Source organism: Phoenix dactylifera, chromosome 8, assembly GCF_009389715.1.
Source record: "Phoenix dactylifera cultivar Barhee BC4 chromosome 8, palm_55x_up_171113_PBpolish2nd_filt_p, whole genome shotgun sequence".
NCBI lineage: Eukaryota > Viridiplantae > Streptophyta > Magnoliopsida > Arecales > Arecaceae > Phoenix > Phoenix dactylifera.
In genome coordinates, this window is record NC_052399.1 from 5,299,005 (window position 1) to 5,546,875 (window position 247,871).

General features: G+C 44.1%; 16 protein-coding genes and 1 long non-coding RNA gene across 22 annotated transcripts; 10 read left to right on the forward strand and 7 right to left on the reverse strand.

The window, feature by feature from the left end:
* Positions 1–7,083: 7,083 nt before the first annotated feature.
* Positions 7,084–8,615, forward strand: LOC103712923. Its single transcript, XM_017844239.3, has one exon. It carries the CDS (start codon positions 7,227–7,229, stop codon positions 8,064–8,066), a length of 840 nt encoding a protein of 279 aa, XP_017699728.1. The 5' UTR covers positions 7,084–7,226; the 3' UTR covers positions 8,067–8,615.
* Positions 8,616–20,337: 11,722 nt separating this feature from the next.
* LOC103712883 lies at positions 20,338–22,191 on the reverse strand. The gene is made up of 3 exons (XM_008799576.4): positions 20,899–22,191; positions 20,703–20,761; positions 20,338–20,569 (listed from the first exon to the last, which is right to left on the reverse strand). The coding sequence occupies exons 1-3, from the start codon at positions 21,607–21,609 to the stop codon at positions 20,554–20,556; spliced, it is 786 nt and encodes a 261-aa protein (XP_008797798.2). The 5' UTR covers positions 21,610–22,191; the 3' UTR covers positions 20,338–20,553.
* Positions 22,192–27,932: 5,741 nt separating this feature from the next.
* Positions 27,933–29,437, forward strand: LOC103712882. The gene is made up of 2 exons (XM_008799575.4): positions 27,933–28,845; positions 28,996–29,437. The coding sequence occupies exons 1-2, from the start codon at positions 28,138–28,140 to the stop codon at positions 29,056–29,058; spliced, it is 771 nt and encodes a 256-aa protein (XP_008797797.1). The 5' UTR covers positions 27,933–28,137; the 3' UTR covers positions 29,059–29,437.
* Positions 29,438–38,795: 9,358 nt separating this feature from the next.
* On the reverse strand, positions 38,796–51,533 carry LOC103712881 (mediator of RNA polymerase II transcription subunit 22a). Of its 6 annotated transcripts, none has more exons than XM_039128774.1 (5): positions 51,033–51,533; positions 48,216–48,482; positions 48,023–48,088; positions 47,709–47,949; positions 38,796–39,251 (listed from the first exon to the last, which is right to left on the reverse strand). In XM_039128774.1, exons 2-4 carry the CDS (start codon positions 48,366–48,368, stop codon positions 47,716–47,718), a joined length of 453 nt encoding a protein of 150 aa, XP_038984702.1. In that variant the 5' UTR covers positions 48,369–48,482; positions 51,033–51,533; the 3' UTR covers positions 38,796–39,251; positions 47,709–47,715. The 6 variants fall into 6 exon arrangements, with proteins under 6 accessions (XP_038984702.1, XP_038984701.1, XP_038984699.1 ...); XM_039128773.1 differs by having other exon boundaries at positions 38,796–39,261; XM_039128771.1 differs by lacking the exon at positions 38,796–39,251 and adding an exon at positions 42,502–43,148 and having other exon boundaries at positions 51,033–51,532.
* A 1,186-nt stretch (positions 51,534–52,719) lies between these two features.
* On the reverse strand, positions 52,720–53,247 carry LOC103712922. Its single transcript, XM_008799632.2, has one exon. The coding sequence runs from the start codon at positions 53,245–53,247 to the stop codon at positions 52,720–52,722; it is 528 nt and encodes a 175-aa protein (XP_008797854.1).
* Positions 53,248–59,575: 6,328 nt separating this feature from the next.
* LOC103712921 (WAS/WASL-interacting protein family member 3-like) lies at positions 59,576–60,760 on the reverse strand. Its single transcript, XM_008799631.3, has 2 exons — positions 60,042–60,760; positions 59,576–59,882 (listed from the first exon to the last, which is right to left on the reverse strand). The coding sequence occupies exons 1-2, from the start codon at positions 60,651–60,653 to the stop codon at positions 59,808–59,810; spliced, it is 687 nt and encodes a 228-aa protein (XP_008797853.1). The 5' UTR covers positions 60,654–60,760; the 3' UTR covers positions 59,576–59,807.
* Positions 60,761–72,196: 11,436 nt separating this feature from the next.
* On the forward strand, positions 72,197–111,785 carry LOC103712880. Its single transcript, XR_005512744.1, has 2 exons — positions 72,197–72,794; positions 111,241–111,785. It is a non-coding gene; the product is annotated as an uncharacterized LOC103712880 (long non-coding RNA).
* Positions 111,786–116,232: 4,447 nt separating this feature from the next.
* On the reverse strand, positions 116,233–117,538 carry LOC103712919 (zinc finger protein GIS3-like). Its single transcript, XM_008799630.4, has one exon. The coding sequence runs from the start codon at positions 117,165–117,167 to the stop codon at positions 116,430–116,432; it is 738 nt and encodes a 245-aa protein (XP_008797852.1). The 5' UTR covers positions 117,168–117,538; the 3' UTR covers positions 116,233–116,429.
* Positions 117,539–132,994: 15,456 nt separating this feature from the next.
* On the reverse strand, positions 132,995–139,668 carry LOC103723268 (chloroplastic group IIB intron splicing facilitator CRS2, chloroplastic-like). The gene is made up of 8 exons (XM_008814146.4): positions 139,252–139,668; positions 139,101–139,185; positions 138,918–138,985; positions 138,079–138,129; positions 137,924–137,997; positions 135,876–135,934; positions 135,703–135,779; positions 132,995–133,681 (listed from the first exon to the last, which is right to left on the reverse strand). The coding sequence occupies exons 1-8, from the start codon at positions 139,483–139,485 to the stop codon at positions 133,565–133,567; spliced, it is 765 nt and encodes a 254-aa protein (XP_008812368.2). The 5' UTR covers positions 139,486–139,668; the 3' UTR covers positions 132,995–133,564.
* Positions 139,669–150,661: 10,993 nt separating this feature from the next.
* On the forward strand, positions 150,662–151,579 carry LOC103723270. The gene has a single exon (XM_008814147.3). It carries the CDS (start codon positions 150,742–150,744, stop codon positions 151,237–151,239), a length of 498 nt encoding a protein of 165 aa, XP_008812369.1. The 5' UTR covers positions 150,662–150,741; the 3' UTR covers positions 151,240–151,579.
* A 2,120-nt stretch (positions 151,580–153,699) lies between these two features.
* Positions 153,700–161,091, reverse strand: LOC103723283. The gene is made up of 5 exons (XM_039128776.1): positions 160,495–161,091; positions 160,330–160,406; positions 158,413–160,221; positions 155,387–155,516; positions 153,700–154,645 (listed from the first exon to the last, which is right to left on the reverse strand). Exons 1-5 carry the CDS (start codon positions 160,631–160,633, stop codon positions 153,954–153,956), a joined length of 2,847 nt encoding a protein of 948 aa, XP_038984704.1. The 5' UTR covers positions 160,634–161,091; the 3' UTR covers positions 153,700–153,953.
* A 1,742-nt stretch (positions 161,092–162,833) lies between these two features.
* Positions 162,834–164,564, forward strand: LOC120111470 (collagen alpha-1(I) chain-like). Its single transcript, XM_039128524.1, has one exon. It carries the CDS (start codon positions 162,834–162,836, stop codon positions 164,562–164,564), a length of 1,731 nt encoding a protein of 576 aa, XP_038984452.1.
* Positions 164,565–175,668: 11,104 nt separating this feature from the next.
* Positions 175,669–189,846, forward strand: LOC103723271 (plastidic glucose transporter 4-like). Its single transcript, XM_008814148.3, has 14 exons — positions 175,669–176,091; positions 176,493–176,789; positions 178,269–178,380; positions 178,620–178,687; positions 179,007–179,139; positions 179,230–179,329; positions 179,423–179,535; positions 181,034–181,127; positions 181,235–181,388; positions 185,505–185,651; positions 185,764–185,837; positions 187,046–187,134; positions 187,255–187,369; positions 189,208–189,846. Exons 2-14 carry the CDS (start codon positions 176,510–176,512, stop codon positions 189,388–189,390), a joined length of 1,662 nt encoding a protein of 553 aa, XP_008812370.1. The 5' UTR covers positions 175,669–176,091; positions 176,493–176,509; the 3' UTR covers positions 189,391–189,846.
* A 3,261-nt stretch (positions 189,847–193,107) lies between these two features.
* Positions 193,108–198,717, forward strand: LOC103723272 (ribonucleoside-diphosphate reductase large subunit). Its single transcript, XM_008814149.3, has 17 exons — positions 193,108–193,335; positions 193,435–193,496; positions 193,620–193,707; positions 194,070–194,333; positions 194,423–194,663; positions 194,747–194,823; positions 195,466–195,636; positions 195,723–195,815; positions 195,895–196,044; positions 196,135–196,221; positions 196,317–196,481; positions 196,569–196,688; positions 197,340–197,542; positions 197,629–197,778; positions 197,858–198,005; positions 198,129–198,212; positions 198,328–198,717. The coding sequence occupies exons 1-17, from the start codon at positions 193,108–193,110 to the stop codon at positions 198,421–198,423; spliced, it is 2,427 nt and encodes an 808-aa protein (XP_008812371.1). The 3' UTR covers positions 198,424–198,717.
* A 16,005-nt stretch (positions 198,718–214,722) lies between these two features.
* LOC103723284 (glycosyltransferase BC10-like) lies at positions 214,723–219,212 on the forward strand. Its single transcript, XM_008814161.4, has 2 exons — positions 214,723–215,646; positions 218,278–219,212. Exons 1-2 carry the CDS (start codon positions 215,077–215,079, stop codon positions 218,917–218,919), a joined length of 1,212 nt encoding a protein of 403 aa, XP_008812383.2. The 5' UTR covers positions 214,723–215,076; the 3' UTR covers positions 218,920–219,212.
* A 6,515-nt stretch (positions 219,213–225,727) lies between these two features.
* On the forward strand, positions 225,728–230,879 carry LOC103723273 (glycosyltransferase BC10-like). Its single transcript, XM_008814151.4, has 2 exons — positions 225,728–226,395; positions 230,042–230,879. The coding sequence occupies exons 1-2, from the start codon at positions 225,820–225,822 to the stop codon at positions 230,684–230,686; spliced, it is 1,221 nt and encodes a 406-aa protein (XP_008812373.2). The 5' UTR covers positions 225,728–225,819; the 3' UTR covers positions 230,687–230,879.
* A 4,618-nt stretch (positions 230,880–235,497) lies between these two features.
* On the forward strand, positions 235,498–238,125 carry LOC103723274 (probable leucine-rich repeat receptor-like protein kinase At1g68400). Its single transcript, XM_008814152.4, has 2 exons — positions 235,498–237,171; positions 237,286–238,125. The coding sequence occupies exons 1-2, from the start codon at positions 235,779–235,781 to the stop codon at positions 237,942–237,944; spliced, it is 2,052 nt and encodes a 683-aa protein (XP_008812374.3). The 5' UTR covers positions 235,498–235,778; the 3' UTR covers positions 237,945–238,125.
* Positions 238,126–247,871: the final 9,746 nt, after the last annotated feature.

The following is a 247,871-nucleotide window of genomic DNA, read 5'->3' on the forward strand; positions in this document are numbered from 1 at the left end:
GTTCTCGGCAGACTCGGCAGACTCAGAAGCTCGGTTCTCAGTGCTCTGAAGTCCCTCTCCAGGCTCCACTGCAGCACGCTAGCACCACTCCATCTTTCCTCGCCGACGCCGTCCTCGGCTCCTCCGACAGTCCGACTCCGAGCCTCCGACCTCCGAGGCTCCATATCTCCACCGTCCTCGCCCCTCGGTGACTCGGTCCTCCTCCTCAGCTCCAAGAAGGCAGAACCCGGCGAGTGGCGAGCCGCCGGCCGGATCTCCTCTCCTGCTCTTGGACCGCTGGCCGGATCTCCTCTCCTGGCCGACGTCGCCATCCTCGGCTCCCCCGTCCTCCAACCTCCGAGCTCCGGATCTCCTCTCCTGGCCGACGTCACTGTCCTCGGCTCCCCCGGAGCCTCCGGCCGATGGAAGATCCGGCGAGTGGTGAGCTGCCGGCCGGATCTCCTCTGAGAGGAGTCCTCTCCAGCTCTCCTCGCCGTCCTCGGCTCCTCCGACTTCCGGGCTCCGCCGCTTCGGCCTCCTCGGCAGCTCGGCTCCGCCACTCCGGTCCACCGTCCTCGGTAGTCGGTCCTCCATGAGCATCCCACATTCCCACTGATCCCAGCCTCCCACTCTCCCAGGCAGTGGTGATCGGTGAGACATTTCTATTGTTTTTTATTTAGTCAAGACTGTCAAGTTAGATGATTGTCCTCTGTTAGCTTCTAAGCTAGTTTACTAATTTTAAAATATTTTTATACTTATTAAAAAAATTTATTATTTTAAATAATAATAAAAAAGGCCTCTTCTAATGAGTTCGCCTAAGGCCCCCAAATGTATTGGGCCGCCCCTGCCTTCTATAAGCACGCGTAAAGGAAAGTGCTCCAGAATGGTGATAAATGCGTCTAATACTAGCTTGGCAACGTAGCATTCAACCAACCCTTATACATCACTCACCGATCCCCTCATGCCATGTTTCAAGATAAACTTTTAATGAAGAACGCCTCTAGAATCAAGTTAGTATTAACTTGTTGTGACATGTTACAGTGATCTTCGCTTAGCATCTCTTCTATGTCTTTCCAATATTCTCCCATGCTTCTTTGTCGAGGAATTGAAGCATTTTAAAGTTAAAAATTAGTTTTTACAGGCATACACATAGTTACAGTTTCTGCCAAGAAAAGAGAGACAAAAAAGAAATTATCACATTTCACGAGCCTTCAGAAGTACGAGAATTTGACATGAAACAAGTTATAAACAAGACTAGGAGAGAGTTTACAACTTTAGATTAACTATTTTCTTCTCATGAGCTCCACTTAATTAAAACCTCGATAATATCTACATCCAAGTTTGTAAAATATTTGTTCTTTTTTGCATCCTGATAAGATAAAGTAAACTAAACACCACCTAATCATCTCGTAAAGAACACCCCTCCAAAGGAAGCTGTGACGTTACGTTCCACGACTATAATAAACAATACCAACTCCGTTTTCCAGAAAAATTCTTTCCAATCATGCCTATAAATCCACCCAACGCAGCAATAACATATTGAACTCCACAAATTCTAGAGGTCATTATCCATCTAGATGTTCACATTTTGAACTGCCGCGTGGGAGCACTCGACTAAATTATAAATGGTTATCTCACCATGATCTTATTCATACCTAATCTTCTAATTAGAAAAGTTAAAGAGGACGGGAACTGATATGTTGCGTTTCCTGGTTATAAAGGGATCCATGGATACACCCCACTTCAATATAACCATACCTCAATACATTTGGCTGCAACTGGACGGAGCCATCTTTCAGCATTGTCTTGCTAAATGACTTGTTCAAGACTCATTCAATCAGATAATTACATGCATTAAAACAACATTTTCTGACTTGATTTGTAGATAAGCCAAATCTAAACAGCCACTTGCCGGCAAATACAATTATATGGTAATAAATTGTGTAATAGTTAAGAAATCGCACAAACATCACATGTTTGACTTGCATAATTATCTCATCATTGTTTTTTAAAAATGAAAAAAAACTTAGAAGAGCGCATCATTGTTTTTTAATAAATAATTTGCGATGCCTTTAGTAATACTTAAAAATGAAAAAAAAACTTAAATAAACCAGGCCCATACATTAATAGCCATGCTACGCTCATCTCTGCACCAATTTAGAGTGCAACTATTTTTTTCCCATATTTCCTACAATTATCATAGTTATTAGCCCAGTTGTTGACTGTATAAATCTTCAAGAAATCTCCATGATAATGTAGCTAAATATTCAAAAGATTACTAAAGAATATTCAAGAAATTACCAAATCTATATATTATTGTAGATTTTTCATTAAGGGATTATTGCGGCATATCTTGGATTAATATTTGTAGAATCTTTAAGATCATATAAGATTTCCAGAGCATAATCTTGGGATTTATTGTTGTGCATTTCTATTCTAGCATCTACTACCATTGTAAGTAGTTGTACAGAAACATTATAAAAGAATACGTAGACTTTCTCATCAAAATAGGTTGAGAGAGAGAATTTCCTCGCAACTCCAATTTTCTTTTCTTCATGGTATCAGAGCTCCTTTGATTTCCGTCCATCAAAGCTATCTTCCACCTAGCTTCCATCCCTTTCCCTAGGCCTCTCTTCTACGGTTGTTCAGTGTTCTCTCTCCAGTCATCGTCTTTCCTTTGCTTCTGCTCTCCTTGTCAATCTCCATGGCAATCCTTTCACCCATTTTCTCTCAGCAGAATAGCTCTTCTTCCTCCAATCTTCCCTCTATTGGCGTTAGGTTGGAAGGGCCCAATTATTTTGTATGGAAAACACATTTTATTCTATATCCGGGAGCCCTGGATCTGTTTAGTTATGTCGATAGCTCCTATCAATGTCCACCAGTCACCACCGTCACTATTGAGAAGGATGGCACCTCCATGGCCAACCCCAACCCTAAATATCACACCTGGATCATCAGAGACGAGCGTGCCTTGGGCTGGATCATGAACTCAGTTGTCGATCATGTGGTTAGTCATCTAGTGGGTATTGATTCAACACGAGAAGCTTGGATAATCTTGAAGCAACTGTTTGCTGTCTATAATAATACTTGATCCCAGACTCTTCATCTGCAACTTCAAACCATATGCAAGGGGTGTCGTTCAATCTCCAAATATATTCAAGACGCCAAAGGTTTGATCAACTCGCTTGCTGCAATTGGACGACCTATTTTCCAGGGTGATCAGTACAAGTATGTGACCAATGGCCTTGGTCCTGAATATGACTCGTGCGTGGCAGCTCTCAATACTCAGAAAGGAAATTAACCAGCATTCACAGAACTTCATGGCATGCCATAGACACAAGAAGCATGCTTGGCAACCTAGAAACTGCAAATAATGCAACTCAATTTAATTTCTCTTATCATACTAATCGTAGGAACAATTAAAGGCGGATACGATATCAACTTTCCAATAAAAATGACCATACAGCAGGTGCATATCGTCAGCGATTTAATCACGCATTTCAGCATGATAAGACCTCATTCATTTGGTATTGGTGACTAAATGTATATTCCCGACACCAATTTCACACATTATATTACTGCTCTTCTCACTAATCTTTCTCTTCAATCTAATTATGGGGGTCAAGACCAAGTTTGCCAATTACCCACTCTAATTCTTCCTCACTTTTCCACTTTGCATCGACCTTTGTATTTACAAAATATCTTGCATGTACTGACTATTTCAAAAAACTTGTTATCTGTCTCCCGCTTCACTCGAGATAATAAACTTTTTTGAATTCCACTTATCTCATTAATTTCCTTGTCAAGGACCAGGAACTAGCAAAACCTTGCTCCATGAACCTTTTAAAGTTAGCCTCTACTAACTTTTTGAGTAAGGATGCCCCTAGCTTGTCTTCGGCAGCGTTCATGGCATCTACTCCATCAACCAACACTTCGTGGCATCGATGTCTTGAGCATGCAAATTTTTTTCTATAGTCAATACAATTTTATCTTTAGCATCTATTCTGTTTGTTCCTTCTCATCGTGCATTATGTAATTCATGTTTAGTGAATAAACATCATCAACTCCCTTATTATTCCTTTTCTAATATTGCTGCTAAACCACTTGAGTTTGCTCGTACAGATATTTGGGGTTCATTTTCAATTCTATTTCATTTTGGCTATGAATATTAGATTTATTTTCTTGATGATTTTTCTAAATTCTCATGGTACTTTCCTTTGGAAAATTGATCTTATGTGTCCCATGTTTCATTTATCTAATCCAACTCTACCAAATTGTCCATCTTTTCCACCATCTCAATCCCCATCCACTTTCATCTCGACACCTAATCGGTTGTCTCCATCCTCCTCAACCCAATTCCAAGATGCTAGAAATCATAATTCTAACGGCAATTTTTGCAGTTTCTCTTTCATTCAGGACAACCATACAGTTGGTCCATCTGGTTAATGGCCTAGCCCATCGATTATTGCTCTTGACTTGGATGTTGCTCAAACTTTGCCTGCACCTTCTAATCAAGCCAAGTAGCATACGACATCTGGAGACATTTATCTACATAATGCAGAGGATGGCCCATCCATCAGTTGGATATCAAAAATGCTTTCCTTCATGAATACCTTGATGAAAAAGTCTTCATAAAATAGCCTCCTAGATTTTTTGACCTAGATCATCCACATTATGCTTGTCATCTCCGACACTCTCTATATGGGCTCTTAAACAAGATTCACAAGCTTGGTTTCAATGCCCTAGTTCTTATCTTTATGATTTGGGCTTTTCTCGATCTCTATGTCTCTCTTTATCAAGCCATAGACTCCTATACTCTTCTTCTTCTTGCATATGTTGATGTTATTATTCTAACAAGTAGTCCAAATGCCAAGCTTGATGACTTGCTCTCTTCTCTCACTCATGAGTTTGCTATAAAGGATCTAGCCCACTGCATTATTTTCTAGGTATTGAGGCCCACTTTGTAAGATGGCTTTGTTCTTACATAGTCTACGTATATTTTTGATCTTCTCAAGAAGACTCATATGGACGCCTTACATAGTCTACGTATATTTTTGATCTTCTCAAGAAGACTCATATGGACGCCTTACATAGTCTACGTATATTTTTGATCTTCTCAAGAAGACTCATATGGATGCCTCCAAGCCTGTTAGTACTCTAGTGCTATATGGTTCCAAGCTCTCACTACATGCAAGTGATCTGTAACCAGACCCGACTCATTATCGTAGTATAATTAGGGCCCTTCAATACCTCTCACTCGGTCTGATATTGTCTATGTTGTAAATTATGTATGTCAATTCATGCAGAAGCCAACTAATGAACACTAAAAGACTATTAAATGAATTGCACAATACTTAAAGTACTCTATTCATTATGGCTGCAAACTACAAAAATTATCTAAGATTGCCTTACGTACCTATTTGGATGCGAATCAGCCCTGAGACCCTGATGATCGACGATCTATGAGCGGCTATACTATATTCCTCGACTCTAATCTTATTTCATGGAGCTTAAAGAAGTAGCAGATTATGGCCTGCTCTATCATAGAGTCTAAATATTAAGATTGGCTAATGCTACGGCCGAGCTTATACAAATTTAATAGTTATTGTATGAGTTAGGTGCATTTCTTTCCTCTCTTCCCATACTTTGGTGTGATAACCTAAGTGCAATTTATTTGACAACTAATCCTATTTTTTATGCTCGTACCAAATAAATTGAAATTAATTTTTATTTTGTTTGCGAACGGATAGCTCACAATCAACTACATATAAAAGTTATCTCATTCTAAGAGTAGATCGTTGATATACTAATCAAAGGTCTCTTCTATCAGCGATTTTCCACTCTTAGGTCCAAGCTTCATATGCATCCTATGCCCCATTCGCTTGAGAGGTATTAGCCCAATGGTTTATCATATAAATCTTCAAGAAATCTCCAAAATCATGCAACCAAATATTCAAAATATCACCAAAGAAAAATCAAGTAATTACCAAAGTATATTCCTGGAACGTAATTCTTGAAATCTTTTATTGTATTTTCCATTACATGATTACCGCAACATAGTCTTAGAATATTCGTAGAATCCTCAAGATCATGTAGGATTCCCATTTCCATCCTTGTATCTATTACCGACTCTAATCTTATTTCATGGAGCTCAAAGAAGCAGCAAACTATGGCCTGCTTTAACATAGAGTTTGAATATTAAGATTGGGTAATGTTGCTGCTGAGCTTATATATACATATTCCACAGTTATTATATGAGTTGGGTGCATTTTTTTTCTCTCGATCTTTCCATACTATGGTGTGATAACCTAAGTGCAATTTATTTGACAAGTAATCCTATTTTTCATGCCCGTACTAAATAAATTGAAAGTGATTTTTATTTTGTTTGGGAACGGATAGCTCACAATCAACTACATATAAAAGTTATCTCATCGATTCCACTCTCAAGTCCAAGCTTCATGTGCCGCCTATGCCCCATTCGCTTAAGGGGTATTAGCCCAATTGTTTATCACATAAATCTTCAAGAAATCTCCAAGATCATGCAGCCACATATTCAAAAGATCACTAAAGAAAATCCAAGGAATTTCCAAACCATTTCTTAAATGTAATTCTTGAATCTATTGTTGTATTTTCCATTAAGAGATTACAACAACATATATTCTTAGGATATTTGTAAAATCTTCAAGATCATGTAGGATTCCTAAAGCATATTATTGGAATGTATTATTGTATATTTTCATTCTTGTATCTATTACCATTATAAGCAATATATTATTGGAATCTATTATTATATTTCCATCATTGTATCTATTATCATTGTAAGCAGTTGTACATCCTCACCAAAATAGATTGAGATAAAATTTTCATACAACTCTTTTTTTTTTTCAACAGTAATAATATACATATATAATATATAATATACAATATACAATATACAATATATAATATATAGTATTATATATATAAGAAAATCATATTTATTTTAATATTAAATAATATTTTCTAAAGCCACGCCAATTAACCTCTCCATCGGTGAGTAGAGACGGCGACGGCCCCGCTTATTTATTCCCCCGCCTCACCCCGTATTTCTCGTGACCTCCTTCTAGCCGTTAACCTCCCCGATTCGTTCCCTACCCCATCTCCCACCCGGCCCCTCTTCTTCCAACCAACCTCCTCTTGATCCCTTCTTCCTCCCCCCACGACCTTCTTCTCACCTACAAGTCCTCTCTCTGTGTGTGTGAGAGACCATGGAAGTGTGCTCGGAGAACCGGGGATTGACAGCCTTGGCGAGCCCAAGAATCTCCTTCTCCCACGACCTCTCTCAGTCCGACCTCTCCCCCTCCTCCACCACCACCACCGAAACCAGCCGTCTCGACTCCTCCCTTCCCCTAGACCCCACCGCCGAGGACTTCGACTTCAGCCTCAGCGTCGGCATCTCCACCGACGACCCCTCCCTCGCCGACGAGCTCTTCTCCGACGGCAAGCTCCTCCCCCTCCCCATCAAGAACCCCTCCACCCGACTCCCGCCGTCGCCCGGTCCTCCCCCGCACCCACCGCCAACAATTCCCTTACCCAAGAAGCACGGCAGCCTCCGCGAGATCATGGCCAGCTCCGAAGACGACGACGACAACGTCAAAAGATCCCCCTCTTCCTCGCAGAAATCATTCTGGCGGTTCCGCAGGAGCAGCAGCCTGAACTGCGGCGGCGGCAGCCGACGAGGTCTCGTCTGTCCCTTCACGTTACTCCGCAGCAAGTCCACTGGCTCTTCGCCGACCATAAACCCGCCATCAGTCCGTAGCAGGCCCGACAAGCACCATAACAAGACCAACCAAAACAACAGCACTCGCGGCAGCTGCAAGGATGACAGCAGTATCAATTCATCGTCGTCGTTATTATTCCGTAAGGTCTCGACGGATTCGAGTGCAAGAACTTATTACTATTCGGGTACGCGACGATCATGCAGCAACGGAGTGAGAATTAGTCCGATTCTGAACGTACCGGCGGCTACCTGCGTGTTTGGTTATCTGTCATGCAGCTGTGGGGTTAAGAGCATGAGGAGGGGATCAACAGTTACCTGTTCTCCATGAAGAAAGTGGATTGGTTTGAAATAATGAGGAGGGAGAGGGGGCAAGGGGGGGTTTGTTTGTTTGTAATGATAGGATATACTTTTGGGGAGCCTTTTCTCTTTTTCCTTTTTCTTTAGCTTTTGATTTGCTATTCACTCTTGTTTGAAGTGTTGTGGGGGGAGGGGAGCGTTATGGGCTTGTGTGGAGGGAGGGTGATGGAAGGGATTGTGGATAGGGCGATCATGAAGAGTGCTGAGGTATTGGGGGACAGGGAGGGCAGGGTCCCCCTGCTTTCACGCTTGCTCGATCGGTTCCTTGGAAATGTCTGTGGACTGTTCTGGGCTTTCCCCTCTCGGCTCCTGGTTGCCTACTGTTGCTCTATTTTTTTTTCTCTCTGTTCTGTGGTTTTGGGGCCATGGGATTGCTTGGTTTGTTGTGTGGCCGAGGGTCCATGTCCCAAATTTATGGTAGCTTGTTTTATATGCTTTGGCCCCCTGAGAAAGCAAGAGGCTGTGTAACTCGTGAAGGCTTTTGACTTTTAGATACACGTAAGGTATATCTTTCTCTCCTGCTTTTGCTGCCCCAATAGCTTCAGTTGGTTTGGAAGGAAGGAGTTTTGCGGATTTTTATTTTCTTGCTACCACTGACCGCAACAGCCTACCTTCTGATGGGTTTTGAAATTTGACTCGCAATTAAGTATGCTCCCGAAGTATATTGACGGCATATTATTGATAGAGCTTATGCATCACTATTTGCTTGGTTTGGGGATGTCTTATCAAGTCACATCATCCTTGCGTGGTACATAATAATTGCCATATTATTATGTTACAATTTAGGTGGTAATATACTACTGCGGCTTCCGTCACCCGATCTCTTTTTTTCTGCTGCTTGACGTACACCCTTATTTTATTTGATCTCCCATGTCCATACCTCACCGGAAACCACTGAAAAAAAGAAATTATTATATTATGTCTGAAGAGTGCTTTCAATTGAAAAAGTACTGCATTAGAAAGTACTCAAGCAGCCGCTATCAAAATAAAAGTCGCATAATGTAACTGCCCCAAACCTCAGGCAGCCTCTATCAAAATAAAGTATAAGTACCCAAAATTTATTCAAACAGGAACTATCAAAATAAAAGTGGTATAATATAACAACCCCAAAATTCAAGGAGTCACTATCAAAATAAAGGAGCCCGTAGTGGGCCTCAATGAGCCAATGTTACAGTATCTCCTAGTCTACATGGGCTATAGGTCAGCTCCGCTCTAATACAATTCATAACAACTCAGGGCCTCATCCAAAATGGACAGTCGGAAAATATTTTTTTAGATTTCTTAATCCTATATAAATATTCAAGATCTTCTCTACAAATAACCAATATGAAACTAAGCACACGCTTGCGTGGGTCCTCGCACATAATATGCTTGGATCCAGATCTTAATCATTATATATATACACACACACTAGATCAATATGTAGTTCTATGAGCTGCATGCTAATATTATAAAATGAAAAATGATGGCATACAATCACAATTTTTCTCCCAAATTTAAGAACTTATAGCTTGCTTGATATTTCCCCCAGAAGTAATAATTCATCTCTGCAGCCCATGATTTCCCTGCAATTTTTTTTAAACGTGCTACCTAAAGCCTTGTAGAATAAATCCATCACAACAACTATCAGGCATCATGCTAAAATCTCTAAAATCTTCTTTTGCCCAAAATAGACCTGTTCAATTGAGCCCATTTACTTGGTCTGATAGAATAAGTCAAGGTTTGGTCTGCTGTACTCTTCTCGGAATAATTCTTGCAAGTTAAAAATCTTCATTTGGAGTCCAATCAGTCTCATCTACTTCAATAAAATCCATAGCCGGTGCCCTTTAGATTCAAGTCTCGGTTACTTAAAGATATCAGCTTTGACATCCATCATGAGTTGGCCAGGAACGGTTTGGCATCTAAGCTCTGCATCATTGTCGAGGAGGCCAAAATTCAACCTTTATGAGTGCAAGGCACCAAACACATAAGCTTCAAAAGTTGCTAATCTTCTCTACTTCATTTTAAGTTCAACATCAATGACACAATTCGAAGACTATCTAGCTTGCTGTCGAATAAATTGGTACATATATAGTCTAGCCTTTTAACTTTCACTAACATTGCTTATTCCACCACCACCATCAAAGCTTACTTAATTACAATGAGCAGGGTATACTCTAGAGTCTAGCCTCCTTCAGAGGTACTCATGGGTTTGAATCTCGTAGCATCGGGTTGGGATTTTAGAGTAGTCCTCTTTCCAGTTGGTGTCACATGGATGCTGTGGGTGAGAATTGAGTACAATGGGTCATTCGCGTGGGGGTTACTGCGATGTAAAAGTGCAGGCCAGAATGGCATGAATGTTTATGAGCTCGGTGCAGATCGCTTGAGCGCGTTGATGTCACGGAAGGTATAAACGAGAGATTGGTTGGCCAAACGCACCACCCCGCGCGGTCATCCCTACGTACATGACCACATAAGCGCGTGCATGCACGAGCGTATATGCCAAGAGTTTAAAAGATAGCGTCAAAATATTAATGTTTTCTCTGAAACACACAGCCTTGCATGTGTTTCTTTTTCTGTAAAGAGAGAAAATTTAGGAAAGGTGGCGGCTTTATTTACGTACAGTGACCACTGTGCCTCACAGAACAGAACCACACACATATACAACCACGCAGAACAGTATAGGCTAAGGGAATCAATTTTTGGGAGATATAACAGAGACTAAATAACGCATCGAGGACGGCTCCACCATACACCATGCAACGAGCACGGCTCCATCATGCAACATTGTCGGCAATGGCAAATGCAGGGAAGGCAATGGACCCAGGGGGGTGGGCAGAATTGCCCCCTACGTTTCGGATTTTATTTGTAACACTAAGTTAAGTTGAGGCAAGAAAGACATTAACAACATATACATTTTAGGTTTACTTTCTTTTTTTCTCTTGTGATCTAGATGAATTACTCCATCGTGCTGGTGTATGTGAGATACGTAGGTTTGTTCTATTCTACTTCAACTCTATTTTTGGCTCCAAAGTTGTTATATTTTGACTGAATTTCATAATCCTACAACCGAACGAAGCCTAAAGGTTGCGTGCAAATGTTCTTCTACATCCTCAAAATTTGGATGCTGGCCATTCGATCATTTCAAAATGTTTTCTGGAGACGCATATTTTGGGTAAAGAATCGTTTCAAAATGTTAAAAAGACTTTTCTGGATCGATGCATATTTTGGGTGAAGAATAGCTGGACCACGCATATGGCTATTTGCAAGGTGATTGGCATTTTTCAGATTCTTCGTCCATTCTGGTTTCTGAATGCAACTGGACCTGCCGCTTCATTCAAAAACCAACAATAATGCAATAACCAGACCTGGGATCCAAGTGGAAAATAAGAAAAATTGAAAAAATTGACAGAAATTGCAAATGAAATAGATGTAACTCGAGGCAGTGCAATTCCATATCCCTGTAACATTAATTACTCAATTACTAGTGACAAAGCAAACGCTTGGATCTTGTCACGCCCCGAACCCCTCACTTAAGGTCGGTCAAATGATATGACCGCATGAGCACGGGAGCGATGTCCAAGAAATCATGCAAGGCCTAAGATAAACAAATATCCAATGACTCCACAATTAACCAATTAAACCAACTAAACAAATTTATATGAATAGTCGAACAACCTAAATAAATATATATATTTATATAACCATGTCAAAAATAAATCAACAATCATATAGCAAACAGTGCAAATCCCAAATCATTGACACATGTTACAAGAACATATGATTAATATAGGAAATTGTGTACAGGACTTCTTGCCTCTATCGATGATAGACTCAAACACTGGGTACACTGATCCTCCTCTCGATCTACGAACTCGAAGGTAAAGTGGTCAGCTTAACACCTTCTTGCCCAGATGTTGTCCCACTACAAAATTAGGCCTAATCATTAGAGCGACCACAACAATCATGATCAATGGTATATAATTATGGAAGGAACGGTATTAAATTTTAACATTGCTTACCTGAGACCCCCTCCTAGGGTCCACTTGGTCAACCTTAGTTTACCTAGATATCTAGACCCTCTACTAGTCCTAAAATATCAAAAGAGAGAAAGAGTGATAAAAAGAAAGAAACATTGGAGAGAGAGCGAGAGAAATAAGAGGGAGACAGACAAAGAGTCATAGCCAACCAACCCCCTCTTCAAAAAAAAAAGGTAACTGGCAATAGCAGCAACAATGACCCCGACGATAGCAACGGTCACAACCCTCGGCAACGTAACTGGCCGGACAAAAAGAAAAAAAATAGGGGAACCTTGTTTTCAAGATCTGACCATCAACCGCTCATAATTGGCAGGCAATGGCAACCTTAAAACTATGGAGAAGAGAGAAGAAGGTTTAGAAGCCCATACCTTAATTTATAGGACGATGATTTGCTGAGAACGTTCAACGAAATCCAAGCGAGAACTTAAGGAATTTCGCCGAATATTTAGAGCAATGCTTAGAAAAAAGAGGAGAGGCCCTTTTATAGAAAGAGTCCTAGAGTTTTCACCGGAGTTCGGCAAGCCCTAAGATCCTCTTCCTTGACGAACTCGGGAAGGAAGACAACTTCCATCAAGAGTCCTCCTCTCCCTGTCGCACGTGCCGATGCACATTGAATGGTTCCCTAGGCCAGCCCCGGACAACCAAGCTGGACCAGGCCCATGGGCCATTACTGATCTACCTTCAATAGGTTGACGGGCCCTTTTTTTTCTTTAGAGAAAAAGTTTGGAAATTAATTTTAGTGGATTCCTGTGCTAAATATATAAAGGTAGAAGAGATCATAAAAAATATCATCCACATCTGACCCCACTTTCTTTGCCCAGAAAAACATCATAAATATATATATATATAGGGGTGCTTATGCTTGGCACCCAAGCATAAGCACGATGAACTTGGTTCTTCGCCTAGAAAAAGAGATGTAGAAATTAGATCTTTTCAAGGGTTAGACATGCAACTTGTGCCTAGCTTAAACCAAACCCTAAGACCAATATTTATCTTACTCGAATGAGGTTGGAGCGAAAGCTGCCAGGTTAGGCTCCAACGCACACTCTCGCAACCCAAAACCAACCTGAATGTCTATAATAGGACTCCTAAGTCCTAACCTGCAATACTATCTCATTTCTAGCGTTCAAGTCCCATGCACCATACGCAAATCTAACCTACATGTCTATAACAGGGATGCCAATCCAACACAATTAAAACCTTGCTTGGATCAATCCAACCTAATCCTCCCAAATACAACTAACCCAAAGTTTAGATCGCATCACGGGTGTATCTTTCATGCGTGCAAATCCGCCATTGGATCATCACTGTTCACTTCAAGATCTGTGCATGCAGATGAATGACATAGTTCAGAGCATTTTCAGATCTATGCAAGCCGTGATGCAGCAGTGGAATTGTGCGAAGGAAGGTAAATCCTTCTTTTGTGCGAAAGATACAACCCCATAGATTTGGGTGAGATATTTTGTCAGTCTGGTTGGCTCTAGTTTGGCCCTTAAAACAAGGGCTAGCTCACCAAGTTGCATACCTAACCATATTTTGGCAGCATATGTTTGTCGGGCTGTATCTTTAGGTTGAAGGCCACAAGATGCTGAGCTGTGGATGCCATCATTTGTAGATAGTGCCCGACAGCACTCCGGCAATGATCTCTTCGCTAAGAAAGCTCATTCCAAACTGTAGAGTTTGCTTTCAAGAGCAAAACCAGCCTGTTGGCTGGTAGGCAGACACAGAACCAATCAATTTTGAGGGAAAATTATCCCTCCTAGCCAACTTGTATGTGCTATAGATAACAATGCAGGTGGTCATCATTTGTCTGTGAAAACTCAAAGCATAACATGCTTATATAATACTAGGGCCCTTGTCAATATATTGGTGAGACAGGAGTTAGACTTCCCACTTGAAAGCTCTGGAGACCACCTGCATAGAGAACAAATGGTGCCTTTGGTTGGAGATTTCCCTGAGTACTTGCAGAGAACTTGTCTAGCAGCAACTTCACTGGTAGAGTGGTAGTGCCTCGGTACTAAATAGGGGACCTCTTCGACTGACTAGATTGAGTGAAAAGATCATCTGTCATTGGAGTTAAAGGCATTGGTGCTCTTTGGATCAGCAATGATGAATGAGACTGAAGCTTGTAAATCACAGGCATTTCGACCTAAAGCAAGGAGGAAAATTGCTCTCTGATAAGTCTGATCTCAAAATGGCCTGACGAGGATCGACTCGATCGAGGATACCATTGATATATGTCTTATCTAAAAGAAAGGGTTTTGGAAGTGTCTTCAGGTTCTGCCAGCATTTGATAAATGGGCGACGTCAGACTCGGAGAGTCACAAAAAGGGAAGTCTAAAAGTGGCTCAAGACAAATTTGGGCATCGCAAAGAATAAAACCTTTTGATTGCAGCACAAATTGCCAAGAGCCTTAGGTGAAGTGTTTTTAGTTCATTCAATCTTTGTGTCTGCATTGACAATGGTGAAAATAAGTGTTCAACGGTTCAAACAAAATCATATTATGGAGAGAGGATCACAAGGCTTATAACGAAGCTGGATAAAAGAAGACAAATCCGTATTATTCTTTCCTTCATTTCCGGTGTACTGCAGCGGGGTAAATTATTCTTTATAAAGCTCCAAGACAAGCATGAAAGCTCTAAGAAATAGTCTGAAGATACGATCCACGTCAAAGAATTAGCCTTAGAAAAAGAACATAAATCCATATGACATTCCTAAAATATGTAGGGGTATGCAGGAAAACATGCCAAACTGCAAAACCGACCCGAACAAGTTCTTTCGGTTCAGTTTGAGTCAAGCTTTTTCACACTTGGTTTAATTTCGCTTTAGAAAGTGCAGAAACTGAAAAAATCGATTCCTTCTACATTGGTGAGGGATTGCGGCTTCTTTCAGGCTGTGTACGTGTTCAGAAAGATAAAGATGGTGGACTGGATCGCCTTCTTTGCTGCCCAATACTCAAAAAAGATCTTGTAGACATATTATATAGCTACCGCTCCACTATTGCGCCACATCATCTCTCTAGACTCTTCTAGTGTTACTTACACTAGAGCTGAGCTGTGTGAATAGCCATTGTATTCAAAAAAAAAAAAAAAAAAAAACACATCGGTCGTATTTTGCTTTAATTTTTTTGAAAAAAAAAACTGAATTAAATTGAACCGTATAAGCACTTAACCGGTTCAGGCCAAGTTCAGTTGGGGTGTTGTATACCCAGTTCAAGCTCGTTGAATGCCCTAGCCGCCGCCGCCCCCAACCTCCTCAACGTCTTCTCTTCTCCCCCGTACGGATCGCCCTTCAACGTCTTCTCCTCGATAGCTTCGTGCTCTCCTCCCACTCGGATGCTCGGGACCGCCCTTCACCCACTCTTCTTGTTGAACCCAAGTCCCAAATCTTGATCCTCTAACGCTTGCTTGGGCAAAGTTTTCTTCTCGTTACCTCTTGACCATACCATCGAGCAAACCGGCATCCCTTTCAATCACCACATGGCTTCCTTTTCTCTTCTCTCCCTCCCTCACAGGCCCTACATCGAGCAGCTACCGCCACCTCCGATCTCCGCCGCCTCCCTCCTCTCAGAACCCTGATGCTCCGATCCGTCCATTTCCATGGATTGGCTCACTCCAATTGCAGTTACGAGAGGAGTCAATAAATATCAAGAAGAACGAATTATGTCTTTCCGGCTTGGGCTCCAATAGCCGCTACGCCTCCGTTCTTGTATTAATTAATTCTAACCAACGCAATTCCCACCATTCTCTCTTGTTCCATCCGTTCCCAAGCAGCTCCACCCAATACCCCGTGAACCCTAGAAAAAACCCACCCCTCGATTCTCCCTCGCCGCTGCCTCGCGGACCCACCGATCAAAGCCTTCATCGATTTCATGCTGTTTCCCAGCAGATGGCATCAATGCCCGCCCGTAGTCCGTGGTGGTTCTTGATGTAGAGCAGGGCAGCTGGGGATCGTCCCGGCAGGCCGAACTGCTGTCGACACTCATGACAGTGGGAGAACAGCAGGATTTGTTTCTTCTTTTCTTTCTCATACGATTTTATTCTCCATATAGAAGCCCATTTGGCCCAACCCATTTGATAGAAGCTCAATTATCCCGGCAACATGGTAAACCGTACCCAACCGGACTGAATTTATCAGATTAATCTAAACTGATTTCCACGGATAATCGATTCAGTTTTGATTCCAGTAAGCTGATTGAAGTTAGTTCCGTTTCAAAAATAATCCTAAATCAATCTAAGCTAAACCATACCTTATAAATATGCAGGAACTAAAACAATATGATCGTGTTATACAATAAAAACTGTAGGTTGTTTTCTTTGCTGCACATCACTCGGAGTCGAGAGATTTTATTGGGTAGAACACGTGTCTGCGTTGGAACCTTTTTATAGCTACTTATTCTCTGATTTTGTTGGCCGCATTCACATCTGACAGTTGTAAACTTGTTGTACCAAAAAAAAAAATAGATTTTTCTTTTGTATATATACTCTTATAAAAACTCTAAAGTTTTACTCTTTTTTTTTTTTTTTTGCACAGATGATCCTGCGGCTGCGATCCATCCTGCAGCATAAAAAATAAATTAAATAACATTTTATCTAAAATGACGAAAGTGCCCTTGTGGCCCCTCTACCTGCACAGATAATCCTGCTCCCACATAGAACCTAAGCCTATCTGCTCTCCTCTGGCCCACCGCCACCCCCATTCAAGACCCATTCCCTCCCCCGTACCCGCCGCCCTCCCCTTGAAGCCCTCCACGGGCGGCCCAGATAAACCGTATCGGCAGCCCAGGGAGATGGGCCCCGCCGTTTGAACATCCAAAGCATACGTTTCAAATTTGTACGAGTTATTGAAGCAAGTTTTCAAATTATGTCATCCTATGAGTACTTTCTATAGGCCTTTCTAGTGACATGGAGCTGATTTCCCAAGCGGTTCTTCAAAGCTAGCCCAAAACAGACTGCCATCAAGACATGCCTGAACCAAACCAAAAAATTTGGCCAAAACCATATAAAGTTGACCACAAAGCGGTTGTGGTGGTCGCGTTTGATGTTAACTGAAACTAAGAAGCTAAAACTTACTCTAGTTTTTCCTATTTCAGCATGTGTTAGATTGGACTGGTTTTTGATGACAAAAAATGATTATCCCTAACCAAATACACATACAGCAATTTTATTTTTATTCAATTGTAATAAGTATGTGACAGAAAGAACTATAAAATATCATCCAATGTCAACATTAGACAATATGGTGATCAAATAATTTTCATGGAAAGATTTTAAAACAAAATGGTTCTTTAGTCAAGTATTTGGGTTCGGGGTAAGATATCTCATATTAAGCATTGCCTTAATACATATTTATTTAGGACTCAGAAAGAATTTGTTTTCATCAAAATATTTTTTAAAAAAAAGTTGATTTCCAAAAATATGATACGTGAAAAAATAATTTTGGCATGTTTAATTGACCATGAAGAAATGGTCATTCTAAAGTAGTTATATTTGGTTGAGCATTTACTTTTCTGAAAAAGTTATGCAAAATATATATTATACTTTTAATAAAAAAAAACTTTATCCATTGATTTTGAAGGCTTAAGAATAATTTTGGAGAAAAAAAATTTAATTCCAACCGGTGGAAAAGTAGCTTTTCTATATTCTTCATGATTTTTTTTTATAAAATATGAAAATTTTAGTTCCACAAAAATACTATTTTTTCATCTTTCTTCTTCAACAACTCTAATTAAATAAGAACATTTTTTTTTGTTTTCTTTTTTACCCTACTTTTTTTTTTTTGGCGAACCAAATGAGTATTTAAAAATTCTATTAATTCTTAAGTTTGGTGGAAATTCGGAGGCTTGCACGCTGGTTTCATGACAGTGCAACCGATAGAATATATTTCCCTCTGCCAACCGTTCCTTCAGGTTTCATGCCACGACCATCCTTTCCCAAGCCATCTTGGCCAGGACTGTACTAATTTGCAGGGGGTTGACATCTAGTTAAGGGATGATGATGTAGAAACTCAAAAATCAGTAACTTGTACTTTAATCTATAAATTGACCCATATTAATAGAACACTTGTTACAGTAAAGATTGTAGAAAAAAGAGAATATATTAATAGGCATAGCAGGAGTTGCATAAGGAAAAACAGAAACAGTAAACAAGATTTGATTAGATTAACCAACAATAATAGGATTGTAACACCTTCAAAGGTTAAAGTTTCAATCCATCCGTTAAGCGATTTGCCTATATAACACAAAGTTATTGATATAAACATCATGGCCTGTTTTCTGTAGGTTTCTCAACAGCCATATTTTAGAAGCTAAAATTGAGAAAGTGTGATTCAGTAGCCCAAAATTCAAGTACATCTCAAGGCCGAAATAACACCACCAACCTATCAAATTTAATATATAAAAGAAAATGACAGCAAATTTATTCGAGCCATAGGGTCTACAAAGTTTAGGGGAAAGTTACTGAATTAGGGGAGCAACCGAAAAGGTAAATTATTACGGACAAAGAAATACAAAGCCAAACTTCTTAGTATGCCTTTATCTAGTAAGATAAGACATGTTAACAACAAACTCTCTTACCCATCCAAACCGAATTTATAAGCAACTTCTAAAGAAGAATGAGGAATGCTAAATGGGTCCAAACAAAGCATGTTTAAGAAGAAAGATCATATTCAAGTGTATGCATTCTTGTATGTCTGTGGTGGATGAGTCTATGAATGTGAACACCCACACACACAGAGAGATAGATAGATAGGTAGATAGATAGATAGATAGATAGATAGATAGAGAGAGAGAGAGAGAGAGATTTCCTTCTTAAAAAAAAGTGATTTGCAATTTTGTGTCAAAATTTACTCAGTACAATTTCATGCAAAACCAAGACCCATATTCCATTAGTTTCCCTTCCTTAAAGTTACAGGGTTTTGTTAAGTGGTTTTCATACAAGATATCTTATTCTTTACCTTCCTTTTCATCTATCTTAATTTTTCTATAAAAGTTTGTAACTCATCATGGTTTACGTTTTTCATGATCATAGCTTTCCGTTTGCATCCACAGGCTCAAACATTTTGCCCAAAAGAACTTTTGGAGCTTGAAGGGTAGGAAATTGAATCACTTGAATGCTTATTAATGGAGCAATTATAACTAGGCTTCAGTTGCAAGAGTAAAGATTGGCTAGGATTCTGAGAGAACAGTGCAAGACATGAAAAGACTCAAGGGAACCAAGTAAATCAATTTCTGGCCTTAACTATGTTAAATAAATCCTCAGAATTAGTAACTTAACAATATGAATTAGAATTACTATAAATCCTATAGGATGATTCAAGACACAGAGCTAGGTTTCATAGCAAGTCAAACAGCTGACATGATAATCTCAACCAAGTGATGGCCTGGATACCCCTATAACCAAGCTTAGAAAATACCATTTTATTTCATCTAGCTATTACCATGAGTTCCAAAATAAGTTATGGTGTTTAGCTTTCAAAAACCATTTCATTGTAAGTGTGATCTAGGATAAGCTTCTGATTTAGATACTACTTCCTGCTGCAGTAACTATTTATCAGAGATGGTAAGATGTCATCATTCTCTTCAATGCAGAGCCATAAGAACATATTTAAAATGAAGAAGACCCAGTTCTATGAAGGAGAAACTTCTTGAAGAAGTTTACAAACATTTAGAGGCTGCTAGGCCCATGCTGAAGCAACAAAAAGAGTATATATATCAAGCAAGTTTTTCAGCCAAGACTGAAAAACAATACAAACAATGAGAACAATACAAATACAAAGTGTGATTTGTTTTGAGATCCTGATTAATATAACCCAGTATTAGCATCTGATCATCGTACAGAAGAATGTATGACCCTCCTATGCAGGAAGTGCAAAGGGACTCACACAAAATTCTGTCATTCCACGGCATCATATACATGGCAGTATATCACAATATCTAGCTGAAAACACATGCATTCTCATGCTACAACATAATATGAGCACAGGCATGAGACTGTTTTTCATAAGGCAATGTTGACTTAAAGAATTAAAGAAAGAAAAGACAGAGAGGATAACACCAATATATATGGTACTTGCCATCCAATAGCAAAAATATTGAAGTCAAAAGTGATTATCCATTCAAAACAATCAACTAACTACACCATCTATGTCTCACATCAATATTTAATCAAACCAAGCCATGTTGGCATGCCCTCATTGAGCAAATTTTTTTCTGAAAATTTAAAATAAAATAAAATAAGAAATTTAAATTAGACAATAATGTAAAGAAACAAACATGCCTCGCAGATAAACATGCAAACTTTAAACATTTTATTTAAACTTTCAATTTACAGATCAATATGATGTGCTACAAAATCGCCCTAACCATGGTCACCGGACTAAAGTAATAGTCAGCAGTTAAAAACCCTGGAAGCTTTCTTCACGAAAAAACCCTTGCTTCGTTCACGGCCTCTTACTTCTGCAAACAAAAAACAATTCACCAAGGTCTCGGTTCAAATTTATACAGAAAATTCAAAAGATTCTGGAAAAAAAGAGAAGAATATAAATCACAACACATACACCAAAAAAAAAAAAAAAGACGACTGCCTTACGCATGAATTTTGTATGAATTCGGAGTGATCTCGGATAGCCACAAACCAGGCAAAAGCGACTGCAGACAAAATACCACAAACATAAAAATAAGTACAAAAATTAATATGATTGGGGAAAAAATTAAGGATTCTTTTAAATGGAGGAGAGGAGACGAAAACTTAAAAAAGATCAGATTTTTATCAAAAAATTTCTTACATCCAGCTGCTCCTGAACCATCTTAGGCCTCTTCTTAGGCTTCCGAGGGGGCTTCGTCCCCTTGAACAACATAAAGTCCTCTTCAATCTCCTTGCGAGACAGCGAGATCGAGAACGTGGGCCACTGCCCTGTCCCCGCGTCATCCGATCTCAGTCTGACCGACTTGGCCACCGGCTTGCTCTTCTCGGCAGACAACGGAGACGGCGACCCCGCAGCCGAATTAGGGTTCCGGGGACGCCCCTTCTCCGCCGGAGCATTGCAGGCAGCCCTCCTCGTCCTCAGATTCCACGGCCTCATGGCCGCCGCCGCCGCTGCAGCAGTCGCCGCCGCCGCCGCCGCCGCCGCTGCAGCAGAAGAGGAGGACTCCTCCCCCTTCCCTTCCTCCATTGCTCTTCCATCGGCCTCCTTGGAGCCGCTCCCTCCCGGCGAAGCCCTCGGGGGCTGAGATTTCCCCCGGGATGAGGCGGAGCCCGGGCGCTTCCGGCCCTCCCCGGGGTCGTGCTGTGCCACCTCGGCGGCCGCCGATCCAGCGGCCTCGCCGGAAACGCTTCCCTTGATGTTGATGCACCGGAGGAGCTTGTGGCGCCCCCAGCTGAGGGTCGAGAAGGAGAAGTTGTGAAGGCGGGATTGCGAGCGCCTCGGCCGCGGCGGGGAGAGGGTCCAGTCCTCCGCCAGTCTCCCGCGGAGATCACCTTCCTCCGTCGAGGTCATCGCCAACGGCGGGATCGGGGGCGGTTTCCGTATCCTCCTTGGTTCGGCCGTGGGAGGGAGAGAGGGGAGGAGAAGGAGAAAGACAAGGTGGGAGGGATGCTTGACGTTGGCGTCTATCGTTTCCCTCGAGGTTTATATAAGGAGGGGAATTAAGATTCGGCGTTAGGTGAAGGGATCGCTTTTTATCACGCCCGCATGATTCGTGGACCCTCGTTGCGGTGCATTGGTTGATCGTCGTTGGAGACGGGGGTTCATGGATCCGACGGCTGACGTTGAGGGACGGGGAGAAGTTTCGGTTGTGATGCAGGGCCTTGGCTTTTGCCCGGCTGTTAGGTACAGCGCAATGTGGTGTTACATGGAATTCTGATTAAGTGTGGGAATTAGATTTGGACGACCGCTTGCAAGGGAGCTCCTAGCCAGATCAGGATGGTGGATGCTTCGGTGCCGTGCACAACGCAAGTTTGTGTTGACGCGTGGCATCAAAGTTATTGGTACGTGAGGGTACAAAAATATATTAGAACAACTGTTCAGTGATAATGCCAGTTTAATTTACTAATCAAGTCGCAAAACTCAAAAAGAAAGATGCAATTTTGGCTTAGAATTGTGATTCAACAGCATGCTTGCATGATGCCTATCTAAATTCTACTTCTAATTATATTCAAGAGGAGAACCATCTGTAATTTTACTCTTGATATGTGAATAATCTTGCCACTAAACAAATTTGGTGAAAAGTGTTTGTAATAACGATCAGCTATTGCATGGCATTATTCTTATGATGCTAGACAAGGGAAAATATAATAGCTTTCGCTTTTGAATAGCAAAGCCAGCAAATGGATTTACTAGCTGCAGAAACGCATATCATTTTGAAAGTAATTGGGGATGGTATGGAACAATAAGATATGGCTACAAACACGAAGATTCACGATTCAAAGGAATATTGGAAATGCACCGAAAGTTGGCAAGTGATTTATAGCCTTTGCAAATACACACCATTTTGTGGATATAGTATTGAAGAAGGTTCACAATTCAAAACAAGGACTGAGAATGCAAAAAAAAATAAAGTTGCTAGGTAGATTTACGCCCTTTTTAAGCGCATGTCATTATGCATGTAATTGGAGATAGTATTTGATATGGTTGCTACAGATGTCAAGGGTTCAAATCCCGGACATTGCGCAACAAAGATATAGCTAGGGAAGATTCATGAAGTAAAAAGAACTATAGTTAAGCATGCATGAAACATATGATTGAAGGAAAGATAAATGGAGAGATGAAGGAGTTAAATGGCACTGGCTATGTGAAAGGTTTTTTAAAATTAAAACAAAAAGGTATTTTTTTTCTCTTTCAATGGCATCGGATTTCGAGGTCTATATATAAAGAGCAATTCAACTCTAAATATTCAATTATACAAGGATATCCAGTTACAAATAAAGGAGTCCGCTCATTCTGCTTCTCCAATTAAAGATAGTATAGATCCAGTTTTTTTTTTTTTTTGAAAAAAATGAATGTTCTAATACTAAAAGTTACAAAAGTTCTAAATGATTTTTGTGTTCATAATTAATGCAAATATGTTTTAAAAATAACATAATATTGTTACTGTGCTTAGTATGAGATACGAACTATTTATATCTAGTACCATATGAAATTCTATCCATGATATGGGCCTTTGTTATGCCACAAGTAATCACAAATTGATATTTATTTTTTGGCTTTATCTATATACTATACTATTGTTGGATTTATTGCATTTCTTTTTAGGAATTGTATCCTTGTACCAAATAAAATACACTTAAAGATAAGGCTATTAAATTATGCTATTTTAACAAAATGATACTAGAAATTTATGTGTTGATGGAAATATCAAAGCAAGAAAACTTATTTAGGAGTACTGTTAACATTCCTTGCCAGACTCTTCACTTGGTTCCTCAATCTTGCATGGTAGCCAGGGACTGGCTAAATGCACAAACATTAGGTGGTGTCATTTTGGATTTAGATGCGGTTCAACTAGATTGCGAGCATCGCGTTAGTGTGGATGGTGAAGGAAGTTTTGATTTTCTCTTTGTATATATGGATCAAGTCTCTTGGAGCAAAACATGGGACTTCACCAACAGTTACTATCCTCTCTAATATATGAGGGTTGTTGCTATACATAGAGATTATTTATTTCGAACAGCAGACATTGAAGAAACTTGCGCTATTGCCAAATATCACTTAGCATAATACCTCAAGAAATGACCTTATATAGTCAGGATGAAGCTAGCTTAATTTCTCGAGCCATTATTACCACAGTAAGTTTCTTATACTATCAACACTTGGAATTAAAGTGATTAAGGAATATAACATCTTGTGTTTTTAAGTCTCCAAACTAAACAACTTTATTACCTTATTGATGTTAGGGTGAGCATGCTGAATTTAAGAGTTCACTAGAAGAATATCACATATATTCTGATTGCCATCAATCACAATGCTGCCAGGCATTATTCATTTTGTCTCCAGAGCTTCTTTTATGGTGTGCTATACCAAAAGTATAGCGAATTTTAATGTTCTAAAGTAGGGCTTAACATGCAACTTAGATATTACAAATCTCCGAAAGCAGTGGTCCACAGCAACTAATTGAAAGCACAAGATTTCGGAATGGCAAGGGCAAATTTTATCAAACATTTTTCCTCCGAGCTTTGCTTAGATTCATCATGTTGTACAAGATAGACAGCATTAGATAAGCTCGATGAAATCGCAAATAGAGAAGTAGATCGATCCATGAAAAGCACACACGGAAGCGTACAACTAATCAGCATTGAAAGTAGATGAAAAATCGGAACCAGCCCGTAACGACCGGGCCTACGTCGACCCAAATTCTAATCACAACTCCGGTGATCCCACAATGCTTGGCTATTAGCCATCGGATCCATGAACCAGTGGACCCCAACCTCATTTAGAGTACAAACCGCGGGACGAATAGACCCCAGATCTCTCGCTCACCGCCTACTCGATGCTCTCGAAGGATGGTGGCGGCGTTCTCGGAACGCCGGTGAAAAGCAGCCGGCGGAGAACGCGACCCGCCCAGTCCCTCGCGGTGGCTCTCCTCATCCCGCCTCCACAACTCCACGTTCCCGACCCCAGGCTGGGGCACCCACAGGTTCTTCCGCTGCATACACGCGAAGGCCGCCGCCGTCGCCGGATCGACGGCTCCGGCGGCCCACCAAGATCCCCTGACGTCCCGGAACAGGCCGTCCTCCTCATGCTCTCCGGGGGCGAGGGATTTCAAGGAGGTGGAAGGGAGGGGAGGGGAGAAAGGGGAGAGGCAGGGGGAGGAAACCGTTTCTTCCGCCGGCCGCGGTGGCGGCTGCGAGGCCGTGGAATCTGAGGACGAGGAGTGCCGCTAGCAATGTTCCGGCGGAGAACCGGTGGCCTCGGAATCCTAGTTCATTTCTGTATCCCCTTCTCCTCTCAACCCTACTGATACTTAAATAAGCTTAATGGAAGTGCAAGTCCGCATTTTTATCGACTGCGCAAGCTTGTTTCTTTACATGCCTAATTTTATTCTCTTTTCACCTTTGCCTCTTGAGTTGTTCAAATTCTTTGAAGTGACAAACCAAAGGAGAGGTGACTGAGGATATGAAATTGCTAGCTAATTGCTGCAGCTGAAAATTTGACTTTGCATAGGATTGATTGTGGATTTTTCTGTTTCCTCTCAAAAATGTTTATGGCTTTGTCTGCTAGCTAGATCATTATCTTGATAAAGACCAGGCACCAAAGGTCGCTTGGCCAACAGAGCGGCGGATTAGATTGCATTTTGTATAGTTGCACATGAGATGTTGTGGCCCAACAGTATAGATGTGTCCTCCTCACTTTTTTTTGGAATATTTTATTTTCTGATTTTATTGAATGTATTCATATATGATTTGTATAGAACATATGACTTATATGAAAAAATTCAAATTCTGGGATCTAAGGCATAATTCATTGTCCGATGATTTGGTTGAATTTTATGTTCATGCAATGGTAGTTGCATGAAAGGATGCCTTCACCTTAAAAGAAACCAATGATAAGAAAACGAATGACTTTATTATAAGTCTAATCTCAGTGCCTTTTCTGAGTGCTATTCTGTTTAATAATTATTCTCTACTTAAAGTAGAGCTAGCAGTGAGTGTGATTTCTCTTGGTAATGCAATTGTTAAGTTGCTTATTAACAATTTTAACCTTTCAAGATAAGTTTGTGCACTTATTGCCGTACTTCTGAGAGTAATTCTAATGTTTTCTGCATTTGACATTTTAAACAGCTTTTACACTTTGAGTATTGATGGGCTGTTGTTACTATAGATTGTTTTTGTTTTTTTTTTTTTTCCTTTTTAAATTTCATCTAAGTTGTAATCCAACTTCAACTATATGCTCGTAAGCATGTATAAAGTATCACTAAAATGACCTTGGACGTTAAGAGCTATGACTTAGCCGTTAATTGTTTTCAACTTTAATTTAGTTCCTGCTGAGTGGCATCAATCTTCTATATTAATTAGTTCTATCCTCTCTCATAATGATTTGTCTTTGCCGACTCTTAACCTTATTATGTTCTATCTTTAACAGCCCATGAAAGGATGGTCCCAGACCTGTGTGACCTATTATTAGCTTTGCTAAAGCAGTACTCTCAGGGTAAGGACACTCTATGACAGTTAATGTTGGCTCCTTTCTGAAAACAATTTCACGCATGGGATTCTCTTCTGATTTAGTAGATGGAGATATTTATTCTTCTTTTAAATTTATGAGTTTTGAGCTAGATATCCTGTCAATCTATGATGCAGAGGGATAACATAGATCGTTGTGCAAGTGCATGTCATAATTCTTTTGTATTTCAAAATGATTCTAACGATAGGTGATGCTATTTAGAATTTGAAAAAGATATAGCACTTTGATGCTTGTGTTATTGTGATTAGCTTCTATGTAGAGACGACGCTAGGATTTAACTTTGGGTGGCCCAAGTTGCTGTAAAAAAAAACTATGATATTACTATACACACGACATATGCATATTATACGGTGAAATATATTATGTATGTATCTAATGATTATCGACTAAAACTTTTAACCTTTCAATTTATTATTTATTTTTTTGTTTTAAAATATTTTTTTGAAAATGCTCTTATGTTCTGCCTATCAAATTGAATCGGAAATTTTAAATACGAAAATAGAGTGCGAACATGAGCCTGCAGTGATGATGTGGATCAATTGTTGGCAAAAAGTGTTATTCTATATGTATGAAGACAAGCTATACTTGTGGTGTTTAAAAAAATATTGTTTAAGAAGCACTTGCCTTAAAAGAGTCTTTGGGAGACTTTGAGGCTTATTTTTGACGAGGGACACGTGAGACGTGAGACATAAAAAGTAATCCACCATGGATAACCCAAAACTACAACATAAATAGAGTATTCAGAGGGGAATCAAGGTGACGTGTGTGTGTGAATCTTCTATTGCATTATGCATATTGATACCTGAGTTCATCATTTGACTATTAAATGGTGGTGACTTGGACATTCACTATGTGACATTTTTCTCATTTATTTAACTAAAATAGTGTTTCATTGTTTTCATTGTCGATCAACAAAAATAATTATTCATTTTTTAGCTAATAATTATGCTGTTTAAATTTTTTATGTAATAACTAATAACAATTATTATGGTAGTCATCATATTATTTCCAAAGTATTCCATCCCGAATGAATAATGTAAGATACAACCACCATGATTTGGAGATACTACTCTACAATTTAGCTTCGTAGCAAAATATATATATATATTTTTTTTTTTTTGCTTGAACAATCATCCTCTGCCAGCATGGACATTCAAGTATCCATTACGCAATTTTTTCCCCAATGTTCTGCTCCTTCCTTGTCGGGGTAAGCCTTTGTGTATTAGCTTCTACCAGAAAATAAAAAATAGGAAGATCAGAGCAAGGAACAAAGCTTGTCGAAGACAGCTTTTTCCAGTTTTAAAATTCGAGCGGAACGCTTTAAAATCGCCAAAACCGTTGTGATGCTCCTTACGAATCTTAAAGTCCGCAAAACACCGGACCGAAGCCGCGCCAATCGTAGCCTTCCGTCGGTGGTCCACGCTGTCCGCCTTGCCGCCACTCGGTCGCGTGCGCACCCGCTGGTCCACCGCCCTCTCAAGGCCCAACTTGAAGTCACGTGACGACCACAGTACGTTCAAAAAGAGGCGAGGGAAAGCCAGCCAGCTGAGCCAGGGCGCAAAGCCGTGCGGACGGCTCGCGTGTGCGGACGCCTACCCACTCTTATAAAACTCCGACGCGCGTATTCTTTGGTATTTTCTCCCCCATCATTTTATTCTCCTTTATAACCCCTTAAGAGCTCCTCCCCCGCCCTCCCCCTACCCTTACCCAACCGAACGTTAGACGCCTTCCGGTAAAATACTTCTCCCCCAGCGCCGGTTTTCTTCATCCCCCAACCCTCGTATCTTTCTCCCTCCCACCAGGAAAAACCAGCGGCAGTTGGATCGGGGCACTGCTGGGGCGGTGGAATCGATGGTGATCTCCGCCGAGACGGCCTCGAGGCCGCCGGATCCCCCGTCGGCGGCTGCGGCCGTGCCCTCGAGAGCAGAGGCGCAGGGTAACCTCCTCCATAACTTCTCCTTTCCGGTCCTCAAGACGTGGGGGAACCAGCGGCTCCTCCGTTGCATGAACGTGAACCGCAAAGGGGAGATCATCGGCGGCGGCACAGGCCGGAGATCGGCGGTCGAGGGAGGCCGGCCGCGGATCCGAGCTCCGGCGGAGGGCGGCGAGGGCGACGCGGGGCTGGAGGAGGTCAGGGAGAAGCTCCTCGTCCACCTCCGCGAGGCGGCGGACCGGATGAAGCTGGTGGTCCCGCTTCCTACGGGCGGGTCGCCGGAGAAGCCGGAGCCGGAGCCGGAACCGGATCCGGAGCCCGAGGCGGAGGCGGAGCCGTCTTCGTCGGCGGCGGCGAGGCCATGGAATCTGAGGACGAGGAGAGCGGCGTCTAGAGCCTGGATGGGGATCGAGCGGCACCTGAGCGTCTCCCCGCCCCGGCCGCCGGTGGTGGCGGAGAGGAGGACGGTCCGGCTGAGGTCGGAGGACTTGGAGCGGAGGGACCGGCCCAAGTTCTCGATCACGCTCACGAGGGAGGAGATCGAGGAGGATATCTACGCGGTGACGGGATCCCGCGCCCGCCGCCGGCCCAAAAAGCGTCCTCGCGTCGTCCAGAAGCAGCTCGACGTAAGACCATATTTTCCTTCTTTTTCTAAATTTCTTCCACTATTTTTCGTCTTTCCAACCGAAATTTCTCCGTGCTAATTTATCATCCAAAACTATTTTCTAGAAAAAAAGTTCCTTATTTGTCATTATTTATTTATTTTGGTCAATTAGGCGTTGTTCCCTGGTTCGTGGTTGTCGGAGATAACGGCGGACACGTACCGGGTCCCGGAGTAGAGCCAACCATGGCCGACCGACGGAGCTGCAAGGAGGTAAGGTTACCTCCTCCGGTGATATGAATCCTTTCCCCGCCGAAGTTGGCTTGGTACTTCGGGGTTAACTGACCCTGTAAAAATGTTCGTACGCGAAACCTTTTAGGGGAGAGCGGTAACAAATTAAATCCTGCTCCGTCTACTATCGTGCCTATAGCTATTCTTTTCCATAGAAGCTTATTTAGTCCCTATATAAATATTTGGCCTCTCTGCGACTGCATGACTTTTCTTTCGGGCTTTAATTATGCGAAACAGTGTTCATGTTATTGTAGTCTTTTAGAACAAACTCTTTATGTACTTTAAATCATTTTGTGATATCTTACTGCTCTCTGATGATTATTATATGTTATGTGGACTTGGAGAACGTAGAAAAATTTAAGGGAGGCCAAGGGGATTGTAGAGGGAGGGTGGGGAAATTTTGGGGGAGGGTGGAGCTAATAGTAAAAAGGCTGTGGGTTGCTTGCTCCCTGGTCTCACGCTGTATGGAATTGGGGTTTGGAATGCGTCCTGCCGTGACCTCAGCTGGAGTCTGCGGTGCAAGCGTGCGTGTGATAAGCTTGTGCTGGCTAAGTCTCGGGATTATTAAGAGTGGTTTTGTGAGCAGGGATTAAGGTAGGGAAGCGAGAAGGGATGGGTCTGGTGGGCCTGGGAAAGTGGGATTTTATACTGGTTCCGGCTCTTGGTGGGCTGGGATCCCTGGTTTAAATAGGGGTTTGGTGTTCAGTGTGGGGCAGGGATATTCTTTGAGTGACCAACAATCAATTCGGCAAATTATTAGCAGTCCGTCCCTCGTGTTTATGTTACCTGTTCATCTAGGTTGATGCTAGCTGATATGTGCCAAAGGTATCTACTGTTGTATTATTTGATTTTTACTGTTTTATCAGGGTCTTTGGATTATTTACATTTCGGAAATTAAAATTGAGTGATGGATTTGACTGGGTGATAGGTCATATTATACAGTAAGTCACTGTAAAGATACTGCAAATCAAATCTAATATGATGTGGGATGGGGTTTTCAGTTTAGTCCCGCATCGGCTAATCAGCGGAAAGGTCTGTGCCTTATAATGAGGAGGTGCAAAACCTTTCCTCACGAGGCGCCCCCACGGGGGACAAAACCGTGCGGGTCGCCCAAGCCCCCTGTACGAGTTCCGCGCCTGCAGGTGGGTGCGCACTCCGTGCGAGCTCCGCGCCCACGGGGCCTGCCCAAAGCGGACAATATCATATCGCTCTTGAGCTGAGCTGCTCCAGCACTCTCTCAATGACGAGGCGCCCCCACAGGGGACAAAATCGTGCGGGTCGCCCAAGCCCCCTGTACGAGCTCTGCGCCTGCAGGTGGGTGCGCACCCCGTGCGAGCTCCGCGCCCACGGGGCCTGCCCAAAGCGGACAATACCATATCGCTCTTGAGCTGAGCTGCTCCAGCACTCTCTCAATGACGAGGCGCCTTTTATAGGACAAAACCGTGAGGGTCGCCCAAGCCTCCTGTACGAGCTCCGCGCCTGCAGGTGGGTGCGCACCCCGTGCGAGCTCCGCGCCCACGGAGCTTGCCCAGAGCGGACAATACCTCGGGAGGGACGCAGTCGCTTTCCCTGCTCGGCCGGTGTGTGGGCTGGTGCCGAGGTGAAAACCCCGCATCATAATAGGTCCTTGCATGTTCCTCATCTATCTAAAACCTTCCTACGGTTACCAAAGCAGAACCACAAAATTATAAACCCCATTCACATGAGCTTCTTAGGTTCCTGATAAACTGACTGAAAACATTGAATCTTTGCTACATTGAAGTATAAGAGGGCAAGAGCAGAGATATTAGACCTTGGGATGAGCAGATGGTACCTAAATGCAACTGTGTGTTTGGGTGATAGCTGTGGATATCAGTAATAGTTGTAGGATGACAATGACCGATACGTCACATTATCTATCACAGGGACATTGGTGGGGTCATAATTAACTTTGGTGGAAAGGTAGCACCATTAGATGGATTGGTGTTGCTTCGGCACAAATTTATTAATTTTAGGTTTAAATATTTGAGAGAATGAAACATAGGGAGCACCAAGGCGAAAGGTCAAGCTAAATTGGACCTAGAAATTAGATAAAATTGCTGGCTGGCCATCGAGCTTGAGGATGCGTGTAGACAAAATATGGTAGACCGGGCTTCTTAGAACTTGTTTTTTTCGGGGTTTGGGGGTTTCTAATTCAAATAAGTGGTCTGGGTCGGAATTCCGTGTCTTGGATGTGGATGCGTCCGTATTGAATGAAATAGGGTAGGAAAAACTTTTACATGCTCCACCACACAGTGGCAACAAGAATTTTTATAGGGTCAAACGCCCTTCAATATGGTCCTGCAGGCCCAGTTTGGAAGCGAGATACGTAAATTGTGGTTAAATCGTGGTTATGCTAGATACAAATATTTAATTCTAGCATAAGGTCGGATAAGGTGGGATGAGTTTTTTTTTTTTTTTTTGAATGAACAGTTTTTTCCCATCGCATGATTAAATTATATCCCAGCATAGCTAACAGCATTTTGTGTGAGAAGGCAAATTTGCCAAGTTCTTGTGATTACTTTTTAATAATTAAGGGATTTTTTGGTCATTTAATAAATTAAGAGGCGATTTAATCTGGGGGTAACCTCGATTCCAGCCTTCCAGGGGATCTAGGGAACCACCAATACACGCTTATGGCTTAACCCGGGTTTGACCAAATTGCTGGTGACTGGTAGTTCTAGGAGTCAAAAATGCTACGCTGGAATTTCTCCAGGTATAACAGTGGAACAAGTCAGTGATCCCAGCCCTTAACTTGCTTCTGGACTGGGTCTAAAATTCTTGATGATAAATGATACAAGAAAAGCTGTCATTTTCTCATACAGAGCCAATTATTAGTCATGCGAGAATCTCAGGGGGTTCATTGTGAATGACAACTAATTTCAATTCACAAATCTCCAGTAGTTTAATGCATCTCAAGCTGAAAAGGATGACGGGGGAAAATTCATCCTCAAAAGTTATCATGCCACTAGTTGAAAATTACCCTCCTGGTAAGGTCATTATGCTTTACTTAGCAAACTCAATGGACTAGTTGATGCGCCATTGCCCTTTTGATTAGTATGACATCCGCTCAAATCGTGATGATCATATCTAAACATCATGTGGTTAATATCAAGCTAATAAAGAACAACATGTCTGCATTATTTATGCCATTAGATTTGTTTTGTAAAATAGTTCACCATGTATTTTCATTATAGCTTTTTGTTCATAAATCGGATAAAATTAGACCATTCTGATATAAATACATTCATGAAAGCCAGATAATAAAATATTCAAAAATTGAGCTGAAAGATCACTTGTAGATTTTTGTAGCATATTCCTTATATAGTTAGTCACATAAGCTGCAATCCAATCAGCTACCCTATTAGTTTCTTTATCTTCGCTACCTCAAAGAGAGTAATGAGCAGCGGCCTTAGCAACAGAGACGCCATGCTTTGCTAGTTTCATAACAAACTCACGTTTTCGTGCCTTGGTGGCTGCTGTCATCTGGTGGCGCTTTGTGGACTTAGTAGATCGTGTAGGGTTATACATATGTTCGCATTAAGATCCAGCACCTACGTTGTGACATGTAGACAGCCTCCTCCTTTTTTTTGTTTGTTTTTTTTGGTCAAATAGACAGCCTCCTTTGAGGTGGATACATCCTTCTCTGCCTTTCTTTCTTGGAGACGGTATGGTTGTTGCATTATTACCGTACGGTATTTATATGGGTGCATCCTAGGCTTGGATGGGGACAGCACAACAAATACTCGCTCATACGTTGGCCTCGTGGACTAGACTGCCTTGATCGCCAGCTACCACAAAGGACACATGCTTTACTTTAAGAAACTACAGTTCAGTGAAAAGGAAACAGGTTATCCTACTGCCCACTGAGATCGCATGATTCAAGGGGCGGACGGATACCACCCCAAGGGCATGGTTTCGAATATTATGATCCTGGTGCGAGCCGTGCCGCAGCAGGCATCCTACATGCGATTTGCTGGGGACTGGTGAGATTGGCAGAGTCTGATGCAGAACGAAGTATACGGTTTGGAAGCCTAAAAAAACAAAAATAGAGTTTCTTTCGGTCCTTGATTTTAAAAGTCTAGCCTACCAGGGTTCTGTACACCGCTTCTCTTTCTTTAGTTCCATGAAAACGTAATTTTTTTTTTTTTTAAAAAAAAAAACTTTCGGTCGAATGAAAATTCTTAAACTTCACAAGAAGCAGCTCCATTGCTTAATTCCCCTTTCAATGGGCAAGTTGATACAGATCATGATAGTGTCGCATGGCGGTTTGATTTGGCTACATATCAAGTGCCACATCAGAGTAGAGAACAGAATGGGGACCGTACGGTTGATTTTATGGTTATGAGAGGCGACCATGTAATTAATTACCATGGTTGCAAGCTGGGTATTGAAAATTAACTGGGCACCCCGACCTCGGGCCTAACCGACCTCTCTGTCCTCGAACTTAAACTGAGGTGAACGACTTCGGCTTGGTGAATGACTTCGACTCAAACCAAGAAGTTGCCAACCACGGAGAACAATTGGCATACGTTTACAAGAGCTAGTAGCCCTAACAAGCGAGCGGCAACCCTGACAGTCCATAATTATAGTAGCCTCACGTCCCACATCAGACCTATACCGCACTCTGCCCACACGGACTAACCTCCATGCTACGGCCATACCACCAGCCGCTAGCCCGGTTTTATTGCAAGTCATATCGACCCAGATAACGACAAGGTTAGCTTCTCTATATAAGGGAAACAACCCGAGAGACCTAAGGTATGCAGGATGCTACCCTTCTCACAGAGCCCTCACTCTGCTGAAATCTCTTCCTTTCATATTGTTGCCTCGTTATTCTGACTCAGGTATCGGAGAATCCCCCGCCAAAAATCCTCCGACAAGTGAACTTCTCGTAGGCCACCTAGCGGAGGAGTCCGATGCCCAACGCCTCAACTAGTTTGCTCAGCATGTCTCCAGCCAGCCTCAAGGTCGTTTAAGCTGCGCTCTTACCTTGGTCCAAATACGGCATCAACAAATTGCCGCTATAGGAAGAGTCCAACCCTAGCTACATCAACCTCAATTGAAGGGACAGATTTCAACATAAAATTGCGAGGAACCTGTGGTGCGTAGTGTGCTTTCCAATGCTGTGCTCCAACTTTCCAAGGATTGCTACAAAGCCCCAAACTTGCTCCACCAGAATAGCCTGTTGCACCCGTAGACAAGGAGCAATTCGACCAGCTCACTCAACAAGTACGAGCGTTGACAGTGACGATCTAGGGCCGACCCTACCAGAATCCAGCCAGCCCAGCCCCCACTCTTAGTAACCGATGCGACACACGTGCCAAGTCAGCCTTCGCCCCCAAGACCAGGATCCTGAGCGATCGCGTTAGAGTCGACAATCTCAACGGAGCGCCCCCCCCCCCCCCCCCCCCCCCCCCCCCCCCCCGCCGGAATGGGAGACAATGTACTCGATGTCCTCATTCCGATGAGGATTCCATCTAGAGCCTCTCACCCATTCGCCCCGCAAAGCCCTCGCCCCGGCGGGGAGTCCACCTCAATAGGAGAATCGAGGAAACGGGCTAGCAAATTCAGCCCCTTAAAGGACAGGCTCTGAGGGAGAGCAACGACCTCAACTTTTTCTTGAAGCCCCCTTTTCTCGGCAGATCATGGAGAAGCCAATCCTCCCTCGGTTCAAAATGTCACTGGTGGAACCGTACAGCGGCACCTCAGATCCTCAGACCACCTCGAGAGCTTCAAGGCTCTCATGATGCTGCACGAAGCCACCGACGTCGTACTTTGCAAGGCGTTCCCTATGACCCTTCGTAAAGCAGCTCGATTCTGGTTCTCCGAGCTTCGACCCGAATCCATCCACTCCTTCAAATAGCTCGCCTGCTTCTTCGCAGCACACTTCAGTTTTAGCTAAAGATGACGCCATAGCTAGGACGTGGTGCTCGACATCAAACAAAGGAAGAGGAAATCCCTTAGAGAATACGACAACCGCTTCAACGCGGCAACATTGGAGTCCGCAATTTAGACCAGTCGGTCGCGATGTCTGTAATGAAGAGTGGCATGCGACCATCGAGCTTCCTTTTGTTTTTGAAAAAATGCTTCCCATATGACTTCATCAAGATGCTGGCACGAGCCGATAAATATGCCAACGACAAGGAGGCCATGGTATCCCTCTACGAGTTTGCCAGTAGGAGAACCCACCCCCTCAAGAGGTAAGGGGGGCGCGAGGAGCAAAGAGAGCCGAGAAGCATCTCACCTCAACGCGAGAAGGGCTCGCAATGGCTCAAGAGCCCTTCTCACCAGTTTAAGAGGTACACCTGTCTCATTGTTCCGAGCACCCAGATCCTCATAGAAATTGAAGGCCAAGGCTATCTGCCCCCTACTCATTGGATAAAGGTCGCGAAGTTCAACAGGGACAAGAGGAAGTATTGCTGCTTCTACCAGGACCACGACCATGACACCAAGGAGTGTCTGCAGCTCAAGGATGAAATTGAGGCGTTCATCCGACACAGACGGTTGGGTCGATACGTCTATGCTTGACATGACCGAGAAGCACCTGCTTCTTCCTGTGGCCTGCCACCCCCAGAGCCGATCGATAACCGACTAATTGTCGGGGTCATCAACACCATCTTCGGTCATCCCACCGAGATCCCAGGCACCTCAGGCAACCAAGCTCCATAAGAGGTCAGGGCTGCCCCGAAGAGAGCGCACAAGGGATGTCATTACCTTCTCTGACCACGACCTAAAGGGGATTCAAACTCCTCATAATGACGTTGTGGTTATCTCTCTTACTATCATGAAATATGATGTAAAGAGAATACTTTTCGATAATGGAAGCTCGGCCGATGTATTATTCTACGATACTTTCCAAAGAATGAGACTACCTATCGAGCAACTCCGAAAGATCAGCACACCTCTAGTCAGCTTCTCCGAGGACTCAGTCCCCATTGAAGGCAAGGTCAACCTTCCAGTCACCGCAGGACTAGATCCCCAAAGCAATACTTTAAGACTCGACTTCCTCGTGGTTTGAGTCTCCGCCTACAATGTGATCTTGGGCCGCCCCGGCCTAAATGCTTTCTGCGTTGTAGTGTCCACCTACCATTTGTTCATGCGATTCCCCACGAGTTGGGGGGTTGGAGAAATCCGAGGTGACCAGGCTGTGGCACGTCAATGCTATATGGCCACTCTCAAAGAAAAAAAGCCAGTAGACACTCTATCAGTTGAAAGACTCGACACAAGGGATGAGCTGAAGGAACAACGGGGGGAACCAGCCAAAGAGATGGTGCTGATTCCCTTCCAGAAGACAATCCCAACCAGACGGTCTAGATCGGCTCCAATTTGAGCAAAGAAAATCAAACTAAAGTGATCAGCTTTTTTTGCGCCAACTCAAATGTCTTTGTCTGGTCGGCCACTAACATGCCAGGAATAAGTCTCGAGGTTATGGTTCACCGGCTTAATATGGACCCAGCCCACTGAGCCGTGCTGCAGAAGAAAAGGAACTTTGCCATGAAAAGGCAGCAGATCATCAACCAGGAGGTCTATAAGCTACTGAAAGCTAACTTCGTGCGCGAGGTAAGCTACCTTGATTGGCTGGCTAACGTTATGCTAACAGGAAATGACGAGTCTGCATCGACTACATCGACCTGAATAAGGCTTGTCCAAAAGATAGCCTCCCCCTCCCGAGAATAAATTAACTAATAGACGCCACCCCGAGACATCAGTTGCTGACCTTCATGGATGCTTTCTCCATGTACAACCAAATCCCAATGGCTCCCGAGGATGAGAAGAAGATGACTTTTCTTACCGATAGGGTCCTCTATTACTACAAGATAATGCCTTTTGGCTTAAAGAATATAAGAGCCATCTATCAATGCCTCATCAATAAAATCTTCAAAGAACAGATCGACCAAAATATGGAGGTGTACATAAATGATATGCTCGTAAAAAGCCGAGCAATAGAGCAAAACATCCCGACCTGAAGGAGACCTTTGCAACTCTTAGAAAGTACCGGATGAAGCTCAATCCATCGAAGTGCGCCTTAAGGGTCACCTCAGAAAACTTTATGAGGTTCATGGTGACACAGCAAGGCATCAAGGCAAATGCAAAGAATATTCGAGTTGTATAAGAGATGCAGCTCCTTAAGACCATTAAAGAAGTCCGGTGCCTAATTGGATGGGTCGCCGCGCTTGCACGATTCATTCTTAGATCGGCAGAGTGCTGCCTCCCCTTCTTAAGGATCTAAAGCATCCGAAAGATTTTCAATAGACCGAGGAGTGTCAAGAGGCCTTCGATCTGCTCAAGGAATACCTAAGCTCGTCCCCCCTTCTCACTAAACCGCAGGATGGAGAAATGCTCTACCTAGCCACTTCTCGCCCCACAGTGAGTTCGATTCTAGTTCGGGAGGAGGGATGCTAGAAACCGACATACTACATATGTTAGATTCTGCGTGACACTGAGACTAAATACTCCAACCTGGAGAACATGTTCTACGCCCTCATCATTTCAGCTCGAAAGCTCCGAACATACTTCCAAGCCCACTTAATCAATATCTTGACTGACCAACTGATAAGACAGGTTCTCCAGAAGCCTGAAAATACAAGTCGGCTAGCAAAATAGACAGTGGAGCTCGAAGAATACGACCTAGAGTATCGACCTCGACAGATTATCAAGGCGCAAGTGCTAATAGACTTCCTAGTGGAGTACACTGTCCTCGATGAGGATCCTACCAAGCTTTCCAAAAAGATGAATTCCACGATGCGACCATTGATTCTGCACCTGGACAGGTCATCAAGCTCGGGAGGCAGTAGAGTCGGGCTCATACTTACCAATCTGGAGAGAGAAATCACCGAGTATGCCTTACGGTTCGAGTTCTCCGTCTCAAATAATGAGACCGAATATGAAGCACTCATCACCGAGCTCAAACTCTCCAAGGAACTCGGAACCCAACAACTGAAAGTGTTTAGCGATTCACAACTGGTGGTCGGCCAAGTCCGAGGAGAATTCAAGGCTTGGGGGTCCTCAGCGATCAAGTATCTACAAAAGGTAAAAGACATCACCTCAACCTTTTGTAATTTTGACATACAACATATCCCCCGAACGAAAAATGCGAGGGTCAACCTACTGTCGAAGTTGGCAACCTCGGAGATTGCTAAGTTAACCAAACCTACCTACCTCAAAGTTCTAGAGACACCAAGCATCAACGAGCCCGAGGTTGTGCTAAACACCACTACCGAGCCAAGCTGGATTAATCCACTTGCCGACTTCTTAAAAGACAAAAGAGTACCGGTGGACCTGGCTGAAGCCTGCCTGATAAAGCGACAGGCCACCTATTACATCCTCGGCGACAAATTATATCGGAGGTTGTTCTCACTGCCGCTCCTTAAAGGTGTCCGCCCGATCGAGGCAGACTATGCACTCCAAGAGGTGCACGAGAGAATCTGTAGCAATCATCTGGGGGTAGGTCTCTAGCCTACAAAATCCTACGGCAAGATTGCTACTGGCCAACCCTGCACAAGGACGCTGTCAACTTCGTCGAGAGGTGCGACCGGTGCCAATGCCATGCAAACATCTCCCTTGCCCATTCGCACAGTGGGGGATTGACATCCTCGGACCATTCCCAACAGCAATCAGACAGTACAAGTTTCTTTTTATAGTGGTGGATTACTTCACCAAATGGGTAAAAGCCGAGCTAGTAGCTCAGATTACCGAAGCAAAAGCTCGAAAATCCATCTACCAGAACATAATATGCAAGTTTGAGCTTTTCCAAGTAATCATCACCAAAATAGGCGTCAGTTCGACAATGCCCAATTCGAAAAATTCTACACCAAACTTGGAATCGACCACCAATTCACTTCAGTAACCCACCCATAGTCCAACGAAGAAGCCGAAACCAATCGAACATGAGGTACGCAAGACGTTACCCTTCTTATAGAGCCATCACTCTGTTGAAATCTCTTCCTTCCATATTGTTGTCTTGTTGTTCTGACTTGGGTATCAGAGGGTCCTCCGTCCGAAATCCTTTGGCAAGTGGACTTCTTATAGGCCACCCAGTGGAGGAGTCTAGTGCCCAACGCCTCACCCAACCTGCTCAGCCCGTCTCCAGCTGATCTCAGAATTGTCCAAACTGTACCCCTACCTCGATCCGTGTATGGCAGTAACAAAAACAAACATAAAATTCAGCATTTTTTTCAGAGTTAGAAAGGAATTCATATAGCAAACGTTAAAAAATAAATCACAAATATAGAATGTAAGTTTTCCAAAACATTCATTATATATTTACATAATGTGGGATCTCCACCAGCAATATCGTATGGTATCAATGATTTGTAGCATAGAGAGATATGTTCCTAACCAAAACCACAAAAAGATCTAAAAACCACCAGAAAAAAGTTTGGGTCCGTTTGTTTACAGGGATAATTAGAGGAACATTTGCCCAAATGAAGAACTTAATATAGTTTAAAAAATTCAATTATTCAAAGAATGTCACTCTGGCTTTAACTAATAGTTATGGTGAAAAAAGAATACGACTGCACCAGCAAGATAGTGACACATGTTCCCAATATCTCAGAAGTGCTAAGGCTATTTGGAATTGGGTTGCCCATCGAGTTGAATTAAATTTTACTAAAATATGAGGCTAGAGGAATTGCTCATGTGCCGGGTCCAATCAGGACTGTCTTATTAATTTAGTACCGCCAACTTAGACTTGCTAAGTGTTTTATAATTATGGCGTCTAGTCCATGCTATAGAGAGAGAGAGAGAACTGTCCTCGTTCAAAACCATCAATAATGCCGGGTATAGGATCAAGCACTAGTTCTTTAATATCATGAGATTTGTGTCTGTATAACTATTTCAGTGTCCAACCAAAACTTCATGGATGAATGGAGCGGGGCAAAAAAAAATAAAAGGAAATATCTCTTTGGTTCCTATCTAGGGAAGCCAGAGCTGCAAAACTAGAAGAATTACTCTTATATTCCTAACTCGTGTTTAGCGCTTTCTCTAACTCCCTCTTTCTCTCTCTTTAATAAATCGGAAAAGTCGTACAATCCTAGTAGAGCCTATTCAACAAAATCAAAAAATAAAATATCAAAAGAAAGAAAAATATTATATCATAGCTCATCTAAATGGCTCCACCTAAATACTCTGCCATATAAGAGACGATCTAGTTCGCAGCACTATTCGCCTTTAGATAGACATGAGTAGCTCAATCCCTACTCTACTCCAAATGTTCTACAATAATAGGAATACATTCGCCACTAATGCCTATCTTATAATCCACCCAATCACCATCACAGAGTTACCCTCTAGTAAGATGCAATCTGCCTTGAGGTGAGCCTCACATAACTTATATTCTCCAAGCCACTCTTAGTTAAGCTCCAAAAATCGAAATGTTGAAACTTTGATTGCCACCAGCAGTAATAAGTCTAGAATTCAAGCCTCTAATACGAAGCCTTCTCGCCTCCACCACCGCCATTTACCATACTGCTATCAAAGTTCAACTCAAGCAAGCAGTGGGGGATCCCAAGTCGTAGCTAATGCTGAGGTGTCCCAAGTATCCCTCATTATCAAAGGATTTCCGACATAAGCTAGGCGAGTGATCTCAACAGCATGAGAGAAGGCTCGCTCCAAGATGAATCCTAGGGACGAACTGTCATGCTCAAAGATCTGGAGGTTATAAGCTAGTGATATATGGTAAGCCACGCAAGCAGCTCAGATGCTCTAAGGGTGGGATGATACCCTAAGGGTGGGATGATGCTCTGAGGATGGGACGATGCTATGCTCATGCATCCCTTCAAGCAAGAAAGAAAAGTCTCAACTGGCGATTCAGACTGATAGGCCACCATAGGTGTATCCCAAAGCCTCCAAATCTAAAGCACCCTTACTGAAACAAAACATGTGCAACCAACTACTCCTGGATAAGGCAGTAATCACAGCTTGCAAGGACATTCAAACCCTATCTACTCAGCACCTCCCTAGTTGGAATCCACCCCCATGCAACCTTCCAAGGAAAAACCACTCAAGGATGCATTCTTAGGTTCCATATCTATGCACATCGATACTTGGAGTCTCTGAATTTGCATAAAGAGAATACAAATCCCTATCCCTTACTTTCAGATTGTAGGTAAATCTCCAAACTTTAGCCGGAAATCTTATTTCTAGGTATAGCCATAGATAGTATATCCGCCAGCCTCCCAAGTAGGTGGGAGACATCAATACCCCACCTCTTTTCGCCTGGGACAATCAAACTGACACCAGCATGCCCGGCTTGGCCTCTTGGTTAACCATGAAAGACCACTGAATCAAAAGAAGGCCTGCCACCCAAGCATCATACATCACATTCACGAGTCGGCCATCTCCAATGCACCATCTGATGTTAGCCATCACCATCTAAGCATGAGTACATGCCTCTCTCTAGATAAACGAGTTGTTCCGGTCAGGGTGATAGTTTGAAGTTGAGGTCCAGGAGCTATATTTAGCTCACATGACCGAGCTTCATAAACTCAGACTCGAGCAGAATCCTCGCAGGATGCCAGGCCATAAGTTTGGCTCCTTCCAGCTTTTAAGTTCTTGCAAGCACACAGGAGAAAGCGACCATGAGCAAGGTTAATGAATAGTAATCCATGTAAGACCTTGTCATATGCAAAATTATGACGTATGTCCATATCACAGACGTAATCGTACAGCCTAATGAAACAGACTATATTAGCTAATATAGTTGAAGAGACGTACAGGACATGCAAATAAATACACGTTGATAAGATAGATATGCAATATAAGATAAAATGGTTAGTAGGTACTAACGATAACTAGCTATCGGCCATGGAACTATTTGCTTCCTCAACTGAAAAAGCTTATGCTTCCAAAAAACACTGGGCAGGAGTCTACAGGTTTCACACAAGGGTAAACGGGACTCGATTTATGCCTCACAGACAGATCAATGAATATATTTCATTACAGAAAATTATAAGCGAAGGTAGTGAGCGACCATTTAAGGTGAAAATTCTAAGACTTCCGTGAAGAATTCAATCTTTCATTAAACTTTTCATTATTCGCCCAGGTTTACATCATATGCGGATCGAGGGGCCAATATGTGACAGAAACATAGCAAGGTTAGCGACTACATAGCACCTAACCAAAACATCACTAAGAGGAACGTATTGAAATAAATAAGTAATATTTTAAATATACATAGAGCGAGAAAATAAATCAGAAAGAATATTATAGTATCTTTTTTAGATTCAAAGAATAAAATAATATATAAATTGCAAATCTCTAGCATTATTTAAGAATCTACCATCAGTGCAGTATAACAGGTTTAACTACTTAACGAGAAATCTGTTTTCACAAATTATGCAATGACATCAATCAATCATCCAAAAACATATATTCAAATATTCAAGTTGCTAAAACCACGCAAATAAGTAATACATGAAATAGACAAAACAGCAAATCAAGCATTGAACTAATATTTTATAACCTAGGTGCATAAAGACCAAAGAAGTCCAATTCAGTTTTTCTGAGATATCTTGGGTCCAAGTGAGCCACTAGGAGCCCATTCTCTCTAAAACCACATACAGCGAACACCAAGGCGATTAGCAGCATGGATAAGACCAGCTTAAGCCTTGGTAATCTCTGTACCGTCATCTTTAAAACATTTAGCATACATGGAAATGGGCAAAAAACTTCCAAAGTAAAGCGTGCCCACCTCAGGTTTCTGGAAATTGGTACATCAGATGGCTCAAACACTGAAGATTAACACTTGACTCGCAACGAAAACCCATCTTTCAAGAGCAATCAGAATAATCAACAACTAAGATGTGTAACCACTTATGAAGTTTTGTAGTTTTTATAAATTAAAAAATAACCACTATCCAATAATCTTCCTGATAAATCGGATTCTGGAAGAGGCAAACTGAGAAGTCCTAAGCTTTGGCACCTTTTTTTTTTAACACAAAGTGACTGCTCTGGACCTGAACTCGTGCTATTGCATTTGTCAGCCCAACCTTCTACCATTGCTCCAAGCAATGGGCCCTGTGATTTTTATGAACAACAAAAAAGTACAATAATTAATGATGCAATTACCAGAAAAAACTGTTACTTCAATAATTGTGTCATTCGAAACAACAATGTCATGATTTGAAGATGACACTGCAACTAACTCTATACCTAGTGTCAATACAATTACAAGGTGTTGATTGCTACTCGAAGCAAAAATTGCAGGTAGAGGGCTTTAATTTCATATCAAAAGGTAGTGAAGAACAATATGGTATTTTGGCCAGTCATATTTATCTTTACCTAATAGTTCAACACATCACCAGTGATCTATAAACCTGACGTGACAAGTTTTTCGAATTTCTCTTCTAGTTAGATATATTGACACAAGAATTCTCAGATAATGTAAGGAATGTCAACACGCAACAATTGACTTTTGAAGTTGAAGATGAAGGGGCGAACATAAAGCAAACTAAAACATGTTCTGAGCAAATGGCAGACAAACTACAAATTCTGCTTTTTCAGAAAGCTGTGAGGTCATTTTCTGTCAATCAAGAAATTACCTACCATTTGACATTAGCACATATACTTTTCCAACTTTAACAAAAGAAAACAGAGTAGGACAAAGAAATGTGAATCATAGGAAATGACAACTAGAAACTTCAAACTCAGTTCTTCTTTAGAGATCACCAAGGTTGTTCAACAGCCATCTTTGAAATGATGCAGACCGAACTATGCTTCTCCAAAGAGGAAAATGTAGGTTCCTAAATTCCAAAACAACAATAAGACATCCAAATTGAAGATCTAAATCATTGATAATGACTTGTAAAAGTAAAAATGCCTATAAATCAAAAACCATGCGTTTTGGAGGTGGATGGGTTAACACATCCCAATTGGATTAAAGATGAAACCTATGTAAACCTCGACAGAATTTGAGAGGAAAGACTACTTTTTCCCTTTCTACATGATGATGAAGAATTCACAAATGGACTGGATAAGACTTAGGAGAAGGTATCTTTTGATTAAGCAGTGGCCTAGACTCACTAGTTAAGTGGAGAGCTTCTTTATGTTCAATCTACTCTCTTCTTATTCCCCTCCTTGTTCCATGAGATAAAAGTGGCTTATATCTACGTAGAACTATGGTAGTAGACAATGAGAGCATAGAAAAGCTGATGACAAAACTTGGTGTCATGTCAAAGTTGACGATCCAGTTTATCTAGATACAATGAAATCCTAAAGGCGCAACCACAATTTAAATGGGTATCCTTGGAGAATGATACAATGATCAAGTACATTAAGTCACATATGACTTGGACAAGCAGCATGGTGCTGAGCCTGATACATTCACCTAAGAAATGCAGAAATTCACCAATATGTTTTGCTAGTCACAGTAAAAGCATTATATAAATTGATGTTGGAGTTGCATCTCCAGTACCAAAATTGATGAAGGAAATGGACAATAAGATCCATGTGAAAAAGAATGAATATTGAGTTCGATCCAGGTAATAAGGATTAGGAGGATGGTCGGGGACTAGAGTGGGTTTCATGGTGGATTAAACTTAGCTTTGTGTCTCCAAAAATATATTTTCATCATGACTGATTTCATTTAAACTGAAACTGAACCATAAACATAGTCACCAAGCTCTATTCCCATTCCCTGCTATCTGGGTTTCCCTTAAATCCTCGTTCACCAAGTTTTGCTAATTGGGCTACCTCTGATGTTAATTCAACTGGAACACTCTAGAATTCAGGAATTATTAGATATGCATTTGTTTCATAGTTTGGCATGGTTTTTAGGATTAGCTTCCAACCAAACATCAACCCTCCAGGTCTTCATCTTTTTTCATCTGGGTTAAGGTCAAGGACCAGCAATGTTAGTGAACTGCTAACAGGAAAAGTAAGAGATAAATTTCATGGGTGGATCATGGGTTTAGGGGAAACATAGGTGAACATGGGTTTTTATTAATATTTAAAATAGGACGGGACAAAAGTGCAAGATAACATAATTTATGGATAGAAGGCAAATAGGCATCATTGCACCACCAAATTATTTAACCATGTCATCTAGACTGACATAGTACATGTTTAAAGCAAGGAGTCACCCCATGAAGATAAAGGAGACAATGCTCTCCACAATACAACTTTCGTCTAGATGAAGAAGAAGAAAGAAAGAAAGAAAGAAAGAAAAAAAGAAAGAAGGAAAAGGATGTAAAAGGATCTATTTTTCACCAAATATACAAGACAAATCTTACACAGAACAAGAAGGAAGCTTCTTCAAGCAAGGTAACTAAGAGCTCCCATTTTGACCAGAGAGAAAGTTAACTAGCTCTGTTCTAAATAGGGATTCTAACACAAGAAAGAAAAAACGCAATGGAAAAAGCTTTGAAGATTCGGATTCCTGCGGAAAGATAATGCAAGTCTTTCTAAAACTTAAACCTGATGACTTCAGCCCAACCTAAAACTAAAACAAGAACATTTAAAATTAATTTACGTAAAACTGAACATGAAATCACACCTAGAAACTGCCCTAAAAGCGAACATGAAAATTATGATAAAATTCAAAAGAACATGCATAGAATACTCATGATACAACTAGAAAAATCAAACATAATCCAATTTTGCATCATAAATAACAGTATATACTCCAAAAAAAATTGAATTTTATACTATTTATAAATTCCTTTATATTGGAAAGAAATAGGTACAGAGATCTAAGAATATTCATATACAAAGCTAAGTTTTAACATGTAGATATATTGAAAAGCTAAGATTGGACAGATCAGAACAGTGCGCAATGAGATAGAAAATTGTTTAAAACAATTATCCATCTATATATTGCACTAGCAAGCATAATTTTTCTACTTGTAACAATTGTTAGAGAGCCAAGCTGCCTTTTCAATTACATTACTCATTTAAGCCCAGTACCTACTGAAGTGTGTTGCATTTTTCGAATTGAGTGACTGGTGACAATGGTGTTATAATTTCAATGTGATAAATATAACGAGTTTTCCAAGATGCAAAAGAGAATTGGTGGATATCTTACACTTAGGAAGTGTTTTTCAGTACTATCACTCTATATCCCCCTTAATTTCCCCAACCCCTTACAAAAATGTATTTCTAAGTGGGTTCGTATGCATAGAGGCATTTCTTCTGAAAGGCATTTTTTCTGTTTAAAAAGAAAAAGCAAGCCTTATCACATCCTTGGTTTTGGTCCCTCCTGCTTGAAACAACCAAAACAGGTTCATATACTTTTCAAGGCTGGTTTCTATTCACTTCAGTTGAATATTAGAACCAATGATAACAATAGTTAGAGAAGGCCCACTGACATGTGCACCTAGTTATGTCGGTATTCTTCCAATTTTTTGTTTTCAAAAAAACCTAATCAAGTGAAATACACATAGGAAATAATAATCTATTTTTCTTATCATTATGTTCTTCGTTGAACGCTCAAATAGTTCCATTCTGCTAAGGAAATTACTTTTTGTTTAAATGATTAAATTACATCTAACCGTGTTTCTGAAGCAAGTGTCAGATTTGGAATTTAAAGAAGACCATTAGAAAAGCCCAAAAAGCAATCTGGCGGTCGTATGGAAAAGATTTGCTTATGGTTATAGAAGTAGCCAAGCTGAATTAATTCTTGAAGATAAAAATCTTAACATTCTATTGAAAGTTTCAAAAATTCAAGTCCAGAAGAAGAAGAAGTTTCTATTTGCGCAGTTTTGTTGGCTGAAATCATAATTTCAATAATATATACTCATAAATAAAAATTTTCATGAAAAAATAAGTATTTGAGTATATTGTATTTCTTAGGATCTCTAGTGTATAGTTTTAATATTTTGAGGCTGACGCTATTAAATACTTCAATAGATAAGCATAAAAAATGTAAAAATCATTGTCTCTCTTTGTTTAAAGTGTAGTATATCATTGTCTTACTTGATGATAATACATTATCATTTACAATTTATATTGAGATTAAAGCTAGAATCTCGCAAATTTGAAGTCAAACCCACAAATCTACTTCCCAAGGGGCTCAATTTACTCACCCCTTCACTCTTTTTCTCTTCAGGGTCAAATAAGTTCATAGTCATGATTGGAGATAACTACTTGTGAAGAGAATTGGCTTTCTTGGTACATAAAAACTGCAAAAAAAGAAAGGAAGGAAGGAAAAAAGAAAGAATGAAAAAGCTTTCAGAATGTCAAAGAGAATTCTTCCTGCATGATGGTGAGTAGATTTCTAGGTCAACTGCCCCCATTGTTTACCATACCGAATATTCAACGGAGTTCTGTTGGGTGATGCGAGTAAATTATTGGATACTGACACTGTTAGTGGAGAATATTACCAAGCATTTGGAGAATCGTCCATAGAAAAAAGCATTATCCAGTGACTCAATGGGCTAACTGAAGAGTCTTAGAGAAAATAAGCAAATAGCAACAACATGGCAGACATGGCAGACTTAACTAAAATAATTTCCACTCAGCACCCTTAAAAGTTTCTTATCATCTAGCATCACTAAAGAAGGCATGAGATATGAAATAAATGCAAGTATCAAGAAGTTGCAAGCAGTTTAAAATAAAGAGACAAGCCATTGTCCTTCCCACCTTATCATCAATCACGCTGGCATGTCCTCAGAACTGAGGAGTAATAATGGGTTTCCAGCTCTTTAAGACTTGCAGCTGCCTCCTCCCCAATCTTCTCCAATAATCGCTCGGTGCTCCCCTCCAGCTGATTGAACACCTCAATCCTCCTATCCACATTCTCATTCAGTGATGCAAACCCCGAAAAGATGGCAGTTTGTTCTAGTTCAGACACCAATTTTAGGAGTGAATCTGCTGCTTGAACCTATTTGCATGTAAATAGATAAAATAAATATCTAGAATTAGTGAAGGGATCAATATTGGTTGTTTCATCCTACCATCCTTGCAGCACGCATCTCCATCTGAAAAGCTTCTTGAGAGTTACGAATAGGTGGGTCATTCACCTGCCAAACATAAATAGGTAAATCAGTATAAGTGAGATCTTTAGAAAAGTATAAATGATGGAAGCTTTTGTAAAAGAAATTTAAAACCCTAGATTGGGATCACCAAGAAACAAGTTTGGGAACAAACCCTGGCAACATTAATGAGGAGGCTAAAATTATCAACGATGTTCGCCACATCAGTGTCGACCCTTTGCAGCAGGGCCTTCTGCTTCTGGTGGGCTGCTTGCGTAGCTGCTGCTGTTGGCCCACTTCCAGCACCACTTGCTCCTGCTTTGCTCATGCTTCTGTAAAACTTTGGATCTTTCTATAGGGCTTTTTGGGTACTGATAAGATTCAGCGAATATTTGCCAAAAGTATAGGAGCCTAGTTGCAATACATCAGATGTACTCTATAACTGCAGGAATCAAAAGAATGTAACTAGTGGTCAGATAGCAAAAGCATAGATTTTAGATCATTCTAAATCTCTCATTAGACAGCATGGAACAAATAGACTTGACATGTGCAAAGCTTAGCAGCAAGATAAAGCAAATACTCAGGAAACCAAAGGAAGGCCGTTTGTTGGAAAAGATTGAAGATAATTGAGATAAAGCTCAAAATGTCAAGAAAATAATATCAACGAAATGCACCAAAGATATTAGGAAATCTTTTGATAATTAAAGTCCATGTAAATCAAAAAATACAACATCCGCAAAGTTGGAACTAAGCAACAAGTTTCGGAAATTATTTGGTGGAGCCAATCAGAAGAAGATTAGCCAAAGTTCCAATAACTCACCAAACAATTATATAAATTGAACAAAGCACAATAAACGAAGGGCAGATTAGGTAGTAAAAAAAGTTGGTGCCACAAATATGTAACTAGAGCACCGAATTTTTTAAGAAGACGTATGTAGCTTTGGTACTTAATTTCAGGGCAGATGTCTAAAGTAAACCATCATAAGTAAATCAAACAAAAGGGCTAGATATTACTGGCAATTCATACAAGTGCGCAGCAAAATTTTTCACAAACAACAGAAATTGATGAAATTCAACTGCACGATATATTCTTCTGAATCTTTTTTATTCCTTGCACAGAAATTAGTTGTATGTCAGGCAATACCAAATTCATAAGGGAAAAAAATATTCCTCATATACAAAATTGGCAGAAGAGAAAATTCAACCAAAAGTGTCGCGTCTAGTAACAAAAATTGGTAGGGCAAGGAAAAATGGCCATTACCAAGTGAAAGATGCATTCGATTTGATCATTATCGACGAAAATAAATGGCGTGATGCAACAAGAATATCAGAAAAGGGAAAGAGATGGGAGAAGCGGGGCTTACCAAGTGAAGAAGGAACTGGGTTAGGATTGCACATGGAGATCCACTTGGAAATTAGGGTTAGGGAGAAAGCTTTGAAGAACGCTAAGGGGAAGGGGAGAGAGTCTCCTTGATTAGGGTTTTGGGGGAGAGTTCACAGAAGCCGTAAAGGAAAACGGAGAGAGAGAAGGGTTAAAGAACAAACCCACGTAAGGGGGTTACCGTGGTTGCTGAAGAGGAGACGGAAGGCGTGAGAGATCGAGACTCCCGAGAGGGCGTGAGAAGGGTCGCGACTCGAGACCCGGAAGCGGGTGGGTCGATTTGAGCCGCGCGACTCAAGTAGGGGTGGCAATCGGGTCAGGTCGGATATAAACGTATCGGGTCAGATACAGATCGGGTCAAAAAATCATAAACCTGAACCCGACCTGTTTATTCAACAGGTCAGAAAATCATAACCTGAACCTGACCCATTTAATAAACAGGTAACCTGACCCAACCCGTTTAACCTGTTTAATAAACAGGTAACCTGTTTACCCAACCGATCCGACCTGTTTAACTTGTTTGCCCAACCCGACCCGTTTAACCTGTTTAGACATGTTTAACCTGCCCAACCTAACATGTTTAACATGCCCAACCCGACCTGTTTAACCTGCCCAACCCGACCCGTTTAACCTGCCCAACCAAATCTGTTTAATCTATTTAATAAATAGGTAATCTCTTAGGTTGTTAGCCTTAGGCCTTAGCCCGACCCAACCTGTTTTATACATTAAGCAGCACAAAAAAAAAAGAAGATAAATGTAGAAAACATTATAAAAATCGTCCCAACATCATTGGCATTAAAAAATTATTCAATCTTTACAAAAAGCTGAACATAAAGAATATAAGTTATTTGTTCATTCATCTAATACCAGTAATATTCAAAAAGCATTTAATTTTTACAAAGACAATGAATACAAGTCAAATCATCCAAATTTACATATGGAATTGCCCGAAAATACTATCTGCATCACATAGAACAAATGTCAATATACATGATTGCCTCTGATGCTAGGAAAGCACAATACTTCTTATGTATACAAAATTTTTGAATACAAAATCTCCCACCCTGTGTTGAAGTATACAAAATTACAAATCAACAAAAGGCAAGTTATTAAAGCAGAAGGAAGCATAACATATGAAGACAGTGAACTTATTATAACCAATGATTTTAAGGCCAAAGAAAGCCCCTCTTACAGTCTTACTAAGAGGATCAACGCTTTAAGCATAAATCTTACTATTATTTTTCCAAAAAAATGACACTCTCATTCTAAGAAAGCTACAGTATTTTGTATAACATGACGGCATGCATCTTGGGGTTTTACCAGCATTCAAAAAAATACCACTTAAAAACAATTATTCTTGTGCAGAATCTATGTAGAATCTTCCACAAGAACTACTACTCTACTAGACTGTTTATACCAAAAAGCATTCGCAACTCAAACTGTAAACGAAAAAAAAAATAAAAAAATAAATGAAGAAAACAGAGCCAAAATTTTAGACCCCATAGAGAATAGAAGAAGCTAGCCTAGGATAAACCCCACAGAGAATAGAAGAAGGGAGGAACCGAAAAAAGATCACCCCAGCCGAAAGAAGAAAAGGTGGATCATTTTTACCTCGGTAGAGCAGAGGATCCGACCTCTTTAGGAGCAGTCGAGCAGAGATTCAACCTTGGTTCCCAGGACCCGTCGAGCCGCCGCGGTCACCGTCGATGGGGAGGCCGAAGTTGTCGGCACGGGGGAGGAGAGGGCGGAGGTGGAGGTCCGGAGGAGAGGACTCGGGAGGCGAAGAATCCGGAGGAGAGGAGAGGGGAGAGACTCGAGAGAGACTGAGGGAGGGAATAGAGCTCGGGCGGGGCACAAACCCTAACCCTAAGTCCCTAACTAAGGAGAAGTCGCGGACGGTGGAGTGTGGTCCTCGAGCCGCCGCGGTGGCCGTCGATGGAGAGGCCGAACTTATCCACACGGAGGAGGAGAGGGCGGAGGCGGTGGTCTGGAGGAGAGGGCTTGGGACGCGAAGAATCGGGAGGAGAGGAGAGGGGACTAGGGAAGAAACTTGAGACTTGAGAGGCGACGGCAGCACAAACCCTAAATCCCTAAGGCCACGAACTCACGAAGTCGAAAAGTCGCGGGCGGTGGACGGGTTAAACGGGTCGCGCTGAAGTTGGGCCGACGCGGGAAGTTGGGCCAATGCAAATAAAACGGGCTGAACGGGTCTATCAGCCCAATAGCTAAACGGGTTAAACGGATTACACGGGTCAGACATCTGAAATCCGTATCTGACCCAATTAATAAACGGGTCAGACATTTAAAACCCGTATCCGACCCGAACCCATTTAGACCAAACCCAAACCTGTTTATGACGGGTCGGGTTGGCGGGTCAGGTCATATTTTACCACCCCTAGACTCAAGACGCAACATCTCATCCCATGGCTGATATCGTTGCGAGCCCAGATGCAGCATCTCGGCCCAATTGAGTTGCTATAACTGGGCTTGCCGATTGCTGGTATTTTATTTGGGAGTGGAAGGAGAAAATTAGCCATCATCTATGTTCAATTTACCAGCAGCCACTCTGAGTGCAAGGACCTGAACACTTTCCAAGCATATATTAATTCAAACCAATTAAAATATAAAAAATAGAAGAAATGCAAATTCCTATCTCCCTCACAACCTTTATAGTAAGTGATATCTAATAATTAATTTGCTGCACAACAATGATTAAAAGGTAATTCTTGAGGGCCAACCATCTTAGCTTAATCAAGAGATTAGGACTTTATAAATAAGCTAAGCTAGACCAGGAATGCATGCATTTGCTCTCTTTTTTTCTTTGAGTTTCAAAAAATAAAAGAGAGATTTTTCTCCCTAGAAATCAATACGCTCCAAACCACTTTAAAGCCACATTCTTACGCAAATTCGATCCAGGGAAGATTTCCTAGAAAAATCCCGATCATCAAATTCCAAAGAAAAATGGTATAGATTGGCTTGGTTATATTTATGTGGATATTCAATTAGATCATATCTAAATTGGATGATGAAGGTTATATCAATAATTTGAATAATTAGATGCTATCTATTTCTAAAATACTAAAATTATGTAATTTGAAAATTTCTAATCTACGTATGAATGGATTATAAAATTTAATATATATTTTTTCGCTACTTGATGTATAGATTAGGATTTCTAAATAATATGCTTTAATTTGTGAGCAGTTTAGATGTATTATTAGATTATACGTAAGAGTGCAGATCATCGATGTGAATCCCATCATCCAAGCTGGATCTAACCGGAAGTGCAGCGAAAAAGTTAAGAGACCTTCACATCGAGCGTCCTCTGGGCGGACGGTCTCTGACGCTTGGGGCGGCGGGGAGGCCTGGACCCCGTCATCCGTATAAAGTCTTCCTTGATCTTCTCCAGAGTCAGCCGTCCACCGGCTTCCTCCTCGGCTTCTCCTTCTCCTCTCTGCCCTCCGCTCTCGCCTTCTCCTTCGCCTTCGGGCGCCGCGCTCGTCCTTGGAATACTCCGCTGCTGCTGCTCCTCCTCCTCCAGAGCCTTGTGATTGCGAGACCCGTCCTCTCGTTCCTCGGCATCCTTGCCGCTGTCGGTCCGGATGCGGATCTTGAACCTCCCGTTATTGGCTGGGGGCGGAGGCGGAGGAGATGATCTCGCGGCGGCGCTGTCGTCGTCGTCCTCGTCGGCGGAGGGAGGTCGGCATTGGAGCCGTCGGGTTTTGTCCCAGCGGAGGTTTGGCATTTGGAAGGGGACCGATAAGCCGCGCGGCGCTAATGGAGGCCTCCCCCGCACCTCTTCCACGGAGCTATTCCTCCCCATCATCCCTGCGAACAGACTAATCGCGATGGAACCGGAGAGCCTCGGGGACTGGAGGGCGGATGTTAAAACAATAAAAAAAAGGGGGCGTTCGGTAACCCGATCACCATGGTGGTCTAAGATCCCGGTGATCTGGGGTGATTTGATCCCAATAATCTAAAACCAATATTTTGGTACGCCATAGTTCAGTGATTAAAAACCTCAGGTAACTATGGGTAACTTATTTGGTATGATATAGGAATCCAAGATCACCGACAACATAATACCACAGATACTCCTGATATATTTTAGATGAATTTTTTATGTATTTTTAATTCTTATAAAAAAATGTAAATCAATATACTAATTCCTATAATAGCGCCATAATTTTGTCACATATTTTACTTTTATTAGCTCTTATCATATATTTATTACTCATATAAAATATATTATAATAAAATATTAATATATTTATCAATATATTAATTATTAATATATTCTATAAAAATATATTTATTACTCTTATAAATTATTAATCTTATAAAAATATGTTATTTTTTATTATAGAATTAATATTTTTATTTATACTTATAATAAATTTTTTAATACTAATAAATATTTTGATTAGAAAAATAAGATAAATAGGAGTAATATATTAAATATTTTCATTATATAAATATAAAATATAATAATGTATTTCTACTATAATTTAAAATTATCCTTTAATAATAATAGGATAATAATATGATTAGTAATATATTATAATATAATATATATCATTAATATAATATATAATATCAATATAATATTTTAGATATATAACATTGACATAATATATTGACGGTATATTGATATATCAATTTTTTAAATAAATTAAGGGATATTTTTGTCTTTAACTTTCAACCCAGGATCACTCCTCTATAGTGATCTTGGATTCCCGACCTCAAGGACGAGTATCTCATCACTGAGTTGGACGGTGATAGAAGGAGTGGAGGTGATTTAGGATCACCGCCACGTAGGATCATCGTGGTGCAACCAAACGCGGTTGATCAAAAAGTTTGAACAGATGATGTGAATTGCGTGCTAGTACGGTCGATGAGCGGCAGGTGTCACAGCACTTGAAAATCGAACCGTTATAGAGGGCTCCCTGTAACTGCCTCCCGGTTTTGCTGTACGGGAACTCGTATAAGGGCGAAGGAGTTAGAATTTGGGCGGGAAGGGAGTGGGGCCTCTATATCAGCTGGCGTCAGGAGACAGCATACAGACTTTCTTACGACTCAATTGACGAGTTCGCTGGCCACATTAAGTCGGATAAGTAAAGCGAAGGTGAAAATTGGACTCCTTGATTTTGAGAACGCTGTATTTTACTGATTAAAGCATTGAAAAAATAAGATCTGCTAAAATACAATTATCACTTTAATTATCTGATTACTGTAGAGGAAAAGTGACTTTCAATTACTTTTGGTATGAATTATTGTAAATTATAAATTAATATATATTTCAAAGCATGTATTGATTGAATAAAAATGTTAACTTCTTAATAATTATTTATTCCGTATTTAAATATTATTATTTACTATTTATTCTTTCAAATATGAATATAACCTTGGTAATGGACACTATCTCCATCATAGAGCATGTATTGGTTAAATAAAATAATATTTTTGTTGCTAATTATTACTAATATGTACATAATAAATAATATTTATAATGAAAATACTAATTAAATTAAATTATTGATATTGCTAATTGTGTTTGAATAAAATAGCATTATTTTATTAGTGATTATTTTCAATACGTAAATTGTAAATAATTGACATACGACTATTAATTTCTATTGATTAGATAATATTAATATTATTATTTACTAATAATATTAAATTATTGATAGTATCAATGATCATTGAACAAAAAATAATAATTTTCAATGTTTAAATAGTACTATTAATTACTTAATATTATTATTTATTATTTTCATTAAAATATGACCATGGTCAAGATGAGACAAGGTGGACGTGAGAGAACCCCTGCTCCCTCAATGTCTAGATGGCTTAAAATGAGAGAAACCCCTCCTAGTTATTCTCAAGGAAAGTCGCACTGCATCAAAATTGACTCACCTTCATGGTCAAACCCCCAAAAGTCTGAAAGTGGACTAAAGTCACTTTAGAATAGTGACTCATGCAATTTCGCCTCCCATCCAAACATGCTCTAATTTAGGAAAGTAATATCTAATTTACTAATTATTTCAATGAAGTGATGGATGTTATCTAATTAATTTGTGATATACTTTTTTTTCCTTTTCTAGTAATGTGAAAACTGAAATATTTGGATGTTCCATGGATGAGACCGGCTCAAGACTTCAAACTGCATTTTGATGGATGACTATAATTATATAGCTAACATGCAACATATGATATAACTCAATGCAATACGACAAGCCAGGCAGCACAAATAATTTATATTCACATCTGAAAGATAGCATTCTTCGAATGTTTTCACTAATGAAAGGCTTATTGTGCACCACAATTTTCACCTGAAGCAAATAGATATTGTACCATGACATGGTGATCACAAAATATACACAATGGAAACACTTACTTAATGTGCCAAATCATTTCTGAACTAATCAGGCAAAATGGTATCGTACAGAAAATAATATAATAGACAAATTGTCACAACGGAAGAGTGAGTACTAAAGAAATCTTGGAGGTCAGGTTCCTTTAAGAAGATTTTTTTTTCCCTCTTATCCATGACCTCAGTTAGATTTCGATGCTTAAATCTGCAAACAAATTTCCGTACACGATGTCTCAGCATCCCAGAAAGATGTATGAACTGTTCACAGACAACAGGTTCTGCAAGGCATACCAAAAATCATATTAATTGACAAAAGTACTTGACGCTGAGAAACTTATCAGGTAATGAATGATTACTTGATAATTCTCGTTCAGCAATATCTGGCAGCCAGATTGACACCAATTTTACCTCTTTATTCCATTAACAACAAGAAGAAAAGAAATGGAAAGAAATAATTTTCATCATTATTTTGCAACATGAAAATTCATTCTGATTTGTTAACATTAGCTGTCAGTCAACTGCAAATATATTTTTAAGATAATTAGGAAGAGTGGCCAAAATTCAGAACTAAATCAAACAATGCACAATAACTCTTCTTATGCTCATGAAGCCTGTAAAGATTCAGGATTGGTAATGTTTTTTGCAGAGCCATTGCTGTGATCTATTGACTGAGCTACGCAATTAAGCTCGATGATAAAAATGATAGCCAAGAAAATTTGTAGCTTCCAGAAGCATGCAAATGATCTAACTCAGGAAAAAAAGAGCAACAAGATTTAGAACATGTCAGCTTGCCACGCCGGTAAAAGTTTCTCAAAGTTATACCAGACAACATAGTTCAGATCTCACACTCGCCCTCACAGTCCTACGAATGGTTTGAATTACATAAATGCACTTTCCAAAAAATAATGAATTATGACAAGCAGCAGAACTTGTGTCAACACAAGATTTTAATCAGTGTTAGCGTGATCTAATAAATTTACCTTATGCAACTAAGTTGACAATGTCAGGAGACATCGGCATAATATGCTGAGTCTCACTGTAAAACATTTTGAAAGATCGCATATACGACACTCCTAGACACTTGAACACTTGATGCCCATGTTGTGTCCAAGTAACATTACTTAATCAAACTTATCTCAAGCTGCTAATGAGCAGCTCAGATCATTTTCAGCTCTCATGAAATATTGCAAAACACAATGCAACAGCATCATGATCTAGTAGTGTAACAATCCAGGACCTTCCCCAAAATGGCTAGCCAGAAGGTATTATTTGGGTTCCTTGATTCTGTATAAGTATCCAAGATCTATCCAACGAATAACCGATATGGGACTAAACACACATCCGCACGAGTCCTCACATACTCTCCTCATTTAAACCCCGACGTCCTCGTCGAGCTAAGAATTTAAATCCATTCAAATCTAATCACAAGCACCACGAACGGTCCGTGGTCAGCCCCAATAGATCCGTGTTGCAGCGTCCCCTAGTCCACATAGATTATAAGCCGGGTCTACTCTAATACCATTCATAACAACTCAGGACCTTATCTAAAATGGCTAGCCAGAAGATATTATTTGGATTCCTTGATTCTGTATAAGTACCTAAGATCTACCCAACGAATAACCGATGTAGGACTAAACACACGCCCGCACGGGTCCTCACAAGTAGTCTGTGAGATTAAGATGCGTTACAAAAATGATTTTCAATATAATAACCAAATCTCAAGAAATGTTTTTAAGTGCCAATAAGACCTGTTGTAAGATAGACTTGCCAATAAGACCTGTTTTCTAAAAGCTTCTAACAAGAAAAGAAAAAACAAAAAAGCCAACAAGGTAGAGAAAAGCTACAAAGGGGGTCACCTTTACAACCCACTCACTTTGTTCTCAATGACCAAATAACGTCCACCATTCACTACCATAACAGCAAGCACAAAGCTTTTCAAGTATTTATCATCTTTTTGCAACAACAGATCTTTACTTTCCAACGAACTCATTTTATAAGCTTATTTGGTTATTTCTGTGACCAAATTTAAGGATAATTCTAATCCTAAGTGGAAGTCTGTCCACTCATCACCTTCCACTCAAGAAGACATCTTTTAGCAAATGAAGCTCATGACCTCAGCAAGAACCAATACCTTAACCATAAAAATAAAGAGGAACCACCCAAGTTGCATGTATGGACTTAGAAGTCTTGAATGTTACAGAACTATAGTCAGACAGCCAGAGCAACATCACACTATATAGTCAGAAAATCATTGATTTGTATCTCAGAACATAAAGTGCAACAAATTAAGCAAAGCACCCCTTTACATTCATTTTCAGTTCCATATAATGCTCAAGGTTTTTAGATGAATATATTCTTGTATACATCTATTTTCACGTTCTAAAAGATTCTTAATGGAGATAATAAGAAATCTACTTCTTTACCTAAAACATAATTACATGTAATTGTGATCTTTTAATGGAAGGTGAACACATTCTTGTTTACAGCACCATTATTATTTACAAGATGGCTTAAGTCTTAAAACCTTTTCAACATGGGTGCAACATAGAAATTGAAAATGTCTATAACTTTTTTCTTGAATGTTGGATTTTTTTTGCATTGTTCTATTTTTCCTTAAAAAAATGATGTACCTAATATAGCCACATGGCAAGCTTTCAAAAGCAGAACCTTAAGAATGTTAAAAATTCTTAAGCATCCCTGATGGGGTAGTTTGGTAGTAATTATAATTAACAATCAAATAAATATTTAGTAGATCTAGGTGCTTAACTCATTAACTCACAAATAAGACAACTGTTAAACTGGCCAAGAGTATCTATTCATATGGAAAACTACATTAATCTTCCATTCTTAGCACCTCAGAAATAGTATAGTGGCAACACTTTAGCATGCTTAACAAGAATAATGATTGCTTTTAATATTCAGAATTTACTGATGATAGAATATTCATTAACATCGCAATAACAGCATACCATTAATATCAATCAACCAATCAGCAAACAAAAGAATAAAAAACCTGGCCAATTTAAATTATGTATAAAAACCATAAGCAACCACATGACAAACATAATAATAACCAAAACTCTAACTGTGAATTCTAGAAAGATCCAATGCTAGAAAAATAGAACAGATTAATAACAAGAGCAGTATCTGCAATGGACTATCAATTTCTTGTGAACAATATACACAATTTGAGTAACTGATAAGAAGAAAATAATGAAACAATTGATTTCATTAACCTAATAGTATTTTTAAAAAACCAATCAATTTACTGGAATGTGGGAATCACATCATTTTTAACTAAACAATTCTGGCTTCTGCAGATATAAAGACAAAATGTTGGTATTTCTTCAAAAAAAAAAACATGCATCAGAGGAGTGCCTTGTATGCAACCTAAAATCTAACTATCAAACACATGTTTATTGTAAGGAATTGTTTGATTCCTCAAATCGTGATCAAAGAATTTGATAAGCTTACCATCACAGAGTCATCCATTTATGTGGAAATAAACATGGCATTCTCTGTGTCTAGCACCTTAAAAGAGAATAGGGATTTCAATACTAAATTGCAGCATCTCTCTTAACATCAACAATGATTTTTTCAATAACATTATATACCATTAATAAACTAATCATCCAACATGGGCATCAGATAACCAGACCCAAAAACAAAACACACACGCAAAAAGAATACCATAAGCAAAACCATAACCACAAGACTGATTATGAATTCCATGAATAACCACTGATGAAAGTATTGAAGAAATTAGTACTCAAGAGCACCATTAACAATAGACAGTTTATGAAGCATTGTCATGAACATGTATAGACTTGACAAAAGTTATGGAACAATGTATAATCAAATTCATCACCGTTTTCTGCTTTCTGTTTAAGCAACTCTATCGCATGTGGAGGAACCACATTGCTTCAGCTCAACCAAAGTAAGTCCAACCTAAAAGTTCGGAATCTACAGGTGTCTCAAACCGAAGGAGACGAAACCAATCATCCGAGGCAAAATCATTGGGAGGAATCAGAAACCCTGTATAGACCAGGAGTCACGACCTTTGGCAAGTCCGACCCAGGAAAGATCCCCTGATCAGACAAAAACCCTATATTAATTCTCCATCTTTTTGGCAGCAGGAAGGCAAAAGGATGATCTTTTTATTTAGAGAATAGGAAAAACGAGGCAAAAGGACGATCTTTCTGATATTTTCAGAGAAGAAAGAAGCAGGAAAAAAGAAGGAAGCTTACATTGAGATTCTTTTGGACGGGCCTAGGCCGCTGCTTGGGGCGGCGAGGGAGCTTGGCGCCGGTCATGGCGATAAAGTCCTCCATCATCTCCTCCTTCGATAGGGAGAGGCTGAACTCCGCCGGCCTCACGTTCTTCGCCGTCTTCTTGTCGCCCTCAGCACCAGCTCTGAACCTCAAAGATCTCGTCACGGGACCAGAGACCGGCCTCCCAATCTCCACCGGAGTCCGGCCGCCGCCCGCCGTCCTCGCCTCCCGGCGACGATCTCGCCGCTCCTGCGGAGCGGGAGGCCCGTCTCTCTCGGGCTCCTTGGGCTGGGTCCGGCAGGGAATGCGGATCACAAGCCTCGGTCGACTGGAAGGAGGCGAACGATCGTTCTTGGTTTGGGGAGGAGGCGGAGGAGGAGGAGGAGGAGGAGAAGGAGAGGCGGAGGATTGACGGCGGTCGGCGGTGTCGCGGTGGCCGGAGACTAGCTGGCAGCGGAGGATGCGGGTGCTGCCCCACCGGAGCGTGGGATTCTCGAAGGGGACCGAGAAGCTGAACCCTGCCGCCGCCCGCGGCGGCGCCGGCGGAGGCTTCGGCGGCCCGTCGATCTCCGAGCACCTCAAAACCATCTCAGAGAGAGAATAATGTACCAGGGGAGAAAGAGGATTGGAGATTTGGAAAGCGCGGTGCGACGGGTTCCTTTGTCTCTCACTGGTCGTGCCTAGTTTTGTTTCCCAACGTTGGGGAGAGAGAGAGAGAGACAGAGGAGGGAGGGAGAAGGGCTTTTCTTTTTGAGGATTACTTCTAAGATGCGCTGTATGGCGGAGGAGAGCTCGGGGGCAACGTGGGCCGTCGGATGGATGATTCCACCAATCCAATTGGTACGGAAGATTTTGAGGGAGTTTGAGGGCAACGGTCCAGATCGTATTGATGGTGGACCCAAGGGGTCAAAAGCGGTTTGAACCGTGCATCATGAAAATAACTCGGCGAGGATCACGCTTTGCGGCCGGCATAGGCTGAACAACAAACAAAAAAAGTAGCCGTATTCAGTACAGGGATAAGAAGGCAAACTGTCAAAGTGGCCACATCAGGGCTCTTCGCGGCCTTGGCGGATCAAGTCCGTTACAGTATAAGGTCCTATGGTTAATCATAGCACACATATAAAAATTATACAAAATAATAATTTTTTCTATTTTTAATTAGCAATATAATACGGAGATTGTTTATATGAAAAGCAAATTGGACATCATGAGGGAGGGAAGGTTTTGCTTAAAATTTTAACCTCCATGAATACAAATCAAATAAGAAATTCGTTTTGTCAACTTTTCCTTTTATGCGGCTATTAAGCACTCTGGAAATCTTTTGGGCAAATAAAAAAAAAAAAAAAAAAACTCACAGTTAAAGCATATTGAAAACACAAGAAATCATTTTACTCTTTTTAATTAATTCTCGATACTGCAAAACTTTTCGGGATTTTTACGCGCCGCGGGGGGGGGGGGTGGGGGGTGGGGGGGGGGGGGGGGGGGGGGGGGGGGGGCGGTGGTGTATGGGATGGGAGGGTATGGTGTATGGGATGGGAGGGTATAGAATCTATGGCACTATAAATATTAGATTTTCGGGTACCAGCCAACCAGCCAGCTATTTGTTTTTTTTAAACAGTGAAATTGAGGATATGTACGGCTATGTACTAAATAAATTTTAAATAATTATATAAAATCAAAAATTTCAAATAATATCTTTTGACTATTTTTTTTAAAATTATTGCAATTAACATCAAAACGGACATAGCGCATGATTTATATGGACTAAGAAACACTGCAGCATTGGAATATATGGTTGACCACATGCCGGTAAGGATTCTTGTGCTTATATTTGAATGGATTTGGATTCTTAGCTTAACGAAAACATCGTGACTTAAATAAGAAGAGTACGTAAGAACTCGTATAGGTGTATGTTAAGTCAATTGGCTATATACTCAGTAGATTTTGAGTACTTATATATAGCCAAGAAATTCAAATAATACCTTTTGGCTAGACTTTTTGCATAAGATCTTGAATTGTCACAAATAGTATCAAAACAGATCTGGCCTATGTTCATGTGAATCAAGGAACAATGTAGCCTAAACCTATTTGGGCTAACCACGAGCTGATCGTGGTGTTTGTGGATTTGAATAGATTTAGATTCTTAGCCTAATGAAAATGCTAGAACTTAATTAGAGAGAATATGTAAGAATATGTGTGGATGTATGTTTAGTCTCATATCAACTATACATTGAGTAGATCTTAGATATTTATACGGATCCTTAGGTATCCAAATAATATCTTCCTACTAGTCTTTTAGGAAGAAGCTCTGGGGGTTGCTACAATGAATAGTGTAAGATTCATAGAGTCAACACAAGTAGAAGGATAGAATCTTGGTTTCTTGATCTATTGGGTAACCATACTAGAGTCTCCTAACACCCATATTGCAGTAGCCTGAAGTGGGAAATATGCGACCATGGACAACTCCGAGGCTGCTCTGAGTTCAGCAAGGGGAACCCATGGGCTTTGAAGTTTAGAAATCCGGCATGGAGCGATTGACCATATTGGTCTCTGAGAATGAATCCAGCGAGCAACTTGAGAGGATGGATGATGGCGGACAAAAGACAGATTCAGGGAAACCACCCACTGCCATGCACACAAGTGGTAGAAATAGATTGTCGACTCCAGTGTTGCAGTCCAGTACTGATCATGATGCCTCAATGCTTCCAAGGCAATGTCAGAGCTACTGACCAGCTGGTCGTAAGAAGCTCTCTGGTTTCTCATATAACAGCTCAGAACCTCACTCAAAATAACTAGCTGAAAGATATTATTTGAGTTTTTAATTCTATATAAATACTCAAAATTTATCCAGCAAATAATTGATGTGGGACTAAATACACGTCCATACGGATTCTCACATATTTTTTCCGTTCAAGTCCGGACATCCTCGTCAGGCTAAGAATTCAAATCTATTCAAATCTAATCGCAAACACTACGATCGACCCGTGGTCAGCTTCAATTGATCCTTATTGTAGTATTCCTTAGTCCACATAGATTATGGACTGGATCTACTCTGATACTATTTGTAACAACTCAGGATCTCATACAAAATGGCTAGCCGAAAGATGTTATTTGGATTCCTTGATTCTGTATAAGTACAAAAGATATATCCAGCAAAAAATCAATGTGAAACTAAATACACGTCCGAATAGATTCCCGCACCTCGACCTCCACAAAAGCCAACCTGAATAGACTATGATGCTCTGTTTCCCGTTGGCAACCTCAGAATCGGTGATACAATGAAATAGCTCCTCGGTTAGTTCAAAAACTGTACCAGTATCAAGTTGCTGGGTGAACTTCCAGCTTGCATTAACGTATACTAGGAATTCACTTTGAGAAGAATTTCAAAATAATAATAATAATAATAATATTTTCTAACAAAGAAGGAATGATTATATTTTAGTTGTGGTTAAGTCCACCAGACTCTTGGCAAAGCCTATATTCCAAAGCGATTTAATTGTGGGGATTCATTTTTTACTTTTAAAGTTTTGGAGAATAATCATGGGGAAAAAGTTATCATAACAGGAAAAAGTTATCATAACAGTCTGTCTATTACCCTAAAATAGCACAAACAAGTAATGATTAGGTAACTATTCATCTTCCTCTATGTCATCATCGTATTTTAGACTGGATTGAACAAGACTCCCAGCACACGCCGCTGTTTGGGAAAAAAGAAAAAAAATCCAGTAACACCATCTGTCTAACCAGAAAAAAAACATTTCCAATAAATTTCAAAAGAAGCATAATAGCAAGGGAAAATGAATACCAGCATCAATACACTAAAAATAATAGCCATGCCAACCAAGCTACATCCCTGCTACAGCATAAGCACAAAATTCCATAGAGACTTCAATTAATGCTTTAAAACATACGGGAAAAATTCAATTAATGCTTTAAAACATGCAAGAAATTAATAATTATGCATAGATTCATTGAATGGGTCATCAATCTATACCATTTAGAACGAATAACTATTTCTTTACATTTACGAATATAACGTAAAATAAATCAAGAAAAATGAAGAAAGAGTGATCTTGACTCTGATCACCCTCCCAATCAACGCCAAATTATATGGCGTGTTGCGTGCCCAGAAGAGCTCTCACAGAAAACTCCTTCAATTCCAACCGCTCCAGCTCAAACAAGATACGGTGTCTCTTTTGATGCTTTAAAATATCTTTTATGAAATGCCCTCTTCCGAAGAGTTGGCTCTGCTGATTTTTGAAAAGATACGCTGTTTTTAAAATATTACATATCTCGCCGGTACTCTATCTTCCGAGAGTTTTACAGAGTTCTTCCACTTTTCAACTTTCTGTTTTTTTTTTCTTTTCCGATCATTTGAAGGAGTTGGTCGGATGAAACTTTCCATCGATCGTGCTCATTTGAGAAAGATCGAGCTGAGCCGGATTGTTGTCTCTTAGAGACGAGATTGCCACAAACCTACACATTGGGAACGAATCACATTCTTACTAACGCCTCGATCCAAATAAACTCTTTTCAATCTGCTAAATTTATTTTAGTAAATTATTTTTTTATAATATAATTATAAAATAACAATATAGCAATTTTTAGGCAAAAGTTCTCAACAACAATACTAAATTTTCTTCTCCATCAGCAGGAAGGTTCAGCAACTGCGTACCGTTTTGGAGTCACGGTCTTGGGAGGTCGCAACCCAAGCAAAAATGCCTGCATGAACTCCCAAGATCAATTGTATGGTACCGAGACTAAGGAATCAAATGGAAATGCAAGAACAAGGAATTCTAAAAAGAACAAGAAGAGATCTTCCATTGACGTCCTCTTGGACGAGGATCTGTGCCGCCTCTTGGGCCGGCGAGGAGGCTTCGATCCTGTCATGGCGAAGAAATCCTTCTTGATCTGCTCCGCGGTCAGTGAGATATGTTGTTGAACACTAACCACCCCCCCCCCCCCCCCCCCCCCCCCCCCCCCCCCGCGCCTTCCCTTTCGTCGCCGCAGTCTTTCCCTTGCCTTCTGAATCTCTGGACGTTAAAGATCTCATCTTGGAGGTATCTTGGGAGGGTAGAGCTGGAGGCGTCGCCAGAACGGGAGGCTCGTCTTCTTGCTTCGAGTTCTTGGAGTAGGGGTGGGAGGGGAGGCGGTGCACGAGCTTCCGGCGATTGGACGGAGGGGTTGGGGAATTATTGGTTTCTTGGGGAAGAACCGTGGCCTCGCCGGGGACGCGGCGGGTGGTGGCCCACCGGAGGGAGGGGTTTTGGAAGGGGACTGAGAACATGGCTCGAGCTGGATTCGGCGGATAGGGACCCTGAAAAAACCGTTTTTAACCGTTATAACAGAAATAACCGTTACGACGGCAGTCTGTTTGCCGAGTCTATCTGTTGACTAATTTCAAAAATAAAATAAGAGTAGGGCAGAATTACCGAGGACCACGGGACTTAACTAATAGTTAGTCTAGTCATTAAAGATTGCCAATATTTTTTAACCCCACTGACATGGAAAAAGTAAGGGGATTTTCCTAAGCAGCTCTCTGGAGGGCAGTCGGCCATGGGCATCCTTAAAATGTAGCTCACCGAGTTGATCTATTTTACCAATATAATATATACCAAGATAGATATGTTATCAGAAAAATTGGGAAGTTTGAACCAAAGATAATATTTGTAATGATGGTCGAAATTAAGAATCCTAATTAGATTAGGATTCCAACACCAACCTGACCTGACCTAATATAACCAACCATAAAAGTATGATTAGGAGACAATGATATTTGACTCTAAGCTATTTTTGTGTTTGTCAAGGAAAAACTTTGCCTCATTAAATAGAGCCAAGAAGCTTCAGGACAATGTTAAAATCTTTTTTTTTTCTTTTTTATGTAATCACTAGCTTTCGTGATGTCATTGATGAGTTAGAGGCGGAAATAAAACACTTCAGGAGAATCGCTCCATCTTTTTTCCTGATACAAGACTCAATACAATATTTTTTGAATTTACTTTGATCCTGTCATATTGGGGCCCTGTCCCCAGTTTGCTACCTTGCCTTATTCAATGAATTGGTTGGGTCTACCAAACATTTCCTGAAAAAAAGGACACAGTACAATATTTGCATTATGGTACCAAGAAAAAGGAATTGCAGGATCCAGGCCATGCTCTTTTTTGTGGAAACCAAGGCATGTCTTCTTTTTGTTCTTTTTTAGTTAGGCTTCTCCGCTAGAAAGGAATAACTCAGCTGAATCCCACCCAATGTCCAAATCATGAAACGAGAATCTGAGCAATCATCAGCAAACAAGTACTGCTTCAAATCAGCCTCTGACATCTCCTTCTGTAGCAATACTCCAAACTGAATCACCGCTATAACCATTGGCATTTTCTTTTTGTATGCTCTTCCTCTTTTCGACACATGACTCTATCTTGTTAGCAGACGTATAGGTTCCTCGTAATGGTCACCATTGCCTTCTCAGCTACTAATCTTATTGGTTTTTCCAATGAAACAGTTTTTTTTTGCCCAGAGGTTGATCACAATGCTATCTTTTCATGTAGCAGTTCACTAATCTGCACTAGCATTTGAGTCACCAGAAATTGGACATCGTCTAGATCTTGTTTAAACTTGTTAGTACTGCATGCATATATGTTTACATATTGATGACCATTTCTAGCAGAATGGAGAATGGAGACGAGATGTATTACAGTGTAACTCATTTCCTTTTTGATGCTCGTGCTCTTGATGACTACCATTTTCATCCGTTGATATGGTTAGGTGTGGGAATAAACAATAGCAGAGAGGCATTTACATAAGCAAGCGTCATACACTTCCAAGGGCCATTCCCCTTCAACCCTGGATTCTGTCGGGATTGATTCCTACAAAGTTGAGTAAGTTCTTTCTTCCTTTATCCAATGGTCTTTTACCACATCCACCCTCCGTGATGATTTTTCCCATTATTGAAGTTTGGATTTTCCCATTTTATTTGTATATGTATGAATACCTTCCTAAATATCGAATTTTATATAAATATCCTCACAAAATTGATATTTGCATGTATATCCTCATAAAACACTTGTTTTACTATTCTATTCTTTTTTAATTCTTGTTTTTCATATATATCTACACCATCTAACGCCGTTAAAAAGTTAACGGTTTCAAATTAAATGACTAAAATATTCTTAATGCATAGATGTACAAAAAAAAATATTTATAAGGCAACACGGTGGAGGACAAAAAAAATAATTTTAAAACTCTATTTTATTTTTAATTAAAATAAACATGGTTTTTATTAACGGTGTTAGAAAAATAGTTATATTAGAGGCATTTATGTAACAACAGTATTTTATGAGGGTATAAAAATAAATATAAATTTTAAGAAAGTATTTACGTAAATTTAAATTTTTAGAAGGGCATTCATCCACACAAAAAAAAAAAAAAAAAAAAACTTCTTTAAGTTTTGACTGATTTAGGAGTGTTGGTATGGTTATTTTGCGGATTTGGTCTGGACAACTATATGTATGCATCCATCCGTATACGGTGCTTTCTATTGACAATGTATGCGACTTTTATTTCTGTAAGAAATATCATCCCTACAGTTTATGCATGCATCCGTAGGTGAGCTTTGCGGTATACTTACGTCGGTGACTTATCCTATTTTCCCAACACATCCGCTTGCAAACTTTCCGCCCGGACGTTCGTCTACTTATTAACATACGGATGTGGATCCGTTTAGGAATTTTGTGAATGTCTCCGCATGTGTCCATTTTTTGTGCTCGTATATCATGAGCGGATCCCTCACCGTTCGTTCAAGATCAGATTAATACCTAGAAGATTTTCATTAGTTACCATGGAAATCAAGATGTGCAAGATCCGGCGCCGCCTCCAAGGATGTCCGTTCCTCTCGATGGAACCAACGACGCCGTTGATCTCATCTTCCACCGTCGATCCGCACTGAAAATTGCCGTGGATGACGCCAAGACGCCTGTCCACCATGGATCTTGAATCCAACGGAGCACGTGCTTACCTTTTAATCCCAGAGAAGCCGGCTACAAGGATGCAGACTTATGCAAAGTCGACAATATCTAGAAAGTTAACTTTTAGTCCCTGGTTGAACCTTAAATTACTACGTAGCACTCTTGGAGACTAGGCTAGCCTGATTGGCTTTTGTTTAGGCTGCCGGGTGGCTTATCCCCTGTTTCTGATTTCATTAATCAATGAAATGCAAGGTGGTTCTTACCACATCACATAGGTACATCTTTTTTGAATTAGATGATTAAGCTGTTACCATTACTTTGACCTCGATCTAGGTTCATAACATGGATTGTTTACATCCTAATAGTGCTTTTTTGAGCAAGATGGTAGGAGAGGCTGTTGCACATTTCATTAGAGATGAGGTGGAAACACATCCATAAAACGAAACCACTACAGGAAAAGAGAGGTTAAAAAATATAGATAGATCGATGGAAATCCAAGATTTTCATCAAAATGACCCATAGGAGCCCGTGTAAAAACCACAAATTAGAAGCAAGAGAGGAGTTTTCATCAAAGCACTCACCACCATTATCATAAGTCAGGAGTTTCCTGAAAGTTTTTGTACTAACTGCCCCTTTCCATTGTTTGTTCATGTAAATCCATGCGATTCAAACTTCTGCTAGTCAACTTCGTGACTTGCACGGTTCTAGCAGTCTTAAATCATGTGTTTGGGCCTAGGCCGACTGGCTTTTCCGGTCCATATTTCCAGTCCATTCGTTAAGACTTGTCTTGAAAATTTCTTTTGATTTTTTAGTTTTAGAATTAGCCTCTAACACCTAACCCAACTAATAAAAAACTGGACCTAGTCCACTTGACTGGTCCCGATATAAGAGTTGAAATAGGAGATGAAAAAAAATAGAGCCTTGTTCGACTAGGAGGAGGAGATAGAAAACAAAGATAGAGCCTTGTTCGACTGACTCCTCCTCCAGCTTGATTTTCTACAGAAGCTAGGAACCATAGCCTCGATCGGCTATTTAATGACCCCCACACTCCCTTTTCGCCTCACCATCAACAAGTTTTGCTAATCACTATTGCTAGAGTATCATTACATCTTTCCTTCTTCTCTTGACTTCCGATGGTCTTGGCTTACGGTGCTCACCAAAAATTTCAGTTAAGGGTTCACCAAAGTCTTAAGTTCTAAGAGAGATTTTTGAAATTATTTAAACTTGTAGTTTGGTTTTGCTCGCAAGATAAATAAGAAACTGCATTTTCTAGAATTTTTATTTATACAATATTATTTTTTAATAAATAACTTTTTAATTGATTTATATGTGATTTATAAATTTTATGAGAAAGCATTTTAAATGAAAAATAGATATGCAACTCGGAGTAACATTTTTCGAACTATTGTCATATTAGTTACTAATCTTACATCGTATATGCATATTTTAATTGGATTATAATATACATGATATTTTATAAAAGTACTTTGACATGCATCAGATTTGAACTATGAGCCTCACTATGTATTAAACCCCCCCAATTGGGGATTATAATTGGTATTTTGACTATTACTGAGCTTATTGATTCTATGTCTAGCTCCATCATAGGATATAAATGTAGTATTTTGACCCATTCTGTAAAATATAAGTGCAGTATTCTGACCCACTGCGCAAGATATAAGTACGGTTCTATTTCTGGCCTAACTACAAGGTATAAATGTGACTGTTAAGTTAAATGTGATTTATTTCGAATCGAATTTATGATTACATATATGAATATTTGAAAAATATGGATTTCAATGGATTGTGTTTTAAAATGGAATTAGTTATGTCTTTGCACTAATTCGTGGTGATTTGTGTTTTACGATTGTATCCTATATTGTTACATGAATTACCAAGTTGAATATTTATTACTTACTCGGTTGTCAAGCTCATTATCCCTTTTTTTTGACATATTTGAGAACTAAGATGGCGCAGGGTTATGATCGAGAGAGTGACTACAGGCTGAATTTGATATCTTTAATTTATAATAGGATTTGACTAGAGTTTGATATAAGATTTTTTAAATATTATTCGGTTGTATGAGACATTAAAATTTGATTCTAGTTATTTAAATTAAAATTTATATAGTAATTATTTAAATTTATTTTGTTATTTGTTATGATATCTTGATAAGATGTCTTGTATGCTTGTAGGGAGAATTTTCTTGAGTGCACGGTGGTTGCCATAATCCTATGCTCACAATCTCAGGTCGGAGGCATGATAAAGTACATAACAGATAAAATAGACTGTTTAGTATGGTAGCTAGGATATAGATGTGACGAATTTATGCTGTTGTATGTAGGGCTGACACGCAGATGTAAATCATGCTTAGAACAAATAACAAAGAAAATCCTTGTAACTATCCTCAATTCTCATTTTTCTCATGCCAGTAAGATGATGAGAAGATTAGCATGGTTATATCTCAAGTAATATACGTTTTCCATTTTCTTGTTAAAAGAATATTGGATTCAACAACAAATACACAATTCGCGAACTCTTCTATTTTGAATCTTTTGTTGAACTTGTCATAAGGAGAGAGAGCTTATTCTGCCGGTGCAGTTGAGGATGGCTGAAGATCCTGATGCTGTCCTTTTACGAGGTTGGAGAGTCTCTAGCCAAATGAAGTCACCGTTCATCTGTTCCTTCAGCCTATACCATTGAAGCCATGCGCGCAAACTCCATTGGGGATACAACCCAGAAGCTTAAGGAGATTGAGGAGCAAATTTTTGAAAAGAGAGATGATTTTCAGAAGTTTGAGGCCAAGTAAGGAGAAGTAGAAGAAACCTTTTCCCCTCTACTTGTTCAGCATCAGCTGTACCATCGTAGTTCCTACTTCCCCCTGCCAAATCTCTTCATATTGTTAGCGTATTTATCTAACCAGTGTTCTCAGATTTGTTACGTCAGTGTACTAATGGGTTGAGGCATCTAAATAACCCCCGTTTAGTCGCATCAAGAAAATAAAATAAAATAAAAAACAGAGAACCTGTTTGGATGAATTTAACTACAGAACTACTTTCCAACTTCTAAAATCTCTTCCTACAGTAATTATATTTCTATTTTTCCGGATCAGCAGAAAAACTATTTTCCTTGTTATTTTCATAATTAGCAATTCATTGGGCCTTGTATCAAAGCCAGTATAATTATGATGGCGGGCAACTACTGCTTCGAGACATGCAAGCTCTCGAGAGGATGTGGCTCATTCCGGACCACTCATGTATATCAAAAGGCCAACACTATTGTTGTGTGGGTCACTTCCTATATTGTTCATCATTGAGAAGGGATCTTTTGAAAAAACCATGCATCTGTTCCTTTCTCTCTATTGATGCACGATTAATATGAGCCACCATTATATATATATAAACAAAATTAATGAGCCCTATCATATTTCTTTTTTCCTTGTTCAAAGAACAAGATGGTTTTGAGTTGGATTCACCGGTGATGGCTCGGGACATCTGGAACGCCCCCTTCGCTACCATAGCGCCCAGGTTTGTTCTTGTTTCTTGGGAGCCCCCACCCCCTGGCCATCTTAAGGTGAATTTCGATGCGAATATGCCTGCCAGTGGAGATTGGGCAGGAGTGGCTTTTGTGATCAGAGACCACGGCGCTAGGCTGATTGCTGCTGGGGGATATCGCTCCTCTGAGGCCTCGGCATTCGGGGTGGAGCTCAGGGCTGTATGGATGGAATTATCCCATATGAGATATGTGCTGGGGGCGGACGGGATCATTCTGGGGACTCGGCTGTCTTGATTAATCGCCTTCAGGTGGAGAGGCGGGAGGTGGTGGAGCACCCACTTTTGTGTGACATGCGACGGATGCTACGGAATTGCCGGGCTGTTTAGCTCAGACATGTCTTTCGAGAAGCGAACCGAGCTGCTGATTGGATTGCCTCCTTCGCTGCGCAGCATTCAGGAGTGTTTCTATGGACCCAGGAGGTTCTAGTTCCGACTGACTTTACTAGTATTCTTATTAGTGATGTAGCTGGATGTGCTCATGTGAGAGCTGCTTGAGCAGCTGAACCACCGGGGGGGGGGGGGGGAGGAACAAGATGGTGCACATGCAAGGCCCTTTCTTCCTGATCACCCAAACCGACCCAGTGGGTCCGCCCGGGCAAGGCCCAAATGGGCCGGAAGGGTGGCCGGGGGAACTCCCAGCCCGATTCGTATACGTCCCCGAGTAGGGGGAACCGGGAAGGGGCTCCGACCCCGACTCGGACGCCGCCTCCTCTACTCGCAAGAGATTTCCCCGGCGTTCTTCGTCTTCTTCCCACGATAAGCCACCACGCTGGCGCCACCTGAAAGCCACCTCCGCCGCTTCTCCCTCCCTCTTTCTCTCTCTCCAGAACCAGCCATCCCTTCCCTTGCGTTCTCTCTCTTGGTTCTTGGTGGGGGAAGGAGGGATTAAGCCCAACCGAGGGGATGTCCACTCCGAGGGATCAGACTACAGCTAGGGTTGGGAGACCTTAGCTTATTGTTTTCTCGGGTTGGGCACTTGACCGGGAGTCTTAGACAGTCTCATTCAATCTTCACATCACCATGCTTTCTCTCTCTATTCATTCGCCTCACCCTCTCTTCTTTCTTCTTTATTTCCCACACAATTCCCCTAATTTTGCTCATGCTTTTCCCTCGCTAATTTTGTGGGTAATTGAATTTGTAGTGGAGATGAGCTACGATGTGGCAAGAAGAAGGCTAGCTTGGGACCTTGATATTCGCTCGGGCTTCTAATTGAAGTAAACCCTAAACTCGTCTTATTTTAATATGTACAAATAGTTGTGTTGCTGGTGGTCCAAACCGAGAACGATTGGCACTGCGGTGTGAACGGGGTTCCGTCTGAGTTGTCTTGGTTGGTGTTGGTTGCGCTCCACCTTCCGCCAAGAAACCTGCAAACAAGCCTTGCACCACCACCAGGGTGGTGATGGCCCTCCGACGGTCAAGTCAGAGGAGATTGGAGGAGGAGGAGAGGTGATAATCGCAAGTAAGAGAGTGCTCTGGGAGATATTGCTCACTCCCCCCCCCTTTCTCCCCCCAGCCGCATATATACCTGGCTGGGGGTCTCTCAGGGGGGTTCGTTATCGTGGGGCACGATGGTGTGGCCACTGACATGGCCGTTACAGGGCGTCGTGGAGCAGCACCGGGTACGGCCACGTCAGGGCATAGTGGGGCTCCGCTTTGTACGGCTGATGCAGGAGATCGTGGAGCAGCATCGGATACAGCCGTTGCAGGGAGTAGTGGAGCAGGAGGCCGCGGCGTGCCTCTGGGGAATAGCCTGTCGTTATCAAGAGATCTCCGACTCGGGGTCGGATTGCTGGATCAAAGGGCAGCCGTAGTCTTCCTGGGCGCGCGTGCCGGTCACGTGGGGCATGGCGGCTTATTTCCCCCGTAACAGTAGCCCCCCACTTCCGAGCCTGGAACCAGAAGGGGAACAGGTGAAGGGAGTGATGTTTCAGGATTGCCGCCGTTCCTCGGAGAGGCGCGCGCGCTTCGAGCTCCCCGCCCTTTTTATGGCGTATGGCGGTTATTGCTGACCTGGCAGTCTGAGGATTTCGGCGGACATCCTTCCTTAATGGTGTCGATTCGCCTTTGGGGCGCGAGCGACCCTTCGGCAGCCAGGCGTCCTCTGGCGTCATCGAGGCGTCACTTGCCTTTCCGCCTATTTAATCGGGGGCCTTCCCCCGTCCGTCTTCTTCTTTACAGATATTTTCAAGTTTCCCCTTTGCGCAGCTGTTGCTGCCGTCGGACTGTTCACTTGTTTCTCCTTTGGCGCTCTCGGAGCCGTTCTTACCTCTTTTCCGGTGAGTTTTTCCCATTCTTCTACTTAGGGCTCTCCATACTTTCCCCTCTTATACTAGTGTACTCCAGTCGCTCCGGTCTTTCCCCCTTCCTGTCCCCGTCCTGACCGTAGGTTTATTGGCCATTAGGAATGGGCGAAGTGAGAGCAGACCAAATTAAGTCGGAGCTGGTCGCCACAGACTTAGACAGACTCGTGGCTCGGTACCACCTTCCCGAGGCCTGCAACGCCACGCTCCCGGGGCCTGAGGAGAGAATGTCCCATCCTCCTCCAGGGAAGATCGCCATCAATGAGGGCATTCTCCAGGCCGGGTTCCGCTTTCCCCCTTCGGACTTGGTCATGCAGGTGCTACGGGGTTTAAGAGTGGCACCGACGCAACTGGTGCCGAACTCGTGGCGGGCCCTGACGGTCTTCCAGGTTCTCTGCCGTATGCACGAGATCCCCGCCACCCTGAATGTTTTTTGGGAGTTCTACAGCCTGAGCGGCCACCCCCAGGACAAAGGGTGGTGGTGCTTCGCAGCGCGGCGAGGATGCGGCCTTGTCAAGGAGGCTCCTACCTCCATTCACAAATGGAAGGAGCGCTTCTTTTTTGTTGATGCAGATCCCTCTTGGAAAATCAGGGCGACCTGGGAGACCCCGATGAAGTCTCCGATCGGCCTATCGAGACTGTCAAGGGAGGAGTCCGATGGCTTGGCCGCCTTGAAGGGGTTGGTTGCCGAGGGCCAGCTCCCCCCGGTGGCCCGCCTTATTTCCGAGGATACTTTGGTGAATGTCGGTCTGAGCTTAGTCCCCACCGACCGTGAGTCCGCCACCGATTCTTTCTTGACTTTTTCCCTTCTTTCGTCCCGTTCTTTCCTTTGGTTTCTCCGTCTCCGACTATCCCGTCCTTTTTGCAGAGATCGACGACGTCATGCGGTCGGTGAAGACAAAAGCTGTTGGTAGGGCGTCCCTGCTGGAAGCAGCCCAGAGGAGGAAACGAGCTCTTCCGAGCGGGGCCCCACCGGCGAAGAAGTCGCGTAAGGAGGTGCCTCCGACGCCGACCGACGAGTCCGGGCCCACCGATCAGGGAGACGTCGTGGGCACGGACCGGCAGCTGACGCTGTATCAGCCCTCCGGTGGTAAGATTGCCGCTACTCCGGAGGTATCATCCGAGCCTGCCCGAGACGGACGGGTCGGACGTGATCGGTCCCCGACCCGGCCTTCGACTCGGTCGGCTCCTGATGACTCGAGGAGGGACGCGCCGAGGCCCCGACCGAGCGGGACCCTATCAATTCCTGGGGTGACCCCCGCCCCGAGCGCGATCGGCCGGACTCTTCCCCAGGCGATGGATAGGGGTAAGGCTGCAGAACCACCGTCCGGCTCTGGGGAGAAATCGGGGTCTGCCTTTACTACCGATGGCGCCCGAAATCTCATCGAAATAGTGCTGCTGGAGAAGGACCGTCGGCGGGTCCGGGAGTTGGAGGTCTCTGACGTTGGGGCTGCCAGCTGTGTCTGTCTCATGTCGGTGAGTGTTCTTCTGGCCGCTTTTCACCATTTATTGGCTCTGTTGTTCTCCGCCTGACTCCCTTATTTTTCCTATTTCTTAGCTCGCCCAGTACATGATCCGTCTGGAGGAGTGCTACAAGGAACAGGCGGGGCTTCTGGCGAAGGCCGAGGACCGACTGAAAGCAGTGGAAAAGGGAGGCCAGGCTGTGGCAGGCAGGACGACCGGGGACTTCGAGGCGAGGCTCCGGGAGGCCGAAGAGCGGGCACTCGGCTTTGCTGCCCTCGAGAAGCAACTGTTGGAGGCTCAGGAGCAGCTCAAGGTTGCCTCGGGTCTTGAGGGCGAGGTCAAGAAGGCGGATGAGCGGGCCGAGAAGCAGTCCCGGAAGGCTGCCGACTACCGGGAGAGGTGGGAGAAGGCCCAGCGGTCAGCCGACAACGCCCGCAACCGAACCCGGTCTCTTGAAGCTAAGCTGGGCGAATTGGAGTCGGCCTTGGAGAAGTCCCGTGCGAGCGATCAGGAGCTTCATTCGCGCCTGACGGAGGCTGAGGCTGCTCGCATTGCTGCCGAAGCGAAGCACAAGGAGGCTCGGGCTGAGCTGCTGAGGGTCTCCACCGAGGCGGAAGGCCGGATTGTGGCGAAGGTCTTGGAGGCGAAAGCCCAGATTATGGAGCGGGCAGAGGCGGCGCTGGCCGAGAGGAGTGCGGAAATCGGGCGTCAGGCGGTAGAGGCTTATCGCCAGTCCGCCGAGTTCGCTCATGATATGTCGGAGGCAGTACAGACCTATCGTCAGTCCGACGAGTTTGTCCGTGACGCGTCGAACGCGGGGGCCGAAGCCTTTGTCTTAGGCTTCGAGGAGGGCCTGGCAAGGGTGTCGGCTAAGTACCCCAAAGTTGACCTGAGCGAGATCTCCCTTCTCGACTCCTCTCCGGCGCCATTGCCTGTTGGTTCTCCTGCTGCTTCCCTACCTCCTGCGGACGAGCCCGACGTTCCCGACCCGGGAGTTCCTCCAAGCTGACCTCTTGTACCTTTCGTTGTCTTCTTTTTTTTTGTATACCGGCGTTTTGCCAAATTGTATGGGCCTCGGCCCTGAAACAATGAAAATTAATGCAAGTTGAATGTTTCTTCATCTCGCCTTCGTCCTTCTTTTTCTTTTAACTCTCGGTAGCGTCTTGCTGACTCCTGGCTCCCGAAATTCTTCCGGCGCTAGGCCAGGCATCCGAGGGTTAGGCCTCAGAAAACTCTTCCGGCGCTAAGCCAGGCATCCGAGGGTTGGGCCTCAGGAAATTCTTCCGGCGCTAAGCCAGGCATCCGAGGGTTAGGCCTCAGGAAATTCTTCCGGCGCTAAGCCAGGCATCCGAGGGTTAGGCCTCAGGAAATTCTTCCGGCGCTAAGCCAGGCATCCGAGGGTTAGGCCTCAGGAAACTCGTCCGGCGCTAAGCCAGGCATCCGAGGGTTAGGCCTCAGGAAATTCTTCCGGCGCTAAGCCAGGCATCCGAGGGTTAGGCCTCAGGAAATTCTTCCGGCGCTAAGCCAGGCATCCGAGGGTTAGGCCTCAGGAAATTCTTCCGGCGCTAAGCCAGGCATCCGAGGGTTAGGCCTCAGGAAACTCTTCCGGCGCTAAGCCAGGCATCCGAGGGTTAGGCCTCAGGAAATTCTTCCGGCGCTAAGCCAGGCATCCGAGGGTTGGGCCTCAGGAAATTCTTCCGGCGCTAAGCCAGGCATCCGAGGGTTAGGCCTCAGGAAATTCTTCCGGCGCTAAGCCAGGCATCCGAGGGTTAGGCCTCAGGAAACTCTTCCGGCGCTAAGCCAGGCATCCGAGGGTTAGGCCTCAGGAAACTCTTCCGGCGCTAAGCCAGGCATCCGAGGGTTAGGCCTCAGGAAACTCTTCCGGCGCTAAGCCAGGCATCCGAGGGTTAGGCCTCAGGAAATTCTTCCGGCGCTAAGCCAGGCATCCGAGGGTTAGGCCTCAGGAAATTCTTCCGGCGCTAAGCCAGGCATCCGAGGGTTAGGCCTCAGGAAACTCTTCCGGCGCTAAGCCAGGCATCCGAGGGTTAGGCCTCAGGAAATTCTTCCGGCGCTAAGCCAGGCATCCGAGGGTTAGGCCTCAGGAAATTCTTCCGGCGCTAAGCCAGGCATCCGAGGGTTAGGCCTCAGGAAATTCTTCCGGCGCTAAGCCAGGCATCCGAGGGTTAGGCCTCAGGAAACTCTTCCGGCGCTAAGCCAGGCATCCGAGGGTTAGGCCTCAGGAAATTCTTCCGGCGCTAAGCCAGGCATCCGAGGGTTAGGCCTCAGGAAACTCTTCCGGCGCTAAGCCAGGCATCCGAGGGTTAGGCCTCAGGAAATTCTTCCGGCGCTAAGCCAGGCATCCGAGGGTTAGGCCTCAGAAAATTCTTCCGGCGCTAAGCCGGGCATCCGAGGGTTAGGCCTCAGGAAATTCCACTCGTTGGTCGACCAAGGCTGGCGCATGCCGAGGCAACTGGTCGGGGCTTCAGGCTAGTCTGCTCCCGGGATGGTCATCGGGTTAGCCTGGCATCCGAGGGCCGAGCCTCGGGACCTTCCACTCGTTGGTCGGCCAAGGCTGGCGCAAGCCGAGGCGACCGGTCGGGGCTTCCGGCTAGTCTGCTCCCGGGATGATCATCGGGCTAGCCAGGCATCCGAGGGCCGTCAAGCCTCAGGAAATTCCGCTCGTTGGTCGGCCAAGGCTGGCGCAAGCCGAGGCGACCGGTCGGGGCTTCAGGCTAGTCTGCTCCCGGGATGATCGTCGGGTTAGCCTGGCATCCGAGGGTTGTCAAGCCTCAGGAAATTCCGCTCGTTGGTCGGCCAAGGCTGGCGCAAGCCGAGGCGACCGGTCGGGGCTTCAGGCTAGTCTGCTCCCGGGATGATCGTCGGGTTAGCCTGGCATCCGAGGGTTGTCAAGCCTCAGAAAATTCCACTCGTTGGTCGGCCAAGGCTGGCGCGAGCCGAGGCGACCGGTCGGGGCTTCAGGCTAGTCTGCTCCCGAGATGATCGTCGGGTTAGCCTGGCATCCGAGGGCCGAGCCTCGGGACATTCCGCTCGTTGGTCGGCCAAGGCTGGCGCAAGCCGAGGCGACCGGTCGGGGCTTCAGGCTAGTCTGCTCCCGGATGATCGTCGGGTTAGCCTGGCATCCGAGGGTTGTCAAGCCTCAGAAAATTCCACTCGTTGGTCGGCCAAGGCTGGCGCGAGCCGAGGCGACCGGTCGGGGCTTCAGGCTAGTCTGCTCCCGGGATGATCGTCGGGTTAGCCTGGCATCCGAGGGCCGAGCCTCGGGACCTTCCACTCGTTGGTCGGCCAAGGCTGGCGCAAGCCGAGGCGACCGGTCGGGGCTTCCGGCTAGTCTGCTCCCGGGATGATCATCGGGTTAGCCTGGCATCCGAGGGCCGAGCCTCGGGACCTTCCACTCGTTGGTCGGCCAAGGCTGGCGCAAGCCGAGGCGACCGGTCGGGGCTTCAGGCTAGTCTGCTCCCGGGATGATCGTCGGGTTAGCCTGGCATCCGAGGGCCGAGCCTCGGGACATTCCGCTCGTTGGTCGGCCAAGGCTGGCGCAAGCCGAGGCGACCGGTCGGGGCTTCAGGCTAGTCTGCTCCCGGGATGATCATCGGGTTAGCCTGGCATCCGAGGGCCGAGCCTCGGGACCTTCCACTCGTTGGTCGGCCAAGGCTGGCGCAAGCCGAGGCGACCGGTCGGGGCTTCAGGCTAGTCTGCTCCCGGGATGATCGTCGGGTTAGCCTGGCATCCGAGGGCCGAGCCTCGGGACATTCCGCTCGTTGGTCGGCCAAGGCTGGCGCAAGCCGAGGCGACCGGTCGGGGCTTCAGGCTAGTCTGCTCCCGGGATGATCGTCGGGTTAGCCTGGCATCCGAGGGTTGTCAAGCCTCAGGAAATTCCACTCGTTGGTCGGCCAAGGCTGGCGCGAGCCGAGGCGACCGGTCGGGGCTTCAGGCTAGTCTGCTCCCGGGATGATCGTCGGGTTAGCCTGGCATCCGAGGGCCGAGCCTCGGGACCTTCCACTCGTTGGTCGGCCAAGGCTGGCGCAAGCCGAGGCGACCGGTCGGGGCTTCCGGCTAGTCTGCTCCCGGGATGATCATCGGGCTAGCCAGGCATCCGAGGGCCGAGCCTCGGAAAATTCCGCTCGCTGGTCGTGCGCTTGTCGCTCGCTGCCCGACGGGGTTTCTCCGTGGCCAGCCGCGATCATGTTTCTCCTTTTCTCTAAGCGTTGCCTGGGGGAACACGAGAAGGGCATTAAACGCTAATTAATGCGTTACCTGGGAAATCGGATCGCCAGCTGCTGCTTGCGAGGAGTGTTAGTTGAGCGGCCGCGATACGCGGGTTCTTCGAGGAGGATACGGCCTGGGCGCGAGCGGAGATATGTGGACCTAGGGGTACATGACACCCGGATTGTCCTGCACAAAGAATGCGGTTTAAGGAGAATGACGCTTAGGAAATCGCGGGGAGATACGCCTCGGGAGCCGGAACGGCTCCGGTTTCAATGCGCCTGCATTTATTGGAGCCACCCGCATCGGAACGACCAGGGGGCCGCAGTTTGGCTATAAATACAGGTGCAGGTACGATGGAGTTTGCCAAGCCGGAGCTGTTCAGGTTGCCATGGATCGCGGACCTCCTCCTTGGCATATGACTGAGAGACTCCTGTTGAAGGAAAGGGGAGGCGCTCCCCTTGCGACTTCAGCCAACTAGCCGTTTCATCTGGGATCAACAAGGAGGGTCTTCCCGGCGGAACTCCGCTCTAGGCGTTTCATTCGGGATCACATCTCCCCTCCTTGAAGTTCAGCCTCCCGATTGAGCTCTGCACCAGACGCTCAGTCCGGGACCGCGCCTCCATATGCTCTTCCCCCTCGAATTCCTTCTCTTTCCTACCACTGGGGAGGATGGGAATATCCTTTGGAGGCGGCGTTCCCCTGGGGGCAGCGGGAGCTTCTTCTGCGGCGGCTCCTCGTCTTTTTGGTGAGGTGCTGGATGGCGCCTCCGGTTAGAAGCACCCACTTCCGGTGGGATTGCAGCTGCTTTGGGTTGAGGGTTTGGGATCCTCGGTCCTCAGCTCCACGGATTCTCCACCTCTTCTTTGCTTTCTTTACTCCCTAATTCCCCTCTGGGAATTCCTTGTAATCACACGAGCACGCCATTGTAACCAGAAATTATTGAAATGAAAAGTGTGGCACCTTTTCAAATTGTCTTTCTGGCCTTGTTGTTCTACTGGTAATACATCCGCAGGTTAGCGGAATTCCAGCCCCTTGGAATTTCTCGGCCATCTAGGGCTTCCAACTGGTAGGAGCCAGGTCGGTTTACCCAACGAACTTTATACGGGCCTTCCCAATTCGGCGCTAGCTTCCCACCTTCCACAAGAACACGCCTTACATCATAGTTCGCCATAGTGAGAGAGATCACCATGGCGTCATCGTGGGGAGTCTGAACCCCCTTTACATCTTCATCACAAAAAGCGATTACATTTCCGACCCGCTGCCTCTTCGCGACGGCCACTCCTGATGCTTCCGCCGAGCCCCCTGCGTTCCTCACGGGCCGAGAGCAGCCCCCAGTGATGGTGTGGATCACTCCCGCAACGGGTCGATTCTGCTCCCGAGGCTCCTGAGGGGCCGGGTCGGCCGGACGCGGGTCTGCCGGGGGACGTCGGTCGTTTACATATCGACCGAGACGCCCTCGGCGAATGAGAGCCTCGATCTCGTCCCGAAGCTGGAAGCAGTCTTCGGTATCGTGGCCGTGGTCTCGGTGGTACTCACAGTACGCCCGAGAAGGCCTCCTCCCAGGGATCTTCTTCATCTGCCTCGGGACCGGGAGGTCCTCCCGCCCCTTGACCTCCATGAGGATCTGGGCCCGGGGGGGCAGGAGTGGGGTGTACCGGTTGAAGCGTCGGTGCGGAGAACGAGGGCGTGTGGCGCCGTGGTTCCTTGCTGGTGACGGGCTTCTGCGCCGGCGTTGAGGCGTCGGGCTCCTCCTCTGGGGTGCCTCTTTTCGCCTTTTCTTCCCGGGCTTTAGAGGGGCCTCGGCGGCCTCCTTGTTCCGGTGGGAGGCTGCCTCCTCGGCGTTTGCATACTGGTTTGCCCGAGATAACAGCTCCGGGAAGCTCCGCGGCAGGCGTTTGTCCAGGGAGAAGGTGAGTCTGCCCTTCCGGAAGCCACGCTTCAGGGCTGAGAGAGCCACTTCCTGGCTCAGGTTCCGGACCTCCAGTGTAGCCTTGTTGAAGCGGGTGAGATAATCCCGCAGGCTTTCTCCCTCGTTTTGCCGGACATCAAAGAGGGAGTCGGAGACCAGTCGCCGCCTGCTACTGACGGCGAAATGGCTGATGAAGAAGCGGGTGAACTGGTCGAAGGACTGGATGGAGTTAGCCTCCAGGCCGGCGAACCATGCCCTTGCCGGGCCACGGAGGGTCGCCGGGAAGGCCTTGCAGAGGAGCGGATCCGATGCTCCATGGAGGAGCATAAGAGTCCTGAAACTCTCCACGTGGTCCCGCGGGTCCGCCGCCCCGTCGTAGGGTTCGATCGCCGGCATTTTGAACCCCGGCGGGTTCGGGGTCCGCAGGATCCTCGAGGCAAGCGCCGGCTGGGAGGAGATCTCCAAGTCAGCGAAGGGATCTTTGGAGTGGCCCTACAGGACCTGGAGTTATCTGTGGAGATCGTCCACCCGCCGGTCCAGGGAGCGCGACCGGTGGGTGGGGGACAAGGAGCGGCGCGAGGGGGACCGACTGGAGTGCGGGCCCCTCGAGGACTGGGGTGTCTGAGAACGCGCCCGGGTCCGCCTCTCGTACCCCGCACAGCTCCGATGAGAAGGTCCTGGCAGAATGGACCGCACTCGAGAATCCTCCTCGCGCCGGCGCTCCTCTCCATGGGAGAGGAAGGAGCGCGGGTTGTGAGGAAGAGGCGAGTGCTCGGGGGGCAGCGGCTCCTGAGCCCGTTGCGGCACCCGAGAGATCACACCCTGCAGATTCTGCACTGCCTCCGCGAGGGTGCGAACCTGCTGGGCAGAATCTGCAGGGTGTGATCTCTCGGGTGCCGCAACGGGCTCAGGAGCCGCTGCCCCCCGAGCACTCGCCTCTTCCTCACAACCCGCGCTCCTTCCTCTCCCATGGAGAGGAGCGCCGGCGCGAGGAGGATTCTCGAGTACGGTCCATTCTGCCAGGACCTTCTCATCGGAGCTGTGCGGGGTACGAGAGGCGGACCCGGGCGCGTTCTCAGACACCCCAGTCCTCGAGGGGCCCGCACTCCAGTCGGTCCCCCTCGCGCCGCTCCTTGTCCCCCACCCACCGGTCGCGCTCCCTGGACCGGCGGGTGGACGATCTCCACAGACAACTCCAGGTCCTGAAGGGCCACTCCAAAGATCCCTTCGCTGACTTGGAGATCTCCTCCCAGCCGGCGCTTGCCTCGAGGATCCTGCGGACCCCGAACCCGCCGGGGTTCAAAATGCCGGCGATCGAACCCTACGACGGGGCGGCGGACCCGCGGGACCACGTGGAGAGTTTCAGGACTCTTATGCTCCTCCATGGAGCATCGGATCCGCTCCTCTGCAAGGCCTTCCCGGCGACCCTCCGTGGCCCGGCAAGGGCATGGTTCGCCGGCCTGGAGGCTAACTCCATCCAGTCCTTCGACCAGTTCACCCGCTTCTTCATCATCCATTTCGCCGTCAGTAGCAGGCGGCGACTGGTCTTCGACTCCCTCTTTGATGTCCGGCAAAACGAGGGAGAAAGCCTGCGGGATTATCTCACCCGCTTCAACAAGGCTACACTAGAGGTCCGGAACCTGAGCCAGGAAGTGGCTCTCTCAGCCCTGAAGCGTGGCTTCCGGAAGGGCAGACTCACCTTCTCCCTGGACAAACGCCCGCCGCGGAGCTTCCCGGAGCTGTTATCTCGGGCAAACCAGTATGCAGACGCCGAGGAGGCAGCCTCCCACCGGAACAAGGAGGCCGCCGAGGCCCCTCTAAAGCCCGGGAAGAAAAGGCGAAAAGAGGCACCCCAGAGGAGGAGCCCGACGCCTCAACGCCGGCGCAGAAGCCCGTCACCAGCAAGGAACCACGGCGCCACACGCCCTCGTTCTCCGCACCGACGCTTCAACCGGTACACCCCACTCCTGGCCCCCCGGGCCCAGATCCTCATGGAGGTCAAGGGGCGGGAGGACCTCCCGGTCCCGAGGCAGATGAAGAAGATCCCTGGGAGGAGGCCTTCTCGGGCGTACTGTGAGTACCACCGAGACCACGGCCACGATACCGAAGACTGCTTCCAGCTTCGGGACGAGATCGAGGCTCTCATTCGCCGAGGGCGTCTCGGTCGATATGTAAACGACCGACGTCCCCCGGCAGACCCGCGTCCGGCCGACCCGGCCCCTCAGGAGCCTCGGGAGCAGAATCGACCCGTTGCGGGAGTGATCCACACCATCACTGGGGGCTGCTCTCGGCCCGTGAGGAACGCAGGGGGCTCGGCGGAAGCATCAGGAGTGGCCGTCGCGAAGAGGCAGCGGGTCGGAAATGTAATCGCTTTTTGTGATGAAGATGTAAAGGGGGTTCAGACTCCCCACGATGACGCCATGGTGATCTCTCTCACTATGGCGAACTATGATGTAAGGCGTGTTCTTGTGGAAGGTGGGAAGCTAGCGCCGAATTGGGAAGGCCCGTATAAAGTTCGTTGGGTAAACCGACCTGGCTCCTACCAGTTGGAAGCCCTAGATGGCCGAGAAATTTCAAGGGGCTGGAATTCCGCTAACCTGCGGATGTATTACCAGTAGAACAACAAGGCCAGAAAGACAATTTGAAAAGGTGCCACACTTTTCATTTCAATAATTTCTGGTTACAATGGCGTGCTCGTGTGATTACAAGGAATTCCCAGAGGGGAATTAGGGAGTAAAGAAAGCAAAGAAGAGGTGGAGAATCCGTGGAGCTGAGGACCGAGGATCCCAAACCCTCAACCCAAAGCAGCTGCAATCCCACCGGAAGTGGGTGCTTCTAACCGGAGGCGCCATCCAGCACCTCACCAAAAAGACGAGGAGCCGCCGCAGAAGAAGCTCCCGCTGCCCCCAGGGGAACGCCGCCTCCAAAGGATATTCCCATCCTCCCCAGTGGTAGGAAAGAGAAGGAATTCGAGGGGGAAGAGCATATGGAGGCGCGGTCCCGGACTGAGCGTCTGGTGCAGAGCTCAATCGGGAGGCTGAACTTCAAGGAGGGGAGATGTGATCCCGGATGAAACGCCTAGAGCGGAGTTCCGCCGGGAAGACCCTCCTTGTTGATCCCAGATGAAACGGCTAGTTGGCTGAAGTCGCAAGGGGAGCGCCTCCCCTTTCCTTCAACAGGAGTCTCTCAGTCATATGCCAAGGAGGAGGTCCGCGATCCATGGCAACCTGAACAGCTCCGGCTTGGCAAACTCCATCGTACCTGCACCTGTATTTATAGCCAAACTGCGGCTCCCTGGTCGTTCCGATGCGGGTGGCTCCAATAAATGCAGGCGCATTGAAACCGGAGCCGTTCCGGCTCCCGAGGCGTATCTCCCCGCGATTTCCTAAGCGTCATTCTCCTTAAACCGCATTCTTTGTGCAGGACAATCCGGGTGTCATGTACCCCTAGGTCCACATATCTCCGCTCGCGCCCAGGCCGTATCCTCCTCGAAGAACCCGCGTATCGCGGCCGCTCAACTAACACTCCTCGCAAGCAGCAGCTGGCGATCCGATTTCCCAGGTAACGCATTAATTAGCGTTTAATGCCCTTCTCGTGTTCCCCCAGGCAACGCTTAGAGAAAAGGAGAAACATGATCGCGGCTGGCCACGGAGAAACCCCGTCGGGCAGCGAGCGACAAGCGCACGACCAGCGAGCGGAATTTCCCGAGGCTCGGCCCTCGGATGCCTGGCTAGCCCGATGATCATCCCGGGAGCAGACTAGCCGGAAGCCCCGACCGGTCGCCTCGGCTTGCGCCAGCCTTGGCCGACCAACGAGTGGAAGGTCCCGAGGCTCGGCCCTCGGATGCCAGGCTAACCCGACGATCATCCCGGGAGCAGACTAGCCTGAAGCCCCGACCGGTCGCCTCGGCTCGCGCCAGCCTTGGCCGACCAACGAGTGGAATTTCCTGAGGCTTGACAACCCTCGGATGCCAGGCTAACCCGACGATCATCCCGGGAGCAGACTAGCCTGAAGCCCCGACCGGTCGCCTCGGCTTGCGCCAGCCTTGGCCGACCAACGAGCGGAATGTCCCGAGGCTCGGCCCTCGGATGCCAGGCTAACCCGACGATCATCCCGGGAGCAGACTAGCCTGAAGCCCCGACCGGTCGCCTCGGCTTGCGCCAGTCTTGGCCGACCAACGAGTGGAAGGTCCCGAGGCTCGGCCCTCGGATGCCAGGCTAACCCGATTATCATCCCGGGAGCAGACTAGCCTGAAGCCCCGACCAGTCGCCTCGGCTTGCGCCAGCCTTGGCCGACCAACGAGCGGAATGTCCCGAGGCTCGGCCCTCGGATGCCAGGCTAACCCGACGATCATCCCGGGAGCAGACTAGCCTGAAGCCCCGACCGGTCGCCTCGGCTTGCGCCAGTCTTGGCCGACCAACGAGTGGAAGGTCCCGAGGCTCGGCCCTCGGATGCCAGGCTAACCCGATTATCATCCCGGGAGCAGACTAGCCTGAAGCCCCGACCGGTCGCCTCGGCTTGCGCCAGCCTTGGCCGACCAACGAGCGGAATGTCCCGAGGCTCGGCCCTCGGATGCCAGGCTAACCCGACGATCATCCCGGGAGCAGACTAGCCTGAAGCCCCGACCGGTCGCCTCGGCTTGCGCCAGCCTTGGCCGACCAACGAGTGGAAGGTCCCGAGGCTCGGCCCTCGGATGCCAGGCTAACCCGATGATCATCCCGGGAGCAGACTAGCCGGAAGCCCCGACCGGTCGCCTCAGCTTGCGCCAGCCTTGGCCGACCAACGAGTGGAAGGTCCCGAGGCTCGGCCCTCGGATGCCAGGCTAACCCGACGATCATCCCGGGAGCAGACTAGCCTGAAGCCCCGACCGGTCGCCTCGGCTCGCGCCAGCCTTGGCCGACCAACGAGTGGAATTTCCTGAGGCTTGACAACCCTCGGATGCCAGGCTAACCCGACGATCATCCCGGGAGCAGACTAGCCTGAAGCCCCGACCGGTCGCCTCGGCTTGCGCCAGCCTTGGCCGACCAACGAGCGGAATTTTCTGAGGCTTGACAACCCTCGGATGCCAGGCTAACCCGACGATCATCCCGGGAGCAGACTAGCCTGAAGCCCCGACCGGTCGCCTCGGCTTGCGCCAGCCTTGGCCGACCAACGAGCGGAATTTCCTGAGGCTTGACGGCCCTCGGATGCCTGGCTAGCCCGATGATCATCCCGGGAGCAGACTAGCCGGAAGCCCCGACCGGTCGCCTCGGCTTGCGCCAGCCTTGGCCGACCAACGAGTGGAAGGTCCCGAGGCTCGGCCCTCGGATGCCAGGCTAACCCGATGACTATCCCGGGAGCAGACTAGCCTGAAGCCCCGACCAGTTGCCTCGGCATGCGCCAGCCTTGGTCGACCAACGAGTGGAATTTCCTGAGGCCTAACCCTCGGATGCCCGGCTTAGCGCCGGAAGAATTTCCTGAGGCCTAACCCTCGGATGCCTGGCTTAGCGCCGGAAGAATTTCCTGAGGCCTAACCCTCGGATGCCTGGTGTTACGGGGGAAATAAGCCGCCATGCCCCACGTGACCGGCACGCGCGCCCAGGAAGACTACGGCTGCCCTTTGATCCAGCAATCCGACCCCGAGTCGGACATCCTCGGCTCCGCAGCCCGACCCCGAGTCGGCTGCCCTTTGATCCAGCGCTCCGACCCCGAGTCGGACGTCCTCGGCTCCGCAGCCCGACCCCGAGTCGGCTGCCCTTTGATCCAGCAATCCGACCCCGAGTCGGACGTCCTCGGCTCCGCAGCCCGACCCCGAGTCGGCTGCCCTTTGATCCAGCAATCCGACCCCGAGTCGGATATCCTCGGCTCCGCAGCCCGACCCCGAGTCGGCTGCCCCTTGATCCAGCGCTCCGACCCCGAGTCGGAGATCTCTTGATAACGACAGGCTATTCCCCAGAGGCACGCCGCGGCCTCCTGCTCCACTACTCCCTGCAACGGCTGTATCCGATGCTGCTCCACGATCTCCTGCATCAGCCGTACAAAGCGGAGCCCCACTATGCCCTGACGTGGCCGTACCCGGTGCTGCTCCACGACGCCCTGTAACGGCCATGTCAGTGGCCACACCATCGTGCCCCACGATAACGAACCCCCCTGAGAGACCCCCCGGCCAGGTATATATGCGGCTGGGGGGAGAAAGGGGGGGTGAGCAATATCTCCCAGAGCACTCTCTTACTTGCGATTATCACCTCTCCTCCTCCTCCAATCTCCTCTGACTTGACCGTCGGAGGGCCATCACCACCCTGGTGGTGGTGCAAGGCTTGTTCGCAGGTTTCTTGGCGGAAGGTGGAGCGCAACCAACACCAACCAAGACAACTCAGACGGAACCCCGTTCACACCGCAGTGCCAATCGTTCTCGGTTTGGACCACCAGCAACAGTTGGCGCTAGAGGAAGGGCCGAATCTTAGAACGATCGTAATGGCACGGCGAGGTGGTCGTGGAGCTTCCAATGCTTCCGTGTTGACCACCTAATGGATTTTGATGAATACAAAACACGAGAGTATAATTTCATTTATCTTAACAATTCGATTGAGGAATTCATGTGTTTTACTTAGAAAATTGTTAAGAAATGTCTAGGCAAGTTCCCACAATTTTTATGAATTTATTGAAGAATATTTTGAGCTAAAGAAAAAGTTCAGGGACAGCCGAGACGTCTCCTGATAGTTTCAGAGACGTCTCTGGCACAAACAGGAAGAACTGGCACACTTGGAGTCGTCCCCGGCACCTGCCGAGTCGTCCCCGCGTTAGCGGAGTCGACTCTCTCAGAAGCGGAGTCGACTCTCTCAGTGGCGGCAGAAAGACGTTTCTCAAGGGATATGCGCGAGACGTCCCCGCTGTACGCGGAGTCGTCCCCGCAAGCAAAAATGAGACTCCCCGAGACGTCCCCAAGATGGCGGAGACGGCTCTCTCAGGGTTTTCCAGAGAATGGTTTTTGCGGTGATAAGGAAGCGGAGTCGACTCTGAGATAGCGGAGTCGTCCCCACGCATAAAGTGGACACAAGCGGAGACGTCCCCTGAAAGAGCGGAGACGACTCTCTCAGGGAATTCCAGAGGGCAAGTTTTTCGGAGACAAAGAAGCGGAGTCGTCCCCAAAGAAGCGGAGTCGTCCCCACTCAAAAAGCACAGACAAGGCGAGACGTCCCCGTAAAGTGCCGAGTCGACCCCAGATAAAGTAAAAAGTAAAATCCTGTAGGTGAGACGTCTCTCGCTGTAGCGGAGACGTCCCCGGAGCGCCTGGGACGCGACTGACAGCTTTTCAGGTTTGATTTTGAATTTCAAATCCTTCTCTTTTTGTCTCTAACGGCTATATTTGCTTTTTGGGCTATAAAAGGGACCTCTTAAGTGGTTCTCAACAACTCTTCACCAACCCAAAGCAAAATCATTCAAGAGAGAAGTTTGAAAGAAAAGCTCAAGGGAGTGAGTGCATCCAAGGAAGGAAATCAAGTACTTTCAAGTCTCCCAAGTGATTTCAAGCTCAACCACTCTCGTGTGCTCGGGATTCAAAGCTCACACCCAACCCTACGCGTCCCACATCGGAAGAATCAACATCTCCCACGCTTCCAACGGCAAAAAAAGGGTTCTTCCGATTTTATTGTTTCTCATTGTTATATTTGCTTCTTAAGAGCTTTCAAATCTTTTGTAAAACGTTTGAATATTGAGCTTGTTTCAGTCAAGGGACTTGGAACAAGGGATAGGGGTCCCAAGCCTAAGTTAAAATTGGGGGATTGTAGGGTTCGTTGTTAGCCCGGGGTAAAACAACGAGTTGGGTAGTTCACTCGAAAAACTACCGGATTGTAGGGTTCGTTGTTAGCCCGGTGTAAAACAACAAGTTGGGTTGTGAGCTTGTAAAACAACCGACTGTAATCTTGAGGATTATAGTGAAATTCCCAAGAGGTCTTGGGGAGTGGATGTAGGTGCTGGGGTGCACCGAACCACTATATGTTTGTTGTGTTTGTGATGCTTTTTGTCATTGTCTAACTTGCTCACCTACTTACTTAGATAAATTGCTTGCTTAACTCTTATCCGTGCATCCTTTAGTTGCAAGCATATTTAATTTACTTAATCAAGTCTCATTCAATAAATCAAACTGTTGCTAAGTTTAAATTCCACTGTGCATCTATACAACTTAGCATAATTAATTGAAAAGTTTTAGAAGTAGTACAAAAGTTTTAAAAGACCCAATTCACCCCCCCCTCTTGGGTTGTATCTACTGGGCAACAAGTGGTATCAGAGCAGGTGCTCTAAGACTAATTATTGATCTCACGATCAAGAGCCAAAGATCATGACAACTCAAATAGATAGTTTTCTAGGAGAAGGACAATTAATTGATACACCTCCACTATTTAATGGCATAAACTATACACATTGGAAAGCACGCATGCGCATTTTCATACAATCACTTGATTATAATTTATGGAGAGTTATAGTCAATGGAACACACACAAACACTAGTCATAATGAGAAAATGGCTCAACAAAATTCAAAAGCCATGAACCTATTATATTGTGCATTAGATAGGAATGAGTTTAATTGCATATCTTCTTGCATAACTGCTAAAGACATGTGGAATATGCTAGAGGCTAAATATGAAAGCACTAACATTTTTAGTGAATCTGAAATTAGCTCTAAAGAAAAAGAGAGACAAGGTGATATTGAAAACCTATGCCTTGTGGCACACAAGGACGAGGTATGTATTGAAATGCAAAGTGTCTCCTCTTCTGAATATGAAGTATATGATAAACTTGAAAATGATTTTACACTTGATGAGTTACATGATGCATTTCTTGATTTAATGAAAGAACATAAGAAACTCATTTGTAAAAACAAGAACCTGAAGAATGAAAAGAAAATCCTAGTAAATGAAACTGAAATCTTAATTAAGGAAAATAAAGAACTAAATCAGAAAAACCAACTTCTCACTGAAAGCCATGATAAACTTAAAAAAAATAATGAATTGCTTTCAGAAGATAACAAAAGATTAACTAAAGAAGTTGACAAATTAAAATCTGTTGTTGAAAGATTTACTTTGAGCTCTGAAAAGTTGAATCTAATGATAAATAATCAAAGAGCTGAATTTGATAATATTGAATTGGGATGTCAACCTTGGTACACCCAAAAATCTTTCAATAATATGTTTGTTAAAACAGTTTCTAATCATTTTAAAATAGATTCTTATATTGCTGATAAACAGGAACAAAGATTATGCAAAATCTCTTCTGTTCCTAAATCTGTACATTGCAAATTTGATAAACCTAAAAGGCAAAAACAGAAAACTGAAGGGTTATCTACCACTCATGTTAAATCCATGTTTGTTAAATTTAATAAGAAGATGCAGAAATACACTTCTTGTAGTCCTAAAATCTGCAAGCCTATGGACAAAATAGCTATTAAGAAAATATGGGTTCCAAAAGGAACAATAATAGCTAACCTGCAAGGACCCAAAAGAGCTTGGGTTCCTAAGTTGAAAATCTAAATATTTTCTGCAGGTGTGTCTAGCACTCAAGGCTCCAACAAAAGATGTTAAATTGGACATTGGGTGCTCTAGACATATATTAAAGAGTGAAACTTAAAATACACTTAAGAAAAGTGACTAAAATGGAAGAAATAATGAAATTAGTAATTCTTGCATCCTCTCATACTGAAATTGTTTTATTAGTTGATTAAAACATAACTTGCAAGTATTAATCATTCTTTTCTTGTGATATAAGTGATATTTCTGATATGAAAAGAAAATATATCCAAATCACTCCATCTTTCTAGATTATGCTTTACTTATAGATGGATAATTTGGTAAATCAATTCTCCTAAGAATAACTCTATGAATTCTCTATATGCTTGATTGAGAGTTTTTATCCATGGCATTATTGTTTATTGATCATAGATATGATAATGTGTACTTGGTATGCTTTTGAATATATGCACTATGAATACCAAAATTAAAGAAACCATCTTTGGCATATAAAATCAACTCATGCTAGTATGTACTTAATCTCAAAAGACCTTGCCATTGCCTTACTTAGATTATCTTCTGAAAGGTCAAAGTTTGCTATGCATGTTAACTAAGGAAACAAACAAGAATCAATTTCTAAATCTAAAGATGTTGTTTCCATCACTATGTTTTCAAAAGCTTACATTGGATTTGTTCTTGGCAAATAAAATTGGTATCAGAGCCATAGGTCTCGAGTTCGAAACCCAGGCATCACGTTGGGGGGGGGGGGATTGTTGGCGGAGGCCTGAGGGGCCGAGTCAACGTTGGCGGAGGCCTGGAGGGCCGAGTCAGTCCCGCCGCCTACCAACGTGGATGCGCTGGAGGAGTAGGGTGGGTTATACCACTAGGGGGTCCCTGAACCCACTGGCGAGGCCCTGTCGGAGTCCGGAGTTGGGCGAGGCTTGGTCGGAGTCGACTCGTGGCGCTATGGGCCCTTGCGCTAGTTTAAGGAAATAAAGTTGCACCTTCACTAACACCTGCGGGTTAGGGAGCAAATAGAGTATAGAGCATAAGAAAGTTAAAAATGAAAGACAAAGTAAATGAAAGTATACAAGAAAGAATCAATTCAAATTTTTAGTCACATGGAAACACACTTTAAGGATGAAATCGGTGCAAAATTATATTTAAATAGGGGGAGTTTATTTGAAAAGAATTGATTTTGATACTTGACATGCTTGTTCTTAATATTTTAATGTATGACTTAACACACACTATATTTTGCATGTGGCATGATATTTTAAATTATGGGTTCTCAATATCTTTTGTAGTACCCCATACTTGGACAATTTGATTGAATGTTTGAAATGCTACATAACATCTTTTGTTTGGTTTTATTGAAAAGAAAATTCAGATTTGTTATTCACAATCATCGTTAAAATCTGAAAGATAAATAAATTTGTAAAAAAAAAAAGGGAGAAGAGAAGGATATCTCTATTTAGGCAAAATGAATTGAGTTTGTCTTATCCATCAACTTGCTTAACTTTGATACATAATACCCTAATACTTGTTAAAAAATCCTCCATTTAGTACCAAAACTCAACATTTAATACAAAGATTCTGAATATGCTCTTATATGTTTGAAATATGTATTTTCAATCGTAATCATTTAAGATGAGCTATAATGTGATTTTGAAAGCCTTTATTGAAAATCCTATGTAATTCAGAATCTGATTTTGTATAAAAGCTTAAACTAAATGTGATTTTTTAAATAAAGTCTTACTTTAGGAAAAACAGAATTAATTTTGATGCCTTTGGTGATTGCTCCGATACGCATCCGAAACATATCATTTCTTATCTTCAAAGTATACTATATTGGTTCAAATGATGTGTCTTTCGATGATCTTGATTGCAAACAAAAATTTCTAAATATATGATTTTATTCTGATATTAAAAGGATTTATTGTGTTTCATGTATACATTGCTGAAAAACTATGATTAAGAAATTGAGTTCTATAAATATATATACCTCAATGATCATCTATATGTTTTCTCCCCTACATTATTAAAGACTTCCATCAATAGAGTGAATGATCTTAAAACTAGAAATATTTCAGTTCACTCAAATGACTCTAAAAGAAAGAAAATGTAAATGCTTTTGAAAGAAATTGAGCTTCAATTGAATCATTTTCTGATTAATACTTTTATACATTTTCTCTAAGATTAGGAGAAAGCATAACTTGTTCTTAAAGGATTAGAAAGAGTGATTACTATAAATTCTGAATAATTCTAGATCACTCTACATTCTTGATATTACAGAATTTCAGTGTTATTCACGTTTATCACTAAAATCTGAAATTCAACAATTAAAATGATTAAAGAAGAATGCATCTTTTGAGGGGGAGCTTTAGATATTCAGTATCCTATCCCAAAGACACTTTATTTTGATGCATACTTAGAATTTTATGGATTGATTTTGATGAACCTCCTTATATTGCAATACATGCTTTAATTATAAGTTTATACCTTAAGATGAGTTCTATAAAGGTTGTCTTATCTCAAACCTTGAGTCTTATGAAAATAAGCTGAAACTTATAGAAAATATATTTTTGAGATTGACAATTTTATTGAACATTATCTACAAATTCTAAACTCTTAAAATAGAATGATCAATTAAGGGGGAGAAAGAAAATTTCAGAAGGAAAGACCTTATGGAACTTAATCGCATAAATCTATAACTAAAGGAGAGGGAAAGAATACTAAATGAAAAGTGATCCTAATGCTCTCCAATATGTATCATCTGAAATTTAAATCTGAAAATCTTTATGATACACCTTGAGGCTTATTATTTGGTTAATATATCTTATGCATAAATCATGAACCAAATTGCAATTCAAATAGTTGATCTTAAGAGCCTCTAACTTAATGAAAAAGGGGGAGAATAATGTGTTGAATTTCCTTGAGTATCTCTTAGAAAACCAATTTTTGGAATTTACTGATGAATTCTTATTGGCTTGTCTCTAGAACTTCAATTTTTATGCCAATTCATTATTATATATACCAAAATGTGTTTCCTTTTTAAAGGATTAAAGTCTTTATAAGAACCTTCAAAACTTTGAATTTTATGTATGCTCTAAGATATATCATAAACTGCATGAATTCATGTTTTTGGCATTTATGCCACAATATTTTTACACCATAAAAGAACTTTGCAATCATACTTAATATACTGCTCTTATACTCTGAAAATTAGTTAAATTGCTCTCATGTTGATAAAATACTTAATATATTAGGCAAAAGATCTTAAATGAACAAGCTTTCATACTTATTATTGAAGAGAGGTTAGATTTCCATTCGTGCTTTTCTTGAATATCATTTGTGGTACTTCTTGAATTAACTTAAGGAAGATTCCACCTACACTTGATTAGAAAACTATCTGTGTTCTGCTATGAAATTATCTTAATTGGCTCTGATCTATGCTCATTAATCTGATTCTAATATTATTGCCTTGAGTTATATGATTCATATCCTTGCAATAATTTGACATGCAATTCAGAGAACAATAAGAAATATTTGAGTATTCTTATCTTTGTGCTTAATGTTTCACTATCTTTTTGATGTTGTCAAAAAGGGGGAGAAATATTTAAGTATATGCTCATAATGCTTTGTGTTTTTGAATTGAATACAAATCAGCTGAAATTGAAATGTGTTAAGCTGATTAAATCTAAAGCATTATCATGAAGTATGTTTTAAATATATATGCTTTCTACTTCATGCAACTTAGCTATGCATTAGTTCTAGAACACAATATATTTTATATTGCACATACTCAAATACTGTGTATATGTTTAAATCATAAATTTTGCATATACTCAGTATTTTGTCATCATCAAAAAGGGGGAGATTGTTGACCACCTAATGGATTTTGATGAATACAAAACACGAGAGTATAATTTCATTTATCTTAACAATTCGATTGAGGAATTCATGTGTTTTACTTAGAAAATTGTTAAGAAATGTCTAGGCAAGTTCCCACAATTTTTATGAATTTATTGAAGAATATTTTGAGCTAAAGAAAAAGTTCAGGGACAGCCGAGACGTCTCCTGATAGTTTCAGAGACGTCTCTGGCACAAACAGGAAGAACTGGCACACTTGGAGTCGTCCCCGGCACCTGCCGAGTCGTCCCCGCGTTAGCGGAGTCGACTCTCTCAGAAGCGGAGTCGACTCTCTCAGTGGCGGCAGAAAGACGTTTCTCAAGGGATATGCGCGAGACGTCCCCGCTGTACGCGGAGTCGTCCCCGCAAGCAAAAATGAGACTCCCCGAGACGTCCCCAAGATGGCGGAGACGGCTCTCTCAGGGTTTTCCAGAGAATGGTTTTTGCGGTGATAAGGAAGCGGAGTCGACTCTGAGATAGCGGAGTCGTCCCCACGCATAAAGTGGACACAAGCGGAGACGTCCCCTGAAAGAGCGGAGACGACTCTCTCAGGGAATTCCAGAGGGCAAGTTTTTCGGAGACAAAGAAGCGGAGTCGTCCCCAAAGAAGCGGAGTCGTCCCCACTCAAAAAGCACAGACAAGGCGAGACGTCCCCGTAAAGTGCCGAGTCGACCCCAGATAAAGTAAAAAGTAAAATCCTGTAGGTGAGACGTCTCTCGCTGTAGCGGAGACGTCCCCGGAGCGCCTGGGACGCGACTGACAGCTTTTCAGGTTTGATTTTGAATTTCAAATCCTTCTCTTTTTGTCTCTAACGGCTATATTTGCTTTTTGGGCTATAAAAGGGACCTCTTAAGTGGTTCTCAACAACTCTTCACCAACCCAAAGCAAAATCATTCAAGAGAGAAGTTTGAAAGAAAAGCTCAAGGGAGTGAGTGCATCCAAGGAAGGAAATCAAGTACTTTCAAGTCTCCCAAGTGATTTCAAGCTCAACCACTCTCGTGTGCTCGGGATTCAAAGCTCACATCCAACCCTACGCGTCCCACATCGGAAGAATCAACATCTCCCACGCTTCCAACGGCAAAAAAAGGGTTCTTCCGATTTTATTGTTTCTCATTGTTATATTTGCTTCTTAAGAGCTTTCAAATCTTTTGTAAAACGTTTGAATATTGAGCTTGTTTCAGTCAAGGGACTTGGAACAAGGGATAGGGGTCCCAAGCCTAAGTTAAAATTGGGGGATTGTAGGGTTCGTTGTTAGCCCGGGGTAAAACAACGAGTTGGGTAGTTCACTCGAAAAACTACCGGATTGTAGAGTTCGTTGTTAGCCCGGTGTAAAACAACAAGTTGGGTTGTGAGCTTGTAAAACAACCGACTGTAATCTTGAGGATTATAGTGAAATTCCCAAGAGGTCTTGGGGAGTGGATGTAGGTGCTGGGGTGCACCGAACCACTATATGTTTGTTGTGTTTGTGATGCTTTTTGTCATTGTCTAACTTGCTCACCTACTTACTTAGATAAATTGCTTGCTTAACTCTTATCCGTGCATCCTTTAGTTGCAAGCATATTTAATTTACTTAATCAAGTCTCATTCAATAAATCAAACTGTTGCTAAGTTTAAATTCCACTGTGCATCTATACAACTTAGCATAATTAATTGAAAAGTTTTAGAAGTAGTACAAAAGTTTTAAAAGACCCAATTCACCCCCCCCTCTTGGGTTGTATCTACTGGGCAACAAGTGGTAACAAGTGGCATCTTCCGGTCGCGGAGCCTCTCGCGCCTCCGGCCGAGAGGCTGCTGCGTCCCCAACGCACTCTCAGCAGCACTCCACCGCCCCTTCTCCCATTCAGACGGTCGAAGCTGCTCAGTTCGACCAGCTAGCCCAGCAGGTTCGCACCCTCGCGGAGGCAGTGCAGAATCTGCAGGGTGTGATCTCTCGGGTGCCGCAACGGGCTCAGGAGCCGCTGCCCCCCGAGCACTCGCCTCTTCCTCACAACCCGCGCTCCTTCCTCTCCCATGGAGAGGAGCGCCGGCGCGAGGAGGATTCTCGAGTGCGGTCCATTCTGCCAGGACCTTCTCATCGGAGCTGTGCGGGGTACGAGAGGCGGACCCGGGCGCGTTCTCAGACACCCCAGTCCTCGAGGGGCCCGCACTCCAGTCGGTCCCCCTCGCGCCGCTCCTTGTCCCCCACCCACCGGTCGCGCTCCCTGGACCGGCGGGTGGACGATCTCCACAGACAACTCCAGGTCCTGAAGGGCCACTCTAAAGATCCCTTCGCTGACTTGGAGATCTCCTCCCAGCCGGCGCTTGCCTCGAGGATCCTGCGGACCCCGAACCCGCCGGGGTTCAAAATGCCGGCGATCGAACCCTACGACGGGGCGGCGGACCCGCGGGACCACGTGGAGAGTTTCAGGACTCTTATGCTCCTCCATGGAGCATCGGATCCGCTCCTCTGCAAGGCCTTCCCGGCGACCCTCCGTGGCCCGGCAAGGGCATGGTTCGCCGGCCTGGAGGCTAACTCCATCCAGTCCTTCGACCAGTTCACCCGCTTCTTCATCATCCATTTCGCCGTCAGTAGCAGGCGGCGACTGGTCTCCGACTCCCTCTTTGATGTCCGGCAAAACGAGGGAGAAAGCCTGCGGGATTATCTCACCCGCTTCAACAAGGCTACACTGGAGGTCCGGAACCTGAGCCAGGAAGTGGCTCTCTCAGCCCTGAAGCGTGGCTTCCGGAAGGGCAGACTCACCTTCTCCCTGGACAAACGCCCGCCGCGGAGCTTCCCGGAGCTGTTATCTCGGGCAAACCAGTATGCAGACGCCGAGGAGGCAGCCTCCCACCGGAACAAGGAGGCCGCCGAGGCCCCTCTAAAGCCCGGGAAGAAAAGGCGAAAAGAGGCACCCCAGAGGAGGAGCCCGACGCCTCAACGCCGGCGCAGAAGCCCGTCACCAGCAAGGAACCACGGCGCCACACGCCCTCGTTCTCCGCACCGACGCTTCAACCGGTACACCCCACTCCTGGCCCCCCGGGCCCAGATCCTCATGGAGGTCAAGGGGCGGGAGGACCTCCCGGTCCCGAGGCAGATGAAGAAGATCCCTGGGAGGAGGCCTTCTCGGGCGTACTGTGAGTACCACCGAGACCACGGCCACGATACCGAAGACTGCTTCCAGCTTCGGGACGAGATCGAGGCTCTCATTCGCCGAGGGCGTCTCGGTCGATATGTAAACGACCGACGTCCCCCGGCAGACCCGCGTCCGGCCGACCCGGCCCCTCAGGAGCCTCGGGAGCAGAATCGACCCGTTGCGGGAGTGATCCACACCATCACTGGGGGCTGCTCTCGGCCCGTGAGGAACGCAGGGGGCTCGGCGGAAGCATCAAGAGTGGCCGTCGCGAAGAGGCAGCGGGTCGGAAATGTAATCGCTTTTTGTGATGAAGATGTAAAGGGGGTTCAGACTCCCCACGATGACGCCATGGTGATCTCTCTCACTATGGCGAACTATGATGTAAGGCGTGTTCTTGTGGATAGTGGAAGCTCAGCTGATATTTTGTATTACGAGGCCTTCCAAAAGATGAGCTTGTCCCGACAATTGTTGCACAAAACATCCACCCCCCTCATAGGATTCACTGGAGACGCTATCTCGGCCGAAGGTGTCATTGAGCTGCCTGTGACTGCGGGCGTTGCACCCGCAGAAGCCACGGTGCGACTCGGGTTCTTGGTCGTCCGTGTCCCCTCGGCCTACAACGCTATCCTCGGACGACCCGGACTGAACGCCCTTCGCGCGGTGGTTTCTACCTACCATTTGCTCATGCGGTTCCCCACGGCGGCCGGGATTGGAGAGGTTCGAGGTGACCAACCAACCGCACGGCAGTGTTTCCTAGCAACTCTCAAAGGGAAGAAGCCCATGGAGGCCCTAAGCGTCATTCTCCTTAAACCGCATTCTTTGTGCAGGACAATCCGGGTGTCATGTACCCCTAGGTCCACATATCTCCGCTCGCGCCCAGGCCGTATCCTCCTCGAAGAACCCGCGTATCGCGGCCGCTCAACTAACACTCCTCGCAAGCAGCAGCTGGCGATCCGATTTCCCAGGTAACGCATTAATTAGCGTTTAATGCCCTTCTCGTGTTCCCCCAGGCAACGCTTAGAGAAAAGGAGAAACATGATCGCGGCTGGCCACGGAGAAACCCCGTCGGGCAGCGAGCGACAAGCGCACGACCAGCGAGCGGAATTTCCCGAGGCTCGGCCCTCGGATGCCTGGCTAGCCCGATGATCATCCCGGGAGCAGACTAGCCGGAAGCCCCGACCGGTCGCCTCGGCTTGCGCCAGCCTTGGCCGACCAACGAGCGGAATGTCCCGAGGCTCGGCCCTCGGATGCCAGGCTAACCCGACGATCATCCCGGGAGCAGACTAGCCTGAAGCCCCGACCGGTCGCCTCGGCTCGCGCCAGCCTTGGCCGACCAACGAGTGGAATTTCCTGAGGCTTGACAACCCTCGGATGCCAGGCTAACCCGACGATCATCCCGGGAGCAGACTAGCCTGAAGCCCCGACCGGTCGCCTCGGCTCGCGCCAGCCTTGGCCGACCAACGAGCGGAATTTCCTGAGGCTTGACGGCCCTCGGATGCCTGGCTAGCCCGATGATCATCCCGGGAGCAGACTAGCCGGAAGCCCCGACCGGTCGCCTCGGCTTGCGCCAGCCTTGGCCGACCAACGAGCGGAATGTCCCGAGGCTCGGCCCTCGGATGCCAGGCTAACCCGATGATCATCCCGGGAGCAGACTAGCCTGAAGCCCCGACCGGTCGCCTCGGCTTGCGCCAGCCTTGGCCGACCAACGAGTGAAATGTCCCGAGGCCCGGCCCTCGGATGCCAGGCTAACCCGATGATCATCCCGGGAGCAGACTAGCCTGAAGCCCCGACCGGTTGCCTCGGCTTGCGCCAGCCTTGGCCGACCAACGAGCGGAATGTCCCGAGGCTCGGCCCTCGGATGCCAGGCTAACCCGATGATCATCCCGGGAGCAGACTAGCCTGAAGCCCCGACCGGTCGCCTCGGCTCGCGCCAGCCTTGGCCGACCAACGAGCGGAATTTCCTGAGGCTTGACGGCCCTCGGATGCCTGGCTAGCCCGATGATCATCCCGGGAGCAGACTAGCCGGAAGCCCCGACCGGTCGCCTCGGCTTGCGCCAGCCTTGGCCGACCAACGAGCGGAATTTCCTGAGGCTTGACGGCCCTCGGATGCCTGGCTAGCCCGATGATCATCCCGGGAGCAGACTAGCCGGAAGCCCCGACCGGTCGCCTCGGCTTGCGCCAGCCTTGGCCGACCAACGAGTGGAAGGTCCCGAGGCTCGGCCCTCGGATGCCAGGCTAACCCGATGACCATCCCGGGAGCAGACTAGCCTGAAGCCCCGACCAGTTGCCTCGGCATGCGCCAGCCTTGGTCGACCAACGAGTGGAATTTCCTGAGGCCTAACCCTCGGATGCCTGGCTTAGCGCCGGAAGAGTTTCCTGGGGCCTAACCCTCGGATGCCTGGCTTAGCGCCGGAAGAATTTCCTGAGGCCTAACCCTCGGATGCCTGGCTTAGCGCCGAAAGAATTTGCTGAGGCCTAACCCTCGGATGCCTGGCTTAGCGCCGGAAGAATTTCCTGAGGCCTAACCCTCGGATGCCTGGCTTAGCGCCGGAAGAATTTCCCGAGGCCTAACCCTCGGATGCCTGGCTTAGCGCCGGAAGAGTTTCCTGAGGCCTAACCCTCGGATGCCTGGCTTAGCGCCGGAAGAATTTCCTGAGTCCCAACCCTCGGATGCCTGGCTTAGCGCCGGAAGAATTTCCTGGGGCCTAACCCTCGGATGCCTGGCTTAGCGCCGGAAGAGTTTCCTGAGGCCTAACCCTCGGATGCCCGGCTTAGCGCCGGAAGAATTTCCTGAGGCCTAACCCTCGGATGCCTGGCTTAGCGCCGGAAGAATTTCCTGAGGCCTAACCCTCGGATGCCTGGCTTAGCGCCGGAAGAGTTTCCTGAGGCCTAACCCTCGGATGCCTGGCTTAGCGCCGGAAGAATTTCCTGAGGCCTAACCCTCGGATGCCTGGCTTAGCGTCGGAAGAGTTTTCTGAGGCCTAACCCTCGGATGCCTGGCTTAGCGCCGGAAGAATTTCCTGAGGCCTAACCCTCGGATGCCTGGCTTAGCGCCGGAAGAGTTTCCTGAGGCCTAACCCTCGGATGCCTGGCTTAGCGCCGGAAGAATTTCCTGGGGCCTAACCCTCGGATGCCTGGCTTAGCGCCGGAAGAGTTTCCTGAGGCCTAACCCTCGGATGCCTGGCTTAGCGCCGGAAGAATTTCCTGAGGCCTAACCCTCGGATGCCTGGCTTAGCGCCGGAAGAGTTTCCTGAGGCCTAACCCTCGGATGCCTGGCTTAGCGCCGGAAGAATTTCCTGAGGCCTAACCCTCGGATGCCTGGCTTAGCGCCGGAAGAATTTCCTGAGGCCTAACCCTCGGATGCCTGGCTTAGCGCCGGAAGAATTTTCTGAGGCCCAACCCTCGGATGCCTGGCTTAGCGCCGGAAGAGTTTCCTGAGGCCTAACCCTCGGATGCCTGGCCTAGCGCCGGAAGAATTTCGGGAGCCAGGAGTCAGCAAGACGCTACCGAGAGTTAAAAGAAAAAGAAGGACGAAGGCGAGATGAAGAAACATTCAACTTGCATTAATTTTCATTGTTTCAGGGCCGAGGCCCATACAATTTGGCAAAACGCCGGTATACAAAAAAAAAGTAGACAACGAAAGGTACAAGAGGTCAGCTTGGAGGAACTCCCAGGTCGCCCTGATTTCCCAAGAGGGATCTGCATCAACAAAAAAGAAGCGCTCCTTCCATTTGTGAATGGAGGTAGGAGCCTCCTTGACAAGGCCGCATCCTCGCCGCGCTGCGAAGCACCACCACCCTTTGTCCTGGGGGTGGCCGCTCAGGCTGTAGAACTCCCAAAAAACATTCAGGGTGGCGGGGATCTCGTGCATACGGCAGAGAACCTGGAAGACCGTCAGGGCCCGCCACGAGTTCGGCACCAGTTGCGTCGGTGCCACTCTTAAACCCCGTAGCACCTGCATGACCAAGTCCGAAGGGGGAAAGCGGAACCCGGCCTGGAGAATGCCCTCATTGATGGCGATCTTCCCTGGAGGAGGATGGGACATCCTCTCCTCAGGCCCCGGGAGCGTGGCGTTGCAGGCCTAGGGAAGGTGGTACCGAGCCACGAGTCTGTCTAAGTCTGTGGCGACCAGCTCCGACTTAATTTGGTCTGCTCTCACTTCGCCCATTCCTAATGGCCAATAAACCTACGGTCAGGACGGGGACAGGAAGGGGGGAAAGACCGGAGCGACTGGAGTACACTAGTATAAGAGGGGAAAGTATGGAGAGCCCTAAGTAGAAGAATGGGAAAAACTCACCGGAAAGGAGGTAAGAACGGCTCCGAGAGCGCCAAAGGAGAAACAAGTGAACAGTCCGACGGCAGCAACAGCTGCGCAAAGGGGAAACTTGAAAATATCTGTAAAGAAGAAGACGGACGGGGAAAGGCCCCCGATTAAATAGGCGGAAAGGCAAGTGACGCCTCGATGACGCCAGAGGACGCCTGGCTGCCGAAGGGTCGCTCGCGCCCCAAAGGCGAATCGACACCATTAAGGAAGGATGTCCGCCGAAATCCTCAGACTGCCAGGTCAGCAATAACCGCCATACGCCATAAAAAGGGCGGGGAGCTCGAAGCGCGCGCGCCTCTCCGAGGAACGGCGGCAATCCTGAAACATCACTCCCTTCACCTGTTCCCCTTCTGGTTCCAGGCTCGGAAGTGGGGGGCTACTGTTACGGGGGAAATAAGCCGCCATGCCCCACGTGACCGGCACGCGCGCCCAGGAAGACTACGGCTGCCCTTTGATCCAGCAATCCGACCCCGAGTCGGACATCCTCGGCTCCGCAGCCCGACCCCGAGTCGGCTGCCCTTTGATCCAGCGCTCCGACCCCGAGTCGGACGTCCTCGGCTCCGCAGCCCGACCCCGAGTCGGCTGCCCTTTGATCCAGCAATCCGACCCCGAGTCGGACGTCCTCGGCTCCGCAGCCCGACCCCGAGTCGGCTGCCCTTTGATCCAGCAATCCGACCCCGAGTCGGATATCCTCGGCTCCGCAGCCCGACCCCGAGTCGGCTGCCCCTTGATCCAGCGCTCCGACCCCGAGTCGGAGATCTCTTGATACCGACAGGCTATTCCCCAGAGGCACGCCGCGGCCTCCTGCTCCACTACTCCCTGCAACGGCTGTATCCGATGCTGCTCCACGATCTCCTGCATCAGCCGTACAAAGCGGAGCCCCACTATGCCCTGACGTGGCCGTACCCGGTGCTGCTCCACGACGCCCTGTAACGGCCATGTCAGTGGCCACACCATCGTGCCCCACGATAACGAACCCCCCTGAGAGACCCCCCGGCCAGGTATATATGCGGCTGGGGGGAGAAAGGGGGGGTGAGCAATATCTCCCAGAGCACTCTCTTACTTGCGATTATCACCTCTCCTCCTCCTCCAATCTCCTCTGACTTAACCGTCGGAGGGCCATCACCACCCTGGTGGTGGTGCAAGGCTTGTTCGCAGGTTTCTTGGCGGAAGGTGGAGCGCAACCAACACCAACCAAGACAACTCAGACGGAACCTCGTTCACACCGCAGTGCCAATCGTTCTCGGTTTGGACCACCAGCAACACCTGGCTTAGCGCCGGAAGAGTTTCCTGAGGCCTAACCCTCGGATGCCTGGCTTAGCGCCGGAAGAATTTTCTGAGGCCTAACCCTCGGATGCCTGGCTTAGCGCCGGAAGAATTTCCTGAGGCCTAACCCTCGGATGCCTGGCTTAGCGCCGGAAGAATTTCCTGAGGCCTAACCCTCGGATGCCTGGCTTAGCGCCGGAAGAGTTTCCTGAGGCCTAACCCTCAGATGCCTGGCTTAGCGCCGGAAGAATTTCCTGAGGCCTAACCCTCGGATGCCTGGCTTAGCGCCGGAAGAATTTCCTGAGGCCTAACCCTCGGATGCCTGGCTTAGCGCCGGAAGAATTTCCTGAGGCCTAACCCTCGGATGCCTGGCTTAGCGCCGGAAGAGTTTCCTGAGGCCTAACCTTCGGATGCCTGGCTTAGCGCCGGAAGAATTTCCTGAGGCCTAACCCTCGGATGCCTGGCTTAGCGCCGGAAGAATTTCCTGAGGCCTAACCCTCGGATGCCTGGCTTAGCGCCGGAAGAGTTTCCTGAGGCCTAACCCTCGGATGCCTGGCTTAGCGCCGGAAGAATTTCCTGAGGCCTAACCCTCGGATGCCTGGCTTAGCGCCGGAAGAGTTTCCTGAGGCCTAACCCTCGGATGCCTGGCTTAGCGCCGGAAGAATTTCCTGAGGCCTAACCCTCGGATGCCTGGCTTAGCGCCGGAAGAATTTCCTGAGGCCTAACCCTCGGATGCCTGGCTTAGCGCCGGAAGAATTTCCTGAGGCCCAACCCTCGGATGCCTAGCTTAGCGCCGGAAGAATTTCCTGAGGCCTAACCCTCGGATGCCTGGCTTAGCGCCGGAAGAATTTCCTGAGGCCTAACCCTCGGATGCCTGGCTTAGCGCCGGAAGAGTTTCCTGAGGCCTAACCCTCGGATGCCTGGCTTAGCGCCGGAAGAATTTCCCGAGGCCTAACCCTCGGATGCCTGGCTTAGCGCCGGAAGAATTTCCCGAGGCCTAACCCTCGGATGCCTGGCTTAGCGCCGGAAGAGTTTCCCGAGGCCTAACCCTCGGATGCCTGGCTTAGCGCCGGAAGAATTTCCCGAGGCCTAACCCTCGGATGCCTGGCTTAGCGCCGGAAGAATTTCCCGAGGCCCAACCCTCGGATGCCTGGCTTAGCGCCGGAAGAGTTTCCTGAGGCCTAACCCTCGGATGCCTGGCCTAGCGCCGGAAGAATTTCGGGAGCCAGGAGTCAGCAAGACGCTACCGAGAGTTAAAAGAAAAAGAAGGACGAAGGCGAGATGAAGAAACATTCAACTTGCATTAATTTTCATTGTTTCAAGGCCGAGGCCCATACAATTTGGCAAAACCCCGGTATACAAAAAAAAGAGAAGACAACGAAAGGTACAAGAGGTCAGCTTGGAGGAACTCCCGGGTCGGGAACGTCGGGCTCGTCCGCAGGAGGTAGGGAAGCAGCAGGAGAACCAGCAGGCAATGGCGCCGGAGAGGAGTCGAGAAGGGAAATCTCGCTCAGGTCAACTTCGGGGTACTTAGCCGACACCCTTGCCAGGCCCTCCTCGAAGCCTAAGAGAAAGGCTTCGGCCCCCGCGTCCGACGCGTCACGGACAAACTCATCGGACTGACGATAGGTCTGTACTGCCTCCGACATATCATGAGCGAACTCGGCGGACTGGCGATAAGCCTCTACCGCCTGACGCCCGATTTCCGCACTCCTCTCGGCCAGTGCCGCCTCTGCCCGCTCCATAATCTGGGCTTTCGCCTCCAAGACCTTCGCCACAATCCGGCCTTCCGCCTCGGTGGAGACCCTCAGCAGCTCAGCCCGAGCCTCCTTGTGCTTCGCTTCGGCAGCAATGCGAGCAGCCTCAGCCTCCGTCAGGCGCGAATGAAGCTCCTGATCGCTCGCACGGGACTTCTCCAAGGCCGACTCCAATTTGCCCAGCTTAGCTTCAAGAGACCGGGTTCGGTTGCGGGCGTTGTCGGCTGACCGCTGGGCCTTCTCCCACCTCTCCCGGTAGTCGGCAGCCTTCCGGGACTGCTTCTCGGCCCGCTCATCCGCCTTCTTGACCTCGCCCTCGAGACCCGAGGCAACCTTGAGCTGCTCCTGAGCCTCCAACAGTTGCTTCTCGAGGGCAGCAAAGCCGAGTGCCCGCTCTTCGGCCTCCCGGAGCCTCGCCTCGAAGTCCCCGGTCGTCCTGCCTGCCACAGCCTGGCCTCCCTTTTCCACTGCTTTCAGCCGGTCCTCGGCCTTCGCCAGAAGCCCCGCCTGTTCCTTGTAGCACTCCTCCAGACGGATCATGTACTGGGCGAGCTAAGAAATAGGAAAAATAAGGGAGTCAGGCGGAGAACAACAGAGCCAATAAATGGTGAAAAGCGGCCAGAAGAACACTCACCGACATGAGACAGACACAGCTGGCAGCCCCAACGTCAGAGACCTCCAACTCCCGGACCCGCCGATGGTCCTTCTCCAGCAGCACTATTTCGATGAGATTTCGGGCGCCATCGGTAGTAAAGGCAGACCCCGATTTCTCCCCAGAGCCGGACGGTGGTTCTGCAGCCTTACCCCTATCCATCGCCTGGGGAAGAGTCCGGCCGATCGCGCTCGGGGCGGGGGTCACCCCAGGAATTGATAGGGTCCCGCTCGGTCGGGGCCTCGGCGCGTCCCTCCTCGAGTCATCAGGAGCCGACCGAGTCGAAGGCCGGGTCGGGGACCGATCACGTCCGACCCGTCCGTCTCGGGCAGGCTCGGATGATACCTCCGGAGTAGCGGCAATCTTACCACCGGAGGGCTGATACAGCGTCAGCTGCCGGTCCGTGCCCACGACGTCTCCCTGATCGGTGGGCCCGGACTCGTCGGTCGGCGTCGGAGGCACCTCCTTACGGGACTTCTTCGCCGGTGGGGCCCCGCTCGGAAGAGCTCGTTTCCTCCTCTAGGCTGCTTCCAGCAGGGACGCCCTACCAACAGCCTTTGTCTTCACCGACCGCATGACGTCGTCGATCTCTGCAAAAAGGACGGGATAGTCGGAGACGGAGAAACCAAAGGAAAGAACGGGACGAAAGAAGGGAAAAAGTCAAGAAAGAATCGGTGGCGGACTCACGGTCGGTGGGGACCAAGCTCAGACCGACATTCACCAAAGTATCCTCGGAAATAAGGCGGGCCACCGGGGGGAGCTGGCCCTCGGCAACCAACCCCTTCAAGGCGGCCAAGCCATCGGACTCCTCCCTTGACAGTCTCGATAGGCCGATCGGAGACTTCATCGGGGTCTCCCAGGTCGCCCTGATTTCCCAAGAGGGATCTGCATCAACAAAAAAGAAGCGCTCCTTCCATTTGTGAATGGAGGTAGGAGCCTCCTTGACAAGGCCGCATCCTCGCCGCGCTGCGAAGCACCACCACCCTTTGTCCTGGGGGTGGCCGCTCAGGCTGTAGAACTCCCAAAAAACATTCAGGGTGGCGGGGATCTCGTGCATACGGCAGAGAACCTGGAAGACCGTCGGGGCCCGCCACGAGTTCGGCACCAGTTGCGTCGGTGCCACTCTTAAACCCCGTAGCACCTGCATGACCAAGTCCGAAGGGGGAAAGCGGAACCCGGCCTGGAGAATGCCCTCATTGATGGCGATCTTCCCTGGAGGAGGATGGAACATCCTCTTCTCAGGCCCCGGGAGCGTGGCGTTGCAGGCCTCGGGAAGGTGGTACCGAGCCACGAGTCTGTCTAAGTCTGTGGCGACCAGCTCCGACTTAATTTGGTCTGCTCTCACTTCGCCCATTCCTAATGGCCAATAAACCTACGGTCAGGACGGGGACAGGAAGGGGGGAAAGACCGGAGCGACTGGAGTACACTAGTATAAGAGGGGAAAGTATGGAGAGCCCTAAGTAGAAGAATGGGGAAAACTCACCGGAAAAGAGGTAAGAACGGCTCCGAGAGCGCCAAAGGAGAAACAAGTGAACAGTCCGACGGCAGCAACAGCTGCGCAAAGGGGAAACTTGAAAATATCTGTAAAGAAGAAGACGGACGGGGGAAGGCCCCCGATTAAATAGGCGGAAAGGCAAGTGACGCCTCGATGACGCCAGAGGACGCCTGGCTGCCGAAGGATCGCTCGCGCCCCAAAGGCGAATCGACACCATTAAGGAAGGATGTCCGCCGAAATCCTCAGACTGCCAGGTCAGCAATAACCGCCATACGCCATAAAAAGGGCGGGGAGCTCGAAGCGCGCGCGCCTCTCCGAGGAACGGCGGCAATCCTGAAACATCACTCCCTTCACCTGTTCCCCTTCTGGTTCCAGGCTCGGAAGTGGGGGGCTACTGTTACGGGGGAAATAAGCCGCCATGCCCCACGTGACCGGCACGCGCGCCCAGGAAGACTACGGCTGCCCTTTGATCCAGCAATCCGACCCCGAGTCGGACATCCTCGGCTCCGCAGCCCGACCCCGAGTCGGCTGCCCTTTGATCCAGCGCTCCGACCCCGAGTCGGACGTCCTCGGCTCCGCAGCCCGACCCCGAGTCGGCTGCCCTTTGATCCAGCAATCCGACCCCGAGTCGGATATCCTCGGCTCCGCAGCCCGACCCCGAGTCGGCTGCCCTTTGATCCAGCAATCCGACCCCGAGTCGGATATCCTCGGCTCCGCAGCCCGACCCCGAGTCGGCTGCCCCTTGATCCAGCGCTCCGACCCCGAGTCGGAGATCTCTTGATAACGACAGGCTATTCCCCAGAGGCACGCCGCGGCCTCCTGCTCCACTACTCCCTGCAACGGCTGTATCCGATGCTGCTCCACGATCTCCTGCATCAGCCGTACAAAGCGGAGCCCCACTATGCCCTGACGTGGCCGTACCCGGTGCTGCTCCACGACGCCCTGTAACGGCCATGTCAGTGGCCACACCATCGTGCCCCACGATAACGAACCCCCCTGAGAGACCCCCCAGCCAGGTATATATGCGGCTGGGGGGAGAAAGGGGGGGGGGTGAGCAATATCTCCCAGAGCACTCTCTTACTTGCGATTATCACCTCTCCTCCTCCTCCAATCTCCTCTGACTTGACCGTCGGAGGGCCATCACCACCCTGGTGGTGGTGCAAGGCTTGTTTGCAGGTTTCTTGGCGGAAGGTGGAGCGCAACCAACACCAACCAAGACAACTCAGACGGAACCCCGTTCACACCGCAGTGCCAATCGTTCTCGGTTTGGACCACCAGCAACAATGGATATGAACTCTCTTAATGAAGTTTTATTTAAAATTATGAATTAAACCTTGTCATGCATGAAAAATTAAGATGATTTTGCCTAAGATGTGAATTACCATGCTTGAATTGATTTTGCCATTTTGGGTTTAGGATCAAGTTACACCTATTGTAACTCTTATACAGTTGCATCTTTTCTTGAATTAGATGATGGAAAATCTCATATCAATGATCTGAGCTATTTGATATGATCTACTATCTATAAACTACTTGTATACCAGAAGATCATGTGATTTGGAGACTCCTAGTCCGTGCATCAAGAAGTCAAAAATTTTCGTGTTATATAAACTATCCAATTTTTTAGCACTTGATGGATGGGCTAGGGATCTCCAGATCATATGATTTTTTATGTGTAAACAAGTAATTTAGCTGCAGTGAATTATATCCAACAGCTCGGATTATCGACATGGGATCTCTATCCTCCAATTCAAAAAGGTATAACTTTGTAAGAGTTACACCAAAGTGTAACTTAAACCTAATCCTTGATTTTGAGCTTTGGACTAGCCACATATTATTGATGCCTCGTCATGGGCTAGAAATGTGAGCTTATCAGTGCCTCATCACAAGCTAGAAATGCAATATCGATGCTGGTCATGGTTGGAAGCATAACAATATCAGTGTCTCATTATAGGCTGGAAAATGGCAATATCCTTGTTCCATACATGCTCAATCCAAAGATAGGGATAGCTTGTGATCTTTTATTCCAAACTAGATTATTTTATTGGTTGGGAACTGTGCCATGGAATTGCGGAATGATAATTAATTTGTATAACTAAAATTATGAATTCTGCATGCATATTGTACAAGGATAATTATGGTTATTTTGGAATGTTTATGAAAGTTTTTAATTAATTATGTATATGGCATGAGTATTTTATGATAAATATATTTTTATTTTTCTTGTGTCTATATTACGATTTATGTTCATATTATCTACTTCATAGATATGATGTATGCGTGTGTCATGAGATACTACCCTCTCTTAATGGTTTTCATAGGAGCAGGACAGTTATAGCTACTTTGAAATTGCTCATTGTGCGAGATATGAGGAGATTAGCATAATTGAATTCTAGTAAAATTTTTAGATTTTATTTGTTATCTTCGAAGTTTTGAGCTTGGATGATTTAATTTACCAGTTTATATTCTTGGACACAGATGTCAATAATGGAAATTGTTACCATAGGTTTATAGTTAGAGTATTAAATTTATGTTTAAGGACTCAGTTATTTTTAAATTAAAATCACAATCTATTCTAATGGTTAAAAATAGTGCTTATATCATCTGCAATATTGTAAGCTCTTGTATTGGTTATGAGGCCTTGCATATAATAGGGTCATGTCTTGTGGGATACATGGCCGAGTTGCATGCACAACTTGTATGGTGGATTTGAGGCATGATAGTAATATAGTTTGGTTTAACAAAATGACCATTATGCTGATATAGAAGTTACTATATGTAACATTTACAGATGGCTCCCATTTTGTTATGTGGGTAATTAATAGCCACCATTTTATTCCCAAATAAACCATCCAGAGCTGAACTGGATAAACAATGGCCATTATTCTTTTTATTGAGAGAAAAAGCTAGGTGCTGACCCCCTATTTATTAAAAATCAACAATAACAAGAGTTACAGTCAACTATGGTATGCAAAAAAACATAAAAAGAGAGTAGGAACCTACAGATTGCATTAGAGTCCATACTTACGGTTGCAGCAAGTTGTAACTGGTGATGATTTACGTGTTACCAAACGTTGACCAAACACTCAGCAGCTGTAAGGCCTTCATTGTTGTATCTTCTCAGCTAGAAGATATGTTAAAAGAATAGTCAAGCATTTCTTTCTTTCCAAAATGTCCACCAAACTGCACAAATAAGCTGATCCAAGCTGGTTTCCACCCTTTAGAGATCCTGTTCATTCTCCATGGAGTCCAAAGAGATTGCAGCGAAGGTATTCTGGCACTGATATTAAGAGATTGAAGAATGGTTTTGGAGCAATGGTGACAGTTTTGAAGTGCCACTTATTGGGGATATCAGTGTTATTGAAACCTTGTAGGGTTATCATAAAGCTATTAATAATGAAACTAGCAATGCTATCATTCTGTAATTACCATACTTTACGAAAATGATACTGGTCTCACTGGTAACGAGTTTAACTTGATCTAGCTTTATTATCACTCATCTTAGTTAAGTTGCATGCTTCCTTCTCTGTCATCATATGGGTTACCATATATGATGCATATTTTGCCCTAGTAGTTTTTCTCATCCTCCTTAGCATTTGGCCATTTCCTTTGCAATGTCGTATGTTCGTTGGGGAAAGGGTCATTCTCTGGTCCCCAATCACCTTTCATTTATGCTTTTGACCTGCATTATGCAAGCTCTCTTTGACCTGTATCATGTTAACCCTTTCCTTTCAATGTTGTGATAATTTATATGAAGGTTGATGAGTTGCTGAACCAATGAGATGGTATACAATTCTCATTTAGTACCACGCAAGATGTAACCAAAACTGGTTCCAGAAGTTGTGACAGGAGTCTCAATTGAGGGAATCAGGATCAAGATTTCAGCAAGTAGTGAGATGGTTGCTCTCAGCTGGAATTAGTCAGATAAAATGGCACAAATAAATCCTTCAAGCAATGAGAGGGACGAGATGGAGGGTTTATCTTTAAGCGTACACTCCATCCATGCTTTCATCGATGGAGGACTTATCCTACAGCAGTTCTTAATGATTTGTCTCCAGTCTCTTCTAAGTTCTTTTAATTTTTCTTCTCAACAAAAAAGAAAGTTTTTTTTTTTCTTTTCACTTTTGGTCCTTCATGGTTTCAAGTCTGTTTTTGTATGCCATCTGAGGTCATGGTGGGTTTACAATTGCATTGAACAGCTGTATGATCACTGAGGAACCTAACAAGAATGATCTGTTCTTGGCACAGTGATGCTCTATATCTCATAAGTCTTTCTTCAGGTTTATCAGAGGTCTCCCATCATTACTATGTCTAATTGAATAAAGCTTGGACTCACAGTTGCTTTCATTAGCTGCATGCATGCTGAGAAATAATAGAAGTGAAGACTTCTGATTCCTGCTCAAACCTTTCGAGCATATGTACTAGGAGGCTATCGGTGTCTTCGTGCTAGCAATGCAAAGACGTAGGAGTATGTTTATGGTGATTTTTTGTCATGGTGATAAAAGAGCCTCAGTACTTCCTTTTAACGAATGCTACCCTACTGGTGCTCTGTTAAGAGAGACATGGTTCGTCTTATGTAATAGGGAGTGCATTTATTAGGTCCCGGTAGACAACGTGGGAGGGATGATTAAGATTTTTTTCACAAATTTTCTTCTTTAATTATTAGTATATGGAAGACTTCACTTCTGGAGTCCAGCTTTGCATGACCAACTTGATGGATTCTTATTATGTACTTAATAAATAATAAATTTACATCGAACATATTTAAGTAAAGAAGAGTGCCACTCATCCTATACATCGAGTTCGTACTATTGTTGAAGTTGTTTCTGGGAACAAGATGTAACCATGAAGTTAGATCGAAATATAAATGAAACAAACGGCAGGAGATCCTTTCGCTGTCTCCAATTTCCTTGAACTACCCCCAGGTGAATAGGTTTAGCTCAGTTCCATCGTAGTATGAGCTTAGCTTGAGCAAGCTGAGCTTTCTCAGGGTTGGGTAGTCCAAATCAGTTTCTGACGGCGAAAAAGAGCAAAGAAATTTAAGAACAAAATCGCAAGGTCAGGCAAGTAGAGTTGTTTGCCGGCGTCAGACCGAACGAAACCAATAAAGGTGAAACATTAGCATCCAAATTCTTAGCTAAAGCGAAGAACATTGGTGAAGGTACTTGCTGAAACTAAAAAGCGCCTAACCTTTTTTATGTGATCAAATCACGAAGTGCCCATCATGATGGACTTCTATAATGACTTGCATGTGATGGCATCCTTTGCTGCAATAGCATTCTCCCTTATAATAACTAGTAACTAGTACTTTGGTTTGGGTGCTCAATTCCCTCCGCTTAGAGAGGTGTTTTCCTTCTTGGCTCCACTTGATAGGTGAGTGGTGGTTGGGCTGGTGTGCCCACAACATCTCTTGAGTGTTCGACACATTGCCAGCAATGATTCGAAAGAGGGGCATCGACCCTTTGCTCCCAATTAGTCCCCCAAAAGCATGGTGACGCTACACGCCTCTCCAAACGAATAAGAAAAGAAACCTCTTTTCCTAAATGCGAGCTGCTGTAAGTGCATCATATATCATATAAATTGGAAGTGGGAACCTCTTTCCAAGCTCAAGTTTGCCCCATTTCCAAGTTTGGGGAATCACCAACCTACTCTTTCTATTGTTCAGTCCTAAATTCCCATCCACATTTGTATTGGTTTCCTCTGTTTTTTTTCTCATCCTCCACCTTTGGATGGCATCTCATCTGCCCCTCTGACCCGTTTGGAGTGCTTTTGGAAACCTTAAACTATGGCTATAGGAGGGCTTGCGCGTAAGCTACTGTTGCAACTGCCAGCTTTCGGCACCTACGGCTACGTGTGGGAACCTATGTAGGGATAGTGGGTGGCTGCACACTTAATCACCCTCCAATTGGGATAAGGGTGGCAATAATAAGAGGCTTTAAAAGATTATTAGAAAAATTTTGCATATCTTGCCTTTTGGGATTTGTTTTTAGCTCGACATCTTGGGGATAGCGACACATGGCTCCTAGGCACCTTTGAGTTTCTTTATTCACAACGAAAACATATCCCCTTGGTAGGGATGGAATTATTTAGTTGGTTGCGGAGTCTAATGGCACTAATAATTACTTTATTGCTTGGCTCCAGTTTGGGTAGATTGGCACTTCCAGGGGAAAGTTAATTGGTTTGGTAAGAATAAGGTCAGATGTCAGTTCTTTTTCAGTTCAAGTGTGCCAAAGTTTGTTTATGCTTATTTCTCTCTCTCTCTCTCTCTCTCTCTCTCTCTCTCTCTCTCTCTCTCTATATATATATATATATATATATATATATATATATAGATGAGAAATGATATGGGACAAATTTTATAAATAATCCAGAATAAAAATGTAAAATGTTGCCAAGTTGTTGCTTACTAAATTTTGGTTGGAGTATCAAGTGTAGATTTTTTTGCAGCGGACAAGGTAGTTTAGGCTAGATAACTTTGTCACGCTTACCACTAAGTAGTTATGATCCTGTACTATATGAAAACAGAGTAAGGTAATGCTACTTAAGGACCAAATAGGTAGCCTCCTCTATAGAGATGGCTACCTATCCTGGAAACCAGTAGGCTATAGGCATTTATTTGCTACCAGTCAAATCAAATTTGGCTTTTAGTTTGGCATCTATTTGCCATCTCTCAAGGAGATGAGAGCATCCTGTCTCTAAAGCTTATATAGATCCAACCTAAGGAATTCATGACAGTAGAAGAAAAACCTCGAGCAAATTGGTGCCGGATGAAGAATTTGTGATCAAGAAAATTCACTCACAAGTAGCAGTATGAAATTGGTTAGGAAGGAGAAAAGAGAGTTACTGTGATGGAGAATCAGGTTTGAATATAAGGATGAGAAAGAGAGCTAATGTTCTACTATTATCCCCACACCAAGATGTGTTGCAATTGAATGGACCAAGTCATCTGCTAAACTCTTATTTTGACAGATGTTTCTCATCTGCTAAAAACTTAAATCAGATTACCAGAAGTCTTGACCCCATTAAAGAGCACCAATGTGAATAACTGGTTCAGCAGAACTTTATCTACAATATATATATATAATTAACCTGAAAGAAGAAGGGAGGGGATGTCCTACCCGCAGCTATACTAATAAAGTTTAAAAGGAAGGCTAAGAATACATTACAGGAGGGGAAATTCCGGTTACATGAAGGTGGGTGATAGGTCGAGCATCTCCCTCACTTTTGGTCTACAAGACCTATTTCCTTGAAATTTCATAGCCCAATCAAAGCATCGTCCATGGTTTTCAGTTAATAGCCTAATCAATAATCAAATATATTCCATAGACTAGTTTCAACGATGAACAAGTCGCAAATACTTCTTTTTCTTCTTTTTTTTTGGGGAAAAATGAAGCAAATATAGAAGACAACCTACATGCAGAGACTTGTCCTTTGTTCTAGAAGTTGATATGGCTTAAAGACTGCGAACTATATGCTCCAAGTCCCTTTTAAAGACAACATCTACATGTATACTTTGTTTCGTCATGCCAGGAAAATCACAATTTAACAGAGTATCCAAAGAGTGCCTCATCAGTTGCAAGGTCCATGTCAAGGAAGGTGACGGGAGCCAGATCGTCGCAAGGTCCAATTAAGTTGTCGTCTGGACATTCCATCAAAAACCTCAACGCACGCACATGACTTGGTAATTACTGGCTGATGTTGATTTAAGAAAATAATGTTAGGCCAAGTTAAGAGTCTCTAATCTTATCAAAACCCCCAAGTGGACTTTTTATTTTCAATTACTATTGCTTGGAAAATAGTTTGAGGCAGTGACAAGTGTGTCTTGATTCCTGGAAGAAATCTATATTCTATTTGCTTAAAATTTGGAGATAGAGAAGAGGTTGGGGGTGGGGTTGGGGATTATAGATAATAAGATTGAGTTCAGTTGGATTAAATTAAGTGATACGAATCTTAGGATGATCTATCCATCACTTGCTGTCACTGTACACATGTTTTTTATTATTTAATCATAATTAGTAAACAAAGGGTTAATGAATGATAAGATGGAAGGGTCTAATCTAATATAGATATACATAGCTGCCACCTGTACTTTCTCCTTTTTTTAACATATATTGGAGTGCAGGATCGTGACTGCCGTCGTACACAACCAATCAGCCCTTCATGCTACTACGCCAGGTGCAGGTGATTCAAGGAACGTGGTATAATTCTCATCACGTGTCAGGCGCTGAACACCAAGCTCCTGTACACGTCCACTCGCGTCACGAAACGTATCATCGCCGATTCGCATGCCCTTGACCTAGTACTAGTAGCCCCCGAGTCTCACTCCACCGCTCGCCCAGTTAAACCTCATACTGACTCGTTTTGGAAGAATTGTTCTGCCTGTATGATTTATCAGATCAGATGTACAAAATTCTTTGCAGCATCCACACATCTACCCTTCATTCCATCTAAGGAGTAAATCCCAAAACTTGAAGAAACATTTCTCATAAAAATTGATTATCTTCCGAAGAAAAACTTAATACTTGGTTCTTTATGTGATAGCCATTTTATATTTAACTCTTATTAGATGGATAGATAGATGTGAATTTTTTCTTTTGAAGATCGGATTAATCATGTAATCATGTTTATTTATGTACACAATTCTACATAACTTATACATGATTATGAAGGCATTTACCATCTATCTAAGAGGTGGATTTCGATTACTTATAAAAATTATAAAAAACACAATAAAATGAAAACATGCGTCTACCAGCAATTTTAATATAAAAATTTATTGAATTACGCAACATCATTTCATTGAGGCAGAAGTAGAACCAAAATTCCAAATAGAAAAATGAAAAAAAAATATACAATGGCCATCTGATCCATCAGATATTGGTGCAATCCACCGTCTGATCGTGGAGTCTAGCAAAGAACCGAATCAGGACGAGTCTAGCGACCGAGTCAAGACCGGAAGGGGGCGAGCCTGAGCTGGAGGTCCAGCCCGAACGCGCCATCCGCGCTGGCCGAGTCCGATGACATCGCGTTGGGAGCTGAAACGGTGAACCTAGCGAAAGTGGCAGGTTGACGGTTCCGGTCGTCGCCGAAGAGCCGGGCAGCACCGCTGTCGCCATGGCCGTAGCCGGCGGCGGAGTAGAAGGCGGGAGGCGAGGCTCGGGTGGAGGAGGGGAAGACGCAGCCGTGCGACACATGGAAGGGAGGGGCAGCGCGGGAGAAGTAGACCCACCCGGTGGGGTCCGCCCCGCCGGCGAGCGGGGAGGCGGAGTCCGGGAGGAGGTGGGAGGGCGGAGCGAAGGAGGAGACCATAGGGTTGGCGCGGGGGTAGAGCGCACTGGGTGATGACCGGAGCCCGCCCCCGGCGGCCAGCTGGGCGCGCTTGAGCTGCTGGCGCTCCTTCTTGTGGGCGTTCTGGTGACCGCCGAGGGCCTGGGAGTTGGCGAACTCGCGGCAGCAGTACTGGCACTCATACTTCCGGCCGTCTCCGCTGCCAGAGGCGGCGGCAGTGGTGGTGGTGGAGGACGACGAGTCTGAGCCCAGGCCAGCCTCCGGCGGGCCGGGGAGGTCGACGGACTCCTCGTCCTCGGACACATGGAAGCCGAAGAGCTTGAGGCGGGGACTGGTGCTGTTCTTGGACTGGCACTGGATGCCTGACATGATCTCCTTAGAACTCCTTGCTTCCATCTATCTCCTATATAGAAGAAGGTTGGAGTAGAGAGTTATGGGAGGCGAGAATACGAGAAGGTATAAGAAGGCGGAGCGGAGAAAGAGAAGGGAAATTGCACTGCATGTGTGGGTTCATCTCTGTATCTATATATATATCTATATATGGGCTTGGTTTAAGGTAATATTATAAGGTTGGGAGAAGAAAACCGTCACAGCTCCACACTGAGAAAATAGAAATGGATGAGATGAATGATTTGAATACTAGTCAGTATAATAATTCACGAACAAACTATATAATATTTGAGAGCGATAGTAGTTGGTTGCGGACATCCCAAGGAGGAGGGAAAGGGAAGAGAAATAGGGAGCAAAACTCAGAGACAGTCGGGAGGCCTAGATTGCGCTTGTCTCGGCCTCTGTTGAGGGGATACTTTATTGATTATAGGTTTGTTTATGGACTACTACGGGTGGTGGGGAAGAGACTGGCTGTAGCTATATAGTAGTAATTATTTAAAAAGGTGTTGTATTCGATAGGCGGATCATGGTATAGAATTATGGGTGCTTGCCATAATAATAGCTTCGGATAATGGCCCATTTGTGAGTGAGTGGGTGCCACTTCGCTTGAGCTCTATTAGTTCGTGTCGCTTAAGTGGTGGTGCAACCATGGGGGCGGTGTGCTCCCCATTTAATTTGTATCCAGGGATTAAACATTCTATGGAAACTAAACTGAAACACTGAAGACTCCTAATGTAGAAACCGACATAGAAACCTCAACGATCCTGTGGCAGATCTATCTGCCTTTGGGTGCTACACTTCCACTGAGGCCCACTCTTCGTGGCCTCGGTTTCCTCAACTTTGCTTGCAGCATTTGGCTTGCGGGGTAAATGTACAACATGCGGAAGAATCATATAGGGCTCGTTTGGTTCGCAGGAAAACGAAGGGGGAAAGTGTGGTCAACGGGAAAGCAATGAAATGCCTCTTGTTTGGTTGGAGTTTTCAAAAAAGAGAGATGGAAAAGTTGTATTCCCATGGGAATATGATTCCCACATTTCATGGGAAAGTAAAAAAAAAAGAAACATGGGAAAGTTACTTTCCCATGAGGTGGGAATCACTCCTTTTTTATTTTTTCCCAAAAAGACCCTTCAGCATTAAAGAAGCATTAAAGAGGCATTAAAGACTTAATTTTTATTAAGGGCATAATAGGAATTATACATAACTTTCCTAGGAAAGTGGATGGTCAACCAAACATAAGCACTTTGGAAATTAGTCACTTTCCCATGGTTAACCAAACATGTCAAAAGTACTTTTCTAGGTATCCTCTTCCTAGGAATCTAATTCCCAGGAATCATATTCCTAGGAGGGAAAATACTTCCCGCGAACCAAACGAGCCCATAGAGATGCTTCAGCAAACTGCTACTGCAAGAACATGACCATAGATAGTAATCAACAAGCTTTGTCTTGCCACTAATAATTTGTGTGTGCATAGTACTTATGTATGTATATTTTTGATTATGGGATAAATTTGTTCTCAAAAAGTTTTCAACAAAATCTGTCTTCTTATGGTTGGATTTGTCGTGTGGTTTATCAAGAAAGCTTGCAAAGAAAATGTGGCTGAAGATTTATTTATTACCCCTAACCAAGTTATTGATAATGGTTCTATTCATCGTAATGAGCGCGTCTCCTCCTCTACTTCAACCAAAGAACAAGAAGATCGAATAGTCGTTACATCATCCATTAATTTTTTGGCCCTCTCTTAATTTTGTTTCATTAAACTAGACATTGATGTTGCAACCTTAGTTATTCAAAATGCTGCTGGTTTGGTGGCTCCAGATCATCAAGGAAATCATGTAGTAGCCATTAGCTGCTATATGATCGCTCATAGTTCCATTCCACTTTGTCGAAAAAAGATGAAATAATGGTATTTTATTAGAGCATCTAGTTCTTGATTTCACTTCATCCGAGCTCTGAGATTCTTGAACATGATGCAATGAAGATAATTAAGTATCTATTATTGAATTGTTCGAGAATGTCTTTGCTGATTGCAGAAACCTCCTCCAAGAAAATTCTTATATTACTATTTTCTATACTCCTGGGGTGGAAAATAAGGCTGTCCATTTGCTAACTTGATTTGGTATCTCTCGTAGCATCTCTGCTATTTCGGGATAAGTCGAGTTGAGTGAAATTGCCCACAAGCTAGCTCTTTATCAAAAGATTAAAATACTGTGATGCATGAACAACTATCAAAATATTTGAAGTACATGCATGATACTGGGTCGCTTTAATTAGAGATGTTAAAAATCAGTAACATCTATAATTAGTTCAATTGATTTGGCACCTCTTTCCTAAGCGCTGCACCTGGAGGAGGTTCAAGCTTCACATCTTGGGTATCGCTCAAAAAGTAAGAAAGAACAAAATAGAGATGTGTTAAAGAAAATGTTGAGAGTAGACATATTGGAGACATTTTAGTTCTTTTTAGAATGGCTGAGTTTGTGTGCAGTAGCATGGAGGTAATGGAACTGCTAATATAATGTAAGACTAACCTTCCAAGAATTTTCATGTTAGTGAAATTTTAGGATCAACGTTTTCATATTCTCAGCAGTAGACCAAGCAGCTATTTTTTTTGAACTCTAATTCCTACCATCAAAATTCCTGGTCTACCATCATGCTGGATGATTCTAGAACGCGTCAATAAATTGCCCATACATGGAACATATATGATCTAATTCCATATCCAATCTCTTTAAATGGTCCTAAACAATATAAACTGATGGCAGTTTTCTCAAGAAAGATATAATAGTTATGGTAGAAGAGTTCAATCAATGAATTAAAAAATCAAATATGGTTGTTGGTCCTACCACCTTTGCATGTTTTGGATGCAAAAATGTATAGAGTTGAACATTAATTTGATGGAGGCGTGTAACACCTTGAAGCATGTTTGGTAGCATAAAGACATCACCAAAAGTCTCTTACTAAAGCTAAAGTGATTGATTTGCATGTCTCAAAACAGTTATATTGACTTCGATTCATGCAAACGTCTACTATGCAGTAGCATTTTGGAAGTCCATCCTATATGGAGAGCCATACGAGTTTTGCAAGTCTTGGAGTTCGTTTAGTTATTAGTCGAGTAGGTTTTGATGATTTGATGTAATGGTCAAAATTGTTCAGCGTTTTGGGCTTTTAGCTCTTTGTGACATCTACCAAGAAACATAGGAAGTTGCCAAATGCGGCCAGTGTTATTCATAGTGCTGTCCCTATGAGTTCCCATTTGGTGTACATGAAGTACAAGAGAGTTTATATATATATATATATATACAAAAGATCTTTAACATGCATGTAAGACTTTTCCTTTATTTCTTTTCCCGTGAAACTTCTTGAGGGTGAGTCACACCTAACTTTTTATAATACAACAGTTAAACTTTTCTTATTGAATTAGTATTAAAAAAAATCTTTCCATTAAATTCTTGTATGGATTTCGAACATCAAAATTAAATTTTAATAAAATTTAAAAGAAGAATAATTACTCAGCACACCTTACACCGAGATATATTGCTAAAAGGGTGAAGTCGCCACAATTGACATTTGACCTAGTGTTTGCACATTTAATCTCCTTTTTCGTAGACTTTGCTTCACCGATCAACACAAAATCTCTTCGAATCTTACTAACTATTAAAAAAAATAAATCACATCTCTGTCGTAATCTCCACCACCATAAAAAGCTATGTGTATGTGTCACTCCTAAATTTCCTTCCAATCCTCCCTTCCTTCAAAGTCTTCCCCCAACTTCCAAACCAGGCCCACGTTGTCCCCCCATCTCTTTTTCACTCCAAATATTCCATGCTTCCGGCCGTCTCCCCTCCATTACTTAATAACTTAAAAGTTGTGCTTCTGAGTCAGCCAGCTTGGGCAAGGTTCTATAGAGGAGGAGTCTTTGTGGATTGTTGACATCGAGATAGGCTAATTTATTTTATGTTGGCTCGGCTGATATTTCTATATATATCATGTGTTATGAACTTTTAATATTTTTAATAGAAAGGGAAGGAGGCTAATTATTTGAGTTTTTGTTTCTATTTGCGACTCTGGTGGACTTACAACTCCGCTATAAACGGTGTAAATGCACCTAGCAATTTTAATAGTTTATCTTTGAGCTCCATAGGATAATCACCAATGGAAGTCCAAAGGCAAGTATATAAAATCAGTAGTGCAATTAGCTGGCCCATTACCCTCTCTATAAAAGCGAGATTCCTTGAAGTGAAACATCTACAAGCAGGATATGTGCCAAATGTCAAGAAGCAAGGTATGAACATCTGAATCACCTTTAGGAAATCACCCTCAATGCCTACTCTTGTAGCATGAAGACAACATATAGCTTATACCAATCCTTCCTACGCAACCATGAGCTCGGCCGTAGGAAAGTTACCGTTAAAGAGTCTCCTCCCTCTATCATGATCTCCCATAGCAAAAGCAACATCCCTACTCTTGTGCAATAGGCACTCAAGCAACTTTCCATAAGAATAAAGAGATTCTATACGATTCATTTTTATGTTCCAGATCCAATTCAGCTTCTCCACAGCGCTGCTAGATTTGGCGATAAAATTTATAGAAAATCACAGAGAAGACCACAAGCTCAAAAGAACCGACGAATGCTGCGCAACCACCATGCATGCTAACTATCGAACCTTTAAAATATAGCTTGCCATAAAAATCTAGTGGGAGGTTTTTAGTGTAATTGATGGTGTTAGATGCGTTTAGCAAATGAAATGATGATGTGAACCATGTACCCAATCAATCATTCACCTAAGGAAGGCTATGTTCAAGACGATCATCATGATATTTAGGGATATGGTTGTCGCTAGCCACATGATCATGGAGGCTTTCGAGCTTAGGGGCCCGTGTGACATCAGAAGTCTTTCTCTTACTTCAGTTAGGGAGTTTTAGGTTGATCTAAGTGTCTCCTACTCTGGTCTTTTCTTGTTGCTCCCCCCTCATGGAAAGTGGTTGAACTGACCCTTTTGAAGACATCAGTCATGCAACTCATCTACCACTCTAGCTATTAGATTCCCTTATGCTCGGCACTGTGAACCAATCACTACATTTTAAAATACCCTGGGGAGGTAGGAAACAAATTGCAGCATTTAAAAATGAATTTCAGCTACTTTAAATTCAAGGTCGTTTTCTCGTCCTTTCCTCTCATCTTGCAAGTTTCCTTATAAAATGAACCTTTGTGGGTCCCGTCACCCGACCAGCTTTGTGCAAATATATGAAATATATCTAAAAGTAGGGAAGGTTAGGGTGCAGTGCGTCTAAGGATTTTATAGATTTTGCTAAGATGCAAAGCACATGGTCTTTCCCCTTAATGTATTGAACTATTTGGGAGCTTGAATAGAGTTGGATCGTTGAGTTCGTGCATGCCTTGCACCGAAGCTCGGAGAACCGCAAAGTGTTAAAAGGGTGAAGAAAAAGCGAGAGAAATTCTCTTCTATCGTCCCGGGTGGCCTCTTTTTTTTTTTTTTTTTCTTTTGTATCATCGCCATCAATAAAAAAAAAAAAAAAAACTTTGCTATCTTCAAGTTTGGGCCCAATTCGAAAATGTTTCTTTCCAAATTGCATGTCAGAGAATCCCACCAAGCTCTTTCCTTACGTCTCTTAGATATTTTACTCATACAACATCATAGTTTAAAATCAACATCCCATCTATCTCTTTAGCTTGTGACTATCCAACAGATAATATTTTAGCTTTTCTTTTCTTCTCCTACATCACCATTATTATTTTAACACAAAAATAAAAAAAATCTTGCTATTTTTGAGTTGAGCCCAATTGGAAGATGTTTCTTTCCAAGTTGCATATCAGAGAATCCCACCAAGCTCCTTCCTTATATTTATTAAATATTTTACTCGTACAATATTATAGTTTCAGATCCACATCCCATCTATCTCTTTAGCTTGTGGCTATCCAACAAAGGACATCCGTGTCCAATGGGTCAGCAGCTTTTGTTGTTGCAGTGGGCTCCACCTTTCAATACAAAAAATTTAACCTAGATGCCTCGATAATGCCATGTTTTGTTGTTTGTGAAGGGGATTTAGTTGGCAGCATTTAAGATAGCCCGAATCGCAAGGGAGGACCACCAAGCTGTGCTGCGGAAGGAAAATACTTTGCTCGACGAGACGTTAATAATATTATTCCTCATACGAGGTGATGTCACCCCATTTCCTCTCAAAAGAATATCTATTGTCACACTTAACCTGGCAGCCCTCCCTCTTTCTTTTGTGGCAAATTGCTTTGGAAGACCCCATAAAGATTAGAATACTCAATGTGCGTTAATAATTGAGTTGATATTTCCTTTTAGAATAAGTTGAAAGAATATTAACGATCCAAGCAATGTGTGCAAGATGTTCAAAATATGCAACTTTTATTCCAAGTGGCATTACCTACTCCATTAAGGAGCGACTGTAGATTGGGTGGATTTCACTTAAAGTCATGTGCGAGTGATTCTATCGGCATACTTAATTGAGCCGTGACACCGGATCTAGCTAAACCTATACCATGGTCTAGAATGTTTTAGGGTTTCGCAAGCATAATATTATTACTTCTACTACGTGAATTTAAAACGTCGTCGCCAGCTAGCCTGTGAAATGAGTTTGCATGCACTGAAGACAAAAGCATTAGGGTTAGGGCTAAGATGGAGACACTTAGGCCTCTATAAATGCTCATGGCATGGCAAAGGGCTCCTACGACAGGTGTTGACAGATGGATTCAAATGGACGTGAGGGGATTCCTAAAAAGCTACTAAATGCTTGGGGATTGAGTTGAGTGCCTTTGGAAAGAGGGTTAGCAAGTTCATTAGGTGACGTGAGCGTATTGGCAAGAGCCTTAATTCGGGTAAACTAATCTTTGAACTTTAGAACCCATTTGTGATTAAAGTAATTAACAACTAGTTGCAATGAGGTGGATTAGATCGATGTAAGTATACTATGGGTTCATGAAACCAAGGTCAAAACAAAGGCTTTGACAGAGGTCGTATCTTCTGATGAATGCAACAAAGCAGTAGCCTTGGTTGTTATAAGTAACATCAAGCACAAAGTCTTTTTGACTTTTTTGAGTTTGGATTGAACGTCACTCTATTTTTGGGTTGTGGCTAGGGCTAAAAAGTTTTGTTTAAAGTCACCCTGGGTGGGTTTATGTTGGAATTACTTGTTTTTAACGATTCATCAACTGACATCCTTTGGAAATTATCACTCCTAATGAACAAGGGAAAAAATGGAAAAGATCCTACATAACAATACTTGATTGCTATAATGGATGAAATTTCTTTCTAGACTATCCATAAGTTCTATTTGGTTGTCCAACATTTGAGCTCAGTTAGGTTCAAAATGTGAGAATTCGTGTGGGCATATGTTTAGTACTACATCAGCTATGCAATGGATAAATCAGGTTAGCTTTTTTGAGTGAGGTACTGGATTGTGACAAATGGTATTAGAATGGACCCAGCCTATGGCCTATATAGAGTAAGGGACACTGCAACACGGGTTCATAAGAACCGACTATGGGCCAATGTTTGCGATTAGATGGATTTGGACTCTTAGCATGGCGAGGATTCCAGAGCTTAAACAGATCTAGAGAGTATGTAAAGATCCATATGGCATGTGTTCAGTCCTACATCGGTTATGTATTGGATAGATCTTGAATATTTGTACAAGGCCAAGAAATCCAAATAATACCTTATGGCTAACTTTTTTGAATGAGGTCCTGGGTTGTAGCACAAGAAGCCCACCTTGGATATTTGGCTGGCCAAAAATTGAGCCAAAGTAGATTCCTAGAATGGCTCATAAAAGGAAAAATAGTTTGAAGTGAACTTTAGCTTAGGAGAGCCGGCGCCACTTCAGCAAAGAGAGCTCTGGCTCAGCCCGCTTACACTGATCCAAGCGAGCTCTTCATTACAAATTGTTTTACAGTGTCACCCATATTGAAAGGGTTTAGGATGCCATATACATCGAACAAATGGTTGATGGAGTCGTCCTTCATGGTTTGTAACTCTCACTGGTTTGCAAGAGACTGTAGGTTTGAACACGTTAGAAGAGTTCAGATAGTATCGCCCAGAGAGCCAAGTATTGAACTTACCCTTGCTTGTTCTTTTCAACATATTAGCTTGTCTACCATGTTGAATTATCAGCAATGGGTTATTTTGGCTTTGACAAGTTCATTTACACGACATATCTAATTTATGCAAGAGCCAGTGACGCAAATGTTGTACAAAAGTCATAAGCAAAAGGAGACGTTTTGATGTTTACAAAATGGAACAAGGCCTGGTGCTAATGGATAGCGAATCAAAAAGAGGTTTGCGTAACGTGTGCAATGCTTGACTTCGGATAGGGAGATACAAGCATGCAATAACCTTGTCTGTTTGGTAGCGTTACTGAGATTTGTTTAAGAAGAATATTCAAATTGAAGTAGTAACTCATAAGTCATAATTGGGGGCAGTTCTAGGGGTGTACCGTGGTTGCAGTTGATGGTATTGATTAGCTAATGGAGGAATACGTCTTTTTAAGCATTGTTTCTTCTTGTTCAGAGGTTTTACAATCATTCTCTTTGTTCTTCAGCCAGAGATATACAATTGTTTGATACGTTTTTGCTTTAAACTGATGACCCAAATCTATTAACTGGTGTCAGAGCTCATGAGGATAACAAATGGCTGGGTTGGTAGAATCTCGTTGTAATACAAGAAACTTGGATTAATTTGATCCCACCCTCGCTCTGGTATCCAGTGAGGCTCCAAACCTGGTATCAGAGCTTATAACCCATAAAAGTATTTGTTATTGATTTTTTTTCTAGAGAAAAGGTTCCTTACTGGGGAAGTGTGACCCAGGTATTTTATTTGTTGCCACATCTGTGAGTCAGGGAGACGGAAGATAGAATGTTGAGCAACCTCCACTATGGTTCAAGGGTCAAAAAGTTTATGTAATTAACTAGCCATACAAATCATGCACTAAAGGCTTTCATGTTGAGCAACCTCCACTATGATTCGAGTGTCAAAAGTTTACGTAATTAACTAGTCATACGAATCATGCACTGAAGGCTTTCAGCGATTCCTTTCAGTGTTATATTCCCAATTATTAGTTGGATAAGCCTACATGAGGATTCAGCAGTCTTTAGAAGTCCAGAAAATAAGTAGCTATATGGAATAATAAACAATACAAACAGCAAATTCACCAAAACTACAAGAAAGCAAAAATTGAATCAATTATTTAAGAAAAAATGATTAATGAAACTGAAGATGGAAACCAGCTTCCATCCGTTAACACATCTAAAATAACTGCTGTAGTTTCAGTTACGTTCATATAAACAAGAACCATCAACAAATCAAATGATGAGCAGATCAGAAGGATGGGTATCGCCCAATATGCAATTCCAGGTCGTAAACTCAACGACAAGGTTCATGTTTAGTTAGAGAGGCCGTCTCTTTGGACATTAGCGGCTGTCGTAGTTTTTGATAAGTTCATACCAACAATACCATCAACAAATTCAAGTACAATCATGATTAGATGGATCAAACCTACTCTACTACCGATTCAAAAGGCGAACAGCTTTTCAGAACTTTCGGCCATCAAGAGACGAAGTAAAAGTAGAAAAGGTCGCCGGCTGCTACTAAGATAAGAACCTAACATAATTTCTCAAAATGTGAATTCTAGAGTATCAGTCAATATGTAATTTTAGGTCTTGAACTTGGCATCAAATCTAATGCTTAGACGCATGGATTTCACTTTGCATGTTAGCGTCTAAGAAAGCTCGTTAGGTTTGCCGTCACTAAAATCTGGTTTAACCGTGCTCTCTTCTCGACTTCAAGTCGCTTATGTTGGAGGGAAGGAATCTTCTCTCTAGAGTTATCAGCCGAAATAATTCCTCCTCGCTTAGTGGCTGAGCATTTTATGGAGTGAGGACCAAGGCACCTGTGCTACTCTCTCTCTCCCCCCTCCCTCCTCTCAGTGCAGTGAATCAGAAGATACCGACTACTTTTCTTGCCGAGGAAACAGCCACAGGCAGGACTTGTAATCAGCTCCAATCAAAGGCCAAATCAACTTGTCCTTGCCTCAAGAATTCTGTGGTCTCGGCTGTCATGCACATCAAGGACTCCTTTTGCAACTCTGGAAGTTGGAAAGTAGTGACTCTAAATTAGGTAGTAAACAAAAGGGAGAACATGATCAAGTACTACTGCATTGATGATAAGATAGTATATCCTATCTTCTAAGGAAAAAGCTATGCGACCCAAACCAGTTCCTAAACTGGTCATCAGTCGCACAGGGAACTTGGGAAGTCATGACTGGCCCAACCCACCAGGAATCTCCCCAATCACCTCATGCCAAGGCTGGGCCATGCAGCAAGGCTTGTCTCCAGATGTACAAACAACCTGAGTACAACATGGCCCAGCCAAAAGCTAAAACTTTCTCTCTGATCAACATATTGTTCATGGAAAGTAGGAAGTAGTACTGATAGATAGATTCTGCATGGTGAATGGTCTGATCTATTTGTATATCAGTAGATTTTTTTTAGCATACTCACAGGCATCATTACCAACAGAGAATGATTGAAGTTCATATACACTGGTCTTTCCGATGGTTGCGGTCTATCTTATACCAAATTGCACAAATACCTTGTAGTTTATTAGGAAAAAATCTGCTTTTCTCCTCATTATCTTAAGATGATATATACTTGTGTCGTCATATTCACAATACAATACAATGCATGCTTTCATGTATGGATGGCAATGTATGTATGCATGCGTGCAGTATGTAAATATGCTTGGATATATGGATGTATGATGCATGCATGGATCGATGTATTTATGCATGTATATATGTATGGAAGTATGTATTTATGTATATGCATGCATCTAAGGATGCATGCATGCATGTGTTTATGTATGTGTGTTTGTATTTAATGAAGATTTTTTTGTCTTCAAGTTTCATATGCTCTGAAAAATCTGACAGTTTTCCAGAAACAACAGAAGTACATAGGCCTATGATTTGGACAGTCCAGACAACCGGAGGCTTGCATGGAATGTATTGCAACGATGGATTATAAGGTTCTACTATACAGCTCCCAGAATATTCATAATGACGATATTACAATAATCTCTCTTTTTCTCTTTTTTTTCTTATGCAAGATGTAAAGACCTGCAATTGGGCCCGTTCTTGAGCCCAATGAACTGAAGTCGGCAATGGATGCCGACTTCAGTCTGTTCATCGTGGTCTTCCCACGATGAACACGCCGGCCGAACGGCCAGCGAGATCTCCGCACCCCCCCCCCCCTCTTCCCTCTCCCCCTCTCTCCCTCTCTCCCTCCCTCTTTCTCTTCTCTGAGAACCCCATCCTTTCCCCTTTTCTCTAAAAGTTGGATCTTCTTCCTCTTCTTGTTCCCCTCTTTTGAGAAGATCGCCGGAGCCGTAGTCGTCGCCGGAGCCGCCATCGCCGCCGGGGAACCACACGTCGACAACCGGAGGTGAGAAAGGCAACCTATCTATTGTTTTTTTTAGGATTTAATTAAGGGGAGAGGAATGAGGGATGTTATCGGTTGCACTTCCCCTGTTTCGGGGAAGATTTGGTGAATTTCGACCGGCCGACGGTGGCCGGCCGGGGTCAATCCGGGCCGAAATAGGTTCGGCCGGACGTGGATGAACGGGGGGCCGGGCCTTCCAGCCCCGGCCTCTCTCTTTCCTTCCTTTCTTCCTCCCTTTCTTCCTCCCCTTCTTCTCTTCTTCTTCCCTTCCGCCGCCTGTGACAGCAGAGTGGCCAGCGGCGGCTGGCCGAGCGCCGCCGCCGAGGGCCATGGTCGACCGCCGAGGGCCGACCGAAACCACCAGCCACCCCACCCCTTCTTCCTTCTTCTTCTTCTTCTTCTTCTTCTTCTCTTTCTTCTTCTTCTTCTTTATTCGGCCTGGGTTTTTCCTTGCTTTAAAATCCGTGCCTCAAGTGGGGATCAGACCATGAACCGGTTCCACCTAATCCTTGTATTGGGTTTGATCTGGATTTGAGTGAATGGGTTTGGGTTATGGTTTGGATCTGAGTCAGAAATTTGGGTTAGTCTGACTTGAGTGTAATCTGGTTCGTCAAGATTTGATCTAATCTGGTCTGATCAGACCTGGTTTGGGTTGGGCTAGGGACCTGCTGAGTTGGGCCTGATTGGATCTGTGGACTGGTTTGGGTTGGGCCCGAAATCTGATCTGGACCTGTTATCCGGTTTGGTTCAATTGGGCCTAATCTGTTTTGGGCCACAATTGACTTGGGTTTAAAGGATTCTGATCTTAGGGTCTATGTTTGATCTTAAGGGCCCATTCTTGGATCTATGAACTTAGGAGTTTAAGGGTTTGAAGAATTAGTTTAAATTATGTTTCTTAATTAATTAAATAATTAATATTTATGTTTAATCAGGGGTTCGTGATATCTGTGGCAGGAATTTTTTAAGCGAACCCAGGTAGGTGACCTATTGCTTTAAAGTAGAATTTTAACATGTATCTTGCATATGTTGATGTTATGATTTATTATTGGCATTATGTGTTAGAATTAGAATTAAGTATTTAATTTCATAAAATGTTAATTTATTATTGGCATTATGTATTAGAATTAGAGATTAATATTTAATTTCATAAACTGTTATGTACTTTACTATTGGGAATATGATCGTGACTTGATTTGGAAAGTTGATTATTGATTTTTAAAATCTGCGTGACTATAGTCTAGGCCCCGCCAATGGGATGATACGTTGGCCCTGTCGACTTGTACTGAGGAACTAGTTCCGACACTGCGACCACCGGTGATAGAATAGTGGTGGCATAGGGGTGCATTTTTGCTCTTCGGAGCGGCTCGGTGGAGCGTGAGATTGGCACCAGGGGGTGCGGCACAGTGGTGCGTTGGCTCAGTGGAGCGGCTCTTCGGAGAGTTGTATTGGCACTACGGTGTAACCATGCCACTGGGTGATGTGGCCGTAGTCATGCGGTTGAGTTATTTTGAGTCTTGGATTGGGTTTATGGGTTATCGTGTGGATTTTTAGATTTATGAGTTTTAGTTGCTTTTCATATGTATCATGACATGTTATATGATGACTTTACTGCATTATGTTGCCTACTGAGCTGTTAGCTCACTCCTACTATTTATATTTTTTACAGGTGATGATATATGACTATGGGGATTACGGGATGGAGTGATCATGATGTATTTAGCTAGTGGATATTGACTTCTCCTTTGACATTTGCATATGTAGATATTTGAATTGAAAGTCGGAATTTATCTTTATTTAGCTATTGATGTTGGATCTGAATTATCTGCCTTGCGTGCCTGCGGGGTCCGCCCTGTAGGTGCGCGGCGTCTGCTCGCGCCCCGGGCCCCGGGTTCGGGGCGTGACACAAGATTTCTAAGGCCAAGTGACTCTCAGTTTGTTGCTCCACTAAAATTTTAGTTCCACAGCATGAAAGAGCAATGGCTTGTGGACACCATGTTAAACAGAAAAGTCACCTGGCTGCATACAAGAGACAGGGTGAAGAACTGAAGATAGCAAAATCTATTGCATCCAGCGAAAGCTATAAGCTTATTTATGTGGGACTAAACTAGATTAGGGGACAGTATATTGGTGGATCTACCTATGAAACTATACACATGTAGAATGAGCAATTGGGCAGTTGAAAATAAGGCAGTAATTAAGCTGAGAAAAACATAACTACGGCCTATCCACCGCAAAGAAATAGTAGGGAAGAATTAGCAGGCAGACTTTTGATAGGATGAATGCAATAGAGAAATTGAACCTTGCAGAAGGGGAAAAGATAATTCCAGCGAGGACTCAAATGGTTGGGGAAAAATATGAGGATGGGGATGGATAAATGAAGCATCGGTTTTGGAGATAGCGATGTGATGCTAGCATTCATGCTTTGCAGGGTCTTATAATCTATCAACTTTACAAGGATAATTCAAGGAGAAAGTCGGAAGTAAGAATGCATATAATAGGGGGACAGTAGATTACAGCCAAAAAAAACTTGCTTCTATCAAGAAAAACATAGTAGATATGGATGTCTACATCAGAATTAAGTAGAAAAAGGAAGAGTTAACAAGATTTCAGTGATTAAGGTGGTGGAACTGAGAGACATACTGTTACCTTTATATAACTGATATATGGGAAAAATAGAAATTTAAAGAGACAGAATTTGATCAAATGCTGAACTCTACCTGAAAAGCAACCATTGACTCTTAAGTGAATACATTAAAGGAACTTGCTAGTAGAATGCGAGTTTCAAATAACTTCATCCTAGTAATGGCAAGCCTCTTCTAGACCTAATGAACTGTTTGATAGCTTTTTTTATGTAATAAGAACTGTGGATTTAGGTGCTGGTCGGCACAGAAACAGATGTATATTGCCACTGCCAGCTTGGCTCGCTGCTGACATGCAGTACTTCAATCTTTGATTGAAACCCTTAGTAATCATATAATTAGGGTGGCATGCCTGCTTTGTAAATTCATCCTTGCACCCACTTCCTAAATGATTTATTATTCCTTTTTTTTCCCTGAGAGGTCTGCTTCTGCATACTCACCCAAATCCACTCCTACATCCACTCCTGCTTCTGGCAACTAAGTACAGAATCGAGCAAAGTATACCAATTTTAGAGATTTTTCAGATTTATAGTTTTTTTTCAAGGTTTCAGATAATTAGAGATACTAGATTTTTATATACCAAATCGAGAATGAGAGCTTATATGAAAGATGTTCATATCTGTGACCAAGGAGGGTTCTAATTTTATTGAGTGTCTTATCTGAAGTCAAAGTAAACAGAAGTTGGTTTATATTTTGAGAAAGCTTTCATAGACACGTGTGATGTCTGATACATCAATTGGATGATAGAGAGGATTACATATTACACAGAGTTAAAGAAATAAAGGATAAGATTATAGGCTTGATGAAAATAGTATGGGGAGAAGAAAAACTAGAATGCCATGCTGGAACGATGAGATTTTATTGAAACCCCCAATACCAATTGCTCACAATCAGAGTCTTCAAATTGGCCTATTCTTGAAGTTCCTAAGATGTCTCAGCTTTCTGTGTGATCGAATATAATATGTAACCGATACCCCCTTAGGTTAATCTTCATCATCTTCCCAGAGAAACTATAGCACCTTCAACAAAATTAAAATTAGATTAAAAAACAGACATTTCGATGACTGCATCAATTGCTTCCGTTTCATATAGCAGTTCCTTGACAGTAAGAGATGATGTTATGCTTCTTGATTTGTGTCCTCTTGACGGGTAGTTCATAATGCAGTTCATCTCTAATGTATGATCAAACAGTAATACTATCTACTTTCCAAAAAAGAAACATTAAGATTATCTGGCATCATGGTCCCCGATGTGGTACATATTCCATATACCCGGTATGCTTCATATCCTTATTCTTCTAGAGAGTATATTCCTGATAATGCTTTCCATTTTCATAAGGGAATCATTGCATGGTAAGCATCTCCGAACAAGAAATTTCCTCCCTAGTTTCTACCAGCCGGACTGGATTTTGGCTTGATGCGTAGGCACGAAATACGCTGAAGCAATCCAGGTTGCGAGTTGCGACTTACTGAGGATTATTACTTGATGGTCTATTTTAGCACCAGCCTTGATCGCGCATCAAGATTCATTAGAATGTCCCTTGATCACGCATCAATATTCATAAAAATGCATATGTCAAAGTCCAGCTCGTTTGATTGATCACACATCAAGATTCATAAAAAGGTCCCTTGATTACACTGCAAGGTTCATAAAAAATGCATATGTCAAAGTCCAGGTCGTATGATTGATCACACGTCAAGAGTCACGAAAATGCCCGTTGATACACAGCAAGGTTTATAAAAATGCATTCCACGAAAAAGGAGCAATACATGCATGGCAAGTGCCATATTTTTTTCTTTTTTTTTTTGGCCTGAGAAACTGAGTTTCAGATATTGATGTTTTTCATCCCCCATCAGACATTATTGCAATAACAAGATAGTCACCTATTTCTTTTCGGCATTGGCTGAGATCTTGAGGACAACTCAACTGGCTTCGTGACGTTCCAGTCTGTTTGAGCATAACCTCAAGAATGGTTGAATGGATGAAAGAAATGGTCCATTCGGTTAGATAGTCTATCCTAAAACCATAGCAAAACAGCTTTTCAGCTTGCTGTTTCTCAAGATTACATTGCTCTACAAGACAGTATTATACTCTCTCTCTCTCTCTCTCTCTCTCTCTCTCTCTCTCTCTCTCTCTCTCTCGTGCATGCATGCATGCGTTACAATGGTGATACACATTAAAGTTGATAATGTTAAACCCTCCAAATTTGTGGACTGGTGGATCAGTGTATGCATCAGCTCATACAGACTTTGCACAAGTTTCTTCCCCAAAAAAGCATCTGGCTGGCAATCTCAAACTTTGTGGTGCTTGTACTTCTGCACCAAATTAAATCGATCAATGCTACTACTGAAACCCTTGATTACAAGAGTCCTCACAGCCTCCACCCCTTGATCCAGAGCAGCATCCACCTATAAGCAAACAAAATTAGACGTCTGTGTATCTATTGAATATATGGCATCCTCCAATAGAAATATTGCATATCTGCAGAGGTCTTTATGATATAACAAATCACTACACTTTTAGAAACAGATTACATTTTACATATTCGGAGAAACAATCTAACTGTCATGGGGCACAGTGTTCCCGTAGAAATTTTCATTTACATTTTCATTGAAATGTCTGTCTTCTAGAAAACAGATAAAAACAATCCCGCACAAATTATGCCATAAGAATCTGTTTCAACCCTGTCCCAGTTGTTTCAACTTGGATTTTAGCTGAAAAGGTGTTTTGCCTGAAAAATTATTTAAACCTAAGCAGAGCGTTAACTTTGGCTTAAAGTTCCAGGAGAAATTTTCATTTACATTTTGGTTGGATTGTCTGTCCTTGAAAAATCAAATAAAATCAATCCCCACAAATTATGCTATAAGAATCCATTTCAACGCTCTTTCAGTTGTTTCAACTTGAATTTCAGTTGAAAGGTTTTTTGCCGGAAGCAACTATTTAATCCTAAACAGTGTTAACTTTGTCTATGTTTTGGCCCTTGTCTTTTTGAAAGATAGCATGAGTGAGAAGGAGAAGCAATTATACAGCCATTTTAGCATCGATTGACACCAAACCCATGCCCAGGTGAACTTGAGAAGATGTTTGGGGTGAAAATCTTGTCAAAAATTGATGCGATTGAATGAAGACATAAAGATCAACTTGATAAGGTATGGCCAATGACAGCTGATTAATGATATTTAGTGTAACAGCTAGATATTATTATTTTTCTAAGGGAAGGATATGAGTACTTAAAGTTTAAGAATCATCAGGTAAGAGGATGATGCTGGTCTAAACATTTTTAGATAAGATTAAGTCAGTGAAACATTTTAGCATTTACATTAAGCTAAGCTTTTTCTTGTATTAATTGAAAAGCAGAAGAATTGTTTGAAACAATTCATTTCAGCTGCAACCAACCAAAAATAATGATAGCAGCCGGCAACATTGAGTAAACAAGTAGGATTTACAAGCAAAAGAAAATGAAGAAGTGGAGGCAAAGCAATCACATAATGCAGCCTTGCAGACACAAAGATATGCTTCTGACTACTGTTGAATGGAAAAATAGCAATAATGTTTGAGTATGAAATTTAAAGAATATAATACTCTCACATGCAAAAACATTCAGATAACTCATAGCTCATTAAATATGCAGAGCTTTTCAAGAGCATTGAGTTATTTGTTTTCTTAAAAGGAGGTAATTCAGCCAAAGAAGAAAAAATATCTTTTATAACAGTCTAAGGAAAAGTATAAAAAGTCAAAGGAAAAAATTACAAACTTTTCAAGATGGAACTTGTCACTAAAATATTGAATTTGAGAAGAAAGGAACAACTTTTTTCATAAGAGATATTCTTCAAACTATGCATGTAGATTTTTAGATCATAGTTTCAGAAACAAATGAGCCATTTAAAGTGGTATTCAATGTTGATGGACTTTAGAGAACCCTCATTCCTTCTCAACATTGAGAACAATCACCTAAAGGATTAAAAACCTGAAGGAACTTTTGAAGAACATTGGTCAGTTAGTTTACTCACTGAAAATGATACAACAATTAAGTTGCGGTATTTCATAATATGGTTCTTGTTTAACTTTGCCATCTCTGAAATTGATCGGTCCTCTTACTAATAAAATAGAACCCATATTTGTCACTATGAAACAAGGTTAATCATTCAATAAACAGGTTTTGGTTAAATATTATTGCGTTTCTTACAGCTATATAAACTGATTCAGTGAACAGTTTAACCAATCACAGTGATAAATAGAGTCCCTAACACATCAACTCAGCAGTCCATCACATATAGGTTTACCAGTTAGGTCGGAGCCGCACTGACATTACAAGCACATTACAGGATTACTTAGTCTGCATATTCATTAAGAAGTTTGCACATTAAGATAGTCAAATTTTCGTCCAAAGTGGATGGAAACAATATGAAGCATTTGATGAAATCAGTACCTGCTCACGTTCCTCTGCACTAAATTTCTGTAGCAGGAAAGCTCTCATATCCATTTTCCCAGGTGGATTTCCAATCCCTAAAAGCATTAAATAGCTTTAAAATCTTCAGCACGGAAACTCATCTGACTTCCGTTAAAATGAACAGTAACAAGATGGTGAAGGACTTGACAAACCTATGCAAAGGCGAGGAAAGTTACGACAACCATCTAAATGCTCCACGGCGCTCTTTACCCTGAAGTGACCAGTTGTTGTTTATCAAATAACTGAATAAGCATATCTAAAAGCAACAGTTTTAACAAATAGAACATCTAAAGAAATGAAAACCTGATATCCATCAGATGACCTTTCCGAGAATGCAAGATAACAAACCCCATAAATAGTTGTTCGAAATAAAAGAATTTTCTTATGAATAAAATTCATCGTAACCAAAACAAGAACAAGGAATAAATATCAATTCCCAGAACGTTTATATGGCTCTATCAAGAGTAGGCTTAATCAGGGATGTGTACATAGTATTGTAGCTCCTTATACCCAGTTACACCAACTTTTTAACTTTAAGGAGAGGTGCAAATTAAATAATTAAAAGATATGAGTATCAAGATAGCGTACAATCATCTTTTGGTGAAATATAAGTTAATTACTCTATCTTTGAAAGGAAAAGGGGCTAAATCGAATTAGGGGGCTAAGAAGTTTTGAGCTTTCAATTACATATCCATTGAAATCAGTATTTTGTGTGTTTCCACTTGAGCCATACGAGATGAAATTTTAAATGATGAATGGTCGTGAAAACGTAATAAATATTGCATTCAATGATTTAAAAAGAATCTGACAGAGGCAAGAGGCTCTACCTATGAATATTTAGCCACCAATTTTTAAATGGTGTTATCGACCAAAAGATAACTTGCAATACATTCAAACCTAACATCCATGAAAGAAGTCCTTTTGGTTCTGGAGAAGGTGTGAAAGAGGAAAAATAAGGTAACACTGACAGGGATTTGTAATTTCTTCTTTTTTATGAATAGTGAGAAGTAGTCATCAAGGCAATGTAAACAACAAGAAGATTTAGAAGAGAAGTGTTCGATGTAAAGAAGGAAACCACAAGGGAATGCAACTTACCTAGCTTAGTAAGGGTTAACTCATGCAAGGAATAATTTTTCTGCCCCTATCCAAAAACAATCACCAAGGGAACTACCCTAAGAACTCATCAAGGCGATGTCAACAACAAGAAGATTGAGAAGAGAAGTGTTGGATATGAAGAAGTAACCAAACAGGAACATAATGAGTCTAACCTAGTAAGGGTTGACTCATGCAAGGAATAATTTTTCTGCCCCTATCCAAAAACAATCACCAAGTGAACTACCCTGAAATCCTTATAACCATGCTTTAAAAAGAAAGAAAAATTCTTAAAAAGTTCAGAAGGAAAGACTTTAATGACCCTAACCATTATAAATCAACAGATTTTACAAGGCATGAGAAACAACAAACTAAAAAATGAACATGTTTATGAGTAAAGCATTTCTTTTGTTTGCCACGATTGAAAGAGACATGAGTACCCACAAACAGAAGTGAATCAAGTCAAAAGATGCAATGATGATAGTTGTGCAGGCATCAAGGGGTTGAGGGCTGTTTCCCTAGAAAGTGCAGTCCTCATAAAATGTGACAAAGAAGAGTTAGGAACATGTTATAAGGCACCAAAGTAAGCAAAATAAAAAGTTTATTAGATGAGTAGCCAAGTCAGCAATATCACAAAACAAATGTACATGAAAATGTTCATGTACCATCCATCTATTAAACACAATTCCATCATGTTCAAACAAACTTTTGCCTACTTCCCTTTTTCCCAGGTCTCCCTTTTCTCTCCCTTGTTTGGCCGTTTTTCCTCTACCCACCTCTAGTAGTTCTTGCTTTTTTCTTAAGAAAAAAGCAAACCAAGCAAGAAAAATAGTAGAGACACACCAGCAGGACACCATCATCATCATCATCATCACACCCCGAAAGCCCCGCTTCATCATCTCAAAATTATTACTAAATGGAACTTCCCCCATTTCATGCATTTGTTTTGACTTACAAGATGCAGAACAGCAAAAGCTTGCCTATTGCTAGCTCAAATAACCAGCCTAAGTATATCACATTCCAATCGAATAAGACAGGAACTATTTAATATCATGCTCCAAACTAATAAAACTTATAATATGAAAAACACGGGTGTGTAAAGCATTACCCATTATGATGCCCATGACCACCCTTAGGTTGAAGCCTCATGACACCATTTGGTAAGCTCATATCATCATAAATCTACAATCACCAAATAAAACTGATGAGAAAAGTTGATAATAAGTTTTATTTTTCACAAGGCAATTATTGTTTGATGCATACCAGTAGGATATGTCGCAGTGGTACTTGGTAATATGCAGCAAGAGCCCCCACCTTCAAATGAAAATAGATTTGTAAGCTGCTTCAAATTAACACATCAAGACCCAGATAAAAAGAAACCAGCAACATACTTTATTACAACCAAGCAACAAATGAGTGACAACCTTCAATTTTCATATGATAAAAATCTTATAACAATAAAGAATAGAACCAAGAAAAGATTCCTGTATATGTCTTATGTCAATAAACTACCACAATTCAATTTATAAATTGTGTGTGATAAATTGTGTGCGTACCATATATGGATTGCTCTCGCCCTGTCTTGTATAAGTAACATATAGAAGAAAACAACTTTACAGAAAAAGGGCTTCCGGAATTTGCCCATGTTTCTTCGCATTTAATGCAATTGGAGACCAATATTATAGATTCAGACTTCAAAAGTGTTCCCAGCATATACAAAATAAAGGGTACAGTCATAATTTTGGAGCCAGGAATTGTTTCTACAGCATGAAATCCCTTAAATTTATTTAACTCGAACAAACTATTTCTTCAAATCATGAAGACCTAAAAAAAATCACTTTTTACACCTTCCACTTTCCAAAGGGCATCAAAAAAAATATCAGGAAAGTTAGCCACTATGTAGAATATCTAATTTCCCAAGTTAATATTAATAAAGTCCAAGTATGCATTCAATAGAGAAATTACAAGATTTCAATAAGGAAAAAAGAAGAGATAAAACATTCAGGCATGAACATGTTCAAAGAATTATTCAATTACAGAAAAGATGGCTCTTTGACAACGCACACAAACTCCTAATAGCAAATATCAGAGCAAAAACTCACGGACTCTCCAGTGTAGTTCATGTAGGCCTGTGGCTTCGCGAGCAGAATGGGCACTTCTCCAATCGCACCTGCACTGATTCCATTCACACAACCCAAATAACCACAAAAAGATTAAACAAAGAACCATCAACATGTTAGGAACCGAGCAAACAAGGCAAAGAAAAAAATAAACAAATTAAGTACCGATTCCTATCAGCGCCTTGGACTGGATCGTATTCAAAGAAATCCCCACGTCTCGCGAGATACGGTCAATCATTTCGAATCCCACCTGTTCATCGAAACGAGCTATAAACCGGTGGATTAAAGAGTAGCTAGCAGACGGAGAAGAGCTTACGTTGTGCCTGGTGCCGTGGTACTTGTTCCCGGGGTTACCAAGGCCGGCGATGAGCCACGGCGTGTACTCCACCTTGGCTCCCTCGGAGGGGTCGGGCAGCGATGCGACGGCGCGGCGGGAGGGTTTGGCCGGAAGGAGGAGGAGGCGACCGCGTGCGGAATTAGGGTTGGGGATAGAGGTAAGAGGGGGAAGAAAGGAAGAAGAAGGGATTGGGAAAGAGATGGCGCCCAGCATTTGGCGACGAGCGCGAAAAAATCTCCCCTGCTTCGCTACCGGAGTCCCCTTCGCCACTCCGTTGGCGGATGATATTTATCTCACTCTTTTATTCCAGAAATTGATGATAAGCCAATACTGGCTTTTAGTAGAACGCCAAAAGATGAAGCTGCCAGGGAACGGCCGAACGGGTCGATGTATATATCACAAGAAATCTATAATCATAAAACAAGAAATTTTAATTATAAAGATAATAAAGCATTCTTCAGAGATATGTGAAACTTGCTCTTCTTGTTGCAAGAAGTGTTCTCAGACCTCCAGGATAATAACAAAAACAGAGCCTGATTTACCAAGAGAATTCAAGCATTACATTCTGCAATTACCCATTACTCCTTAGCTGTGTTAATTGTTTACATACTGAAATGTTTGCATGATACAATATGCCACCCAATTTCGTGAATTAGATTATTGCAATTTCATTGGCACTCACAAATAATCAAATATATTGTAATTGATCAAAAATTGTAAGTAAACAAAATTTTCATATGAACAGATCAAGAATAGCTTTCATATTTGTAAAATTCTGATCGAGCTAATAAATAGCTTTTACATCTGCCAAATGACTAGTATTAGCCCGGACCAGGGTTGAAATGAACCCGTACGAAAGAAAGTTGTAGTCACTAAGCCAGACCGGCCTGCACCTGATGCGCCGGCTCATGTCCCTGTAAAAGAATTGGCTTTTAATAAACCAAGCTAATGGAACTTACCGTCTTCTTCCTTGCAGGGCGCCCAATGGATCGGAGGGGGACGGCAACGGGGGAAGCGGCGAGAGGCACTGGTACGGCAACGGGGGGAGCGGCGAGAGGCACTGGTAAGGGGTCTGGAGCCTGGGCGAGGCCGGGGCCGTGGGTGACTCAATGGCCCACGGCCGCGGAGGTCGAGCGGCTGAGCCGCTGCTTCCCGGAGGTGTTGCATCCTCCGGAGGAGGCGATCGCGGCGGCCCGGCTCGAATGGGAAGGTCGGGCAGCGGTGGTCCGGAGTTTCGGCCGCCGTGTCCCAGCCGAGTGGGTGGCGAAGGAAGTCGCCGCTCGGACCAAATTGACAGAGATGGTGGCCGTCCCGCTTGCGGACGGCTACCTCGCCCTGAGGTTCCGGTCGACGGAGGACCGGGACCGGGCGTTGAGCGAGGGCCCGTGGGTCGTGGCCGGGCAACTCCTCGCCATGACCCCATGGGTTCCGGATTTTGAACCCGGGGAGGAGGCTGTGCAGACGGCGATGGTGTGGCTCCGCCTACCCCGTCTGCCGCCGGAATATTGGTCGACGTCGACCATCTTCTTTATAGCAGCTCGAGCGGGCCGGCCGGTAGCTGTGGACAGCTTCACAGAGCAGCGGCAGGCGATGGGATTCGCCCGGGTGAGGGTGGTGGTTGACACCACCAAACCATTGCTGCCGGGAGTGCTTATCCAGGGGAAGACGAAGGTGAGATGGCAGCCCTTCGTCTTCGAAAACGCCCCGGTGTGCTCCCGGTGTGGGCGCATGGGCCACCAGGTAGCGGCTTGCCGCTCTCCGGCGACCGCTACCGCTGGGGGGGGCTCGGCTTCGGGGGGCTCGGCTTCGGCCTCTGCGGCGGCGGTGGACCCAGGGGGCGGGCCTGCCCAGCCAGCTCCGGGCGCCGGGGATAACGTACAGGGACCGATCTACGGTCCCTGGATGGTGGCGACACGGCAGCGTGTCTCGCGGGAGAACCGGCCCCCGGGGCCGGGGAAGACGACCGAGGCGCACTCGGGGCCCGGGTTGTCCTCGACTCGGCCGATGTCTCCGGCGGCTCGACCAGCTATGCCGGTGTCCCCGGTGGACACCGAGGGCTGGCAGAAGCCGGCGAAGGTGGCTCGCCGCCGGTCCCCGCTAGCCGTTGGGGGGGACGGCCACCCGGATGCATCCTTCGGCCCCCTCCTGGTGGACTCGGCCGATGACCTCCTGGCCGAGTCTGGGGACCCGGGGCTGAGTCGGCGACCCGGCAAAGCCCCGATTGTGGCCGATTCTGAGCCCAGTCGGGCGGTTGCGGCCCGGGCCAAAACCCAAAAGCGGCCCAGGCCGCAGGCGGGCCTTGGCCCACTGGGGGGTACCGGGCGGGGGGCCCAGTTGGCCCTTGTACCTGTGGGCCGAGGGAACCCAACCGGGCCTCCCCAGCGTAGCCGGGCCCACGAGGCCGGGCGCTGGGGTCGTAGGCCGGTGGGGGCAGGCCGGGGCACGAGCCGCGTGGCCCACGCGGTCGGCGCAACCGGCGCTGTTGGCGCGCTCTGCGCCAGCAGCGCGCCGGGGGCTAGGGACGCGCCGGGCGCGCTGAAAGCGCCCGGTGCTGGGGTCGAGCGGGCCCAGGTTACGTTGGGCCCGTGCGATGACGCGCGCGGCCGATGGGCCGCGCGGTCTGTTGGGGAACCGCGGGCGCTGGGCCCTCAGGCCCAGCCCGCGGTTGGCTCTTTGGCCCATGCCGTATTAGGCCCACAGGCCCACTCAGATACGGGCCTGGAGGGTCAGACTGGACCGGTGCTGCAGGGCCAGAGCGAGGAACCAGCTGGGCCTTTTCGGTTTAGGTGTCCTCCTCAGGGAGCAGATTCGGAGATGGGTCCCCCCGCACACGACGATCATGCTCCTCTCACTTTGGGTGTGACGAGTGGGGCTCCGCCTGGGGATGTGCGGGTGGGCACTGACCATGATGGAGTCTTCCGGTTTGGCCCTTGGCCTCCGGTTGGAGATGAGCAGCGGGAGGATGCACCTAGTGGGAGCGGGGCCAGGGACCATATCGTGCCGCTTTCGCAGGGGTGCCAGGCCGAACCGATGGTGACGGGAGGGGGCACTGACCACACGATTGCTGTGCAGCGCATTAGGTCGGCAGTCATGCAGGTCGTATCTGCTGAGCAGCAGGAGGGCCCAGGTAGCACGCTTGAGGTTGGCCCCGCGGCCCAGGGGGAGGATGGGTCAGAGGCCGACTATGTCGACTGTGATCCATGAGGATCCTAGCCTGGAATTGTAGGGGGGCGGCCAAGCCGTCCTTCATGTCATCCTTCAAACGGTTAGTGCAAGTTCATAGTCCGGAGATCTGCTTCATCTGCGAGACCCGGCTATCTGGTGAGGGGCTTGTACGCTTGAGACGGCGCTTAGGGAGGGACTGGGAGTCATACGCAGTCGATTCCCGAGGGCTGTCGGGAGGTATCCTGCTACTGTGGAGGCGAGGGGTGGCGACCTTTGATGTCTTCCACAACTGCCCCCAACAGGTAGTTATGGTTGTTTCGGCTCCGGATGTTGCCCCATGGGTTTTGTGTGGGGTGTATGCGAGCACGGATTATAGGGTCAGGAGAGTCCTCTGGCAGGAGATTACCAGCCTTACAGCCCAGGGTGTCCCGACAGTTGTAGTTGGCGACTTTAATTGCATATTGAGTTCGAGCGACAAGAGGGGCGGGGCAGCCGTTATGGATAGAGCGGACAGGAGGGAGTTTCGCGATTTTGTGTTGCGTACTGGCCTAGTGGACTTAGGGTTCTCTGGACCTCAGTTTACTTGGTGCAATAATCAGCTTGGCAGTGCTAGGGTTTGGGAGCGTCTTGATAGGGCCTTTGCGTCCCCGGACTGGATCCTCCGTTTTCCTACCTGCAGAGTTAGTCACCTACCTCGGATCGCCTCAGACCATTGCCCCCTGCTGATTTCCACATCATCGGGACCTAGTCATCATAGCCCCTTCCGCTTTGAGAAGGTTTGGCTATCATACCCCCAGTCCTGGGATATTGTCCGTGAGGCATGGCGCATCCCGGTGCGTGGAGATGCTATGCACCGGGTGTCGCGCAAACTAGAATTGGCCAAGAGGCGTCTTCGGCGGTGGAATCGCGAGACTGTGGGTGATATCTTCCGGAGAGTAGAGGGGGTAGAGACTGCGATCTCTGAATTACAGCGGAAAGAAGATCTAGAAGGTGAGCTCTCGGTGGATGACATGGGTGATCTCCGAGGGCTTCTAGCGACCCACCACTCACTACTACGGCAGCACGAGATCTTCTGGCGACAGAAATCTCGAGTTCAGTGGGTACATGAGGGTGACCGCAATACTAGCTTCTTCCACCGGTCTACGATTATCCGGAGGCAGCGGAGCACTATCCACTCGCTGCGAGACGGGTCTGGACATCGGGTAGAAGGTGAGCCTGCCATTCGCCAGGTTTTATTGGACTTCTTCCGTGACAGATGGACGGCGGATGAGGAGTCCGGCGTCAGAGACCATCCCATGAGGTTGGATGCGAGAATCGAGGACACTGAGAACGCAGCCCTGGTCCGACCAGTGTCTGCTCAGGAGGTTCAGGAGGCAGTCTGGGCCTTGGCTCCAGACAAGGCTCCGGGTCCGGACGGGTTCCCCCCGTTTTTTTTCCGACAGTATTGGGGTATCATTCGGACAGCAGTGGTAGAGGCTATTCAGTGCTTCTTCTCTCAGGAGAGGATGCCGGATGACTGGAAGGCTACCTTCATCACGCTCATCCCGAAGCGTCAGGAGGCGGCGGAGCCCGGCCATTTCAGACCCATTAGTTTGTGCACAACCTTGTATAAGGTTGTGGCCAGAATAATGGTCCGTAGGATGAAGCCCTTACTGCCTGGCATTATCAGTCAGGAGCAGGGGGCTTTTATAGCTGGCAGAAACATCTCCCATAATGTGCTGTTGGCCCAGGAGATGATGTGGGATCTGCAGCGAGCATCGAAGCGACGTAGCTTGATGGCTATTAAGCTGGATATGGAGAGAGCTTACGACAGGATCAGATGGAGATTTCTTCAGCAGGTACTCGAGGCGTACGGCTTCCACAGACAGTGGATCGGTTGGATCATGGGGTGTGTCCGGGGGCCAAGGTTTTCTATCTTGGTCAACGGCACCCCTTCCCCTTTCTTCGAGTCCACCATGGGGCTGCGCCAGGGATGCCCTCTATCGCCTTATTTGTTTATTCTTTGTGCTGACATTTTGTCTCGTGATTTGCAGAGGGTGTGTGCCCGTAGAGAGCTCGAGGCCTATGTCCCCGCCCCGGGGGCTAGTCCTCTTTCCCACTTACTTTTCGCTGATGATTGCCTTCTTTTGGCCAGGGCGCGGGTTTCTGATGCACGGGTCCTTCGGAGGGTAGTGGCGGACTATTGCGCGGCGTCAGGTCAGAGAGTTAATTTCCATAAGTCAGCAGTCCACTTCAGCCCGAGCACGGAGAGCAGGGTCAGACAGGAGATCCGAGGGATTCTACAGATACCTCAGCAGGAGGAGACATTGACTTACCTGGGAGTTCCTATCACAGGCCGCAGACTGCAGGTGGCAGAGTGCTCCTACCTAGTGCAGCGGGTGGAGAGCAGGTTGGAGGGATGGAGAGCGGCCTCCCTATCTATGATGGGGAGACTGACCTTGATCAGATCAGTGTTGGGGTCCATGCCTGTATACCTCATGGCCAACACGGTGGTTCCGAAGATGACCTTGCTGAGGGTCGAGCGATTGCTGCGGTGTTTTCTGTGGGGGTCATACGGCGGAGGCCACGGGGTGCACTTGGTGGCCTGGGAGCATGTCTGCCGGCCTACCAGTGAGGGCGGCCTCGGGGTGCAGTCCCTACTGGAGCGGCGCGAGCTTTTCATTGCTCGGCATGCAGCTCGGTTCTTGTTACAGCCACACGGGCTGTGGAGTCAGGTGATGGCGGCCAGATATGGCCGTGGGGGCTCAGAGGCGGCACGGAGAGCGCGGCGTGTCTCCTTCATGTGGCGGGAGATTGGGAGGTATCTGCCGACGGTGTCAGCAAATACCAGGTGGCTGATTGGCGACGGGCGGAGTATTGACGTGACTGCGGACCCATGGGTGGATACTGTTCCACTGAGGTGCTGGCCGACAATGATCGATGCTGAGGCAGCGGAGGGGTTGCGGGTCTCCGATCTTCTTGCCCCAGGAGAGTCTGCATGGGATGACGCTAGGCTAAGTCAGCTGTTTGGAGGATGTCTAGCCGAGAGGATCCGGTCCCTTCCGGTGCCAGGTTGCGGGGGGCCTGATGTCAGGGTTTGGGGCACCTCTTGCCGGTCCAGTGTCAGTCTGGGAGACCTCGCCGATGTTATCCTGCAGGAGCATGAGCCGGGGCAGGACTATGCTTGGATCTGGAGGTCTGGGCTTCATCCGAGGGCGGCACTATTCTTATGGAAGGTGGCATGGGACCGCCTTCCGACGAGAGCAGTGCTGAGCAGGCGAGGTTGGGGGATCCCTGCGGAGTGCGGGACATGTAGTGTTGAGGAGTCGATCGACCACGTGCTCTTCCAGTGTACGTGGGCGAGGTCGGCATGGCTGTGGGCAGGGTTCCCGCAGGAGGTTTGGTGTGGGAGGCCTCAGTTTGTACAGACGATGCAGCAGTGGCTGGCCCAGCCTCGGACATGTCAGGAGGCTATTCGAGCGACCTGCACAGCACATCAGATCTGGCTGGCGAGGAATGCCCGCACCTTCGGTGAGCGCAGGGTGTCACCGAGGTTCGTTGCGGAGTTCGCGCGAGTCCAGGCATTGGAGATCAGACCTTCTTCAGATAGACCTCTGATAGCTCGGGACACCTGGGGCTCCCTCTCTGCTCCGGCAGCTCCTCAGCAGGTGTTTTTCACCTGGGAACCCCCACCCCCGAGTTTCCTCAAGGTCAATTTCGACGGATCGGTTATGGATGGAGGCGCGCGAGGAGGTGCGGGTTTTGTGATACGGGATCCGCACTCCAGAGTGGTGGCAGCAGGAGGCTGTCAGTTTTTCGGTACGTCGGTTCCCGGGGCAGAGCTACGAGCCGCCTGGGCGGGTCTTCGATATGCGAGGCAGGTACTGCAGGCTGGCGCGATTGTCTTGGAGGGCGACTCAGCCACAGTTATCAGTTGGATCCAGGAGAAGCTGAGGGGTGGGGGCTCAGACCATCCCTTGGTTCGGGATATAGGAACGATGTGTGGGGTTGGGGTGGCCATCCAGGCCAAACATGTATTCAGAGAAGCCAATGGGGCAGCCGACTGAGTGGCTGCCTTCGCGGCTCATCATTCAGGGTACACCTTTTGGGTGGGGGAGGGGGAGCTGCCACTGGCTCTCCGTGAGTTAGTCTTTTTTGACTTTATTGGGTGTATTCGTACACGTACTGTATGAAAACCCGTTTTTAGCAAAAAAAATAAACCAAGCTAATGGGCCGTGGCCCCCGATCATACGGCCTTTCGAAACCATTTCTTTGGGTCTTAGCCCAGATTTCAGTAGGTTAAGCAGCTATCCAATATCTCTTTTGGTTTCGTGCCTTGGCGTGTTTGTGAGGGAAGTCGTTGGATAAAAGTAGGAATAGACACCGTGTGTGCCTTGGTTAATAAGCAAGCAAAGAAGTCGCTGTTAAGATTTAGACAATACTCATTTAAGATAGCGATCGAGGTCACTCGCTACTGGGGAGTAGTTTCCTCGAGTTCTCGTAGAAAGGGCAATGGCCATATGGATGGCCCATCGGAGCCCACCTGCTCTAAGTCGTCGCAATCACTAAAGCAAGCTTAGGCCTAAAGAAGACCTCACTATAGTTGTTGAATTAATACTAACGTATCTGGATGCATGCATGCTCATGTCTTTAGAAAAGCCTAATATATCCAATAGAGGTGAAAGTAGATCAGATAACATCCATCCACATTCATTTCTTATCTGAATCTATCCGAATATGGATAATAATTTGAGCATCCGACTAATTCCATATTCGTAAAAAAAAATTAGATATGGATAGACAACTACTTGATTTGTATCCAAATATCTGGTTCTATTTGTAACTATATTTAATTTTATATAGCACTTATAAACTTTTAAGAAAAATAAACGACCACATTAACATACTATTAGACTTGATTTATCATCCGCTTAGTAATATTTTTTGATTCTATGGTCATAAAGTTTAATTATCTAACTTATATCCATATTTATATTCATACTTTTATTATCCTATATATATATGTATCTATTTAAAATAAATATAGATATAAATTGTTGTATCTTATTAATATTTGAACGTATATGTATTCTTCAAATAAAATAAATATGGATATAAATATATTAGTATTTAATCTGTATTCAATTCAATTTCAACCCTAATATTTAAGGTTGTTGGAGTCATAAATTGAAGCCCTTTAACACGTTTATTACAGCAATATTCACATTCATTTTATTAAAAGATGAAGGTACTCTGCAAATAAAAATAGAAAATGCAGGCAGAGAAAACGTGATTTGTTCCCTCACGCATTAAGAGTTCTGTTACACTATTCCGTTATTATAATGTCGTTCCAAAAATTCAATCATGACCATTATAAAAGATATAGAGTCATCAATCATGCAGATTTTTGTTGAAATAAACCACCGCCATTAACATGAATAACAACAAATGATGAGTGTAAAATGATGTTAGCTATTCTTTTTTGTTACAATGACGGTTGTTTACACTACTCTAGCTTGAGCACGGTCAACCGAATTCAAAGACAAGAAATGCCCAGGTGATGGAGGAACTCCCCCTGATGTTGTTAGTTGTTTGATAAAACTATTGTTCCTATATTACAATGTATTTTTGCACTAATGCATTTTTATTGATATAGAGTGCGAGTTTTTTTTGTTACAATGTTTTTTGCACTAATGCCAAAGTAATTATTGATTTCGTTGGATTAATCGCCATGTTTAAATGCTTTTTTGCAAGTGTATGTACATGAGATAACAAGGGGCACTAAAAACTAACATAAAACGCTGTTATAATATTGTATTGGCAGTTATGTTGAAATGTAAGCTACACTTAATGCCCCACATCCACTAGGTTCTGTGTTCTTTTCTTCTTTTTTATTTCTTTTGCAACAGCTAAGTTATGTGTTCTTGAGCCCCAAGCCAATGTAGAGGGTGGTTCTATATACACCCCCCCTATTGCTCAGGACACCCCCCAAAAATTAAAAAAAAATTAAATACTCTCTACACCCCCCATTTGCTAAGGACACCCCTAAAAAATTCAAAATTCCTAAATTACCCCCCACCCTCCCCACCCCCTCACCTAAATTGCTCTCTACACCCCCCAAACCCCCCCACCCCGCTCTTCCCCTCCAAAACACCCGCCGGCTTCTCCCTTCCGCCCAAAAAACCTCGCCTCAAGCACCTCGCCGGCGGCCAAACCCCCTCCGTCTCCCCTTCTCCCTCTCGTCGCCGTCGGTGCAGTGCACCTCGCCAACGCCCAAAACCCCCCCGTTCCCCCTTCTCCCTCTCGTCGCCGGCATTCTCCCGATCTCCGACCACCTCGCCGGCTTCTCCCGGAACCACCTCCCCGGCCATCTCCCGAGCAACGAGCACCTCGCCGGCGCCTCCACGACCACCTCGAGGTAGCTCCCCCCCGCCTCCCCTTTTGTTCGGCACTGGATCGCCGAACAAAAGGCTTCTGTTCGGCTGAACAGGGCCGAACAGAAGCCTTCTGTTCGGCAACCCTCAACCGAACAGAAGCCTTCTGTTCGGCTGCACAGTGCCGAACAGAAGGAGGAGGAGGGGGGGTGTACTGAGAAAATTTCAAGGGCAATATGGTAATGACACTAAAGGTTAGTTTGGGTATTTTTTTTTTTGATTTTTGGGGGGTGTCCTTAGCAATAGGGGGGGTGTATATAGAACCACCCCAATGTAGACAGCCTACCCCACCCGTACCGAGTCAGCCGCGGAGCAGCAGTCAACCGTGACAACTGCAGTGCTCGGTGATGCAAAACCCCAGCCCCGCAGCGGTCCCAGAAACCGTTGAGTTTACGATTGCCCAGGCATTTGTTCATCAACTACAAACATGCCACTATTTCCCGGCTCCATCACAGTTTCCCATAGTTTTCGCTAGGATGATAACAATTTGAGAATTGTGAGAATTTGCAGCGATATATATTTAGTTCTACTTCAACTATACAATAAATAGATTTTAAATATTTAAAAAGAATCAAAAAGTCTAAATAATATCGTATAGCTGATTTTTTTAGATGAGATTCTAGGTCGTTACAAATATTATTAAAGCAGACTCCGACTATGATCTATGTAGACTGAAGAAGATACTATAATATAGATATATTAGGGCTGACCATGAGCTAATTATAATATTTGTGATTAAATTTGAATAGATTCGAACCTTTAACCTGTCAAGAATGCTAGGGCTTAAACGGACGGAGTATGTAAGGATACGTACGGGCGTGTATTTAGTTCCAGGTCGGCTATGCACTGAACAGACCTTAGGTACTTGTACAGGGCTAAAAAATCTAAATAATACTTTTTGACTGGCATTTTGAAGTAAGATCCTAAGTCGTGACAAGGGTCGACAAATAAGTCGTGGTCTAAGGGAAGCTAATACATAAACTAGTTGGTTGGGAGGGACCAGTTGGGAGAGGAGAGATACAATGGTGTGGAATGATCGCTCCGGATTGTAGTTGCCGAGCATTTGTGTCAAATGTCTAGTATGAGATTGGAACATAGGTCACGTGCCTAAATTATCTCAAGAAAGAAAGCCAAGGCATCATGCAACTATAAATTTTTGGAGTGAGACAAAAATTTTAAAGGTTATGGTGCATGAGCATATACCAGCTTTTCATTGTGTTTAGAATTTGGTTAATAGTTGACAGAAGCTGCAATATCTAAACATTAATTTGAAAAAGTAAATCCTGAGGAGTGCTACTATATTGATAAATAAAAATTAATGAATGAAAAAGGGTGGTGCTCTGGTAGCAAGGAAATCTTGCACAATTTGCCTGGTTGCCTTCTAACTTCTCCATTGGATCCAGTGTTAAAGTTACAAAACGTAATCTTCTTATGTGACATTCCTTTGTTACTTTAGGAATGAGAGTGTGTGTGTGAGAGAGAGAGAGAAATAAGAGTGCGTGCATGAATCCATAGTTCTGATTGACTGCTTTTGCAGTTGTACAGTGCTATCGTGCTTAGTGGCAGCTTGGTAAATTTCTGTTGCCAGGGTGTTTGTTCAGAGGCTCCTCTGTCCTTCCTTGTCCGCCACCCAAACCCCACCAGCTGAAGCAACGGCTACCTGCTTTAGAATTCAAAAGTATTCCGAATAAAGGAACAAAACCACCGACCTTAGCTTCGCCTTTCCAGCTGTACCCCACCGGCAGCACCCGCCTCCCAACTCCCTTAAAAGCCCCCTCTATAACCCTCCCAAAACCCCATTCAAAGGGGTCCCTTCTTTACTGTATATAGCTTTGACGCCTTCCTCGTCCTTAGAAAAGCAGAGGAAAGGACGTAGAGACAAGAGCAAACAATGGCCAGGAAAAGGAATCCCATCCTTGGGAGGGCATGGGACATCATAGCCCTCTCCATCTCTCCCATGACCAAGGTGAAGAAACCCATCAGCCGAAAACTCCTCCTCTTCAAAAGGTCTAAAAGATTCAAGCTCCGCAAGCACTACAACTACGCTTTCGTCGGAGAGTACGAGTTCTCCCCTTCCAGCACTCCTCTCGTCCGCCACCCTCGCGCTCCCTTGAAGAAGAAGAGCTGCTTCTTATCGCTTCTATGTAGTGGGAATGACACCGAGTCCATCGCTGAAGAAGGCATCGGAGATGAATGGGAGATGCTGTCACCATGTGCTGATGAAACGAGGCAAGAGCCATCCAAGCTTTCAGAGCCAGGGGAAGAGGATGATTCATCATCTGTTGATCAGAAAGCAGAGAAGTTCATAAAGAGGTTCTACCAGGAGATGAGGATTCAGAGGCAGGAGTCTGTAATGAACTACATGGAGATGCTTAATAGGAGTTCTTAGAATTTTGGCCATTTTGCGTTTCCCCTCTTTTCTTTGCGGTAGTTTTGGTTCTCCTTTTTCTCTGCAGGTGCCTTTTTATTGTGTATGGCTGCAGAGAAGTTTCATATCTTTGTTGTTTGAGCTGGTTCGTCTTGATTTGTTCTGTTATTTGGAAGTTATGATTAGGCTGTGAAATATTGTAAGTTGACGTGAGTCAACGGTGCTATGCATGGCTTAGTTTTCACTTGGCACAACAATCTTGTGAAATATTGTGCAGTTTTTATTTGTTTGCTATAAGTTGGTAGAATATGTATTCCTATTGCTATTAAATTAATAAATAAAAGTGATGAAGTTACTATTATTTTTTTTCTTGTATGTGTTCCTAAGAAGAAAAAAAAATTGTCCATTCTTTTTTTTTGGGGTGGGTGGGTGTGTGTGTGTGTGTGTGTGGGTGGGGGTGGAGCTTCCAACATTCATCTTTTATCAACATAAGGTTGCATTCTCCAATTTTAGTTCAAGTGTTCAAGAGCTCACTCCATTTTGTAGATTATTTATACAGATAGTTGTGTAGGGTTCCTTAGCGGCTTGAGGGACCAGCTATGCCTCTTTCCCACACTTCGATTAAAAGTGTTTGGGGTCGAGGCTTTACAACATTTCGGCCTTCTCCTAAGCTACTAGCCTTGGTTACTTGCACTGAAAGCATAACATCATATTTGACATGTTCAAAGCTGTATTCTCCTAGCCGCTATAGACGGGCAGGCCCAGAGGGCGGGGCCCGAGGAGGGCGGAGTTGCTCCTTTCTATGGCGCGAGATAGCGCGGTATTTGCCGCTAGTGTCTAGTCACACCCGATGGTTGATCGGCGACGGGTGTAGTATCGATGTTGCCAGGGACCCATGGGTCGACGGCCTTTCTTTGCGGCTTTGGCCGACTACGGTTAGTGTTGAGGCTGGGGAGGGTCTTCGAGTCTGTGATCTCATGACTCCCGGGGTGGCTGGCTGGGATGAGACTCGGTTGGCCAGGTTCTTCGGGCAGTATTTGGCGGAGCGGGTTCGCTCACTCCCTCTACCACAGAGTGGCGGACCTGATGTTCGTGTGTGGAGCTCCTCGACCAGGTCCCGGGTTAGGATGGGCGACCTTTTCCGTCTCCTTAGGCGAGGTAGTGAGCCTAGTCCGGATTGTGCCTGGATTTGGCGATTGGGGCTCCATCCGAGGGTAGCGTTGTTCCTCTGGAAGGTGGCCTGGGACCGTCTTCCTACGAGTGCTGTTCTCGGCGGTCGGGGTGTGAGGATCCCACTGGTGTGTGGGGCTTGTGGTGCGACCGAAACGGTGGACCACGCCCTATTTCGGTGCACATGGGCTAGGGCTACTTGGCGTCTGGCAGGGGTCCCACATGGGGTATGGCGATGCAGGGATATGTTCCTACAGGCCATGCGTCAGGGATCGGGGTCTCCAGTGCTTCGTCAGGCGGCTATTCGAGCGAGCTGTCTTGCCTACCAGATTTGGCTGGCCAGGAACGCTCGCCTGTTTGGTGAACGACGCATGTCACTGCGATTCGTGGTCGAGAGTGCTTGCGCTCGGGCGGCTGAGCTGTGTCATACTAGTCCTGTTGGAGGGACCTTGACAGCTCGGGACATCTGGGGTTCCCACCCTGCCTCGGCAGTATCCCGTACGATGTTTTTCACCTGGGAACCCCCACCCTCGAGTTTCCTTAAGGTCAACTTTGATGGGTCTGTTCTGGATGGTGGTTTGAGGGGAGGCGCGGGTTTTGTTATTCGGGATCCGTCTGCTAGGGTCGTGGCTGCTGGTGGCAGTCAGTTATTTGATACTTCGGTTCCATGTGCGGAGCTGAGTGCAGCCTGGGCGGGCGTTCGCTATGCCCGATGCGTCCTACGGGCTAGGTCTATCATCCTGGAGGGCGACTCAGCCACCGTTATTAGTTGGATCCAGGGGGGTCCGAGGGGTGGCGGGTGTGACCATCCCCTGCTCCGGGACATCTGGGCCATGGCGAGGAATGGATGGGCCTTTCAGGCCACGCATATTTACCGTGAAGGTAACGGTGCTGCGGATTGGGTAGCTGCGTTTGTAGCTTGTCACTCCGGAGACACCTTATGGCTTGGTGATGGGGAGTTGCCCTTGGCACTCCGAGGTATTTTATTTTTCGACTTTATTGGGTCTATCCGCTCTCGCCGGGTATGATCGACCCGCACTAGCAACAAAAAAAAAAAAAAAAAAAAAAAGCTGTATTCTCCTTAAACAAGACTACCCAGCTTTGGTTACTTGCACTTAAAGCATAATAGCATATTTGACCTGTTCAAAGTTGTCTTCTCCTAAAAAAAGACTATCAAACAAAGTGATATCAATTTGATCCCGATAATTACCCGAAAGCTCCATTAAACTTTATTTTCTGGAATAAGATACCATAGGAACAGTCGAAGAAACAAAAGAAAAAAAAAAAGGGAATATGCTCTGACAGGATAGGTGCAGAATCACTACCTTTAAAGCAACATTTCACAAAACCAACAACTCCACAATCCTTCCACAAAACCCCTTTTGCAAGTACCATAAATTTTCTTGCAAAATCTACAAAAGATCACTTCATTGTAGCATAATTACAACAAAGAGGTTAAATCTGCACTCCCAGATAAAACTGAAAAATCAATCGACATCCTTGGTATTCATCTCGTTAGTTATCTTAAAGAAGTTACAACAAAAGCCACCAGCATTCTGTCAGCATCAACAGAGATCTATCACCATTTCATCAACTAGTGCTTGGAGTATGTCCGTCTCAACCTCAGTCCCTGTCTCAAATGCTTCAATCTCACAATGCGTCCACTTTCCTGTTGAATGGCTCATTTCTTTCTCAATTGTATCATCTAAAAACCTCCCAGCCAAACCCATCCACCCTTTTATCTCCTTTTGAATTTCTCTTGACAAGCGATCTCTGCGCAGAAACAAAGGCAGTTTCAACCATGTCTTGTAACCGGATTTACAAAACTGACTGTACTTCAAATCTAAACACTCAATTATGCAGTCAAAGATAAACACTCTTAGCTGATTTCTCTCCTCTGCCTCCATGTAATCTGAACAGCTTTTTGGTCCTATGACAAAGGCACGTATAAGAGTTTCCAACAAGCCAAGAAGAAAAGATTTTACAGAAGACTCTACCGTCCCATCTGAATTATACAGGCAAATACTCTCGAACAGGAGTCCAGCATTCAAAATAGTTTCACTGGCATTGCCGAGTTTACTTTCTGGAAGTTTAACTTCACTGACCTCTGTAGAACTTCTATTAGTAAAATCGGGAATCTTTTCAATATCAGACCTCGTGATATCAATAGAAGTTGCTGAATCTAAAAGATCATTATCCAGATCAAATGACACAGTTGTGTTGCAACTCTCTGCCAACTCAAAATGCACTTTGCCTCCTGAAACCAGCACACAAATAGACAACATAAGATGTTAAATTTGAATCATCAGAGTAGATAAAAGCATAGGTTTGTATTTTACATTTCAGCCTACTGAATTTGACCTAAATAGATTTGGAATGTCATTCTAGAAGTCGATGTCATCAATCCCCGAAATACACAAAACAGTCTTACTCAAGAAGACACAAAATGCTTCAGTTAGTAAGACATGCAAGCCATGGGCAATTTCTCAAAATGCATTTTTATCTTTTACTTTTGATTACCTACCACATATAATGAAAAATATTTAACGCAGAAACCCTTACTATTCTCATAGCCATTTAAATTCATGTCCTAACTGCTTTGATTTGCATGGACGTGACATGATTATATCAAAAGTTATATGTAGGTACGACCACACAAGCTGGCAACTTAATCTGACACTACATAAAATTGTTAGCAATAAGGAAATTCTTTCAATAGGAGAAGCCAGCATAAACTACCCTCGGTTCTCAATAAGAAAGCTAATCAATCTAAACAGACCATTAATTGTACTCAATTTAAACAGACCATTAAATATATGAAAACAATGTCCTGTGCCTGAAGAAAGCATATCGGTAGAGAAATAAATTTCAAATGGCCAAACACTGAACATGGTCGTACACCAAATAAAATTAATATAAGATGTAATAACTGAGGTAGAGGTAAAGAAGGGGATGCTGTTATGAACCACTCTAGCAAAGATAAGAAGGATTGTCACACCTGAGCTGCCATTGTGACTCCCAAAAGAGCAACTTTCGTTTGAGAAAGAAGCTTCAAGAATAGATATCGGGCTAGGCTGATCATTATTGCTGACCAGATATGAAGCAGAAATGCTTGCTTTTGCTTCTTCCTGGGGAGAAAACCAATATGTCTATTACATATATGTCATAAGAACCTCATTAATCATTGGCCTTGTTTAAAAAATATTTATCAACATTCTGATGTCACTGAAGAATGCAAAGTAACTTAAATAGATATTCAAGAAGAGCCACTGATGAACTCTAGATTCACATATTTTAAAGAATAAAACAGTTACAAATTCAATGACAAGCTATAAATTAACCAAATTTCCCACTTTTAACATGCAAGATATGTGTCTCAAGTTCCATGTGCTTCTTCTACGGAATGTATAATACTCATAATCTTTTTCAACTTCAGATCCTACTTATCAAATGTAACATGGTTAGAAATCAAAAGAAGTGGGAGCTAAAGCAGCAGATCCTCAAAAAAGCAAATCAAATTTCCAGCGTCAGCCATATTATTTGAAGTCAAGATATGGACTAGTTCAAAACTTTCTCCACATGCTTAATCTCCTTGCTGACTAAATGAATTATTGCAAAATGGAGAATGTTATTAAAGTATGATACCAAAACAAATCAACAATCTTCTCTTGTTGCCGAGCAAGAAGAAGAGTTTCTGAATTTCCTTGGCATGGCTTATGGAGTTAGAGGAAACTTCAACTATATGAATACATATTTTCTGTTTCCAACATATTACCAAGTGTTACATCATTCACAAAACAAATGAACAGGAGCAAGTAGCAGATCACAAAAGGAGAAGAAAGAAAGTAATCCAGGGATAGTCAAACATAGGGTGCGGCGTCAAGCAACATCTTCATTAACGATCAAAGAAACGCGACCAAAATATTAAAAAGCACACATGTGCCTAATTATATAAGAAAAAATGGAAATATTTTATCCAATTATCCTTCCATTGGTCGGGCCAATAAATGTCAAGTTCGAAGATGGAAGGCTATGTTCAAACTTAATACACGTCATAGTTTACAACAAATGGGATGTGGGTCAGCGGGCTCATTTGGCCACAGATGGTTTGTGCACAAACTCGTGTCTCCATGTGTGTGCATATGTATGTGTGTGTGTGTGTGTGTGAGAGAGAGAGAGAGAGATTATGCCACAAATTAGCTGACCCAATTCAAGATGGTGTAAGGAACAAGTTGATTGATGACAATTCCCTACCATATTGGGCCAAGAAATAATGAGAACTCCCTTAAATGATGAATTCCAATTATAATTTTGGAAATGTATCCAGGTAAACCTTTCATCCATGCCAGCTTATGCCGCCATAACTAACATTACTGTTCCAAGACAAGGTTACTCATTCTAAGGATCTTTTGTAGGAAGGTTAGCTGCATTAAAACCCACTCCGAAGTGTCTGTTATGTGGGACTTATTTTAACCCAATGTGTCGACGTAACTCAAAATCATGAAACTTTCTCATACTTTGATGGTCCTTTGTTCATAAACAGAGATATTACAAAATCAAAATGTTTTTCAGGCCAGTCATGAAACTTTCTTATACTTTGATGGATCATACCTTAATCCAGACAGGCCAATTCATATGGATATGACAAGGTTTTTTGTGATGGTTAATGAAACTGGAATTCTATTTATTATAGTTCAACAATTCCATGGCTGCAATATCAAGGCAAAATCCAAGTTGGTTATGAGCGAATTAGTCAGGACATTCTCCTACTTGGGAAGTTATGTTCATGCTCTTCCATATTCAATAGAAATCAGCATCATTTTCTTTATGAGAAAATAGCATGCTTGAAGCATAACATTCAAGTATCTGTCCATATCATGCATGTCATATGATACATATTGTGCCATGAGGATACTGATATGACATATCAGTGCACATCATGCATTGACTCGTATTGGTGGATGTTGGCCCATGTTTATTTGTATTGCAATTTCAGTGATACAGTATGATACAACTTAGCAAGAATCGTTTCCCTTATATTAATTAGAAAACCCACTTTAAAATTTGAGTTTCGTGTGTCTATTGTTTTTATTTTTATTCTATGAAGCTAATTACTGTCATAATTTAAAGTTAGATTTCTCTGTCACATTATGTTCAACACTAACCATGTGACTATATGTAGGGTCCAAAAATCACATATAAGGGTTCAAAAAAATTTTGTTTCTCATTAGAAAGCAATTGAAAGTTGGTAGCTAAAAGTATAGGTTTACCCAGGGCGTCTTGCATAACATTTGTGTATTGAAAGTGTCAAGTATGCTATGAAGCTATTGCATACGAAAGGTTGAGCTGGTATGGTGTTGTACATGTACCATATTATCCTCTCTTAATTTGACCGTTGCTAATTAACTGGTTGCTCAAAAACTTTACAAAAGGTGGACAAGCTGCTGGTAACTCACATCAATATCCCCAATTAGCGATGATGTCATATGCCAAAACAATCTAATAACTAAACCTGATCTACCGAATAAATGCATGTTTTCCTTCAAAAGAACATTGTAATATTATGCTGCGTCATAGGATTTTGCTCCAAAAATACAGTCCTTGATTATTACAGAATTGACAAAAAAATATAGCAAAAAAAAGATAAATAGCAGGGCAATTTCTTTTATCCAGCTTAAGCACAATGGTTGTATTCTTAGGAATTATCATGAAATCAGCTGTGTGATATATCTGTTTCTCTGACCAGTCGTACGCAAGAACAAAGTGTGCAACAAGAATAAACTTGACCACATTTACAACCTTACTATAAAAGTTCAGTCCAGATGTTCAGTCCATCTTAAGGAAGGCCATATGATGAGCACAAAAAAGGGCCCAGCTTAGCTTATTATCTTTCTTCTGTATTTTTATTAGATTTCCTGAGGCTGAGGAATCAGTTGACTACTATTAAGTGGAAAATTAAAACACTGCCGTGATGCTACAAAGAGCTGAAATGCTATATAAATGCCATAATAGGAAATAACTCACCTGAAAATCTTTGTTATCGTTACACATCTGAGATTGTGAAATGGGAAAGTCAGGGAGATCTGTGCAATGAGAACGTGTGTCGTCTGTTGTGGAGGACGCACCAAAACAGTTGCCATCATTTTCCTCAGATATGGGAGCTCCTCCAGTGAGGGCAGATATCAGCTCTTCAAGAATGGAAGCAGTAGATCGGGCATCTCTCTTTCCTAATTCATCCCGATCCAAGGAGGTCAGTTCTCTTATTTTTTGTTCAAGAAGATTACCTAGCTCATCTCCTCTCAAAGCTGTCCTCCTTTGCAGCATTGAGTTTCCACTCTTTGGATTCAATACAAAATTCTTTGGATGAGAAGAGTCATGATTGATTTCGCCCTGGCCCCTGCTCTTCTCAACCACTTCTCTATAGGAGCAAGGCCTAGTTGCGTGCTTCATTGGTGAATTGAACATGAAAGATACTATATCATTATTCCTAACACTAAAACTATGACTGTCATCCTTCTTCTGTAACTCACTTGTCACACAGTTCCGATTGATAGACCTATTGCTGCTAGGCACTGTCACTTTACGGTTAATCAGATGACCACCAACAGTTCTTGGCTTCTCAAATGTTGAACTGGCCGCAGCCCCATTCTCAAAGTGAGAAGAATTGATTGTTCTTTTGCGTGCTATGTTTCTTTCCCAACCATTCCTACCCATTTCCATTCTCTGTCTTTCTGGCTCTTTACTGGTTGATCTCATACGTGAGCAATTGTTCATATTTCTGTTCAAAGCTACAAAATCTTTGGGCTCATTTGACTCATTTGGGTCCCTTCTGCCCTGTCTTCTACTACACTCCTTAAAACCAGGGGCCACTTTATCTCTAGCTGGTGCCGGCTGATTTTGTCTCAATGTCTTCTTCTTAGGAGTAGTCCTCAGCACTGCATCCTGCTGGGGCTTGCATGGATCCAGATCATTTTGTACATGTTTCTTCCTTTCCGCAAAGTCATGCAATTTACTCTGCACATTGACCTTAGCTTGAACTGCAAGAGATGTTGTTTGACTCTGCTGGCCCTCCATAAATGACAGCTTGGGTTTACCCTCTAAACAGTTGTCATGAGAGGAAGAAGCATTACTGAACTCCAAAGCAGATGACCCATACTCATTTTCCATCGGCTCTTTCGCCCCTAACCTCAATTCTGACACTTCTACCAAACTACCACAGCTCCTGCAAGATCCAACAAGGGAGCCGCTCAACAATTCTTGAGATCTCTTCGAGCTTGCGAAAGCATCAGATCCTTCTTCTGCATTGGCTTGCGAAGAACTCATATAGGTCAGAGCACATTTATCCCGATTCCTAGACTGCAAACCAGGCTCCAAAATCCTCGTCGCTGCCTGCGCAAGCCTGACCCTGTGACTCCCTGAGAGCAATCTGGGGCTCTTCACAGGCGATGCCAGCTTGCGGTGCTGCTTCCTCGACCGGGATGACAGCACATTCTTGCTGAACAACGACACATCTGGTCCAGCCCGGGCAGCATTAGTCGGCTGCCTCTCCAAGAATCCTCCAGTCTTCTGCAGCTTCTGTGGCCTCGATTCAAGCTTCCCAAGCCCACCATTTTCCAGACATAGATCTTGGTCGAGCCTCAGAAATTCAGAACCACCTTTCTCCTTATTTCTCTCCGATTCAGAATCCAAATCCTTCCTTGGCTTCTGTCTGGTGAGAACAGGCATGGAATCCAGACCCATCAGCCTGGCCACCAGGCCAGGAGCTCTCATTCCATCACCAAGATCATCCGATTCCTTCGCATTCGGGAAACCCCCACGGTTCTCATCCGCAATCTAACATTTTAAAGGAGATGCAAAATAAATAAATAACAACCCCATTACACTCTCCATGAAATCAACCAAATAAAAAAAAAAAAAGAGCCGAGGACAAATGAGTGGTACCAGAAGCAGCTTGGCCATGGGCATTTTGTCATCGCCGCCGGCGCCGACCTTCTTCGACGCCCTCTTCGCGGCTCGAACTGCGACACACAGGAGAAGACACATGAAATGGATACGATATACAGCAGAGAACTAAAACACATGAAAGATCGCGCGATGTTATTCGACCTGGAGGGAGGAGTCTCTTGGAGAAGAGCTTCTTCTTGGCGAGCCTCCGGTTCCAGTCGAGGAGCTGGAAGAAGATACCGACGCATCCACCCGGCCGTTGCTGCTGTGGCTGCCGCTTCTCCGTTATCGCCAGACTCATCTCTCTCCCACAGCCTCTCAGATCTTTACAAAAGGCCAAAGAGAATAGCAAAAAAATGGGACCCCTTAGAATACTTGCCCCGCGAAGCCTCCATCCAAGAAGCCCAGGAGGCAATGTGGCTACCAGAGACTGTGAGAAAAGGAAAAGGGGGTTGTGACATTAGAGAGCCAGGCAGGGTAGCTGTAAAGCAATACAAGACCCATGGACCAAAGAAGAGCGTGTGAGATAAAGAAACGGAGAACGATGCAGGAAATGGGGGAGAAAAGTGTGGAAATCTGAGAAGCCTAGAAAGGAGCGTGCGGTGTCGGAGGGGATTCTCGCTTCCGACGAAAACGACCTCTCCTTCTCCACCCGACCCACCCTCTCCGCCTGTGAAGTGTATTTATTTGGGGTGGAGTTACGAGTCCAAGAAGAAGGCAAGCAAAAGGGTAGGCCAAGCGAACCGATGGAGCAGAGGACCACAGGAGTAGGTAGGCGAGGAGTCAGAGGTAAGGCGAAATAGACCTCTCTTTTCTGTCTTTTTTACGGCACGGAAGGACGAATTAGGAGTCAACTGGAAATGGATAAAAAAGTTAGATATTATTTTTTATGTCCAACTTTTTAATTTATGCATTTTTTTGCATTTTATATTTTTTAAGTTAGAAATCTCATAATATAAAATTCTAGAAAAGGGGATAAGGACAAAATCGGAAGTAAAGTAAAAAACGCCTGTTGCTTTTGTTTTCTTTCCTGCTGTAATCTTATTCTAATCCGTCCTTCCGCTCCCTCGTGTGACGTGTCTCAAGGGTCACGGTTAACGGACAAAAGTAATGGGATTATTCTATATCCATGTTTATTTGCATCATAAAATATTAATTTTGAAATTAACGAGGGAATATGAATTTATAAGAGTAAAATTATAGCGTAATAACAACTAATATATCCCATTCTTACCCAGAGAAAACTAATATCCGCCACACCAACGGATCAATCTAAAGGACGGTATCAGGCGGCGAAAACAGATTGATAAAGAATCATGGCCGTTCATATACAGCTTTCTCGGTGGGTTGAACGGCTTGGATGAAACTTGGCGGTGATGGTACACCATGGGACTGGGTAAATGAAAACCGTTTTCGTTTCTGAAGAGCTGAGCTATTAAAATATTGCACGTGACATAAGAGAATGACCGCAGCCTGATCAGATATTATCCATACTAGGCGGTGGGAGAGTCGACTGTATTGTTGTTGAAAGTGACTCAGCTACAGTAATCAGTTCGATCAGAATCAGATTGAGATTCTTACTCTATCTTGAAGAATATTCGATAGATTTAAGAAAATACACAACTTTTGTGGTGCAGCACATCTACTAAAAGATGAATGGGGCGATGGAGCGGTTGAAAGAAGAAAAGAACATTCGGTTGAAAGAGCTCTGAGAAAGCGCCAACGGCTAGTATCCCGCTGTTGACAGGTCACCGACGTTCACAACGGCTAGTATCCCGCCGGAGCACCTCTCGGCGGTGTGCTAGGCGACGGGGTCTCCCCGGTGTTGCGGGAGGCCAGCCACCTAAGGTCCTCGGGCGGCGGGGCGAGCGACACGACTGCTCGGCTCTGAGAGAGTGGCCCTGAGACGAGGCCGGCGCAGTGGACCAGGGGCACTGAGAAACCGGAGAAACACTCGGAGGCGACGGGGGTTCTCTGGTGTCCCGGGAGGCCGGCCACCCAAGGTCTTCGGGCGGCGGGGCGAGCGACACGAACACCTCGGCGATCCCTGGGCTGCTACTACTCACTTTCCTCTTCCTTGCAGGGCTCCCGATGGATCCGAAGGGGAAGCAACCGGCGGGGACGGCAACGGAAGGACCGGCGAGAGGAAAAGGTAAGGGCCCTGACGCTTGGACGAGGCCGGGGCCGTGGGTGACTCAGTGGCCCACGGCTGCGGAGGTGGAGCGGCTGAGCCGCTGTTTCCCGGAGGTCTTGACTCCTCCGGAGGAACCGATTGCGGCGGCCCGGCTCGAGTGGGAAGGGCGGCGGCGGTGGTCCGTAGTTTCGGCCGCCGCGTCCCAGCCGAGTGGGTGGCGAAAGATGTCGCCGCCCGCTCAAAGTTGAAGGAGGTGGTGGCCGTCCCGCTTGCGGACGGCTACCTGGCCCTGAGGTTCCAGTCGACGGAGGACCGGGACCGGGCGTTGAGCGACGGCCCGTGGGTGGTGGCCGGGCAACTGCTCGCCATGACCCCATGGGTTCCAGACTTCGAACCAGGGGAGGAGGCTGTGCAGACGGCCACCGTGTGGCTCCGCTTGCCCCGTCTGCCGCCGGAATACTGGTCTACGTCGACCATATCCCATATAGCCGCTCGGGTGGGCCGGCCGGTCGCCGTGGACAGCGTCACAGAGCAACGTCAGGCGATGGGATTCGCCCGGGTGAAGGTGGTGGTCGACACTACCAAGCCTCTGCTACCTAGAGTGCTGATCCAGGGGAAGACGAAAGTGCGATGGCAGCCTTTCGTCTTCGAAAGTGTCTCGGCCCTGTGCTCCCGGTGCGGGCGAATGGGTCACCAGGCAAGGACTTGCCGCTTCCCGGCGACCCCCTGCGCTACTGGGGCTTCGGGTTCGTCCCCGGTGGAGGCAAACCAGGGGGGTGGGCCTGCTCAACCGTCTTCGGGCGGTGGGGAGGAGGCGCAGGGACCGATCTATGGTCCCTGGATGGTGGCGTCACGGCAGAGACCCCATCGGGAGACCCTGCCGCCGCGGCCGGGGAAGATGAGCGAGCCGCACTCGGGGCCCGGTTCGTCTTCGACTCGGCCGCCGCCCCCGGTGGCTCGCCCAACTACGCCAGTGTCCCCGGCGGACACCGACGGCTGGCAAAAGCCAGCGAAGGTGGCACGTCGCCGGTCTCCGCTCGCCGATGGGGGGGTTGGGCTCCCGGCGATCTCCTTCGGCCCCTTCCAAGCTGACTCGGACGATCTCTTGGCCGAGTCGGGGGACCCGGGGCCGAGTCTGTGTCTCGGCGAAGGCCTGAGTCGGGCCGATCCGGCGTCCAGCCGGGCGGTTGCGGCCCGAGTCCAAACCCAGAAGCGGCCGAGGCCGCTGGCGGGCCTTGGCCCAGCTGGGGAAGCTCGGCAGGGGGCCCAACTGGCCCTTACCGTTGTGGGCCGGGGCCAACAGCACGGGCCAGCCCAGCGCACCAGGGCCCATAGGGCCGGGCGCCGGGGCCGGGGCCGTGGGCCGGTGGGGGCGGCCCAGGATGGGGGCCGTGAGCTCGGCGCGGCTGGCGCCGTTGGCGCGCCGCGTGCCATCGGCGCGTCCAGACCCAGGGACGCACCGGGCGCTGAGGCCGCGCCCGGTGCTGCGGTCGCAGGGGCCCAGGTTCCGCTGGGCCCGCGCGATGTTACGCGCGGCCAGCAGGCCGCGCGGTCTGCTGTGGAGCCGCGGGTGGTGGGCCTTCCGGCCCAGCCCGCGGTTGCATCCTTGGGCCAAGCTGTTGCTGGCCCAAAGGCCCAGCCAGCTTCGGGCCCGGGGAGTTGTGCCGTACCCGCGGTGCAGGGCCTGGGCGAGGAGTCTGCTGGGCCATTTCGGTACAGCCCCCCGTCTCGAGGAGAGCACGGTGGCCATGCCCCCCTGAGTGAGGTACAGCCATGGGATGTGCAGGGTGGTACTGGCCCCGATGGAGTCTTCCGGTTTGGCCCTCTGCCCCTGGTTGCGGGTGAGCAGGGGGAAGCCTCCTCTAGTGGGAGTAGGGCCAGGGATCACCTCAGGCCTTTCCCGGAGGGGTGTCAGGCCGCGCCACCGAGACCAGGAGAGGGTACGGACCACATGACTACTGTGCAGCGTATCAGGGCGGCAGTCATGCAGTCCACTTCTGACGAGCAGGGGATGGGCCCAGGCATCGTACCTGAGGCTGGCCCCGCGTACCAGGGGGAGGATGGGTCTGAGGCCGACTATGTGGACTGTGATCCATGAGGATCCTAGCTTGGAATTGTATGGGGCAGCCAAGCCGTCCTTCATGTCTTCTTTCAAACGGTTAGTGCAAATTCATTGCCCAGAGATCTGCGTCCTTAGTGAGACCCGGCTATCTGGTGAGGGGCTTGCACGTCTGAGACGACGTCTGGGGAGGGACTGGGAGACATACGCAGTCGAGTCCCAAGGGTTGTCGGGAGGTATCTTGCTCCTGTGGAGGCGTGGGGTGGCGACCTTTGATGTCTTCCATAACTGCTCTCAACAGGTAGTTATGGTTGTATCGGCACCTGATGCTCCTCCGTAGGTTTTGTGTGGGGTGTATGCGAGCACGAATCACAGGGTCAGGAGAGTCCTCTGGCAGGAGATTGCTAGTCTCACTGCCCAGGGTGTCCCGACAGTTGTAGTTGGTGACTTCAATTGCATCCTGAGTTCGGGTGACAAGAGGGGAGGGGTAGCCTTCACGGATAGAGTGGACAGGAGGGAGTTCCGCGATTTTGTGTCACGCACGGGCCTGGTGGACTTAGGTTACTCAGGACCTCAGTTTACTTGGTGCAATAATCAGCTTGGCAGTGCTAGGGTTTGGGAGCGTCTGGACAGGGCCTTTGCGTCCCCAGACTGGTTTCTTCTCTTTCCCACCTGCAGGGTTACTCACTTACCTCGAATCGCCTCGGACCACTGCCCCCTGCTGATTTCTACATCACTGGGACCCAGGCATCATAGCCCCTTCCGCTTTGAGAAGGTTTGGCTATCGTACCCCCAGTCCTGGGATATTGTACGTGATGCATGGCGCCTCCCGGTGCGTGGAGACGCTATGCACCGGGTGTCGCACAAACTAAAGTTGGCCAAGAGGCGTCTCCGGCGATGGAACCGCGAGGTTGTGGGCGATATCTTCCGGAGAGTGGAGGGGGTTGAGACCGCAATCTCCGAGTTGCAGTCGAAAGAAGATTTGGAAGGCACGCTTTCGACGAGCGATATGGGTGACCTTCGGGGGCTTCTAGCGACTCACCATTCCCTTCTACGACAGCACGAGATCTTCTGGCGTCAGAAATCTCGAGTCCAGTGGGTGCATGAGGGTGACCGCAATACTAGTTTCTTCCACCGGACGACGATTATTCGGAGGCAGCCGAATAATCGTCGGGTGGAAGGTGAGCCCTCCATTCGTCAGATCTTGTTGGATTTCTTCCGCACCAGATGGACGGAGGAGGAGGAGTCCGACGACAGTAACCCCATCCCTCCGCGGGTGGATGTGAGGATCGAGGATGAGGAGAATGCAGCCCTGGTCCGACCGGTGTCGACACAGGAGGTACAGGAGGCAGTCTGGGCTTTGGCTCCAGACAAGGCTCCGGGACCAGATGGGTTTCCCCCGTTCTTCTTTCGACGATATTGGGGTATTATTCAGACAGCGGTGGTTGAGGCCATTCAGTGCTTCTTCTCCCAGGCGGTGATGCCAGGGGATTAGAAGGCTACCTTCATCACGCTCATTCCGAAGCGTCAGGAGGCGGCCGAGCCCTGCCACTTCAGACCCATTAGCTTGTGCACTACCCTGTATAAGGTAGTGGCCAGAATTATGGTTCGGAGGATGAAGCCCCTTCTGCCTGGCATCATCAGTCAGGAGCAGGGGGCGTTTATAGCTGGCAGAAACATTTCCCATAATGTTCTGCTGGCTCAGGAGATGATGTGGGACCTTCAGCGAGCATCGAAGCGACATAGCCTGATGGCTATTAAACTGGATATGGAGAGAGCTTATGACAGGATCAGATGGAGATTTCTTCAGCAGACACTGGAGGCGTACGGATTCCATAGGCAGTGGATCGACTGGGTGCTGGGGTGTGTCAGGGGGCCAAAGTTTTCGATTTTGGTCAATGGCACACCTTCTCCTTTCTTTGAGTCTACTATGGGGCTGCGTCAGGGATGCCCTTTATCTCCTTACTTGTTTATTCTTTGTGCTGATATTTTGTCTCGTGATTTGCAGAGGGTGTGTGCCCGTAGGGAGCTGGAGGCCTATGTTCCCGCCCCGGGGGCTAGTCCTCTTTTCCACTTACTCTTCGCTGACGATTGTCTTCTCTTGGCCAGGGCGCGGGTTTCTGATGCACGGGTCCTTCGTAGGGTGGTAGCAGATTACTGTATGGCGTCGGGCCAGAGAGTCAACTTCCAAAAGTCAGCTGTCCGCTTCAGTCCGAGTACGGAGAGCAGGGTCAGACAGGAGATTCGGGGGATTTTGCAGATTCCTGAGCAGGAGGAGACATTGACCTACCTGGGAGTTCCCATCACAGGCCGCAGATTACGAGTGGCAGAGTGTTCCAGTCTGGTGCAGCGGGTGGAGAGTAGGTTGGAGGGATGGAGAGCAGTTTCCCTATCTATGATGGGGAGACTGACTTTGATCAGATCAGTGTTGGGGTCCATGCCAGTTTATCTCATGGCCAACACTGTGGTTCCGAAGACGACCTTACTGAGGATCGAGCGACTGTTGCGGTGCTTCCTGTGGGGGTCACATGGCGGAGGCCGCGGGGTGCATCTGGTAGCCTGGGAGCACGTATGCCGGCCTACCAGCGAGGGCGGTCTCGGGGTGCAGTCCCTGCTGGAGCGTCGCGAGGCCTTCATAGCTCGGCATGCAGCTCGGTTCCTGCTAGAGCCACACGGGCTGTGGAGTCAGGTGATGGCTGCCAGATATGGACGTGACGGCTCAGAGGTGGCATGGAGTGGGCGGCGAGTCTCCTTCATGTGGCGTGAGATTGGGAGGTATGTGCCGACGGTGTCGGCAAATACCAGGTGGATAGTAGGCGATGGGCGGAGTATTGATGTGACTGCGGACCCATGGGTGGACATTGTCCCACTGAGGTGCTGGCCGACCATGATTGATGCTGCGGCGGCGGAGGGACTGCGGGTTTTTGATCTTCTGGCCCCAGGAGAGTTAGCATGGGATGATGCCAGGTTACGTCAGCTGTTTGGGGGACATCTAGCTGAGAGGATCCGGTCTCTTCCGGTGCCAGGCTATGGGGGGCCTGATGTTAGGGTTTGGGGCACTTCCTGCCGATCCAGGGTCCGACTGGGAGATCTCGCCGGTGTTATCCAGCAGGAGCATGAGCCAGGACCGGACTATACTTGGATCTGGAGGTCAGGGCTTCACCCGAGGGCTGCACTCTTCCTATGGAAGGTGGCGTGGGACCGTCTCCCGACGAGAGCAGCGCTGAGTAGGCGAGGATGTGAGATCCCTGCGGAGTGCGGGACATGCAGTGTGGAGGAGTCGGTCGATCACGTGCTTTTCCAGTGTACGTGGGCGAGGTCGGCATGGCAGTGGGCAGGGTTCCCGCAGGAGGTCTGGCATGGGAGGCCTCAGTTTTTACAGACGATGCAGCAGTGGTTGGCCCGCCCTCGGACATGTCAGGAGGCTATTCGAGCGACTTGCACAGCACATCAGATCTGGCTGGCAAGGAACGCTCGTACCCTCGGTGAGCGCAGGGTGTCACCGAGGTTCATGGTGGAGCTAGCGCGCGTTCAGGCATTGGAGATCAGATCCTCTTCAGATGGACCTCTGATAGCTCGGGACACCTGGAGTTCTCTTTCTGCTTCGGCAGCTTCTCAGATGGTGTTCTTCACCTGGGAACCCCCACCCCCGAGTTTCCTCAAGGTCAATTTCGATGGATCGGTTTTGGATGGAGGCGCGCGAGGTGGTGCGGGCTTTGTGATACGGGACCCGCACTCCAGAGTCGTGGCAGCAGGGGGCTGTCAGCTGTTCGGCACGTCGGTCCCCGGGGCAGAGTTACGAGCTGCCTGGGCCGGTCTTCGATATGCGAGGCAGGCTTTGCAGGCTGGCTCGATTGTTTTGGAGGGCGACTCAGCCACTGTCATCAGTTGGATTCAGAAGGGGCTGAGGGGTGAGGGCTCAGACCACCCCTTAGTTCGGGACATAGGGATGATGTGTGGGGTTGGGGTGGCCATTCAGGCCAAGCATGTATTTCGAGAAGCCAATGGGGCAGCCGACTGGGTGGCTGCCTTCGCGGCTCATCATTCAGGATACACCCTGTGGGTGGGGGAGGGGGAGCTGCCTCTGGCTCTCCGTGAGTTAGTATTTTTTGACTTTATTGGATGTATTCGTACACGTTTTGTATGAAAACCCGCTTTTAGCCAAAAAAAAAAAAATGGAGCGGTTGATTGGGTCATATCCCATATAACGAAGCACTTTGGAGAATTTTTGTGGACTACCAATCAGCTATTTTGATTGGGCTTTTGGACATTTAATTTTCTGATTTATTGGATATCTAGGCAATCAATGGAGATATTTCGATTTTTATTTTATGCTTGCATTTACTTTGCAGTGCAATCTAGAACGAAAGTGAAGCAATCTAGTAAGATTTCAACCATTTCCACCGCGAGGATGGTCGTCATGGCAATAGTCCGTTGATTGAACACATTTTCTTTTGTTTGATTCAGTGAGATTGGGTTGGTGTTCCGTGTACCTTAGTACAAGATCGAAAAGTGGCTAATTTAGCTCAGTCGACGCTCCCCACCAATGAATGTTGGTGACTTCTGTTCCAACTGGACTGGGAGAACAACAGTCAGGTGCACCCATTGGACGCGCGAACGTGTAAAGCATATCGCTTTTCGCATATCACTTATCCCGGTCACCCCCTCCATCCAGAGAACATAAGTTCAAACCCTAATTTTTTCCTTTTTTGCTTATTCACATCTTATTCACCTCCTCACTCGAATAACACACAACCCTAGACCCAAGAAGGAGAATTCCCTTGGCGAGGAAAAGAGTTGTACACGAAAAAAAGGCCATTTATACCATAAAGTAAAGTGTTAAGACCAGGCTTGAGAAGAATGGCACATAAAACTACTAAAAAAAGGGGGGAACTTTTCCCATCTTACTTCTCTTTGCAATTTTCCGCTTTCTTGCCTTATTATGGGAGTACAGTGTAGACTGGATAGAGTTTTAAAGTGGGTGAAATTTGATCCGATTATATCTGCCTTAAAGTCCAACTTTTATCGGATGACTTTTCACATAAAATAATATCTGAACATGCTCGCTCGACCTGGCTGCCCAGTTACGAAATATATAGCTATAAAAAAAGCTAGAAATAGAACTCAACTTAGTTGCTCAGTCTCTAGGAATTCCCAAGCGTTAGCGAAGAAAGAAGCCTACAGCTTCCATCACAAGAACGGGACAGACTATCGGCGCGGGCGACCATCTCTTCTTTTGATATGCTTATAACGGATACGGATGCAATAATCACCCAGAAAGACGTGTTTTCCATTTTTTAAATAAGGCATGTCAGCCTCTTTGTCCCTCCCGGTTCGGCAGCTAATCTGTGCACGAACCCATGCAAACAGGGTTAAAAGCAGTGGATAGCCTGGTTCCTATAGGCCGTGGTCAACGAGAACTTATAATCGGGGACAGACAAACTGGAAAAACTGCTATAGCTATCGATACTATATTAAACCAAAAGCAAATGAACTCAAGGGGCCGCGGGTAAAGCCCAGCGAAGCTACAGGGAGCACTGAGCAATGGGGGGATGAGGGCGACTCCGCCCATGGGTTGGACCACACCACAGGCGGAAGTCCTTCCACGACAAGAGAAGGGTCGTTGTCAGACCGGAACAAGAAACGGGAGCTAGTCATTGGAGGGAAGACAAGGCTCGTTCCGTGCGACTCCACAGAAGAGTACGCGCGCTACAAAACGCAGCCAGCTTAAAAATGCTAGCTAGCTACTTACTATAGTAGCCTTATTTAAACTAGGGTTGCCTACGCTTGCTCTCCGGCGCGCTACGGCAACACGTCGACTCTCCCCTGCTTTGGAGCAAGCCCACATCGAGCAAGTTGACTTACTTTATGTTATGTAAAGAGTTCGCTATTACGGCCCAGTTCTTCCACGAGCGAAGGCCCGTCAAATTGGTCTCAAAGATTTTCAAGGAAACCCTCAGATGAGCTTTCAAAAGTCGAAGGTGGCCGAATTTGACTTGAACATGCCAACCTGCTTAAACATGTCCAAAATAATTAAATTTAAATTAATTATTTAATGATCCACGATAATTTAATCGGTCTAAATACAACCAATCAAATTTAGAATATTCAGGTTTTATGCTGGGATATTGTTGAATAAAGAAAGATGATTTGGATGCAGATATTTAAAGATGCAAAATAATATATGACATAAGTTGTTATGCCATTAAATGATGCTCATTCTAGTAATTACGGGCGACCGTAACTCCGTAAGAGCCATGCTAACAAAACTTGATCCGGTAGTATTGTAGTTATTCTACAAAAGAAACTGCCCTTTAAATTTTTCAAGAAAATACTAGAAAGAGAGGAGGAGAGGAGACCGGACACACATAAACACACAAAAAGAGATGTGCCGGCGAGAGAAAATAGGGGGGCTGACTAAGGCCCTGTTTGGGGGAGCTTTTGGAGGGCCAAAAAGCACTTTCTGGCTCTCCAAAAGTACTTTTAGCTAAAAAATGGTGTTTAGTAAATTTTCTGAAAAGCTGTTTCAGCTTTTGCGGGAAGCTGAAAACAGCTTTTGGGGGAAAGCTCCAATGTGGAGCTTTCCGAAAATGCTGTTTTCAGCTTTTTCGGAAAGCTGTATTTTTGACCAAAATATCCCCATTTAAAAAAAAAATTCCTTCCAAAAACCTCTCTCTCACGGTCTCTTCCTCTCCCACCCAACCCCATTCCCTCTCCCCCGCCGCCGCTCCCTCTCCCTCTGCCCCGCCGTCGCACCCCCTCCCTCTCCCCCGCCCCCATGGTGGGGAGGTGCTGAAGAAGAGGAAGACAGGTGGTCTTCCCCTTCCCGCGGCCGCCGCCGGCGACGATGTCCCCGTCACGGAAAGGGACGGTGCCGAAGAAGAAGGAGGTCCCACGGCCCCCCTCCAGCATCTGCGAGGCCCCGCCGTCGCACCCCCTCCCTCTCCCCCTTCCTGCGGCCGACGGCGGTCACGACCCGCCCCCCTCCCGCATCCGCCACGGCCCGGCCCGGCGCTGTCGGCCTCGCGGGAGAGCACTTCCCAGGGGGCCAGCCGTGGCCGCCGCCGGCCGCGACCCGGCCCCCTCCCGCGGCCGCCGCCAGCCCCGGCCCGGCCCCCTCCCGCGGCCGCGGCGGCCTGGCCCCCTTCCGACGCTGCCGGCTGCGCAGGAGGAGAAGAAAGGAGAACGGGGGAGAGGAAGGAAGGAGAAGAAGAGAAGAAAAAAAAAGAAAAGAAAAGGAAAAAGAAGAAGAAAAAAAAGAAAAAAAAAGAGAAGAAAAAAAATTTAAAAAATAAAAAAAAAAAGAAAAGATAAATAAATAAATATTTATATAAATGAATGAATGAATAAATAAATAAGATAATAAATAAATATATTTCAACATTATTAATTATTTACACTAATAATTATAATATTTTATACCTTTATTATTGTATTATACTATAAATATTATATTATATTACATTACATTATAATACATTAATATGTTATTTTAAATAATTTAATATTATGTTATATTATGAAAAATCAATTTATACTAATAATTATAATATTTTATACCTTTATTATTGTATTATACTATAAATATAATATATATTACATTATATCATAATACATTAATATGTTATGTTAAATAATTTAATATTATGTTATATTACCAAATATTAATTTACTCTAATAATTATATTACTATTATGCTATATTATAATAATATTATTTTATATTACAAAAATATTATACTATATCGTATATTTATGTATTAATATATGTTATGTTTTATTATATTCTGTTATATAATACTATGCAATGTCCTTTATGGTAATTTTGTCATACAAAAGTACTTTTCCAGTTTGTTTATTAAACACAAAACAAAGTACCACAGCACTTTATGAATGTAGTTACCAAACAGCAAACAGCTTTTTATAACAGCTCTACTTCAGACAGCTCTACTTCCAACAGCTCTACTTCCAACAGCTCTACTGCCAACAGCTCCCCCAAACAGGGCCTAAGGATAGAAGGAAGCCAGAAAAAAGAGAGATTTGAATAATGATAGGAAGAGGGAGAAAGTTAAATACGGAGCGGATTCAAGTATGATATCTTCACTTGAATAAACAAGGATGATTTGGATGGATATTGCTATTAAACACATGCTATATATCATGGTTCTTGAAATATTGTATAATAAAAATGAAATAAGGTTGGATTAAGATATTAGACTAGAGACTGGACTTAATATTTATCTATATCACCCATCAAGATGCACAAGATATACAACTATAAATGTGCATTTCATGATCATAAAAATCTATTTACCACATATTTTCTATATTTCTAAAACAAATATCTTAGATATTTAAATCAATTGTAAGAGATTTTAAAATTGATTTAAAAAGCGGGACTCAAATCATGATTCTCTTGAAAAAAAAAAAAAATCCTTGTGGTTGGTCACTGGTTTCTATTGGCATTTGGCAATGAGATTTATTTTCATAACAAATATAAAAATTTAAAATTTATAAGCAAAGCTTTTCTTCCCCATATTAAATAATTTTTTAATATTATTTTCATCAATAATTGTAATTGTCTATAATTTTTATCCAATGATGAAGTGCGCATTGCATATATCAAAAATTATAACTACTATCCTGTCTATGACTTTCCTACTAATCATGTTTTTACCTTTTTCTGTGATGCCCGTGGAAGGGCAGAAAAAATTTAATCTTTTCTCTAATGACCTCTTGGAGGGTAACGGGGGAAAAAAATACTCATTGGACCGCGAGTAGGAAAAATAGGACGGACAAAATGTGCCTCGGGAATGAACATTGGGAGGATTTGTATCCCATCATAACTATTTTTTATATTTGCCCGCTGAGATGATCGGTATTGGGCTAGTCTGTCGCCTTGACACGCGGTTGGTGTGGAAGCCAGAAACTTGAATGGTTTCGAGGGAAGGCCAACTTGAACTCAATTTGAAAAATGAATTGAGATCATCCTAACCTGAAGAAAAAAAAAAAAAAAAAGAAGCAATCTTGACTTCAACGGTGGCACGTGGGGCGGTGCAGGCTTTATCATACGAGGCCCGCACTCCAGGAAAGTGGCAGCAGACAACTGCCAGCTGTTTGACATATCGGTTCCGGAGGCAGAGCTCCGAGCTGCCTGGGTGGGCATGCGCCATACGAGGATGGTCCTGCAGGCTAGTTCGATCATCTTGGAGGGCGACTCGGCCACGGTCATCGGATGGATCCAGAGGGGGGCGATGGCTGATGATACAGACCATCCCTTGATCCGTGACATAGGGATGATGATGGGAGATGGGAGAGCCTTTCTGGCTAAGCATGTATTTAGAGAAGCTAATGGGATGGCCGACTGGGTGGCGGCCCATCACTCAGGGTACACTCTTTGGGCAGGGGAGAGAGAGCTACCACATGCTCTCCGTGAGTTGTTGTATTTTGACTTTCTTGGATGTATTCGTACATATATTGTATGAAATACTCGTTTTCAGCAAAAAAAGAAAATAAATAAATAGTGCATCAGTTTTAGATCAATTTCAGGGTTTAACTCAAAGATTGATATTTAAAGCTATAAATTTGGGCCTAGACCCAACCAGTCCATTGACACCCTCCTATACAAGCATACCTCTCTTGAGCATTAGTTCATGTCTAGCTGCACAACTTTTTGAACCACAAAATAAGAATAAAAATAGATTAGATAATATCCATCTAGATTCTTTTTTTATTTAAATCTATCTGAATATGAATAAAAATTTAAATATCTAACTAATATCTCTATCCATGAATATAGATATACATAGACAACAATCCAATCCATATTCAAATATTTAATTTTATTCATAACTTTATTAATTTAATGTATGGTCTACTTAGCAACATTTTTGATTCTGTGGTCATAAAGTCTAATATTCATATTTATATATATATATTTCTGATTTAAAACAAATATAGATACAAATTTTTGCATATATATATATATATATATTTGTCAAACAAAATAAATATGATTATGAATATACTAGTATTCTATTCATGTCAATACCAATTTCAACCCTGCACCAAAGTCATCTTTGCTCACGTTCTTCGGTATATGTAATGGGTGGTAACGTGTTGGACTGTCACATGACTTAAAATACAAAGTAGACAAAGGAAAGAATATCCAATTACATATTATAAAAGTAGATATAAAATATGGAAAGAAAGTTAATATGGAGTTGAAAATATAACAAATCCTAAACATCACACTTGCTTCATTTCTCTCTTCAATGTCATCATTTCTTCTTTCAATCATAAACTACATTTTTTTTTTCCTAATGGTCCAAATTATACTTTGATTAGCTCATAACTGACCGTATAGTTATCACTATCTTAGTTATATGGGTTTGGATTTTAAGGGTTTGTCCATGTCTTAACAATTCATTGAGTCCGGGACACACACTCAAACCTAGGGGTGGCAATCGGGTCGGGTCAGGCATAAACAGGTCGGGTCAAATACAGGTCGGGTCAGAAAACTATAAATCTGAATCCGACCTGTTTATTAAACGGGTCAGGAATTGCAAACATGAACCTGACCTGTTTATTAAACAGGTAACCCGACCCGACCCGTTTAACCTGTTTAATAAACAGGTAACCTGTTTACCCAACCCGACCCGACCTGTTTAACCTGTTTGCCCAACCTGACCCGTTTAACCTATTTAGACCTGTTTAATCTGTCCAACCCAACCTATTTAACCTGCCCAACCCGACCTGTTTAGACCTGTTTAGACCCGTTTAATCTGTTTAGACCTGTTTAACCTGTTTAACCCGTTTAACATGTTTAGACCTGTTTAACCTGCCCAACAGTTAAACGGGTTAAACAGTTTAAACGGGTTAGACATCTAAAATCCGTATCCGACCCAATTAATAAACAGGTTAAACGGGTCGACCTGTTTACGATCCGAACCTGTTTAGGCCAAACCCAAACCTGTTTATGGCGGATCGAACACGGGTCGGGTTGGCGGGTCGGGTCATATTTTGCCACCCCTACTCAAACCAATCCATTCATGCTTGGGTGGGTCTTGAACTCCTGGTCAACCGAAAGCCAATCGGATTGCATCGTACAAAGGAGACGTTCCGTACTTTATTCCCAGGAAAATGGCACCGAGCTTCCCTTCCGAAGGCCGGGACGACAAATGGCAACGCATCCGCGCGAGGTCAGAATATACTTCATAGATATCATCGCATCGCAAATGGCCATCCAGATGAAACCCACGCCATTTCGAGGAACCATTGAATACTATTCGCTTCTGTCAGGTCTCCTCGTGGCGAGTCTATCCATTCTCCCCTCTTCCCGCAAGAGGACAGTAGAAAAGGCTGCATTTGAGGCTTTCCGCTAGATCCCGTTCTTTAAGGCCTTGGCGATCAAATTGACGTCCTTCTCTCCGAACTTTTTTAGAAACTCCTCTATCTCTCTCGGCCCCCCTCCAAAACAGCGGAATTATCAAAGCTTGTTCCCTCTCGCTTATGAGAATAATATATATAAAGAAAACTTCTGGGGAGAACCAACGGATCAAAAGAAGGTGAGCGGAACCCCAAGAAAACTAAAGAAAATTTCCTTCTTTTTCGTTGCTTATATTCCTTGCTAGATTGATCGATGAATTCTCAAATACCGGCGCGTTTCATCGATTTTTTTTGCGTTATTTCTTTCTTTCATCTCAAAGATCGCATGGTTTTTCCTTTCTGTTTTTTTCATTTTTCTTTTTCGTTTCCGTCATCTCGTTGCGATGTCAAAAATTTCGATGGCTCGTGTTTGACTTTTCATTGAGGCTAAGTCGTCAAAAGGTCATCTTTTTGAAGTCAAACGGTTTCTTTCTTTTGTTTTTGTTTCTTTTTTCTTTTAAGATTTGAATTGGCTCCCTCGCCAAGAAGTAAGGATTTTGATTTCGTTTAGTAGATTTCATTAAATATATATGGAATCCAGGAGATCGAGGGGAAAAGATGATGCAAGCTGCTGCGATCGCGGGCAAAGGAAGCATTCTTGGTGCCTCTGAGCTTCAGAGTCATCACAGGAGAGGCTCGGCCGGTCTCGGCGCGTTCCAAGGGAGGAGTTCGGGACCGAATGATGTGCGGATGCCGAAGGGTGGATTCTGTTGCGGAAGTTCGCCTTTCGGTTCTTCGCTGAATCTGGGAGTGGACATGGCGCGGGTGAGGTCAGGGGTGGAAGGGGTCTTCAGGTCCGGAGAGAAACCTCGATGGGTCAGGGTCCAAGCTTCTTCTGGTTCGTTTGCTTCCCATGACTTCGGTCTTCTGTTAATTCTTGGATGCTGCATGCATTTATTGTTCTCTTGGGTTGGGTTTCTTGATTCGTCTATAAAACTTTGGGAGCCGTTCGATATTATGGTCACAGAAAATCTTTTTTATTTCTTATCAGTTTTTAATTCTCATTCCATGCATTTATAATTATCGATTTGTCTTCCACACTTTGATGGACTATTTGACGATTCCAGTAGTCTGGTATTCTTTCTAAGTTCTTATGCATTCACTTGAATTAGATTTTTCTTCTGGTTGTAAGTAATTTAACTTGCGATGTTGATCATGAGAAACCCTTCAAGTTCAGGGATCGCTTCCAGTTGAATTTATCTATTCATAACATGATGCACATCCCCCTTTTGGGTTATTTAAAGATTTTTGTATGGAAGATCTTGGCATGGATTATGTCAAAGGATGGTGGTTGTTAATTTCAAACACTAGGTAAAAATGTCAAGTAATACTTACTGCAAAATCAAGCTTTGTAGGGCACATAAATTCATCCTCTCCATGCCATTTCTTTATTATTAGTTCTGGAACATACAATTCATAAGAAAGGATCTTTTCATATGGCCTTATATAAAACTTCATCAACTTTCCAACCGATAATGGACTGATGGGAATACGTATTTTGTCGACAACCAAGAATGATCGGGACAAGGTTGGGTAGTATGCTGATACCTATAATGTTAAATTATCCACCTTCTAGATTAACTCAACGGCTAGATTGATGAGTAGTAGTCAAGGAAAGAACCCAATGCTTTCTAGTCATAGGTTAAACACCTAAATGTTAATCACTCAAGGGGAGGATTGATGTGATGAGAAACAACAGCCAACTACATGTTTCGCAGTTTCAGTTGAGGATCTAGAAGGACCATTTGGTGAAATGGTTAGTTTTTCATCACTTCCTGGTTTTGAACACCAAGGTCCCTTTGACATTGTTACTTTTTCCTCCTTATGCATGCCGATGGATGAAAATATGATGCCATAGACCCAACTGCATTTTCAATGACAAAGGGTGTATTAACCCATGTTAATTTCCTGTGTAAACTCCAATTGATGACACTAGCATAACCAAGCAGTCATGAGCGAGTATGTTGCTTATCTATGCAACCTCTTCCGTTGCTATGAGCTATGCCATGATCACTATCCCTGCCACCAGGCTTATCCTTTAGTTGTCTAGAAAACTTTCTTCATGTCTCAGTGGTATAGATAATTGTGTTGAACATAATAGGTCCATCTTGCTGGGCACTTAAACTGTTTTCATATATTGAAGCCTGGACGAATTATTCAATCATTTGCTGAGAGTGGAAGTTCTCGCATTACAAGAACTTCTAAATATTTAGCCAGCCTTGTTATAATATTGAATATTTGTTTTCACTGTCATACTGTTACTTCTGTTCTACATATTCTGTTTCTTAGTGACATACTACCTTTGGCTTCATTTTAGGTGATCTGGAGGATGCTCCTTCTGAAAAACTACAAGCAAAATCTTCTGGGACTGTCTTGCCATATGTTGGTGTTGCTTGCTTGGGCGCCATTTTGTTTGGATATCATCTTGGGTATGTGCTCTAGAGTAATGTTATATATCTACATTTACTGCTATTGGGTACTATAGGGTATTCAGGAAGCATTCCATAGTCAATATTATCATTCAACATTTTGAAGCTGCAGTTGCAGTGATAACACTTACATATGGGATGTGTTTATGGCCCTTCAATTCTTTGTCAGTATAAAGCTATGGCAGAATTTGAACCGGAATGACAGGATCTTATTTGTTGAATGATATTATATATTGCAGAGTGGTGAATGGAGCACTTGAATATCTTTCAAGGGATCTTGGAATTACTGAAAATGCTGTACTACAAGGTATATGCATCAATGATTCTTGTTAGTTATTTTTATTTCAAGAAGATCTCTTGAAATCCTCTGCCATGATTCTAGTTTATATGGAAGCTATTTTCAAAAATATTAGAAATAAAAGCTTGTCTATTCTCTTTGACTTGTATTCAAAAGGTGCTGGCTGCTGACAGACTGGAGTTGCTTGTGCATTTTAAGATGCCATTTTATTATGCAACTCCATTGCATACTTGTTTGTGCATCAATAGAACTCTACAAGGGCAAGGATTTTAAGCTTTGGTTGCATTCACAGAAGCTGTGTTTCACATATTTTTTTCCTTCTCTCCAGGATGGGTTGTTAGCTCATTACTTGCAGGTGCTACAGTTGGTTCTTTTGCTGGAGGAGCATTGGCTGACAAATTTGGTAGAACACGAACTTTCCAACTGGATGCAATTCCACTTGTAATTGGTGCATTTCTCAGGTGCGTCCCATTATTGTTCACATTAGGCTGCAAATATCCAGTTTAGCTTATGCAGATAAATATGTTTAAGCTGATGAAAAATGGTTGCAGTGCTACATCCCAGAGTGTACGGGCGATGCTAATTGGCCGGTTACTTGCTGGAATTGGAATTGGAATCTCTTCTGCCATTGTGCCACTATACATATCTGAGGTCACTGATTTTGGAAGTTAATATTGATCACTGTAATACTCTATCAATAACAGTTGAATGTTCTCTGTAGCTGAAATATCTGCCAATATTCAGATATCACCAACTGAAATTCGTGGAGCACTTGGATCTGTTAATCAACTTTTCATTTGCATCGGAATTCTCGCTGCTTTGGTTGCTGGATTGCCTTTGGCAGGAAATCCTTTATGGTGTGTTCTCCTTTCCTGGTTCTATTATAATATCAAAAATAGCAGGTACCGAATTTCATTTGATATTTTATTAGCATGTAAAATAAAGAGATTCTTGTCAGTCAAGGAGAATTTTGGTTGTACCTGCATTTACTAAATAAAGATTCTAACTCCTGTGTAATTTCTAGATGTTGTTTTTTATGCATGCCAAGTTGATTGTAAAAAAAAAAAAAAATTGCTCAAGAAGAAAGTTATGTGGTGAGAATATTCATTTTTCAAATGTTTTGAAATGAAGAGAATTTTCTCGAACAGAAAAGTTAGATGAAATAAAAGGCTAAAACTTTTTGAAAGAGGCTTAAAAATTTTCTTCTCTTTTAATTAATTATTCTGGGCGAAAATAGGAAAAAGTGAAATGCGTCAGGCTACATCCTTTGTATTTTATGCCACTCTTTTTATGCAATTTTCTTAGTACAACCAGATAAGAGATACTTCTCATTTTATTGTCTTGTTTTCTCTTCCAGCAGTGAATTAGTTGTCTTCTCCTGCAGTTTCCTACAACCCGATGCTTAAGAATCATTATATGTTGGCAGCACTTTTTCTTTTTGACATAACCTATGATTTTGCCTGAAGTCAATGCTGTGCAATAGTCTTTTCATTTTAGTATTATACTGCTAGAATATTATTGGTCAATTTACTTTCCAACTTATTCTACCAGGATGCTTCTCAATGTATATGTTTATGGAGGTGCAAAATATGAATTAGTTAATTACTTAAAGTCTTTATCCCAAAAAATCATCCAGAAGCAATGCCATCATTGTTAGCATAGGCCATTCATTTGCTTTTTGAAATCTGTGGTTGATGGAAGCTCTGGTACTAAGATATTGGGTATGACAGATTGACGGTTTTATATTGTTGTATTCTTGGTCTATTAAGATGCCTCAGCTGAAGATGTCACTACACTTTCAGTTGTGACGTACTATAATCATAAATGCCATGTGATACAGGAGCATCTTTGCTGTGTTTCTATCCATAAAACATGAGTTTAGATCCTGGAAAGGTTTATTTGGATTCTTAAATCATCCAAGCAGTTTAGAACCCTAGTGAATACTACCATAAGAGAATTCTAGCATAAAGCACCTGCTTAAATTAAAGATTCAAACCAGATATCTTTGTACTTCTCAGTAAACAGTTGTTACTTGATGCTTTACTTAATAACTATACCTTCCTTGAGCTTCAGCCTCTTTTAGATATGTTCTCTTATTCTGGGGATCTTGGTTCTCTGTTTAAAGGACATATCTTTTCACAATTCATGGGTAGATTTCTATAAGTGATAATTATGCTATGAGTAAAAGCAGTGTTGTTATGCATATTTGGTTATTCGGTTCAAACCTCCTATATAACCATTATGTTTGGGAACTTTTGGAATGGTGTCCATAATTATATGAAACTATGAAAAAGCTCTATCTTATTCTTAAATATATCTTGTATATATCGTATAACATTCATATCCTTCATCCAGGTGGAGGACAATGTTCGGTATTGCAATTGTTCCCTCTGTCCTATTGGCATTGGGGATGTCTATGTCTCCAGAAAGTCCTCGCTGGCTCTTTCAGGTTTTTGTTCACCAAACTACTTAGTCTCTTTTGCATACTTTAGATTTATTGTTTCACATCTTTCTGTCATGGTGCTGAACTTATGTTTTTGATTTCTTTCAATATAGCAAGGAAAACTATCTCAAGCAGAGACAGCTATAAGGAAACTCTTTGGAAAGGAGAAGGTTGCCGAGGTTATGCATGATCTAAAAGCTGGTGGCCAAGGTTCCACAGAATCTGATGCCAGTTGGTTTGATCTCTTCAACAAACGCTACAGGACAGGTAGTGGCTGTTCGTAATACTATAGGACTGTTATTATATTCTTCACACTATCAAGTGCTTTCATCATTTTGTTCTTTACAGAAAATAGGCTGTTTTTCCTGATGAACCTAACATTCTTTTCATGTTTTGAATGTTTGTAATGCTATAGGATTGGTAATATATTCTTCACACTATCAAGTGCTTTCATCATTTTGTTCTTTACAAGAAATAGGCTGTTTTAACTGATGAATGTAACATTCTTTTCATGTTTTGAATATCTTGATTGAGGTAGGTTCCATAATTAAATGACCGAAGCAGTAAGATTTATATATGTCAAGGAGCTTGGATTCGATATTTGATGCCATACCAATTTCCATATAAGCCATTGCTGCAAATAACCATGCATAAATTTTTGTACCTACGTATGCAAGAAATATGATGAATATTTGAGGGCATCGTAAACACAATGCTCTTTAGTGCTATAAGTATTCTTAATATAGAACAATTTTAGAAATTCACTTACCTGAACTCAAAAAAGGGAGTTCTCATCAAGAAACACAGTACAATTAGAGATATGAGAATTTATTTGCACACATGGCCTTTACTACTACTGCAGGCCATTAACAACCAATGTACAGACTTTTAGAGCTATCTAATTTCATGATGACAATTGACAGTGAAAATTAAATGAGAAAAAGTTTAACTAATGTTGCTTATCTTCTATATTAGGATGTTCCTCTGAGTTAAGCTTGGCCTCAAGCTTATCTAGAACATAATGTTATACATTCGAAGCTCTGAACTTCCAAAGATGTAATTATTGTCATTGCAAATCCTGCTAATTACAGAAAACAAAACCTTCTGCGATCAAACAAAATGTTGTGTTTAGGGTTTTGCAACAGTACTAAGATTGCACAGAATAGATTTAGGCAAATTTATACTAACCATCCATCTTAAAATTAGTGGTCAGGATTGCCTCATGATTAACCGGTAAGATTTGGTTCGGGGATGAAGTGCATGGTGCAAGTACACGCGATTATGCTAAAGTTTGAGGATGTTGGTTTTGAGATCAGGTTTGGTTTTTCCCCTATATACAACTTGAGATGCATGGGGCGAGAGGAAGGGGGCTTGGCTGCACAGACACCTTCCAAGCAAGCGCAGAGACAGAGAGAGAGGATGTAAGGAATGAAGCGATGGTTCCCTAGATAGCACATGAATGAGGGGGTGATGGCAGCGGAGGGGCAGGTTGCTGGAAGCATGACAATGGAGGGGTGAGGAGATATGAGGAGGTGGCCACAGCATGGAGGAGGGGTAGTTCACTGGAATTGCACTGAGGCGGCGATGGGAAACCAGTGGAAGCAGACACTGCTGTCAGCCTGTTCCTCACCGAGTTTTTCTCTTTACCCTTCACAAAGGAACATATAGGACTGATTAATTTTTCAATAGAACATTACCAAAGTAAAATATTTGTGTTCATCATGCATATCTGCTATGAATTATTGACATTATTGCAATCCGTATGATTTGGAGATGAATTCAATGCTTGAACTTCTACAAACATTTAACTTCAACCAAACAATCCTAGTGTCAAACCTTGCATTGGACCTTATGGAGAGAATGTCATTGGTAAGGGTAGAGGGGCACTAGATTCAAAAGAGTTGTATAGATTTCCTGCAGGATAAATGAGTCAAAACTATTGATACTGTCTCCTAAGCACAAAAATGAACTGTAATATATAACATATGATTTATGGAAGAAGGTTACTTCACACTCATCCAAATTGAGGAATCTCTGGATTTGAAACTTGAAAGTGGTGTCGTCCTGAGTATCGGACCTGGGTAATTCTGCTAGCTGCGTGTACTTCCCTTTCCCTCGATGAAAGATTTATTGGAGAGGGGTGAGAAGAAGAAGAAAACATTAAGATTAGACATGGGTTTCATGGGCTTTTAGAGGAGTTGATCAAGAGAAATTATTATCATTTTGCGAACAACTGCAGCATGACAGTGGTCTATGCACCACTTCACGATTATCTTGATGCACTTTGTCACACCATCAGGTTTGGCATGAATCTCCTCTGCTTCTTTTTTCTTGGGTCATTCATACTTAGTAAAAAAATCGAGGGCATTGTTATAACAAAAAATTGAATAATAGCCGTTCAACATCTTAAAATATGTTAAAAAAATGGCTTAGTACTGTATTTTGTTATAAAATTATGTAGTAATCATTGAACAATCTATATGTGTTTTTACAATTGTAACTATGTTATATAATGGTGATAGTGACCATTATTTGATATCATCCCTGTTTTAACAATCAATATTAGTTTGTTACATTAATATGATTAAAAATATATATATCATATTATTATTTAATTATGTAATAATATTATATATCATTTTGTGATGCTGTTATTTCATGGTAATAGAGCATTATATGATATCATGAGAATTTGTTATAAAATTAAGGTTTTTAATATTTTGGCTTACTAATTGTCTATTGTCTTCTATATCTGCCATTTTATGCTAATACCAAGGTTTGTTGAACGATATCGAACTAGCCTTTTGGGGTGCACCGAATCGGATCGATTGGGAACCGGCACTGGTTCGGTTAAATAAATCCTCCTCACACTATTAAACCCATGCTTGTGACTCGATCCCCCTCCCCTCCTTTGCTACTCGGGATATTCGAGAGTGCCCCGGCCACCCTGCTTGCGAACACCACCCCACCCCCTGGCCACTCAGATGGTCGCCCCCCCCCCCCCCCCCCCCCCCCTCTCTAGCTTTCTCTATGCCTGTATGCTCTGGAAGATTGGAACGGTACAATATGGACCCACACCTTGGCAAACTGGTTGTTGGCTGGTAACTTTGCCAATACTGGTTCGGTGAACCTTGTTTAATACCAACTAGATACAAATAGTTTAGCATTTATTACATGCTTGTAAAACGTGATGAGTTCTAGGCTTCAATGATGATGAATATGTATTAGAGAGAAATAATTAATTAAAGTGATTAGGCTTGAGTATTCTCTCCTTTGAAAAACAAGGTAATAAGAGAAAGAAAGAGGAAGCACAAGCAAGAAGCTGTTGGAGCTGTGAATCTAACAAAGAAAATATTTATTGGACATTCACAGATTAAAAACACCAAAACAATAAGTGGTATTTCATCGTTCTCTAAGGAATACAAAGGAATACAAAGCCTTGTAATGATCATATGCTTGTTGAACTTGTTTTGACTCAAAAAAGGAATACAAAGCCTTACAATGAGTGACCAACCTAAATATTTTTGGATCCTTTGCAATTACCCCAAGATACATTTATTTATTTGTTTATGTATGAGAAACACTATTGCCACCATTCATATTTGTACCTGAGACCGCTTACTTGGAGAGAGGGGTACTAACTGGCCAAGCTAATAGCTGTTAGCATATATAATACGCAATGTATTAGATCCCAGCGGAACAGGGCTCATCTTGGCTGCCCCGTTCCATTCCTATGAGAAGATGGAATCAGGGCAATGGCGGGACTCCGAAACTCATCCACCTAGGAAAAGAAGAAGAAAGAGGAAAGAAAGAATGCAAGGAAAGAAGAAGAAGAGGTAAAAAGAAAGGAAGGAAAGAAAGGAAGGAAGGGAGAAGAAAAAAAGGCAAGGAAGGAAAGAAGGAAGAAGGGGAAGAGATTCACATTTTGAATCTCACATTTTGAAAGAAAGGAAGATTCTTACTCTTGACTTATGTTTCACATTTTTCATTTCAAACCATTAACAAGATATTAATTCAGCTGGTTCTCCATCACCCACTTGCTCACGGATCCTATGCTGAAGCTTCTATTATGTGCTAATTTCGAACTTATGCATTCTGAAGTTTCCCGTACGCCACTAACTCTAGTACTCTACTATCGTCATAACATGTGCATCCACCTCCTCCTTTGCCAACACCAGGACATACACATAACATTAGCTTAGTATAATGTTGAAGCTCTCTCTTCAAGTCTTGGTAACACTTTCTGACTGTACATACATTATAATGCTGCATTTTTGTGTCATTTATGCTGTCTGTATGTCTGCACATTCAGGTGCTCACTTGTATTAAGCTGAAATATCCCATATACAACACATGTTTTCTGACAAATGTCGTCAACTGCAGTTGTAAGTGTAGGGGCAACATTATTCTTGTTTCAACAGCTGGCTGGTATAAACGCTGTTGTATATTATTCTACATCTGTGTTCCGGAGTGCGGGAATTGCTTCTGATGTTGCAGCAAGTGCTCTTGTTGGGGCATCAAATGTCTTTGGTAGGTTTCTTCTATGTCTAAATCAAAACATGCGAATTGAGTTTCTCTGATTTCAGTTTTGCATATCGTATGGATGATTTTATTTATCGCATGATTTATTATGTCATTGCAGGTACTGCCATCGCATCTTCTTTGATGGACAGGCAAGGAAGGAAAAGCCTCCTAATCACAAGCTTCACTGGAATGGTAGCCCCTTTTTCTTATCTGCATGTCCATCTACATCATATTGTTTTTTTTTCCCCAGATATTCAAGAAATAATGCAATCAATGTATTATAAGTGTGCAAGAACTTTGGACTCAAACTGCTTAATGCATGAATATTCGAGAATAAATGTGCATACTTGCACTAGCCTCCTTTGACAAGACACTCCATTCTTGGTGCCATAATGTTGTATTGCGGCATGTCCAAGTGTACAAAAGCACCATTATTTCATATTTCTATAAAACAATAAAACAAGTGTCCAACTAACACGATTTGGAGCTATGTTACCATGAAACTTGAGGAACATGTGCTGAAGTGAAATCTTACATCCATCAGATGATTAAAGAATAAAGAACACACTTTCTTGCGGATTAAATAGTTCACACCGATTGTCATCACAAAAACAGAATATAATTAACAAATAAAGAATGAAGAGAATACATCATGAGTGCTTAAGATGTTGTAATACATGTATCTACACGGTATCTGTAAAAGCTTCCAATAAAGTTAGTCCTTTTTTGCCTAATATTTAGCAAGAACTATGTATTAATGTCTACTAGGACTGCTGATGGCAGCTAATACGTTGAAAAAGTTGTCTTGAGGTGTTAGCTATCTTTGCAGTCACTTTTTATTAATCTATCATTGGTATGAGCTTGGGGCTTGTGAATTGATCTAATCATGTTTTTCTGTCTATTTATCTGCCAGCAGTTTCACACTAATAATTTGTTGTTTAAGTGAAGATATAAGAAACCCAATCTTTGATTTCAGAACCTCTCATTATTTTCAAAGTTCATGCTTTCTGTTATCTTCTTCCAAATAGTCTGGGTAAGGCTTGCTCTTATGTTTATGAGTTTTCTATTATCTTGAGTTTAAAATTGTAAATCATGCGATTGCAATGACTAGAAACTAAACATGTATATGATTGTTTCTTTCTGTACTTTTAGTTGTATTCGTGTCAGTTTTCCTAAGCAGAATTTTGGTTTGGCACAAACTGCTGTGGAAAGGTAGCTAAGGATAGCCATATCAACCTGTTGGCAAATGGAATCGCCTAAAATCTTAGTACACCAATGTTGTCTTGGTTTACCATCTTTTCTACACTTATGTCTTTGGTTTTTATGTCTGATATATTTTGGACAATTTTGAATTCCCATTCCTGATTCCTGTAATGTGGGGATGCCTGTGTTTTCTGAAGGCTGCTTCAATGTTGCTCCTTTCATCATCTTTCTCTTGGAAGGTTCTGGCACCTTATTCAGGAATTCTTGCAGTGTTGGGCACGGTGCTGTAAGTGTGTTTAGTTCCCTTACAATTTGCCACTCTTTTTGATATTTTTTTTTTATTGTGTTTGTTTCCTCCTTTCTGGGTTTACTTGTAACTAAGTATGTTACTTGATTTTGATAACAGATATGTGCTGTCCTTTTCACTGGGTGCTGGCCCTGTACCAGCCCTTCTGCTTCCTGAGATATTTGCTTCCAGAATCAGAGCCAGGGCGGTTGCATTGTCTCTGGGCATGCACTGGGTAAGTCAGGCCTAAATCTAGAAAAAGTAAAATCATTTTTCACATGGGGATGAAAATGGGTTTCTTAATCGATTAGTTGCTTGGTCTTTCTTTTCTTTTTTTCTTTTTTCTTTTTTTTTTTTTGCTGCATGCATGGGTGAGCATGTTTGCGTGTCTGTGGTAACATGATCAAATTATCATTTTCGTGCTTTTTCTTAATGTGACTCTCATGCTATGTGGAATGCTTAATTCATCATCATGCTATTTTAAATTGCACAACCATCCCCCTTTTTTTAAAGCACATGAAAACCTATAGGCTGGGGAATGTGTGGTAGCCTCAAGGGCATCGAATGATCTACATCTTTTATGCCTATGCATTTAAATCACTATATTTTATTGGATTTTTTAATGGAAGTTCATGATTTCTACTAAAGCCTTTCAATGCCGCCTCTATATAGTCACAAAACAGGAGTTTGTTGTTCCAAAATTAGCTCAAGCCTTTTTCTTTTTTCCTGCATGATTATGTATCCAGATGTTTTAGTTCCTGTTGCATTGTAGACATCTCATCTTTACACTTTTTTTCCCTTGATTCTTAGAGTTGCATGCTTTTAGTTGTCTGTGAATCCCTTTCATTGAATGGTATGGACCAAATGGTTATTTTTTGCATTGTTAAAACTCCTCTATCAATGCCAAGGTGTTCAGGAAATAACTTCTTGATGGCTGGAATTCTTCATTATGGAACCTTTATCATGCGATTCATGCCTTTCTGTGAAATTAACTTATATAATTGGAGCTTCTCATTCATCTGTAATTTGTGGTTATAATTTATTACTATTTTTCATTCAACATTTGCATCATGATGCCAACAGGTTGCAGTCTTATATTTATATGCATGTACAAACATATAAAAAGAAAATGCTATATACATATACCTTGGCCCATCTATGTATGCATTTCCTGATGTTGCTTATTAGGTGGATGCATCATTCATGTTTATTAGTCTATACGTGTGCAGTTGTGAATAGGCATATAAGACACCTCATCACATGCTCGCTTATTGTCTTTGTGTATGGTGAAACCATTAAGTCACTGCTGGGGATTGCTTACACATCCACCTCAGCATTGTCATTCCCGTTGAGCCCATGTTATTGCTTGAAAGAACCCACACATCCACCTCAGCATTGTCATTCCGGTTGTGCCCATGCTATTGCTCGAAAGAACCTGCTGGGTTTGGTGCTCCCATTTTTTCTGTGTGTGTGTGTATGTGTGTGGAGGAAAAAATGGTGGAAAACCACCTCATATTTGTGACATACATATCAACTTATGTTCTGTCTCTGTGAGTGTGTTTGCATGCGTGTGGAGAGAAACGGTGGAAAACCATCTCACATTTGTGGCCCATGTCTCGACTTATGTTTATGCTCAGTTTCCCTGGATTGTAGCAGTCAACATTTGAAGTGTACATCAGCCTCTTTGTGTTGTTGCTTTTCAATTCTTTATTTTTCCATGAAGAGTTTGGAGAAGTGAAAACTATTTTTGGTATTCCTATATCATTAAATTTTCATGGAGGCCCCACTATCATCTATATTCTGACTAAATTTCTATTCATGTCTTTTGTTTGGCACTAACTTTTGAAACTTAAGTAGATTCTTGCTTGTTTTTGATATTATTGTGCAAGGCCTTTCAAAAATCTTTCTTAGTTTGCACAATATTACTGCAGCCTTGATGAAGCTTCTTTGAGTAATGCAAACCATTTTTTTGACTGTTGTCATAATTAGATCTTGCAAAATTCTGCACTAGATTTTGTAACTTTTTTTCCTGATTTATACACTTGATCTTGTTGGATTCTTCCTTCCTCACAGATTTCCAATTTTGTTATTGGACTCTACTTTTTGAGCGTCGTGAACAAGTTTGGGATTAGCAGAGTCTACCTGGGGTTCGCAGCAGTCTGCTCGCTTGCAGTTCTGTATATATCTCGCAATGTGGTGGAGACCAAGGGCCGATCGCTGGAAGAAATCGAACGTGCCCTTAACCCTGCAATTTGATCTGTTAAAGGTAACTGGAGCATTTGCAGGTCAAGAGGAGGGTGGGAACATGGATTTAACATGCTCTCCTTCGGTCCTTTGGAGATAATTGAAGGAAAATTTTTAGGCTTCTAAGAGGCTTTTTTGGATGGTGTGCATGAGTTAAATAAAATTGATCTTGATAGATATCAAGTTCGGTGCTATGACATCTTCAATGAAATTCGAAGATTGCGTAGCTTTAAAATGGTGTTGCTTTTTTTGGATGTTTTGCTTAATTTGAGAGAAAATCAAGATGCAATGACTTGTAGTCCTAGTAAGCATCATTTTGTAGGATTGCAAGCTGTTTAGGCTCTGGAAATTTTCATACTTGAGAAGAGGTTGACATCAAACGTAGACTGTTCTCACGCATGGGTGGCAGTCTGTCTCTTATTATGTTATGACGTCGTCTTAGTTGCAATGCAGCTGCAATTAATATAATTTTTAAAAGTAGTTATTTAAATTAAATACTTTATAATTTTTTATGAGAAAAAGAATAAGGTCCCAGTTTGATGTGGGAATATCTGAGTTGGAGCAATTTTCCTCGATACTCCTCCTTATCATGCCAACTCTAGCTCATCCAAAATATCCGTTGTTCTGATCCTAAAATTTTCAGAATAATGTTATCTTTGTTCATCTGACTGAGTTCCTTTACTGGTACACTGTTTAGTAGGGCTTCTATGTTCCTTTACTGACATGAGTATGAACTTAAATTTGTGACTGGTTATGCTTTTCTGGTATAAGTGGAAACTATTATGTTGAGACGAGCATCTATTTTGCATTAGTTGCAAGCTAGAGCAAGTAGGTGGAGCCTGCATGAAATGTCCACGTTTCACCTCTCCCCCCCCCCCCTCTCTCTCTCTCTCTCGCGCGCGCGCGCGCGCATTCTAAGGAGTGAATTCCAAATTTATGGTGGCATTTGATGACCCAAATGCTATGATTAAGGTGATTTTAGATCATCGGCGATCTTTATCTTGGAATAATTTGATCTCCAATAATCTAAGATTATTGCACTTGGTATGGTATGTTTTAATGATTAAAGATCCTCGAATATCCACAAATAACCTATTTGCTATTTCGTAGGAATCTAAGATCATCGACTATATAATATTAAAACTACCATATATATTCTGTAAAAATATATTTATTAACTATATAAAATATATTGTAAGAAATTACTAATATATTTTATTATTATATTGATTATTCATATATTTTATAAAAAATATATATTTATCTAATAAATTATTAATTTTATGAAAATATATTAATTATTATTTTAGAAGTAATATAATCATTTATATATACTATATTATTATTTTAACACCAATATTTATTTTGATTCAGAAAATAAGGCAAATAGCAGTAATATATTAAATAATTTCATAATTTAAATATAAATTACAATGATATATTTCTTTTATAATTTAAAAATATAATTGAAGAATAATATGACAATCATATAACTAATAATATGTTATAATATAACATATATCATTAGTACTACATATGTAATATCATTATAATAGAATATATAATATTGATATAATATGCTAATGCTATATTGATATATCTTTTCTTTTTTTTTGCTGAATTGAGAAGCATTTTTATCTAAATTTTTGTCTAGGTTTACTGTTCTAGGGTGATCTTGTATATTTGTCCTCAAGGACAGATTTTTTATCACTAGGTTGGTTAGTGATTTGAGAAGTAAGGGTGATTTGGAATCAGAATCATCAAGGTATAACCAAACATGTTGATCTCGTTCTCTCTACCTATGTAAATTTTTATCTTAGGATCCTCATTCTATGCCAAATGCCCTTTATCAATCTTTTATATTCTTCATTTTGTTTTGCCATGTCAATGATACCTAAATCCATCAATTTACCTCAAAAGAACCATGGCCTTGAGATTATTGTGCCTTAATCTGATTAGCCTCGTCAAAATTTCTTATTTTCTATTATATTTTTGCTCCAATTATTGTATTTTGCACTTAGAGGATCCGTTAGAGAAAATTTTCAAAACCAAAATGGCCGGGCATCGGTACACATTTCCACCTGTAACTAGTACTCATATCTGAGCTCATGTATATCCCCACGTTTGCAGGTGGGACGCTAGGTCTAGGCAGAGAGATGGATAAAATTCAGTATTGATCCTCTATAGTCGTCGATCTTGTCTTGCTGATCAGTGGATAGATCCGATCTGCTATTTATCAACAAAACCTGCTACATTTATGTATAGTATCGGTTCTGTGTACAGTGCTATCTTTTGATTTTTTTGGATGTATCCATATCCATCATATATGATACATCCATTTTAGCAAAAAAAAAAAAAAAAGGTCTATCACTTTTCTCATCCCTGATTAAAGCCGCGACGGTTTTAACTTGTGCAGTTGTGCTAGAGGTAAATCAGAGACACATTCTGAGTTGTCTGAAGAGAGCTCGTCGGGACATGGAAAAATAGCTGTTAATTTGGACATTTGGAGGTGGTGAATGGAGGGAATACCGAAAACGGACTAACAAGTAAAGACATGGCATGGTCGGCCATTCAAATGGGTGTGCCATGTGGTGGGCCCTTGTTTGCTCCAGTGGGGAATTAGATAAGGCAAGATATGCATTAGGATGTCGTATATGTATGAGATAATTTCATGATTCCATATCAACATCCAAAGTAAATCCTAGTAGCCCCAGTATCATATTATTACACCGAGCACTATTTTTCACTTCGTAACATCCTAATCTTTTATTCTTCCCTGTGACGTCGCATAAGACTCGTTTTGGTTTGCCGTAAAAATTTCTTCTCATTGACATATTTTTTTTTCAAAAGTTGATATCTAAGCATTAGATACTGGAAAAAATGATTTTTGCATATTTAGTTATCCATAAATTTTTTTTTACATTTGGCCAAGCATATATTATTTTGAGAAAATTCTATAAACTATTTGTTATACTTCTAATTAAAAAAATTAGTTTATTTTATCTAAAAGTTTTTCATATCTTAGATGGATTCTTTTTATGAAATATAAAAAAATTATTTTTTTATAAAATCTATTTTTTTAACTCTAACCACATATAAAATATTATTTTTATTTTTTTATTAACCATATTTTCCACCATTCTCCTTCCGTAAACCAAATGAGCCTTTTAAAACAAAGGTGCCATCTCAACCAACGCAAACAGGTATTTGCAATACTCTTTCGCCCTTTTTCTTCATTTATTTTTACCTTAGCGGATGGGGCGTGGGCCATCGCTAAGAAATTCTTACCATATTCTTCAGGTCATAGTCACTCGTACAATCTAATTCTGACAAGTTATAAACAGGGAAGCTTCCCATATCATTGTCATTCCATCCCGGCCGGTTAAACGACCCCATCCATGGAAGCCGTCGTTTCAAAAACCATACGCTCGCCGATGACTTTTCCACCGTCACCCTCAAAACGCGCGGGAAAAGTTTGAAGCGATTCCTCCATCTCGTATCCACTCACACGCCAAAACCCAGCGCATCCCCGCGCTCGCGCCAAAATATTTCGAAACCCCAAGTTGTCATGCATTTAACTCCAAACCCTAGACCCCCAATCCCCTTAAAACCCCCACCCCCTCTCCTTCTCCTCTCATCGCCTGCTTCCTTCGCTCTTTCCCTCCGTCTGTTCGAAGAAATTCCCCATCCAGAGGAACCATCGTTCTTTTCCTCGCCTCCAATTCCAAGATGTATGTCGTGAAGAGAGACGGCCGGCAGGAGTCGGTACACTTCGACAAGATCACGGCCAGGCTGAAGAAGCTGAGCTACGGGCTGAGCCAGGAGCACTGCGACCCGGTGCTCGTGGCTCAGAAGGTCTGCGCCGGGGTCTACAAGGGCGTCACTACTAGCCAGCTCGATGAGCTCGCTGCTGAGACGGCCGCTGCCATGACAACCAACCATCCTGACTATGCCTTGGTCCTTCCTCGCTCCCTTTTCCTTCTGATCATGATCCCTTATTTGAAAAAAAAAGGTCTTTTTTTTGTGGTGATCTTATTTTTCTCTTTCTTATGATAGCTTGCTGCCAGGATTGCAGTCTCGAATCTGCATAAGAACACGAAGAAGTCGTTCTCAGAGACGTAAGAGGCTTGTTTTACCCTTAATTTGGATGCTTCTTCTTTTGGCATTTAGATTTGGTAATTTTGCATTCATAATTTTAGATCCCTGGCAGTTGGCTTATGAATTGATGGTAATGGTTGCAGGATTAAGGATATGTATAACCATTTTAATGAGAGATCGGGGCAGAAGGCCCCTTTGATTGCTGATGACGTCTACGAGATAATCATGAAGGTGATCTGATCTTGCTATCCTCTGTTTGAAATGTATATGAGATAATTCAGGGTCTTTACAACTCATTTCTGTGTCCTGTCAGATTGCTTTCTAACAGTAGTGATGCTAAAATCTTGTTATATATCACCACGTATTCTTGAATGTTCATCATCTTAAGACCATCAAAGGAATTTTGGACTCTTCGGTTCTGTTTGCATCTCCACTTTCATATCCATGAGGTTTTATGAATTCACTTCATGACTTCTCCTCAAGATTTCACAGTTTTTCATAAATTATCATATGTTTGCATGAAATCTTAGTTTGTAATATTTTGTTTCAACTGTTGGTTCTTGTGTAATGTGTTCTAATTGTATGTATTTCAGAATGCTGCTCGCTTGGACAGTGAGATAATTTATGACAGGGATTTTGATTATGATTATTTTGGTTTTAAGACTCTTGAGAGATCCTATCTCTTGAAAGTTTCTGGAAAAGTAGTAGAGAGGCCGCAACACATGCTGATGAGAGTTGCTGTTGGAATCCACAAGGATGATATTGATTCTGTTCTCAGAACATACCATTTGATGTCTCAACGCTGGTTCACTCATGCCTCCCCTACATTATTTAATGCAGGCACTCCAAACCCTCAAGTATTGTCTCCTGTGCTCTTTCAAAACTCTCAAAATTATTTGGAAAAACTTTTTTTGCTTGCTTGTTTATTTTAATTAAATTTTGCCAGTTAAGCAGCTGTTTCCTTGTCTGCATGAAAGATGATAGTATTGAGGGAATCTATGACACTCTGAAGGAATGTGCTGTTATAAGCAAGTCTGCTGGAGGAATTGGTGTTTCAGTTCATAATATACGTGCCACGGGTAGTTATATTCGTGGGACAAATGGAACTTCTAATGGCATTGTGCCGATGCTGAGGGTGTTTAATGATACTGCTCGTTATGTTGATCAAGGGGGAGGCAAGAGAAAGGGTAAGCAAATCATGTTAACTTCTTTTGCTTTCTTTAATATCAGCTAGTAAGGCATACAGTTGTTGATTGCCATATTTTTTCAGGTGCATTTGCCGTGTATTTGGAGCCTTGGCATGCTGATATTTTTGAGTTCCTTGATCTTCGAAAGAACCATGGGAAGGTATCATCTGTAGTTTTGCAAGTTCTGAACGGTGTAGTTCAATTACATGTTTATGCTTAGTCTTTAGAGATGTAATTGACCTTGTATACTATTTGGTTCTAGTTGGAGTAACAAAATCGGTTAGCTACTTTACCAAATCACTAAGGTTTCTTCAGCATACAAGATTTTCAGTTAATGAAATTTCAGTTGATGCTAGCCTGATAAAAGGTAGCATATAACATTGTTTTATCTATCTTACTTGATGTTACCTAATTTTGTTGGAACTCCCCCTTGAACCATGTTTACAAGTAGTGATGTGACTTTATAAAGTCAAAACTATAATAGTAATACACAATCAAATGGGGATTATTCAATGCCAGATTTTATGTTCCACCATACTTTGCTTAGAAGATTTGTAGCTTTTATTCTTTAAGTGGACATGCACTTCATGTCATCTTCTTGAGTGTACAGCGATAAGCATACCAGGCAACTTTAATAAAACAAATATGCTAATACAGGAAATATGCATGATACGTAATGCCAAGACTATCCATATAATCTAACATCCTTCTGAGGCAATTATTTCCAATAATGAACCATATGTTCCTATTAATAATAAATTTATCCTTTCAGTATCAGTACTCAGTTTCCAAGTGTTCACAGGAAGAGCACAGGGCACGAGATCTTTTTTATGCACTCTGGGTTCCTGATCTCTTCATGGAGAGGGTCCAAAGTTATGGACAGTGGTCACTGTTTTGCCCTAATGAAGCTCCAGGATTGGCTGATTGCTGGGGCGAAGATTTTGAAAAGCTGTACGCCAGATATGAAAGAGAGGTAATCCTGGTTTTCAAATTTGAATCTAATGGACAGAATTTTAAATTGACCTGGGGCATTCACTGATTTCTGCTTTAAAACTCTAGGGCAAGGCGAAGAAAGTTGTTGCAGCTCAGAACCTTTGGTTTGAAATTCTGAAGGCCCAGATAGAAACTGGAACACCATATATGCTTTTCAAGGTATTATACTAAGAATGTCAATTTCTATCACATCATTTAGTTTTCTGGGTTTGCATATGAATTTCTTATATGTCCACAGGATACCTGCAATAGAAAAAGTAATCAACAAAATCTGGGGACTATCAAATCTTCAAACTTATGTACTGAGATAATAGAGTTCACAAGTCCTACTGAAACTGCTGTGTGCAATTTGGCATCAATTGCTTTACCACGGTTTGTCAGAGAAAAGGTATATCCTGCAGATCATAACTTGTAACTTCTATCAATATGTTTCCATGGGACAAGATATTCTTACATCATCGGCTTTTATCTCCTTCAGGGTGTTCCTATAGAGTCACATCCATCTAAGCTAGTTGGCAGCACTGGATCAAAGAACAGATATTTTGACTTTGACAAACTAGCTGAGGTGCTTTGCTTTAATTGCTTGATTTTCATAGAATGGGTTACTTTACACTATTTGTATGTTACCGTTCTTTTATTTTTCTGTTCTTAATTTAACAGGTTACTGAGACAGTTACAACAAACCTCAACAAAATAATAGATGTTAACTATTACCCAGTTGAAACTGCAAAGAGGTCCAATCTACGGCACAGACCAATTGGCATAGGAGTCCAGGGCTTGGCAGATACTTTCATCTTACTTGGCATGGCATTTGATTCTCCAGAGGTGTGTGCAAGGCATAAGAGATTCTTTTCAGTACCATCTTTTGAAGTGTTTGATTTACATATCTAACTAATTTAATTGTGTTTGCAGGCGCAACAGCTAAACAAGGACATATTTGAGACTGCATATTACCATGCGTTGAAAGCTTCTTCTGAGATTGCTGCAAAAGAAGGAACCTATGAGACATATCAAGGGAGTCCTGTCAGTAAGGTTTGCATATCCTTGTGGATTTTTGAAATGTTTGTCTCTCGTGGTTTTGCTTTTGGGCATATGAAATTCAGTTAATCTTATGAGAGCTTACTAGGGGTTTGCCCCTTGCAAATGTTGGTAAATACCATTTTCCCCATCAATAGTTACTGAGAAGGAAAAAAAATGCATCCCCACATGGCCTAAGGGCTAAGGATATCAAAAGAAAAGATTCCTTTTATCTTTCATTCTTTATAATGTGTTAGCTACTAATTCTTCAAATAGGGCATTAAATTGCCTATTGGCAGGAATTAGATTCATACAAGGAGTTGGACTAGATTAAAAGAAAAAAACCAATGGTTTATTGGAAAATATCTGCTAATTGCTTTGAGCCTTTTGAGTGTCCATCTACTGCAAAATCGAGACCAGTGGATGAGTGATCCATGTGGTGCCTGTAGTAAAATCAATGGTGGTATGCATGAGGCAACACTGACATGTTTAGTTGAACATGCGGTCAAACTCATGCAAAGATATAGATATGCCATTACTTACTAAAATATGAGATTTTGTTTACTTGTGTAATATATGATTTTGCTTTTTTTTTTTCTATGCTCAAACGCTAATATAAAGTAAAAGCTGTGATAACAGCATATTGTCTGCCCTTTTGATGTGCAGGGAATTCTTCAACCTGACCTGTGGAATGTAACCCCATCTGACCGATGGGATTGGGCTGTTCTAAGGGAAATGATTTCTAGGCATGGAGTAAGAAACTCCCTTCTTATGGCTCCGATGCCAACTGCTTCCACTAGTCAGATTCTTGGCAACAATGAGTGTTTTGAGCCCTACACGTCGAATATCTACAGCCGCAGGGTTCTGAGGTCTGTTCTTATACACTTCCAGTAATGTCACTAAGCATTCAGGCAAGCATTTTTAACATTTTAATTTGTTGTTTCTTCAAATCCAGTGGAGAATTTGTTGTGGTGAACAAACATCTACTGCATGATTTGACGGAGATGGGTCTCTGGTCCCCAGCCCTTAAGAACGAGATCATTTATGAGAATGGTTCTGTCCTCAAGATTCCTGAAATTCCAGATCATCTGAAAGCAATTTACAAGTATGCATTTGTCTCTGTGCATCTAATTTTTCATTTTCTCAAACGTATACCTAATGTTAGCATTGTGGTAATGTTTCAGAACTGTATGGGAGATTAAGCAAAGGACACTGGTTGACATGGCTATTGATCGTGGGTGCTATATTGATCAGAGCCAGAGCCTAAATATTCACATGGACCAGCCCAACTTTGGAAAATTAACTTCCCTGCACTTCTATGCTTGGTCTAAGGTTTTCTTGCATTAGTCTTTTACTTCAACCAGTGATCTTCTGTTTTACTTGTTTTACTGCTTGCCTGTCTTTCCTTTTAGACAATGCAAGTTGTGATGTTTTGAAAATTTTCCTTAATAAAAGGGTCTCAAAACTGGGATGTATTATTTGCGTACACGTGCGGCTGCTGATGCAATCAAGTTTACTGTGGATACTTCCCTCATCAAGGTAAATGCTTTATTTTTCTATTTATACCGTTATCATGCATATTGTGATCAGTTATATACCTTCAGTATTGTGTTTTTGCATACTCATCTGAGAAACATGATTGGTGGAAATACAGAACAAGCCAGTGGAAGATGAGGATGCAGAGGCAAAAATGGCACAGGTTGTTTGTTCCTTGAATAACCCAGAAGATTGCATGGCATGTGGGAGCTGAGATCTTTACTACTGGGGCTCTTATCAGTGTTTTACATGATTAACTGCATCCTATGAGAATGCCCCTGATCAAATCTTATATGCATGCTGACTCGGTAAAGAGTCTGGCCTCTTTTTCTTTAACCTTGCCTGATGGAAGTGGAACTTGTAACTTCATTGATGGATCCATGCATACATGGCTCTGTAATCGGTTCGTTCACAGTATGGTCTGCTATTGCCAAAATCATCTGGATGTGCTGTTGTGTATAGCTTGTTTTGGAATAAAATGTTTGAATGTTTTATATGCTTGTAGTAAGTGTTTGGGCCTTTGTAAAGATGAAGCTTTTACATGCTTATGATCTAAAAGAACAATTAACTAAAGCAGTGGAGGTTTGGACCGGAAAGTGTTTTTTTTTTCTTTAAAGATCAAAAAATCAGAACTTATGGATACAAGCAGATTGCTCTACATCCCAAATGCCAGATGTAAATCTTGTCCAATGATCCAAATCGTTTAAAGATCCAATCTTTCTCTCATTTTGAAAAGAGAAGATGAAGTGGCATGAATCCTTGCCTCCTCCCTGGCCTTTTCCTGTTTCCTTTCAGTGCTATTTAACCTACAAGGATAGATGATGGAATGCTCTGTACCAGGGGCAGGACAATTTGGGGGATAATAGCGGGCCAACTTATCATTTTGGAATCAAATTGGATTGCAATACTCTGCTTTCTTAACATCTATTACATGGGATCCAGATGATTGGCAATGTATAAGGTCGAGCTCTACTTAGGATATAAAGTATAAACAAATAAAGTGTGTCTGGAGGGAGAGCTCCGGGTTCCATCTGGTCATGGAAGGCACCGATCCTCTCTCGGATTAGCTTGATTTGAGGCGGTTCGACGTTGATTCTGCCCTAAATTAGGTGATTCGCCTCTTTCCGCTGGGATTTTGGTACTCGTGCTCTAATTTGTTCTCTATATGAACTCGAAATCTTTCACGCTTTTTCATGTTCTTTCTTTCTTGTTTCTTACTTCAAGAAATTTTCAGGATTGTGAATTTGCTTAAAGATGTCGACTTGGGTTTTTTCTTGGAAAAGCTTGCAGCTAAAACATCTGGTGAGCGGTTGGTCAATAGTGTGTTAATTCAGTATATTTCGTCGAGCATGCTTTTCTTGGGTGCGCTATAGGGATATCTATCATTTGTTAAACCATAATTGTATTGGGTTCCTCTACTTTTCCTTTTCTGGTGCTTTAGAAAATCTGGTCTCAAATTTAAATTAAATAAAGTTCATACTTTCAGTCGCTTTATATGCTACTCAACAAGTGACTTTCAAGAATACATGAATATGTCATACGTAAAGACCACATAATTAAGGTATGTTATCGAAGTTTGCTTCATGTTGACCAAACCTAAAAAATGAGACCAGCCAGGAGATTTTATCCATTTAATAAATACATGTTCTTTGGAATGCCAATGGAATTCCAGTAGGAAATTGAATTCCTTCTGCTCATTTGTTTGTTTTTGTATACTGTAGATATAGTGCATTCCTCAAGAACTTAAAAATTCTCTGTTAGTATTTATATATACAAGTATTGTAGTTTGATGAAGATTATATTACATTTACCTTCTCAGATGGGGCAAACACATTCCTTTTTTGTCTTTTCCTACTAATCTAGTGGGGTTGAAATTACTGATATTTTAGTGACAAAACCTTAACTCTGATATTTCTTTCTTATATCTTCTCCTACAACTTCACTTGATTTTCTATAATGAAACGGAAAATAGTTGAAAGATATAAATTTTAGGTTATGTCTTATCAGTTTTCTTGGTTCAGCAAATGACTAAGAAGTTAAGGAAACATCTAGCCCACTGCAACATGACAGTCATTCTCATGTTCTTTTCCACTGACATTGCCTTCATACTGTTGCTTATATAGGTTCTGTGGAAACTGGGTTTTGTAAATGCAATCAGTGGAAGATGGCAACTGTTAAAGTATGTAGAAGAAGCTGATTTTGATTCAGAACCTCCACTGTGAATAAAAGGGCACCATTGTATGCTAGGGACATTGGAATCCAAGGAGGGAATTAAACAAGGTTAGCATGCTTAGATATGATATCCTACAATTTTGTGTGATGGCAACAACATTTTCCTTAAATGTTAGTTGAGCTTTTAAGATAGACATTGATACATTCTCATTGGATTATAATTCTGTAGCAACAATTTATTAAATTAATACAGTATGGTTTATAAGATAAATTTAAATTAATACGGACCCTGTCACAACTTTATTGTCATGGTCCATTGGCCTATTTGTAAAGCAAGCCAAATAGAGTGTTTCTTCTCCCTGCTGCCATGTTAGAAGAAGAGATTGGCTGGGTGGTTGTGCTGGCCAAATCTAAGTTGGATCTTCTTGAGTTGGGCCCAGGTCTATGTTGGCTTAATAATAAGTCATGCCAGTTCTATTTATGCTGAAGCCCATTAGTGGGCCTGTCCAAGAACAATAGCCTAAATGTCCAACTTCAAGTTTCTTAAGATAAATGAGCATAAAAACCACCGAGGTGGTAGCACGGTTGGAACGGAGCTAAGATTCCACCGAAGTAGCTCAGTTCGAAATGCGCGGGCGTCGATTAAATGCGGAAACCGAATGCCCCCCGTCTGGTTTGCCCGGTGGAGTCGCTATCTGGTTTGCCGGTACTTAGGTGATGCTGGTGTGACGTACTCACACGTGGAAGGGACTGCCACATTGGTGGAGCTCCTCCACGGATGGAGAGGGTATGAGTAAAACTTGTCTATCCGAACATTCTCCAACGGAAAGACTGCTCAGTGGGGGTTGATGCAGGTGAGATCCTTCTCACCCCCCTCTTTCCTTTTCCTAAGCAAAAAAAAAAAAAAAAAAAAAAAAAAAAAAAAACAAACAAACAAACAAAGCGCATAAAAGAACATATGAGGACGGACTAGGTTTTGAAGCCGTGGCCTCTAGCTGTGTGCTAGTAGACACTGAATGAATTTTTTTTTTTTGTTTTATACACAGCACTCTCCAAAGGCACTCACTTTCGAGAACAAGATGCTGGCATCTAACGCCATCTATGTTTCTGATAACTATCTTTGCTAAGTATTATGGTTGTACCTAAATTGAAATTGCTTAACCCAAAAAATGTTGCAGTGCATGGAATCATTGTAAAATAACAAATGCTATGGGGATCTTAGCTGGTATGCAACTTTGACATGTGAGCCAAGGTGATGCAGTGGAATTTTGGTAAAAAATATTTACAAATATTATCAGGAAAAAACTTTATTATGACATTAATATATCATCATAATTAGCATCCGTCTATTTTATGGGAAAATTTTAGTTTTTTTACATAAATTTAAATTTTGCCCTAAAGCAAATTTCAGTAAGGTAGACTAGCAGATGAATGACATGTGATGCTGATAGAAGATGAGCGATAGATAGACGCAAGGGACTGCATTGTCAGTTGACAGAACTCATGGGAAGTATCTGAAGATGATGAAGCATTTTGAATATGAAGGAGTAATGAGAGCTAAACGGCTATGGAGTATCACTACTAGTACCAACAAGGATTTGTTCCTGTGCTGGGGAGGGGTTCAGTAGATATTGTTTTTAACTAGGAAATAGCCTTTTTACTTGAAAAAACTAGGAAATCTACTAGTTTAGAACAGTCTTCTGACTCAATTGAAGATGTAGCATCAAAAGGCATCCTCATTGTATGCTTCCCGTCATTAAACATGTATATTGTGCTGTTTGAAACATTTCAATTTTATGAAAGAAAACTAAATTACACTAGATACAGTCAAATGAGCATTGCAAAAGAAAGTAGGCTCGAGCTTTGGTACAAGATCTATATAGGAAAGAGTTATCATTGATTGAAACTTAATTATAGTGTATAACTAACTTACATTCTACAATTAGATGTACGTACAATAGATACAACAAATATGGAAATAATACACAACAGGATTGACACATGTTGCTGGAAATTGGATCCGGGGGCTGCCGCGAACCAAGGGGGGAGGAGCTCCGCTGCCGGGACGATGGATGGCGGTGCGTCGATTGGTGGCGTCTTCCTGGAGAGTCCTGCAAAAAAGCCGGTGGCCGGGCTTTCCGGCGCCGGCCCTCCGAAGCTTAAGTCAGAGGGGGCTAATATGTGGGGGGAGTAAAGGAGAGGAATGTCTGTTCTTTCTGTGTGTATATTTGTGTCCGTTTTGTGTTGTCTCTCCCTTCTCTTTTTCTTCTTCCCCCCAGGTTTCCTTTTATAGAAGGATATTATGTTACCTGGGAGGTGACAGGGGAATTTGTCCTCTTTTGTGATAATTGGGCACGATTTGGCTCATTAATGGCGTAGTGGAGAATAAGGCCGGATCAAACCGGAATCAGAGAGTTGTCATGGTTGATCGGACCCGTTGGAGTGGTTGAACCGCCGGCCGTGGTGGGCCTGGGGTTCGTAGATGGTAGGTGCATTAATTGCTGAGTGAACCGGCGGTCAGGGAGAGCCATACGCTTTGATGGTTCAGTGATCCGGAGATCATCTTGAGCCGTGTTCATTTAATGACTGAGTGCATCGGAGGCCTGAGGGGGTTTCATGCATTAATGACAGGTCGTGCCGAGTACCTGCAGAAATCTCGCGCTTTGATGACTTAGAGATAGTGGTAGATTGTAGTGGAGTCGTGTATTTAGCCGTCAGATCCTTTAAAGGGTTAGGCGGAGATTGAGTATTTGGTTAAGGCTCGGGCTCGGCACGGGTGCCGAGCCGAGCTGGTCGCCCAGCGGAGTGTCCTGTGGCGGGGTTACTTCTGGTCGGCGCTCTCTGGTCGGCTCTTTTCAGTCGGGCGCCTTTATTCGGCGCTCTTTGGTTGAGTGCCTCGCTGGCCGGCGCTATTTGGTTGAGTGCCTCGCTGGCCGGCGCTATTTGGTAGAGCGCCTCTGGTCGGCGCTCTTTGGTTGAGCGCCTCGCTGGCCGGCTCTATTTGGTTGAGCGCCTCTGGTCGGCGCTCTTGAGCGCCTTCGAGGTGGCATGACTTGGGGTTTTTTTCCCCAACACTACCCCCCGACTTCCAAGTTCCAGCTGGCTACCAGCTTGAGCGCGGGAAGTAGTTTTAGTTGGGTCATTACGGATTTCGAAAATTTTAAATTATCGCGCTTTTCTATTTATCGGGCGCTTCGAGGTGCCTTTAATAGGCGGCGTCTCTTCTTTCCCGAAATGTCCCATTATTGGGACGCCCTCTCCGAAGCGTCCTCGCGTCGTGGGCTCATGATGGGGCCGCACGATCCGATGGGGCGCTTCGGTGTTCGAAGCGTCAACCCGAATTAAGTGTGGCGCTCCGTCTTTTGGACCGACACGTGTCGTAATCTAAACGGGATGCAGCATTTTTCTCGCTGATCTGGGCCGTTGGAGGGGTGAGGCCGAGCGATGATTGGCCTGACCAGGTGCCTCGACGCCAGTCAGGGGTTCATTCAGATAATTAATTAACCAAGAATGAAGGTAAATGAAAATGGAAAGACATCAATTAAAAGGGGTACCTGGTACCATGAGCGTCCTTATGTCAAGGCCGTGAACTTTGCCTGGGGACGGAAGACGCTCCTCTGCTCGGAGTCCGTTTTTTGAGGACGCCAGCAAGATAGAAGAATCCAAGAATAAATGGGATAATGCAAAGATATTAAATAAATGGGTACCTGGTACCGTGAGCCTTCTTATGCCGAGGCGGCTGGAGACGCTCCTCTGCTCGGAGTCCGTTTTTTGAGGACGCCGGCAAGATAGAATCCAGTTCGTTGCCAATGACGGTCTTCTCACCGATCACGAGCAGTCGAGCTCTGTGATTGATGGAGAACGAGCCGAGCTCGTTGGTCGATGGAGAACGAGCCGAGCTCGTTGGTCGATGGAGAACGAGCCGAGCTCGTTGGTCGATGGAGGCCGCATCCCGACGTCTCGGGGTAGGAGAACGAGCCGAGCTCGTTGGTCGATGGAGAACGAGCCGAGCTCGTTGGTCGATGGAGAACGAGCCGAGCTCGTTGGTCGATGGAGAATGAGCCGAGCTCGTTGGTCGATGGAGGCCGCATCCTGACGTCTCGGGGTAGGAGAACGAGCCGAGCTCGTTGGTCGATGGAGAACGAGCCGAGCTCGTTGGTCGATGGAGGCCGCATCCCGACGTCTCGGGGCATCCCAACGTATCGGGGCATCCCGACGTCTCGGGGCATCCCGACGTCTCGGGGCATCCCGACGTCTCGAGGTAGGAGAACGAGCCGAGCTCGTTGGTCAATGGAGAACGAGCCGAGCTCGTTGGTCGATGGAGGCCGCATCACGACGTCTCGGGGCATCCCAACGTATCGGGGCATCCCGACGTCTCGGGGCATCCTGACGTATCGGGGCATCCCGACGTCTCGGGGTAGGAGAACGAGCTGAGCTCGTTGGTCGATGGAGAACGAGCCGAGCTCGTTGGTCGATGGAGAACGAGCCGAGCTCGTTGGTCGATGGAGGCCGCATCCCGACGTCTCGGGGCATCCCAACGTATCGGGGCATCCCGACGTATCGGGGCATCCCGACGTCTCGGGGTAGGAGAACGAGCCGAGCTCGTTGGTCGATGGATAACGAGCCGAGCTCGTTGGTCGATGGAGAACACATCAGGAACTCACGAACATCTTCAGGGAGTCCTTGTAGGTACTCCATCCCGAAATATCAAGGCGTTCCGACCGTGGTCAGGGTAGGAGAATGAGCCTGGCACCATGAGATAGTTAGGAGAATTGGTGAGCTCGAACAAGTGCACAAACCATCACAAGTTATCATAAGATGAAATTTATGGTTGAATAATGGGGGACCCCTTGGGGTTCTACTGGTAGTACACGCGGAGATTCTCAGAACTCCAGCTTTGTGGAATGGGAGTCCCATCTAGGGACTCTAGCTTATAAGTTCCGGGTCGGCGGATGCGCGTGACTCAGTAAGGTCCTTCCCAATTTGGAGCTAGTTTTCCTTGTTCAGTTGGTCGGGAGGCCTCAGCTCTTCTGAGGACAAGGTCCCCCAGTTTGAAGGATTTGACTTTGACCCTGGCGTTGTAGTACTGAGCTGTCTTTTGCTGGTACCTCGCCATGTAAACTCGGGCGGCCTCCCGTGTTTCCTCGATCAGGTCAAGGTTGCTTCTGAGCTGCGAGGAGTTGGAGCTGGCATCGTGATGTTCTACTTTTGGAGAAGGAAGCCCAATCTCCAACGGGATGACAGCTTCCGTCCCATACGTCAGATTGAAGGGAGTCTCGCCGGTGGGGACACGGAATGTGGTCCGGTAAGCCCACAAGACATTGTATAGGTCTTCGACCCATTGTCCTTTGGATTTGTCGAGCCTGGCTTTGAGCCCCTGCAAAATAGTACGGTTTGTTACCTCGGTTTCTCCGTTCGTCTGAGGGTGCGCGACCGAGGTGAAGCGGTGGTCGATGCCAAGCTCGGAGCAGAATTCTCTAAAATGGAGGTTGTCGAACTGGCGACCGTTGTCGGATATGAGGATGCGGGGGAGCCCGAATAGGGGTGGCAATCGGGTCGGGTCAGGCATAAACAGGTCGGGTCAAATACAGGTCGGGTCAGAAAACTATAAATCTGAACCCGACCTGTTTATTAAACGGGTCAGGAATTGCAAACCTGAACCTGACCTGTTTATTAAACAGGTAACCCGACCCGACCCGTTTAACCTGTTTAATAAACAGGTAACCTGTTTAATAAACAGGTAACCTGTTTAATAAACAGGTAACCTGTTTAATAAACAGGTAACCTGTTTAATAAACAGGTAACCTGTTTAATAAACAGGTAACCTGTTTACCCAACCCGACCCGACCTGTTTAACCTGTTTGCCCAACCTGACCTGTTTAGACCTGTTTAATCTATCCAACCCAACCTGTTTAACCTGCCCAACCCGACCTGTTTAGACCCGTTTAACCTGTTTAACCCGTTTAACCAGTTTAACCTGTTTAGACCTGTTTAACCTGCCCAACAGTTAAACGGGTTAAACGATTTAAACGGGTTAGACATCTAAAACCCGTATCCGACCCAATTAATAAACAGGTTAAACGGGTCGACCTGTTTACGACCCGAACCTGTTTAGGCTAAACCCAAACCTGTTTATGGCGGGTCGAACACAGGTCGGGTTGGCGGGTCGGGTCATATTTTGCCACCCCTAAGCCCGAATCTGCAAATTATGGACTTCCAGACAAAATTCCGCATCTTCTGCTCGGTGATCCGGGCAAGAGGCTCAGCTTCTACCCACTTTGTGAAATAGTCGATGGAGACGACCAAGAATTTCCTTTGTCCGGTAGCCAGAGGAAATGACCCTAGAATGTCAATTCCCCACTGGGCAAAAGGCCAAGGGGAGCTGATAGAAGTTAAGGGAGCCGAAGGTCGGCGTTGGACATTGGCGTTTCTCTGGCATCGGTCGCATCTTCGGACGAAGTCCACAGCATCCTTCTGGAGTGTCGGCCAATAGTATCCTTGGCGCAAAATTTTATGAGCCAATGCTCGTCCTCCCAGATGATTTCCACAAATCCCGTCGTGGACTTCGCGCATGGCATAATCAGCCTCCGAGGGGCGGAGACATCTGAGGAGGGGAGAAGTGAAAGATCTCCGATAAAGCTTTTCCTCATGCAGTAGGTACCAGGTGGCGGAGCGCTTTATTCGGCGAGCCTCTCGTTCATTACTGGGGAGGACTTCATCTTGCAGATAGCTGATGAGCTCGTCCATCCAGCTTGGCTCGAACTCAATACAAAGGGCCTGCTCGGGCTCCTCCGTACTGGATTTTTGAAGATACTCTAGCGCTGCCACTTTGGGGAGCTCGCTCATGCGAGAAGACGCCAGCTTTGACAGTCGGTCGGCTCTGAGATTCTCCGACCTGGCAACATGTTGGATGTGAAAAGAGTCCAAGGTCGAGGTGAGATCCCGTACCTTCTGAAGATATTTCTGCATGGTCGGGTCTCTGGCTTCGAAGTCTCCCATGATTTGGTTGACGACGAGCTGAGAATCACTAAAGGCCTTCAGATCCTTCACTCCTAGTTCTCTGGCTAGCTTGAGCCCGGCGACGAGCGCTTCGTACTCCGCCATGTTGTTGGAAGCAGAAAACTCGAGGCGTAAGGCTTGCTCAGCGACCACCCCCTCCGGGCTGGTGAGGATGAGACCTGCTCCGCTACCCCCCGAGTTTGAAGAGCCATCGACATGCAAAATCCATGCCAAACTTGGGGTCTGCTCCGTTAGTGGCTCAGGCTCGGGCTCGACCTCATCCGGTATGGTGCACTCGACTATGAAGTCGGCGAGTGCTTGTGCTTTGATCGCCGGTCTGGGTCGGTACTCGAGGTCAAATTTCCCGAGCTCGATGGCCCATTTAGTGATCCGGCCCGCACGGTCTGATCTTTGCAGGATCTGCTTGACTGGCTGGTCAGTCAGCACGGCCATTGTGTGGGCTTGGAAGTAAGGCCGCAGCCTCCGAGCTGAGATGAATAAGGCATAAACAGTCTTCTCTAGTTTGGAGTATCGGGTCTCAGCGTCCCTCAGGACCCGGCTGGTGTAATACACTAGTTTTTGGAGCTTGCCCTCCTCTCGGACCAGGACCGAGCTTACTGCTACAGGGGAGACAGCTAAATACAGGTAAAGGAGTTCACCCTGTTGAGGCTTTGTGAGCAGGGGAGGAGATGCCAGAAGGTGCTTGAGCTCTTCAAAAGACCGCTGGCACTCGTCCGACCATAGAAAATTCTTTGGCTTCTTAAGAGCCGCAAAGAATGGAAGGCAGCGCTCGGCTGAGCGGGAGATGAATCTCCCGAGAGCCGCGACTCGGCCCGTAAGCCGTTGTACCTCTTTGACTGTCCTTGGAGGCGTCATTTCTTGGAGGGCTCGGATCTTCTCAGGATTGGCCTCGATTCTCCGTTGTGTAATGATAAAGCCGAGGAATTTGCCGGAGGTGACTCCGAATGCACATTTGGCTGGATTGAGCTTCATTTGATACCTTCGGAGTGTGGAGAATGCTTCATCAAGGTCGGCCACATGATCTTGCGCCACCTTGCTTTTCACCAGCATGTCATCAACATAGACCTCCATGTTTCGGCCTATTTGATCTTTGAAGATCCGGCTGACCAGCCTCTGATAAGTTGCCCCGGCATTCTTTAAGCCGAATGGCATTACTTTATAGCAGTAGGTTCCCCCATCGGTAATGAAGGCCGTTTTTTCTTCATCTGCTGGCGCCATGCGGATCTGGTTGTATCCAGAGAAGGCGTCCATGAATGCTAGCAGCTCGTGACCCGAGGTGGAGTCCACGAGCTGGTCGATGCTGGGAAGTGGGAAGCTGTCCTTTGGGCAGGCTTTATTCAGGTCGGTGTAATCCACGCACATGCGCCATTTTCCGCTGGCTTTTTTGACGAGGACCACGTTGGCGAGCCACTCCGGGTAGGATATCTCCCGGATGAAACCAGTCTCAAGGAGTTTGTCAACCTCCTCGGCTGCTGCTCGTTGTCGTTCAGGGGCGGTGCCTCGCTTCTTTTGTCGCACTGGCTTGCAGGTTGGCTTTACTTGGAGCCGGTGGACCATGATTTCTGGGTCTATCCCTGGCATATCCGTGGGCGACCATGTGAAGACGTCCATGCTGTCTCGCAAGAAGTTGACGAGGCGATCTCTTTCGCGCTCATTGAGGCCAGAGCCGACCTGCACGGTTAGCTCGGAAAAGTTTTCGCGCAAAGGAACCTGGATTAGTAACTCACCAGGCTCTACCCGCTTTTTCTGAGGGTCGACCCGCGCCTCCAGAACTTTAGTTGAAGGCTGGTCGGTTGCTGGGACAGGCGCCTCAGCTGGTCGTTCCGCCTCGTGGGTCGCCATGTAGCATCGCCTTGCTACCGCTTGATCCCCACGAACTTCGCCAACTCCTTGGCTGGTGGGGAATCGCATGAGCAGGTGGCGAGTTGAGACTACCGCTCGGAGGGCGTTGAGACCTGGTCTTCCGAGAATGGCATTGTAGACCGAGGGCAGGCGTATCACGAGGAAGCTCATCCCCACGGTACTTTCACAGGGAGCGAGCCCGGCTGTAACCAGGAGGTCGATCTCGCCCTCTACTGGGACTGAGTCCCCAGTAAATCCAACTAACGGAGCATTCATCCTCCGTAGTTGCTCTCCTGTCATCCCCATTTTACAGTAGGCATCAAAATACAGAACATTCGCCGAGCTTCCATTATCGACTAAGATGTGTTTTACATCAAATCTATTCATAATCATGGAGATGACCATAGCATCATCGTGGGAAGTTTCGACTCCCTCTAGATCATCATCTGAGAAAGAGATGGCTTCTGAGGCGCGCAGGCGCTTCGAGGAGGTTCCTTCCCCTGAAGCTTCTCCAGCCGAGGCCCCGCCTCGGATGGTGTTGATGATGCCGGCGATGGGCTTGTTGGCATTTGAACCTTCAGGCTGCGCGGCTCCTTCGGTTGGCTTCTTTTCTTCACGCCGGCCTCGCACGAATCGATCGAGCACCCCTCGGCGGATGAGTGCTTCGATCTCGTTTCGGAGCTGATAGCAGTCCTCGGTATCATGGCCGTGATCTCGGTGGAAATGGCAATACTTCCGGGGATCACGCCGAGCTCTGGAATGTTGTTTTGGAGGTGGGAGCCGGATGTAATCCTGACCCTCAATCTCCATGAGGATTTCAGCCCGAGGAGCAGTGAGAGGAGTGTAGTTTTCATACCTCCCTTCGGGTGCACGGGCCCGTGGTGGGAACCTCGAGCGGAGTGGTGACCTCTGCTGAGGCGGTCCCCGTAGTCGGGGTGGACTCTTCAAGCGGGGCGGATTTTTGGCTCGGCGCGGGGACGGGCTTCTGGGCTGGCCGCGCTCCTCGCGGCGTCTCTTCTGTTTCTTGGGGTTCTGCTCGGCCCTGCTCCGCCTAACAGCCACGGCTTCCTCAGCCTTGGCGTACTTCCGCGCCCGAACAAGCATCTCGGTGAGGTCCGCAGGAAAATTCTTCTCGATAGAGAAGAAGAACCTGTAAGACCGGGCTCCAGTCTTTAGTGCCGACATGGCGATTGACTGGTCAAGCTCCCGGACTTCCCATGTTGCGGCGGTGAACCGGTCCAAATACTCCCTCCGGGATTCTCCCTCCTTTTGTTTGATATCAAGGAGGGAGTCCGATGTCCGCCGCTGGGGCTGGCTGGCAGCAAAATTGCCGGCGAATTGTCTGCCGAGCTGCTCAAAAGAAGAGACAGTACTCGGCTTCAACCCGGTAAACCAGAGCCGGGCAGGTCCTCAGAGTGTTGCTGGAAAAGCTTTGCACATCATGGCCTCCGAGGCTCCTTGTAGGGCCATTAAGACCCGGTAACTTTCTAGGTGGTCCAGGGGGTCAGCCTTACCGTTGTAAGGCTCCACCTGGGGCATCTTGAACCGTGACGGGACCGGTTCGTCTTCAATCTCCGGGGAGAAAGGGGACTTCGTGGTGAACTCAAAGTCACCATCACGTCCCGATTTTCTTCCGTGGAGTGCCTGGATCTGGCGCTCCAGCTTCTCAACCTTTTTGTCGAGTTCATCATTCTGGAGGATCGCTGCAGTGGTTCGTTCCGGTGCAAGTTGCCCTGGATCCGACTCAGCCTTCGAAGGTTGTGGCCAGCCACCAGGGCCTCTGACTGGGTGTTCTCTCCAGAGGGAGGCCTGGACTTGGGAGTCCTGACCTCGAAGGGGAAGCCTGCTTGTAGGGGGCTCCGGTTGAACTGGAGCCGGAGGAAGCGGTGCCGTCGGGATGCCCCTGGGTTGCAGGCCTTGGACAGCGGTAGCCAAGGCCTGCACCTGTTGCACCAGGGCATCAAACTGCTCCGGCCGAACTTGAGGGGTTGACTCGGCCGGAGGGGGTGAGTTCTGGACAGAGTGTCCAGGACTAGGTGGAGGACGTCGAGAAGCATTGGAAGCCCCCTTACTTCTGAGTTTCATGGCAGCAACTCGGGCCCTTCCTCTAGCGCCAACTGTTGCTGAAAATTGGACCCGGGGGCTGCCGCGAACCAAGGGGGGAGGAGCTCCGCTGCCGGGACGGTGGATGGCGGTGCGTCGATTGGTGGCGTCCTCCTGGAGAGTCCTGCAAAAAAGCCGGTGGCCGGGCTTTCCGGCGCCGGCCCTCCGAAGCTTAAGTCAGAGGGGGCTAATATGTGGGGGGAGTAAAGGAGAGGAATGTCTGTTCTTTCTGTGTGTATATTTATGTCCGTTTTGTGTTGTCTCTCCCTTCTCTTTTTCTTCTTCCCCCCAGGTTCCCTTTTATAGAAGGATATTATGTTACCTGGGAGGTGACAGGGGAATTTGTCCTCTTTTGTGATAATTGGGCACGATTTGGCTCATTAATGGCGTAGTGGAGAATAAAGCCGGATCAGACCGGAATCAGAGAGTTGTCACGGTTGATCGGACCCGTTGGAGTGGTTGAACCGCCGGCCGTGGTGGGCCTGGGGTTCGTAGATGGTAGGTGCATTAATTGCTGAGTGAACCGGCGGTCAGGAAGAGCCATACGCTTTGATGGTTCAGTGATCCGGAGATTATCTTGAGCCGTGTTGATTTAATGACTGAGTGCATCGGAGGCCTGAGGGGGTTTCATGCATTAATGACAGGTCGTGCCGAGTACCTGCGGAAATCTCGCGCTTTGATGACTTAGAGATAGTGGTAGATTGTAGTGGAGTCGTGTATTTAGCCGTCAGATCCTTTAAAGGGTTAGGCGGAGATTGAGTATTTGGCTAAGGCTCGGGCTCGGCACGGGTGCCGAGCCGAGCTGGTCGCCCAGCGGAGTGTCCTGTGGCGGGGTTACTTCTGGTCGGCGCTCTCTGGTCGGCTCTTTTCAGTCGGGCGCCTTTATTCGGCGCTCTTTGGTTGAGTGCCTCGCTGGCCGGCGCTATTTGGTTGAGTGCCTCGCTGGCCGGCGCTATTTGGTTGAGCGCCTCTGGTCGGCGCTCTTTGGTTGAGCGCCTCGCAATCCTGCTGCTTAGCTCTATGTTGAATGTGCCAAGGCTTAGACATATCATCATCCTGTATCTGATAAATGTTATGTTATTAATGTGCTTCCAAAGGCCATTATTATTTAGGAGCTCATATGGTGACATAGCATCCATGCCATATTATCTTAACTAGAACTAAACTCTGAATGAAGTGGATGCTCTGTGGATCTATAGGGTGGCTTTTCAAATTAAACTCTAATTGATGTACGACTGGTTGGTTTTGCTGCCTGGGGCCCTAAAGCTAGTAGGCTCTTATGGATTGGAGCTGCTCAAGCATATAGCCAAGACTTCCTAGGCCCCTTTATAGCAACCTTTGACAACATTCAAGAGTACTAAATTATGAAAAGTACCCTTCACTTTCCAAAATTCTTCTCAAACACTTTGAGGGAGGTAGATTTAGGGCACAAACAAACATGTGAAGAGGCCCTAGATCCACTAGTTCAGTCAACCAGATCACACAGATATGCAAGGAGTTCAAATGTCCATTTTTATTAGCTTTAAGCAAGAGAGAAACAAAAAGTTATGAAAAAAATTCTTCTCAAACAGTTCAAGGGAGGTAGATCTACTAGTTCGGTCAATCAGGTCACACAGACATGCAAGGAGTTCATATGTCCGTTTTTATTAGCTTTGAGCAAGAGAGACAAAGAAGTTATAAGAAAAGTTCTTCTCAAACCCTACGATTCCATGCTTTTACCGTATATAGGACTAGGTCTCCACACGGATGGGAGTCCGTGTTGGATCCAGCATTTGAATGTTAGATCCAGAGAAATGCTTGAAATGGATTTCGGTGCATCTAAAAGCCATCTTCTAATTGGTCTAAATCAGATCCATTTAGTACATTCTTTTTAAGCAAACATTGCTACCTCTAAGAAAAAAATTGTATGTGCCCTCTCCAACCAGAAGATGAGTACAGAACATAGTGTTCACACACGAAATTCCACCAACTAATAAGATCTAAAGAAGTACAAAAATCGGAAGGAGGAGATAAAAGATAATCAAAACTATATTTCACCAAGTTAATCAAAACATTTAGAGATTAGAACGCTATCACGAGATCAAAACTGCGAAATTAGAACGAAACAAGAAATTCTTCTTCTATACCTTCGGCCGGAGATTCGTCAGGAGAAGCGGTTGGAGGAGAGGGTGGGGAGTCGGTGTGCGGAGGACGCCGAATGCTGGAGCGCCGCCGCCGGAGAAGAGGGAGGAGGAGGGGATGAGGGTCGGCGCTGGAGAGGAAGGAGGAGGGTCGGCTAGGGCTTGATATCGATCGAGGATGGGGGAGAAGGGGAGCGGCCGTTGGGTTTTGTTTAGAATTAGGTTTTCGATGACGCGAATAAGCGTCATCTTAGGTTACATACTATAATGACGCTAATTAGCATCGTATATTGCCGACGCTTTTTAAAAGCGTCAGCTATTTTAGGCGCTAGAGCAAACATTTTTACAAGCATCGGTAAAAAAGCGTCGGCGCAAACCAATTTTGCTGTAGTGATCGATCCCCTTTATGTCCTGTTAAATTTCTTTTTGAAACATTTCTGAAGATCATGTTTAATTAATGGATCATGTTTGATTAACATAAAGGGGAATACTACTTAGAGCTCTGTACTGTAAGATTTTGGAAAATATAGTATAAATGAAATACTATTTTTATATGAATTGTTAATGAGGCTTTGTGTTACTGTGGGCAATAGTCTGCAGTAGCACAGCCGTGTCGCGGACCCGGGTCTGGGGCGTGACAACTTCTTTCTTAAAGCTGGCCTTTTTTTTGGTCGACTCATCTGCAGGATGAGCCATTGGAACCCGAGCGTTCTGGTTCCGAGTTGTTCATGAACAGTGATGGTGTGAAATTAAGACAAGCTCTATTAGTAATCTGCCTGTCTACAGTTTTTGCTTCCAGTTATAATCTTATGCTCTTCCTTGTTGCACAACCCATCCAAATTTTGGTTTAATCTCAAATTTATTACGGGAAGCAAAGTTATAGACTCTACAATAATGAAACAAGCGCAAGCAATGTATGTTGCCATGTGACTGGGTCGGCATTTCGGGACTATGGTATTATAAAATCTTGTGAACCGCTGTATGTGCCTCTGCGATTAATAATTAATACGTTGTGCTCTTCTTACTCAAAGTTGGACTGTAGTATTATAAAATCTTGTCAAATGTTATATATGCCTCTGCAATTAATACGTTGTGCTCTTCTCACGTAAAGTCGCTGAAATACTGTCTAATTTGACCCACTATAAAACAGGTAGCTTTGGCTTATTAGCTCCAGAAAAGAGTAAGGTAGCAAAAAGTTGGCGCCGCGTGATCATCGCTCTCCAGAAAAGAGTAAGGTGCTTGGGATCATGCCGTTGCAAGGTATGAAAGTGGATGCACTTGATTCTTTCCTCCTCTATAGCACATAAGAAAGTCTGGTCAAGATTTGTTCCATCTCCATCATGGTTAAGGGTCCTGTTCGTAGAAGTGGGGAAAAAATAAAGGATAGGAGTAAACGAGGTGCAGTTGTTGATGAAACTACAACCGCACATCAAACACCAAAATATTTCTGCATCTCATTTCTTCTTTATCTAGAGTACCCTCCATCGATGTATATCTTATGGAGGCTGACACAGAAAAATTGAAGACTTCTCCAAGGACACTCCCAAGTATGGCATAGAAGTGAAAGGCTCCCTCCCTCCCCCCTCTCTCGAGCCTACCGAAGCCTTCAAATGGCAACTCAGCAGCCAAAACAACCTCCATCACCACCTTCCGCTCCCAGCTCCCATATGATCCAGCTTCTCTCGAGTTTCATTCTCTTCGGCTTCGGCTTCGCCTTGGGCATCATTTCCAGTTTGTACCTCAAAACCATCCCATCCGCAGTTCAAATTCCCCGACTCTCTTTCTTGCCATCCCTTCCACCTTCATCAGCACCGCCGTCACCGCCATTATTATCACCACCGCCAGCTCCGCCTGCCTTAAATCACACAGTCGTTGCCACGGAGATTGTGGGACGAAAAGGTTATATCGAGCCAAGCAAGGTCATCATGCATGACATGAGCGACGAGGAGTTGCTGTGGAGGGCGTCGATGGTCCCCAAGATCGAAGCTTTCGCCTACAACCGCATCCCTAAGGTTGCATTCCTGTTTCTCACTAAGGGTGCTCTTCCCCTGGCACCACTGTGGGAGAAATTCTTCATGGGGAACGAAGGGCTGTATTCCATCTACGTGCACCCACATCCTTCCTACAAGGACTCGGCGCCTGAGGATTCGGTGTTCCATGGCCGCCGAGTCCCTAGTAAGGTCAGCCATTTCGTAGCTTGCATGCTTTGCTTCATCCATGCCTTGAATTTTTTTTATTTTTTTTTATTCTTTTTATTTTTGGAGAGTGTTTGTGCTGCTAGGATTTTTATACAATCGTTGGTTAATGGTTTATATGATCATATGCAGCCCAGTGGTCATCATAAATCTCTCATGGAAACTAGTAGCCTCTTGGAGGATTCATATTGCTGATCCTAAACAAGAAGAGGATACTGTTCCATATATATATATATATATATATATATATATAGAGAGAGAGAGAGAGAGAGAGAGAGAGAGAGAGAGAGAGAGAGAGAGAGAGAGAGAGAGAGAGATCTGCCGTCTGTGGCATCCGTTATTTTACATCTAGTCCTGTTGAGCTGGTATTTTACTTCTGATTTCACTGTCCATCTTATATATGTACAATCCCTAGCCTGTTTGCAAGATAGGTTTATGCATAATAATTAGTTCTGTGTGTTTCAACAGTTCTAACTGAATATAAAAGATTAAACATGAAACGATTAATCATGGAAGCGATTAGGTGGTGCGTGTAGCGTTCTTCTCGAGAAAAAAAAGGTTTCCTTCTTTTTATATCTCAAAAACATTTACTTTAAATATGTAGACTACTTGATATAGAAAAGGCACATCGATATTGATAGCATGGAGAAGCCAAATTTGACTTCCGTTGCTCATGGAGTCTGCACTCAGAGGAGAATAATTTGCTCAGTCTTCATTACTGTAAATGCATTGGGCAAAATAAGCTAGATCTTGCCTAACCTTGAATTTACTTTCTGCATGCAGTGGAGAATAATTTGGTCAGTCTTTTTACAGGGTTGCAGTAAATAGGTTGGGAAAAAGAGGGTGGGTCTTCCCTTGACCTTAATTAACTTTCTTCACGTAGAGGAGAATAGTTTGGTCAGTCTTCACATAGGGTAGTAGTTAATGGGTTGGGCAAAATAGGGTCATGCCTGACTGCCTTTCTGCATGTAGAGGAGGGTAAGTTGGTCAACTCAATCTTCATATGGGGTTGTAAGTAAATGGGGTGGGCAAAGTAGAGTCATGCCTGAACGGCCTTTCTGCATGTGGGGAGAATAATTTGGTCAATCTTCATATAGGGTTGTAGTAAATGGGGTGGGCAAATTAGGACATAGAATAATTGACAAGTCCGTTTACCTAACTTTAGTTAATGATTAACGTGCAACAAACAGACTGAAATAATAAATTCATCCGCTAACTATAGTGGATCTGACTAGTCCCAATCAGGACCAAAGTTGAAGCATTTGCATCCATGGTTTCACATTGTTTGTTAGCCTTCTTGCCCTTTCTGACCATCGCTGCCATTGTCACAAGGAAACCAGTTTCATGATATAACACTATTTAGCTCATGTTTGGATATTTTTACTGGATTGGGCTGAAAATCCTATAGTAGTTAGGTTTGTTAGCCCATCTAATTTGCATTTTCTAAGATCCTGTCCAAACCTAGCCCAGGTCTTACCCGTTGCACTGTAGGATGGAGGTCTTTTTTTTCTTCCCACAGGTTTGGGCTGGGTGGTATTTGGTTGATACAGGGTTATGTTTAAATGAATGACAATTTACAAGCCCTATAAAATTTTCAGTCCAATCTTGCAGGAGGAGCTTGAAAATTTTGTGTTCTTTAGGAAAACACTAAAATATTTGAATAGAGAATGGGGAATAAAGTAACCTATTTAACACGGTATCAGAAAAAGCATTATAATGCCATCTAGAAAACAAACAGTAGGACTAATTTTTTCCTTTGTGATGCATAGGATATGGGATGTGGGACAAAATCGAAGCACTAATTAGATGTTTCATGTTTTCATGATGCATCTTTGGACATCTTGGGCTCCGGTCAATCATTGAACATCAGCAATACACGGAACAGCTGGTAATAGATAAATGGATCCCTCCCGTTCAATTGCGAATGGGAGAGGATCTAGACTATAATTTACTTCTTAAATGCACCTTTTGTTTTTTATCTTCTCATCCTAAGCATTTTCTTTAATATAAATGGAATCATCAATATTTGTTGTTAATCATGAATGCAGGTCTTCATTAATCTTATGAAGAATCTATTGCCAGTTCTACCTAAACTTTGTTGTCGATCGCTATTGATTTTCTTGTGCAATATGTTTCGGATGCAATTAATTAGTCCAGTCTATATATGTTTATTATGGTTCATGCTAAGTTATTTTTGAATTGGTATTGAGAAACTCAATCTATTAGTAAAATAAACAAACCTTAGTTTGCCTGAACCCTGATGGATGTTTGGGTAGTCTTTTGTGGGACAGACAATGTCAAAACTGGATCCAACTTGCAGTCCTAGATGCATTGTGTGAAAAGCTGGAGAGGAACGAAGATCTACACAAAGACTTCAAATAGAGAAAGTCGTCGCCATATAAATTTTTGGACGACGTAGAATTTGACAAAATAAGTCTTCATGACTTATCGAATGAATTATTAAAACATGCATCTTTTTTTTGTTCTTCATCAGTTTATAGTTAGGACGGTGAAAACCTGAAGCATCCATATTTTAGGTGCTATGCATGTAATGGGGTCATTAGGAAAAGCATTGAGATTATATGATAGATCTCATGAGTTTTCCATTTGATGCAGGTGGTGCAGTGGGGACAACCAAGCATGGTGGAAGCTGAGCGCCGCCTCTTGGCAAATGCTTTATTAGACTACTCAAACCAACGCTTTGTCCTTCTTTCAGAATCATGCATTCCCATCTTCAACTTTTCCACCATTTACTCCTATCTCATCAATTCTACTGAAACATATATCCACTCCTACGATGATCTGGGGCCTGGCGGTCGCGGTCGATACAAAATAGCAATGAGTCCACAACTGAAGCTAGAACAATGGCGCAAGGGTTCTCAGTGGGTTGAGGTGGATCGAAACCTGGCAGTCGAAATAATTTCTGATGAAACATACTTTCCACTCTTTTTGAAACACTGTAGGACATCATGCATTACAGATGAACATTATTTACCAACATTTGTAAGTGTGAAATTTGGATGGAAGAATGCGAACAGGAGCTTGACTTGGACCGAATGGGCACCACGTCAGTCGCACCCAGCCTTATATCAAGGATCAGATGTAACAATTCAGCTATTAGAGAGGATGAGGAATGGGACTACATGCAATTATAATGGCGGTACGACTAGGGTGTGCTTCTTATTTGCTAGGAAGTTCTCACCAAATTCATTGGATCAATTGTTGATGTTGGCTCCAAAAATCATGGGCTTTGGTTAAAGTTATATCATGAAGGATGGCATTTATGGGTTCATATTGACTGTTTAAATGGAAGAGTTGCTTGAGGGGGGAAATTCTTTTTAATGCCAAATTTCTTAGTTGTTGTCATAAAGTCGTAAAGGTTTGTGCATAAGTCTTGTGAGACCTATGCTAAAGGATTTTCACATGACAGACATTCCTAAAGACTAAAGACTAGGTGTATAGTTGGTTCTCTGGCTACATAAATAAAAACATGATGTATACATGAGATAGGAATAGTATGAAGTCTGTGGAGCAATTCAATGAATTAGTTTGTTTTATCATTCATAAACCATGACTTTTTTTTTCCCTTTTAAGAAGAAGAGAGCGGAATAGAAATCCCCCCACCGATTATTAAAAAATTAAAGAAAATTGCTCGGGGAAAAAGAAAGCGAAAAGTAAGAAAATCAAGAAACAAGAAGAGATTTTAGATGCTTAGACATCATCTTCTGTTTCTCTTCACTCTTCTTACAACACAGACAGCCCCCAAGAGCTGAGATTCCTCACTGCAGAAAGCTATCTGATAGATCAAGGCGGTAGAAACTTGAGTTCCATATTTGCTTCACATATTAATGGACAATGTATGAGGAGATGATTCACTGTCCGCAGAATTGCGAAGTTTACATATAAGATCCACTGGCCACCCTTGTCTCTCTAAATTATCTTTCATGTGCAATCGGTTCTTGATAGCGAGCCACATGAAGATCTTGGTCTTCTCTAGAGTTTTTTCAGTGCAAAATGGCTGTTAGAATGGACATGATTGACAACCATTAGTAGTAAACTTGTAAAGAGAGGAAACAGAAACGTTCTTGTCTGCGTTACGCTACCGCAATGGCATATCTTCTACCATAGATGGCACCATGCCTTTGAGCTAATTATTCAGCCTGCTACAAATACCATGGAATCATCTGCAAATTATAGGCTTCTGATGCTTCCTCCACTGAATTTGATCCAAACCCGATGATCAGGCCAGTGTTAGCAGCTTGCATGAATATCTTTGTGAGCACATAGATGTGTATGGTTCAGGTCGGATTGGTTATGGGTTATTTTTTAAATTGAACCGACTTAAACCAATTTTTGAAAATCGAAACCAAAATTAAACCTACCTATTAAAAAAATGGGTTTAAACCGATCCGAAAACCCTATTTGGTTTATTAGATTTGTAAAGATCCGAATTGGGCCCGTCCTTGGGCCCAACGAACTGAAGTCGGCAAGGGGTGCCGACTTCAGTGTGTTCATCGTGGTCATCCCCACGATGAACACGCCAGCCGAACAGCCAGCGAAACCCCCGCACCCCCCCTCTTCTCTCTCTCTCTCTCTTCTCTTCGTAAAGAGAGTTAAGAAACTCTCAGAGGAGCCCCATCCCTCCCCCATCCCTCTAAAAATTTTACCTTTCCTCCTCTCCTCTTTCCCCTTTCTTGAGAGGATTGCCGGAGCCACCGTCGCCGCCGGAGCCGCCGGGAATCCACTCGTCGACGACCGGAGGTGAGAAAGACAACCTATTCATTACTTTTTATGGATTTAGGGGGGAGAGGAATGAGGGATGTTATCGGTTGCACTTCCCCTGTTTCGGGGAAGATTTGTGAGATTCGGCCGGCCGACGGTGGCCGGCCGGGGTCAATCCGGCCGAAATGAGTTCGGCCGGAGGTGGGCGAACGGGGGCCGGGCTTCCCAGCCCCGGTCTCTCTCTCTTCCTCCCTTTCTTCCTCTCCTTCTTCTCTTCTTCTCCTTTTCCGTGCCGCTCGTGACAGCGGTGTGGCCGGCGGCGGCTAGCCGAGCGCCGCCGCTGAGGGCCACGGTCGGCCGTCGAAGGCCGACCGGAACCACCAGCCACCCCTTCTTCCTTTCTTCCCCTTCTTCTTCTTTTTCTTCTTCTTCTTCTTCTCTTCCTTCTTCTTCTTCTTTCTTCTTCCTGGGTTTGTTCTTGCTTTGATTTTCGTGCCTCAATCGTGGATCAGAACCTGAACCGGTTGAGGCTATGAACCGGTTCCACCTATTCCGTGAATTGGGTTTGATCTGGGTTTGAGTGAATGGGTTTTGGTTATGGTCTGAATCTGAGTCAGAAATTTGGGTTAATCTGATTTGAGTGTAATCTGGTTTGGGTTGGGCTGGGGAACTGTTTTTGGGCTGAGTTGGACCTGATTGGATCTGTGGGCTGGTTTGGGTTGGGCCCGAAATCTGATCTGGACCTGTTATCTGGTTTGATTTAATTGGGCCTAATCTGTTTTGGGCCACAATTGGTTTTGGGTTTAAAGGATTTTGATTTTGGGGTTTTGGCTTACTTGTTCTTAGGGTCTATGTTTGATCTTGGGGGCCCATTCTTGGATTTATGAACTTAGGAGTTTAAGGGATTGAAAATTAGTTTAAATTATGTTTCTTAGTTAATTAAATAATTAATGTTTATGTTTTAATCAGGGGTTCGTGATATCCGTGGCAGGGATTGTTAAGCTAGCCCAGGTAAGTGACCTATTGTTTTAAAGTAGAATTTTAATATGTATCTTACATATGTTGATGTTATGTTTTATTATTGGCAATATGTGTTAGAATTAGAATTAAATATTTAATTTCATAAACTGTTATGTGCTTTATTATTGGGAGTATGATCATGACTTTGATTTGGAAATTTACTATGTGGAAAGTTGATTTATTGATTTTTAAAATCCGCGTGACTATAGTCTAGGCCCCGCCAATGGGATGATACGTTGGCCCTGTCGACTTGTACTGAGGAACTAGTTCCGACACCGCGACCACCGGTGATAGAATAGTGGCGGCACAGGGGTGCATTTTGCTCTTCGGAGCGGCTCGGTGGAGCGTGAAATTGGCACCAGGGGGTGCGGCACAGTGGTGCGTTGGCTCAGTGGAGCGGCTCTTCGGAGAGTTGTATTGGCATATCGATGTAACCATGCCACTGGGTGATGTGGCCGTAGTCATGCGGTTGAGCTATTTTGAGTCTCGGATCGGGTTTACGGATTATCGTGTGGATTTTTGGATTCATGAGTTTAGCTGCTTTTTATATGCATCATGACATGTTATATGACGACTTTATTGCATGATGTTGCCTACTGAGCTGTTAGCTCACTCCTATTATTTACATTTTTGTAGGTGATGACATATGATGTATAGGGATTGCAGGATGGAGTGATCATGATGTATTTAGCTAGTAGATATGGACTTTTTTTTGACATATGTATATGTGGACATTTGATATGAAAACTGAAATTTATTTTTATTTAGTTATTGATGTTGGATCTGATTTATCTGCCTTGCGTGCCTGCGGGGTCCGCCCTACGGTGCGCGGCATCTGCTCGTGCCCCGGGCCCCGGGTTCGGGGCGTGACAAGATTGATGTTCAATAAGTTGGGCTACATGGGTTAAGCTAACTCAGAATATAAAAATTCCTTTTATATATAGAATTAATGTTCGACGAACTCCATTAAATGAACTGGACTAAATCTAAACATTAAAAAAAATAAAAAACTTATATATATATATATATATATATATATATATATATATATATATATATATATATATATATATATATATATATATATATATATATATATATATGAATCGGGTTGGGTCGAGCCGGTTCGATTTGAATGTGTACTTATATATACAAATGGGTTATGTTGAGTCGTGTCGGATCAAATTAGTTTGAATTGGTTTTTTTTGAAAACTTGAACAGACTTAAATCAAATTTTTTGGCGATTTGGTTGGTTTTGTGCACACTCTTATTCCCTGCTATAATAAATATGGTTGATCCGGTTTTAGTCATTTTTTTTCTAAAACTTAAAATTGAAAGTTTTACCAATTTTTTCAATTCTAAAAACCTTCAAATCAAAAGCAAACCAAAAATGTAAAAAACCGTCTTAATTCGAATCAAAATGATTGATTTTACTGTTTGATCGATTTTATTGCACACCCCAAGCATTATAAGTTGCTATAATATATACAGAGCCGGTCCGAGCATTAGGTGATCGAGGCGGTCGTCTAAGACCTCGGGCCAATAACCAAGGAAGCAAAGGCCCCTAGCCAATGACCAAAAGAAAGTAAAGGCCCCATATAAAACGGGAGCAGGAGCTGGCTACGAGTCTTCCCCCTCGATGGAAGGGACGTGGAGAGAGTTTTCTGGCCTGCAGAGGGGCAATTTGGGAAGTTGGGGACAGTAGTTTTGTTTTGGGTGGAAAGAAAGAGGGAGGAGGGATTTGGTTGGCTTGATACACGTCTGAAGCCACTCGTATCTTTCATCCCTTCTCTTTTTTTGGTTTTGGTCTTGGTTTTCCTTCCCTCACATTACTCCTGATCCAGCTGGGCCATCAGGAAGAAAGGGGGATTGGAAATGGACTTCTTGGAGGGTGGAGATTCTTTTAATTTTCTCCTCTCGGTTTCTTCTCCCCTCTTGGTTGGTAGAGAGAGAAAAGGAGGGAGGTTGGAGATTGAATGGCCGCGATGCCGTAATGTTGCAGTTGCTGCTTGGGTACTTGCTTGAAGGGGAGATGGTGGGATCTTCACACTCGTCATGTGTGAGTCGCCAATGTACCAAAAAAAAAAAAGAAAAAGAAAAAGAAAAAAGGAGATGGTGGGATGGGACTTTTATTAATTAGATGGAGTGAATTTCCCATAATGCCCCTACTTTCTCTTATAGAGAGGTCCCTTTCGACAAATTCTTTCCTTTACCTTGACAATGAAGTGCCGTAGGATAACCTTTTCCATCCTGCTCTTGCTTGACATGGTAAACAGTACTGCCAAGCATTATCTCAGTTATTTAATCAGTTTTATGAGCCTTCCTTTAGCATAATTACATTTTCATACCTCCATTCAAAAATTATATTAAAATAAAAAAACTTTTTATCCATCCTTGATGCATTCATGCATCTTTGTTGAAATAATGTATTTGATAACTATCTATTTTCATATCTTTTTCTAAAATATTTTATATTTATTAAAAAAAATATTATTAAAAAAAAGATCTCATTCACTGAATCCGTCTTAGGCCTCCAAATGTATTGGGCCGCTCCTGAATATATATATTTTATCATTTCATATGATAGTTAGAACAGGCCTTTCATCTAATTCTCCTGGCAACAAGGTAACCGGCACTTGCACTTACACATGCATCGCGCCCAGAAAAAGTTACAGGCGAGGAGAACGGTGACCTTGCGGTCCTCCTCAGCTAAACAACTGGTCCACCGCGAAAGACTCCCATTCCAAGCCCACGGCTTTTTAATTGCTGGTCTTCCACAACGAATCCGTCGCCATCCAGCGGCAATTAATTCCATCGTTTCTAATATTACTTAAATGTTGGCTTGAATCAAGCCTTCTAGGCCGTATCAATAGCTCTCAAAAAATATCTTTCAACCTTAGGTTCATCGCAGCTAATCTCGCCACACTACTTAAACCTTTCAATTCCTATTATTACTTGGAAAAATATATTGAATAGAACTAATTAAGTACTTTTGTTAATTAGGTAATATTATTTTTGAAAGCAACTAATCCTAAGACAAAAAGCATTGGTCTCTGTTTAGCGTTTAGGCCCAAGAAAGGGGTACGAGAGGAAGAAAGCCCAATCCAGAAAGGTTTATTGCCACAACGCGTTGACTGGGACTCAGCACGATGCTTCATCAATCAATTTTTGAGTGCTTTTCTAGAAGCCGAACTTTTTTTTTTTTGAGTGTATTCTAGACGCCGAAGTTGAATCCCAAAATCTACAAATAATTGCAAGTCGTCGGTGTCTCCCGATTTATTTTTTTTTTAAAAAAAAAAAATAACGAGGTCGGCGTCAAACCAAACCGACCAATATTCTGTTCGTTATCTAATGGCTTAGACGTGGGTTTCTTTGTTACCATTTTTGTTCCCTGATACATCAAAGTTTGCTATTTTGATCCTCCATCTATTTTTCGTTTTTGTAAAACGATCTATTGGTTTATTTTGTTGTATTCTCGTTCTCTATTTTGTTGGACTGCCTGAAAAAAAAAAAAAAGCTTGGTTGATCACGTGAATTGTTGCCTTCTAGAGCCTCTAATCAACGGTGATCACCAGAGAGCGAAAGCTGGATCAGCTTCCTTCTTGTCTTTCTGGTCAAGTTTTTCAATATATATATTTTAATAAATATTATACATGTATTTCTAGAAAAATTATATTCTACATCAAGTGTGTTGGATGGCGGATGGAGGACCCAGAACTTTACTCCCACATTGAAAGAGTAGCGGAAATGATTGTTCCTTATAAGGAGGGACCACTCCTTTCCTCCCACAGGGCTCTTTTAAGAAGGACAAAATCGTGAGAAAAATATTGCCCATAATGTAAAGCACGTGCGTACTTCCCAAAGTGGAGAATATTACTCATCAAGAGCTGCGCACAATGTAAAGCACATGCATACTTTTCCAAAGCGGACAATATCTTTGGTCGAGACACAGTTACTTTTTCGCTCTAGCAAAGTGCACCGTACTATTTTTTTTTTTTTTTTTTTTGCCTCTTCTATTATGCGATCATTTTGGTGATTAGCATGGTGCATGGTTATGTTGGTGCGGGCAGTGTAGGGTATCGCTTCATTGGACACTGACAGTTATGCCTTTCTTCTGCATATGGTAGAAGTCGACGTATTATACTTGGATACAATGTCCAAGAAAAGTTGGAATCGAGTAATCGACCAGAAATCCGAGAGCACAAGTCCTCCCTGCATTCCTGGTCCATACAAGTAGGCGTCGGAATCTTGCTGACGTTTACCATTCCGTGTCTAATAAATATTAAATAATAACACGACTTCTCCCATCCCCATTTGCCTCCTCCCACCTTTCGGCTCCCACCAAGCTCCGGCACCCTGCTCCCTCTATGAAGTCTCCCTCGCTCTAGTGATTCAAGCAATAAGGGGAAGTCATCCATGAAGAACCAGCAGCCAAAACAATCTGCACGTCCTTCCATGCTCTCTCCTTCCAGCTCCCAACTCTTCCGATGTCTCCCAAACTTCCTTGTCTTTGGCCTCGGCCTGGCCCTCGGGTGCATCTCCAGCTTCTATCTCAAAACCATCCCCTTCCCTCTCCTAGCATCCAAAATCTCCTTCATCTCTTCTCCTCCATCTCCACCGCCGCCGCCGCCACCGTCGTTACAATTGCCGCCACCATCGCCGCAGCCAATCCTAAATCTGACCTTCATGGCTAACGAGCGTGTGGGACTAAAGGGATATGTGGAGCCAGTCGAGGCCATGCATGACATGACCGACGAGGAATTGCTATGGAGGGCGTCGATGGTGCCGAGGATAAAGAACCATCCATTCCACCGAGTTCCTAAGGTTGCTTTCTTGTTCCTCACTAGGGGACCGCTTGCCTTCTCTCCACTATGGGAGAAGTTCTTCAAGGGACATGAAAGATTATATACAATCTACGTGCACGCCGATCCTTCCTTCAACGAGTCAGCACCGGAGGGCTCGGTGTTCCATGGCCGGAGAGTACCTAGCAAGGTCAGTTCCTATACCATGGTTTTTATCAATACCTGTCATGGTTAGCTTCTTTCAAGCCTTTCATTTCTTTACTCCATTATCGATAGCTTATATATGTGATCTTATTGCATGCCGGAGGTCACAAAGTATCCATATAGCTGATGCTAAATTGGCAAGGAGGTCATAGATCTCTTTGGTTGGACAAGGATGGCATTGAAGTAAACGAATTTTAATTGAGTGTGAAATATCGATCGGAGAGGCTTCGAATAGAAAGCCAAGCATGAGTGGAAAAAGTCGGTCTTGGCGCATGGTGTAATAATTTCAACGAAATCCAGCCGCCCAGGACTTGACCAGGTTCCGTCGAACCAAACACGGAAACCCACCGCTTTTGTATTGGACCTGACCTGACCTAACCAAACCAGGGCAATAGCCAAGCCATTCGCTTCCCTGGTCAGACATGACCGTTAGCACTTCTGCCACTGTACCTTGAATAATTTTTATACAGTTGCCTCCATCTCTGAAGAGCTACAGATCAAAACGAAAACATAATTACATGCTTGCCTTCAACCGTTGCTGCAGGGGAGCCATTCTCCCGTTATCCTAGCCCTTGTGAAATCGATTCCAAATAGGGGAATGAGGTGTTTTGGGGCACCCTGTCTTGTAGATGAAATGTTCCTTAGACCCACCTAATGTTGGCTTGGCAACTCGATCGGTGTTCAACCATTATACCCCTATCATGCTGGTTCTCACAACTCACCCATTCGAGTGAGTCACTCACATTTCCTCATGCTACATGACAAGAAGAAACTGTCTAAAGAATAACTGTTAGGAGGAGGATCTAGTCGGAGTTGCTTGGAAGCTTGGGGGAATGGCAACGACGGATCTTTTCGACATCCTCTATGCTCTTTCTCTCCCCCTTCCTTGTAAAATCTTGCGAATGCTAAATGAAGCTGGATGGTTTGCCATGCATCATTTACGTAAAAAAGATGGTTAGGACAAGGAGTTTTTTATCTTTAATGCTTTACGACTATAGAAAGTAGAACCTTTGTCATATATTATTTATTGTTTTGTCGTTTTCAGATAGTGTGCTATTCTTAGTGTTCTAAACATATATTTCGTCACTCACCTTGTCTATGCATTTCACATTTGCTTATCACTAGTTCCCTCATTTGCCTCTCCACTTATACATGCATCCATGCAATTAAGCATGTCAACTGAATGGATAGAATCATGTTGGGGCATGCATGATCTTGCTTATCTATCCATGTATCTTACTATATATTTGCGTTCCCCCCCAAGCTGAATGCCTCCTCCTCTCTCTCTCTCTCTCTCTCTCTCTCTCTCTCTCTCTCTCTCTGTGGCTCCCTGTGGTCAGGCTTAGATCCGCTCGACATGGCTTAAGTTGTGGATTTCAAGCTTGAAATCGTGATGGGCCGGGCTCAAGCCTGCCAAAATATAGGACTCGGATCCGAAGGACCCAGCCCGGCCCACAAATGCTTGGATACATAACCACCATATTCTTTTTTTTTTCAAAAAAAAAAAACTGAGAAATGCGAAAGCATCTTGCTTATGGCATTAGCCTCCTAGATAGCAAATGGCTTGATCTTTGTTCTGATTTTTTTTTTTTTTTGAGTTAATTGATCTTAAGCATACGGAGGGAGCATCTACGACTCGCTTTGTTTCTTCATCTCTCAAGCCTCTATAAATTCTTATCCTCTACAAATTCTGCCTATATTCCTGTAGCTTCAGAGAAGATTCCAAAACAAAAAGGATCAGTAGAAGACTGAAAGTACCATCCGGATGGCAACCTCTTAAAGAGGCATCTGTAGCCTTTTGTCCTATCGTAGGTAACAAAAAATTACAACAACAGAGAAATTGATAGCAGAGAGACATTGACGATAAGTCTATACATGACGTGGTGAGATCACATCACGCGGGAAAGCTATTCTCCTTCAACAAGGAGTAGTAGGCCATCTTCAAATCCCATGTTCTAGTTTTCCTAAACAGCTTCAACAAATCACCTTGGTCACTTTCATCTCACATTACACTAATGGGGCACCCATGCTATAGGGACCACTTGGTATTCTTTCACACAGATTTCCACACCACATGGCCAGAGCAGTAGCACCTTTCCAAAGAACAAAATTTTCTTCTAAGCTGAGTTCTTATAACTTACAGAAAGATCTCATCCAAGTACCACTATATACCTGTTCAGAGATAGACCTACGCCGCAGTCCTTCGCTCAAGAGCGTAGTGAAAGGACAGAGGAACCCGAGCTGGAGAGAACCTTTAAACCCACTCCCCCTGCTTCTTTCTCAACAATGGGGGCAGACATACCAATACATGATATTAGGACTAGAACCCGGTTAGAAGAATCTATGAGACTTGAAGAAGAAAACTTATTGCTCGCCGTCGCCACCAAAAAAAACTCTGTTTCTCTAAAGATCCATATGGACATGTATTTAGTCTCACATCGGCTATGCATTGAGTAAGTTTTAAGAGTTCATGCGGAACCACAGAATCCAAACAATATTTTCCGGTTAGTATTTTTTGGGGATTTTACAGCACGAGCTCATTGAAGCCGACCATGAGGCGATTATAGTGCTTGAACTTTTAACCTAACAAGGATGTCAAGATTTTAATGAGAAAAGTATATAAGGATCCAGATGTGTGTTTAGTTTCACTGTGGCCATACACATAATAGATATTGGGTACTTATACAAAGCTGAGAAACAAATAATAACTTTTATGGATGCCACTTCCGGTAACCATGACTGGCCATTGCTGCCAGTTTGTTGGTCGGTGGATTCCGGCGGACATCGGGATTCAAGAATTGAACAGGTGGGGCTACTGCCGATGCCGGTTCAGCTGGGAAATCGAGTTGTAGGAGGCGAATGCGATGACGTTGTTGCTGTCTGGGTGATTGGATCAATGTAATGGAAAGAGATTAGACTGCAAGTAGTTGCAGAATGTGTACCGAAAACGCTTGCTTTTGCAGGATGGCGGATGGCGGGCACGGAGTGAGATTCGTCTCCTTGTGCTCTTCCCCTGATGCAGGATTAGAAGAGTGTAAATCACGGAAATGTCGAATCTCATCCACTGCTTCCCATCAACCATCAAGTAACTGCTATCTAGTAGTCACAAGTAGTCGCAGTTTAGACCAATTCCCATTTACTAAAGTTTGTTCTATAATTTAGGATCTTTCGGCACAGTTGCCGGTTTCCAGTTTTTTAAATTTCATTCTCGTCTAGTTATCCCTTTTGCTTTTAGTTTTTGTAAAATATTTTAAAAAAATTTTGAAAAAAAAAAGTGAAACTTTTCTGGGGCACCTTTCACTTTTTTATATATATATATATATAAAAAAAAAGCCATCCATGACCATCCCCACCACCGTCCTCGGCACACCTGCCACCACCGCCGTCAGCCGGTGCTACGATCTAAGTGACTGTCGAACCAGTTTTGAACTTATGCTTTCAAAAGAAAATAGCAATTCATTGCGGTTTTCATGAAAAACGGAAATTGGATATTACTCTTGAATTTCCAACATGTTTGCATCAATTTGTTGTTAGCTTGGTATTAATTTCATTCATATTCTTATGAAAGCATTCATTTAGAATTAATTTCATTGATTCTTTTCCATAAGATATTACTCTTCTAATCGATGCAGGTGGTGAAGTGGGGGCAATTAAGCATGATGGAAGCTGAACGCCGCCTATTAGCTAATGCCCTACTAGACTTCTCAAACCAGCGCTTCATCCTCCTTTCCGAATCATGCATTCCTCTCTTCAACTTCTCCACCATCTACTCCTACCTCATTAACTCCACCAAAACCTATGTCAGTTCCTTCGATGACCGGGGGCCCAACGGTCGTGGTCGATACAATATTAGAATGAAACCACAAGTGAAGTTGCAGGAATGGCGCAAAGGCTCTCAGTGGTTTGAGGTGGACCGGGACCTCGCAATTGAGATAATTTCTGATGAAAAATATTTCCCGGTCTTTAAGAAATACTGCAAGCGCTCATGCTACGTAGACGAACATTATCTGCCAACGTTTGTGAGCATGAGATTTTGGTGGAGAAATTCAAACAGGAGCTTGACTCGGGTTGATTGGTCAAAAGGAGGGCCACACCCAGCTAGGTTTGGAAGATTGGATGTGACTATTGAGTTACTGGAGAGGATGAGAAATGGGAGTACATGCAAATATAATGGCAGGACTACTAACGTTTGCTTCTTATTTGCTCGGAAGTTCTTACCAAACTCCTTGACTAGGTTGATGAGATTTGCTCCAAAAGTCATGGGCTTTCAAACTTAGGAGATCCGTCAAGGATGATTCTTTTTAAGGAAGAGTAGCTTGCACAGGGGAAGTTTTTTCTAACCACATTTTTTGCAATTGTTGTAATGAAGAAACCTAAATTAAGGTTGTTCTCAAAAGATGGTGTTCTTTCTTCTTCTTTTTTTTGGTGAATAAAGATAGTGTTCTTAGAAAGCACCAGGTTTGTGATTAATTTTTTCATCTCGTGGATCCTCTGTCGGCAGCACGCGGCGAGCACGACGCTGTGCTTTTTCCTTCTTTTTTTTTCTTTTTGGTGTACTGCTCATCGTCGAACATATTTTATATTATATTTATTTTTATAAAAACATAAAAATAATAAGGATCCAAGGTTTTTGTGCACGTCCTCCCTAAAATAATAAAAATATAAAAATAATAAATTATTATTTATGAATACTTTACTAGATTTTATTGGAGTCTCTAAAATATGGTACTATCTTGTATGATTATGCTACAAAATAATTCCCATTTACTATATTTAAATCAGTTTTATATATTTTCTAAATGGGAAAAAGGAAAAATGCGGGAGAACAAAAAATCGCATTTTATTTTGAGAATGTTAAGTGATTTTTTTTTTTGATACAACGGTGGCTCACATACGATGGATGTGAATGCGACCACCAAAATTAGAAAGCAAAATACTACCTACCGAATTTGGCACCGGCGCATGATCTGTTCAAATGAAGCCTTCAGAATGGTGAGCCGCAAAGGATGCCATTCAGTTTGCTGCACCGTTCGCCTCCTAGTAGACGTGTGTAGGCTGATGGAATGCGCTGCCTCGTGGGTGATTAATATAAAAGTATTGCGAAAAAATGGGCATGCTTACAATATTGTGTCAAGAGGTTCCGGCTGCTTACGTCCGTCACGGTGAATACGTGAATACAATGTTCCTCTCATCCAAAAGTTTGTTATAATGCTGCCAAGCAAAAAATATATCAAACTTTGTTTACCCGATGACCATTGACTACCCCCTACAAAAGCTGAAATCTATTATACCCTTCAGAGAAGAGATTCGAATTGTACCGAAATAAAAAGAGAAAAGATTCGAAAGACAAGAAAGAGAATACAACAAAGGAAGTTAGCGACGTATATAGTTTTCCCTAGCTCTGTTTTTCAATATCCCTCGACTTCCCCGCACTCTCCCCCGAATACAAACGCCAGGTTTTCTTTTTTTTTCTTTTTCTTTACCTTCTCTCCGGATTCCAGAGCCCCTCCGGCAATGGCGTTCTGGTCACAGTGTAGCCCCCTTCATCTATGTTAATGCAGCTTTCAAGTAATTTTATAGCAGTTTCCAATCTTTCCTATTTTACTGACAATAATTAGGCAAAAATGGACCGAACTTTAATGGATACTCCACACTCGCGCAAATCCAAAAAAATTTGCTTGCTTTGGTGTCTTGTCTCAATAAAATAATAAGTATGTAGTAGGGGTGTAAATGAGTCCGATCGAGTTGAACATGAGTAATCCTAACCCAACTCGGTTTCTTGTTCGAGTATTATTTTTGGATCCAGATCCAACCAAATAGAACATCGGATCGGGTCGGGTCGGATCGGGTCCACAACTATAATTTTTGACCCAGCGTGTTATTCGGATCGGGTCGGGTCTATATATAACCCAGTCCTAACCAAAAAAATCGGGTCAGAATCGGATTTGAGTTGGGTTTGTTTGTTGGGGTCCGGGTCAGATTTGTTGTCAAGAAATAAAAGAAAAAACTAATCCAAGGAGCAACAAATATTAATGTAGTACAAAATTAGTCAAGATATACTAAAGAATCACGAGACTAGCAAGCATCAACCAGTCTGGCTACAGAAAATACCATAACATATCTACTAACACAAACATCATATTTTACCATAACGATCAGATATCAAATTATACCCAAAAGAATCCCGATATAACGATTCACATCAAGATCTGTTGTGCCGATACCAAACCTCGTACCGGTTGCCTAGCGGCACGGGTTGGTACGGCCCTGCGCCGTGCCATGTCAACCCAGCGTTGTGCCGTGTCGGCCCAGCACCGACACAATAGAGGCAGGAGAGTGGGAGAACGAGAAAGAGAGAGTGGAGGAGGGAGGGACAGAGAGAGGAAGGAAAAGAGAGGTTGGTCGAGGCCGGCCGACGGAGGCTGGGAGCCTCCTTGCGGAGGAGGCGGAGGCTGAGGGAAAACAGGGGACCGGAGGTGGAGCCCCACCTCTGCGTCTCCCCGACCTTCGCTTCCTCTGTGCGAAGGCTCTCCGACCTCCGCCGGTCCCAGCCGGCCTCTCTTCCTTTCTCTTCCTCTTCCTCCTTTTTTATTTCTGTCTCTTTTCCTCTTTTTCCTTCTCCTTCTTTCTCTCTGGCTACGGCGTCTCGGTTTCAATGCCAGAACCGTTTGGGTCTACCGCTAGTACGGCTCAAAATGCTTCAAACCGAACGGTTGGAAACTGTTCCGCAGATCTTGATCCACACCCATAAAAAGTACAGTTCAAAAATTTGTTGTTCGTTCCGGCCAGTCTTATGGATTGATTTACACTCAACTAGATATCCAAAGACATTTCGTAACGCCACTTTTCATCTTCCTTCTATTTCTTGTTCCCTATTTTTTGAACAATCGAGATACTCCAGAGCTATTCTAACTCTGAAACACAATGAACTGTGCTTTTGGAAAAGTGAATTTGCTTATTCCATGAGGCAGGTTGTGCAGAGGGTAAGTAATAACTATGTAAAATGAGAATTTACAGAATCTTAATATCCGAAAACAGAAGAACAATGGCACATGAGGCAGGTTGTGCAGAGGATAAGTAATAACAACGTGAAATGAGAAATTACAGAAACTTTAGTATCTAAAAACAGAAGAATATTGTCAAAAGAATACAATAGCAATAGAACACCACTAAAAGAATAGAAAAAAAGTAATACTTTAAAAGTTTCTGATAAAGTGAAACTACGACAAGTTTGCAGAAGAAGAGAACATCAGTGGAACAGCCTAAATAAAATCAAGGACTAAATCATTGTGTATTGTATCATGACCATCAAGGACTACTTTTGAATGATCTGAGGTAACAAACAGACCAGATTTCAACATCCAAGATGAGTTTTGACCCATCTAAACACCATGAGAGCAGAGAGCAGCTAGTAGTTTATAGGAATAACATTTCTTGTTATGCAATCCTACGTCCTCCACCCACCACAAACCAAAACCATCAGATCAAATAAAAATCACAAATAGCCTGGCCTTTCTAAGAAGCGAAAGCAAGAAAAGCAGGCGAACCAAATTCAGAAATCAAACGTAAGAAAAGAAGCAGAGACCTACGAGTAATTCGATAAGGAGGAATGTAGGGGGTGTTACAATCTTATAGAAGAAGTTTATCACTGCACCGCTATCGGAACCCTAAACGTCGCTGCCAGAATCTAAACGCTGCTGCCGGAACCCTAAACGTTGCTGCCGGGAGAGCTCAGCCTTTGACCACTGCCCTCACACCTTCTTTGCTCGTCCCTCTCTCTCGCCTCCACGGCTCCATGTTGAAGGCTAGAAACCTTCACAATTTGGCAGGGAAGGCAGTAGAGGATAGGTTGTTTAAATAACCATGATCTTCCTTATAAATAACTGTTATGGGAACAAATATGCAACTGCACGAGTCCTCACAAGACAGACATCAAATAATATCATCAAACTGCATTCTATTTTATGCATAAGATTCTCATAAAGCCAAATTTGAATGAACTGCGGCTGCACAGCTACATGATCATCTCATAAATTAAGTTACTGGATAGGTTGTAGGATAGTTTACCATCTATCTTCGTCTAAGCTATTAGATAATTATGACATGCAATGTAATGGATATGTTTGGAGCCTTTCTTTAAGTACTACGAAAATACTGTACAATAAAACTAACCTATGGAATAAATCTTGTAGAACAAAAAGTTATCATAAACACATGAATATAATACTCAAGAAATTAAAATTAATTATCAGCATATAATCATATGAAATTTTATATGTGTAATTTTTTATGAAATTTGAAAATGTTTGAAATTTTCTTAAATAGTTATCCTTATGAGACGGACATGTGAAGCACGTCTCATAGCTAGTAGCTAACAAAAATGATACAATCTTTTGGTGCTTGTAACGGGGATTTTACTATAATCCCATTTTCATTATTATTTGAGAATTAGGAGATATCTGGAAGGGGGTTATCTATTATGAAACTTATCATCTGTAATCCCAACACATTTACATGAAGACATGCACGAAAGCTCTCCAATTATATGTAGCCCTTTATTCCAGGTCACAAAATTCATATATTCAATCTTGTCGGGTAGTTTGCTTAACATGTTTATATCATGTCTAGTCATAGATCTTCATTCACATCTAGACATCCATAAAACATAAATTATTCTCTCGTGTTTCATTTGCCTTCTTCTACGATCCTGCTGCTTCTTTTTGTGTATTCATTACTAATGTTCATCATTTATACGCTTTTTACGTTTGTCATTAGGCTGACTTGTAGCTTTGGCGGCTCTAATCACACTTTAGATTTAGTAAGCAAAAGTGCCAACCGAACGCATCATGGCCCCCACTGCCAAAAGGAAACCCGCTTGCATTAAGCCAACAGGGGCCGGTGGGGCGGACCAGAACAGATTCTAGCTTTGGACTCCAACGTCACCTTGGTCACTGCCGTAATGACACGATGGCGGTCCATCAGCTCCTCTGGCGTGCGGGATCCAAACGCAATGGTTAAATATATAATGCCACCGTTGGGTCTTTTTTTATTTTGACTTCGAAATCCACGAGCGCCGTGACCATATAGCTGGGGATGAAGTTGGTAGCCCGAAGCCAAGGCAACGGCCTCTCCTCTCCATCCCGTCATCTCACCAATAAAGTAACCTAATCGAGCATACATCGAAGCCTCCTCACCCTTCCACCGCAATTACATCCACGCCCCTCCTCTAGGTCCGGTAGAAAGGAAAGTGATAGCGAAAGAGACATCCCAATCCCTGGCGGTGGCAGCACCACTACAAAAGTGTTGTTTTCCTCTCTCTTCTCTCCTCAGTCCTCACTCTTTTCTCTTTCGGAAGAGTGAAAGAAGAAAATGGGGGACAAGAAGAAGCTCCAGTTCTTCCAACACCTACTATTACCACCTCTCCTTTGTCTGTTTTTCTTTGAGCACTCTTTAGAGGTGGAAGCCTCTTGGTCATCGTTGGACGGAGACTTGAGCACGCTGCTGGCCTTCCGCGCCCTGTCGGACCCGGCTCAGAAGCTGGCGAGCTGGAACCGGTCGGAACCGGCCCCGTGCTCGACGTGGCTGGGCATCTCTTGCGCCCAGGGCCGCGTCACCCGCCTCGTCCTCGAGGGACTCTCCCTCTCCAGCCCCGACGCCCTCCAAGCCCTCACCCGCCTAGACCAGCTCCGCGTTCTCAGCCTCAAGTCCAACCTCCTCTCCGGCACCATCCCCGACCTCTCCCCACTCCCCGCCCTCAAACTCCTCTTCCTTTCGCACAACAACCTCTCCGGCGCCATCCCACACTCCATTTCGTCTCTCTCCCGCCTTTACCGCCTCGATCTCTCTCACAACAACCTTTCCGGCTCCGTGCCGGCCTCGCTGAACCGGCTCTCCCGTCTCCTCACCCTCCGCCTCGACTCCAACCGCCTATCCGGCCCCATCTCCGGCCTCGCCCTCCCCAACCTCCAGGACTTAAATGTCTCCTCCAATATGCTTTCCGGCGCCATCCCACCTTCTGCGACCTCCTTCCCCGCCGCCGCATTTGCCGGGAACCCGGCCCTCTGCGGCGCCCCGCTTGCCAGCTGCCGCGACGCCGTCAGCGATCCCAGCCGTCCCACCGACAACAGCTCCGCCGCCGCCCCCGTCCCCCCCGCCGCCGCCGTCGTCGCTTCCTCCCCCTCCTCCAAGCCGGTGGTCGCTCCCCCTGGCGAGCGCCGCCGCCCAACCCCCGGCGGCATGAGCCGGGTCGCCGTGGTTGCCATCGTGGTCGGGGACTTCGCCGTGCTGGTCATCGTCTCCGGGCTTTTGTTTTGTTACTTCTGGCGGAAGTTCGCTCGGAAGAACCCGTCCCGGCTTCACGAGGGGGAGAAGATTGTCTACTCCTCCAGCCCCTACGCCTCCCAGGGAGGCGGCGCCACCGGCGCTGCTGGCGGTGGGTTCGAGCGGGCGAGGATGGTGTTCTTGGACGACGCCAAGCGGTTCGAGCTGGAGGACTTGCTCCGGGCTTCGGCGGAGATGCTGGGGAAGGGCGGTTACGGGACCGCGTACAAGGCCGTCCTCGACGACGGCAGCGTCGTCGCCGTCAAGCGCCTCCGCGACGTCCAGGTCGCCGGAAAGCGCGAGTTCGAGCACCACATGGAGGCCCTCGGCCGGTTGCGCCACCCCAACCTTGTCCCTCTCAAAGCCTACTACTCCGCCCGCGACGAGAAGCTCCTCGTCTACGAGTACATGCCCAACGGCAGCCTCTACTCTCTCCTCCACGGTAAGTGAGTGGTAACCCCGTCTCCGTCGGATCCCGTCACCCCTCGCAGTCGCATTTCGGTAAATAACTGGATCTCATGCATTGGATGCTTTTTTTTGCTGGCATTATTTTTAGGAAATCGAGGACCGGGGCGGACGCCGTTGGATTGGACGACGAGGATGAGGATCGCGGCGGGGGCGGCGAGGGGGCTGGCGTTCATCCACCACGCGAGCAAGGCGCCGAAGCTGGCCCACGGGAACGTCAAGTCTACCAACATCCTCATCGACAAGACCGGCAACGCGCGGCTCGCCGACTTCGGGCTGGCCCTCCTGGGCCCCGCGGCGGCCGCGCGGTACGGCGGGTACCGCGCCCCGGAGGCGCCGGCGGACGGGCGGCGACCCTGGTCGTCGCAGCGGGCGGACATGTACGCCTTCGGCGTGGTGCTGCTGGAGCTCCTCACCGGGAAGCCGGCGGCCGACGGCGGCGGCGGAGTGATAGACTTACCGCGGTGGGTGCAGTCGGTGGTGAGGGAGGAGTGGACGGCAGAGGTGTTCGACCTGGAGCTGATGCGGTACAAGGGGATCGAGGAGGAGATGGTGGGGATGCTCCAGATCGCGATGGGGTGCACCGCGACGTCGCCCGATCAGCGACCCAGGATCGGCCACGTAGTCAAGATGATCGAGGAGATCCGCGGAGAATTCTCCCCCTCGCTCGAGTCCTTCGACTCGATGTCCGACTCGCCCTCCGCTTCGGAGGACGCCAGCGCCACCACCGCCGGCGTTGCCAGCCAGTAGGGCTAATTTTCTATTTTTATGTAAAAGAATGATAGATTTCTGTGAGCCGTTGGATTTGAGATGGAGGATGTAAAGTGTGTTGTTTACTTTTGCTTTTTGGTTTTACTCTGTTGTGTCGTGTCGTTTGTTTTTGTGAACATTGTAATGAAACGGATTTGGATAACATCCAAAGTGGTTAATACTGTGGACCTCGGACAACGAGCTTGTTTGGGTGCGTGTAAAATTACGAGTCAGTCACTGGTCTTGTCTCCATGTGTGGAGTGGTCTCCATCAACATGGAAGCTTTGTGGCCTGCGCCAATAAAGCCGGTAATCAGAGGAACGGTACATCTCTGGCCATTCTTTCTTGAGCGTTGGATGGGCTGTAAAGGAGCGTAGAATTGCCACCAAGGTGGTAGCCTAGTGGTACTGGACAGCAATTCTAACCACAGGGTCCCAAGTTCGAATCGCTGCGGCGACGATTAAATTGTGGACCGGAGCTCACTACTTTGGCCACTGCTTGGACTTGTGGTGTAGGACCACTCTTGAACCGCTAGTAGCCGGGGTGGTGCCGGGTGTGACGTATCACACGTGGGACTCGAGCCAGAGCTCAGAGGAGTAGCTGAGCCGGGCCTACGGGTGGGGAGGGTATGAGTAAAACCAGTCGGGGTGCCCAACACACGGCCATTTCTGCCCGCATCGAACATTCTCCTGGCGGGGCGGGGGCCCAGTGGGGCTGCTACGCGGGGGTGGGCTTGTCCCTTCCTCCCCCCTACCCCTTCACACTAGCAAAAAAAAAAAAAAAAAAAAAAAAAAAAAAAAAAAAGGAGCGTAGAATTCTGGAGTGATCGGATCACATGGTGGCTGTTTGGTTGGTTACGCTAGGGCAGCCGTTGGTGATGTGTGGTAGGTACAGAAGGAAGGGACAAGGAAACGGGGCGCAGGGGAGGATGGCGTGATATCTGTGATTGGGATCAAACGCCGATGTCGGTTGCTTGGGAGTCACTCCAATTAATGACCGACCGGGGTTTAAATACCGGATAGGGCTGCAAGCGGGGTCATTGTAGAATTATTCCATCGTTGACTGCATTGCTTCTAAATTATTATGTAATAATCCTGCTAGCTTTCCATCTATTCGATTGATTGCGTCTGTGAAACGAACAAACTGCGCTATGGATTACAACAGTGGCTTTATCGGAAAAAATTATATAAGAAAGTATGGAAAAGAAGGAGAGCTGGGACCAGTCGCAAGTAGTAATGGGTAGGTGGCTGGCGAGGTCCGAAGGAATCCACCAAGTGAGGGGAAGGGGAAGGGGAAGGGGAAGGGGAAGAGGTTATTGTACGCAGCGGGCATAGTATTTACAGTGCTGGGCTCCCTTCTGGGGGAGTTCTCCTTGGTCGTTCAGAGCATTTCTCCCTTCTGGGGGACCCTCTGCTTTTCTCCGGTGGTGGCCACAGTTGATGACTTCTGTTCCTGCACATGTGGAGATATAAAATAAAGGCATTCCCATCCACTCGATGCATTAGGAGTCGGTGTCACATCTGTCAGGACCTAGAGAGAGAAAGAAAGAGAGACTTTTTTTTTTTTTTATAATTTATAATGTTAGTGTATAGATGCAGCGAGTGACTGGCCACATATAAAGCCATTCAGTCTGCAGTCTCGTTAGCCTCTCTAAATATGTGTTTGACTTAAAAGGCCGCACCGCCACTAATCATAATATGAAAAAGAAAGAGACTTTGACCATGTTTTTAGGTATAAGTTTTGCGGGAGTGTCAAGAGTCGGAGAAAGTGGTGACTTAAGTAATTCATTTAGTCAAAAGGTTATACTTGAAAGTTATTTCAATTGCTTGGGAGGTCCCTTGCTGGAGAATAAAGAGAAGTCTTCAGCATTAATTTAGTAATCAAGCATGAGCAAAGTGCTCTGATTAGTATTACGCATGCAAGTTTACATTAAATTCCACCAGTTCGTTAATCTTTCCCACCAATGCCAATATGTCAAAGCGAAGGCGAGTAGCTTGAGGGACCTCTCAGAAAAAGAAAGAGACATGGGTCCATGTAAAGATTTTTCAGGTGTATATAGAGGGCCATCGACAATCATTTGAGGCAGCACCCAATGAAGTGACCGCAGTAGAATCATCAAAGAGTAGCTTTTCAAATTGCTAAAAATTTATGAATAAATTTTATCAAGTAACCTTTAAAGCAGTATATATTCACATTCTGAAGATTGAAATATACATTACTTCTCGTATATTCTCCAGTTTATTTGTAATAGCATGTACTTTGCACGGACCATGTAAAAATTCATTCTCTTTCTTTTTCCAAAAGTTTTAAAGAACTACTATAGTAGGGTTCGCTGTATTCATGAGTACATTATTAGGTTTCTTAAAGTATCCCTCACTTTGTAAGAGAATAGAACTAAAACCTTTAGGATTTGGAGAGTTGTTTGAAGTAACTTCTGCCGCGTGCGCAGGTCTGCACTCCAAGCTACGGATTGTGGGCAATCAGACTCGAGATCTTCATTAACCTTTTTCTAGCTACTTGTTCAACGTTCTGTTTATCTAGCCTCCAATTGAAAAAAAAGAAAAAAAAAGTTTTTGGAACCTAAGCTACCCAAAATAACGTGCATAATGAAATGTGTTAAAATATTTGCAGAAGAAAAAAAAAAAAGCAAAAAAAACTGATTTTATTTTTTTGTTTCATCATATTTAGTACATCTCAAGGATTATATATACACGTGTACACACTCAATACAAGAAAAATAATATAGGCTGATATAAAATTATGCTAATAAAAAAAAATACTTGCTGATATAAATTGTTATGTGTTCTCTAAAATTACTCTAATATGATCATGCTAATAAAGAAAAAAAATACTGACCGATACATGGTCACGTTGACAAAGAAAAATAATACTGACCGATACAGGATCACACTAACACAAAAAAAATAACATGAGATGATATATGTTGTTACGTGATCTCTAAAATTATGCTAACAAAATGTGAATTATTTTGCTTAATGTAAACATACTACAAAAGAATGATTGGTAGAAATAGACTATGCATGCTCCTGTCTAATTGCTTGCATTCCATGTACGTGCCTACCTATTAGACTAATCCATGAGTGGCATAATTCCATGTTTCTAAGGTATTTCTAACTTCCAAGATCATGTTGCGCTATATCATGTTCCCATTTGTGCTTCCTATAATGTGTTATGCCTGGTAATATTGCAATCTAGAGTCCCCTGTTCTTTTTTTTTTAATTATTTTAAGAAAACACCAACAACTGGTCATTGAGGAAGTAGCAAGAGGAACATTGCCCTCCTTTACGAAATGGGGATTAATTTAGACGTTTCAGTCCCAACAACAGACAGTTCGTCGTTGTAAGGTGTGCTTGCTTTGCGGGAATGGATTACTTAGGCACTAAGTAGAATTAAATGGCGATCGGATCATAGATTAGCATCTCTCTAATTCTCCTTCCCCTTAAATTTATGATGCGTAACCTACATGCCACGCCACAATTTGTTGCTTTATGGGATCTTAAACATCCGTGCTCTCTATTTAACTATGTATTGTGAATACATTACAGAAAAACGGGGGGAAAGAAACCTCTTGATAGATGATGGCGTCACAGCCATGCATGGGATTCTAATTACTTGGATCTGACTCGCTAGATAACATTTCATTCATAGATATTATCAGAGCAACCTATGAATGCTTATTTTCTTCAAACAGTTACATAAATGGCACAAGCTATGGTAAATCAACAAAGCTGACAAAAGAATAACTCTTGCAGATAGCTCTGAATGAGACAACCGAGCCATCCTTAGCCTAACTTCACGAGAAAGCAGTGGAAAAGTAAGAGCTTCCATTAAACTACAAGCTGATACCAGCAGAGTTGTTCACTTGCACATGTACCACCCTGTTCCTGAGAAACCATGTACCCTCACTTTTACCAATAAGTTATGAACAGAGCTGGCCTTTTTTCGTTGTTCTTTATATCGATTGGAGAAGGACTCCGAGATGCCAGAATCATTGGCTTGCCAGCTTTAAACGTGCGGTCATGTTCCTCCGGCGCGCTTTCCAATGCTTCTCTTCTGAAGAGAAAGGAAGGGAGGTTGCTATAATGACAAGAGGCTGATCTAAACAACAAGGGATGAAACATATGGAATCTTTTGGTGCCGGGGAAGGAAGGAGCAAGGGCTTCTGTTAATTGAACAGTCTTTCCTATTCGATATGTGGATGCCTTTTTTTTTTTTTTATTGAGAGAGTCGAATCTCCTGCTCACTAAAAAATCTTGTTTCTGCTCTTCTTTACTATTATCTGTATGCTCTTTTTGATAATCATAGTCGACAGTAGGCCTGGGTTTGCGCCGGGAGATCAATGCAATTTGCTCTTGCGGGACCAAATGAGTCTATAGTTAGAAGATTAGTCTGATTCTTGCTTTGATCAAAAGAGCCGGCCTAATTAAAGAGTTCAGATCTCCTAAATTTGTAAAGGTTTGTTTGGATGATTACGCTGAAATTCTATAAAATTCGTGGATTGGGTCAGTACAAAATGTTGAGATAGACCTATATTCATAAATAGTTTTGGAGTGGATCGAATTCTATAAAAAAAAAAAATCAGTTTGTAATTCTATAATCTTGCTGGTTGTTCAAATAGGCTCCAACTATAACGATCGGAAATTTCTATAAGCTTAGCAGGGTTACTTACTTGCTACCATCCCTTAGAGGCAGGAGTTAGTGATTTTGAGACACGAAGATTTTCTGTTTTACTGTTTGTTTTGAGAAAAGTAAACGAAGAAGTTGTCACCAGTTAGTTATATTTCTTTTAAAGGTGATGCAAGCGTTAAGTCATGTTAACAACTTGAGAAAACACATTCTACGGCTGGAAAAAATTTCCCAAATAATAATGAGTGGAACCACTAGGCTGAAGCCTTGTTTTGCAGATGATCAACTCTAACTTATCAAAAGACATAATTGCCATTGAAGGAAATCATGTGATGAATAATCTGAAAGCAAGAAGATTGAGATAATTGTTACCTTAATGCAGGAAACAAGGGTGCTTCCTAAAAAAAATAAAAATACATGTAAATATGAAGAGAACCATAGGAAATCACCGGGATACCTTTTTTAAGTAGTTCTCGCTGATTTCATGTAGTATAGCAAAATAGTTTTCTGAAGATCCAAAATGAGAACTTTTAGTATAAATGTTTTCTCATTTGGGTTTTTCTCTTTGCCTCGAAAATAATGGAGTCGCTGAGTTCGCGGGATGGGAAGGGAAAAGTGTGATCAACGAAAAAATGGAGAATGCCTCGTATCTGGTTGGAGTTTTCAAAAAAGAAAGATGAGAAAATAACTTTTTTCTAGGAACAACATTTCCACATTTTATGAGAAAGAAAAATCCATACAAGATATGGAAAAATTCAACTTTCATTTCCATCTGCTAAAAATTGGGGCATGTTTTTTTCAAAAGTGCCATTTAGTTTTTAGATTGAATGGGATAAGACATTTTTCTTCATTAAAGGTATAACATATATTTTACATAACTTTTTTAGGGAGTAGATGTTTAATCAAATTTAAGCCACTCTGAAATTTGCTATTTTCTTACGGTCAACCAAAGATGCCAAAACTACTTTTCCATACATCATATACTTTATCATCAACTTTCCAAAAAAAAACATCCTATTCAGAAAAAAATTTCCTAAGAAGCAGATAGCATAGATAGCAGACAGTGGCAAATATTAACCGCATGTTTCTCTCCCTAATTATTTTCTTATAACAAAATTTATTTTACTACACTGTAAATTGTATTAGTTTATTTCTTTAATTTCAATTTGGCTAGGCTGATCTAAGCTCGTTCGAAATTGAAACTCTAGGCGTGGAGTAGCATGCTCTTTGCATGGTTAAATTAATGCTAGAGCCAGCGTGAGCAATTCCAACCAGACTCAAAGCCAACCCAGTTTCTAGCTTGGGGCTTTGGGATTGATTCCCAAGGCCCGTTTTGCTCGACTTGGCCCACGCCACTGCAAGGGAGAAGTCCACTGCAAAAGTGATTACTGTTGAAATGCCTATTACCTTCTGGTGAAACCCACTAAAAGAATGTACCAAAGAAAACAAAAGCAAGTGTACCGAGAGGCCTGTCAACAGGACAGTAGACTGGGTAGTCTCTTATGTGGCTAACTATTCTGAAGAGACCTCTGGCTGGGGGAGGAGGACTTATCCGGAGGACTCCGAGATTTATTATCTTTTAATTTTTTTGGATATATTCGTACCCAAAGTATGATATATCTGCTTTAGCAAAAAAAAAAAAAGAAAAAAAAAGAAAAAAAAAAAAGAAGAAGAACAAAAAATTTGGCCTATCAACGTGGCTGAGACAACTAACTATGTTCTTTCTGCAAAGGTGGATCAGCTTCTCCTAATTTTGCCCCTTAATGTGATTCGCATAGCATTTTCAAGTTGGACTTATGCACATCTATCATGCACATACAAGATACTAGTGATTAGGGGAGGAAAATTTTGTATAAAAGCCAACAATGTGCTTGGTGCCATGCACAGTTTAGGATTGAAAGAATTATTTTTGTTTGCTTTCTCCTTTTATCAAAATTTCACATAAAATTCTGTTTTTGTGAAACGACGAACCCCAGTTTTTAAAACATCAAGAGTTGAGGAATAATCATATATATTATTTATATATTCATAATTTGATGAAAAAGTACAGTTCTGTAATAGAATTTGTTTAATATTCTTTATAATAATTTAGACTTATGACAAATCCATCCTCGAGCCTAGGAACTCGTTCAATTAGAATTTCATGCTCCAAAATTTTGCATTTGATTGACCAAAGAGGCGATTTGAATGGATAAAGCTTGTCTTCTGCATTAAAATAATAAATTGGATCTTTCAAAAGACAGTTACTACTTACTAGATAGTTTTTTAAGAAAAATTTTGAGTTTGTTCATAACATGACCACTGACCACTGCATATAATTAGTGTCCAATATACCTGATGTGCTTCTCCGGTTTCTTTATCTTAGATTAATAGCTGAATATACTTTTCCTCTTGTTACGACTTAGTATCCAACCATTTACTGGCAAAAATTAATTGAATAAGCAAGAAGTTAGCAAATTAACTTGTGCAATGCAAATTAGTTAAATAAATTGGATCAAATTTCCTCCATCATAATAATTAAATGATGGAATCGTTTTGAACTTAATTTAACAAATTTAGATTTCATAAACAAAACTAATACATAAAAATGTCCTCTTATTGTTAGACATATAACTCTCTTATTTAAATTTAGAAATATCCTCATCTGTCATAAGTGCAAGAATTATTTATTTTGCTCTTTGTAGAGTAGAAAAGTATTTTTATCTCAATAGTTAACGACTTTCCTATCCAACCATCAAAAGTTGCCTATCTCAATTTTTATTACAATATTCATTCACAATTGAAAAGAGAACTTTGGCATGATGAATTATCTAAATTTCACATCCTTTATCGAACCAAGTAAAGCAATATGGTTACAAATAATGCTCCATTTAAGCTTTATCTACCATCTCCTTTGACTCAAGATTCTCATAGTTACTAGTATCAAAAATATTGCGCACTTTTTTTCTTGAGAAGCATCATATATGAAATAACCTATTTTGCAACCACTCCTTTGTAAAAAGGATGAAAGAATCCTTATTAGCTGACAGCTTCAACAAAGTTGTCATGATAATCACCATGATATTATCACTATGTTGAGCATAATCATGATTTTCAGACGGAATATTTGATCTTCGAAGACAACATTATGTGGGACTTGCAGGCATATATAGAAATTCATTATCACATCCATGACTTCAAATAAGACAGGAGCATGAGAGGGCATGCAGAACTGGCTATAAGAGTTATTCCACTTTGCCATCATAGTAGATCTAAATCATGATATGATGCTGAAATTTTCTTCTTATAAGAGTAGTTCCACTTTATTCTCATGCTATATATCCATCTTAAACTTGTTTTGATGCTTGCATAACCTTTGCAAAAAAAATTATCTTGCTTTAGCATAGCTATTACTTAAAAGGCATTGGCCAAGGTCTAATATATTGCAACTGAACAATTTTTAAATATTGATGTGCAATCCCATGATGTGATGGCAAACAAGTTTGGTTTTGGATTCAACAAGTTCTACTCTTATTTTCATTAGATAAAGTTTGCAAGATATATAAACTAGAAGGATTTTTTTTTTTTTAAAAAAAGGTGAAAACCTTCATTTCTAGAATAAATATATGAAATATATTGAAACCTATAATAGTGGATTAATTGCCAACATCTATTAAATGTTTTTTATCAAGATTTTAAGTTTCAGGGACACTCTAAAACCTATCCATATGGAGGAAAAAAAAAGGGATGAAGAAAGAAAGAAATAAAAGAAGAAAAAGAGAAAAAATAAAAGGAAAGAAAAGTAGACGGAATGAAAGAAGGAAAGAGAGAAGAAAAAAAAAAAAGAAAAAAAGGGGGAAGAATGGAAAGAGAGAAAGAAAAAGGAAGGAAAGAAATGGAAAGATAAGAAAAAAAAAAAAGAAAGAAGAGGACGAAAGAAGAAAAAAAATTTGAAGAAGACATAGAATTAAAGAAATAGAAAAAGTAGAAAAAAACAAAAGGAAGCGAAAAAAAAAAAAAAAAAAAGAGGGAGAGAGACAGATGGTATGGTTCCGTGACGTGACGGACGCGAGAACAAACTAGCCGGCGTGGGCAGCGCGGTCTCGTGATATGGGGGAGGAGGAACCACGTGGCACGATATCCAGCCCCAGAAATGGGTATACCTTTTTTTTTTTTTTTTTTTTTTTTTTGCTAAACCAAATGGGTATACTTCGAAACACAAGCCAACGCCAAACGCGTTGAATTTTTTATAATTAAAAGGAAGCGTTATCTTTATAAATGCGGACGCAATCGGTGGAGGCGCAGCACATAGTTTTCGGGGGTGGCTGTGACCTCCCGCCTCCTGGTCCAGAACGAGGTTGTCACCACCAATCAGCTTCACCGTTTTATGAACTTAAGTAGGGCCCACTCCTGGGAAGCACACGTGGCATGCGGTGAGAGGGCAAGCACCATTTTGTCGTGTCGAGGTAGTGGTACCTGATTCACACTCATGAGACCAGACGGCATGACTGCTGCTTGCCGTCCGCAATTACCTTTCCACGGTGACGCACGCAGGTGGCTGCTGCTGGCCGCTTGAAGATGCGCGCCCTCGGGAAAATCGACGGTTCAAGGTCGTTATACTATCGCTCCCCACGTGCGAGTCCGGATGCCAGCAATCAATATATATTATAAAATAATAGGACTTCATTAAATCAAATATCTTTACTGTTTCATACATAGTTGGATCCTGTCGTTTGGCTGCCCCAAAAATCTTAGTTGTCCTGCGGAGCGAGAAAGAATTGGAAAGCACACCACCGTCCATTTGGTGCTCTATGTTCTGGTCCCCTGGTGCTGCTGTAAAGGGGAAGCTGCTTATGAGAGGTCCGTTTTGGCCAGATAATACCCCTCTTGCCAAAGCTCAAATGGTCTTTTGAGACTTCGACCATGAACCAGTCGAGGCCAGCAGACTCAGTCGGATTTGCAAAAACATGTGCAAACTCCAGCTTGACTTGGCAAGAGATGTCTTGAGTTTATTTGCTAGAAAACAAATTGGATTTGAAAATGGTAGCTCCTGTGCTTGAAAGTTGAGGGTAAATATTGTGCTCCTGTAATAAGCAAAATGGTAGTTCCTGTGCTTAGCTCAATTCCTTGATTACTAGGTTTAAAGTTCGGAGTCTGAAATTTGAGGCTTGTTTGGTATTACTTTTGTTTTCTGTTTTTTTTTAATAATAGAAAAAAAAGGCTAGAATGATCAACAATATGTATGACGGAATTTTTTTTTTCTAAATTATTTGTAAAGCTCTTATATCTATTGCTAGTAAA

Bases quoted from the DNA above. Each gene is read 5' to 3' on its own strand.
- LOC103712923 (XM_017844239.3), top strand. From the start codon at position 7,227: ATGGAAGTGTGCTCGGAGAACCGGGGATTGACAGCCTTGGCGAGCCCA.
- LOC103712883 (XM_008799576.4), bottom strand. From the start codon at position 21,609: ATGACCTCGACGGAGGAAGGTGATCTCCGCGGGAGACTGGCGGAGGAC. The intron at 20,762-20,898 runs GTAAGAAATTTT...TTTTGTCTGCAG, and splicing joins TGGTTCAGGAGCAGCTGGAT to TCGCTTTTGCCTGGTTTGTG.
- LOC103712882 (XM_008799575.4), top strand. From the start codon at position 28,138: ATGGTGATCTCCGCCGAGACGGCCTCGAGGCCGCCGGATCCCCCGTCG. The intron at 28,846-28,995 runs GTAAGACCATAT...TTGGTCAATTAG, and splicing joins TCGTCCAGAAGCAGCTCGAC to GCGTTGTTCCCTGGTTCGTG.
- LOC103712881 (XM_039128774.1), bottom strand. From the start codon at position 48,368: ATGAGCAAAGCAGGAGCAAGTGGTGCTGGAAGTGGGCCAACAGCAGCA. The intron at 48,089-48,215 runs GTTTGTTCCCAA...TATGTTTGGCAG, and splicing joins TCCTCATTAATGTTGCCAGG to GTGAATGACCCACCTATTCG. The intron at 47,950-48,022 runs GTAGGATGAAAC...ACATGCAAATAG, and splicing joins AGATGCGTGCTGCAAGGATG to GTTCAAGCAGCAGATTCACT.
- LOC103712922 (XM_008799632.2), bottom strand. From the start codon at position 53,247: ATGATGGGGAGGAATAGCTCCGTGGAAGAGGTGCGGGGGAGGCCTCCA.
- LOC103712921 (XM_008799631.3), bottom strand. From the start codon at position 60,653: ATGGTTTTGAGGTGCTCGGAGATCGACGGGCCGCCGAAGCCTCCGCCG. The intron at 59,883-60,041 runs GTAAGCTTCCTT...TTGTCTGATCAG, and splicing joins CCGTCCAAAAGAATCTCAAT to GGGATCTTTCCTGGGTCGGA.
- LOC103712919 (XM_008799630.4), bottom strand. From the start codon at position 117,167: ATGGAAGCAAGGAGTTCTAAGGAGATCATGTCAGGCATCCAGTGCCAG.
- LOC103723268 (XM_008814146.4), bottom strand. From the start codon at position 139,485: ATGCTGGGCGCCATCTCTTTCCCAATCCCTTCTTCTTCCTTTCTTCCC. The intron at 138,986-139,100 runs GTACTTAATTTG...GAATCAGTGCAG, and splicing joins CAAGGCGCTGATAGGAATCG to GTGCGATTGGAGAAGTGCCC. The intron at 135,935-137,923 runs GTAATGCTTTAC...TGGTCACTTCAG, and splicing joins GGTCATGGGCATCATAATGG to GGTAAAGAGCGCCGTGGAGC.
- LOC103723270 (XM_008814147.3), top strand. From the start codon at position 150,742: ATGGCCAGGAAAAGGAATCCCATCCTTGGGAGGGCATGGGACATCATA.
- LOC103723283 (XM_039128776.1), bottom strand. From the start codon at position 160,633: ATGAGTCTGGCGATAACGGAGAAGCGGCAGCCACAGCAGCAACGGCCG. The intron at 160,407-160,494 runs GTCGAATAACAT...TGTGTGTCGCAG, and splicing joins CAAGAGACTCCTCCCTCCAG to TTCGAGCCGCGAAGAGGGCG. The intron at 160,222-160,329 runs GTACCACTCATT...TTAAAATGTTAG, and splicing joins CCATGGCCAAGCTGCTTCTG to ATTGCGGATGAGAACCGTGG.
- LOC120111470 (XM_039128524.1), top strand. From the start codon at position 162,834: ATGACCCCATGGGTTCCAGACTTCGAACCAGGGGAGGAGGCTGTGCAG.
- LOC103723271 (XM_008814148.3), top strand. From the start codon at position 176,510: ATGATGCAAGCTGCTGCGATCGCGGGCAAAGGAAGCATTCTTGGTGCC. The intron at 179,536-181,033 runs GTGTGTTCTCCT...TCCTTCATCCAG, and splicing joins TTGGCAGGAAATCCTTTATG to GTGGAGGACAATGTTCGGTA. The intron at 187,370-189,207 runs GTAAGTCAGGCC...CCTTCCTCACAG, and splicing joins TGTCTCTGGGCATGCACTGG to ATTTCCAATTTTGTTATTGG.
- LOC103723272 (XM_008814149.3), top strand. From the start codon at position 193,108: ATGTATGTCGTGAAGAGAGACGGCCGGCAGGAGTCGGTACACTTCGAC. The intron at 194,664-194,746 runs GTAAGCAAATCA...ATATTTTTTCAG, and splicing joins AGGGGGAGGCAAGAGAAAGG to GTGCATTTGCCGTGTATTTG. The intron at 196,045-196,134 runs GTATATCCTGCA...TATCTCCTTCAG, and splicing joins CACGGTTTGTCAGAGAAAAG to GGTGTTCCTATAGAGTCACA.
- LOC103723284 (XM_008814161.4), top strand. From the start codon at position 215,077: ATGGCAACTCAGCAGCCAAAACAACCTCCATCACCACCTTCCGCTCCC. The intron at 215,647-218,277 runs GTCAGCCATTTC...CATTTGATGCAG, and splicing joins GCCGCCGAGTCCCTAGTAAG to GTGGTGCAGTGGGGACAACC.
- LOC103723273 (XM_008814151.4), top strand. From the start codon at position 225,820: ATGAAGAACCAGCAGCCAAAACAATCTGCACGTCCTTCCATGCTCTCT. The intron at 226,396-230,041 runs GTCAGTTCCTAT...TAATCGATGCAG, and splicing joins GCCGGAGAGTACCTAGCAAG to GTGGTGAAGTGGGGGCAATT.
- LOC103723274 (XM_008814152.4), top strand. From the start codon at position 235,779: ATGGGGGACAAGAAGAAGCTCCAGTTCTTCCAACACCTACTATTACCA. The intron at 237,172-237,285 runs GTAAGTGAGTGG...CATTATTTTTAG, and splicing joins CCTCTACTCTCTCCTCCACG to GAAATCGAGGACCGGGGCGG.